The sequence below is a fragment of the Rhea pennata genome, chromosome 3 (genome assembly GCF_028389875.1).
Source record: "Rhea pennata isolate bPtePen1 chromosome 3, bPtePen1.pri, whole genome shotgun sequence".
Lineage (NCBI taxonomy): Eukaryota > Metazoa > Chordata > Aves > Rheiformes > Rheidae > Rhea > Rhea pennata.
The window spans coordinates 78,587,241-78,834,652 of record NC_084665.1 but is presented as its reverse complement, the minus strand read 5'-3'; the positions used below and the strand labels follow the sequence as shown (position 1 = coordinate 78,834,652).

General features: G+C 40.7%; 4 protein-coding genes across 4 annotated transcripts; 2 read left to right on the top strand and 2 right to left on the bottom strand.

Moving 5' to 3' along the window:
* The first annotated feature begins 17,208 nt into the window (after positions 1–17,208).
* Positions 17,209–18,195, top strand: GPR6 (G protein-coupled receptor 6). Its single transcript, XM_062570970.1, has one exon. The coding sequence runs from the start codon at positions 17,209–17,211 to the stop codon at positions 18,193–18,195; it is 987 nt and encodes a 328-aa protein (XP_062426954.1).
* Positions 18,196–35,368: 17,173 nt separating this feature from the next.
* On the bottom strand, positions 35,369–136,764 carry WASF1 (WASP family member 1). Its single transcript, XM_062570969.1, has 9 exons — positions 136,682–136,764; positions 71,229–71,389; positions 50,273–50,407; positions 43,381–43,534; positions 42,517–42,634; positions 41,498–41,670; positions 39,194–39,373; positions 37,196–37,830; positions 35,369–35,611 (listed from the first exon to the last, which is right to left on the bottom strand). Exons 2-9 carry the CDS (start codon positions 71,359–71,361, stop codon positions 35,454–35,456), a joined length of 1,686 nt encoding a protein of 561 aa, XP_062426953.1. The 5' UTR covers positions 71,362–71,389; positions 136,682–136,764; the 3' UTR covers positions 35,369–35,453.
* Positions 136,765–138,089: 1,325 nt separating this feature from the next.
* Positions 138,090–175,979, top strand: CDC40 (cell division cycle 40). Its single transcript, XM_062570968.1, has 15 exons — positions 138,090–138,295; positions 144,013–144,099; positions 145,717–145,846; positions 156,064–156,147; positions 157,813–157,952; positions 158,541–158,637; positions 160,327–160,466; positions 162,439–162,513; positions 163,267–163,312; positions 164,445–164,546; positions 167,301–167,416; positions 167,662–167,795; positions 172,945–173,021; positions 173,918–174,062; positions 174,933–175,979. Exons 1-15 carry the CDS (start codon positions 138,095–138,097, stop codon positions 175,108–175,110), a joined length of 1,752 nt encoding a protein of 583 aa, XP_062426952.1. The 5' UTR covers positions 138,090–138,094; the 3' UTR covers positions 175,111–175,979.
* Positions 175,980–184,779: 8,800 nt separating this feature from the next.
* On the bottom strand, positions 184,780–239,729 carry METTL24 (methyltransferase like 24). Its single transcript, XM_062573074.1, has 5 exons — positions 239,445–239,729; positions 220,397–220,495; positions 215,132–215,271; positions 208,848–209,076; positions 184,780–187,838 (listed from the first exon to the last, which is right to left on the bottom strand). The coding sequence occupies exons 1-5, from the start codon at positions 239,727–239,729 to the stop codon at positions 187,524–187,526; spliced, it is 1,068 nt and encodes a 355-aa protein (XP_062429058.1). The 3' UTR covers positions 184,780–187,523.
* Between the last annotated feature and the right edge of the window lie 7,683 nt (positions 239,730–247,412).

Genomic DNA, 247,412 nt, shown 5'->3' with positions numbered 1-247,412 from the left:
TTTTTCTCCTGCACTTCTGCGTGGGGATTTGCAGCTCTTCTTCGCAGGCGCAGCTCTTCGTGGGCCGTGCCACGCAGCCACCCTCAGCTCCCTCTTCCCCGGGCCTTTAGAAAGGTGCTTGGATAGTTGGCATCCACGGCACAGGCCTTCAAGACTGGTGATCCCTTGTTTGCTTCTTAAAAAAAAAAAAAAAAAAAAAAAAGTCAAGGCCTTTATTTCCACTCACCAAGAGCAAATGTTGTATTCATGCTCCTTGATCTGCCCGGGGGCTGAAGTGTTAAAACCCCCTCAGTGGGTTAGAATTGGGGTGAGAGACTCCATCGGCACAGTACGATTAAAGCAATGGTACCCGAGGAGGCGCCCACCGAGAGAGCAGAAAGCTATTTTGTGATGCCCCCTCAGCTGGTGTATTTACCCCAAGTCTCTTTCCTTCCCCATCCCTCCTCCCCAAGCGATGAGAAATAATCTGGATTTCTTGAACTGCCACTCTTCCAAACCTCACCTTCCTGCCAAGCTTTGCAAACAGCCGAAGGGCGACGCTTGGGAGCCGCATGAGACGCGGGAGCCGCGTGATGTCGGGGAGCTGCAGCAGGAGGGGCCGCACGCGCCTGCCGGCTGCTCCGGCGCTGGTGCCGCCGTTGGGCAGCCCCGGGCTGCCGGGGCGCCCCAGGCTTGAAGCGAGCCCTCTTTTCCAGCGCTCCCGCTGAAGGAAGTGCAGATAGACCACACTCGCGCGTTTTCCTCCTCGGCCTTTTGCTTTCTGTTGGAGGGAAGGGAGCTGCTCCGCGTTGCTGTAATTCGCCTCCCCGCCACGACAGATGCGGGCTGCTCCGCCACCCGGGGCGAACACTACTGCCGTAGGCGGGAGGCATGCAGCGAGTGGCACTGCACGGATGCAAACAAAAAAGCGCTGCTTCTGCTCAGCCCCGTGCCGAGGGAGCTTTAATTTTATGCATCATCAGCTCCAGCTCGATGTAGGGTCTTGGAGCTGGAGTGGCAGAAGGCCGGACCACGAACAGAAACAGGTGAATTTACCGTAGGCAGTAAATTGCCGTGAGTGCCATTTTTCCCTTTGCCAGGTTCTCCAGCCTACCCTCCCAGGCCGTGGCTTGTCTGCTGAAATGCTCAGCCCGCCTGTAAAATACCTGCAATTTAAGGCATCCCTGGGTATCAGTCGTTGCCGTAGCTAGGCAGCAAGGCTCGCTTGGAGCAACAGGAATGCTATGTCTTCTGTTAGGGCGCTGCCACCGGCCTGCTCTCCGGAGAAAGGATCTACCTAGTCATGCTTCAGGGCAAAATTAATTTCCACCTGGGGAAAATCTGTCCTTCCAGGGGCCATTTCCTTTCTATCTAGGAGATTAGATCCTGAAAATACAACCCCAGACTTAGCTGTGCCACCTTCCTTCCTCCCCCTCCTCCTCCTCCTCTGCCCAGATGAAGCATTTCAGGGTTGCATGCTGGCAGCCAGAACAGGGCAAGGGTGGAGGCTGCACATTGGTGGCACTATCCCAGACCTCGCACTTCAAGCCAAGCTGACGCTAGTGTTATTTAATCAAGCTGGTGGAGGGGGTTGGAAATCCCAAACCAGCAGCTCCATGGCTTTTCCACGCCCTGCAGTGGGCACAAAACCAATTAACTCCATAAGGGATGACTCTTCTGCATGGTGGATGGGGGCAACTGTGCTCTTGGTGCTGTTCATCCACCCAGGACCAGCTCCCAGAGAGAGCTAAAACAGGGTAAAGTCCACCCTGCAAGTGGAAAATTGAAGCGCTTACCATTGCTTATCACTTTTGTAGCACAGTCCTCACCTGGTTCGGTGACCACAATTTTCTCTCCAGTCACCCCGCTGTCCATTTCTAATTCTGCTCACTTTTTTTTTTCAAATGTCCCTGGTGCTAAAGGAGAGAGGAATAAAAATGAATTCTGGCAGGTGGAAATGGAGTCATCTCCAGCCACTTCAACCCATGAGAGTGTCACTGGACCAGCAGCTCTCATACTTTCCAGATACATGATAGAAGCGCAAAATCCGACTACTAGAGACTGCCTCAGTTATTGGGTATATGGGAAAAATATACATACATACATACATACACATATATGTATATATATATTTTTTAACTGTGATTTTTATGGGAGGGATTTGTAAGATAGCCAGGAAAGAAAACACTACTAAAAGTCTATCATCAGTGCCACGTGCACACAGAGAAAAGCTTCCTGCTTCATGTTAGCACTGTGTATTAACTCAACCCCAGTAACAACTAGTTCTTTACAAACTCATTAAGGTGTGCGCCTTTTTTTTTTTAAAAAAAAAAGAGCTTCCCGTCTTTCTTAAGCCAGGCCTAGACTCTTCCCCTGCACAAGCACTGAAAAAAAATATCAGGTAAGTTATGCCAAACCAGCCAGGATGGCTGCCACTGCATCTCAGCTCGCTGCAGCCCACGAAGGCCTGCAGCTGCGAGGTGCCTTGGGAGCACCAGCGGGAGGCTGGCTTCCCCCCACCCCGTTCTCTCTGTTTTTTTGCAGTTGTCATGCGAAAATACCCAAATCAGCATCAGTGCTGTCTCCCCTAGCAGTCCGATGGAGAAAATAACCACTCGGGCCCACGGCCGAGCTATCTTTGTACTGGGCGAGCTAAGATACGACTGCGGCAATGTCCAGTGCTCAGAAATTAGTGCCAGACTGTACCCATAAAATATACATCTTCTGCGCTTAGTCAAGCATAGAATGGCTCATCTCTGAAATTGTATTGGGTATTGTCAGATAAATTAGCTAGAATTAATTATTTCATTAGGAGAGTGCAAAATAATTTATAAAGTTGCCTGATTTTTGATGATCTTTTGGCTTTCTTTAACTAGAGATGAACTCTGGACATTTGGACATTTTAAAATAAACATTTGCAGTCCCTTAATTAAATACAGATTAATCCATATTAGCATTTAAAATGTCAAAAAGCTAGGTGAGTGTCATTTTTAGATGGCAACTGCAAAGGTACAGTAGCTGTTTTTCCATGGCTTTTGACTCCTGTTAGACTTCACATGCTATTCTGAACAGTTACATTTTAATACCTGTTACTGAATAGTTTGTTGGGAGAAAGTTTCCTGAGTAAATGTTATTGTCCTTTGTGTGAATGGATGGCTGTTTATGAAATGTTTTAGTGTACAGTATCGGTGTAACATGCAACAAAAATGCGCAAAAAGGGATTAGGCTTTACCCGAAATTTATTTGGCTAATATGTAACACAGACTACAAACACAGGAAGGGCAATAAAAAAGAAGTGGTCTTATGGAAGTCTCTGACTCATGCTTGATGATACAAAGGTTGTCCGAAAGACACTAACTTGCTTCTTTGTCATAGTCTTTTCTAAAATTTCGACATTAGCTTTAGATGAGGTAGACAAAATAATCTGAAGCGCAGCGCTCAGCTTCCTCCCTGAAATCAGGAGCTGAAATCAGGGCTGAGATGCCCTTGCTGCTCCGTTCCTCTGCGTGCCACCCGGCGCAGAGAGGCAGCACACAGACCTGCCTCTGGCCTGGTGCCACGCGTGCTGCGGGAGGCTGCGCTGCACCACGGACAGGAGGATGGTGGCTCCTAAAGCCTCCTGCTCTTGGGCTTCCCAGCGCGACGTACAGCTTTGCTGAAGCAGCGTATAGCGCTGCTATAGTGCCATAGCGCTGAATTTGTTTGGGTTCATTGGGTGGCTTTGGATTTTGTGTATGTAAGCAGAAGAATCAGGATCTTTTAATTGTCATGGACCGAAATACATCAATAAATTCTTATAGGGACTTTCTGGAAGAGTAAGACATGTTCATCTCCCTTCATACGTCTGTGGATGTATATATGTGCAATGTGCGGGTGTAGGGGTACATGCACATAAAAAGGCCTTAACAATCAATCTAATTAAATTAATTCCTCATGTTGCTATGGGAACACGCATTTACTATTACCTCAAGTGGCTGCAACAGAGGTGGATTATAATGCTTACACGCGAGGCAGATGATAACGCTTACGCTCTAGCAGATGCGCCTTCACCTTTGCTCTGTCAAAGCATATTGTGGGCAAATAGGCCCGGAGTGCCTAGAGCATATAGGTACAAATCAGGTATTGAGGATCTTTTCCCAACTTGCAAACTAACCAATATTCACATCTAATATTAGAAACTCCCACCTCGCAGGCAAACTTGCACCTCGGGCTGGTTTCCTTGGTGACCGGCGGCTGGTTAGCGAGGTGGCAGGAGCAGTTCAGTGCCAGGAACGTGCCCTTTGAACATACTGCAATGAGAACGATGTGCTGGGAGAAGGGGAAAAAAACCCCAAACCCCAGCCTCCTTTCCCCCTAGAACCAGCCAAGGAGCAGCAGCCCTGCAGAGGGGGTGCAAGCCTCCAAGCAGCAACCTGCACTTTCTCTTGCTCCACTTGCAACATGGCAAATGGCATTTTTCCCTCTTTGCCCTGGGCACCTGCCAGCCCCAGCTTTCATGGCCCTAAGCAAGGCTGCTTGGACCAAAACAGAGAGCAGTACGCTGGTGTCAGCGGTCTCCACCAGAGCCGGTAGGGCAGAGGAGAGCAGCTGCCATCTGCTCCAACTAATGCAAATCAGGAGCTGCCTTCAGGCTCCTGGGTAGGTGGGAAAAGGTTTCCTATGGAGAGTTTGACCTTCCTGGGGCTCTTGCCTCTGCAGTGGGAAGCCTGCAGAGCCATACAGCTGTCCCTCTGCAATGGGCAAGTCCGGTCTGGTAATGCACCTTGTCGCTGGGATTGGTGAGGCAATCTGGGCACGTTTTCCTCCTTCCCATGGTGGCAGGGGGCTGAGAATCATCTCAGAGGCATGCAGGTCAGGAAGGACCTCAGCCTTTTACCTTTCTTCTCATTTCCAAGGTTCAGTACAGGGCATCTCACATCCAGCAGCTCCATCTGTGCTCCCACAAGAAGCAAATACTTTGATTGGCACCAGAGGGTGGCCACAGTTGCAGAGATGGAGCATGGGACACCGTTGCTGTCCCTGCCACTGCCTTCAGCATGTTTGCGAGGGCAGCTTAGTTTTGCTGTGTTTTTCCTGCTTTGCCGGTTCCTGCTATGGCGTGTCGACACACTATTCATCAGTGTGCTTAGGAACGGCTCAGAGGCTCTAGGGAAGCAAATGAAAAATTAAGAATGTGTCAAGCACCTCTTTAGAAGTGTGATCTCGGTTTAAACGATCAGTTATTCTTAAACAGCTATTCATAGCACGACATCAAGCCAACTGCTAAAAGAGAAGCGTGACTGACCCATTGGAGCCATTGTAAAGTATATTATTAATCACTTGTGTTTCAGAGTCACCTCTTGCCACATTGGGTCTTCTGGACTCTTTACAAACCCATTGAATTGACTCCTTGCATTACAAACTGTTCAAGAGTCTGCCTCAGAGAGTGACCAAGAGCTTAAAGGCAGAAGTAATGTGAGGGAAACAGTACTGCACACCAAAGAACAGCTTGCCAGCTTTCTGGTCAGCTTGTGCTTGCGAGAACTTAAAAACAGAGGGCAACCTGACCAAGACCATATCACAGTGTGCCAAATGATGAGGGCATGCATGAAATCTAGCTAGAGGAACTTGTGCATAGTGTTTGTCAGCGGTAAACGGCAAATAAACAGTTATCTGTGCTTCATGAACCCCATAAAATGCACTTGTGCATAGTCCCTGGTGTTCGTCTCAGGCCAACAAGGAGAGGAGTGTTTCGTCTCTGGCTCCTTACTTAGTTTGGTTTTGCTTTGCTTTTTCTTCTTTTCATAGCATTGCAGATAAGAAGGGACCAGCAGGCTGAACTCCTTGGTGCTTTTCACCCTGTAGCAAGACCAAAGAGCTCAGTCCTCAGGAGAGCCAACAGCGAGCTCTAGGAGTCCCACACACCCCTCGGTGCCTCGGGACGGCGGAGGACCAAGAAGGAAAGATGAGCCCCTGTGAAACCTGCTTCCCCCCTTGCAGAAGGGCATAAAATGCGTTGGCAATCTATCATAAGGCAATGCCTCCCCAGGGCTGGTGGCCAGGACCGCCCTTTCAGGGCAAAAAGAAAGGAAAATCTTTGCTACATCTCCTCAGAAGACACAACTGGCCAATCTTAGATGTTTGAGAGGAAAGTGAATAAGTACCTTGATAATGATAATAATAGTAATTAAAAAAAAACAACTGACTGTGCAGTAGGGAAAAGTAATTCTTTAAGACTCAGTTTTGGAGGGAAAAAAAAAAAAAAAAAAAAAGCAGCTGTTGTATCTTTTGCAGGCAGCCAGCGGCTGAGAAGCATGAGACCTAAAAAGCCCTAAGGCAGAAATGCAGGTGTTGGAGCATGCTGAGGCATTGCTGGCATCCTGACAGATCCCTGTGGCAAAGGCATGAAGCAGCTCAAGAGCTGGGAAGACCCTTCACCTCAACGTGCACACATTCACACACTCATCCAATTTAATCCCACCCATTTCTCCATACTCCTCAGAGCCTGGCTTATGAAAGATCTTTACAGAATCACAGAATAGTTGAAGGTTGGAAGGGACCTCTGGAGATCATCTAGTCCAACCCTGCTCAAGCAGTATCACCTAGAGCACGTTGCACAGGATCATGTCCAGGCAGGTTTTGAGTATCTCCAGAGAAGGAGACTCCACAACCTCTCTGGGCAACCTGTGCCAGTGCTCTGTCACTCTCCCAGTGAAGAAGTTGTTTTTCTTTAAAGATACTACCACTTTCTATTTTAACAAAGCAATTTGTCATCTGTAACTTAGATACAAATTTGGTTATCTGTGGTGGCTCCTAGCCCCCACTTTGAGTTTTCTTGGACAAGAGTCAATCCTCTAGACAGAATTTTTGCAGGTTGTTTCCAAGTGGTTTCCTTGGCCTTTAATAGTAATTGAAATAAGTTTTACTGGATTGCAATCTTTTAACCAGAACATCCTGCTCCTCCTAGGGCGGTAGCCTGTCTTTCTTGCTCATTACAACACCACTAATCTTTGTGCTGTCTTTGAACTTTATCAGTCATGGGTTTTTATAGTTTTCTGGCTCACTGATAAAATATTAGATGATTTAGAAAAAATCAGTCACTAGGTAACACGAGTGAAGGCATGAGCCTTTGATTTCTGCCCGCTTTGTACTACTTACTGAGATCCGACAGCAAGTCAGGTTTTAACCACTATATGGTATGCCTTGTTAACACCATATGATGCAAATACTTAAAATCATAATGTCATGCAGTGCTAAGTCAAGTGCTTTGGATAAATCCAAGTGTATTTTCTACACATAGGTGTTTATCCATCTAATCCCATGAAAAAGAAAAAAAATAAGGTTTTGTGTAATGGAATCTGTCTTCTGAGAAACCATACTGACCTCATTAATTATGTTTTTAGCCTGTAATATTTTGTTGATAAGAGCTACCTGTTCATCTCACTTTAATCAGGATGGCTTCTGCCCAACAAAACATGTTGTGTTGTTTTTTTGATCTTCTTATAATGTTTCTAGAACTGTAGCTTCAAGGGCATCCACAGAATATATTTGAATGACATCCAGGTGGTATTAACATTTCCATCATTAAACTCATGCTCCCAATCATTGCTTTACTCTTTGGAAAACTGGCCATTTTCAGTCCCTAAATATACATCTGACTGATTGGCATTGCATTCTGTTTGCATAATGTAAATGTCAACAGAGCCTGACCAGGAGCACCTAGGCAACAGCTAATTTTCAGGTCAGTGATTAACTCTTCTTTGTCAGAACATAGTTCAACATCAAATTATCTCACACTGAGTATAGGACTTCTCTGCGTTAAAGAAGGGTTTGTTGTTATTTTTAGACACCCAAAGTCAGTTTTTATTATTTGGGAGCAAGTGATGTTCACAAACTGTTCTCCTGGTTGAAGTACTAGTCTTGGTGATGGGAGGCCTCCTCTTAGGGAGGCTCTTCCAGTTCTCAGGGGTTTCTGAGCTATTGATTCAGTTCTTGTATGCAGTACCACATTGCTTGCGGGAATAATAGGAAGCAATTGATTTTTGTATTTTATGGCCCACATTCATACTTCCTTGACTAGATAAAAAGTGGGTGCTACCAATTAGCACATATTTAAACATCTTAGTAAAGTGTTGACACTAAACTTGCATTCTGCTCCCTCCCTGCCTCTCCAGAACCTGTTGGTACTTTCAACTCTTCAAACTCATTCCTCTTTTCATGAACTTTTGACTAGTGACTCAACGCACAATTTTTAGTTCAAAGCTCTCTGTATTCTAGCAGGATGTTTCCAATTCATTCTGTTACCACATAGGACTTTTTGAAAATAACAGTGAAAACTGAGCCCTAATAGCATACGTTAAAAAAATTATTCTAGTGGTCATCTGAGGAAATAGGCCCTTCTGCAGTGTCACAGCAATTAGACAAACATCCTTCTTCACAGAAAACTACTAACTGGTGATCTGCATCAGAATTAACTGCTTTTCAGCCAAGAGCTATGGCTGTTAAACTGTTGGAGCTTTGCCACTGTATTTGCCGATGTTGAGTAGAGCGTGTGTTCCCTTGAGGGGAGAGAAGGAAGGGAGCTGGCTTGACGTCTGCAGGATGGTGATCTGCTTTGCTTGCTGTTGTCCTGGGAGTACTGCTCTGCCTATGCATTTTTCCCAGAGCACCTTGCACGCTGTGTTGGTAAATGTAATGATCTGGGCCCATACGTTCTGTCCTGCAAGCACCAAGTGATATTAATAACTTTAACCTTGCTAACTTTACATTTGGCTCATTTTATATTAAAGCGCTCACTCGCTCTCTCTCTCTCAAAAAAAAAAAAAAAAAAAAAAAGTGTTCTGAGAATTTACGGTTCTCCTTTACTGCCTCAGCTAAATAATCACCAGCTTGTTCTTTTCTGGCAGGGACTTAGGCTGGTAAGCAGTAACAGACTTGTTTTGAAGTTGCTTTAATTTGTTCTCTTGGAAGAAATGTCTTAGCTAAATGTTATCAAGTAGACATGTAGACATGTAGACTGGGATGTATGGATTTGTGTCCTTGATGCCTAATCACCAGGCCAGGCACCTCAGGAGAACATTTCCTGGGATACAACAAGGGCAGAGAGAAAGTCCCCTGTGGGTCACTGGGAAATGTTCACCATTCCTCTCTTCAGTAGCTCATCACCCATTTTTTGTCATAAATAGACAAACTCCTATGTTTCCTTTCATGTCTTTTTAGCCTACAACCATTTATGTTCTCTATGATTTTTTATTATTCAAAGAACCATGCACATGCAGTATTTCTTGACAACAACCTAATAACTTGGGAGGTTAGTCAAGCCCTAGAAGAAATTGTCTATGGAGATGAGACAGTATCTATTACTGAGGGATTTAAAGATCCTTGGACAGAGATACAACTCTTGCCCTTCTGTCTAGCTTCAGAAAGGTGTAGGCTGAATGTATTCCCATCTTAGTCTGAATCCTATTCTAGGCACCGTGTGCTCAAAGGATCTTCAGCATATGGATTCCTGGCTCAGTAACAGATTTTTGTTCCTATGTTGTGAAGGAGGGCACATACCTCATTTTATTTCCCTAAACCCTTTATTGGGTCTAGCCCACAGAGTTGTTTCTGTACTGCAGACAGCGAAATTGCCAGCTAGTGAGAATGGGGCTGCCTTGCAGTTTCTCAGAGAGCAATTTCACTGATGATCTATAGAATGGAAGATGGGCACATTGCTTTTCCCATAATCAAATTTATTTTTAGATTTCCATTCTAGCATCTGGAAAATTGCTCTCAAACTTGCTATTAACTTTAATGTAAAAATATATACACAATCCCCCATAGTAAATAATCAAAAATGCACAGGATCATGTGAAACAATGCAAATATTTTAATGAGATAAATCTGCAGTTCCTTTTTACAGAGTTGCAAAAAGACACTAGTTAATTGAACTCACGACTTCCTCACTTAGATGTGCAGAAAAACTCTTGAACAATTTAAAGGCTGGTTTGAAGCCATCTAAAAACTTGAGCAAAAGTCTTTGGATAAGTTTCAAAGAAACAAAATAATAAAATAACTTGTTCCACTGCACTTGATGATGCCTCCAACAATGAATATCCTTTACTGCTGCTGCTTTCTTACCACGGTCAGAACAAGCAGGGTAATGGAAGGAAAAGTTACAAAATACACGTGCTTAGCTTCAGTATATTCAGCATTAATCTGTAGAAATAAACAAAGTGGACCAGAGGTTATCTTTTCTAATAAAGATAAGCAACAACTGTGCCTTTTCTAACAACTCATGAGTAGCACTTTGAGCATGCATGTATCTCTCACAAACATTATTCTTTTGGAAGCTAAGCCAGTTCATTTGAAGCCCTTGGCCTTGCTGGCTGACAATAGTGGACTGACAGATGCATAGATTGCTAAGTGGATGTGTAGACTGTTTTCGTATTCACTACATCCCTTCCAAAAGATAATACAAAAGCTCAAGGGGCTGCAAAAAAATGAGTGTCTCTGTATGGTGAACAAGAAGAGGTGCCTATCAGAGGAGAGTTCCTGTCTGGCTAAGCTCAGGAGGTCAAAACTGCACCAAAACTCAGCACATTGGAAATAGGAATGGGTAGAAGGAGAAGGGCGCATAGGGAACAGAGCCACAGTCAGCCTAGCAACACAGGCAGCTGCTGAAAGCGATGAGGTTGGTTGTGGAGAGAGGAGTTGTGGGGAAAGGACCCTGCGCTGTGAAGTGAAAAGGGTGGAGGAGGGATCTCTCACTGCATTAGCAGAAGTAGAGATGGGGGGAGGTAGTTTGTATTTCAGCACTTTCCGTCTCTCCAAAATAAACAAGGAGTGAACATGTGAGCGTGTGAGTTCTCAACTGGCTCAGATGATAAAATAATACATTTGAAAGAGTCAGATTGTCTTGGGAATGTCAAGGGCTCCAAGAAAGAGTTCATCTGGAAGAACTCATAAGAAAGTCAATTCTTTTTTTCATTTTTCTTTTTTTCCTTTTTCCCTGAAGTGGCTTAGGTCTTAAACCACCGTTCCTAAGCCTCAGCTCACTCTGTGACAAAGTATCTTAAGCTGAGGAATACCTTATAGAAGCCTATATTTAAGATCTTAATATTTTGTTTCGCTAGAAATTTCAGTGGGGTTTTATAATGCTTCCAGGACACTATTCTTATCACTGGCTGACCTCACGCTTCATCTAGCTTTAAATTGGTTAAAAGCCCTTTGAAAGCCATAGTTTAAAGTTCAAAATAGTGATAGTTATACTTCTGTCTATTTTTCTGGTATATCTACATCTACATTATCTTCTCAACAAAAGAGAAATGCATGATAATTCATAAATTTTACAGGATTCAACTTAAGGTTCAGCCTGAATTCATCCCTGACATTAAGTATTTGTTACACTATTTAAAGCAGATTTTCACTGCTTACATGAGGTAGTTCATCCCCATACTTTCCGCTAGCAATTCAGAGATCAGATAAAATGTAGTGCCACTTTCTAAAGCACCCATGAAATCCATTTGAGAAATGCAGCTGTGTAAACGCAACACTGAAACAGGATTTTTATCCCAAACGTACTAGAAAAAGTGCAAAAGTTGTGTTTTTGCAATCACATATAGCACCACTGTGCCAGTAAAATACATTTTACAGACATGCTAGCTGACTAATTTTGGTGGATAGTATCTATGTAAGGGACAGAGCAGAGAAGCAGTTGAAAACTTCCAGTCTTGTTCAACTTATTCATCAGTGACCTGGATGAAGGGACAGAGTGCCTCCTCAGTGAGTTTGCTGAGGATACCAAGCTGGGAGGAGTGGCTGATACACCTGAGGGCTGTGCTGCCATTCAGAGAGACCTGGACAGACAGAGCTGGGTGGAGAGGAACCTCCTGAGGTTCAACAAGGGCAAGTGCAGGGTGCTGTACTTATGGAGAAATAACCCCATGCATCAGTACAGGCTGGGGGCTGACCTGCTGGAGAGCAGCTCTGCAGAGAAGGACCTGAGAATCCACCAGGAAGAAGTTGACCATGAGCCAGCAATGTACCCTTGTGACGAAGGTGGCTTGTGGTATCCTGCAGCACAATAGGAAGAGTGTCGCCAGCAGGTCGAGGGAGGTGATCCTCCCCCACTACTCAACTCTGATGAGGTCACATCACAAGGACTGTGTTCAGTTCTGGACTCCCCAGCACAAGAGAGACATGGAGCTTCTGGAGAGAGTCTAACATAAGCCTACGAAGATGATTAGAGGACTGGAGCATCTCCCCTGTGAGGAAAGCCTGCAAAAGCTGGGCCTATTTAGCCTGGAGAAGGGGAGTTTATCAATGTCTGTAATACCCTAAGCAAGCGTGTCAAGAGGATGGGGCCATACTCTTCAGTGGTGCCATGTGACAGGACATGAGGCAATAGGCACAAACTGAACCACAGGAAGTTCCACCTTTACTGTGAGTGACAGAGCATTGGCACAGGCTGCCCAGAGGGGTCGTGGAGTCTCCTTCTCTGGAGATACTCAAAAACCATCTGGACGTGATCCTGTGCAACGTGCTCTAGATGATGCTATTCGAGCAGGGGGGGTCGGACTAGAAGACCTCCAGAGGTCCCTTCCAACCTCAACTATTCTGTGATTCTGTGAAAATTGTCAGAAGAGACTGAAGGCATAGTGGATGCTCCGTCAAGAAACACAGTCAAAAACCATGTAAGAATCACCATAAGTGGAGGAAAAATGGGAGTGTGTAGGATGTAATTTGAATTCCAAATGACGCCTGAATACCTCTTTGATTTATTTCATTAGTAGCTTTTGTGATACAGCATGTTTGCAGGTGGACATTGGTGTAAAACTAAAAGATCAACTAGGGGGTAAGGTTAACAAGGAACCAGTAATCAATGGCAGTCAGTGCAGTTAAAAGTTCACCAAGTCAGGAAAATGGTAAACTCAAAGAGGTGTGTAAGTGGATTGCTAAGAGTTTAAAACATCTTTTTGCACCAGCTGCATAGAAATATCTGAAATGTCAGCACTAGTTAGTTCACCATCTGTGTATCACTACTTTTTTTCCCCCTCCTCCCTCCTTTATTTTAAGTATTCCTTATGTTGCCAGATGAAAAATGACAGAATTCTCAGTATGTTATTGGAAAGCTAGATTTTAAAGTGCTTTTTTTTGTTCCAAATCATGCTATGTAAAGCATCATTTAATAATGCTTAACATTTACTCAGCCTACTTATTAATCCTTAAAGACTGCCCAACTATCAAAATAATCTGTAGTTAACTGAAATTAAGTAACCACATATTAAAATTACATGGCAATATTGCTCAGCTTTCAGAACAGATGGAAGAATTCAAGCAGTGACTTTTTGTATAGTTCATTTCAGGAACTTTAAAATTTTATTGCAATTTAATTTTCAGAAATTCTCTAAGATAGTTCCTGAATCACACTACACACTGTGCTTAGGTATCCCCTGTTGAAATGTATCTTTTTATTTTTAAGCTCTCCTGTGACATCTATGGATCCGATCTCAGACAAAAAGCTAAGATGAATACATCTTGACTGTAGCGTGGAAGGTATGGCCAGGCTTCTCTCTGCATTGCACCTTACATTACCAAGTTAAATGAATGTGGCTATTAGAATAAAAAAGTGGAGAATTTCTCCTGGTCTCTTGTGCATCCAACACAGCTCATCTTTCACATGTATATATGACAGCCCAAGGGGTAAAGCTGTGTTTTGTCTGTACTTTTTCTATAGACTAAGCTTGACTCTGAATTATTGCCTGCTGTACCTTTATAGAATAAAGCTTTCAGTAAGGAAGCACACCAGCATCAAAAACTCTATGTTTTATGCCTGCTCTGTCCACTCTGTGAATCCTCCTTTTCCTAAAGCTACTTAAAATTAAGACCAGTTCAGGTGGCTTGCCTCTCATTAGAATGATTTGTGTAAGAAGCTGTGCTAAGAAGATAGAAAGTCTTTGAACAATGGTTCAGGATACACAAACAGTTCTCAGTGATTCTGGAAATATAAACAGTTCCAAAGTAAATGTAACTGTTTTAATAAATGTTGTGGAGCTGGTCACTAATCCTGCCAAGCGATACTTGACAATGTGAAGTATTTGGACTTGGAGATGCCAAGAGCTGCTCTGAGAGCACCGTGCGTAAGAACCTGGCATATACTACGAGAGCATCCTCCACTTGAAAGTTTACAACCCCATGAACATGTAAGACTGAACAGTCAGAAGTAGCTAGGGTACATGTGACAATAAGGAGCAAAGACAAGCCGGAGGACATGGGTGTCTCCCATTCAGAGCAGCACTACTGCTCTTGAGCAATTCTTTTAGCTGGTAATTCAAATTTATAAATCCTATCTCAAGAAATAACAATATTAGACGCTTTTTTGGCTTGTACTATAGAAAACAGCTTATCATAAAGACTGAAAGAAATATATAGCAACAGGCAATCAGTATGAGAAGGGATGAGACATAAGGAAAAAATCCTTCACAGTGAAGGTGGTGAAACACTGGAATAGGTTGCCCAGAGAGATTGTGGAGGCCATGGAGATACTCAAACATGACTAAACAAGATCCTCAGAAAAACAGTATAATTTTGAAGTCGACTCTGCTTTGAACAGGTGATGGGACCGAACTGATGCCACCAATCTGACCTCCACAGACCCCTTCCAAACTGCTTTTTTCTGAGATTCAGTGTTTCAGAAGTCCTTGCAAGCAATGACTTAGTTTGTTTACAGAGATACAAAATGTCCACAAGTTGTCTTGATAATAGTATTTAGCCTTCAGGATGTGGACGAGGGTGGAAATAATGAATACTGACATTCTAATTCTCTTTAAATGTGTCTACCTTTTAATGTGGCATGGCCTATGTACTTTGTTCATTTGGACTGTTGAAGGCAGTAAACACATTTTCTTCTAATGAATTTTTCAAAATTGTGTCTAAATGGTTTGCATTCTGTTCCCATAGATGAAAGATGTAATTTTATTTCCACATTCTTTTGATCAGCAGTTATAGAACAAACATGTTCTTCCAGACTTGGGTACCTTTTGGGTTGTTTTGTTAATACCAGAAAAACTACTTTGCTGCTGATGGGAACTACCTGCTGGGTGTATTTGTTTGGTATTGCTTTTGATAGGGATTGGCATGAAACAAACAGTTGTGCTTTGTTTCATCAATTGAAATATGTTTTAGAGAGGAAGCACGTTGACTGCTGTTTGACCTCAAAATACAAAGGGTAAGATAAGAAGCAACTAGTATTTTCTATGCCAAGGCAACTGATTCTTCGACGTTTTGATCTTACCATTTTGGGGCACCTTAGAAAATAGCACGGATACTTTCACTGGTAAACAGATTGTTAACTCTAGAGTACGTATTCTGCCGAGAGGATAAAAGTGAAGCAGGTATTTTCACAGCAGTTTCTAGTACTATTTTAAACATTTACATTCAGTGGTATATGAAGCTCACAGTTAGGTTCAGCAGCATTGTAGCAAGTGCTATATGAACATAAAACTTACTGCATTCTTTCTACAAACACATTACAGACAGTATTCAAAACAGAAGACCATGCCAACAAAGAGGGGGGAAAGAAGTAATGAAAAAGGGGAGGAGTGGTGTTCTTGCCAAATCAATAGTAAGAGTGAAGATTCATTCCCGTACTCCTCCAGCCATTTCCTTCTAAACAAATGTCATTTGGGCTTCATATTCACTTTAGTACCCGCCAGTAATCAGAGCTGAAGACAGAAAGGAAGAAGTCATCATTAATAAGCTTCCGTTTTCTGGGAAAAATGAAAATTAGCTAGGTGCAAACAAACCGCAAGTGCAAATTGAAGTGGGGATCTCTTCCGCCTAAGGATTATTCAGCAGAGTGTTTCACAGCTTCATAAGAGGGCACAGGTGTAATTAAGCACAGCATCTGATTTTCACTTAAAGTCTAACTGAAGGGGGCATCGCCAAACTTCTCTTTGCGGTTGGGTTTATTACTCCCCTTTTCCCTTTAAATACTGCTGGAGCATGCCGTGCAGAGATGCAATTGTCTGCAATTTCGCTGCTAACCCGCCCGGCGTTCCTGAACTCCGGGTTTAGGTTATGCATATTTACCCACTGATGTCAGACTCCTCTCACCCGGAAACGCACACTCTTCTCACCCGCCGGGCGCCCTCTCCGGCCCCCGGCACCCTCACTCACCCTGCTGCTCGCATGCACCGTGTGGCCGGGGCAGCGCTGCGGGCGGCCCCGCACAGCTCCCCCGCCACAGGCGCCGCGGGTCTGTGGGTGCGCGGCCGCGGCGCGGGCAGGCGGCAGCGCCCTTCCCCTGCCTGGCCCCGGCCCGGGGGTCCCGCCGCCGCCGCGGCGCTGCCTCCGCCTCCCCACAGCCCTCAGCCCTGCTGCCGCGCTGCCCCCTCCTCGCTAATGGACGGTCCCCTCTCCCCCTAACGGTCCTCTTCCCTCTAACAGACAGTCCCCCCCCCTCCCCCTAGCGGTCCCCTCACCGCTAACGGACGGTCCCTTCCCCCTAACGGACGGTCCCCTGTCCCCAACGGTCCCCTCACCGCTAACGGACGGTCCCTTCCCCCTAACGGACGGTCCCCCCTCCCCCTAACGGTCCCCTCACCGCTAACGGACGGCCTCTTCCCCCTAACGGACGGTCCCCTGGCCCCTAACGGTCCTCTCCCCGCTAATGACGGTCCCCTCCTCACACCGGGCAGCCCCCCCTCCCCGTAACGGCTGCCCCCTCCCTGACGGACTGCCTCTCCCCATACGAGGCTGCCCCCTCCCCTGCCCCCCAAGGGACTGCCTCCGCCCCACCCCTCTAGCCGGCCGCCCCCTCCCCGCAGCGAGCCGCCCCCCGCTGCACCCCGGCCGCGGCCCGCCGCGCGGCGCCCTGCCCCCCGGCCGCGGCCCGCCGTTTACGTCAGCCCCGCGCGGCCCGGCCCGCCCTCGGCAGCCGCCCGCCGGCTCCCGCCAAAGCCGCCCGCGCCGCCGCCCGCGCCGCCACCGCCGCCCCATGAGCAGCGCCTGCCCGCCCGAGGCAGCGAGCGGGGAGCCGCACGGGTAGGGCGGCGGGCGCGGCAGCGGCGGCGGCGGGCCGGGGGCCGGCGGGGCGGGCAGGCGGGCGGCGGTTGGGACGGCGGGAAACTCCGGGCGGTTCAGCACCATAGACAGGGCGGCCGCGGCATGAGCGCGCCCCGCCGCCGCCGCCGCCGCCGCGGCCGCCGGGCGTCCCCTCTCACTTCTTCTGCCTCCGCACAGGCGGCGCAGCCGGCCCCGGCAGAGATGGAGCGAGCGGCGGCCCTGAACGAGAGCGCGGCGGCGGCTCCCTGGCTCCCGGGCCGCGGGGGCAACGCGTCGCTGGAGCTCTCCTCGCGGCCCCCCGCGGCCCCCACCATCAACCCCTGGGACGTGATGCTGTGCGTCTCCGGCACCGCCATCGCCTGCGAGAACGCCATCGTGGTGGCCATCATCTGCTACTCGCCCAGCCTGCGGACCCCCATGTTCGTGCTCATCGGGAGCCTGGCCACGGCGGACCTGCTGGCGGGGCTCGGCCTCATCCTCAACTTTGTTTTCCAGTACGTGATCCGGTCCGAGACGGTCAGCCTCATCACTGTGGGGTTCCTCGTTGCCTCATTCACAGCGTCCGTGAGTAGCTTGCTGGCCATCACGGTTGATCGCTACCTTTCCCTCTACAATGCCCTCACCTACTACTCAGAGAGGACTGTGCTGTGCATTCACACCATGCTGGTGGGCACCTGGGGGGTCTCCCTGTGCCTGGGACTGCTGCCAGTCCTGGGCTGGAACTGCCTCCACGACTACGCCACTTGCAGCATTGTCAGACCCTTGACCAAAAGCAACGTGACTTTGCTGTCTGCCTCTTTCTTTCTGATTTTTATCATCATGCTCCATCTCTACATTGAAATCTGTAAAATAGTTTGCAGACATGCCCATCAGATAGCTCTACAGCAGCATTTTCTGACTGCATCACACTATGTTGCTACCAGAAAAGGAGTGTCTACTCTTGCTATAATCCTTGGGACTTTCGGAGCAAGCTGGCTACCTTTTGCGATCTATTGTGTAGTCGGAGATCCTGACTACCCTTCTGTTTACACTTATGCCACGCTTCTACCTGCTACTTACAACTCCATGATCAATCCTATCATTTATGCCTACAGAAATCAAGAAATTCAGAGGTCCATGTGGGTTCTCTTTTGTGGCTGCTTTCAGTCTAAAGTGTCCTTTCGTTCACGGTCCCCTAGCGATGTCTAAGTGACTTTTCTCTTGTAGTACTGCACAAAGTGACAATCGACTTAGTGAAATATTACAGTGCCTGTATAAACTTCAACCTATGATGTGAAGTCATTGAAAACATGCTTAAATATTAGCACTTTATACATGTTTGTGTCTTTGAGAGTGTTCAGGGTAGGGAGTTCTCAGTTCTGTGAAAAAAAAATGTGGTTGTATATAAATTTGCACATCACATTTGTAAAGTGAAGACATTCCAATACTGCTTAATTATAGCACCTTATTTCTAGCTGCTGATCTGCCAAAACAGTGTTGCCATTTTGAAGGGCAGAGAGAAAGAAAGTTGTATTTGTTTGTATTTGTGTGTGTGGAGGGGTGAGGGCGTGTATGTATGTACGTATGTGTGTAACTATAGTTTGCTGCACAATATTGATAAATTATAACATTTTGTACACAAATAAAAATATTTAAGATGTAATATAATTTTGTGTGTTTAAATGATTTTAGGCATATGAGAGCTTGAAAATTTTCCAGGTAAGTAAAGTCCTTTTATTTACTTTTGAAAACTTAACACATGATTCAACCTAAAGAGATCATTTACTCTGGAGATGAAATATTACATCAAGAAAGGGTTGCCTTTGTTTGTTTGTTTGTTTGTTCTGTTCTTTACTCTGGAGTATTTATTGACCAGCAAACAAAGAAACAAAAACCCCAGTCAAATAGGCTGCTAATAATTCTCCTGCTTTTCAGTAACTTTCATCTTTAAGTTATAAGTTACTCTTTCATGATAATGTCACATTAAAAGATTACTAAACTAGGAGAAAAAAAACAGGTGCCAACCTCTCTTTTTTTCCTCTTTTAGTCTAATATAGGAGGGGGAAAAAGAAAATAAGAAGACACAATGTTCTTTCCTAAAAGCTTGTGAAAGACTACAATAGACTGTCTTTCCTTATTATCCGCAGTTCCAAGGGTAACATGAGTTGTTTCCCCTCTGTGTTAATGGACCATATTCTATAGAAAAATCATTTAGGTACGTCTTTGCTGTTTCCCTGTCTTAGAGCAGCATGCAGTTTTCTGATAATCCCGTGGCTTACTGACTTCAAAGAGCCTATCAGAGGTCAATGTTGCTCAAGTTTGGAAACAGTTGTCTACTCAGATTCAATTTCACAGGCAACTGATTTATTTAGAACAATAACATATATGTAGTAGGCTTCAAAAACAGTGTTACTGCTTTTCTATATATAGTTACATTACATTTACATTTTGATTATATCATAGTTTGTGATTTTAATTTCAGTTTGTATTGAAGGGCTGTGTGCATAGTGCCACATAAAGAGTTTGGAATAACATGTCTCCAAACTTATGACTGGGCAATTTGCCTCCAGCATTTGCCTCCTGGCAGCTAGGGCCACAAGGATCAAACAAACCACAAGGAGGCTGAGAATCAGTAATATTGCATTTATGTGAGAGCATGTTTATGAAAAGCTGTCTACTAAGTTCACTGTTAATATGAAAATATTTCATTTTAAGTGCAATCTAATCCATACAGCTATATTCCAGACTCATTATTTTTATCATTACATGTTGTGTATCAGTTGCTGTCTTTCAACAAAAGGGCTGGAAGTCCAGCAAAGAAACTATAATAATCACAGATGTGACATTATAATTGATTAATAGATTCAGGTACTTGGTTCACTAGACTGTTGTTGCAGTGATGTTATAAATATGATATAAAACAGATCTTATGGCAGGCCAAAATGCTTATCAGATCAAGTATTCTATAGCTGCTAGTAAAAAAGATGATTTTTCCTCCTCTTGTAAGGCCTCTGAAACAGTACGCGTCCAGAATTTTTAATCTCATAAACTGTGTCTAAACTGCTAAATAAAACAGGGCACAGACTGCTCTTTAGCCCTGCACTCAAATGGCACGGAATGGCATCCAACCACATACCTGAGCTCTTTGCACCTCCAAAACAAGGAAACTGGAAAAAGGTGCTCGCGTGTGCCATGCTCCCAGCAGTGCCCAGATGCTCTCCGAGAGGAGAGGCACGAGCTAAAAACGTGCCAGGGAGCACGCAAGCAGCTCAAGAGAGCGCGTGGTCGTGGGCAAGGGCCTGAGTCGGCATCCCGGCCCTGGTTCGGCCAAAGGTGCCTTGTCACCAACGTCAGTCGCTGAGAGAGACGACCAGCAAGTGCCTCAGAGCAGTGACTTTTGGTAAAAATTTCTGGTAACTCTGGAATCTTCTAGGCTCTGGTTTCATAATTCTTTGTTATTCCTACTTGAACTTCAGTAAATCCACAGAACAGGATTACAATAGGTTTTACTATTGGGTATTTCTGGAAGCAGTACTCAGAGGCAGGATTCAGGTCTTCTGACCTGAGCACTGAATTTGCACCTAAGTTTTATCTGTTAAGTATGATCGAAGCTCCTAGAGTTCCTGTACAGCCTCCTAAGACCGGTATTTCCTCTGAAACCCTGTAGGGGAGACCTATTCTGCCAATATTTAGACATCAAAGAAAAGTAGACAGAATCTGCTAGAAACCACCGCTTTTAGGAACTTACTTCACCATGAATTCTTTGAGCAGCTACAATCTGTGTAAAAATCGGGTGCGGAAAACTTAGATGGATAGAATCCTGCTTCAGTAAAAAAAAACACTTAATACAAGAGTGGAAAGGACTCACAGTTATTTAAATCCTCACTTCCCATATAAAATGTATGATGTTTACATTTTTAGTCCAACACGTTTTTTTGCTTTTCTCATCATATGAACACATTTTTATTTTAACACTTCTCCCAGGAATTTGCTATATCTACAAAATTGAAATGAATCTCTTTTGTTTAAAATTGCAACACTTTTAAAGTGTCGTCCTAAGTGTTCCGCTCTTCTGAGAGGCAGTTTGTGCTGCAGTGGTGTTACAGTTGAGACAATACAAATGTTGTTTTTTTCCTCCATGCCATGTTCAGAAAGCATTTTCCTGACTCGTCTCATAATTGCTGGAAAAGACTAATGCAAAAAGAAGAGAAGGTATTTTGATCTTTTTTGGATAGCCCTGAGAGTAGAATTGATGTCAGTCTACTTGCAGTAAAATACAGCCTTTCGCTTTCAAAGAGAGTCCTGATCTGCAGGGATACCTGAACGGAATAACATAGAGCAGGCTATACAGTCTCTGTCTCCCCAAATAACATCTCACTTCAGAAAAAAAAAGAGGAGCTGCAGTCCCTGGACATAGTTACAATTCCTGATAGAGGAAATCCAGGAATTTTGCACTGTATGACACCTGTATTTTTCTTGCTGAGTTTTTTATTAAAAAAAATAAATAAACTAGGCATACATTTATCTGAGAAAATGGGATTGCCTTTGCAGTATCTGGCCATGCAAACATCTCATGCTGTCAGACTGATGAGTTTTCTTACCTTGATTATTTTTGGAAGTAAAATATTTCCAAATGTTTTTGGAAAGTGATTTCTGGAAGTCATAAAAAGAGGTCTTCGAAGCTCTAGTACCCATCCACTGAGAAGTACATCACCATGATCCCCCTGCAAGCCTCACTTGGAGTCCTCTAGCATTTCCACCAATTACTGTGTGTAATGCCACCGAGGACAAGCACGTACTGTGTCTGATCTTGTATTGTCAAAAGCCATTGGGCAATTTTGTCTGCATAAAGACTGCAGAACTGTCAAAATTGCCATTAATATTAGGAGGCACAGATCTTTCCTTCTAAGCATGGACCCACGTGATCACTATTTTTAAAGTTCTCGTGGCAGTTGTGCAGTCTTCTGGGGATGAAAACACCCACTGAGGTGGATGCAAGGATTCGTCTCGATGTCTGGTAGTGATATAATATATGCAGCCTTAACTGAAAATGGAAATGAGATTTCTAGCTTTGACACCTTTTAAAATCCTGCCTTTGTTTTATTCTGACGTAGATAACGTTATGTCAACATAAGCCTGAAGAGCCTGTTCCTGCTAAAATCAGCGCGGTTTGCTTTTGTGTATGAACTAAGATAATGCCAGTATCTCATTAAAAAAACTTACAATTTTGAGACAGGAAGCCCCCGGCATCAGCTCCAATGTTCATTAGCAACCAATGGTTTATTGCAAACAATGAAAAAAACCTTCTGAGACTTTCAGTGTCTCCCAAGGCCAGATCCTGGCCATTTTATTTGTGTGAAGTGCCTCTCTCTGTGACTATCATCTCCATCATTTCGGTGGGGGTAATTGCGGGAAGAAGAGCACCATGCTGGTGAGTAAGAACTGGTTAGGAACTGGTCCTAAAGCACCACACAGCTTGGTTTTCTGTAGCATTTCTGCTGAAGTCAATGGTGTAGCACCATTGTAAGCACAATGAGAATGACTCCTCAGGCTGCTCTGTATGAATCATTGTATATTAAAAAGCCAGCTGGACTCGAAATCAAGGTCAAACAAAAACTCTTTATTTAGCTAACCAAACAAAAAGACAAACACTTTTAAACCTGAAAAGTGAGTATGTACATATTTTTATCAAGCAGGAGCCACAGGTTCTAAATAGCACACAGCAAAGCAATAGGAGCTGTAGTCGCCCTTCTGCCATTATAATTGTAAAAGCACAATTTAAAAAAAAAATGAGGTAAAAATAATTTCTGGTAGCAAAGCTGTCCTTCAGCTCTTCGACTCTCTTTTATGGCATTCATTTCAAAAGAAAAAAAGGGAAAAATATAAATATTTAAAAAAATATATATATATTTTTAAAAGCATGTTTTCTCCTCTCGCTGCTTCACAAGTTGTGGGGGCACGAGGGGCCTGAGGTGCAGTTCCGCACGGGGCATCGAGCCCTCTCCGGGCCAGCCTGGTCCCTGTCGCTCTGGGGGTGTTCTGTGCCGCGAGAGGTCTCCCCATCGCCCGTTCCTCCTCACGGGGAGGACACCTTGCTGAGCTTCTCCCCCGGACCTGGCTGTTTGGGGATGCTAGCTCCAAAGGTTTTGACCCCCAGGGGACAACTAATTAAACGGGGGGGACTGTACATGGCCTTTTGCCTGCCCCAGACCTTGCTGCTGCTGTGGCAGGGACAGCTTGAAGCTCATGAATCAGCTCCCAAATTACTGCGTTTTATTTGCTAGCGCCGCAAGACGAAAAAGCATCCCTGGGTGAAAAAGCCACACTGCCCTCTTGGTGTTTACACTCTTTCCTCTGGCCACACAAAGCGCTTTCCAAAGCATCCCAGGGAAGATGTCCCCTCGCGGGCAGTTTCACTCGTTGAGGGCCTTAACTCAGCATCAAATCAATCCGGCTGCTCGCGAGGAGCGTGAAGAGCTGCAAGCCCTGATCCAGCAGTGACAGCAACTGACGGAGAGGAGGCAGGTCTGCCTGGTTAGCGTCAAGGGCTCGCTGCAAAAAAAAAGTGAAGAGAAAACAAGGCAACTGAAGCAACGGTGCGATCTCTGCACTGGGGCTACATGTTACGTGGAAGATGGTCAGTGAAGGCATTTTTTCCAGTGGATTCCCCTCATCCTCTTTTTTTTTTTCTTTCTACTTTTTGGTATTATAATACAAGCAGTAGGGAAGGTGAAAAGCATGCTAATATCCGCATTAGACGGAGAGAGCCGAGATTCAAAGTCTAATGTGTAAGATGAAAACAATTCCACAGTCATCTTGGAAAAATCAGCTGAATTTGGTGCACTTTCTTGGAAATGCAGCTGGTGCTGCACAGGAGAAAGAAAGAAAAAAAACAAAAGCATTTCTTCACTGCAACATCATTTGAGTTATCACTCACCCTAGACCCTACAAGGCGAGAACTGCAAGCGCAGGCAGACCCCTTGAGCTGCCTGGCTTATCTTACATCCTTAGACCATATAAGAGTAAAATATAACCAGGCTCCACCTCGTTTCTGAATACTGCTCCCCGCAAGCTGCACACGCACACGTAGCAATCGCCTGCAGCGAGTTCCCGCTCGGTGCAACATGCCTCCGTGGGAAGAAGGGAGAAGCAAGGGTACTTGGAAGTCGCACACGTGTTTAACCAGGATGCTTCTGTTGCCAGTTTTCTTTGTTAATCCATGTTCTTTTCAGTTTTCCTTTAAGAACAGGCTTTTCTCCTTCATTTTCAAGCCCGCTAACAAGAAGCCTGTGTTTCTATCACGCGTGTTTGGGCCCGGGACAGGAACATTCAGCATCCAGTTGTGGCACATCAAACTCAGGAAAAAGGTCAAACCCATCAAAATAAAGACGCAAAACTGATGAAGCTCCATGAGGGCACAAACCAAGAGGCGTCCGTAACTCTGCGTTTTGCCTCTGCTTACCCGGGAATCTGCATCGTCTCATGGATCTTTTCGCTGCTGGGATGTTTCTTGAAGGCCCTTTCTCCCACCAAGGCAGGCCACAGTACGAGCTGCCTCTTGGTCTCGCTCACAGCCATGCAAACCTCCACAACCTGGCTCGCGGGGAGCACAGGCAAATGCCTGGGAAAACATCTGAATGCATTTTTGAGGCACATGAATATGCAATATTTTAATACGCTTTGGTTCGCAGCTTTGCCCATGCATCGCATGCGGGCGATGAGTGGAAACAGCAAATCTCAGTAAATGTTAAGGGAAGTTAATTCTGAGTGCAGCTGCTTATCTTGACGTGCAAATTTCCTAGTAACTACGCAAACTGGAGCTAGAGTTATCTGATCAAGAAAAAGAAAAAAACACAACGTGAATTAAGCCCCTGATTCTGAACTTCTCTATGTGTTCAATTTTACTCAGAAAGGAAAGCGGTTCGTTTTCCTCGTTGGGCACGGAAAATCGGTAGGACTGCAGTGTGACGGGCCAGATTTTTGAAGACGCGCCGGTGCCCAGAAGTGAGACACTGATGCATGTAGGCTCTGAGTTAGAAAAAGGATTTACACCTTCAGTTTGCTATTAAGTTATTAAGACTGCTTTTATTTAAATGCAATTTTTGATGCTCACCAGAACTGCCTGAATCATCCGTTTTTCTGCCATGCTTTTGCAGCAGAAGGTCCCTTGGCTGAGGGGCTGCAGTGCAGGACCCCAGCCTGGTGCTGCCCCAGGAGCAGAGCGGACAGTTCTAGGGTTGGGTAGGAAATTCAGGCCCAGGAAGAAAAAATTATTTATTTATTTATTTTCCCCTGATATTCCCTGTACCTCCTGGCTTTTAAGACAGGCTGTTTCAGGGGAAGAGTTTCTCCGTGCGGCCTGTTTGTTATTGGATCGCTCAAGTCTGTAGCTGCATTAAAGGACTAAAATTCTTCTGGACAGGTATGGAATAAAGCTTTTAAAATGAGTTTGTTTCTGGGTTTTTTTGAGCTTTTTTTTTCTTTCCTTTTCTTTTCCTCCCTCCTCCCCAGTCTATCTTGGGAGAAGGCATACCTTGTACAGACCAGCACTCATTTTCTCCCTGGCAGGATGATGGCACGCAGATTAATAAATCTATTCGAGGTGAGGCAGAAGGAAGCATTCTCCAGTACGCTGATTATCTGAATAAAGGCTGAATCTTCTGTACTATGTAATTGGGTCTATGACACATTTGGAATGACTAGATTTTTGTAATCATCATCTTCAGTGACACGTTATCCTTCGCATCGCAGCGCGCTAATGTGATTGCATACCTTCAGGCAGATATAATTTGTCGCTTCTAGTTTTTTACTTTTTATAGAAAGAAGTGCATTCGGGTAATATTAGGGAGCTGTCAGAAGAAGTCTCTTCTGTACAAAATTTACTGGAAGCACGTTAGTAAACACGAGGACCTTACTCCTTCCAGCATTTTTCACAGTGTGTTTGGCGAAGACAGAAGGAAAGACAACTGCTGGGACAGAAACCAAGCAGAATGGGAATGACAGGATGAGAAAAGAGAGAAACAGAAACAAACACATGCAGCTGTCCCAAAAATGAAAGAAAAATGCATCTTGTCTGTATTTCTTGTGCAAGCATCTCGTTCCAAGAGCAAAACGACTTTTCTGAGGTTCTTTGGTAGTTCCCGAGCAAGTTTCACTGCTGCCTCATTTTTCAATATCTCATCCACAGCGGGACCAGACATCTTCCATGTCTTGCATTGTCCAGCGACGCGTGGTGCTCATCGGATTTTGGTCCCTCAACATTGTGCGTTGGGGAGTTGACATTTCTAAAGAAAATAGCACTAACAGAAAAGTGGCAGCTAGAGAGAAAACCCAAACTTTCTTTAAAATGAAATAACGACAAAGCTGATTATGGCAGAAATCGGCACAAAAGCAGCACACGCCAGCGACGCGGCCCAACGGTGACTGACGCTCCACAGCTTGGGTCCTGCTCAGCCCCAGCCAGGCACCAGAGAAGAGCTGAAGGGGTGCACGCATGGCCACCTACCTTGGTGGACACTTGAGATGAGTGACTGATTTGGCGGGGAAAAAAGAAAAAAAAAACTGCTGATAAGCTGTATCATCCCCAAGGCAAGTGTTGGGCAGATGTAGCACCTCTCTGGCTGTGTAGATAACATGACGATTGGCTCTCCTTCAGGAACAGCCAGTGGGTATGGTAGGTGGCACCATGCTTGCAGATCCTCTCTCCTCAACACCTGAGAGAAGACCTAATGCCAGTGCAGCTGTGAAGTCTCACTTGCAGAGTGAATGTGCAGGTATGTTTGGGTTGGTTGCAAAATGTGCCATGAGCTGCTTCTGCACGTGTTGGAGAAGTCCCTCAGGCTCTTCAGTGGAGGCTAACGCTCTCCCCAGGGGCAGCATCTCTTTTAGCAAGGGCCCATGCAAAGCTGCCCTCCCAGCTGCATGGACACCTGTTTGTGGAGAAGCAGGGCGGGAGGGAAAGAAGAGCAGAAGAACCCAGCAGGAGTGTGTCGGTAGTTCAGCATACCTCTGTCGAGGCTCTGCAACAAACCTGTCCATGGCTCTCGTGGTGGGGATGGTCTCTCGTCTTGCTCCCAGGGCTTTGCAAGCCCCAGAGCCTGGGCAGCTCCTGGGGCTGCTTGCTCCAAGCCCAGCACGTGCCACCTTTCCCTGCAGAAATGGGGGCTGCCCGGGAGGGCAGGGGGAGGCAGCCACAGTGGCATCGGTGGAGGGTGAATCACACTGTTGTGCTGCCTCTTAGAAGCTTTGCTTGTGGCTTGTAATTTGCCAGTTTTCTTAGTCGGAAAAGGAGACGGAGAAATTCATATTTATCTCCTTGAGCATATCTCCCACGGGCAATAAAAAATATCTTTTAAGCAACCTAAGCTGACTTTTAGGTAATCTTGCCTTAGTTCCATTCCCAGATACCTTAATGTGACGTTTACAACTTTTCCTGTCCTGGTATCACCCCTATTTGCTTCCAAACAGGGAAAAAGTTGCTGTTCCTGGTTCTTAAAATTATTCTCAGATGGCCTCACTTCAAAATTTATAACTCTATATAAATCCATAGCAACCATTTCTTGGCTGTTCCAGTACTCTGGGACATCGATAGGCTGCAATGTGCTTGCTGTGCTGTGGTTAGCCCCAGCTCACCTCCACGCAAGGAGACAGGAGCGCTATTACTCAGCGTGGTTCCCCGTCTGGCTGTGTTTCTCAAGAGTTACTTGCACATTTAATTTATCAAATAAATGTTGTCCTCCCTTCTGCTAAATCCTTTACGCTGCAACCCTATAGCAGTTGTCTCCTGCTTTTGAAAGTGTCTCTCTGTAGAGCAATGCGGTGGAAATGCTTGTGTGTTGTATTTCTCTTCTGGTTCTAGCTATTAAGGTCTGCAAATAATGTGCCTAGAGCAGATCCTTGGCTGATGTAGGCGGTGTCACCAGTGACTTTGCATTACTTGAGAGCCTTTTTATTGCTTGTATGCACCTCTTGTGCCCTTATGGAGTTGATTTTTGTTTCTATAGTCATTTGAAATCATGCTATGGTGAAGTTACATGCTCAGACCTCTGAGGCCAAGCAAGGCCTATCCCTTTTTTTCTTTTTTTTTTTAAACTCCCTTTTTTCCTATATTTGCACATACATTAGATGAATTGTGTACCCCAAACCTTAACTTGGGCTCCCATTACTGCACTAATAGCAGTAATCAAGGAAGCTTCTACAGACAGGACAACTGCTTCGTGCAAGGTCTTTTATAACCACAGTGAGGACAAAAGCATGGCATAAACCCTAATTCCTCTAAGCATCCTCTCAGAAGTACTGAGCTCACCTCATAAGCAAGTGAGCAAGGAAACCTTGCCACAGGTGAAATTTCTATGGCTGGATGGTTGCAAAAATGGCTGGAAACCCCCCTGGGAGAGCAACAGAGCATCCCCCAGGGACACGCTGCTGGAGCTGAAGGATGGGCTGAGTCTTTTCCCACAGGTGTCTGGCTGGGCTCCAGGGCAGTTTCGCTTTTCTCATAAATGAGTTGGGTGACGGAGTTGGGAGAAAGCCTGTTACTTTCCCAGCTGACAAGCAGCGCAGAGAGGCTTCAGATACCTTGCAGGAGAGACTTAGTGTTCAACATGTCTGGGGAAAAAAAGTAAGAGTTTCAGGCCAAGCCCTATTCCTAAGCAGGAAAGGCAGTGGCACACACACACAGACCGGACCATGACCAGCCAGGTAGCAAATCTGCGGAGGAATAAGCAGGGCTACAGAGGCTCAGGAGCTGAGTTTGGGTCGGAAGCAGTTACAGGTGTCCAGCAGGAAGGACGTGGAGTGGGGGCGAATCTGGCTCAGGACAGAGCAATAGGTGGAATTAAACTCCCGTGGTCTCTTCCAGTACTGTTGTTTTTCTATGTCACTATTATATAATTGTTTGCAAATACATGAGGAACAGGTATTCCAGGTACTACAGTTCTGTCTTCTGAGCAGATAGAAATACGGTGACTTTATGCCCGTCACAAAACACTGACTTCTTCAGGTCAACAATTCTTTTTCTCGTTGATGCAATGTCTAGGCACCAGGCTGGAGTTCAGACCAGCAAAGTTGTTCATAAATAAATTTGGGTTTTTCCCGGAAGCGTCCTGCAGAGCGTCAATAGCTTCTTACTCAAATGCTGAATTCTGAGGACATGTGTGTGTGTATATACATCTATGTGTGTGTGTGTGTATACGTGGGTATATATACAAATATATGTATATATGTGTGTGTGTGTACATGCATGGTTGCATTTATGGCAATGGCTGTGTCCAGCTGGACTCAGAATCACTACGGAGCAATTACAGAAGGGGTTTCGGGAGAGCTTTGCTACCAGAAAGCCGGAGGTAAAGCAAGGCGTCTTCGCAAAGGTCGATGGCAAAAATCGCCGGTGAACTTGGCTAACTTCTGCAGCTGGTAAACGCGGAGCAAGCGAGGGGATCGATACGCAATAACGTAGCAGGTACCAAGCTGGTGCGTGCGGAGCTGCGTGCGCTCGTGCAGGACGGCTCGCATCACACAAAATCCATAGCTGCCGCGGTCGAAGCCCGAGGCCTGGCGGAGGCAGGCGGCGTTTCACTGAATTACAGCGACTTCCAGCCCGGGGCCCGCCAGAAAACCTGGGGGGAGGCGATCCGCTCAGGCGGCCGCGCTGCCGGCTCAGGCCCCCGGGGGGCCAGGAAACGCCCGCGCCGGAGCCCGGCGGCTCCCGGCGACGCCGCGGGACCGGTGCTCAGCGCCTCACCGGCGGCCTCGGGTTGGAGATTGCTTTTTTTTTTTTTTTTTTTTTTTTTTTTTTCCTTGGGTGTTGTGAATGTTTTCAGTTAATCGATGCTTTCTTGTTTTGCAGTAAAGGCCTGCGGGCAGCCCCGCGCCGCTGCTGCCACCTCCCGACTCGTCCTCCGTCCTGCTCGGGCACCGCCGGCGCCCGAGCGGTGCAAACGAGCCTTCCGAGGGGGGCTGCGAAGGGAGGAGGGGAAGGTCGGGGAGCCAGGACGGCGGTTCCGATCCGCAGCGCCGAACGGCGGCCCCCCCCCCCCCGGCCGGTTCAGCAGCCCCCCTCCCTGCCCGGCCGCGCTTGCTGCGGTGCCGGCAGCACACCCCGCTCTGTCGTTTGCTCTGCCGGCAGGATGCCCGTACGCTCGGCCCGTTGTCTCGGGGGTTTAGCGAGCAAACAGCGGGAGGCCGCAGAATTGCAGCCACAGGGTAATCTGCGCGCAATCGGCAGTCACCGTGAATCAAAAACCTCCTTCAGTCCAGCCGGTTGTTGGCTCCCTGCTCACATAACTCGCCGGGCTGACAAAGCCAGGAAACGCTCCTACTCCCCCTCCCGAGAGTTTCCCTGCTTTCAGGGTGCTGCCGGCAATCTGGGACCTCAAGAAATTACTAACGCAGCAGAACCCGTTTTTCGGGCAAATCGGTTAGCAGGGGCAGCCAACACATCCGCTCGCAGCACGGTGATGATCGAAGAAAAAGCGCAGGCTCTGCAGCGCTGCGCTAAATTTACCGCTCGAGCGGGAAGGGGAGCAGGGCGCAGCCCCAGCCTGCCGTGCCCCGTCCCGGGGCTCGTCCCTGCGCCCTCCGCCAGCCGCGGCGGCGGTGGGGACGAGGCCCTCGGCCGCGCCTGCCCCGCTGCTGCCGCTGCTGCACGGCGCTGTGCGGCTCCGGCGGCTGAGCCGCCCGCGGGAGCGTTGCCCACGCTGGTCCTCTCGGGGTGAGCTGGGCTGGCAGGGACCGGCGCTTAAAGCAGTTAAACCTACCCCGGCGCATTAGGGCTAGCGAGGCTGAGGGATTCCCGTCACAAGCAGGGGGCACTGACATCCACCAAGGGATGAGGATGTATCTGAGAAGCCGTGTAAGGACCAGCAAGGTCCATCCTTGCTGCAGCTGCAAAGGGCGCAGGAAAAGTCTCCCAGGAGCAGGCTGCTGCCTGGGACCTCGAGAGCAGAGCAAGTGGGAGGAGAAGTTGGGAATGGAAAAGCAAGGGGAAAAAAATCAGCTGAGCGGCCCAGAGAGACAGACAGACAGACAGACAGCTATTGCTGTCCACAGCCTCGGTGTGAGCCCTCTCCCAGTATCAGATGTTGCCACCTGCAAAAGAGAGTGAAAGGGAGTAAGACTCTCGCTCTAGCCTGCAGGTGAGGAGTCGAGCAGACACTTGACGAGGGACCTTGGGTCGAATTTCTGCCAGGTCTTTTGCTGATGCGCAAGGCAGGGCTGCAGAGGCTGCGATGAGGATTTCTTGTCCGCGTCTCCTGCTGGAACTGTTCTGGTTTGTACAAACCTATGGTGTTACGGCTTGGACGCTGCCGGTGTGAGCACACTGCTCTCAGCTCGTTACTCGGCCCAGCACGGCACCAGCGGGCTCTCCTCGGGCGGAGGCTTCTGCACCAAGCCCCGGAGCTGGTGTTAACCCCTGCCCCTAGAGACTCACGGGCTGGTAAAGCTGAGATGCAACAGCCCAAAATCTCCAAAATCTGCAGTCTAAGGGCTCGCAGCCACCAGTTAAAACAGGCAGAAATGCCCCTCAGGGGCTGCAGGCCTCGCTGTGGCTGCGACTGAGCTGCTCCCAATAGCCTGGAGTCGCAGTGAAACTGGGGCTGCAGGTACCTGTCGGCACCCTCAGGTCCCGCAGCACCGTTTGAAGCCCGGGAGGTGTTGGGCAGGCGATGGTGTGTGGGCTCGCTGCCCAGTGCGGAGGAGAGCCCTCCCACGCTGCCCGCAGAGCGATGCTCTTACCCCCGACGGTTCTTTCAAAAACGCCTCCTGCTCACTGAAACCCAGTTTAATGGGATATTAAATAATCTCCTAACAGTAGCTAATATTTAAAGGTCGTTGTAGACAGTGCAAAACTAACAACAGAACCAGCATTACGTCTGTCATTTTTGTTTCTTTAGTAGTTTTTCTCTTTCATTTACATGTTATTTTTGTTCCATCCATGACGGCTGCTTCACTGTTACTACTTTAGTTTTTGAATAAAAACTGTAAATGATCAATTTTGCAGCTCTCTAGTCTTCTATTCTAGTTGTGCTATCTGTTATCTTCTGCTGCTTCTGTGTTTTTTTCTTTTGTTCTTTTTCCCATTTTGCAGAAGAGAAAGATCATTTTTACCAGCCACAGATTACAGTCGAGAAAAGTGCGAAGCTCCTCTTCGTTTGTATCGAACCACATTACAGACACGCTAGTGCCACAACAGACTTTGAGTCTTTGCTTTTAACCAACTGCTGTAAACGCACAGAAGTAAACACTGGAATCTATGAACGGTTCAATACAGAAAACTTGATTTAGTATCTTTTGAAACAAAGCAATCGATAACCTATTACACTTCTAATCACTGGCATAAATAGCCTAGCAGCCCTCCAAACACCCTTCTACCAAACGAGAAGGGCAGTTAGAAACCCCAGCCAGAGGGACACAAATCTCCGAGACTGCAAATGCTTCTATTTGAGTAGATCTAAAAATGCAAATATTCAAATTTGACAGTCACCTCTCACTATTAGTGAATCATGCTATCACTGTCTGGAGACTAGTTGCTATAGCAGAAAGCTGTAGCTATGGCAGAAGGCCAAAAATCCTGTTTTTGAAACCTTACCTGATTTTAACTCTTGCCTTTACTCAGACACAGTTCAGGGCTATGGCTGCCCTGCGTACTGGTTTGGAAATGATACTATTAATCCTCAGGACAGTCAATTAGGTCAGTAATAGCCATTTGTCAATACGGATTTTTTTTTTATTCATGTGATAACTGCAGTCACGTAATGTCTTGCCTCTCACTTCACTCCCACCTAACTCTTCTTTTATCCTTTTTTTTTTCTCCTAACTGTTCTTCCCAGCTTCAGGCTATGTGCGAGATACCCAGCTCACAGACTCTACGTAAACTGTTAGGTCTGAGCATATGCAAATTTATCACTTATCTGTCCAGGATACTGTCATCCTCTATGACTTGGGTTTATTTTTTTCCTATTGAGTGCGTCAGTCAAATTTCTGCTCCAAATCTAGTTCTGACATGTTTCAGTCCCTGGACCAAAACAATGTTCTGGTTGTTTTCTGGCTTGCTCCTTAAAGAACAGCATCTGGAGTGTCATGATTTTAATTGATGATATTTAATTTAATTAAGGATAACTGATTGGAAGCAGCGGCAGTCTTGGTATTTTGCCTCTAGCTACTTTGCAAATCATTGTACCTCTGTTAGTTAATGTTCTACAAAGAAATCTGATGGTGAGAAACGTGAGAGGGTGCCATTGCCAACAGTCCTATCACCACCCGAATGCTCTTTCCCCCGGGATCTTGACTAGCTGGACAGCACCGTGGGGAGATGGCTGCAGCGTGAAGAGCTGGGATGCAGGCAGAGCACACCTGCAACGCAGGCTGGATGGTGCAGTGAGGAGATCATCTACTTTTAACAGGCAGGGCCTGACCTGTTGATGTGACCTGCTGTCTATAATATCCACTAACAAAACTGGGGGTTTAGAGTAAATTCACAAAGTAACAGGTGTAAGCATCAAGTCAGAAGTAATTTTGTGAACGGCAGAAGCTACTTAAACATGGAATTTAGGCACAAGCTCTTCTCCCACCTGCCAAGAAAGTAGATCTGCCTCCTTGCTTAAAGGATAGATGTGGTGTGTATACTGCATTTGTGCCTGAAGATGTATCATCTTTTCAGCTGTGCCAATGTTGTCACACGTAGTTATTGGGTTAGATTTGGCAAACTGGGTTTACTGAGATGCAAAGGAACATCCAGATTAAATACTGTACCAAGTATTCATGGAGAGGTGCTCCAGCCATCTTTTCTTTAACAATTGGGATGATCTACTAAGAAGGACATGTACCCTGACAGCTAACTCCATGACAGGGTAAACCAGATGGCAATTTGTTACCGTGAACATAACTATTGAAGAGAACTACATCTATTGTTACACAGATAAAGATGCAGATCTGTGTACTGTGACAATGATTTTTCTCCTGCAAAAACCATAAGGATATTACTATCATAGTGGAACAAGTCTTGAATATAGCAGTCTACATACAAAATTATAATGGAGCTTGAGATGATGACAGTAAAGTTGGAAGGGCTGTTGTACTTCATTCCTACTGCTGCCTGTACTTCTAGAGTTTTGCCCAGCCCCAAGCATAGGTTTAATAGCCACATGCCTCTGGAAATTATCCCATGTCCTATGGAACATTTCACGCTCCACCTTCAGAAATCTTTTATTCTCTATTTCTCCTCTAGTGGATAATTGTGTCTTCCAGGAACAAGCTAGCTGGGTAGAGTACTCGTGTGTCCTCTCATGCTCTTGTTATCAAAAGGTTTTTGATTATGTACTCAGACTTGAAAAAGTTGTTCCAGAGAGGGTAAACACAAAAGCCCTGTAACTATTCAATACATAGTATACTGATAGACAGCACTTTAAAAATGTCTGCGCAATAACGCCCTTGCTCTTGTCCATCTTTCACTGGACTGCTGCATCTCTCCTTCTCAAGGTTTACCTACTCTAGAGGTAAAGCTTTAAAAAACACCTAAGTCATTTAGGTCACAAGTTTTCTGATTTTTTAAATGAATATACCCTGATCACCAAACAAAACACAATTTATTGTTCAATATGGCTCCCTCAAGTGTTGAATACTTACCATAACCTGCAGACCACAGATTCAGTATTTGAAAAGATCCCTTAGTTATAACAGTGAAAAGACAGGCTTCAGTTGAAAAAGCAACAAGGATGGACATTTAAAATGAACCATTTATTAAATCAAACTGTTATTTTAACAGTTACATAAGTTACACAGCATGTTTAAGTCAGAAGATTTCACAAGAAAAAAAAAAATTTAAACTTTTATTATGCAGGCAAAAATAGTACCACACAATATGTACCTGGGAGGGAGGAAGGGAAAGGGAACCTCTAAACATTCAAATAAGGCCATAATTATTTAAAAACAACAATAAAACAATAATAAAACCCCCAAAGATCCTTTTTCCTGCCGGTGTGTTCAGTGTTGCTAACTATACGTTCCTTTAGTGTAGGGATGTAATTGAGACAGTGGTATCTTGACAGCTAGGTTTAATGTTTTTAAAACATTATCAAAAGCAGAATAAGGCTCATTAGTACATAGAGCTGCCCTGGAATGTCAATCTCAGTTGCCTTCATTAACTTAAAATTCACAAAGTGCACAGTTAAGATATGCCAAAAAATTGAAACTGCTACTCTACCAACAGCTGCCCATGCTTAATACTTAGTGGTCTATTGGAACAAAGTATGTTCTTTCAAAAAGATGTGTAAGAAAAGCCACTGTAAAATGTTTAGTTTCAAAGATGCACTAGGAGTTTTCTGTAAACTGAAAAGTAGAAAAACATGGATTAATTATGTAAAGAAAAGAATACAAAAACCACTAGAAATGACCATCAAACTTTCAAAGAACAAGCACCACAATGGACGTTAGCATTCGATTTTGTAGTGTACAGCAATGTAATAATTTTACTCTAACCAATCCACTTCATCAAACTCTGAATCGTCTTCTGAATCACTGTATTCCACAGCAATACGACGAGAAAGTATAGTAGCAACATCATTCTCAATGCGCTCATGTTTAGCTTCTTGTTCACGTTGCTCTTCAACTTTGCGTAGCTGAATACCTGAAGAACATCGAATCACAAACGTGATGCTGTCATTCTTTATCATTTATACAGAGTATTCTAGCTTATGATTCACAAAATGCTTTGCAAGCAAAAACAAAGGCTGAGGACGCTGTCCTCCTCTGATAGAGAAGTTCTCTGTCAGATTTTGAAAAACAAGAATGTCAGAATTGTCATAGTAGATTAGATCACCAGTTCTTCCACTGGCTGCTTCTAACTTTTCGTTAAAAATCTTCCAATAGCATTGTAAGTTATTAAGCCAATTTACTATTTGCGTTTTCCAAAATGTTTTGTACTCTTTTCATGGTTTCAATGGAAAGTTACAGCTGTCTGAGTATCCTAACATCACTGCTTTCTGGTAACTCAGTTTTGATCATATAATGATCTGTGTGGGGATAAAATATTACTTAAGAGTCAAACACAAAGCACAAATAACGAATACTGATAATATGAGAAAGTTAAATGCCAATAAATGAGTCAAAAATATGACAGAGATTGTAATATTTTGGGTTTTATAATCATGATACCATAGATCGACACAGTCTAAATTTGACCTAAATCCTGTACTTAATAATCCCTGTTGTCAACTGACAGTAAACACAAGCACAGTACTTAGATGGAACTTAAGCTATGATACCTTGGGCCTTGGCTTCTTGGGCAAGGTTTGGTCAAAAACTTTTTAAAGGATCAACTAAATTATACCAGTAGGCTCTCCTTTATTAGTTCTTTGCTGATACTTTCTACTAATGCTAAGATATACTTTTCATCGTTTCAATGATGTTAGCACTTCAGGTACATATACATGCTTTAAAAACTATTTTGAATTAGCAGATATTAAAGTACAACATGATTCTGCATGATTCTGAAAAGAATGAAGTACTCAAAGCGTTTGAGAAAGATTTACTATTCAAAGTGACCACACAGTCAAAGAGCAGCACTCATAGTGCAACAGTGACTTTTTTGGCCTCAAGCACACAAGCTAAAATGTTTTGGCATGTACATATAGCTCCTTTGGAAAATAGAGCTTTCCATTGGAAAATGTTACCAAAGCAAGATAACCTCGCACTTCTGCCACTCACTTGCAGTGTGCTGGTGGGGTACCTCGCAATGTAAGACTATGCCATTACTTTGTTCAGACCAGTGAAGATCAGACTCTTAACAGCTTTAGATCTTCAGCAATGATTTCTGAATGTCATTTAGATGTTGTTGTAATATAACAATAATCAAAATTCAAATGTCAAATGATCTGTTCTGCTCTTACCTAACTCAGTCTGTGAAAACATTGCTTTTGACTTTCACATGATCTGTAAGTTATCAGAACTAGGTACTTCCCAGGTAAACAGATTAAAGAGATAACCTCCACAGATCATCTCTTAACACATGTACATTTCTAACTTCCACAGAGAATCAGTTTTACAATCCAAACTATATATCTGAAGTGCAATCAAAGGTTGAGAAAAATCTGCCTACTTGGCAATATATACACTGCAGAGAATAGAAAGCAGAAAGATGTAGATGCCGTACTCTAACTTTTCACATGTGAAATACTCCACTCTTTGATGTCTCTTAATAGTCAAAAATTACCTTTTCGTATTGCTTCCAGCAGAACGCTTCTAGCATCACTGATTACAGGAAGAGTTGAGGGGTGGCGTTTTGGTTCAGGAGCAGGAATCACTTGGGATGGTGGGGATGGAGGCATTAGTGGGGCATGGGGGCCAGGGACAATGGTTGTGGGAGGGGGGTGCAGGACAGCTGGAGGGTGAGAAAGGGCTGCAACCGTGACAGGAGAAGAGGGTCGAATGCCAGGAGGAGGCAAGGGAGGAGGTGGTGGGGGTGGAGGAAGTCCCTGTACTTCCCCTTGAGGAACTGGGTGAACTGGTACAGTTTCACACACTTGGGCAGCTCTAGTGACAGGAGGAGAGGGTTGTGCTAGGGGAGGAGCAATTGGAGGAGGAGCTGGGTGTAGGACTCCAGGAGCGATCTGGAGAGGAGCTGGTGGAGGTGGCACTGCCGGGGCCTGCAAAGCAGCTGTGGGAGGAGGTGGTGGAGGTGGGACTGGGGGAGGAGGAGTGGAAGTCATTGCAGCTCTTAGTGAAGAGGTTGACAAAGCAGAGGGAAGGGGTGGTGGCGGTGGAGGGGGAGGAGTGGGGCTCACAAACACTGGTGTTCTGCCTGTTGCTGGTGATTGAGGACGATTTTCTACCAAGCCTGTAGTAGAACTGAAATACCAAATAACAGAACAAAATCATTAGAGCTGGAAAAGCAGAAAAAACAGTTAAGAGTAATTTCTAAAAAGTTAAGAACATTGAACACTGGTCATTAAAAAGTATGATGTACTATGACAATTTCAATTATTCATACTTCACGTGCAATGAACACTAATTCACAGTATGGTGTAAGCATCAGTCTTTCTGTGGGCCTTTGTTCATGTCCAGCTATTAACTGAGTTTGTGTTTTTATAGAAACGTGCATCTTTTTCAGAGGTTTCCTATACTAAGATTCTCCCCTCCCATTCCCAAGTAAATCCAGGTTATTTATCTGAAGTAAGGGAACTCGCAGTTGTTTAATTTGGTCAACTCACAGAACTTTTTTAAAATAAAAATTAAAAAGTATGAGTAAAGGGATAAAATTGAAATATGTATTTAAAGTTCAAAGACAAGGTCAGCAAAGCTAGTATCAAAGGTCATCAACTGTAGCTGCAGAGAGGTATATTTTATAGCCTGAATACTCATTTTAGTGCAATGAATGGGTGAATCAAAGAAAACAAAAGGTATCAGTAAGATTATTTTCCTGGAAAAACACCAGAATAATTTTTCAGCTGTTATGGAAAAGTTAATCTAAACACAAGCATTTCTGCATATATTCTCCTGAGCAGTGACCAGATATTCCTTCCACAAGACTAACATTTTGGTGACTTAACAACCATGCCTGAATTAACTGTCTTGTATTCCAAACCATATGTACCTGAGCATGAAATAAGATTTTGGGTATAAAGCAACAGGGAAAGGACAACCAAAAGCTCACTCTAAAAAAAAACAAACAAACAAACAAAAAAAAACCTCTCAACATGTATCCAATTTTGGCAAGCCACAGAGAAACAGAAAATAAAAGCACTTTAAAAAGCAGCTGTAGTTTAGGAAATCTGATGAATATATATTTTTGACAGTAGACTGTCTTACTGTAGTATGTTCTTCCTCTCATGTGGGCTGAAACACAGTTCAATATTAATAATCTCAGATTCTCCAAAACTAAATCTTGAGATCTCAGCACTTTTCAGAGAAACATTTTTTTAAAGGTATCTGTCCTCTCACTTAACTCAGGAAGAGACATAGTTGCAATGCTAATGGCCAGGTGGGGCCTGTCCCCACAGCGGCACACTGTCGGGATTAGATTCCAACACTTCCCTCCAACTCCTGCATGGCCTTGCACTGCAGAGGGGTCAGGGCTGTGGACTGACAAAGCCCTGGGATGCTGGAACTTCTTGGGCTGCATGAAAATAATACTAATGACAGTTAGTGGGATTGGTGGAAAAAATAACGCTTCCTTCCTAATTGATCTGCACGTAGTTTGACCACTTCTTACCTAACGCAAGGAGGTACAGGTTTGACTTCTCCTGCTCCGTGCATTGGAGGTGGTGGCGGTGGTTCATGTGGTCTGACCAACACTCTCTCCTCAGCTCTGTTCAGAAGTTCAGACATCTGACTATAGGGTAACGCAGAAAGAGAATACGATCCATCCATATGATCCACGTATGCTTGAGATCTGAAGGAAAATAGATACATTCTTCTTAAGTATGAAAAATGCATTCTACTGATCTGACATAAGCATTAGTAAAATAATCATGAATGTTCCCAACTATTGTCCTGTATTTCAGTTTGACTTCTCAGTTCAAATCTCTCTTGTACTGTGCAGCTTTTTAATAATTTCCTCCTTTCCATCCCATTGCTTCTAGCAGCTCTTCTGACATATATATTAGACAATTTTTACAATACATGAGATCTTAGTCTTCATTAATCACATTATTTTGAGTTAAATAAATGTAGCAATACAATTAGAAGAATACACTAGAACGTATTATGCAACAAACATTACACTAGTAATGGTTTCTGCTACTCAAGTCCCTACATATAGGTAATCATATTCTTTCATAACATGCATGAACTACCTATCAAGTGGTAGCATTTACTACTGAATAATTTAGACAAACTTCTGTCAGAGGACTTGTATTCCCAATTCTGTATTTAGATGTACTAAACAGCTACATTAAGCAGCTATACAACAGATGTCAGGAAGACGATCTAAAAATTTACTACTGAGAAGCAGCAGTAAAATAAAGATAACTACAACTTCAAATGATTCAAAATACTTGTTAATATCAACTGTAGATATACCTTGAGGAGGTGACTAGTTACAAAATTTTCATTAACTACTTAAAGATATCGGTAAGTGTCAATCTTTCTCTACTGAATTTAGAAGAAAGGTCTCTGCAGAATACTTTTTAACACTTAAAGCTTTATTCTAGGTTTCCACATACTTCCATCACTGTAGTATCTAAGTCTATTAATTCTTAAGGGGCAAAGTTTTTCTTCTGTTTTTCAACTGCACTTGACACAGTGCTGTTCTTTATCCAAGCTACATGTTCTGCACATTTATTGCTTCCAAGCACTACAGCATTATTCTTAATTTCAGTGCTGTTACTGAAATAATTATGGCTCAGGCCAGGGTCCTGGATAATAAAGGAGTCCTGCATAGAGTACGTCTCACGTGGAAACATACAACACAGGAGAAAAACAGCAAGAAAGCAGGTATCTCTGGCAACTACTTGACATAGTAGTTTATAAAGATACTACAAAGCTGGTATCTTCCCAGCAAAAGACACATCACCCATAATTGAGTTGCATCTTACTGACTGAAACACATTGAAACCATTTTTACTTTCTAAATTAAGAGAACTAAGTTTCATTCAGTCAGGTTTTTCCATTTTTCAGACACAGACCACTACTTCCTAGAGTTATGGTAATTATCCACTGTTACTATTAATTTTATTTGAAAACCTGACAAAGCTAAACCAAATCCTCTCTTAAAATGCTTTTGGTCAATGAAGGATAGGGAAAAAATCTTAACTGTTCTTTAGAGGACAGCAAACACTTTTCAACATAACAAAGCAAACCCCCAAAGAAAATCATACCCCCCAAAACTGCTACCATTACTTGAATGTCAGCCCTCTTTCCTCTGATAAGTTTCTCAGTCAGTAAAACGGACTTTGTTTTGCAGAAGCAGCACAAGAGGAAATACAGCAGGTGTATCATTCGAAATGCGGCTTTTAGCCACCTGCAAATGCATGCTGTGAAATGAGAATCCAGCAGGTTGGAGTTTATAATAGGCTATAACCAGAAACATCAATCAAATTTGGGCTTTGTTCATGAGTAAAGAAAAGCTCAGTGATCTCATCCAAGCTCCAAGAGGACATTTGTTCACATCACACCCACCATATAGTCTTGGCAGTTTCTGCTCAAGAAAAATCAAGAGACTGGAATAACAGGGATTTTGTAGGTCAAGACTGGAATGTAGTAACACACCTGGGTGCAAGCCTGCAGCAGTGATATTAGACTTTCTTCAAGTCGGAGGCAGACACCTCCATATCCTCAAAGATATAATGAATTCCAGAGATGTACACTACTCTTAAAAATAAGAAGATAATAATAACTCCTTTAAGGACATATTGGCTAAGACTTTTAAAATTGATTTTTGGTTGATCTAGATCAATGATTTCCAGTGCATTTCAAGAGTGGCAGCACCACTTCATCATTTATCCTTTCTCAAACATATTTACTATGTAGAACGAATAGCTGCATTTAACAAAGGATAGAAAAAATAAAAAGAAACCTTGATTCAAAATGTGAAGCTGGGCCATTAGCAACTTCAATGTGCTTATGTAAGAGATTAGCATCATCCTCTGCGAGCTCCGGACCTTGGGCTAACTTCTGCCACTCTCTCCGTCTGTCATGAGGTGCCCTTGGCACTTTTTCTGGTTCATGAGGGCGATCTAGATTTTTCTGCTGTAGGAGAGTTGTGCAAATAAAACTGACAGCTGAGACAGTGTTTTTAAATTAGTTGCATACAAACATCAGCCACAGAACAATGAAAAATAATCCCAATTAAAGTGCAAGAAATATTTGAATTTCAGTCTAAACGTGATATGCAAACCAAAAAGTTTTGTAGGAGGTAGAAGCTTTACTCTATTGGATAATTAGCTGAAGAATATAGTGAAGAAAAACTGTATAATTAGCTTTTTATTCTAAGCGTGAAATGGAATTCTGAATCTGACACACACATTTACTGTTTCTATGTACGAAATATACAGAATAATGGTGAAACAAAAAAATAGCCTTACTTTTGCAAAATTGCTTATTTAATTTTAAGAAAATATAAACACAGGGTTCCATGCCTACCAATTTATTCCTCATTTTCAGAGAACCTATCTAAGAGATTTCATTCTGTTTTTTTCTTCTGTAAATTAGTCAGAATTTTATACTTTAAAAAATATTCCAGTGAAATCCTGGATTCTTACTGTATTCCTGTATAATTCTGCTCTTCTTCAAGTCATTGTTAGAAGTTTAATAAGTTTTGGCAAACCTGCTGTTAGTTACAGTAAGAGAGCATGAAAGTTCTAAGCCCTTTTAATAGCAGGTTATTATTATCATCATTATTTATTTGTTAAAATTGATGGAATTGAATGAATTAAAGTAGTTCTAGGTTGAATGGAGAAGATCATAATTATCTATATAAAATCTGCATTGTTTTATTGTATAACCAAAAAAGTAACGTATGTGCAAGCAAACCCTTTCCAGAAAACAAACAAAAAAAAAACCCAACTAGAAGCTATTTAAAGCTAACATATATACCTTCTGCTTCCTCTTTTCTTTTCTTTTATCTTCAGTGTCCTGCAACATCTTTTCCTTCCATAGATCAAAGAAGTATGAAGGATTGGTATAAAACTTTAGACCCTCTTTTCCATCATCTCTGAAATACAATGACCAACATAGGGCATGCTGTTTATTTGACAATACACGACTAAACATTAAGGAAAAACAAAGGCATATTAAGAACTACCTAGCACTGCAAGCCCTCAAATATTTTGCTGATCATGAACATTTAAAACATTAAAAGATTAAAAACATTAAAAGAACATTGACCTCCTAGGCCATCATTCTTCACTGTCCTCCCTCATAGTCAAGACCTTTATTTTAGAAAAGTAATGTAAGTTGTAGACAAAGAAACTGCTTTCATTCCAGTGACTCAAATCTTGCTCCTAAAATAATGAATAAATCTGTGTGGTTGGGGTTGAAACTACTGATTCAAATTAACTTTTGGCACAGCAAACAATATCCATTTTCATTAAAGACTTTCCTTTCTACAAACTTAATCCCTGTTTTTATCACTTTTCATCCAACAGCATGACACAGTTCAATATATACAGATATTGAGGATGGCTTTTTCTTGCAACTGTTATATTGGAATTAAAATTTTCAAAGAAATAAACTTTTAACATTTCTAATGTCTTCTGCTACCTGTATTTCTCAAGTAGCTTCACAGTCTCAAATGCAATTCCTTAAATATTCCAGTGCTATTCAACACGGGTAAGGTGCCTAAATATAACACTGTATTACACAATATTTACAGTGTAAATAACTGTAATAATAATAAATATTTTACTTACTTAATAAACTAGATATTGCTTTTGATAATATATTTTTTTTTTTACTTACCTGTAAGGAGTGAGAATGTTAAGCGGAGGAGGCTGTTCACAAATGTCATAAGTTTCTTGCAAAGGAATAGGCAGAGTTTTGCGGTCGAAAAGTTGCTGATCTTGAATTGTGGAACTTCGGAAAGCTTTCCTCATTGTAATGTCCTGCAGTGACACTGAAAGGGGATATCACCATTAAAAAAAATATGATCAAAGATAGTTTATTTGGCTTAATCCGCAATTGCTTTATGCATTAGCATTACTGCTAATACCTTATGATCAGCACAAGTACACTTTGCAGTGCACATAAATTCATGCAACACTACTGCCATGGCGAGATATTGTCAAATTATGTGAAAAACGTGCTTGTAATGTTCCAACATATTATCCTTTATTTAGTTTCACAGGAAATTTTTGCTCACCTAGACTGATACCAGCACTCTGTCTCCACCAAGTAGTTCCACAAATCACTTTGTAGGACTAGAATATAATTCTGTAGTTCAGAAGTACCTAATAAAATCTACCAAAACTATTTTACAGTCCTCTTGGTACTAAAAACCGACTCCTCATCTTGAGGCGAAGATTTTGGGTTTATCTGTCATCAATAAGCTCAATTTTGCATTCCTTGCACATACATAGCAGTTCAGCTGAAGACCCTTTGCCAAATCAGCAAATCACTTAAGTTTGTTCTACTGATGCTAGTGAGATTTCATGGGAGGTGACAGTGTTCCAACACATGACAAATGCTTTTCTTCAATCAGTCTGTTTAATCAAGATGACACTCCCAAGTATCATCAAGATGAGATTACTGCTATTAAAAACTGTATATCCTTTTGTATTTCACAATCATCAAAATTTAGAAAACATCTGGCAAGTTGAGCAGAAAGCATCTTGCTAGGATTTTAAAAAGATTAATGGAAAAGTGACTGCAAAAGATGAAGCTTGGACTTCTTGGAACGGTGTACCTGCTGTGTCTCATATTTTTCTCCCTCTCTGACGTTCCATCACTTCAGCAGTGAAATCTATGTGTGTCTTAAGCCTAGCTTTGCAGCCAATGTGAGACTTTCAGTAAATAAAGCAGCAGACTTCTCAGTGTTTTTTTTTAACTGCAAACAATTAAGTACTGAAACAAGACAATTTTTAGCCACGATAGCAAAGAGAGCATTTTTAGCACAAGTACCTTATCTATTAAAAATTCCTTATGTTTATTTTAAACAAACAGGTTGTAGGTAGTGCCCTCCTTTTCTCTAGATGAGAGAACTCTTCCCCCATCTCACTACTTTTGAGAAAATCACTAAGGCCTTTGGCAACAATTTTTTTTTCAGTAGTGCCAGCTACACATACAAGCATACACACACACACACACACACACACACTATAAAACAGCTGGATTTCTATTGTATAACCACAAAGGGGCAGAAGGCAGGACATTTTTCCCAGAGGGCCTGCAGTTCCTGGAATATTCTCTCTTTTTACCCAAGTGCACTCGCAGAATCCTTTGTGAGGCTAAAAACAGGATTTATTTGATTTTCAGTTTGGCTTTTGAAGTTTATTACAGCTGGCAAGGTTGTGTGTTACTAAGGAAGTCTTCTCCTCTTTACCCTTAGGTTCTGTTTCATTACAGTGTCTTATCCTTTTAAATGCCTTTAATTAACTGCTCAGAAGCCTTTTAAGTATGTGAAAGAAGTACTAGCAATGTACAAATGCCACCACAAATCTCAATTTCTATAGGTATTTTTGCACTCCTAAATAACTACATATATTTTGTACCCATCTTGGAGTATAGCTTATTATTTGCTAACAAAAGTTTACAATTAAAAGAAAAGAACTGGGGTTTATCTCATCTAAAAATCCAATCTTAGATTCTTTTATACCTTAGTTGTTTTTCCTTTGGTTGTTGATTTTACAAATCTCACCAAATGTACTTGTTCAGAGTTGCCTGGTATTCCTGTAAGTCTTTAAACTGTCTGTCATTTCTTGGAGACTATGCCAACAAAAATAAAAACTAGGATACCTCTCTTGGAACCTATGTACATTCTCATAGTAATGAAATAAATGAAGTATTTTTTTCCAATAAATATAAAAGTAGTTCCTTGTTTTAATATTAAAACACTCACATTTGATACTCACTATATATAATCTTTTGAATGACCAAATATAGCAGGTCTGATTCATGATCTCTTAGTTCTAGATTTAATCTTCACTTTTTGTAAACATATACAAGGCAGAGATCACAGCTGAGAATGACCAAATCTACTCTAAAACTACACTACATAGCAAAGGCCTTTAGAGAAAACGTACATTGCAGAATTTTCACCTTCTACCTACGCTTCCTGCTTTTACATTCAATGAAAGCTGTTCAGCGAAAAACATGCTATTACTCTAAAAACTGGCTATCTTACAACAAAATTATCAGGCAAATGAAAGGACATGGCACTGATATACCTAGCCTACAGAAAACAAATTATGCTGTTGCATGGTTTAGACACGAACTACTGAGCCACCAGCATGCTAACTTAAGATCGACCTTCTTACCAAACAGCCCATAAACTCAATAACACCTAAGAAAACTGGAAGAAAATCACAGAGAGCATTTGAAGCTCAACCCGTGTGCACAGATCTTTGCGAGGGACCCGCACTCAAATCCAGCGTTCAGGTAAGTGGAGATGTGCCAGGAAGTGACTTGTTATGCAATTTAATTTAACAGCCTTTTTCTTTGTTTGACTTTGGTGGTAAAAACTCTTACGAATTAATTGACCGTAGAGCTTTCTCCATGTTAACGTACTGCATGTGGAGGTTATGATCCGACTGGCACGTATTCTCCTTTCTGAACTTCTATTACACATTTACACTCAACTCACTAAACCGCTCTGCAGGGGGACAGTAAGCGAGCTGCCTCTTAGAACGGGACTTACTATCCATTCTTCTAAGCGTCCCGATGGGCTGACTGCAAAGTTAAAACGGAGCCTCCCACCTTCTGTTAGCATGCAGGACACAAGCACGTCGTCGCTGTCAAGCTTTCGAGTTCTCTCCCTGCCAGATGCCGCCTATCTCACCTAGAGCAAAACTCTCATCTCTCTGCAGGATTAATCCAACAACACTGTCCCATCATAGAAAGAAGAGTAGTTCAGCAATGTTTCTACAATGTCAGTTAAAAACAGGCTCATGTATTCAAAGCCAGCAGTTTACCGACATACAATTCATTGTTTTTGATTTATTTCCACAAATATGTCAAGCTGCTTCATCATGGCATTTCAGTTGCCGTTAAGTTTTCAAGTTTCTTGTCACCATTGAAATAGATACACTGTAGAAATCAAGAATCTGACGCAGTACATTTGGTTTCCAATTTGAGATTAAAACAGAAATCGGGAGTTTTTTCAGCTTAAAGAACCAGTAGATTAATACACAGATAAATTCTTAGTTTATGAATTCTCCTTCCATCAGGATGCTATTTATTTTTGAGTGATACACTACTGTTTCCTAATTCTTTGTTATACCGTACATCCGAGCTGCACTGTGTATCCGTATTTCAAAGAACATAAAAATGAAGATGAGTATTTTAAAACCTGTAAAAGTTTAACAGATATGAAATTACTTACCTGTGCTAACACTTCAAGCTTAATACCACAAAGAAATTCACAAAATGTGGTAAATAAGCAAAAATCTCTTATTATATAAAATTGCATCATCAATTTTATATTTTGAGAGAGAGAGAGAAGGAGAGAGAGTGTGAGAGAGAAAGGTTATTTATGAATTAAATATTAAAATTAAACACCATTACGAAGAAACGACATCTTTAGGGTTTATTCTCTGATCAAAGAGAATATCTTATGCTGCAGGGCTACTGAGACCGATGACCTTAGTTCTGCTCTATAGCAAGAATGTATTTTTCCCAGGCCTAAAAAGGTCCCAAATATAATAGTTCCTGCACATATGCAGGTTAGTTTCATGTATAACTGGAATAAAGTTGAGTTTACTTAAGAAAAGCAGAGGATTTTTTTCCCCTGTATGAAAGATTAATATCTCCACTGAGGAAGAGAGATGCATGTAAAAAGAAAAAAAGTAAAGGACAAAATGATACATTTCACAATCTTTACACAAACTCTACCCATAGATACCTTCTTACTTTATGGAATTTTTAAATACAACGGTTATTTCCATTCACATTTCCACTTTATGTTACATCACTGTATAAGGCCAAAATATTTCAGTTGAAAGCTGACCTTAAATTCTCTATCAATATGAAATTACTTTGTGAAATAAAGAATTTGAATAAACCTTTTGTAACTGTTCAAGCCAAATCCAGCTGAACAGCATTTACTGTGTAACAGAAGGATTCCATGCCACAAGTCAGTTTTGGCAGGATACAATACTAATCCAGGTTTAATTTGGTTTTATTCTTTGAGATATTTTAATAATTCTGAATGATGAGAAAACACACATACTACCCCAAAACGTCAGGATTTTTGTTCTACTGTCGGCTCCACCAGAAATATCTCGTCCAGTATCTGCATCTTGTTCAATTTATGTTCCTCAGGCTGCTTTTGTTCATGCTGCTTAGTTTTAAATGAATCTTATTCTTTTTCCTCTTTCCATAATAGCATAGGCCCAAAGGAACACATTAAAGCTTATATTACTGTCTGCTGGCAAAGAACTATCAACTCAGAGACATTTTGCAAGCTGTTTGCTGAACAGAACTACTGGAATTTGCTTAATTCTTTCATAGAAGGTTAAAAAAGGGCATTCTGTGAGTCCACTTCCATATTTTTGCAAATTAACTCATTTTCCAAGGTTTTGGGCTTTATCATGAAAATATGCTTTCTCCACATCTTCTCACATTAACATCCTCCAGCTGTTTTAGCCCCTATGTTTTAGAAAATAGGGCCATTTGTCATTAATTTCTAAAATTCAAACCCAAAGGAGGATACCGAAGGAGAAAAGGTTTCCTGATCCCTTATTTCTGAGGAAATACATTACTGGATTTCTTCTCCATTCTTCTTCCTCACCTGGTGACTCATTCTGGGCAGATATTTGTGAATAAGGAAGAATGAATATGGCTCAAAGATTGGATGGTCTTACGTTAATAAAAATAACCATTTAATAGTTCCTGACACCAAGAACTGCATGTTTCTCTGAAGTCCTAACAGTCACCGCTATCCTATGGCAGGAGACAAATCCAGGGTAACTTGAGTCACACTGAGCCATTCTGGACTTGATCAAGTAGACCGCATTTTCAGTCCTGTTTTATTTAATTGCAATGTCTGTTCATTCCTTAGCTATGTAGTTTAACAAATATATGCAGAACTGTGAAAAGCTACAAATATGGTGTATTTGAGACTATACTCTTTTAAAAATCTTTCTGGAAACTCTCTAACATCAAATAGTCATCAATATTTAGCACTGAAATCTACAACCAAACTTGTCAAAGGCCATTTACATGAGGAAGTACAAATTTCCATGTTACTACCCTTAGATGCTTTAACTTGATTTCACTTGAAATGGTCTCTTCATTTTTCTGAAATGTGAATGACTGCCATATCAGACATGCTGTATCAACATAAATCCCACTCTGATTTAAACCAATAACTAGGTTGTCAAGGGTAAACACAGAAATGACATTAATACTCTGGAGCATTATATCTGTTACAAGACTACAATTGCTGACAATTTCTTACTGTATATAGAAAGGATTTTTGTCATTATCCAATCATAGTAAACATAGTATTTTATTGAAAAAGGTGTATGTGTGTGATTTATGCTCAGTTGTAAAGAGACTTGGAAAATTCCATTAATGTAAGAATTCCCTTAGGCAAGTCATGATATTGTGGAAAATTTGCTACTAGCTGTGAACAGCTGTCTTTCAAAACCTATTCTAAAATAAATGTCACAAGAGTACAGAATCAACACTTCCTTAGCCTAATTTTATTAATACTGGAAACTAGAGTGGAATAAGTAACAAAACACAGCCTCAGACCATCCTCCTGGTTTGACACTTCATTCTCCCTGAATAACACACCACTATTATACCTAGACATTAAGAACTGAAACAGCTTTCTATGTTTTAGAAGGGGATCCCAAATGCAATCTGAAGTTACTTTTCATGATTGGGTGCAGTTCTACTTTAAGAATCTCAGCCATACCTTCTAGAATATCCTAAAACTGTTTAGGTTTACAGGAGTTTTAATAGTTTCATCTGTAACAAATAGATATCCAGGAAGCAAAAATTATTTCATTAGATTTGTATATTAGGTGGTCTATGTGCTTTTATTGCACATCATTCCTATAGTTACACAATGCCTATGCATTGGTTAAATCCAACTAAACTACTGTCTCAAAAGCATGAGCCATATCCTACTGACTGTTTGGAAATACTTGTTTTCTCAGAGCTAACCAATATTTTTATAATTTAAAACTATTTAGAAAGAAATAAGCATTGGGGGAGAATTCTAGTGTGGCGTATGTCATTCTAAACGGAGCTATACAAGTATAACTTTATGCAAATTTTGATATAACATGATATCAAGCTAAGTGTAAAAACCCTACTTGGACAAATGCTAGGAATCAACAGGAGTAAGTTTAAAATAGAGTAAAGAATTACTCCCAAGAATCGACATAATAAAAACTACAGATATTATTAACAGTAATACAATTCTACTAAAGTGACACAGTCCTGTAGCAGTTCTAATGTAAACTCATTTTTAACAGTACTGTTCAGTAACCATGAAAACTTTGAGCTCAGAAAGTTTCTAAAGGTTACAAAATAAATCTGTAGGAGAAACAGAAATCAATCGCTTTCTCATGATGTTTCACTCTATGTTCTATATTTATAATTTAAACCATTATTATTTCCATTTCATGCATCAGTGGTGTTTGGATGACAGAATAACAGCTCTTCAATACAAGAGTTAACTTACGTTCCTCTTCTTTTGGATCAAGCTGCGTAACACTGACAGATAAGCGATCTACGCGTTCTTGTAACGAGTTGACTCTGAATGAAAAACTGTGTGCTTCATTGAAAAGTTCACCAAATATATCTTCTGCATATTTACCTGAAATAAAAGGAAAAAAAAATCATGCCACCAAACAGCCAAATGAGTATGCCTTTAAAAATATTTCTGATGACTGTTTAAATAAGTAAATCTAAGATGTATGAGTATTAGCCCTTATAAGCTGTACTTAATAAGCTTACTAAGAATGCTTGAGAAAAATAAAAAAATGAAATGTTTAATTTGCAATTTATTTCTCATAAATGAAATTATTTAATACATTATAGGACAGATCTTCAGCTAGTATAAATGGGCTGAACTATGCTGACACACAAGGAACTAAACCAATTTAGTTCCTTAGGTATAAAAGGATGATTTACAGCATCTGAAGCTGTTCCCCTAAGAGGATTAACTAATCTTTCCAAGTGAAATTTAACTCAACATTTCTCATAATGAAGTACTGCTTCCACTACTACTGTTCAGAAGATCTTCCAAAAAGGGAAGATCAGATATTTACATCTAGTGTAATTGGAACCAGGCTGTTCACAACTACACATTAAAATAACAAATTTTAATGAAGAGTCAAAATTTTAATAATTTTTAAGAGTCAAAATCTTAATAATTGACCAATTTCTACAGAAGTAAAGAATAAGAATCTTCTTTATCACTTCAATGGGCACCCCACATTTAACCCAACAGAAAAGGAGATTCAGATACATGGAAAAAAGGAGCAGTACCAAAATTCTCCATTATAGGAGGCAGTACTCAGTGCTACTAGTATGTTTGAGATTCAACTTGGATAGCCTGCCAGCATCACTGAAAAATGCACTAGACTTTAGCAAAATTTGGACCCATATTTCTGAAAGGACACATGATAGATTTTACACTTACATTGTGTTTGTGTGCAATTTGTGTGCCATTTCTGCACTCACAGTGTTTTTGGAAGTATAATCACAAATTTCTAACTACCTAGTCTGCATGCCAGTTTTGACAGGTATAATAGAAAAGGTTATTTAAGAAAACTTTGCCTTTTTTGCACAATAGATCAAGAACTACCCCAAAAAATGAGGGCAGTTTTTTAAAAAAGATACTAAAGGGACACCTAACAGAATTAAATCCTTACAAGCAGTACGCAAACTACCTGAGGACATCATGTAGCAAGCACAGGGCTAATGTATACCATTTATTAAAAACCTTAAGTAACAGCAACAGAAAATCAGCACAACTATAAACAACGTTAAAAGAGATAGTAGAAGAAAGAGGCAACCACCAGAAAGTTGAGATCCTGTAAAAACAAAGAAAATAGAAAGGATCTTAAATTCTAGCATGTTAAATGTAAAAACAAAATAAAGATAGGCCAAAAAAATAGCATGAGGAACTACCAGCAAAAGAACCAGAGCTAATTAATACTGCTTGTAACACAAGTGGCAAGAAAGCCTGCCAGGGAGTCTACAGAGCTGATTATTAATGAAGGGATAAAGGAGCACTCAGCAAAGACAAGGTCATTGCACACAAGCTACACTAACCCTTTCCACTGGTGTTCATAGTGGAAGGAGGTGGAGAAATTCTCATGCCAGAACTCTTCGTTGTGAGATACTCAGCAGAGAAACTGAAGTGACTATAGAAAAGGTTAGGAAAATAAATTGACAAAATGAACAAGTAATAATGTAATGAGTAAGTAATAATCTGTAAACCTCCTTAATACCTGCAGACTGGAAAGCAGTAAGCAAAAAACCAAGTTCCAAAACATTTTGCATGAAGTATCTGGAGAGCTACAGGCCTATGAGTCTGACATCCGTATCAGACAAATTAGTATAAACATCATTATTAAGACATTTCTAATTATAAAGAACTGAATTAACAGATACCTGGATGACCTGCTTGAGAAGAGTCAACATAGGAATTCTTTCAAGGATTTATAAACACATGGATGGAGTGCTATGATCTAGTTAAATTTCCAAGAGAGATTTTGAAATCCCTAACCAAAGCTTCTTAGGAAAGCTAGACAGCCAGAAAATAGAAAAGGATACGATATAATATGGATAAAAATTCATCAAAAGATATGAAATGGAGGATAGGAGGAAACAACCAGTCTTCCCAGTAGAGAAATGTGAGTCTTCCTAAGCCTCCGTACTGGGGCCTATGCTATTCAAGATACTCACAAATGACCTGAAAACAAGTTTCCCGATGACACTAAATAATGCAAAAGAAATACACTAAGCCCCCATTTTCTGGGGCTTTCAGCCACCGTGAGGAACAGATTAAAGGTACAGCCCTTCTTAGAACTATGCACCTCCAAGTACAAGGTCAGAGTAAAGCACAGATGGAAAACAAGCAGAGTCTATTTAGTTGGAAACTCATCTAACATAAGACTTTCTAACAAATGTCTTGAAACTTTAACCTGTATCTGAAGCACAATAAATTACTTAAAAATATAATCCACTAAGAGCAAGAGTACTACATTTTAACTTACATTTACTGTACACAAACTTAATTTTTCATATCATGTATTCCAATATATTCTGCTTATTCAAATTAATTGGACAATTCATATAATATTCAGTTAAAATTAAGATCAAGTGTAAAATTTCATGTATAGAATAAAAAGTAAATTAGAAGGCTCTAAAATCTAACAACTTCCTCTACATAAGATTTACTTTAAGGCTATCATTTGTTTTATCTACATCATTTCATCAGGCTTACAACTCACCCACCTCACACTAATAAGCTCCGACTGCAAATAATCAGTCTAAAAATCTTTTTATTATGCTGCGTGCAGCCATATTGTACAGAATAATTTGCGGAGGCTTATAAACAATAATCCTCAAACGAGAAATACATTTAAAACAATCTGGCGTGTTTGAAGTGGTATGGCAGCCTTAATGTATGCACCTACAGGCCTGTTGGCAGCCTGCTTTTTAGCTTGAAGTTTATTTTACTAAACGTTTTTTTCAAGCAATATAAAATGTTTGTTTTTAGTGAAATATACAGCTTCTGTTCAAAACAGTACTATGTGTGCATATATAACATTTTTAATCCAGTATTTGCTGTCCTATCTGCGTGTATTCTACATAAATAACTTCAATTTTGAATGGAGTACAAAAGATAACACTGAGCACCACAAAGTGGCACAAAAATTCAGCTGAAGTCTTATAAAAAAAACCATGTCATCCTAGACTGAACTCCGTGCTGAGTCTCTGTGTTTAGTAAACAAAGCTGATCTCATCCCACTTAATTTATAGGTAATATGTTAGCATAGTAAAGGACCAAAATTAATTCTATTATATAAAATTCATATTGCCAGTATATTATTAACACTGGAGGAAAAATAAATCCTGTTTGTTTTTTCCAAAACCTGTACTGGCATTTCATGCAGTACTACAAAGCAAATGACAGATGACTATGGCAATTAAACTAACGCCTTAGGATCTTGGTCACAGCTGGATACATAACATCAGATTAGAAAGATCAGTGATCTTATTTGCCTATTCAATTAAATGACAATATAGACTTCGGCAAATAAATGATTTCAACATCTGTGAAGAGTTTATTTTAGTGTATTTGCAAAATGTGCTTAATTGACCACGACTATACAGCTAATTTGCCATTTTCCAAAAAAACTTCATATTCTCTCCAGTATTACCAGCTCTACTTCTCCAACCATCGTATTAGCATTTATTTTTATTAATGGAACAATGGGGTTTTTCACTGACACGTGAGGACGCATTATTTATTTTTAATGAAGAAATAATTATTCACATTATTACTCTTATCACAGCTTTTTTCCCATCTTAAAAGGACGTTTTCGCAACCCTTCAGTAAGAACGGAACATAGGAAAGGAGCTCCCTCTGGCGTCAGTCAGTGCCCTTCTCGTGACAGCCACATAAAATGTTTGAAAGTGCCGCGCAGCCTTTCCTTCCCCCAGGAACTTTTTTTTTTCGATAGCCTTTTTTCAACAATTCTTTTCCAGACATTAAAAGCAGACCCTGACAATGTACTGCTGCTAGCTAAAATTAGAATAAAAATAATACTGCTCACTGCCTTCATTTTTTTCAAATTAAAACCACCCAAAACAGGTATCATCTGCTCCTATTCATCACCATGGTAGTATGTACACACTGTTTTACAAAATCTGAAAGGCTACTGATCAGCTTTACACTTCTCATCTTTTACCAGCTTTTCCTCTCAGTTTCTATTCCTGGTTTTCCTCCATAATTTCTTAGATATATGAAAGTGTTGTCCAACATTAGCTTCTGTGTACAACTCAGTAACTCTGAGTTATCCAATACAGTATTACGAAGCGATATGAATCTTTTAAGGGAAAAGAAAGTTTGTCTTGTTCCTGAGACTGGGGAAGTCAACTACAATCATTAGGTAAGGTATTGAATCTTATTTCAAACTAGTTTAAAAAGCCATTTAATTTAATCCGTATTTTAGTAGGCATAGCAGATCTCTTGTAAATCATATACCGTGTTGTACAAATTCCTCGAACCACGTTCATACACTGCAGGATCAGAGTACAAATTAGCAGTGTCGTTCCCCCGCCAAAAAATCCCTCAGATCCCTAAATCGACCTGAATTACTGCATTCTCTATGCTGTGTCCATTAGCAAACCTTAAGGAAAGGTCATTTAAACAGATCATTTCACAGCACCAGACCAGTTAGCGCCAGGTTCAGTTAAAGCCTCTCAGGCAAGAAGCGGGACACAAACCCTGAAGCAGGACTTGTAGAAGCAGCCGTTTCTTTACTTTTTTTTGCATTTTTAAAGAGTTCCAAACCCTCTAACCGCAGCTGAAGATGAAACCGTGTCGCTCAGACTGTTACAGCATCAGCAGCCTCTAGGAACCGCGGTCTAAATTTTAAGTAACTAGATGAATAAATAAATTGAGCACCTGAAGTGCTAATACCATAAATCAGCATCCCTTGGGGAAATTCAAGAGGATCTCCAGTACATCTCAGACGTGAGATAGCTCAAGTGAGATGAACAAAATGGAGACAATTGTTTAGTGCTGTCAAAATTGTTACCCTTTAGAAATTTAGCTCAACTGTCCCATCAAATTGCTGGCGCTCAGCACAGAGACACAAGCAGAATCCAGTCCAATGCACATAATATTGGAATTTAAACATAAAAACATTTAATATATTAAATATGCCATTATATTATTACATGCAATATAGCAATATTATACTATTAAATTTAGTATAACATATTAAGAGTTAATATGTTAATATATTGAAATATAAAAAACCTCAGTATAATTTAAAAATATACTTGATTTTGTCACTTGATTTTTGAAAAAACATAGAAACTGATAAAAAATTAGTAAGAATTATTAGTAAGAATAAGAATAAACAATATTTTGCCCAATAAATTTTGCAAAACACTAAAAGCATAGGTCAGAAAAAACACCTCATGTCCTATTTCATAATCCCTTCTCAATATGCTGTACTATGCAAAATTACATTATTCACTACTGAATAGTTTTTTCTTATACAATATAGCATGCATACTTGAAAATAATATTTTGGGCTTACCAATTACTACAGAAACCAGTAACAATATATAACCAGGGTCCCTTAATAAAGGGAAACCAGACAGTTATTCTATTAATAAATATTTCCTTCCTCCATTAATTCTGACATAAAGCTTAATATATCCGTTCCCTGTTGATCCAGCTTCAGATCTCAACTTCATTTATTTTCTTTTATCGCATGTTTGAGCAAAAAGAAAGGCATATAAGAGCTTCACTTGAATCCCTGAAAATTGGTATATATGGCTCTTACTTATTTAGTAGGTAGCAGTTTGTCACCAGGTTACTAAGCACATTTTCTGGCGTAATACAGAGAATAAAAGGAAACTTGAAAACATACAAAATACAATACAATGCATTAAAATATAGATGTACCTACTAGTGCAAAAGAACATTCAAAACAAACGAATTACCTGGGCCAGATTTTTATTACGAAAAAATGAACATTTAACATGAAATTGGAAAAGAGGAAGAAGCGAAGCAGGAACAGTTAGTAGATCCCAAATCCTAATATGAGGCTGCAGGAGAAAGTGTGATGTGGCTGGAAGAGACCACCGTTTTTCAGCTTGTACCGTCTTGGAAAGGCAGCCAGCGAAACGGGGCTGCACGGATGTGTGTAGCCATCCCTCTCCTCCCGTAGTCGGGGCAGCTCTGAAACCCCTGTCCCGCTGCCTGGTCTCCTGGAGCCCCTTCCCAGCAGGAAACTGAGCTCCCTGCACAAACCTCCCTCTCCTCTTCCAGACCTTCTGCAGAAGCTCCTTCCACAACCTGCAGAAACCTTAGGTCACACTAGTGGGGCTCCAGAAGGACATAAGCACCAGGCAGGACCTGGCGGAGCGCCTCACGGCCCCCAGGGGAATAGGCAGCAAGGGGGACAGCCTGGGCATACAGGGGAAGCGAGGAGGAAACAGAGACACCGGCAGGTGCCGCGGCTGCAGGGAGGCAGCCCGAACCGCCCAGGCCGGTCCCAGCTGGCTCCAGCAGCCCTGCCCGCAGAGCACGGGGTGGGGGAGGATCCAGCAGCTGAGAGGAGGCACCTCCAGAGACGGGAGGGTGACACAGAGCTGCACCCCAACACAAGGGAACTCTGGTTTCCATTCGACCCTTTCCATGAGCTTGTTCACAGCCACACTGGGACCTGGGGTCACTGGAGACCAGTAACCAGAGGTGAAGGCAAATCCTAGGACAGAGAGGCCTCACTTAGGAGCAGAACAGGAAAGAGGATCTACTAGGAAATCTGGCAGGATCTGGTAAGTAGCATCATCATGAAGGGGTTACCACCACCAGCAGATTTATAGGGTGAAGGCCTTTGTTTTCATGCAGCACGTATAGCGCTGGCTGATCCTCCAGTCTGCTTAAGGTCAGGCGAGCTGTCCTCAAGCCCAAGGGGACCCTGGGCTTGCCCGGTTATAAACCATGAGTAGCACTGCCCACAGACAGGGGCACCCACCCGCCTTGGCACTGCCCAGCCAGCAGCCAGGATGAAGATCCTTGCTCCTGCACTCTCCCTGTGATGCCAAGGGGTCACTGCAACCCCTCGTTCTTGGGATCTGCACCCCTCTAGCCCCATGGGACCAAGCACCTCTTCCTAAGCAGGTCCACAAAGGATGACTTAGAGAAGCAAGCCTACTGTCAAAGGGTTGATATTCACACCTCTGCAAAGGGCTCCCCAATCCCCAAGGGTTGAAGTGTGCTGGGCCAACAGCATCCATTGGTGACCTTTGCAGCTCTGTGGCAGTATCTGCACGTTAAGGGCCATTTCCCGCATTTCCCACCAGTGCCCGTGCTCCTACTAGTCAGGAGCAACTCTTCATCTTCAAAATGAAGTCCTTGGACCTTATCAAAGCAGGTTTGCCTTGCTGAAATGTTTTAATTCATGTTATTCCACAGAGAGTTGCCTTTCCCTGTATCCTCCCCCTAGATTTTCATTTAGGGAAAAGCTGTCATTTTTCTCGCTGGAATAAAAAGATTATTTGTGCAGCACAGAAACAAAAACTCTCATACGTAGCTGGAGGGAAAAGCATGATGTGGTTGGAATACACTACTGTTTTTCAGCTTGTTTCCTCTCAGAAAGAAGACCTGAGAAATGGGCCTAGGACAGGCATGGATGTGCATCCCCCTCCCTCGCTTCCCCCTGCAGTCAGGGCAGCTACAAAACATCTCGCCTCTCCTGCCATGAAGGAGCTGACATCTTTCCCCATCACTCAAGTCTGGCCAAGGAGAACTGCCACCTCTGCCAGGCACAGGGGAGCACAGAGCCCAGAAGAGCAAAATTCATCCTTCCACCAAAACACCAGCTCCTGGGCAGGCTCATAAACGGGGCCAGCAGGGCTGGACGCAAGAACACTGGGATGGCGAGGTGGCATTTTCCCTGCAAGGACACAGGGACTGGGCATCCCCATGGTGACCGCTGGGGCACTGTGACAGGGGATGGCATCATACCCACCAGGCCACTGTGATGGAGGTGTCACCGTGGCAACCGTGTCCCTACTAGGGTCAGAGTTTCCCAGGCTCCCCACTCCAAGGAGAGCAGCTCCATCAGGAGGCAGCAGCTCCCCTTGGTGCCAGAGTGGCAGGTCTTCAATAGAGCAGCCAGGAGGTGCCCGTGAAGAAGGCGGAAAATGTCCACTCCCAAGCCCACTGACGGGCTCCCGGGTAAACAGGAGCACAGCGAGGTGAGCCATGGTGCTGCAGGGTGAGGCTTGCAAGTGACCCAGGACTCACATACACAGAGAGAGGCCCATGGGGAAGGGGAGCTGGGCCAACAGAGACAGCCCTGAGCTCTTCCAGTGATGGAGGGGATTTATTCCTGCCTCTGGGGACTTTCTCTCGGGCACAGCTGTATCATGTGGACATCTCAAAGCCCACACAGCCCTGGAGAGACCAGCTCTGGGCTGAGCTCAGCCTGGCCAAAGTCAGCCAGCAGGTTCCCTTGGAGATGGGGCTGGGATTTCCTGCACTTTGGGGCCGTGCCTGCCAATGCAACCACCTCCATTGCACATCTCCTTGTAGGTGGACCACGAGTCACTCGCAGCTACGCAGCCTGGCCAGACTCTGGCTTTATCCGACCCAGACAGGCTGCCTTTGCTCCCCTCTCTGAAGATTTCACAGGCTTCTGGACACAGCAGCCAAAAGGTACGCAGGTGAACAGAGATGGTGCTCAAGCCTCCTCATAGCTGCCAATAACCACGTGGGACGTTCTGCAAGAGAACAGGACAGCCCCAGACCCCCTTGCAGGCTGACCACCTGCTACACACAGCAGTCTGCAAAGCCATCTCTTGGAGCATCTCATGCCCCAAAGTATACAAGCCCTCTTCCAGGCCAAGTCCTTTGAGCAGGGTGGCAACTACCCTTGTAGGCTTGCAGGGGCCATTGCCACCAGGGCTTGTGTCAGGGGCTGCAGGAAGTTTGCCAGCTGGTAAGGACAGAGTGTGTAGGGGAAGGACAGCAGTAACTCAGCCTTTCTTGGTTGCTTCTATTGCAGAGGGACCGAGTATCCCCGCAGGGTCACACCACACAGCTGCCCAAGCTGAGCCACGGAGGTGTGAACACTCACCCTGAGTGCACCTCCGCACAAGTGCTGCACAGCGCAAGGGCCATGGAGGCAACTGCCCCCTACAACGGCCAAGTTGTACAGGTGGCAGACGATGTTGCCACAGATGCCCTCACTGCAGCTTGCGATGCCTCGGCCTCTATGTTAAAGGAGGCTCCTCTGGAGCACAGGCAGGGACCCAATCTGCTGTGCTCACTGCCTCTCCCCAACAAGGTGGCAGCCCACACAGGCATGTCCCTGCAAACATCATGGGTAGCTCAAAGGCCAGGATCGCCAGGTAGAGCCAAGCTGCCCACTCTGCAAATAGCCCAAGGGCTTCCTCCCAGGGCTAGCACAAATGCTATGTGGAGAAGAGACCTGGATAACGACAGCAACAGTGTGGCAAAAAGCATTTTGAAGAGGCTGAATTCCTGTGAGCTACCCGAGCAGGACACTCACAGCCTCACTAGCAAAAGCAAAGAGCCACCTTGCAGATTAGCACTGGGGAAGCAAAGGACACCATATGGCCGAGGCCGCAGCGTAACACTTCTCCCAATCAACGAGCAGATTTCAGCACGCTCTCCCTTGCCCCAGAGAGAAAATGGCCTTCCCAGAGGGGATGACGAAGGCAGGCTAGCACACAAAGAGTGCAATGAGCCTTTGATGACCTCTTTGACAATGCTGAGGCCATCACGGCCCCTGCCTCCAATTAATTCTGCTCAGCATGGCCAAGAGACATGCCAAGAGCTAAGCAGCAGACCCTCCTCAGCTCCCAAAGATGATTGTGGCCATGAGGACAAGCCACAGCCTTCAGGTGTGATGGCAAACCGCGATGACTCAGCCTTCATCGAGCACTCAGTTTCCCAAAGCGGACATCTGCAGCCTCATGACCTCCAAGTGCCCCCCGTTGAGACGACCCTGATGACAATCAAACTCAGCCCCTTAGCTCATGTTATGCAAGAACATGACTCTGACATTTCCTCTGCGGATACTTACGCCAGACAAGATGCGCTTGCGGCAGCAGAGAACTGGAGTACCCTTATCATGGGAGAAGTTATCAGTCCCCCAGACAAAGAGTCAAAGGCAGAAAAGGCACCTTCTGCCCCACATCCTCCCCTGCATTTGGAGACAACAGCTGAAGAGCTTTCAAAGTCATCTGAGCTCATCTGCACTGAGAGCCAGGCTCCCAGCCCTCCCTGCCCAGACCTACCACATGCCTGTGACCAAGACATTCCGGCTGGGCCCCATAGCCAAACGGCCCAGCGCGAACCCACTTTGCCTGCCCCCTGCAAGTCTGACATCCTTGCTCAGCACAGCCTCAACAACGATGACACAACACAGAGGGTAAAGAGCCAGCAGCTAGTGCAGAAAACTGAAGACCATCACATGGAGGAGCTCGGTGCAGTTGGCATGCAGGGCATGGTGGTACATGTGCCAGCCATGGGAGCCCAGGACCGGACCACACAGCACAATGACGTCCTAGCCCCTGTGGATCAGCAAGGGCCTCAGCCCCACATGTCTGGGGGCAAGGGGGCTGTCAGCAGAGCTACTATGCCAACCTCCTCATGCAGGGACCGTGAGCCAGGGCACCCAGGACAATCACACGAACAGCAGTGCCCACGAGAGCAGCCAGTCAACATCATCCCCCATATTAAAGGCAGGCCGCTGCGGCTCTACACAAACGTTCTCTCAGAGAGCCTTGCAGTGCTCTCTATAAAAACAGAGCCTCTGGAGGAGCTCAACAGCCGCTGCCTGGCCCAGACTGGGAAGACCGTGGCCCAGCTCCGACAAGCTGCTCTCGAGCAGTGGGACTGCAGCCCAAGGCAAGGCGAGGTCCGGCTGCACAGGAGCAAGGGGGAATGTTCGTCCTTGGGAGCGTCAGGAGAAATCGATGCCCGACCTTATGAGGTGAGTGCAAAGGATGTCCTGGGGCAGCACAGTCAGGGAAATGGCGGACATCTCCCAGCACTGCCATTAAGCAAGCCATTTTGCCTTCTAACCTTCCCCATGCTGGGGCCAGCTGCAGCATAGGGCTGCACCTGCATTAGTATCCCTTGCATCCCTAACCCAGCATCCACTGCTGCCTGGTCTTCAGGAGCCCCTTCCCAGCAGAAAACAGAGCTCCCTTCACAAACCTCCCTCTTCTCTTCCAGATCTACTGCAGAAACTCGTTCCGCAACCTGCAAAAACCTGAGATCACGGTAGTGGAGCTCCTGAAGGATGTGAACACAAAGCAGGACCTGGTGGAGCGGCTCATCGCCCATGCCCCCAGGAAGGAACGGAAGGGGGCAGCAAAAATGACAGCCCTGGGAGCATGTCAGTGGAAGCCAGTAGAAAACACAGACAAGAGACAACAGAAGGAAGATACAGCGAGTGCTAAGCAGGCCCTGCCAGAGCAGCTGGTTGCCCATGCCCTCAAGGAGGAGCAAGATGGAGCAGCAAGGCAGATAGCCCTGGGAGTGCCCGGAGGGAAGCAAGTGGAAACAGCAGAGAAAGATGGCAAGACAGACCCTAAGAATGAGGCTGCAAAAGTCGAACAGCTGGAGGAGCCTATGGCTCTCCTTCACCCTCCATGTATCTCTGCCCACCCTGACACTCCGCCTCCCAGGCGACGGCCCTCACTCTGCAGGAGGGTGCTGCGGGCTCTGCGCACAGCTTTCTGCTGTGTCACAAGGTAGCAGGAGGGATTCTGTGAGGCTGCAAGTGCCAGAGATCGTGGCTGGCCCTGGGCATGTGCAGCACAAAGACTTAACAGCGATGGAGATGCAAGCCATCACATGCTGGATGCATTCAGCCACTGCCAGAGCACCACGTCCTGACCCCTGCCCTTGCTCACAGCATCGAAGGAACATTGTGCTTATACATGCAGCCAGACCTCCACCCCCACAGGCTACAGAAACATTGCCTCTAGAGCACTCCTTTCCTTCGGGAGCACCAATGACATCTCCAGAGAGAGGCAACTGTCCGGACATGGGGGACACCACACACATCCTCTCATATACAACCACTCTTCAGGCTGTAGCCATTTTCTGCTTTGAATAAAAGTCTGTTCCTTTTTCTCTGAGATTGTGCCAAGTAAGTCTCAGTCTTAGACTCCTGCAGCCAATGCCCATTAAGCCAGATAGACCCGGATACTAACCAGCCCAAACTCACACAGACTCACAGAGCAACTGGTAAGCCAAGGTGCTGCTGCAGCTCTCCGGCCCCATCTCCTCCTCCTCCAAATGGAACTGACTACATCAGGCTGCTCAGGGATTTATCTTTGAGCTTTGACCATCTCCCAGGAGGTCCCCCACCACTCTGCACCCTTGCTCCAGTGCTGGATCGACACTAAGCCTACACAGATGTCTCCACTAGCTGATGCAAATTGCTTGTGCTCCAGCTGGGGCTGTGGCTATGGACACCTCTCCAAAGGGTCCATCCTCCATGTTCTTGCCACCCTCCCCTGTTAGGCACTTGCAGGCATCAGGAAGATACCCCACACTGTCTCTTCCCCCTGCTGAACAGAGCTGGTGTCCTCAGCCCTCCTCTTGCAGCTTGTGCTCCAGGCTCCAACCAGGTCCCCCCAGGCCCCATTCTGTCCACTGTGGCCCCCTAAAACAACTTCCAGGACAACATGCTTCACTGAGTACTTGGGAAGCTAACAGGGCTGATTCGCCTGCAAATCCCTTGTCCTCCTCCTTGCCCTCACGAAACACAGCTGTGGCATTTACCATTCATAAACCTTCAGCGACTTCCACACATTGCCAGCACCTTTCAGAGATCACACAGAGTAGGCTCTGCAGTGACATCTCTGGCCAACCAGTTTGCTTAAGGGCTCCTGAACTTCACCCTCCTCTACCATGTGTATGCTTCACTGCCCCCAGGCTGGAGCTACAAACAGCCCTTTGGAAGGAGGACTGCACTGCCCTTCAGGGGCAAGTCAACAAGAATCAAATCAGCTTTGAAACAAGCCGCCTTCCCACAGTGGAGGAATCTCGACTTCCACTCTTAGCTGAAATTACCTGCTCTATGAGCAGGTATTTCCCTGCAAGGGTTACAAACCAGCTCAGAGGTGGTGAGGGTGGCAGGGATGGCTGATGTTTAAGGAAGTGAACCCCACTGCAATGGTTGCAGGCAAATTACTAATTCTCCTTTGGTTTTTCTTAACCTTTCAGCAGGACATAAAAAAGAAACCCAAGTACTGCAGTGGGTTGCAGGAAAGTGCCTTCAATTAAAACCTAGAAAGATGCTGCAACACATTGTAGGATTCATAAAACCTGATACTACTACTACTTTCCCAAATCCTCACAGCCACACAAAGCTACACAAGCTGCTGCAGATTAGCAGCGAGATTTGTTGGAGGGCACAGCAGACAAAGGCATACAGAGCAAGTCTCAGCCAAACTACCAAAAGAGTCTCTTTTTAATCTTCTTTTGGGAGCCATCTCTTCCCATTTTTGTCTGCAGCAGCCAATCAAACCTAGAGAGCTGCATCCAACTGCAAAGAAAAAGATATCCAGGTCTATTAAATATGATTAAAGACACTTTGACAGTATCCTTTTAATGTAATTAAAAACTTATTTATGGGCATTTCAAATGTTTACTAATTAAACAAGTGCTTTATTCTGCAGCCATAACAAAAAAAAAAAAGTGTTTGTGGTACTTTCAACAGCTTCCAGGATTTTAAAGACATTGCTTAATAGAAAATCATTTACTAAATTAAACCATTTTTTAACCTGCTGTTATTTTTGCTCTATTGTTCACGTTGTGCAGCATACTGAATCCTGAAATTACCCGGGCCAGATTTTTATTCCAAAAAATGAATATTGAACATGGAATCAGAAAAGGGGAAGAAGTAGAAACAGTTTTGTGGGTCCCCAAACCCTAATATGGCACTGGAGGAAAAAGCATGATGCGGTTGGAATACACGGCTGTTTTTCAGCTTGTTTCCTCTCAGAAAGAAGACCTGAGAAATGGGCCTAGGACAGGCATGGATGTGCATCCTCCTCCCTCGCTTCCCCCTGCAGTCAGGGCAGCTACAAAACATCTCGCCTCTCCTGCCATGAAGGAGCTGACATCTTTCCCCATCACTCAAGTCTGGCCAAGGAGAACTGCCACCTCTGCCAGGCACAGGGGAGCACAGAGCCCAGAAGAGCAAAATTCATCCTTCCACCAAAACACCAGCTCCTGGGCAGGCTCATAAACGGGGCCAGCAGGGCTGGACGCAAGAACACTGGGATGGCGAGGTGGCATTTTCCCTGCAAGGACACAGGGACTGGGCATCCCCATGGTGACCGCTGGGGCACTGTGACAGGGGATGGCATCATACCCACCAGGCCACTATGATGGGGGCATCACTGCAGCAACTGTGTCCCTGCCAGGGTCAGAACCTCCCGGGCTCCCCACTTCAAGGAGAGCAGCTCCATCAGGAGGCAGCAGCTCCCCTTGGTGCCAGAGTGGCAGGTCTTCAACAGAGCAGCCAGGAGGTGCCCATGGAGAAGCAGTCAAATGTCCGCTCCCAAGCCCACTGACCGGCTCCCGGGCAAACACCTGTTTTAATCTGTACAAGACCATGCATATGTAACAAATGCTCAACAAGACACAAGAGTTTAAAAAAACTGAATTCTGATTTTGCATATATTAGTAAATAGCAGATTAAGTGATAAAACATGGAAACTTGACCATGCAATCAATGTAGACAGGTGACTAAAAGCAGTCATTAACTGTAGGGAGAAAACCAAAAGCTAACAATAATTACAGAATTTGGCAAATATTAGAAAATATTTTGCTTGAATTTTCCACAAAACATTATATACTCTTGGTCTATCAGTGATAACAGGAATTACAGTGTAAGACTATGTCACTGTTAACTAAAGGAATAAACACCTAAATATCTGTACTCATTTTTCTGGAAATATAACATATATAGTAACCTGAGTAAGACAAGAAGCATGTGCATCAGCAGTAATAGGTTATTAATAGCTTGTCTATACTTCTCTGAATATACAATAGGACCAAATTAGCCATGTGGAACATTTACAATTTGATAGATAATTTTCATTTAAACATAAAAAAACAATTTTAGGCCTTTGACTAACATGTGGAGTCAAAAAGAACTCAAAAAACACTTATAAAAATCAACAATTCTTCAAAAATGTGTTATCTCTATGTACATTCACACAAAGGGTATTTGTGGACTCAGATCAGGAGTATGTACAAATGCATGTGCATTTATTGGCCTTTATCAGTACATATAGGCTCCATTCCTCTTCCTATGGCTATGCGAAGGTGCTAGAAAACTGTACAACATTTGATTATCCTCAGCTGTAACTGGAAAAGATTCTGAAAATACAAGCAGAGTTGAGTAAGTAGTGCATGTAATTGCAAATAATACAACTGAAAAAAAAAATGCAGTTACGGTAATCTTCCTTTCAGTGCTTATCTGTAAGTACATTAACCTGGTGAGTTAGTCTAAGTGAACTCCCTGCTACACTGGCAAATATTTAGGTTATTACAGAGTGTTTTATTCTGTGAGCCTTCTCAAGAAGGAAAATTATTTTAAGTCTGCTCTAATAAATATTCTCTCTTAAAAAAAAAGAAAATACAGGTTAAAGTACTAGGGGAAGGGTCTGATCCTTGCACTGTAGAAGATCAGAGTCTACAGCAGCCAAAGGCTGTAGAGCCATCCTAACCATGAAGGGCGAGGGTTATAAAGGTACAACTTCAACACAGCCTTTAGAAAATTCTAGGCAAAACTGTAAAATAAATAAATAAATAATAAAAAAACCCCCACACAACATAAGATCCAGGCTGTCTCCAACACCTGCTGCAGAGATGAGAGTTAAGAGGAAGGATGCCTTCATAGAAAAGCGTAACTATAATCAATTGGTTCAGAAAGTTATTTCTCATCAGCATCACCGAATTTCACAAGTCAGTGGCCAGGAGATAGACTAAAAGCTAAGCGACTCAGCTACCTCCTAGACTTGGAAAAAGATTCTTGAGAAGCTGAGTGGCTGTGGGTGAGCAAGCTCTAGAAAACCATGTAATGTATACAGCTCAGCAAAGCTAACTAAGAACCTATTGTTATGAAAACGTAAGAGTAGTCCATGATGACTAAAACTGAGGATCCTAAGGGCACAGAGAGAGCACTGAATAGACATTCTAGTTCCTTTAGCCAGGAAAGTGGAGCTTGGTTGGATCCTTTGACTACTGATGAGAACATTAAGAAATGGGAATGAGTAAATTCTCTTTATTGGTGAGAGTGCCATTCAGCATTCATGCTGAATGATAAAAAGATACGACAGAATTTGCCTCAATGTGGTATGACTAGGACTAGGGAAAAGGTTCCAAGTCCCTTCCCGTATCCTAAGATCCCTGATGCCAAAATGGCTAGCCAGATTAGGGACTGCTGTAACAAAGTTCTTAGCTTACTATTGAAAGAACCCTTAAAAGAAAAATTGAAATAAAGGCATTTATCAGATAACCTGACCAGAGTATCAAAAGTATCAGATAAACACTGTTAAAGGCCAGGTCTGGAGCAGGTCTGATGTTTACTGCTGATATCCAACAAGATGAGATCAGTCCTTGAAAAACTCCAGTCAGGGAGCTCTGAGATACCATTTCACGCTTCCTACTCGGGACATCATCAAGTAAACTGGTTGAGATCAACCATCAAAGTGTTCAGAAATCTGTAAAGAAGACTGCTGATAGCTGAATCTAATGTTGAATGCACCTGTCCTAAAAATTATTTCGCAGGAAAATTTTGCTCCTCCTTTTTTGTTGTTATCACCTAAATTCGGTGTTCTGCGTAGGCAAAGAATTACTGGCAAATAGGACTTTTTACTGCTCTGATTTCTAACACACAGGCGGTTTTAATGAGAAATCACTGACTACGTTTGAGAGCATTTGCTCATCACTTAAAGCTTTGGCAAACTGAAGCTTTTTCTGAAGTGAGAAAATGTCTCACACAAGAACAGTGTTTAAAACACTTCTAGCTGATAGCATGGTAAGCAAAAAATAAGGAAGGGGGGAAAATAGAAAAGGCTAGGAGGAAAAAAAACCAAGGAAAATAATATGCTCAAAATTAAGTGTTTTCCTCCTGTAAACTTATGAACTAGAGGCAAAGAAAAGAATTCACTAGGAAAATAGAGTAAAATTGGAATATACTACAAAGAAAGGAAGAGGGGAAAGGTTACTGTTAGCTTGCTAACTAGGCGAGCTGAAGTTTGCTTTCACTAACATAAAAGGCACTCCAGCTTAGCCATCTCTGAGTTCTGCAGCATGCTCTTTCTTTACAGAGATGTAGAATAATAGAGGGAAATAACATCTTAGTGTTAAGAAAGAAGTTTTGGGCTGAATGCTTGCAATATAAGCATTCAGAATAAGAACATACATAGAGCAAAGTACTGAAAAGGAGAAATGTTCAGATGGAATATCAGAGACTGGGCATAAAAATGAGCCCAATTAGTTAGGTTTCTTATATGGTATCAAAACTGTGTAAGGCACAGCTACGTAAAAGGAAAAGCAAGACTGGTTGACAGTTGTGAACAAAACGGAGGCTGCATCCACACAAGAGAACTACTTATCCACCTTTTAACAACAGCACAGCTGCACAGTGCTATCAGTCGTGTTTCATGTATGCTGGAACACTGTAGCCTGATATACAACAACATATACTAGCTCAGGCAGCGCTCTCTTCCTTTTATGTTAAAGCACAAGAAAATGGGCTTCCTGTCATGCTATAGATAACATTTCTATAGGCATGTTCTATTTACATATAGTAGCTAAGATCATAGAAACATAGTTCTGTTCAGTTTGAAAGGACTTCCAGAAGTCCTCCAGTTCAACCCTCTTCCTCAAAACAGGTTGCTAAGGGACTGATCCAGTCAGGTTCTAGGTATCTACAGGAATGAAGAATCAACTACAAGCAAAATTTTAACTTAATCTTTTCTAAATAATGTACATACATACAAAACTCTAACTTAATAAATAACATATTTTAGCATTGTTTGAAGTACTGAAAGCTCTAATTCCATCACTGTGCTATTTGCTCAGATCATATAGAAGAAAGGTCAAGAATGCTTGGTCTCGAAACTCATAATGGCAGGAGATTAATCCTCCATTTGAGGGCAGGTAAGTGAAACAGAGGCAGAAGTGACTAAGTGCTAATCAAGTCAAAGACTATTCATTTCAATTTGCATAACTTTGCTGTCAAAAGCAAAAGCAGCTTTAGTTTAAAGGAAATGAAGCCCTACGAGAATGGTCAGTTACACCCCGCAGAATTAAATCTTGCTTTGCCTACCACTTAAAGGTTAATTCTCAAACATACACATTATCTACAGAAAACTAGAAGGAAAGGACTGCAGAGAAGCTGGTTGCCAGGGGACGGCTGTAAAGCTATGCCTGCTGGCTCTGACTCACAGCTGCTGTAGTCTTCTGTAGAAGACTACAGAAATTTATCTGCATGTCAGCAGGCCTCATTGTTCACTGGTAACAGTGAAACACGATGTGAAGACTGGCTATTTAGGTTTAAGCATGTAGGACAACACTCCCATGCTAGAACTACTAAACCTTTTTGCATTTGTACTGTACTAGCACAAATAAGCCAGGGGGGTGGGGGGGGGGAAGGAAGCAGGATCAAAGTATTTTCAAAGGTATTCATATACTTTTGTAATGGGATCTCTGTTTTTATATGGTAATCCATAAGGTTGCTGAGAAATATGGATTAGTTTGCAAAACATTTAATTGTAAAGAAAAATCGCAGGTTTTATTAAAAAATACACAGTAGAAAACAAAATCTTACAAAATGAAAAATTAAATTAGTTGATTGCCTGAAACTCAGAAAAGCAACAGTTGTCATCAATAATTCACTTGGCATAAACACTGTCCATAGAAAAAACAAAACACCATGATGACATTTGCAGAGAACAATAGATTGAAGTAATAAGCTCCTGCTCATCAGCACTTAACTTTTAAAAATTCAGAATGATCTATTCAGGGCCTGCTGGTGCAGAGCACCTTTTAACTATCCTGTTCCCTCCTCTTTCGCCTTCCTTGTAATTTCTAACTTTGTATACCTTTTTGACCACTGTTGAGCCGCACGTTCATGCCAGGAACTCCTTGTAAGTAAAACCAGCTAATATAGGGCTCATCACGATGTACGCACACTTAATGTAGAAAGGTGGTATAATTACAGTTACATTCCCTTAAAAAATGTCTCTCAAATAATCCTATGCATTAGGCAAACCACATAACAAATCTGGCACCATTTAGCTGATGTTCTTCAAGATTAACCTTTTGTCTCTTAATCAAGTTCTTTCTGCTCTAGTATTGCTTCATCTTGATCCTCCTGAACAGGAGGAAAGGAATGTCAGCCATAAAGTCTGTATTTCAAGAAAACATAGCAAGTGCAGCCAAATCTCAAAATATACGCACTGAGTGATGCTGAATTGGGGATTGTTTTTTAAAAATGAAAAAACAAGTGGTTGGTTGTGTTTTTTAAAGTCAAATGAAACTTCCCAGTGAAAATATCCACTGCTTATATATGATACCATCATCTCTGACTGACACAGGTGGTAACAGGATTAATGTAAATCTGATTTGCCACCTATGAAAGGAAATACCCTCAAAATGGAATATACAATCAAGTAAGCATTTTTAAAATGATGCAAAATAGAAGAAATGAAAATAATGTTAATACGAGTGATTTAGAAAGGGAGGCCAGTGTGCGAAGGCTAGTCCAAAAAAAGGGGTTTGGCAGAACAGAGCAAGACCACAAATGGGGATCTCTATTGCACCCTTCACTGAAAAGTGTGTTAAATGGTTAAATTATTTTCCTTGCTGTTACCAACATTATACTACTAACGTTCATTTGTACTGTAAGCATTCCCATCTCAATTGCATAATTCCATGTCTTCGGTTACAGTCTTCAACCTAATAGCACGCTAACTGCTTTGAAAACCTGCCAAAACTCAGCACTGTGGTATACTGATGGTATACTATACAGTATTCCATCAAACCAACAAACAAATCAATCTAATTAACAAATTAGGCTACATCTCTAATGCCCTGAGACACTGAAGAAGCTGAAAGCCTTTTCACACTGTGTATGTATATGCATGTACTTTTTAATATTTAATGTGCTGGCAGTCTGGAAAATACTAGTGTCCTAGTGGTTAAAAAGCACTTATAGTACTGGAAATTCAAACTACTACCACGCTGGTTCATCAGACAACTCTTTAAAGTTGCTGCAACTTGTGGAAAAAAACAAAACCCAACCTTTTCAGAAAATCTCCTCCAGGGTTCCAGAGCTTGAAAAGAATTCACTCCTTTGAGAATGCACCGAGCGGAAAAACAGCTGAAGGAGGAAGTAAAACCTTCAGCTGTTTGAAATCCTATGTAACAACTACCTTTCTGGTTTTACTGTTTTAAGACAACTACTTTTTTTCCTTAATGACCACAATATCACCAACTGTGCAACTGTGCAAATTAAGATAATTAAGCAACCAGTGGTATATTCCTCATTAAGTCATATTCGTTACTGAGGAAAAGCTCCAGTTTAGCAATTACTGACTTCATTAAGTCAGTATCTTTTTCTGTTATGCTTCACTGGTAGCAGAATTATATGGCTGAACAGCTTTGAGATGTGCTGCTGCAAAAATCCCCTTTGAAAACTAAGCTTACTTTCACAGAAAGCTTACTTTCACTAGCTACAAAAGGAGCAGATTCAAAGCTTAAGCACAATTCTCTGTTGGTAATTTGTTGGTTTCTGTTTCAGCTACAAAAACTGTGAATGCGAAATACATTAGTCCTAAACACAGCTATTAAGAAAAATACTTACTTAGGCTACTCAGTTGTCTAATAATATTTGCCAAGGAAATATTGGTAACACATTCCAGTTCATTCTTGATACCTCGGGGCAGAGCTGTGTGGCACAGATGCCTGGGGTCGATGTTTCTTTTTACCAGCGGCATTCTAAAATGTACCAGAGGACCAGCACACCTGTACAGAAAGGAGACAAAACACTGTAGTAAGTTTAATTATACTTTAAATTCAGATCATCTAAGTTAAATTGACTCATCTTAAGATATATATACGTCTCTGTACTACTGAAGGGATTCATTTACCCTAAATGTGAGTACATAAGTCTTTTCTTATCTGCCCAATGAAAGACTATTTCATTCTCCGTCTAGTAAATCTTTGCCTGACTCGAACATCAGTGAAATGACAAACAATCTTTTTACAATTCATGATTCTTTCTCCCCCCCCCGAAAAAAAAGACAGAAAAATCTCCTTTGCAATATAAAAAAAATCAGAGGATAATTTCCTGCTTGATGTAGTACTTCCTTATTCAGATCAAGCAAAATCCAGCAACAATTTCTATTTATTTTGAGGTCAAAGTCAAACTAGTTTCCTATTCAATCTCAAAGGCAGATATGATCCATTCATTAAATAATTTCATGTTACTAGCAGAAGTCATCCTTCTGATCTAAATGTCACTTCCAAATCACACATAACCAAAGTAGGAAGAAAGATCTCTTCCTTCCACCTACACTGCTATTGGCAAGAAATTTAGCTAAATTAAAGATGCGTCTTCCAAATACAAGATTCTCCTTAATAAACTTATAGTGCAAATTGCTCCATGATTCAGAAGCTCCGCTGCCCCTACACCCCCTTCTGATCAGCCTATCAGGCTGTGAATGAAAGGCTTACAATTTTTTGCACCCATGGCACCAACTGAAAGGAGTTTCCCAATGAGCTAGTTTATCTGCAGTATCCTTTTTGTCTTATTAATGCTGCTTATTAAGATTTACTAAAACTTTTTTTAAAATGAAGAATGCGTTTCCTACAATTTTATAATTTTTCTGCCACCTGCCATGTAAAACACTGAATGGCCAATAGAAAACACCCTGTTTATATCCAGAGAATGGATATATTTAGCATTAGTATAACAGTCTCACTGCCTGTTGCAGAACTGATCACACTGGCTGTGCCAAGACAGCAAGGCAGGTAATTTTTTACACAACATGCCCTGCAGTTGTAGTTGCCCACCTGGAGAGTCTAGCACAGCACTGTCTGTCCTCTGCTCACAGGCTTTAACCTGAGCTGCTACCAAGGTGCAGCTGAGACTTCATGCTGCACCACAGAACTCATCATCTCCACAGGGCACATTCAGCCACCAGTATCTCTGCCTGGTCAAAATGGAGAGATTTCTTGGATAAGAGTAACGTAAGGCAGATGGTAAGAGATGACCTGGAATGGAATAAGGAATTAAAGAGTCCGAGAAGACTGTAAAAGAACTTTTTTTTTCTCTTGCAGATGGCTTGATCTTTTCCTTGCCATTTTTCCTGAGGGAGTATATTCTTTCACTAAAGCCAGGGTGACCCTGGCAGGATCTGGTCTGCCTGAAAAATTCATCTGTGCTTCCAGGTTCTGATCAGACTTCATTCAGCGAATTTTAAGCCCAGTTTTACTCGTATTTTCCTCAGAAAGCAACAAAATTGTAATTAGTAGTTTAGCTTCTCACTATTAATAGTAAGAAGTTTAAAAAGCATACATTGGCAGGAGAAAATTAAACAGAATTTTTTTTTATTCTCTAGGAACCCAAAGTATCTAAATCTTTCTTGTACCTAAACACTACAAAGCTAACAGCTACATGCAAGCCAAATGGAACACAAAGTGCAAATACAGACACAGTCTCAGATGCAGGTGATGAGACAGCATTCATAGTTAAAATGAGAGTTTAGACCTTCTGATACAATACACAGGGGCGGCACAAAGCCAGGGAGGCCAAACAGGCCCTACCAGTGCAATTTCTGCTGTATGAGGAGCATGCAAGCACCCCTCAACTTGAAGAGCCCTTCAGTAGAGGTTCATTATCATGGTTGCACAACAGAAAATAAAGGAACGATTCTGTTTCTGTAAAAGTAACACAACGAATGATATCTGAGCAATGTACTACAGCAGCAATTAAATATTAATTCCAGCATTAAGCACCTTCTTGATTATTACATTAATGACATTGTTGTATAAACAGTGAAGAAAATCTGCTAAAAAGTCAAAGCAAGTATGAAAAGAAAGTTTTCCAAAGAAAAAGTAAAAATCTACATATAAAAGAAACAGAAACACTCATCATTTTCACCTACCTCTATATAAATACAGGTTCTTCCTACAAAAATGAAAAAAAAAATGTAAACAATACGCATGAAAATAATTGGTAGCAGATGCACTTTTTCTTTTGTTTTTGTTATTCAGTCAAGATGTTACTTAGTGATAGTACTGCTCCTCTCCCTGATTTTATACCATTTGTGAAAAAACTTGACCAATTTAGAGATTGCACAGACTGTAAAGCTTCAGATGCTGATGTGACAGATTCTTTACAAAAGTACATCTAAAAGCAATAAAAAAGAATCTTAAGTAATTTCAGCCAATTGCTAGATAGATTTTAAGTAACAGCACTGAAGTGTGCAATGCTCTTTACCTGTCTGGTGTGTCTCTAGGATGGAACATTTAACAAAATACTTTAAAAAATGCAATATTGGCCAAAACATTCTTTCCAACAGAGGCAAACCGGCATAAAAAGATGCTGTGCAAGTAGAAACTAAACCAGAACTCCCTGGACCCCAAAATGCAAAATTCTGAACCTGAACAGAAGTCCATTTAAACAATGATTTTTTTTTGTAATGACTTCTCTAGATTTTGCAGAAAAGATATTCTGACATTTTTGTCCCCAAAACATGAATACTAGGTAAACAAATACTGCATCACAAAAAATATGGAAAGATGGAACAGAATATATTCATTGTTTTTCACAGATTGAAGAATAAGGAGGGAACTAAGGAACTTATCATTCAACATGCTTAAAACAAACAAAGGGAAACAGATTTCACATAATTTTTAATTAAATTGTGGAACTCATTGCCACAGGGTACTATATACAACAAAAAAAATTAATTAAAAAACCAGAGACATTCAAAAAGGTCAGATACATCAATTAAACATGATACTCCAGGTTTGACTTTCAACTGAGGAAGCTCCAGAGCTGCTGTGTGCTATTTTCTGAGAAAATATACTGGGGAACAATTAGTCTATACATGCCTTTTAAAATTCCTTCCTTAAGAATCACTGTCAGAAACAACATCTGATTCTAGACTGACTTTCATCTGACTCTGCAGGACAGTTACGCCTTCTGGTACTCAAGAGAAGCCAAACAGAAGCAAATCTCAAGATCTTGTCCTGCCACCCCTCTGAAGTCACTGGTCTCTGTGAAGTGCAACTAAGCTGTAACTTTATAAGCTATCTAATTTGAGAACTGCCTGTCAATAATTTGTTTGATGCAGATCACACAGTCTTTGCAATTTTTTGCAACCATGGGAAGGTCTTGCCAATTCCTCCCTAAACCTACTAAATGATGCAGCACTAGGATCCCTTGAACACAATCTGCCCCGTAGAAAATATCTTTGCTAATCCAGTTCTTACTCATCGAGAAAGCTGGCAAATTACGCAATCACTTTATTTATTAAGCATCTTTAAAATTGTTAAAGAAGGAATGTTAAATCTAGTCTATTACCTTAACAAGCAAACAAATAAAAATCCCCTAAACCATACACTGATTGTTCAAGCCAATCTGGCAGCAAGGGAAAAATTCATTCCCAGATGATAAAATCCGAGCACGTATGCTCCAATTAAGTCCTGAAAACTCTTTGTAATCCAAATGAAGCAGGAAGGAAGAAGCAGTTTGCCAGAGCAGAAGAGTATCGCTGGGCTGGGCGAAAGGTTACCTACATCTCCACTCATGCTTCTCTTCCCATCTTGTAAGTCTCTGGGCTCTTGCTCCCTCAAGCCCCACTGCTCCCCCAGCTCAAAACTCAGGGGAAGGGAAGGCAATCCCCATAACACAAGTATTTTCTCCTCCCTACAGTCCCGTGCAAATCTCTAAGGGTTGAAGAAGTGGCAGCAATCCACACAAGTTAAATGGAAGTGCTCTGTAGGGATCACAGAGTGAAACACATCTTTACAAAGAGATGCAGGCCTCTTTTGCAGAGCTACTACTAAAAACCTTTTTCCCTCAATGCCTATGCTTCTTTTGAAACACTCTGAATCCACTTGAGAAGCCAACTCTAATCTCCTTTACAATCCCCTCTGCTACTTCAGCACTTGTACAATAGCTAGTACAATATGACCCCACTGCACATGCTGTGAGTATAAAATATGTATACATATGGAGAATTTCATGTTCTCCTTAATCTATCATATTCTGACACACAATAAAAAAACCCCACAGATAAAATGTTCCAGTCACCCTTTCTAATTAACTATTACTTTTTAAAAACTGCAAAATAACAGCACTAATGAAAGGTAATGAATACATTTTTAGAAGAACAGCCTTAATGACATTTTATTGTACGTCTTTTCAAAAGGGGGAAAGGGCGTTTATTTAGCGTGCAGCGCTACCAGCAGCAGCACAGCCCTCTTCAGCCACGAACGGGCCTTATGGGCAACACTCATCTATCTTTCGCTCATGTTTTCCAAACACTCCTGGCAGCAGCAGAGAAACCTGTTTATTGTGCATCTGCTCCCATACATGCACCGCAGCCCCGGAGCAGCGCTGCTGGAACGACACGGATTACGACAGTTTCCCTGGGCTGCGGCTCCTAGGGGGACACCATGGGGAGCACCAGCACAGGAAACAGCTATCATTTTCCCTTCAACACTGTCCTGAAGAAATATCTCAGAGGTGCAAGATACGTGGAGAAATGTTAAATTACTACAAGTTTGTGAAAAATTTAAAGTGTCAATTGTCACAGCAATGACTCGGGTTTTCTAGCAAGCACAGTAATACTAGTAGGAACAACAGCACAACATCCAAGTGGGGAAAGAAGAAGAAATTATTCAGCTGCTCTGCCCAAAATCGTAACTGGTAAGGAACTATATTTCGGTTTTGCTTTCGGAAGACTAATGCAGTTTCAAGATCACAAGATCAACTCTGACTGAGCTACATTTGGTCATTATTAAACTTGTATTATTTTCTTGATGAAAGACATGAATCTGTAATTTCATACAGTATACCAATAAAGCAGCATTAAATGTCCTTGCTTTAATGGAGCTAAGTTAAATCCTAACCATTTCTATAATGTATCTTTATGCCTTAAGATTACCGTATTTCTTGAAATTTCTCTTTAATAATGCATAACAGTAAAGCCTTTCACATCCCTCATTTAATTGATCATGTTCTAGCTGCTAGCCAAACAGATCACTTTGAAATGTAGCTGTCAATTTAACACCTTTTTTCCCCCTCTTAGAAACACACACAGAATATACAACAGCTTTTATGTTTGCCTACATAATCATGTACTAGTTGCATCTAAACTATGCAGAATTTGGGAGAGAATGGAAGTGGCTAATAAAAATCCTGTCTCTTGCTTGAAAATCTTTGATTTAATATGATACAAAATTCAGACAATTTCATCACTACAACTTCCAAAATTAAGTAACTGGGAAAATATTCTCTCTATATAAACATTGATTCATTTGGTACTAATATATCCTGATACAATCCCCAACTACCACTACTTAATTTTCACATTCAGTAAGTGAAAATATATTCTATAAATGCCAATTTATACAGCTTCTAATTTTGATCAAATTCCTGTCTCCTTGGTTATGTCATACACTTCGTTCTACAGTTATTATTCTTTAAATCTGAAAGTGAGAAATAATTTTGATCAAATAATCAGAATTTGGTCTCTTAACAGAACATCAGGCACCACACTAGTAAACAATGACAATAAACACTTCATATTTGTACAACTCAATTGTAGTACTTCATTAAAAATTTGGTTCAAATGTATTTCTCTGCTCATTCCCTACGCATTTTTTTAAATGTATTAGTATTGAGTAGTCCAACAATGACTACCAAAAAGATTCAAATACTAAAATGAACTGCAAATGCATTAATGGGTCTGCTGAAGCATCAGAAGTTTAGCAATTGAAAATCAAGCTTGTTCTCTTGTCTGTCAAAGTTTCTTTTAATAATACTACCACACATCTCGTTACACTAGTCTTAGTAAAAGCAAAGACAGATGAGGATCTTACAATATACCCCTCTATTCTGAAAAGACAAATATGCAAAGGACTTCACGCAGCTTGTTCCCCTGTAGTTCTCATTGTAAGATTAAGGCCCAAATAAAAGCATGAGAGGAACCTACAGTGACAGTATGGTGCTCTTCAATAAAGTAGGCCACTTCCACCTACTGCTGAGTCAACACAATGGTTTTAAATTTTTAAAGGTAATTGATATCTCCTACAGCATACATCGTGGAATAGAAATTGGTTAAAATTAGGGTTTTGCAATGCTTCCTATTGTGACCCACGTCACAGAATGGAAGATCTTCTCTATGGAACACTTCCCATAACCTCAAAACTCAGTTTCCTACACCTTGCTCTCAAATACTTTTTATTGCAGATGACCAGGGAAAAAATGACATTTATTGTAATCAACAGCAGAGCCAAAGAAAAGAAAAGCAAATATATTATTAGAAAGTGACATAGCATCACTACAATTTACAGTGGCATCACTACAGTTTAAGAATGAGTAAATGTGAAACCAATCGTATACATCTTAATTCTTCCTATGTTAGATTGGCTATTCAGAAAGTTTTATATATTTTGGTCAGCATAAGGAGCAAAGAATATATAGAATCATGGAATCAGTAAGGTTGGAAGGGACCTCTGGAGATCATCCAGTCCAACCTCCCTGCTCAGCAAGGTCACCTACAGCAGGTTAGACAGGGTTGCATCCAGGTGGGCCTTGAAGATCTCCAGAGAAGGAGACTCCACAACCTCTCGGGGCAACCTGTGCCAGTGCTCCGTCACTCTCACAGGGAAGAAATTCCCCCTCACGCTCAGGCAGAACTTCCTGTGCTTCAATTTCTGCCCATTGCCTCTTGTCCTGTCACATGGGACAACTGAAAAGAGTTTGTCCCCGTCTCCTTGACACCCTCCCTTCAGGTACTTATAGCCATTGATAAGGTCCCCCCCGAGTCTTCTCTTCCCCAGGCTGAAGAGGCCCAGCTCTCGCAGCCGTTCCTCATAGGGCAGATGCTCCAGCCCTCTGATCATCTTTATAGCCCTATGCTGGACTCTCTCCAGTAGCTCCATGTCTCTCTCGTAGTGGGGAGCCCAGAACTGGACACAGTATTCACAATGAGGAAGCTGACCTTTTCTATTAAGCCACGGAGTCATTAGTAAAATATTACTTATTTTATTTGTCAACCTGCACATGAATGCTACTGCAACTGAAGTAACACCTTTAAAATTGTCTCTTGAGTAGCTCTTTTAAGGTTCTATCGCTGAACTGAAGGTGAGATTATGCAGGGATGGATTAATATGGCAATGGGCTGCTGAGGTGCCTGCATCTTGGTAATGCTGTGTAAGAAAGTATTTGATTTGCAAGATAGTAACGGTCACAAAAAAAAAAAAAAAAAAAAAAAAAAAAAAAAAAAGAGCTAACTCATAAAATTATAAAATGTATTTTAAAATGCACTTGTAAGTTTTATGCTGTATTTAATACTAAGACTGATTCTGTATTGTCTTTTAATTAGTACGTCTGTGACATTTATTTTTTTCCTTCATATAAAGCAATCTGCAGCCATCTCAGCACATCTGTCACGTCAGATAAGCAGAAAACGGACAATGCTAAGGCACAAAAATGAGTAGGACTTGAGCTCTGAATCTCTAAGGAACAATCTTAGAGAGTGCTTAGAAATGCCTTCAGCTACTACTATGTAGCCAAACACTCCCTGACATGTATAGTAAGCTTGCCATCTCTGTTTTGTGCATACACGTACACCTGCATACACACAGAGGCATACTCATCGTCAAAGAAACATGAAAAAACCCTTTGAGCTTTATGGCTTTGATTATAGACACAAACCGAAGCTAAGTCTACTTCCTTGCCAAAATTTCTAAGTTTTCGCTTTACTCAGCTGTGCAAAACAAAGTTGAAAACAGAAGATTTTCAGCTCTGTATTGCTTGTGACCATCATGAAATAGTTTTATAAAAGAAGGTGGTTTTAGAAAGTTATAGGAGAGAAAAAAATGGAGCTATGACAAATGAATTTTTCCATTTTTCTTCCAAAATCTTAAATAATTACAATCACTGAGATAACTCCATCAACAGCAGCAAGAGCAGAAATTCCAGTATAGGTAACACAACATACCTGTCCTCCTCATTTCATCTCAATAATTTTTAAACTGTTGACTAATTTGAGCAAAGTTTAACAGAGGGATAGATATTTGAAAGACTGTTAATCAGTAGTATAGCTAAATATGGCAAGTACAACTTAATTAAGAGAAACATCTGCAAGATTTCAAGGGAGAAAGCAGATATACTAATTCATAACGACAGGGGCTACTTCAAGTTTTAGATGAAGCAACAGCATATTTACAACTGGAATATGGCAATCTAGGTCAAGCCAATGAGCTAAAAATAACAAAATACACAACGGCACACAACAAACAATTTATAACTCAATTTGTTCAGCATGTAAGGTCTTTACAGCTCGAGTCCCACTGCAGTCAGTCAGATGGGTTTGGGCTTCCTCAGGGCTGGACTGGGCCAAAGCCCAGAAACCTACCAGCCCTTGCACATAGTCCTCCCCTCCCTTGAGGCCTCATGAAAGATTTCAATCTGGTCACATCTAAAGAGCAAAATCCTAATATATCCTAAATACAAGGAGAGAGCATTCAGCTCAATTTCCTCCCCCCCCCTCCCCAGTATAACTGAAAAATACAGTAAGGTGCAATGAATAGCATGCTGATTTTGCCGATTTCCCTTTTGTTAAGATGAATTCATGTAAGTTTAATTCAAACACAAACAATTCCGCACCACAACTGCTTCCACACTGAGGCTTTCTTAATGTCTTTCTACAAGGCTAAACTTGGCAAGGTTTCACGTTAACTCGTAACTGAAGTTTTCCTTTGTTTTCACTTCTGATTTTCTGTAATGTAAACAAGTACTCACTGACTTGTCGATTTGTTAAGGATCAGTTGTTTTCACCATGTTGCTTCACGCATTCTTTCAATACCAAATGCTTCTCTCGTTTATTGTAAATCTGCGTTTCTAATGTAAATTGTTTATATTGAATTTAACAAATCTAGAGTAAACCCAAAAAGTAGCAGTCATTAAAGTGCACATTTATTTGGTGTCTATCTTTCTAATATCTGCAAAAATATTTCCATTCATCTTGATAAGGAAACCATTCTAAGGAACTGCTCTTGCAAAACACAAGTGCAGTAGCATGTACCCTCAACAGTAGTAATACTGGGGACTATAAGGCACTAAGCCAGTTGCATATGTGGCTCATTGACAGAATTCAATGAGCGACATTAGACATGACAGTGCTTTAGGACAGCTACAGCAAGAAACATTTATACTCACCAATTTAGTTCACATTCAATATTTAAATGGAGATACATAGTAAAATTTTTAGTAAAACCACTTATTTCCAAAATGCTTTTAAAAAACTCTGAACACATGATGAATAATTTTAAAAAACCTTAAACACATTAAATACAAAAAATAAAATTAAAGAATTCCAGATGTTACAGTAGAATGATTAAGTATTTTACTTTTTCTTATAATGCTACTTCTGGATAGCTTTAAAACTTTTGGTAGATCCATGACAACAGAATTCCTTCATAATCTGTGATATTTTAAGTTTTACAAGACAGTAAGTAATCAGAAACCACACAGAATAATATAATTAGAATCTTCATTCCAAACAGAGATCTTAAGAGGCAGAATATACTGATCACCAATTCTTTTTCATCCGATATGGAAACTACAGTATTAAGCTACAGTAAAGACTTATAAAACCAATCTTGTGGGACAAGAGCTAATGACATCTAACTACAAAAAGAAAGAGTGATGAAATTAATCATATGTGTCCATACATACATTAATATAGAAATATATAAGTCATGGAACCATACAGTGTTTTATTGTTAAGGTATTAAGGAAAAAAAGTGTGACTCCTTGCACTTTTATTTCTATTTAGCCTTCTGTATAAGTTGGTTAATTTAAAATACATGCACAATTAAGATGTATTTGCACTATACATACATATACACATGCTGCTACCTTTGAACAGGTATCTTGCAAAATCTTACATGTAAGATTTGGAAAAGAGCTGCAAAATTTCCTGTCAGCATTACTAAACATCCTTCAGAATATCCTGTACTCATTATTTTTCTCCTAGTGAGCTCCTGTCAGGTCATTTGATTAAAAACAATTTTGGAAGTATCCTGGGTTCCAATGGAGGTAGAGCCAAGAATGCTTAAATTAATTTTTGAATACAAGTTTTCCTCCATTCTGCAAAGACTAAAAATGTACTATATTATAACACGCTATGTGATCTGAAATTGCTTTTTGAAACCTACATTTTATCTGATGACTTTTTTTCTCTCAGCATTAATCTATTCTTCCTGTTAACAGCTTCTACACACGGTATATAACACAAAGGCCCTATGATGGATGACAACAAAAGCTCTTTATAGTCTTGACAGAGACAGATAACTAAATCCAGTGTTAATTTAAAACCAAAACCCTAAAACGAGAGTTAAAAGTGTAGCTTCTGTGGTTTTAGCCTGTAAGACTTTATATTCAAAAAAATTCTACAGTTTTTCTGAAAACGTCTATGCCTACATATTTAACAGCTCTTTCATACACAGTCCTACACCAGTTCAAGATAACCTATTAAATGCACATGTTAAACTTGTAAGTTATAATTTTATAAAATTTACCAAATGAATTTAAAATGAATGCCAACATACTTACGCTGCACAGATGTAACAACCTGCTTTTGCACAGATACTATTTGGTGGCAGTAAATAATAAATATTTAAAGAAAAAGTACCTGAACTTCACAGCCACTAAGAGACGTAATAAAACCTGGCTGGCGCTGGGAAGACGAGCAGTTTCCAGCCTGGCTACGGCATTAAACTTCCGCGCTCCTCGCCGGCGGGGCACCCACTCCCCGAGAGCGGGGCCGAGCCAAGCCGGGCAGCTGCGGGGCAGCGGGCGGCGCTGGCGCCCGCCGCGAACGCCTCCCGCCGCGGGGCCGCTTTGGCTCGCGCTGGCCCTCGCGCAAAGCGGCTGGAACTCGCCGCCCGGTGTCCCGCCTTAACAGCAGAGCTATCCTTGCAAAGGACGCGCAGACACGCTCACCCCCAGCGGCCCAAGCCTCCCCCTTCTCCTTAGAAACACAAGAGGGACTCCCTGAAGGCAGACTGATTAAGAAATAATTATTCCTTTGGTACCAAGCTACTACTGGTAAATATTAAATTAGGACATGCCAAAAATAAGAGAAATGAGTGGCTGTGCAGAGGTGAGGAAAGGAAAGGAAGGGGAAATATGACAGTCTGTGCTTTTCATTATGCTGGCCTTACGGTTGAATCCAAGAAGGAAATTGGATGCTAATGCAATAATAAATAACGTCAGGAATCTACAAGACTACTAAGATCAATGTACAGAGGGCTCTAAGAAACCTGATACAACACAGGAGGTAGTTATGTAGTTCCTGTATATTAATTCATAAGTGATTCACAGTATACTAACTAACATTCGCTTATTAGTAACAGATGTCAACAATGTCCATCAGAAGCTTTCTGCACCTCAAAATATTTCTAGACATTTCAAGAAGTGATGTTAGTACTGCAAGAGCAAGTTGTAAGTTGCATATTTAAAGAACAGAATTGTTTGCAATGTTCAAAACAGATTTTACGCTATGATATCAAAACAATGTCTGAAGACTACTAGTTCAGATGGGATTTTTTGTTTTAAAGAGGAAGTTAAGATTTGCCAAGCATCAAGTAAAATGTACACACAGGTAATAATAAAATCTCCCAGAAATGAGTTTGTTGCAAAAACTGGACATGTGCATGAACAACATTCTGCCCCGTCTACTGCCCTTCCTGCTACTTACCCCGTTTGAACAGACATGCTGCTGCAAAAAAAGGTACTAACATTCACCAGGAAGTTGTTTACTTTTGAAAAAAATAATATTAAATATTCGGTAGCTCAGAAATGCTGATGATTTATATTGCTCATTTGCTCTTTCACTCATTATTATGTCAAGACTCGCTGCTGCAGTCGGTAACAGCACACCAGAGGAGCCGGAGACCGTGGGGAGAGCAGGCACCATTAAACTGCCCGTCTCGCCTCCTGGCGAGCGCACGGCTGTTTGGGATGAAACCTTTGCTAGGATTTTACCCCTGCAACTTTCATCATCCTAGGTAGGGGGAGGGTTTCCAGCAGTTTCCTGGGAGAACGCTCCTACAATCTAGTACATCTCACCCAAAGAAAAATATGCCAGTTCTCTTGCTCACTCGCTCGCTTCTGTTCTTCTGTATTTTCAGATTACAGATATCGACTCTTCTTTGGCTGTCTGTAAACTTAGGTATTTACAGATAACACACACTTTATTTACTAGTAATTCTACCAAGTTACAGATCATCATTCCTATTGAGGAGTAAAGTTTCACCAATAATCCTTATTGCCTTTAAATGCTATTTATCAGCATTATTCTAATACTAATATTTGTGGTATCCAAAAGTGAAGTAAGTATTTTGGATGTATTTCTGTTACATGAGTTCATCTACAGATGTCTAAGCATTGTGCTGAACTCTTTCAGATATATTCTCTCTCTGTTATTTATATTTTATCACCGTCTCTGTCTTGCACACACATACATTGCAATTTTACAATTTTTTTTCCCCCAACAAAGTTTATAGTTTGCATGTCCTTTGGCAGTTGAGGACTAGGGGCAAAGCACACAAATCCTTGGTCCTCTGAATAGTTATTCTGAAGTTAAGTGAGGTTCTTTTCAGGAACACATTTAGAACCTGAAACAGGTAGTTTTGTCTATTAGCTTTAGTCTATATGAATTAACAAGAATTAATATTCTTTTACATGCAGTCAAAGCAACTACACACATCGATATTTATTAACATGAAATGTCCCATTATTTGCCTTTCTGTAATCACAGTCTGACAAAAGATAAGTAAGACTGCATCCTTTGAGATATATATATTTTATATATATATATATATATATATATAATATTCTATAAAAGAGACACCATTCTTTTAATAAATTCATGCAGCAAGCAGGGATTACCTGCAAGAAAGTTTAATGTTCTTAAATTTTAGTTTCTAATATTCCATACACTCTTTAAGTGAAAATTTAAACACACTGATAAAACATACTATACAGAAAAACTTATTTTCCAGATAAAATTAATTTCATAATAATTTCAGAAGAATTTAAATTCTGTATACTTACATATATATTTGTTTCCTAAACTTAAATACTAAAATTCATTTTAGTCAGCATTTACTTTTACTGACAATGACTGAATTGAAGAACTCTTCTTGCCACGATGGGGATAATACCGCAGAAAAAACCTACTATTTTTGTGAACACTGGAACTAGTAAAAGCTAGTCCACTCAAGGTTTGTGTCTTATGGTTGACTCTGAGCTTCAGCATAAGCTGTTACCCTAAGTGGGATATCTGTAAGATGCCTTTACTCTCTAGTTTCCTGTATCTATTTACATGTAAACTAACACTGTCACCTCTCCATTCCCCTAACATTTACAAAGACATACATTTTCATAAAATGTGCAGGACTTCTATAGTATTTCAAGTATCTGTCTCTTGGTTAAATTTGACTCAAAATAGATAGCAGTTTAAAAATTATTGGAATGAAATGAGGAAGATGGGCAAACAGAAAAATGATGACATTTGCCTCCTTTTCTTGAGCCAGAGACTTCAGCAGCACTAAAAATTTAATTTAAGTAACTTGGTTTTGTGTTATGCTTCAAATAGCACTTTTAAAATTATCAGCTTAAGTAACAGGAGGCATAAACAGGAAGGTAAGAATATTTCTGTATTTGTACACTCTTGTACTTCATTTTTTCAGGCTTGGAAATACAAAAATCTATGGAAATAAAAACTACCAAAACCAGATGGGAGCTGCCACCTCAGTTTCAAGCACAGACAAAGCTATCAAGCATTTGGAAGCCTTGCAAGGGACTTACCTCTCCTAGGTCAGGAGATGATTTTCAATTTAGCGCTCCTCATAAATTAGGCTTTTTAATAAAGAGACAATGGAGGCTTATCTAAGGCTTATTGCATCAACATTATTAAACCACGATGACTAAAAAACTGCATGTACATATTTATCAGGGAAAACAAGGTGTTTTCAGTCTGTAGGTAACACATCTAAGGCCCTGAGGATCATTATATGCGACAATGATATATTCTGTGACAAGGGAAACACAGAGTAAACATAGACCTCTGCTGTTTCCTTTAAGGGAGTCTAGGGACTATGGATGTGAAAGAGAAAAGAAAACAAGGTGAATATGCTCACTTTCTACAATATGGGAAAAGATCAGTACAGCTAGCCAAGAGGAATGGCAGACCTGGTAAGGGCATTAAAGTTGGCTCCTTCTCTCTCATAAATATTTAGCAAAGGATAGATAGTGACTGAATAGGGATGGCGAAATGAGATAATCTTTAGTTGTCTCTGCAGGGAGCTCTGAAAAGATACACTAGCATTGCTGGATTTTGAACCAATACATATAATTACCGAGTAATAGATACTGCTTGTCTCAGAGGTAAATAGCGTAAGAAGCAACAAACTCGATAATCTTAGTAATTCCTTCTGCATTTAACATACAGTAACTGCAGATATTCACAGAACACAGGACCTAGTATTGCAGTAAAACTGTGTAAAATCTCAATTATCAAATATTGGTGGTCTCATCAAAACTTTGGATTCAAGCATGGAAAAAGGGACGAAACAGGCTAGGAAGACAGCAACATAGTCACTTTAGTGGTCTCTGAGGACCTACATGGGAAATCACTATACCTACCTAAAGGTCTTTGTTTTCCATAGAATACACAGAAAACATAGGTGCCTCTAAGAGAGCAATCCATCCCATTTCTTTGGTTGTTTCTTCTACTGAGGATGTAGGTAGGGAACCAGTAGGAAATCGAAACGGCCTCCATCTACTTCAGATTAACTCTGTCTACCCTCTTTGACGGATGGATACCAAAGCAAGGCTGGCTTTCACCTACTGAACAAAAACCTGGTATTCAGAGCACTTACTCTAGAAATGGGTATCTGTCTCCCATCTTTTAATCAGTCTTAATATTAAGATGGTTAACATGACAATTAACTCATGTTTCCTTTATCCCGTAATCATAAGCATTAAGCCCTAGAGTATTTTGGGTGAAAGCACTTGGAAACTGAGCAAGCAAATGAGGAGGCCCAAGTCTTTTCCAGAAGCTAGGGTATTAGTTGGAGGGGAGGAGAATCCAGACCTCAGTCACAGAAAAAGAAAATATATATTTTAAAAATTTATATACTATCATTATCTAAAATCAGTCCCAGGACCACTGATTAGAAGATCACCTTTTTGTTCTCTCAGTGTAGCATCCTTGTTACTGAAAGACACTTTGCTCTAGGGCCTAGCCCCTTCTCTCTCTCAAAGTGGGAGACAAAGGTTTAAACCACTTAGTTCGAGCAGAGTGTTGCACCCAGATTTCTCTATGCTCTGACTAATGTGCCATAACTGAGTGAATGCTCTATCACTCAGGCATCACTGTCTCAGGAGATGAAATTAGTCATAGATCTAAATCCTTGCTAATGTTTCCAGGTTTCTCCAGAGACTATGGCAGAACTTGGGTGGCTGTTCAGACATCAAGGCAGAGGTTAAGATCTGCCTCCTCAAATCAGGCACCTCTGAGCACGTGCATGAGATTCAAGTTAAATAGTTCAGCTAGGCAGGGAGGTGCCTAGTATATCTATACACACAGTGTTAAGCAGTCTTGAAAATAAGTAAATCCGACTGTCTGGGAATGGAGTGGCTAAATTGCAATTTGGTTAGGATATGCCATCCTTAAACCACAAATCCAATCCTATGCAATGCAGAGGCCAACATTAGTTCATGAACAGGATTATACAAACTCCACCTTAAATCTAGTTAAAACTTTTGTCCTCATTATAAAATTTAAACACAATTCTCTCCTCAGATGGTACGACAATATTCTAATTCCATGCTAGATTTATCATTAATATTAATTTGTTCCTAAGTGTTCTTCATTGCTCATTTTCTCCTGAGAAAAATCTGTCTCTCCAGCTCCACCTTTGTCCTTTACTATCCTCCTAGTTTAATATAATTAAAACGTATTATAACTGAATTTAACATAATTAAAAACAGTCAAGAATATACCTTTCTGATGGAAGCACAGCTGTTCAGCCAAGGAAGTGCAGAATCCTTCATTATCACATGGACATTGGTTCAAGTCAAAAGCGCTCTTCTGATAGTGTTTCAGGTCCTTTCACTAACTTACAGATGAGAAGACTGTCCAGAGGATTGTAACTAGTATGCTTATGGAACACTACTCAGGGTCCTATACAGTCCAGAGCCATGCCTGAAAGGAGCGGATGTGGAATTTAGCATAGGATTCAGCATAGGTGCAGGCTGCCACGTCGCCCAGAATATCTAAGGAGCTCACTAATGTACAGGAAAAGGGATTTAAGGAAACAATGGGAAAAATCCATGATACAAAACACAGCATGGAGAAGGTAGGGCTAGGTGGAACTGAAGTCCAGAATGATTCTGATATTCTCCGTGGATTTGCATTAAGTTAGTAGAAACTTTTTGCATTCACTAATATCCCAGAATGATCTGCAGGGAGACTTTAACTAATTAAAAGAATGGAGCCATGTTTTTAATATCACTAGAGATGGTATGCACAAGAACATAACAGCAAATAGTATGCATTGATAAGGGCAATATCACTACAAACTGAAGATATTTTTTGCAAGACAGAAGAAATAGAAGTGCCCTGAAAATCAGGAGGTGGGGGTCAGTCTCTCTGTCGAGGAGATAATTTGCAAGACATGATGTTACTATCTTGAACTAGCAAATACAGGCATTCAGACTTCTCTGATAAAAGGTCAGAGTCTTCTTTTTAGTATGAGGAAATAGTTGCAGTAAAATCTTTTCCTGAGATGGAAAGATTCATTTCATCTCAGATTGGAAGAGCAGCTTCTAGTTATTTCAGTCTTTTGTTAAAAAGTATCTGAAAAGAGATAGAGATGGTAAGGCTGAAGGCTAGACACAAAAGTTACTTTCAACTGGTGAAACTGCTTTAGGCCTGATGCACACTGACTTCAAAGAAGTGGCCTGAAGTCAAGAGATAGGGAGAAGCATCTCTTAAGCAAAGACCCAAGGTGCTTTCTGAGCTGCAATGAACACTAAGCACAAACAATGCCCGCTGCAGTGGAATTGCTATCTCCTCCACTGATGTTATGAGGTCTTAAAATTCCTTTGAAAGTAACTGTAGTCAGAATCTTCAACCCAGGAAGCTGAAGAAGGCATTTAGAAAAATAAATCTTAGGATCAGAGACAACACCAGAAAAAGATCTCAAGGAAGCCTCTAAATCCTTAAAGTTAAAGCAACACCCATTCTGGGACAAACTCCAAAACCAAAAGGTATCTTTCAGTCACAGATCTCTAGGTGATCAGCCATGCCAGCAAAGCCAATCATCATTTATCCTTGGAGGAACTGCAGATTCGTCTCTAAAAAGCAGACCTCGTGTTAGAGGAAAATCAATTATGCCCGTGCTGGGGGACATAATCCCTCAAAGTTTCTCTTCTTTGACTTGTATATGACAGAGTGCCAATTCAAACTTTTTAAACTGAGGAAATTCTCTGCTATGCCTCTTCAGTTCTCTGCAAACTAAGATGTTTTAGAGGAATTTGCATGGGATGAAGAAAGCAAAGAGATCATAATTAGAAATAAGTAGAAGTATTAACAGAAACAGCTTGGTTGAGAACCTGTTTCTAAAATGCACAGTGGTCTCACAGTAAGAAGCAGTTTTATTTCTCTTTAGTGAGAAATCTGGCTGAAAAGAGAAAACTGAACAGTTAAATTTCTAGAATCTAAATCCAAAACAATGAATTTTCCTAGAAGATTACCTCAAGAGCTTCTCCTTGAACTCTTCTCTTGCCTCTGGCTCAAAGCATCTGCAAATTTATCTGCCAAAGATGTGGCATCCCCTGATGCACCACAAATGTCTGTTCTAATAATGAAATGAAACAATCACTCAATGTCCGGGCTTAACTGAAGATGACTTCAGAGCAGTAAAAATGCAATTTCTTAAAGAAAAAGGGTGAACCCTGAAGAAAACTGCACCACGAGGTAGAAGGGACAGACTAAAATAGAGTAAGAAAACAACTAAAAACAATAAAAATTACATCAAGAAAAGAGAGCATAATAAAGCAAAAAGAGGCTAGAAAAGGGGAGAAGCCCCCGCCCAAAAGCTAGAATTTACAGCCTATGAGTTACTATGGCGCTATATATAAGCATTTAAAGCTCCAACTTGGCTAAGCAGCTGGGAGGAATGAAGAAACATGCACAGTGCTCTGACTCTTCACATGAGGTGTGCAAGGGCTGACACCACCCTCAAGAGTACCACTAATGCTAAACCCATCTCCAGTTGTGAGAGCTTAGGCATAAGCATAGTGTACTTCTGAAAGAGAAATTTAAAAGTCTACATATTACTTCACCCATTGTATCAGTGATGGTAAAATTCCTCTGATTAATGCCAAGAGGCTAATAAAAACAACATGAGACGGTTTTTTCTTCTTTAAAACACAACTTCTATCTAAACCGTCTCATAGAGATATTAAGGGTGGCAAGTATGAAGGGCATCACTGTGATCAGTATCCCCAAGAAAGTCTCACAACAATTCACACAAACTGGAAACAGGCATACAAAACTTAGTGGGAAACTGATACAACAAATTCTTTTTGTCAGTGAAAAAACAAAATGAAAATGAATTAAAATAATATTCATGTGTAGCAGATGATTGATTTTGAGGGGTATCAGGGAATAATTTTGTACCACCAAAATTCTGAGCAACTAATTAAAAATAATCTAAAAAGAAACTAAAGACAGTTTAATGTTCTCTGTAAATATAATAAATATAAGCTGTAAATAATATCTCTGCCTTACTCAATATACCTAAATGAAGGATGCAATGAAACAACAACTGTTGGGCTTTTCTGCAAGATCATTAATCAAAACTTCAATCAAAAGATTAGGGGAAAAAACAGGAAAGAAAGTAAAAAGTTTGCTTCAAAAATATTAGCTTTAGCACAAGCTGCAAAGAAAAAAATGCTGTTGACTGCAATGATTAAAAGCTCAAGCAGTGACCAAATGCCATTCATACTGTTTCCAGATTAAGACTACAAAAGAAAATAGAAATAGCTATGTACACAACACAGTAGGTAAGAAGTTCCTAGTAATGGTTTGGAGACACATTGCAGTAACGCGCAGAAGAGAATACCATGCTGGTGATCACACTGATACTGCTGTTTCTTCACTAAACAAATATGTATTTTTCTATTTGTGTACAGTTACAGTGAAATGACTCAAAGAAGAGATCAAAAAGCATATATTCAAAAACAAAACTTAGCATGGCTTGGCATAATATTAGTATTATTTCTCCATACTTCTTAAAAACCATACCAATTTTATTACCCTTCTTTTTCACTAAAACTTTTACTTTGAAGTAAATGCATGTAAAAAGCAAAATAAAAGACCACCTCAAACTATGGAAGAGGTGCACATGCTAATTTTCCAGGAAAAAAAAAGCCATGTACAAAGAGGTGAAGTTACGAATAAATATCTTGTGGTTATGTTATTCTTGAACAATCTGTTTCAATTACCTGCATTTTCTTTTTCAATTGAAATCTAAGATTTAACTTACATGGCAATTCCTATATGCTTGGAGTCATTCTGTAAGTATCGAGATGATCCATGCCACATACATGACTAATGGGGAGGGGAGAGCAAAGTAATCTGACTACGAAAGCAACAAGATAGATGTTTCAAAATCTGTACCCCAATCATACACTGAATTGTTTTTCCTCTGCAGAACTGATTAGAAGGAAAAGGGAGGAAAACAAAACCCTTCTATTTTTGCAATTAAACCACATGGCATGTCCAAAGTATCTTCTGATATGCTAATAAGAGGAAAGAATGAAGAAGGAATTAAAAAAAAAAAAAGGACCTCATACAAGACTTCACAATTAACACAATTAAATTCTCCCCTTACAAATATTTAGATACTTTATCTGTAAATGAAAAGAGGCTGAAGGTGATTGTCCAGAACTTAGTCATACAGTCATTTGTAAACCAGAAATCTGAATACAGAGTGTTAGTTTATTGAGTCATACTTATTCCCTATAAAAGAATTATTCCCTACCATTGCTGTGGCTCAAAAATAACACCACTTGATGAAATAGAGGCATCTTGTCATGCAATTAGAGAACATACTAGTATATTTGTAAATAAATAACCAAATGATCACCCAACACTGACAGCAAAACTGTTAATTTTGAGAGCAAGGGTAAGAGGAAGAGTTCTTATTTTTAGTAGACCCAGTCAACATGTTAGCACACTTGGCAATTAAAGTAAAACAAAAGAAGCATTATGAGAAGACTTTTCTTACTAGGAAAGTAGATGATTTCACTTAAAAGGTACTTTGCTGAAAATATTTCATTTAAATTATGCTTTCAATCACTGTCGCAATTTTTTAGTGATTTCTAATAGTCAACATTTTACAGTTGCTCCACATTCTGCTCATTCAATAAATTCTACAGTTTTCAAAAATTTGCATATGAGTTATGTATTTTCTGTCTTCAACAGGCCCCAGTTTCTTATGTGCCACTTCCAGCTTGCTTCATGGTCACCTGTTCCTTCTAAATGTAACTGTAGATGGGAAGAACAACCTTAAAAATCTCTTTTCACCTTCTGGTCAGGGGTCAGGCTCACTAAGATAGTACTAAAAACACTCTATTAAAAATACACTGCAGGAATCCACTATGAGCAAATCCCAAGAACACTCTCACAGGAGTTTAGAAAGATGCTTAGAATCATAAATCTCAGAAAAAGAGCAGGAAAGGTTTCAGGTCATCTACAGTCTATCCATCCATTCTAAGGAAGGATCAATTATATATATGTCATTACTAACATACAACTGTTCAACTTGTCCTTAAAAACATCCAATGATCGTTCAGAAGTTTCGCAACCTCCCAAGGAAGGTTGTTGCCATGTTTCACTGACAGAAAGCAGACAGAAAAACCACAGGTTTGAGAAACAGTATCCTACATTATACCTATAAATAAAAATTTATTTTTATAAAAAAGAAAAATACTAGAAAAACTGAGGAGGAAAGATGCAGACATTCTCACAGCAACCGTAGCTCATCTAGGGGAGATCTAACCCTCAGAAAACTGTATGTTGTTTTTCTGCCCATATTGGGTTGATGTTGCCCATCAGCACAAGCACTGGTAAATTTAACAGATTAAGCCACCAATGACACGCTAATATAGAGAATGCGAATAGGTGAAAAGCAGACAAACCTTGTTATTCCGCCCATGCTAAGGGGCGATAGCTATACCAGGTGAGTGTGACAGACAGCAGGGAGCAGCATTTTAAACTTCCATAATGAACTCGGACAGAACTCATTTGTCAGCGTCTTTAAGGCTCACTCATTTATGTTGAGCACACAAATGCATTCTAGGATTTGCACCGACTCCAAGTAACTGCCAAAAGAGTAACAGATGTCCAGTTCTTTTCCCTTTGTTACATAGGGAAGATGGTTTAAGTTAAAATATTAGATTTTCATTTAACGTTTTTAAAATTCTCAGAAACATCTAACTCCAAGTAATTCAACTAAGTATCACCACATTTGTACAGTTGTGCTATTAAGCCAAATCTAACTCAGCTCAGTCAGGCTGCTGGCTGGCTCGTGGAATGGACAAGGAGGCCAACAGTCTTCCACCTCTCAAATCCAGGTGAGAACAGGAGTGACTGGCAAAAAACTACTATGCAATTATTATTTTCAGTGACATACCCAGAAACAGTAGGTTAACCAAGTGCATAGATGGCAAAAATCCAACACAGGGACTTTATTCACAGCCGTGTCACTCACACGGGGGTACAAGACCCCAGTGAAAACAATGGAGCTACGGCTTTGGTCACAGGCTAAGGACAGAGTTCAGAAACTCAGTCATGCTGCCTCTTCCTGTGCTGGTGCAACACCACTACAGCAGGGGACAACGACTAAAAAAGAACACGTTTGTCTTCATCATCTACTCTACCTCCTAAACGCATACGCATAGAAGTGCAAGCTTAGTCTGAAAAACAAAACCTTCCTGATAAGAAAGGCAATGAAATGAGTAAACTGAGTCTTTCTTCTTATGGCCACAATTTCCAAATTTTAATGTAAGCTTTGTTTTTGCAACTGCTTCCTACATTCAAGATTCTAATATTAGTATCAGCTTCTAATTGTGCACTACTCTCAATTATTATCATTTAGAGCATGTAGTGAGCATGTAGAGATGCTGTCTGATTTATCTCTTTAAAGATGAATGCTTTTAAAAAAGCAGTATAAAAGAACATTTTATCATTGTAGTATCCCATACCGAGATGCATTTTGTTCACCTCCGTAAACTAAAACGGGGAGAGAAAGAGATGATTGTCAAACATAATTATGCATTGTACAGTATCCTGTTAAGTTGAAATCCTCTTGTTTCTGAGTGAACAAACTAACACTGTCTGGCACTGTTGTCACGGCAATTGGTTTCACAGTTCTCATTCTGACATTATAATGAACAACTCTATCACTCAGTTGCTATTCTGTGACTGCTACAACAGCATCTGAAACTATAAAAAAGTTAGTACTAGTCATAATCTGAAACTCTTTATAATCCTTGAAATGCATATAGAAAAGAAAGATTCCTAATAACTTTTAATAAGGAATCCCATAGGGAATGGCAGAGAGCAATCAAGAACTTAGACTGCTAACCCACTTCTATCTTATCTTTCCTGGAGAAGGAATTATTTGTTTATAGGCTAAAAATGGGCCAATTCAAAGTAATAAGCAGTGTGGGTAAAAGTTATTTTCAGGGATTAATTAAAATAACTCAAAGCAGAGAAATCAATACACCAACATAAAATTTAAATTTTGCATCTACTAAACTATTAGAGGCAACAGACCAGAAACAAACATATACATTATCTACATGGCAAAGTTCAAAAAGTACAAACACTGTACACACACAAAAACTGTAATTCTTAATTTGAATTGGTAACACTACCAGATTCTTCATCAGCTACATTTGCATGTGGAAAACAGGAAAGAATGGGCAAATCTCACAGCAAAATTAAGAAGAGATACACGTTAATGCTATATAAATGTCCCAGATATTCACACTAAAGTGTTATCAGAAACACTACATTCAGTATTTAGAATGCTTTAAGTTATCATCTTTGTCTAGGCTACCACATACTGCTTTTGACTCATTTCTGTGTTAAAGCATTCGTGGCTTTTAACATCAAAGTAGAGTCTTGTGCAATGCTGTAATAATTAAGCATGAACTAACTGCTTGTTCCTAGGTGCTAGAGAAGATTTCCTGATGCATGAATGGAACATAAGCATATATCAGAGAAGACAATTAGAAAGTCATGAGAAGGTTCACTATACATTTTAGCAGTTTATTTGCCACATTCATAATTTTATTTTTAATCCCTTCTGACAATAAAGAAATATCAAAAAAATAGGATTTCACTGCACAACTCTGTCCAGTTGCTGCATTTCTAAACAAAGAATCTGTGGGGACAAGCAACAGTACTTGGCTATGTTACTCACACTACTGAAATTGCAAGCTTCCTGGAGCTCTGTCACTGAAATGATGGACGGTTGCTCTAAGTATTCAGTAAGTTCCACAGATCATCTAGCATCCCTAGTTCACGAATGGGTGAACCTGGTTCAAAATGCTGTGCAGTAAAGTTGGCTGTAAAGAACATTCATTACAAATTCTGGTAGTGTTTTATAATTCATAGTTGTTCAGGCCATTAAATTTAGGTAAAATTAAATAGAGAAAACTCAAATAATTTGTGTGACTTCTCATAGTAGAATACACAGAATAAAGGACAGATAAGTGTTTGTGAAAACTGCAAAAGTTTTCTTTTCTGTCCTTATTATTATTTTACCATAGTATTATACTGAGATTCCATTTAATGCTAGATGCTGAATAAAGACATTATTCCTGCTCTGAAGGTCTTATTTAGTAACACTTGAAAAATTAACCTAAATCACTTAACCTATGGCCTATTGCTATTCATTTATACAAATGCACATGATTCAAGATAAAAATATGCATGAATGAAACCAAGACAGAAAAGAAAAGGGAAAAAAATGATTAATTTATTTTACATGTCTAGTATACCTGTAGTCACTTCTTTATTTCCTTGGTTTTACTACCTGATGTGCACTTTTGCAAAGTAAGCACACATCATCAACAGTTGTTTTGATTCTATATTCTGTAAATTAATGTTAAGTATGATGTGCACAACTGTTCAGTAAAACTGTAATTTTGCATATCACATTTTTGTGCTCTCCCAATTGAATGGAATAACCATAGGCAGTACATTATCAGCCACTACAATACAAATCAGAATATCACACTCAAAAGTTTTAAAAGCATAATTAATGTTGTAAAATGTTAACAACACTGATGAGGAAAAGCCACTGATTTGGTATTTTAATGCAACCTTTACTTACACATTCATGTATTGCTCTTTTTCCCATGAGACCTACCTCATGTGATAAATGTGTCTGCCCTCAGAATAATTGGAGTTGCCTATTACAGCAAATTTTTTCCAGGTCCCTCTTCTGTTTGTTAAAAAAATTGGAAACTTGCAAAGAAAATGATGAAAGGATGATCTAAAGTGAATGCTGCCCTCTCTTCCTCACCCCCAAACCCTTAAATGATTCTCTCCAGGTCACAGAACTCTTTTGTGAAGACTTATGAAGTTCTAATTAAAACACTTCAGGTTTCCCACCTTCTGGTACTTGACTTGAGAGTTTGGGATTAATATGGTTTATCCACTAAGCACTCACAGGTAAAACTAGAGCAAACAGAAAGCAGGTTCTGAATGTAAAGTGCAAAAATTACAGCCTCAAAAAATTGTAAGCAAGTGAAACCACAGGATTTTAACAAGAAGTGTTAGCAACCTTATAGGCCTCCTCTATAACACCCCATCTTCTTCAGGACAAACGTCTGGGTACTTTTTAATCTGAGACAGATTAAGTAAATCTAAGAGAAAAAAATGGTCACAAAGCAGCAGCAAATTAGTCAGGAATGAGAGGCTCCTGATAAACTCAAACATAAAAAGGAAGCTTACAAGAAGTGGAAGCAGGGACAGGTGAACTGGTAGGAAGATACAGACACTGTCACATTATGCAGTGATGGAATTAGGAGAGGTGAAGTCCACTCAGATTTGGCAAGGTATGTGAAGGGCAGTAAGAAAGGTTTCCCTAAGTACATAAGCAGCAAAAGGAAAGCTAGGGAAAATGTGCACCCACTCCTAAAGGAAGGGGTCCTGATGATGAAGGACACAAAAAAGGGCTGAGGTACTGAATATCTTCTTTGCCTTCGTCTTTACTGGTAACACCAGCTTTCAGGAATCCCAGGCCCCTGAGACCAGAGGGGGAGTCTGGAGCAATTAAGATTTACCTTCGATGGAAGAAGATCAAGTTAGGAACAGTTCAACGAAGCGGACATACACGAGTCCATGGGGCCGGACAGGATTCACCTGGCAGTGCTGCAGGAGTTGGCCCATGTCATTGTGAGGCCACTCGTGCTTATGTTTCAAAGGTCATGGTGACTGGAGGAGGCTCCTGAGGAACAGAAGAAAGCAAACGCAACCCCTGTCTTTCAGAAGGGCAAGGTGGAGAATCAAGGGAAGAACAGGCCACTTGGCCCTTACCTCAATTGCTAGCAACAATTGCCAGTGATGGAACAACTATTCCTGGCTATGATTTCCAGGTATGTGTAGGACAGGAAGATGGTTGAGTAATCAGCAAAGATTTATAAAGGGGAAAATTTACTTATACAACCTGAGAGCCTTCTAGGATGAGATGACTCACTTGGTGGATGAGAGGAGAGCAATGGATACTATCTGCCTTGACTTTAGTCAGGCTTTTGACACTGACTCCTGTAACATCCTCAGAAACAAGCTGATAGAGAGAGGGCTAGATAGGCAGTCAGTAAGGTGCACTGAAAACTGGCTGAACTGCCAGCACAAAGTCCAGCTGGAGGCCAGGCACTAGTGGTGTCCCCCAGGGGTCAATACTGCAGTCAGCATTATCCAGCTTCTTCATTAATGACCTGCATGATGGGACCAAATGCAACCTCAGCAAGCTCAAAGGTGACACAAAACTAGGAGGATGGGCTGATACACCATGTGATTGCACTGCTATTCAGAGGGAACTTCAACAGGCTGGTTAATCCCAAACTCTCAAGTCAAGTACCAGAAGGTGGGAAACCTGAAGTGTTTTAATTAGAACTTCATAAGTCTTCACAAAATAACCTCAACCTCAATGGGCAGAGAGGAAAGCCATGAAGTTAAACAAGGGAAAGTGCAGGGTCCTGCACCTGAGGAGGGATAAGCCCATGCACCAATACACCCTGAAGAATAACCAGGTAAGAGAAGCTTTGCAGACCTGCGGGTCCTGATGGACAAGGTGAACATGAATTAGTAATGCAGCTTCACGGCAAGCAAGCCTAACAGTGTCCTGGGCTGCACGTGGCACAGCGGTGCCAATAGGTCGAATGAAGTGATAGTCCCCTCTATTCAGCACTGGGAAGGCCATAGCTGAAGTGCTGGCTCCAGTGCTGGGCCCCCCAGCACAGACATGAGCCTGCTGGGTGGAGTCCAGCAAAAGGCCACAAAGATGATTAAGGGACTGCAGCATCTCTCATACGAGGAAAGGCCAAAAACAGCTGGGATAGTTCAGGCTGGAGAAGACAAGGTTAAAGGGGATCTTATCAATGAGCATGAATGGATGGGAGGCTGTCAAGAGGATGGGGCCAGGCTGGGCTCAGTGGTGCCCAGTGACAAGACAAGAGGCAATAGGCACAAACAGAAATACAGGAAATTTCACTTGAACACAAGAAAACACTTCTCCACTGTGGTGGTGGTTGAACACTGGAACAGGTTGCCCAGAAAAGTTGTGCAGTCTCCATCCTTGGAGATACTCAAATCTGATGAGACAGAGTCCTGGACAATCTGCTCTAGGTGACCCTGCTTGAGCAGGAGGATTAGACCAGATGATCTCCAGAGGTCTCTTCCAACTCCAACTATCCTGGAATTCTATGAATTTGCTCGACTTGAGTGCATCTTTAATTTTGAGGGTTATTACTTTAGGGTGCTCGTGTCTCCTATAGCATACCAAAACAGTTTCAGATCTGTTAAGCTGGTTACCTAGCAATAGGAATTTACCTGCTGAATTTTTTCCATACTAAAAATACATACACTGATTAGATTTACTAAGAGAAAACATCATTCAGAGCATTTCTGAAATACTCCACACTTTAGAGCAGAGCTTTTCTCTTTTATTATATGTCCAAGGAGTCTAAATTACTGAAATCTATTTCTTTCATGTAAACACAGTACGAACATTTTACATTTTATGCTCAGTAAGCATAATCACAATCAGTGAGATACCCCAAATTATTCTTAACAAAAATTCCTACAAAAATGAACTGCAACAAACCATATTAGGTATTAACACTGCTCATTGTCAGAATAGCATTCATGCAGCATCCTAAAAAAAATGCAGAAGGAATAGAGAAGTCTTGGCATACAGCCCTTGAACAAAAGTCCTTTGACCACCAATAAGAAACCGCATAAGCTCTAAAAAGAGCAGTGACAGTAAAAGCATAAGCAGAGTTTCAGGTTCAACTGCCAGTGTTTTAGAGGTCAAAACCTAAATAAATGGGGAGTCCTGACCTACTTCTGCCATACCCATCTCATACTAGAGATATGAAGGGGGGAATGCTGATTACCTGGCTTTTGTTTTTTTTCATAGACAAAATGCTATTTTCTTTATTTCATCAAAATAACCATTTTACTCTCAAAATGAGTTGTGGTATACATTTAACACAAAATGTTCTGTAAAGTATGTAATTCTTAATGTTGCTATTCACACTGGTCTGTTCAGTATTTTCTTCAATTTTATTATCTTGTGCTCTGCAGTGGAAGAGCTTGAAAAAGTACACATTTGCATTTTTCTACATTACTACTAAGAGCATGTTCTACACAGCTCATGCTTCTATAAGACAGTACTTGCAACATTTAGTTTTGTTCTCTTCCATGCCATTTTTCTTTTCTAACTTCTTTTTAGACCCTATTACGTTTTAAGCATATTTTAAGTGCTTAATTTTTATCAAACTATTAACATGTCTGTCTCAATACATATAGAATGCATTAATAAATTAAAATATGTTATTTATATTTTAAGCTCTAGAAGAAAAATTGAAAAGTCAAAGGACACTTTTAGATTAATTTCCTTCCTAAATTAAAACATTAATACAATCAGGCATATTGGAAACAGAAGGAAGGTATCTAATGGAACACACTGGGATATAAAAATACAGAAGAGAGTAAACTGTGCTAGGTATTTAACAGAAACGTGTACTAAGAAGAGAGTTTTAAAGTAAATCTAAGTAACAAACCAACCATTTCAGTGACTAGCAGAGTAGCTGCACAGATTGAAATTCTGGATAGAAATAAGTTTTGAGGTACATCACTACCTGACCGACCAGGATAGCGACATTAATTGCAACAGAAACATCATCTATCAGGAGACATCAGAAAGGTAGCAAGGCCAGAACATGCAATTAGATGTTCTGATGGAACATCCTGCTGATAGAACAAATATGAGAAATACTGTATTTTTAGATCCCATGTATGATTGCCTCACAGTCTGCAGCACATAACAGGAAAGACAACCCATGACTTGATTGCACTGAGTAATGTATATAGTCCAGATCAAAAATTCACAGTAGAAGTGCCACTTAGAGCACCAACTGTAATGTACCTAAAAATAAATATGCTTACATGAGCAACAAAGGCCAATGAAATTACCACAGTTGTGCTAATCTTCAGAAAGGGAAATTAAGAAAAATAATGACGACTTTAAAAAGCTAAACATGGTAGCTAAACCAACTGAATCCTTACAGGCAACAGTAGAGACTACTGAAGGATACCATACTGGGAGCACAGTGCCAAGTGGATATAACTTACTAAAAATAAAATCTTGATACACAATAAAACAAAATCAGTTGACTAAACAAACAGCAAAAGTAAGGGGACTATTACAACTAAGTCACCATTCAAAAAGCTGATATTGCATTCAAATTAAGAAAAACAGAAAGAATCACAAATTCTGGAAAATTAATTGTAAAAACAACACAGGTCAAAAAAGGATTTAAGGAGTAAATGTGAGATTCCAACAGTCCTAAATCCTCCTAAGATATCAGGAGCAAAAAGACTGCCAGAGTCTGCATAAGTGATCTGGCAACGGAGGGGAGAAAGAGATGGCAGGCAATCAGAAAATATCCTGAAGATACAAATTTATTCACGGCAGTAAGAATGAGCACCTTTAAAGAGCACCAGAAACACCCTGCCAGTCTGAGTTGTCAGGTAATAAAACAGCAGATAAAAACCAACGTAGATGCACATTCAGTGACACATGCAGAAATCCCCCCTTCATACACAAAACAAGAGGTTCTGAGCCAGCCAGTAACACTAAGGAGCAAAACAGCAGGATTATGCTAGATAGTTCCATGAAAGCATGGGGAACATGAAAGAAGGGAGTATTTTAACCTGAACTTTATACTTTCTTCAAGTCATACATGCAAACTCAGCTTACTTCAGAATAGACCTCTCAGATGGAAGGATTTACAGAGTAAGAAAGATGTTCATCATTCTTTCTGTTACTGTAGTGCAAGCTGCAGCTGTAGACCAAGGCTCTACTATGGTCTTGGTTGCTCAAGCAGCAATATACGGCAGGACTTACAGGTGAGAAAGTCCAACAGGGCCATTTATGTCATGAGCTTTCTTTAACTAAGCTCCATTTGAGAACTCCCTGTAGCACTATACAGACTGAACTTTAACTGAAAGCTATTCCAGAACCACTGGTGAAACACACCTTCCAATCTGTATCACAAATGTGCTCATGCCCATTTTATATACATTTGTTCTTTTGCCAACACTGTCATTCATCTTAAGCAACTCTTCTTCCTTCAGTGTTTGCCCTTTGATGTACTTAGTAGGAGGGGTGGTGGGGGAAAACAAAACTCCTTTAAACTTTAATTTTATAATTGATATAAATGACTCTCCTAGTCCTTAACTGCACCTGTTCCAACCACGATTTATCATTCCTGAATACAAAATTTTGCATTAGATCTTCCTAGTGCTTTGTAAAATGACACTATTTTATTCTTAGTTATTTCAAAAATACCTCATCTGCTACAGCCTAGTATCAAATGTGCCCTTTAAAGAACTTAAATCCATTTTTGGTTCTCAATTTTTCATCTCTGGTCAACTAGCAAGCACTCCTCAGTCTCTCTTCCTGCATTCTTCTACTGAAAAATGCACATATATGATAAATGTATATATACAAACATGTGCAATTGTGCAAACAGCTAACTTTAGTAAAGATATCTTGAATTCCTTTGGAGTTCCCAGAGTACCCTTTGATGCTAGACGTTCACCAAAAAGCAGCTGAAGGATACATTTTGCGTCACAACATGCTAACATGCTTGTTAGCTGAAGCCTTTAAGATACAAAACTGTTTTGTGAGACTTGATGATCGTCAATTTTTCTCCACCTATACACACTTCCGATATCCCAGAGCTTCCTTTCTGCATTTGAATTAAAAAAGCAAATTATTCATCAGCACATTCCCAAAGTGTAGCTCTATTAGTGGTCACTCCATACACGAGTGTCAAAGCACTTTATTTACTAATTGGAAGTAAAAATACCTTCTATCACTCAGTTTTATCACTCCTTCCATTAAAATCACTTCTTGGTAGTAACAGATTTGGGGAAAAAAAACAACAAAAAATCCCATCATGCAAGTGTAGAGCAAGGCTTAGAGAAAATATTTTTAATTTGTGACTTGCACAGAAGAAGCAGCATACCCCGTGAAAATAAATCTGGCTTAATCCTCTTGGCATAAAAAGCTGAAAGTTCTTTTCAAGCACTTTAAAAAATGCAGTTTCTCCTTAATAAGCATTAGCAGTGCAAGCAGCACTACAGAATAAACACTTCAACCAATCTGCCTTAAATATTCATTGTAATCTATTAAATTAATGAAAAGGGAATAGATATTTGCATCTGATAACAAGTAGTTTCTACTGATAAAGTTAACACTTGTCTGGAAAGTAGTGCTACTCTTTCCACAATGATCCTGAGGGAATGCTGTAGAAACAACTTCACCAGTAGTTCTGACAATGAAGCACCAGCTGACTCTAAAGAGGTAAGAGAAAATTATCAAGCTATTTTTCCATAGCTGAGAGATCCTGGGACATGAGTTGCAGAAGAACTGTCACTTTAAGACTATGAAAGCACCATTTGGTCAGATGTGTGAACAACTGACATCACAGGATTGTATTTACAGCCAGCACAAAAAGTGAATTTATCTTTACTTTAGCTAAATCTAGATTTCTAAATCAAACCACTCCAATAACCCCAGACAAGGCACATATCTGGATCTGGTATTACATACATTCCAGAGCAAAGCATATACCTCTGATTAACAAATGATATCAAAAATAAAACAGAAAACATCGTGAATTAGTGATGATAATGGTTATTCAACAAAAACAATTTATATCCCTTTAGGTTCTGCATGGTGCTCTTCAACCTGCCTCCAGCTGAGAGAGTCTGTTCTAGAACAGGGAATCCCAAATGATAGTACAAATACCTCTAATGGAATATTCAATCCTTGAGAGCTGAACACAGTCCAACACAGCTGTAATTTTAGACAGCACTTCCATTGCCAGTGATGTATTCAACAGAAAAAATGGCTCAGGAAAAACTACTTTAAAATAGGATTCTGCAAATATATATAAAAGGATCACAATCATCCTGTCTTCACTGATTTTAGACAGATGAACTAACAAAGAGCATCCTCAATTATTTTTTCCTTCTACCATACAGTATCATACTATATTTATTTATAAAAGGACATTTCATCCTCTACTTAAGTGATATTACCAAGATAAAATATCATTACAAATTAACCCTGAAGAACAGAGTTATATTCATCTAATCTTAAATGCAAACAAAAAACTTGAGAAGGAAACACTACTGTTTCTAATCCTTCCCGAAATGAAAAGGTTTAGAAAAAGTAAATTATCTTTTCTTCAGAAATTCTTCTCTTAAGTAGAAGGCACCAGCAATAATGTCACATCCCAGTTAATCGCCTTTGTCACTAATGTGCAAGCTCAGCTAAAATCTTTCTAAAACACTAGTATTTAGTGGCATACTTTAGAGGGTAGGCTCACAGAATGTTTCATAGCCAAGATGCCAAGTCTGCTAAATAAAATAAAAAAGGGACATACACACCAGAACTATAGTCATAAATACATACATAGATTCTTCAGTGTTATGAGATGACTGTAATGATGTCAGGCAGACAGACTAAGAGCAAGTAAAATGACTTCTTCATAATTTTTAAAAGGCAAGGAAACAATTTTAAGTGTTAAAAATGTTAGGGATAAATTTGCAGACATAAAGCTGCCTTCAAATTACTCCTTTAAAAATTTTCAAATTCGAATAATAAGCTTGCTGCAGGGTATACAGTATAAAGAACAAAAGATGTGAAGGCGGTGAAGGTATGCTTTTTGATGTCTTTATGTACCACAGTTATTCAGTGTTGCAACACAGACCTCAAATTGATCTAGGGCAAGGTAATCAGCTCAGTTCTATTAAAATCAAATCATGATGAACTGAAACAAAAAATATTTAAAAACCCACTGTATGAAACAAGATACAGTTACTATGTCACGGAAAAATAGGAGGTACGTACTCCAGAGAAGTGCTTTTGGCATCCTAATAGGTAGTTACCTTTTTCTTACTGAATTCTTCCGAGCAAAGAGATGTTAAAGACTTCAGATAGGTAACTCGGCTGTTATTCAAATATGAAAGGAAAAAAATGCATGAGCTCCCAACCATCACATTAAAATAAAATCTCATATTCTACTAAATCGCCTGAAAGGAAGCCTCTATGTTAGTCAGAGCCTCTGTCCCAAAAGCCTGTGAAAGTCACAATCTTACAAACTAATCTTTATGGAATGACTTCGTAGTTCCAACTAGCTAAAATGGTTTCCAGAAACAAAGGGAAAAAGTCAAATTGACCAAAAGTCAAATTGATATAAAGCTATTAAAAAACAGAAGGAATTTTTGAAAAAAAAGTTAATATTGTAGTCCAAGGGGAGGCAGTTTTTATGTTCTGAATACAAGGCATTAACAACAATGGGCTTTTTTTGGTAAAAAAGAATATATACATACAGACACACACATGCACTTATACATATATATGTATGTGTGTGTGCCTGCATATTTTTCTATATACATGTATATATTCAGGGGTCCAAAGACCCTCCAACAGATGTAGATAGTACAAATTCACTTTTTTTCTCTGTAGCTGTTTTTTATCTCCTACCTGAAGAAAGAGCAGTTTATATTTTGTGTATGCTACCACCAAGATAACACGTCTCCACAGACAGGTACTTTTTTGCACAATATATTATTCCCCTTTCACAATCTTTTTAATATCAATCCTATTTACTGTACAGAACTTTTCTTTCTTACTCCATTTTGTTTTTATTTTTTACAGAAGAGCAGCCATAACAGAAAAAAATACCCATCTCAGGATCCTGTTTCTGACAGTGGCTCCTTAAGAGCACCTACAGAAGGCATCTAAGAACTGTGTAAGTATAAATATGCTTTCTTTGTATAACTCGGCAACTTTTCACCACCAGCAATTTAGGTACTTTGTGAATCGTAAGTTGTAGCCACATTTGTGTTTTCTAATAGAGTATCTAACAGTTTTTCTAACCAATTCGTACTTTCAGTATACATATCCAGTAGTAATTAATGTCATAAACTAATCAAGCATTATGTGGAAATGCATTCCACTTTAAAACTTCCTGCTTCATAATTTCATTCACTTTCCCCTAGTCTGCTTATGAAAACCAGGGCCTGATGCCCCTTCTTCATGCATTCACGGTATATTTCTCCCATATGCTCCTTCAAATGTCTTTTTTTCTAAGCTGAAAAATCCCAGTCCACTCAATCTTTTCTGTAGAAACTTAGGGAAAGGTTTTTCAGTTCTAGAGAAGATATGTCACACTTTCGGTCTGAAATCCATTGTTTCCACCAAAATATTGTAGGTTTGTGGGCAAGGGGAAGGAGGTTTGCTTAGTGGACTACGCTCACTTCTATTACTGTTACAACTCAGCAAGCCTAAACAACCTTTCTGGATATAGTACATAATTTTATTAAAGCACCAGAAGCAAGACCAAATGGAAGCCTCATTCTTGTCCACAAGTAGTTCAAACTGAAACACGAGTATTTCTTATGGTGAATCTTAAAGTGCCATCTTCTTCCTATTATGCATAGTTCCTAGCTTCTCATCTCTCCCTTTTTTTCCATCTTTCAGAAGAGTAACTTGAAAATTAAAAAACTCAAACAAAAAAGGCTGTAAAAGAAGACAGAACCTATTTCAAATCATTATGCCCTTGGAAGGATTTTCAGTCACCTAAAATTCCAGCCCTTCACTTAGTATTAAATAGATAATTCAAGCTGAACAGCATGGTACTTTGTAAATTATTTCAACTGTTTTGTGAGTATAAAAATCAGACTCAGAACTATTCCCTTCAGCCTATGCAAGAGCTCAGCTTTTTTACATACGGTTACTCCATGCAAAAATTTTCACTCTTGCCAATATAAAGGCTATAAAAATTCTTAGTTTCCATATTTGTGTCCATTTAAAAATTTGATTAAAATGCATCTGCATCTAAATTACACACAACTATTCACATTTTGTTGTGCTGAAGTATGTAAATCATATTCTTCCTCTGCCTTCCAATTCTGTTATTGCATGTAAATGCAACTGAAGAGCTTTGTGCAATGCAAAACAATAGTTTCCTTGTACATGCAATTTTGCCCACTTCAGGTCTTCAAGTATGCAACTAATTTGCTGATTTTCAAAATAACAACTCAGATAGCATTCACTTAAAAGTTAATTTAATTTCCTAACTCCTCACTTACTATATTTAATGAAGATGAAAGTGAAAGCACTTTTCCTAGAGCATAAGCTAATGTTTTAAAATACAGTTGGTAACTCTCCTTTATTTATGGCCTTAGAAGATGCAAAATCAGTACCCAAGTATTTTATTTTATCATCATCAAAAGGAGGGAGAATGTATTTATTACTATTTTAAACAATAATTTTGGGTTCGGGGGTGCATTTTTAGAAGAGTTATATAACCTTAAAGAGTTATATAACCTGTGCACATGATGAGAAGTATCAGTGCCAGGTGGGGACAGACAATGAGGAAGGAGAAGAGGGGGGAAAAAAAGTCATTTCTGAAAATGACAAGTCTTCTCAGAGATAATTTTTTTTTTGTACAGAGCCTTATGTCTGTTTATTTTTGTCTTTATCTTATTTCCTTACATATTTTTTCCTTTTTCTTCCTTCTGTTGGCTGAATATTATTTAGCTGAATAATTCTCCTCTGTGTTTCAATTCTGTTTTGGCAGCTTGAACCTCTGACCATTCCTTCTTTCAGTCATCAAAAAGCTACACGTTGCTGGGTGAAGAGAATGCATTACCTCACTCAGTGTGCCGAGGAACAGAGCAGAGGCTTAGGTCTGTGATCTCTTGTTAGTGCTTCTGCAGCCAACATAAGGACTAATACAAAAAGTCTAAAGGAAAATTGGATGATTATTGTCCAGGCACCTGTTGCTTTTACTACTGGCAGCAGAGCACTTTTCTGTGTATATATATACACATAGTTCTCAACTTCCTAAAGCACTCAAATTTATTTTCTTTCATGTCCAGTAGCTGTTTAAACTAGTCTGACAACTTGTAGATTGAGAAACACTGTGCACAATGTAAACCATTTCAAGTTCCATTTACTAGACTAAGTACTTTTCTTATTTAAATGTTCTTCTTTTATTGTCCTGAATACTCTTTAGGAAGGATTTATGGGTGGTTTTTTGTTAGTAGAAATAAAAGGATGAAAAACTAAAAACTACTAACCTCCTTGCAAAGAAACAAAGGGGAAGAAAAGGAAACTGTTGTACTTACATAATCTGACAGAATTCTAGAAAACTTCTGATATTTCAGATGTGTTTTAAAAACTGTTATTATTCCCTTGCCAATACATAAAATTCAGGTAATGCCCAGATAGAACTACTTACTATTTTTAGAGGTTCCTCCTTTAGAGGAACACCTGCTAACACACACAAACCCTGTTTTTCAAGTTTCCAATCAAGCCATTGAGAACAAATAGTTGTCTGAGCGAGATATAGTTAGCTATAATTAGCTTTAAACATGAAAACATCTTTAACTTTTCTACTTCAAAACTATACATATCCATATCATATCCTCATTGTGAAAGAACAAATTATAGTTATATTCAAGTATATGCAGAGCCATACAACTAGATCAGTCAGTGAAGTAATCTTAATTTCATCAGTTTCATGGTTTTATGCCAACCTCAGACAACATCTACATAAGATATATGCAAGCTGAAACTGCCTACCATTCCAGAAGACAAGCTGTAACACGATTTTCAATGTTACCTCATTCCTCCTTTTTTCACCCATCTCCCACCCGTTTCCTAAGGGAGGAGGAGGAGGAGAAAGTCCAGAAGAGAATGGTACGGATAGTTTTCTATTTGATAATCAGTATTAAGAAACAGGAGGGGGGCAAAACAAGCACACACCTATTTTTAGAAAACACTTGCCACTACAGAAGCAAATGCAGTCATTTCAGACTTGTTGATCATGCAAGTGTCACTGTCCATTTGTGAGCACCCGACACAGGTAAACTTGGATTCTTCTTAACCAGAAATATTTCCTTTCGCTGCATCATCTCCATGCTAGCATAGCTGAAGGTGTAACAAATGAAGTCACTGTCTGTGCATCATGTGTGTGGTGGCAGGAAACCTCAGTTGCAGAAATTCCAATAGCAGTGACAGAGGTAGGTCCCAGACAAGGACACAAGGACAGCCTCTCAGTGAATTACAGCTACCTCAGGTTAAATCCCTTGGACTGACTGATCACACTGATCCCATTCATGGTGATTATCAACCTACTTTCTAAATAAAGTCTATGATGAACACGTGGACCTGGAATTTACAGGGACACAAAGAATCACAGAGCTGTTTGGCTAGAAGCACCTCTGCAAATCACCTAGGCCAAATTCCTGCTTTAAAGCAGGATCATTACCAGCACTAAACCAGGGCAGCCTCAGCTTTGACTAGTCAAAATCTAGAAGCTTGAAAAGATGGAGATTCCACAGTCTCTTTGTGCAACCTGTTCCAGTGTTCCAACACCCTCACAGTAAAAAAGCTTTTTCTTATGTTGAAACAGAATTTTCTGTATTTCAACATGAGGCTGTGGCCTCCTGTCCTTTCACTGGGCACCACTGAGGAGAGTCTGGCTCCATCTTCTTTATGCTCTTCCATCAGGTATTTATGAACATGGATAACATCCCCCCTCAGCCTTCCCAAGCCTAAACAGTCCCAGCTTTCTCAGCCTTTACTTGTTTAAGAGATGCTCCAATCCTTTAATCATCTTTCTGGCCTTTTGCTGGATTCGCTCCAGTATGCCCATGTGCCCCTTGTACTGAAGGGCCTAGACCTGGATGCAGCACTCCAGATGCAACCGCACCAGTAGACAGAAATAATCACCTCCTTCGATCTGCTGTCAACACTCTTCCTAGAGCAGCCCAGGATGCTGTCAGCCTTCTTTACCACAAGGGCACTTTGCTGGCTCATGTTCAACCAGGACCCTCACAATCTTTTCCACCAAGCTGCTCTCCAGCTAGTTCACTCCCAGCCTATACTGGTGCCTGGAGTTATTCCTCTTCAGGCACAGGATTTTGCATTTCCCTTTGCATTTCATGAGGTTCCTCTCTGCTTATTTCAGCCTGCTGAGGTCCCTGTGAGTGATAACACATCCATCTGGTTTATCAATCACATCTCCCAATTTTGTAAATTTTGTAAAGACCATCAAACTTTGAGATAACCTTCTGGAGCAAAACTTACCAAGAAAACCTATCCAACTAGGAACTGCAGTGAAGAAACAAGAAAAAAAATAATAAGGAAGAATTCTATTAATTCATGACTGTAAATACTACATGTGCCAAGCCACTGCAGAACATGGCTCTCCTGAACATTCTTTATAATCTCACAGAAAGTCTTCAGTAAATTTTTTACATTCCTGAAAAGCAGTTACAATGAACCGACTCAGAGAAGGGCGTGATAATTACAGGTAAATTTAGCTATGCCTTGAGGAAGGGAAGGGGCGAGGGGACACCAAAAACCCGCGCTAACAAAACAGAACTGAAAGTACATATATTTTGTATAAAAACGCACACACTGTCTGTACATCCTACACAATTCCAGACATTTGCTACAAACCACAGCTTTGCAGTTCTGCTCATCAAACATCAAGCTATCCTGAGCTTGCTTAGACTCTCCTACTTTTAAGAACATCAATGCAGGCAGGCAGGCAGATTCTCTATAACCATATTAGGGACATAGGTGTTATTCAAGCTTACAAACGGAAAAACTTAGCAATAAAGATTAATGGTCCAATTCTGCAAGGCAATGCAGCCCTCAAGTTCATTTCAATGCAAATCAAGATAGAGTAATTCCTCATAAGGTTATATTCCAAACAATCAGCACGTGCACAGAATAAACCCAGAAATCCCAGGCCTTTAATCAGCTAGAAAATAAGAGCCAACACTGTCCTTGCCAAATCACTTTCAACGCAGCAAACGTTGTGTTTGGCTGGTTAGATCAAAACACAGAGAGAAAAACATGACCATCGGATTATTTTATTTTTGCTCCAAAGAGGCCTATTTTCTGAATGACATAATTGAAGATACACAGGCAAACTACCATTCCAATTCATCTGACATGAAATTCACTCCATTTAGGAGCATAGTGGCAGAGAAAGAGCAGAGGAAGAGAAAGTGGCAGATCAAACGTGTTGTTGTGTAGTTGCACTCTGCTCCTTAATGCTACCTGCCTGAAGGGCCTTCACTCCCTCCATGAGCAACACACATTCAGTCCCATGACAGAGCAGAGGCTATAGAGCTCCAGAAGAGACAGAAAAAGGAAACAGACTGCTGCTGCCTAATTCTTCATCAACATATTCTGAAGGGTCTCCAGGAAACAACAGAGTTGAGATCAAACTGTATAAATCACTGTGGTGCCGCTCCCAGATGCTGTCTTTTCCAATAGACATAAGCAGGGATCTAAGTTGGTGGCTTTGCTGTACTGTACCCTGTGCAGTAAGCACTAGTCTTGTTAGACATATGCAGATTAAGTACACTCTAGAAGTGATCATATGACAAGAAGTCTGTGAGAAATATCCCCATAAGGCCTCTAGATGAAGCCATATGGCTCATATGGAAGACAACACAGAGGAAAGCCCATCTTACGATTTTGGGGAAAGCCAGAGGTCTTGTATAGCTAACAGAGTTTGTCTTACAACTGGACACTAAAAACTGTACTACTTTACAAAAAGAGATCACTTTTGATGATTCCATTGCTAATTTGAAGACTATCTCTCATAAGGCTTCTGTCAGTTAAACAAACTTTTCTCCTTCTGTAAGAGTTACATTCATGAGATGTTCACCTTTACTGGTAGCATTATTTCTGCATTTTCATCCAGTGAAATGTCAAACTAATGTTCCCTATTGCATTTCAGTCTTTTTTGTCATAAAAAGTGTATACTATAATAATGGAATCTGTTTCTGTCTGTCACACACACACACACACACAAAATAAGAGCCCCTTCCCTCAATTACAACTAACTAGGTTGTCACATTTTAGCTTTGGTATCCAAGCATCCTCTTAGATGAATAGTGCTTAGGTCAGCACTTTTTTGTAACCTGGAACTTTGCAATTGTCTAAAATTAATTCTGAAATTAAATTCTGGATGCCAGAAAAAAGGGACAGAGTATTTTTGAGAGGCATAAGGAATATTAGGGCATAAGGACTCCAGGTACTTGGCCCTTCTTCCAAGCTTCAGCAATTGTACTACTTTTAGGCAACCTGCAAAAATTCTCTACGCTTTTAGCTTTTCAAAGTATAAAAACAGGTACTTCCCCTGCTTCTCACATATTTCACTAAAATTAATTAAAGCTTGAAGTACTTTAAAACCTTTAATCAAAAGATGCTGCATAAACAGAGAAGTCTTGAGGACAGTACAAGCTGCAGAAATATTTCAAAATGGCATAGTAAAAGAGAAGAAAATAGCCATTCAATTTGTACTGTGTTTAGATGTTTTATAAAATTAGTATTTGTGACACAATAGATGTTAACATCATCTATGTCTTATTTCTAAAAGTATATACTTGCTTCTCTATGTTAGAGATGAAAAGTATTCTGTTCATTTAAGAAAACTTACATAAATATCCAGCATCTCTCTGCAGCAGTTGTATATGCATTAAAAACCATCCTTAAACTGATGCTGCCCACACAGTACGATTACTCATTTAATCCAGAAAAGGTACTTTAAAAGAGAGGTCAAAAGCATTTTTATACCAATAAAAATTTAAAGAAACAAACTCTAGAAGTTAGAGCAGGTCAAAGTCAAAAAACACACCGGTGGTCATAGTCTAACAGCTTTAACTCCTGTTTCCTTATAGACAGTCAAAGAAAACTGACTGTGGCCATGTGTGCTGGGTAGCTAAGGGAGTGAGATTTTAAACTCAGGATTTTTCTTTCCAAAACGTTTTAAGCTTCTATGAAGGACCATTCACAACAGCAATAGTTCTGGGATCTCAAAATGCTAACTCAAAATTTGCCCATTTTCACGCTTTAAGCTTATGAATTCCCAGTGCCCAGGTCTCACGCACTCCAGCAGCAGATTCCTTCATGCTTCAAGATCTCAAGTTCAGACAATGTTCTCTGGCCCGATTAGCCCTATAGCTTTGCCTGGTGTTGGGATCCAAAAACACAGGGGAGGCTATCAGACTGCTCTGAGGCCATGCAAATGCATATCACATCTACACCCCTCTCCACAAGCTTTGGAATTTATGTAGAGATACATCAGCCCCCTTGGACAATCTGGCATTTGAATCACACAGGATGTCGTCTGCTCCTCAGACAACCCAGTCATTTGATTCTGCTTACATTCCAGTGTTTATCTGTACACTGAAACTTCCACATACCTTTTTCTTCTTGTTTTACTTCTGTATGTATTAATGTGCATGTCTTACTGTTCAATCAGTCTGGAGATACCTTTATCTTTAAACAAACTTTATGGAATATTTCTTCTCCAACTCCCAGCCATCAATCTATAGTAATTTCTTCCTGCACAAAACACTGGAGACAGAAAAACCATATGAAGAACTGCATGTGCTTAAAGCTTTTGTTTGTTTTTGCTATGGTAATTACTTTGTTTCCAACTATATAGAGTAAAACTAAATTAAGACCAAATGATAAAAAATTCATATGCAAAGCAGCTTCTCCTCTGCACAGTATGAAATTTGATCAGATGTATTTTCAAAATAATAGGCTGTTTTTCCACAATTTCCATACATTTAAACTTACATAGTAGAAAAACTTGTAAATTAAAGTGTCATCAAAGAAATTCCCTAAATATTCAGACAAGGGATTTGCTACAATTTCTCATCGATGTACCTAATTAAAGTGCTGATATGGTGAGATTTAAAAGGGTAGAGTTGTTTATTTTTCTTCCCCTTCCCCAATGCCCTGCTTCCCCTAAACTTAAAAAAGAAGAAACAAACAAATGAAAAAGGGAAGAAAAAAAAAATTTAACACCTTTTTTTCTTGATGCTATTTCAGGTTTGACCTGAGTGCTTTTGGCTAATGAGAAAGTGAGTAGTTGAGAGAATCCCTTCACATACTCAAATCTGAACATTAGTATAATATTAAACAACGAAAATGTACAAACTGATATGAAATCCCTTTAGTTCAGCAACATTCGATCTGTCTCAGAGATTTCCATAATTTGCTGCAGCTGCTAAGCAACAAATTAAATATGATTTGGCATATTTGAATGCATTATTCCTCCTACTGCTCTTCTGACTGAAAAAATACACTCATAAAAAGGCTGTTGAAACAGAGCAGTAATGCTGAGGAGAGGTCTCATACTCCAGCAGGTATCCTAATTGTAAGCAAACAAATACATTTTTGTTTGCCCTACAGTAAAAATGAAGAAGTATAGAGATCCTAATGTCCTACAATCTATTTGCAGAGTCACTATTGTTTGAATTGTGATGATTCCTACAGAGATTACAATTTTGTCTGGACTGTCTCGCTCACGGCAAAATAATAGGTAAACAAACAGAGATAAATAATCCTACCTCGGGTTCTCTGAAATCTACTAACATACTGGGAATTCATCACTCCATTCGAAGACTACGCAAGTGGACACTATTTCTAGCTGAGAAAAACAACTCAACAAACCTTCAATAGCAATCAAAAAACGCTCCCTGCCCACACATCAGAAGCGCCTCACTTCCTAGCTTTTGGTTCCCATATCCTACCAGGGTATCAGAGCAAACAGAGACTAAAAACTGCATGTAGATTTCATGCACAAGTGCAGAGAAATCCCAGGCTTCTGTCTTAAACTTGTCTGTACTACAGATTCAGAAAGGCCGTCTTCCAGATTCTAAAAGAGATCATCCTTACCTGCGCTACTCCAATTTAAAACACAAAATGAAGTGCTCTCAAAGGTGGAAAATAACTTTCCAGCTTTGGGAAGGAAAGGAACACTCAGCTTTGCTTCACATCCTTAGAGCAATTGCATATGAATTTAAGAACAGTACCAGCCTTTGGAGAAGGGACAGGAGGCTTGCTTTGCTACTACCATACTTATCTTAGGACTTAATCTTGCAATCTTAATTGTCAAAACAGTAACAAAAACATTAGAATTAGATAAGACAAGAAAGTTGTATTTCTGCACATTTTAATACTTATTTTCCACATAGAAATATTGTTGCACTCTTGATCTGTCTCAACTGTGCACTTTCTGTGCACTTGCTGTTTTAATTATTTGCTTTTAACCATCCAATTAACAGACAATCATAACAACTGTATAACAACTCTATGAAAAATATTTCCTTTATTTGTCCACATCACTATGACAGATACTTTTAATTTCAGTTGCAGTATATGAAAAAAATTAAATTGGGCTGTTCAGAAAAAAAAACCTTGAACAGTGTTTTTCTTTAAAATTTTAATGAACAGAGTAACAAATAAAAGTTAATTTCTTCACACACAGATATACCAGACCTCATTCCTTTACCACTCAAGAGCCTTCCTGCTCAAGTTATTAAGTTCACTCAGAGATCCTTCCTATTCAAGTTATGTTTTCAAAAGGAAGATTTAAATGTAGAAGTGGTAAGGTTGAATCTGACCTCACTGTTTATGTTAAAAACAAAATTTAACAACTATATTAATCAAAACAAAGTATGTCAACAATCTAATTTGAAAAACAGGGTAATAATATAGGTTTTACTGTAGACATTCACATTCCAACTGTACCATTATTTTTTAAACATCTATCTGTTTTTCTTCCTTTGAGTACATGTAGCACTTTTCAAAACTGCTAAATTTTACATTCCCCCAAAAGGAAGTATTTACTCATCCGTAAAAGAGATTCAGCACATGTAGTATAGATAGCCAATCTATTTGGACGATATCATTGAAGAGGAACACAGACTAATAACGTATTAAAGTGCTTGTATAACTACTGTTAAGGCTAGTACCAAGTAATTCCAGGCAGGTCACCACACAACTACTCACTGGCAGTAACTTCTGGTCACTACCAAGATGGAAACAAAAATAGAATTGTTACTTACTTAAGAACTCCCAACTGAATGGTTACTCTCTAGTATGTATTTAAAGCCTTTTAATGAAAATCTTGTATTTTTATTGTCTTCGTAATATTCCTTAGCATGTAAAACAGCACATGAAACTTATAAAACACAGTTCAGTATGAGTATAGGGTTCGGGATTTGTTTATTTGTTCCCCCACCCCCTTTTTTTTTTTAAGAGAAAAACGAAGTTTGTAAAGTACCTGCAAAGACAGAAAATTACTGGATATTGTACCATTGTACTGGATATTAAATTGTAACTTAAATTCTAATTTAACTTCCTTTTTGTAGTATCTTATTACAAAAGGAAAAGTTCTCAAAGAAGGTTATTGTAGATTTGATTGATTTTTATTCACAGAAGCAATGTTCTATAGCCTCTTTACTGCAAATCTCATAAAGAGCACTCAGAAAAGCTGCTAAGAATTATTTTGGAATAGCAGAAGAGTTTCACATGGACAATGCTACAGGAGATGGTAATTTAACTTGATATGTTCACTGACTAGAGAACTGCTCTAATTCAAATGAAATTTAAAGTTTCTCTGTTATTTACTGACAGATTACATTTATGACTTTCCAGTTATTACCTTTAAAGAAAACAGAATAATCAGATATCTATTAAAGAGCAATATTTTTTAACTGAAATCTCAAAGTATGGAAGTAGAATTACAGATATACTTAACTACAAATTAACACAATCCACAGATGAACTAAATATCTATCTTCAAAACCCACCTGGACTAAAGTTCAGACATGAAGTTTCAGGACCAGATCTTCTCATGGAATAACTCAATTAATTGAATTTATACCAGTAGAAAAACAGGCCGTCTTCCTACTATGCTGGTGATGACGCAAATTCTAAAATAGAAAATACTTCTGACACAGAATACGAAATACAGTTACCAACAATGCTTCCAAAAACTCAGAGAACTATAAACTCTTTTTATGGCAGACAAGAGAGGAAATATAGAATTATTCTATTTAAAAAATATTTCTGGGTAAAGTTTTAAACTATACACGTTCCAAACAGCTGTTTTCTTACTTCTTCAAAGAAACAATTAACTCTTGAATTCCAATCTCTGTCTTAGCACAATATATCAGAATGGCCTGTAGGTATACACGAGGTTTTGAACTGCTAAACATGAAGAAATTACGTTTAACAGAACCGGAAAAACTAGACCTTCCTATAGCTACAATAAGGCTATCACATACAAAAAGTTGAAAACATCTGACATGCACTGAATCCAACACACATTACAGAAGATAAGGAAATTTTAATCATGCTTATGACACATTTTGAAAAGTAAATCAGTTAAAAAAGAAAGATCTCTCGAAAATGTTCAAGGCCCTTCTGATGGGCAGGATTAAATATTATATTCATTTTAGCGGAAAACTATACCACAAAGAATTATGCTGAGTTATTTTTCATTTAAGAAGTCTACCAAAAAGTGGCGTTTTTTTACTGCATACAAAAGGCATCATTCAAACTCACCTCCCTGTACTTCTCCCCTCTTAACCCAATTCTTATGTTTCTCTGCAATGGGGGCAGGGGGAATCAGCATCTTCATAAGTAGAGTTCTGAAGACATTAACTTTAATTTGCCCTTTGTGTTTTCCAATCTGATATATCAAAAGTACAGTTTCTCTTTTAGAATGCTGCAAAGGAAAATCTCTATTCCAGTGCCATCTCACCTCCTTTAGATCACTCTGGGTAAGATGATGATGAAAAAATAAAGACTGTTTTTATGAAGTGCTTAGGAAGCAACACTGCCCTACAATCAATTTATGGTAAAGAATATTCATGAATTTTTCTTGTAGGTATGTAGAAACTATTTCCTCCCTATAGTTCTTTCTGAAGAACAGACATGTTTTAAAGAAAACAAGGAAAAAAAGATTCTACTGAATATTTTTCTGAATGATTTCCATCCACTGATCCAAATTCATTATGGATAATTATTAAGACTAAAGTAGTGAAACAAATAAATAAACTGAAAGACAACACTAAGTCGTCAAACTTACTGAAAAATCATCACAATCTCCTTCCTTTGACCTATTTTCTGTTCGATTCAAAAGTTTGAAAATTTTGCCTATTTTTCTAAACTAGAAATCTAAAAACACCCTTCTCTGAAGACTGGCCCTTCAAGATGTTCAGGGTTATTTTTCGCTTCAATGCATTTTTCTTTCCTGGGGCTTCTTCAGACTACTGTAGATGGTTGTACATACTGTGCACGGTTGTACAGAACTTCCAGCTCTGTTACTTCGAATTTATAAGGTAAAGATGGGTGTGCGTGTGTGTGTGTGTGTGTGTGTATAAACAGAATATATATTACAGATAATATCTTGTATTAAGTATAGTATTAATTATAGTATAAGTATGTAAAATATATAAAAAACGTACAATACTGTAATATATGTTTATGTGTGTGTGTTGTATGTGTACACATGCTTACATAACAATAAAAAGACGGCAGACATTTAGAAACTTGAGGAGCAAGTCATCTGAAACTTTGTGAAGTTCAATAAGAAGCACAAGGAAGCAGACTAGCCCGACACGTCAGCACAGGCTGGCAGACAAGTGGCCGAGTGGCAGTCCTGCTGAGACAGACAAGAGGCTTATGGTGGGCACCAAGTTGAATATGAGGCAACTTCCATTGCAAATAAAGGAAACAGCACGCAGGGCTACATTAGGACAAACAGAACAAGAAAAGTTACTATCTCCTAAGTAGGCAATATCCTGAATATTGTTTTCAGTTTGGGATTCTCATTTCAAGAAAGATGTTAAGAAACTGGAGAGGGTCTCCAAGGATGGCCAGGTACCTAGAACACAGTTTGTAAAGAGGCTGAGTTGAGCAGGAGGCTGGACGACATACCCTGCAGAGGTCCCTTCTAGACAACAGTTCTATGATTATGTAGAAAGACTTTAAAAGCACTAAGGGATTAGGAGAGAAAGATGGAGGAAGATGCAGAAAAATGAACCTGATTTTCCTAATATTCTGATGATTATTTAAGAACTCTATGACTATTTCCCCTTAAAAAAAAGTAGTATTTACAATCAAATGAAATGGGAAGAAGTTTGGATTACCATCCAAATAAAATGCATTCTTTCACCTGAAGTATACTAGTACATGAAAAAAATGGTCTAAATTAAACAGTGATGATGAGATGATGTTAAAATCTGAAATGCTCAAACCATCCAGCTTCCCCAGTCCACTTATTTTTATGAAAAACCCAATCCTTTTGAAATCAGCTATCAACACTTTCACAGTATCAGAAGTGCAGCAAGATTTAAAAAGAACTCTTGGCAAAGTTTTGCATGAGACAATAATGAATACTTAGGCAATAATTTAACAACCACTTTCTAAGCAGCACAGAGAGAATTCTGCAGCTTTTTCCCCCATCCTCCTACTCCAGACATGCAGGTAGAACTGTTTGAGAAACACAGCAGAGGTTAGAAGTAATCCAGCAAACAAAAACAACAAAACCTTGGATGAGTACCCTAATCCAGTTTATTATAAAACCATAAAACTGCAGGGTGACAGGAAGGCAAAAACTATCAGCAGTGGCTGCTTAATGAAATTGCTACCACAAAAAATTCTTAGCAATCTACGTTTTTACATTCACATTTCTGAAATTGGCTGAGCCTACAGAAAATATTACATCCATTTAAAATCCCTTCCTTTTAAAATACAGAAATACAAGAAACAACAAGGACAGGATTCCTGCCTCAAGTTCAGAGTGTCAGCAATCTAAGAATTTTATACAAGATGATACTAGCCTAAGAGCTCCAGTTAGTCACGAAGCTTGCCATCGTGTAATGTTCTCAAAACCAGACATTACTGAGGCTTTGTGCAGATTGTTAGCGTGTTCACTCAAGCATATCATATGGCACTGAAGCCACATACCCACGCTGAAATAAGTGGCCCTACAAAATCTTGTGTTGCTCTCTTTGGGAGCAAAAGCACCTGCTAGAAGACAAGATGAGAACTTGGCTGATAATCTAAGATTAGAAGATGAATGACAATGGCTAACAAGATATTAATCTGACCATCTAGATGCTCCTGTGAATAAAACAAATACAGCTCATAAAGAAGCTCTAGTAATACCTACATGCTTTTCAGACCAGCACTGAATTTCTGAACTACTCTTAAGCTGTAGTTTAATTCTCTATCCCACATCCTTCTCCTCCCCTTCATAATTTTGATAGGCTTTGTAGGTAGGGTGAGTGTGCATGAGTGTGCGTGTGTGTGTGTGTGTGTGTGTGCATTTTTTTATATATATATAAATGAGCCCCTAATTTAGGATGGATATGCACTTTGATCCTCTGCATCCTTAGTATTTTTGTTATCTTTCTGTTTGCTTAGTTTTCCACATTCTATTTTCAGTTACATTTCCTCCCAAATATATTTATAAACAGGATTTTGCTTCCTGTAAGGTTTTTTCATTACTGCTTTTCTCAGTATCTTCTCAAATGTACTTACCAGAGATTTCTTCCAAACGCCTTCATTTTTTCCTTCTAAAAAGCTTCTCTTCACACAAGATTCATCCTCCTCTCTCCCTTCTGAGCTCCCAGATTCCCTTCCTCCTCCCAGTACACATTCTAGCCTTTAACTCCCCTCCATCATCCCACTCGCTTCATCTTTTCCCAGTGAATAGCAGTCTATCAATATACAATACATCATTAAAAAAGTCCTTGAGAATATTACAACCAACATGGGGTCAAGTCCTTAAATGAGTAATTTAAAGAGAAAAATGGGCAGTTAAAAAAAATAATTTTCCTTAAGAAAAAGGAGAAAATGTTTAACACAAGAATCACATAGACGCCTCCAGCAGCCTTCAAATCCACTGGCTATATGAAAAAGTCACAAACGCTTCTCTTTCCCTACCCCACCTAGCTCCTCCTTCCACAGTTCGCACCTGCACTGCTTCACCCATCTTACCTCAGTGATTAATATTTGGGCCTAGAGAGATAATGTGCTCTATTGATCCTACTCATCCATCCATCTTGCACACCAAGTTTCACACAGCTATGAATAACCACTGTTGCTCCAGGCTGAGAAGAATAGAAGAGCTTCTTAATTTGCATGGGAGACTGACCATAACAGGAGTTTCCTCTTATTTTCAAACTTGTTTTCTTCTTGACCTAACTAGGACAAGTTGGCAAGTACAGTGGTTTCTTCTATTGTCATCATTTGCCAGGTTTTGCTCTTCCCCAAGGACAGATAAAATTAGGTATATAAAATACTAGGTGAAATTAAAATCAAATGTCAAATCAATGCATTCAAAGAATCATTGACCACCCTCTGCCTCTATTTTAGCTTTGCTGGTAGAGGACAGCACTGCTCTCTCTCTTTTTTTTCTTTTCTTCTTTCTTTTTTTAATAGCTTTAATAGCTTTTTAATAGCAAGTTTTCACTGGCCTCTTCCACTATATGTCTCTTCTTTAATAATCATATTTATTTTCTTCCCAAAGCCTATCACCAAACCAGGGAAAAGAGCAACTCTGAAATCTCCATACTCCATCTACACGTGCAGTTCATCTATACCAGCCAAAAAGCTAAGTGGTCATGAGAGCACAGGAGGCACATCCTACTTTTTTTAAAAAAATCTTGCAACAAATCTGCTAAATCTGTAGTCTGTAACTGGAGAAAAAGAAGTATGAGAGAGTTTGGAGTCTGATTTTCCACTTCAGTATTTTCTAATAACTATTGCAAGGGAAAGACAACAACACTGGCAAACAAACAGACATTATGCTGCACTTTACTGGAAGAACTACACGTTCTTTGTAGAAAAGCAGAAGTATGTTGAAAGTAAGACAACATGTCATTCAAAACATATCAACTGACAACAAATGTAGAAGATGATGAGAGTAAAGACCTATTTTATCTTGGCAGATTTCAAGAACATATTTTATTTTGATAATTCTGGTTCATTGCAAAAGCAATACTACTTTAAAAATTGTTTACTGAGATGTCCACATTAATTATATATTGTAGGGTTAATTTAGCAATATGCAGAAAAAGACTATTACTGCAGACAGAAACAACACTCAAGGTTTCCTTTAATTCAGTAGTAGAATTTTTAAGATTCACTTGGGAACCTGAAAAAATTCCAGAACATCACTGCCTCACATAGTTCTGGAACTGTTCACAGTTCTCATTAGTAATTTCCTCCATGTCTCCATATCATCCTTTTCACCCGATAAATCTTATTCTTTGCTATCTATCTCCTCTAGTTTTAAGATAATAGAATGAAATGAAATTAAAAAAAAAAATCAATAATACTGCTGCTTGCACTCCTAACAGAGCAGGGAAGCTTCAAAAATTCTGGTTAGCTTTCATTATTGTAATTATAGAAGCTATGAGCAATTAAATGTTATCTAAATTTTTCATAATTGTGAACAGTTACACAGAAATCCTTTAGAATTTATCACACACTTCATCAGTCATCAAAGATGACTAGATTTCTCCATGTTTCTTCATTTTAATAAACAGATAAAATAAAAAATTTTTACTCGAGATTATGGCTTTATCTTCAGTAAATGCAGCTGTAATTCTGCCTAGAATCCTAACAGAAGCACAACCAGAATTTAATAGTAACTGTGAAATGTTGTTTAGAAAGGTATTTTCTCAAATCTTAGGTATGCACAAATGCATTGAATTGAAAATCTCTTCTCAGAAAGCTTTGCATAGTGTAACGTAATATGTATAGGAGGGCTAACAAGTTAAATACAAGAAATTTATTTCAGTACCTGTTTAAATATCTAACAAAAGGAATTTGAAATTTCTAAACCAAATTTCACCTCTTCTTATTCTAGTTTAGTATCTAGTTAGTAAAAAAGTCTATTGCCTTTGCATTCTACAATAGTCAAAATATCTTTTTTCATCCTCTTGATCTTGCTACTACTTCTAACCTTCAGTTTAAAATTCAGCTTCTATTAAAAGTACATTTTTGCTTATATACATTACAATGAACTGTAATTTACAAAAACAAGTACAGTAGACCATAGCTTATTAGCATTCCTAACTTAAACTTATTTGAAGAAGTGATAAGCCTCACATTGCTTTGATATATTTAACTAAAATAGAGGTGGAAAGAAAATTATGTATTACAATTTACAGCAATTAGTATTTTTCTTTCCAAACTAAATGTTTAATTTATTTTCCAACTCATTATTTTGGCTGTTAAAATGCTTACATCTTCTTCCATATATTCACATTAAAGTGCCCTGCCAATGTAAATAAGCATAACCTGACACCTGCTACAAGTTTGTAATTAGAATAAATTTCACTTGCTTAGCCTTGTGTAGGGTATCTATCCTCTAAAATGAGTCCTATGTATCATCATTCTGTTTTTCCACACAATCAGACAACAAAATTTTAGTTGAAGTGAACTTAGGAACTTACCAAGCACCAAAAAGTTGTTTTTTGTTTTTTTTTTTAATGTGAACATCAATTAACTCCACAACTTCAGATATTGTCTCTTGCTCAGATTAGACACTCCCTCAGTGAGTAAGGTAGAACAATTTAACAGAAAAGGGTATCTTTGAGACAACTATGAGATAAGGAAAAATCGGAAGACAAATAAAATACTTATTTGTAATTTCCATCTGACATATCTCTCCATTTTTTCTACCAAAGAGGCAAGGACAGTGTAATATAGCAGCAGCAACTGCAAAAAAGAGTTTAACCTTATTGCAATGCTTACACTTTCTAAATCAAAAAGCAGAAATCAATGCTTTGTAAATATCTGTTTAAATATGCTTTACAACTTACTTCATCTTTTACTGTTTGGAAGAGAATTATTTTTAGAAGAATCACCCTTATCTTCAGGTTTGAGTGAATTAAATTGGCCTGTTCACTTTGTGCACTATTTCATCATACTTTTGACACTAAATGTTGTCTTTCTTTTACAGCAGGCTTCAAAAAAATCCCATTAAGAAAATTAGACCCTCAAGAATATGAAGTACAACTTTAGAAACTGTTTAATGGCCCAATGAACACAACTAGAAGCCCAAGCCATAATGTGGATTGAGAGGTCAACAAGGGATGAACTGAAATGTTGGTTTCCATTAGTTTCTAAACTCTGAAGTTCAGAATGTTCTTACAGAGAGTAACCTACAAATTCCACATTATATCCGTTACCAAGATGTCACAATCGCACATCCTGGGCCACACTGGATAGGTTTGACTGACCATGGATTGCAAAGCTCCCCAATGAGGTGACATTCTGTAAGGGAAGCTCAACCCTGTGCTTTAGAAAAGCAGCAACTCCAAGTACTGTTCCTTCTCCACTGTGGGCAAGTGTGAACCTACTGCATCTCTGCCTTCCCTGCTTTCACGTGCATTCTGCATGTACACACCAAGAGGTACAAAGGGGTAAGGATGGACAAACCAAGCCAGTGTGCCTCAAACTGCAGTAAACTGACTGTGCAGGAGCTTCAAGGAAAAAAATCTGAAAATAGCTGCGTTAAACAATAGTTCTATTTACATTATTATTAGTTCCTTTAAGACAACAAGCATTTGTAGCAGAATATCAGATTCAGGGAGAAGCAATTAAGGATACAGGGCACTGAAAACGAAAGGCAACACCAAGAATGTTGATTGTTCTGCTCAGAGTTTCTCTGCTGCCTGCAGAAGTAAATCACCTTCATAAATTCATCCTCCACTGTAGTAAGAAAGCAGCTAGCAAACCAGCACTTATGGAGATGCCACATTTAACAGAATGAAAGAAAAATGGTCCGTCTTTAAACACATGTCCAGAAAAAAACATGGTCTTTCTGAGACTATAGCGTGGGTGAGAAAGACAAGTTCGTAGCCACATAGGAAACATGATTCCACAGTCCAACAATCCTTAGTTCTCTACCAAGCAAATATATGACTGTTACTGTTCGGTTTCATTTTCAGTGTCTGTCACCAAACAGCATTCAAGATTACTAATATGCCATAAAGCAAACCTCAATTATCCAAAATGCATCTAACTGCTTTGCTTTGTTCAACATTGAAATACTAGGAGCAAGGGAAAGTCAGTGTTTATTTCAAGCTGTAAGAGACGGAGTCTGAAACACACCGTGTACTGAACAGGACAACAACAAAAGCATGATTATTTTCTACTCACCTTTGATAAATTATAGCTATTTAACTAAAATGATAAATTCTAAACAAAGTGACCTTTCAGTTTTCACATTCAAGGAGGGAAACTTCCTAATTATTTACCATTAACTACTTAACTGAATTTTCCAAGTATTGCTGGCTGTACTAAAGATTCAGTGCATTAATTCCTCCAATGCTAATCAACTTACCAAGAATAATTATGGGAAAGTTTAGCCCCTATTCTATACATTCAGAGGACGCTGCAGAAACAGCACACCTAGAAAGTACAAGTTCCAGAGAAGGTTGCATAGGATATGCTTCTCCACCACGTCAATACATACCAGACATAACGATTACCTAGGCATTGTCACACCAGAGCGATGTAGGACCGGATTATTTCTCTTCTCACCACAACATCACTAAATCATGTAACTCAGCCATTCAGGCTGAGTAGCAAGAACAAGATCTATGTTCCAAAGAATATGCATCTATATCACAGAAATGTTATTACTAATACATATTCATAGACCAATATATTGCCAAATGGTGGGTGTAGGCCAAAGCAGTTTCACCTCTTCAGATGAAACTTAAGACTGATATTAACATAATAGTCACCTGAAATATTGGAATATTAGAATTTGCATTTTCAGGAAAGCCTGAAAGTAGCATTCTTTTGCCTAGCAGAAGCACACTGAGGTTATTAAGCAGGAGTCCCACATCATGATCTAATTCTGATTTCATCAACAAAAGACAACTTGTCATACAACTGGCACACAAAAATTGAAAGGGGAATAATAGTGGTGAGGGGAAACTGTTAAAGCCCATACTTTTCAGGAAAGATCTTAATGCTGATATTCTTCAAAATACATTGACATAATAAACTTAATGTTAAGAATAAGTGCAGAATAATTGAGGAAGGTAACATAAGAAGCTAATACACCTTTAGAGTCATTTACTCTTTGCTTTTCTTTGGTAGTCATAAATGCTAGTTACGATGATGATCTTTAAAATATGTAAATACAGTCACTAAGACTATTAAGTTTCAGCTAGTATATGCTTGCAGCGAGTCAAATTGGATGCAATTTGTTCAACTGCCCAATCCATGTAGTAACTAACTACATTTTAATAGACAAATTTCTCTGTTAAAAGTATCCATTACACATAAAATATATATAAAAAAATCCTAACAGGTGCAAAATAGAAAGCAGTATCAGCAATGTTTACTTCCTAAATATGCACTAATTACATAGTTAGTTGTTAATAATATAATCAACTTCCAGTAACTTTGGATACAACTGACTAAAAAGCACTAGGTTCTAAATACATTTATGTAACAAAAACAAAGCATTTGTAACAGAAGGAACATGAATTCTAATCAGTGATTAGCATCATTTTCCCCAATTAAATCTAGAAATCAAATTAAGTTATAATTTTCGATTTTTAAATAGATTGGTATGTCCCTAAATATATTAAATCTCATCTCCAAAGTTCGTATAATTCTACCAAAAATTAACACACTGCAGTGAGACCACTATATACCAGTTAGTATTTCTTAAAGAAAAATTTAAAAACACTCTGAAAAACAATTTTACTATTCTCATTATATTCAAATGCTCTGTTCTGTCTTCTGCATCCTAGAATTTGTCCGATCTTTTTAAAGATATGCAATGCTTTCAATGCTGAACAGAACATGCATTTTCCTTCTATAAGACCATGAATATTTTAACATTACTACAGTAGTACAGAATTAAGGTTGTGGCACTAGGTATTTTGGTCTAAAGCATATTTTGATTTACAGTTCCCAAGCATAAGTGAATCAGGCTTTTCAAGAATGCTTTTAAGAGCAATGTCCAAAGGGTTCCTCACGTTCCAATATGAAATCGAAATCATCTATCATTTTTTTCTGCTACTCAAGCTTAGTGCTAGCTGAATACACTAAAAATAAGGCTAACATATGTGCCTCAGAATCTAAATGGACATTAAGGCCGTAAAAATTAACACAGATTGCTAATCTGGAAAAAACGGTATAAAGGTAAATTACAAATCGTAAAAAACATATGGAAGTTTAGTGTTGCAAGTCAAACTCTAGGGGAAGGAGAAAAATCAAGATTAAAAACTACCAACGGTGCATGTTTGTAAAGTGTCGCAATGCAAGCTAATAAATTCCTGAAAAAAGAGGGATAAATGGATAGAAAAGAACCAGCCCTTCAAGGTCTTTCCCAGCATTGCAGAAGGTACTGCCAAGAAGAGCCCTGAGTTCTAATACACTTCAGCATAAAAACTGACCAACACCAGAACAGTAAATTCACATCCAGTATATTTTAAGACTCCATTACACAGTTCTTACGGGTTTTTTTTTTAATTTTTCTTTTTTTTAACATCATATTTATAACTCTTAATAAAATTACTCTCACGAAAAGAAAAAAAAATCTTTAATGATACACAAAGATTCAAAGGAAAAAAAACATGATTGATATTAGGTACTCAGTTCCTATACATAAAGGAGCTAATCACAATCAAGGATGGACCAGAACACTCAGCTCAAAAATCACCTTTAGCAGCCAATGCCCTATGTGGAAGAGGTAGGAGAAAAGATCTTACATTTCTGAAAACACTCAGAGGCAGAACATGACTCACTTAGATTGCTTCTGTACATGAATGGCTTGAATAGCATATTCAAGGTATTTCTTAGAACAATGAAATATAGGATTAAGGGAGTATTTGTGTGATAGGGCAAGAGACTGAAAGTATTTGAAGTATAGATTTTTTTTTCCGTCTACCAGCAGATTATTCTACCTGACAACTCCTACAAGTCATGATTTTAGGCTGACACTAGTTACTAAGCTGCCTGTTTACTGAGGGAATACTCCAAGGTATAGGCAAAGAATGATTTCAGTTGTTACCAGAAATCCAGAGCTAAGAAATACTGTAGACCTGGAGAAGTAAATACCTTCCTCAAGATGTCCCATCATTGGAGCACACTGATCCCCCACAAGGTGGCTGTATAACATGACATCCTCATCCCATATTAAACAAATCAATAGAAACTCCGATGGTCCACAAGGTTCAAAAGGAGTATTTTGGTAACAGTGATCAGATCTCTAATGAATAAGCAGATAGTAAACTTGTGAGCAATCCAAAGTTTATGAGAAGGCAGCCTATATATATGCTAGTGCTTCAATATATTGCTCTAATATATTAGAGCAACAGATGCTATTCGCCTTGACTTTAGTCAGGCTTTTGACACCATCTCCCATAACATCCTCAGAGACAAGCTGATACAGAGAGGGCTAGACAAGCAGTCAGTAAGGTGCACTGAAAACTGGCTGAACGGTCCAGCAAAAGGCCACAAAGATGATTAAGGGACTGCAGCATCTCTCACATGAGGAAAGGCTGAGAAGAGCTAGGATTGTTCAGGCTAGAGAAGGCATGGGGGTGGGAGGGAAATCTTGTCACTATTATAAACATCTGAACAGAGGGTGTAAAGAAGATTCGGTCAGATTCTTCTTAGTGGTGCCCAGTGACAGGACAAGAGGCAACAAGCACAAACAGAAATACAGGAAATTTCACTTGAACACAAGAAAACACTTCTCCACTATGGTGGTGGTTGAACACTGAACAGGTTGCCGAGAAAGTTATGCAGTCTCCATCTTTGGAGATATTCCAATATGACTAGACACAGCACTGGACAACCTACTCCAGGTTACCCTGCTTGAGCATGGGGGTTGGACCAGATCATCTCCAGAGGCCCCTTTCCACTCCAACCGTTCTGTGATTCAAAAACATCCAAGCAGCTTATAACATCAAAAGCGATAGATCTTAAGAATTAGTCCAACCTACTTCAGTTGCAATAGAGAGTTTGGCATATAGGTCATCAGGTAAGGTCTGAGGAGCCATAAAACTTCCTCTTCTCCTTCAAGGTAGTATCACCACCACCAAGTACTTTATGATCACTACTAGTGCTGTAAAGATTTAATTATTTAAGTCCCGCTCTGAACTTTCCTGTAGATCAGACAGATCACTACACAGAACAATCACAAACTAGTTCCAAGTTTGAAGAAACTGAAAATCCATCATCCTGAAAAAATGTGTTTACTTGAAGAGTAGCCTCAGGTATGGAATATAATGAATGCTACAATTCTTTTCCAAATAGAAAAATCTTTTCCCTTCATTGTTAATAAAACTTCCTCCCCTTTTCAAGGCAATGACATAAAACTATTTCTCTGCAAAAGAATCTTTTTTCTTAGTTAGAAGTAGAACAGAAAAGTAGTGCTAGATAGACTAGCCAGAGATAATAAACTCCAATATCTGACTTCCATTTTTGGAAAAGTCATAATCAGTGGAAAGGATGCTTTAGAATTGAATTGCACAGAATCTCTTGCTGTATCATGAAACTCACCTTCAGTAAGTTCCCTGAAAGTTCATCCCCAGATTATTCTGATAGACTACGCAGGCTAGCTAGAACCATAGAATGTATTCAATTGTCTTGACTGAGGATGTGGACAGTACTGTTTGACAGCCACATTTAAAATTCTAGAGAACAACAGATGGTCTTGGATCTTCAAGACTATGGAATAATGTCAGTTCATTCAGTAGGTAATACCATTCTCCAGTGGCAGTCCAAATCCATACAAGACTGAATACTTCTACATGTATTTTCACAAGAGTAAATTCAGACCAAGCTGCAGTGGCAAAGACATCCATTGCCACCTGGAGAGTAGCCCAGCCTACCTATTACTTCTCCTAAATTCTCTGAGATTTTTTTCTCCTACTATGAAGATCACAGAACATCTGAGGTTACCTCTGGAGATCATCTGGTCAAGTCCCCTTACTCAAAGTAGGATCAGCTACAGCAGGCTGCTCAAGGTATTAAGATATAAGATATCACTATCTTATATCACTGACATTTGCTGCACAGGGTAGCTGGGTAATACAGAAGATTTCCCTCCATAAGTACTACAGAATTTCTGAAAAGCCCTCGTTACTGAGGAGAGATTTCCAAAGCATCCATGACAAACTCCATTGCTGATGTGAGTATTTGTTGTCAGATTCTCAATCCTAATAAGATTGACTGAACATGGGATCACAATTGTAAGGGTGTGGTAATCACTGCCTTCTCACAAATTATTTTTCATCCTTTACTATCAGAAAAAAGAAAAAAAAAAAGATCAGAGTCAGCTGAGCATAAAAGACCTCAAACTTATTTGAGGGACTTGGTACTATCTCTCTAAGCCTTTATGCACACACATTCAGTGGCTAGCGGCTGCACAAAATTTAACGAGCTAAGCATTCTTTTTTTTTTTTTTAAACTGAAAAGCTGACTCTGCATGCTATTTTTACAAGAGCTGGTTCAAGTATTTCAGTTGAAATTCACACACATGATCTAGCTAAAGTGCTTGCTATTTTTCTATGGAGTTTTTGGAATTACTTGAAGGTCTTTACCAAAATCATTGCAGGGGGTGCTGATGAGAACCTTTTGTGGAAAGTTTCTCAGCTACCACAATGGTTCTTCAGTAGTGACGCTACTTACATGTTACATCTGATTTGACAGAAAAACTATTTTGAGCCAGGACATCACCCTGAATGTGCCTGAAGGCAAAAGATTCTTGCGCCTCAAAACACGAACTGCATCATGTTCTAGAAATATAGCTGACAAACCTGATTTGGTAAGTCCTTAGTCATTGTCTTGGAGGTGGCACTTAGGTGCTGCTGGGCAAGCTGTTGTAATACAGTACTGGCATGAGCATTTCCAGTAAAGGCACCTACCTCAGTGTCTATTATTCTTTCAGTTTTCCATAACCTGCCCATATATTATGCTGTGCTGACAATAAATGACAGGCTTAATAAAATTAGACTCTCCCCTGCAAAGAAACCCTATGCTCCTTAGCTGTACATTTTCATTAGTCTACAAAGCTTGCTGGATTGGCTAACAAAGTTTCCTCATAAAACACTGATTTTCATCATTTCTGTATTCAAATTAGCCACTCACAGGCTTACAAGTTATTACCACAGTCAACACACAATGAATTTTGAGTTTCTCTTATCCTTCCACTAACTTTGGCTGCCTTACTTTGTGTAAAACAACAGTTAATTGGGATAAATATGCAGACAATGACTCCAAAGGCCAGAAATTACAAAATTTGCTACAGAAATAGAAGACTTGAGAACATCTCAATTCAATGAATATTTATTTCTTTGAACAGTCATCTCTGATGAGAAAGAGCAAAGTTCAAATCATTGGTGTGAAAAAAACAGAGCGAGGACTTAAAGTCCTTCTTAGGTCCTGTGTATTCAAGGAAAATAGTCTTAACACTGGATGATAGCTAGATAAGATAAATAGATAAAACATATTTTGGAGTGCAAGTAGGGAAACACATTTTTTCCCTCATTTTCTCCTTTTCTTGCAAAAAGGTATGGCTTCAATAAACTGACATTTTCTGAATGCAAACTTCCTTTTGTATTTCCTATTGTAGTGCATAAATTCACATCTATTCTATAGTTTCCAACCTCTCATTTCTTAAATCTGCTCTTCTTCATTTCCTCAGGTAAATAATTCCAATCTTGTCAATCTCTTGAAAACCTTATCATATCCTTTGTCTCAAATTCTCTAGATACTGTGATTTTTTTGACCAATAGCAAACTTCAAATACTAGACAAGAATTAAGAAATTTGTATAGAACAACACTGTATTCTCTATACTAAGCTGTAATTAGAGGTGATTCAAAAAAAAAAAGAATAAATCAAGTAACGAGACACCTCAGTTATCTGGAATGATGCCCATGTAGTGATTGTATTATTACTGTTTATTTAGAATCTTAAGACATACTGTGTCATATTTTTTGCCTTCATAACATTTTTGCATGTATCAACTTTCAGTTTTACTTGTTATCCTTCTGTCCTTTCACATGGCTTATTTAGATTTCCCTTCCCAGTACTTCTGAACTTGATTAAACAATTTTGAATCCTCAGTAAATGTTGCTACTTTAAAAATCACCTTCTATAGGTGATTAATATAAAGTATTATACAGCTCTGGATTTAAAATAAAACCTTAAGGCTACTAGAACTTAACATTTATTTCTGTTATTTCCTCCCAAGGATTTTGTGACCTATGGCAATATTTTACCTCTTACCTCATGGTTTCTTTATTTAATTGCTAGCTGTGTGCAACCTTCCCATACATCTTCAAAAATTTAAATATGTAAATGATTAGAACTGCATCTGCTATGCTAATATTGTAATCAAAAACCCTAGTAGATTAATGAGCGCGATTTTCCTTGCTGAAGCAGTAAATTACACTAGTACTAATAGTTAATACTACTAAGTCCACCATTAGTCTTTGTTGTCACTGTGTATTTCTGCCTACAAGCAGTTGCAACTGTAGTGGGCGAGTATCAAGTATGTAAGTTTATTGTTGAAGGGAGCACTCAGGCTCACTTCAACAATTTTTAGACCTGTGTCCTAGGCAAACAGAATGTATGAATCACTTGCAAAATATTTGTCAAAAGTTCCTCTTTAAAAACTTTAAATTCTATTAACTGATTTCTACCAAATTTGTCTCAAGTACATCAAAGTTCTCCAAATTCGTGAAAGCAAGAGGACAGATAGAGAACAGAGACTCTATCAACATTCCCAATAAATAAATGCAGCTTATTAGACAGCAGGAAAAAAAGGGAAAGAAACAATACAAACATCACATAATGTAATACCTTTTATTAGTTGTCAAAAAAAAAAAAATCTTGGATTGAGAATTGATTCTTCTTTTCTAATTAAGTATCAGTTAGGATAATCTTAATAAGCTACTTCTATATGGATTCTATGAGGTCTGAAGAGTAAATTCAAGTTACAACCATAGTATCTAGTTAACACTCAGTCAACAGCAAAGCATAAACTCAAACTATGCATTATTTCTGCTGGGTTTTTTTTTTTTTTTTTTTTTTAAGTACTTTGTTAAAATGTAACATTTCCAATTCTCTACTTCTTTGTTGTAATAAGTGAGCTTACACACACATCGAAGTAGCAAAAGTAAGCTAGCATTTCACTCAGCTTTCCCTCCAAAATATAAGCTCCCATATCAATAAATCTATTTTAAAAATGTATATACTTTTGATTATATTTTGTGTTTAAACTGACTTAGAAATCACTCAGAGGGTTAAGAAACCTAGTATTAAAGAATTTCTAATTACACTAATTTATTTTCCTGGAAGTCTAGAATGAATGTTGTGCTGCCTCTCTGATACATTCTTCATTCAACTTGTGTTGGGCACAATTAGATAATTCAGAATTTAAAAAATTAACTCTTGATCTTATGAGATGCAGCTTACAGAAACTGTATAAGCACCTGAGTAGTGCAAGGAGGTTGCACAGAATGCTTCTGACCTCTAGGGAGGAGGATCTGCATAATTTTTTTTTTTTTTTTTTTTTTTTTTTTTTGCAAAGTCATTTGAAATAAGTATGATGGTCTAAATAGTTGTTTTTCAGCCCTATCCCATGTCTGTTTTCTTTGGAAACCAAGTCTTGTAAACACGAAATTTATAGGCTGTGATCTCTGTTAGACGATATCGAGATCCCTCCCAAACACTTAGAGCCAGATACACTGAAACACAGAACTCCTATTGCAATCTGGCGCTTCAATGACTTTGAGAATCTGGGCCACAGTCCCCCCAAAAACCCCAAAACTTGGAAAAGAAGCATTATCCTTGCAGCAGTCACAGGCTGTAAGGTGGTGAAAAAGGTAGAGCATAAATTATAAAAAGTGTTTCACTCTCCTAACTGAGAGAACATTAAGATGCATCAGACATACAAGTATAAAGGTACAAAATCCAATCCGAATGCAGTAACAGTAACCCATTAATACTTCCACCACAATACCTTCTCTCAGTAGCCAAAAAGCATAGGAATAAAGAAAAAAAAATCTTCCTGAGTGTTTCCCATAGACAACAGAGCCTCATATTTTCATTCAATCCTCTGCTTGATAAGTAGCTGTTTTTTTTTTTTTTCCCAAACTGTAGATTTACAGATCTGGGTAGATGAGAAGCTACTGCATATTCAAGTGGGCCGATAGCAGTTTAAGGATGATGTAAAAATTATAGAAAAGAAGAACCAACAGGATTATAAGCAGCATCTTCCACAGGGAAGAAAAAACAGAAAAGAACACCGGGAATGAGATAAAGTACATCTATCAAGGAAAGAGAGAAAAAGAGCCATAGAAGAGCTAATACAGGAAAAGGACAGAACATATTAAGAACACAAGGAAACAGACTTCATTATCTATCACACAAAAGAAAATACTGAAATAGAGGAAATGTATTAAATCTGCATATTTCATGTTTATTTTTACTTCAGCTTTTTAAGGAAATTAGACTTACGCAGGATGCATTGTATGTGTGCAGGGGGGTCCCCCATGCATTCCCACATAGCTTTGAACCTGTTGGCTGATTTCAATCAAATCTGACAGAAGGATAGAGGTGTCAAAGATAATTGCCAAAGAAAACATTAAGGTCAAAAAATCAAGATGGTATGAGTGTCCTGGCTGAGGGAAAGGCTGTATCATAAATTAAGATGTTAGATGATCCACAAAAGGAGACTATAAATGTTCCAAGTAGGAAAAAAATATTCCATTAGCACTTGCAAACATTCACGAGATTAAAAATAATAATAAAAAAAAAAAAGTAAGAAGCAGCCAAGGCTTCAGGCATCCACTGCTCAAGGAACTACTCTTTTAAAATAGTTCTTATTTTTTCACCTGGGGGAAAAGGAAGAAATAGTGGTACTTAATATAGTATTCACTACCAGGAAGAGTAACAAACAAATGCGAAACAGCCCTTTTTATATGCAAAAAGGTTGTATAAAGGAAGACAATTTTATCTCCCTTTGGAGAAATAAGAGAGTCAAAGTGATTGCAAAAAGAAACAGCGGTGGAAGAGCTAGATGGAAAGAAAAGCCAGGAATTCCAAATCATCTTCCACCCACTACTTCAGGCTGCTTCATTCAGAACAGGTTTCATCCTCACCCAAAACATAACATATGTTTTCTAGGCCCTGATTAAAATAGAACAAGAGACTTGCAGTGTATACGAATCAATGAGAAGACTTTTTAAAAAGCTGAATCGATCTTTTAATTTGCTTTATATCAAGCAACTCCTTCCTAAATTCACAAATATTCAATTAATAGTTACTGTGTTAAAATATTATCTAGACTCAAACAGCAAGCAATAGTTCATCTTTTTTTCAATAAAAACTAGATTTTAGACAATCCATGTATAGTACCCATCTATATTTCTCTTCTTCCTAATTAGAGCACAGTCAAGTCAGTATTTCATACTAAGAGATTACATCTGAAAGCTTAGTAAAAATTAATCTTGTCTAGTTTAAGCAAATAGAAATTTTATTCAGTGAAACACTGCCTGACTTCTTCCATGCTTACTTATACACTACCCTGATGCTAAAAGAAAGGCAACTAATTCAAACCAGCAAGTGATTCCTATAGGCTGTACAATGATCTCATCTAGAGACTCAATAATTAAATTTTACTCACAAGCAATCTAGGATAGATGGACATAACACAGTTTAAGAAAACTATCAAACTCTTGTCAATTAAACACCGAGATTCAAGGATTACAAAGCAGAATCAAGACATCGATCATTCTCAACACAATTCTCAAAATATTGTAGACTGGTTACACAAACAGATCTTGAAGTATTTCACTTTTCAAGAAGCGCACCTCGCAACTTAAAACAACACCCAGAAGCTGCATGCCAAGAAAACAAGGAATGTAGTTGTATGGAATCAATTAGCAATTACAGGCAACAAACAAATCGACCGCAGTGAAAGATCTGCTTTTGATATTAATAAGCTGTGATTTTTGAGAGGTGTCATACAGCTTACCTTATTTACACATTCATCACTCATGTATTTTAGATAAAAAGGCAATTCATAATACCACCTGAAATACTAGTCAAACATAGTATACTTCAGCTGGTAGAGAGGCAAACAAAAGAAAAGGTCTCAATGCTGAAAAACACGGGACTCTTACCTAAAATCCTTGCAAAGTCATTTTCATAATCCTGATTCTAGCATACAAAGAGGTACACTTGTCTTTAATAAAAAGATATCTAAACACAACACTTTGCTCCATCCCTATAATGCGATGAAGATTATTTTTATTTCATCCTACATTTCATTCTTTCAACATTTTTAAAAGAATCAAGTTATTTCTTCTCAAGCTAAGGGATTTAGGTGCGTGATTACTGGAAAGGATAGTAAATGAAATTAAAGCATTTAACTTGTAGATACCCCTATATGTTCACTCCAACTCTCAAAAAATACACAACGTGAAAGAAAATTACAGGTACCTGCAATATACTGCTTCAGGTGCTAGCACATGCAATGTGTACGCCTAACGTGAAACCCCCTCAGCGCTTCGTGCTTTCCATTTATTCCGTCCCCAAGCGAAAAGGGCAGAGAGGCGTTTTGCTGTCTAGAGAAGTTGGACGCCACACGCTTCTTAGGGTGGTGTTGGAAGCTCTCCTGCTACCAGCCAGCCGAGATCTCCAAGACAGCTGAACAATGGTAGCAGTGTTTCAGCGGGCAGATTTGCAGCGAATGTGATCGAACCTGCTCGTCTCCAAAAGGCAGCTCGCACGCAGCCCCCTCGCATCCATCCGCACCTCGGCCCTCCGGAGCCCCAGTTACATACATTACGCGGAGGCAGCCGGCTCCGAACGCACCTCGGGCTCGGACCCGCTCGCACCTGGCGGCGGGTGACGTCATCCCCCGCCCCGTCGCCCCCCCCCAACCGCCCCAACTGCCGACCCCAGCCCCAGCCCCAGCCTCAGGGAAGGGGGGGAGGGGGGCGCCTTCCCCTGCCCTCCCGCCGCCTCCCGGGGTCCGGCCGCAGGCGAAGGGTCCGCGCGGCCGGGAGGGCGCCGCGCTCCGCCACAACCGCGGCCCCCTCCTCTCCCAGGCGTTTCGGAGACGGGGGGAGGCACCTGGTGCGGGTCCCTCTGTGGGGGCGGCACCGCCTCGCAGCGCGCAGGGAAGGGGAGCGGAGGTGCGGAGTCCCGCCCGGCCCGGCCCCGGGGCCGAGGAGAAGGGGCGCGGGGCACTTACTCGCAAGCCCGCGCGTCCCGGCTGCCGTGCGCGGCCGCCCCTCACACCTTCATGCCGCTCTCGCCTCAGCCCCTCCCTCCGCCTTCTCCTCGCGCTGCCCCCGCGGCCGTTGGGGCTTCAAACGGCTCCTGCCATTCCGCGCGCGCCGAGGCCGCTGGCTCCGCGCCGGCCGGGGCGGCGGGGGCGCGTGCGGCTCCGGCGCCGCGGAGCTTCCCCCGAAGGCTTCACAATAGACACAGACCAGCGTGTGTGTGTGTGCGCGCGCGGGAGGAGGGGCTTCTCCCCGGCGCGCCGAGGCGGGGACCGAGGGAGGGAGGGACGGACGGGCGGACAGGCGGGCGGGAGGGCTGTTTACCCGGCCGCCGGCCCCTCCACCCGGCCTTCGGGCCGCCCCACGCCCCGCGGCGGCGGCGACGGGCAGGGACGGAGGGAGGGGGGCAGGGAGGGGCGCCCCCAGCCCGTCCCACCCCGCGGTCGGCAGGTGGTACGATCCAGCCCCCCCCCCCCCCCCCCCCACACACACACACCCCCCCCCAGTCTCTCCAACAAGGGAAGGGCGGGGCCCGGCCTCGTGACGTAACCAAAGCCGGCTCGTCGCGGCCAATCGGCGCCGAAAGGGCGGGGCCGAGCGGTCCGCCGCCGCGGTGAGGGCAGCGGGGCTCGGCGGCCCCGTCCCGCCGCGCAGTCCTGGTGCTGCTCCGGGTGTTGCCCCAAAACGGGGGACTCCTTCCTCCCCCCACCCCCCCCTCCGCCCCGGGGAGACAGACCGCCCCGCGGTTACGTCTCCTGAAAAGAAGTGAACACCCTTCGTATGGGAGGGGATGTGGTCGCCCGCGAACTGTTGCGCCCGCTCTGTTGAATGTTTTCTCCGGAGGTTACCCAAAACGCAAACCAGTGCAAGGAAACAAACATCGCAAGGGGCCGTAGCCTCCTTCTGGGGTGTTTCTGTGCGCACTAGAGCCAGCCGTGAGTGCGCCGCGCCGCGCTGCCCACGAGCAGCTGCGCTCTCCCACGCCGCGGCTCCCGCCGCTGCTGCCGTTGCCAGCGGACACCCGGGGAACCGCTGCGCCAAGCCCCGCTCCCTCGTTTCCCCGGCTAGCGGGACGCTTTGACCCCCCGCGCCGGCGAGGCGGGCGGCGGCGCGGCTCCGTGGGCCGTGCGGCAGGTTGTCGCCCCGCCTGGGAGTCCTGAAAGGTGAAATGGCATCGGCGAGAGATGAAACCGCGTGACTCATACAAAACCACGGTTTATATTTTTTAAAAATATATACTTTAAAGTGTTTGAGGTTTTAATGATCCCCTCAGGACAGGCCGCCCCACGCCCGCCTTCCCCGCGGGGGTGGGGGTGGGGGGCGCGGACCGCTCGCCGCGGAGCTGCCAGGACCCGCGCGCTCCCATCATCCCCCGCGCCAAGATGTCGGCGGCGATCGCCGCGCTCGCCTCCTACGGCGGCTCCGACTCGGAGCCGGACTCGGAGCCGGAGGCTGAGGGGGGCCCGGGCCGCGCCGCCCCCGCCGCCGTCCTGGCCAGCCGCGACGCGGTGCTGCACCTCCGCGCGCCCCCCGCCGCCCCGCCCGCCCTGCCCGTCGACTCGGCCCCGGAAGTGGCCGTGAAGGTAGGCGCTGCCTCCCCGCCGGGGAGCGGCCGGGCCGTGCCGGGCCGTGCCGGGGGGCAGCGCGCCCCCGTCTCGGGGCTGCCCCCGGCCTGCTCCCGGCCAGGCGGACGCCGCCGTCCGCCTCGCTTCGGCCTGAGGGCCTGCAGCCCGCCTGCCGCAGCCGGGCGGCCCCGTCGGGAGGCCGCGGGAGTGTTGGAGAGCCTGCCTGGCTTTTTGATTATTATTATTACTTTAACTGTAGCGATAAGCTCGTTGAAATGTATTACCTCCATCTGAAAGCCGCGCCTTGCTTGGAGTTCAACAGATACCCCTGTCTTTTCTTGCCCTGAGTTGAAGATGCACCGTTTTTCTGTGTAGTTTGCCCAGGTGGCGGGGTGAAATCGATACCAACTTGATAGGCTTAGTGCAACTGAATCCTGTCCGAAGAGCAGCAGTGAAAGACGATCGGTGTTTCTGTTTTCACTCTGGTGTTGCCTGGGAAAACTTCATCTTTCAAGCTCAGGGCAGGATTGTATTGGCTTATTCTCACCCTAAGGAGTGGGGGGAGGTGTTGGATTAATTTGTTGTGTTATTTTTTTCCTTTTTATTATAGACAACTTGTTTCCAATCAAAAATATGTTATCTTATTGTAGAAAATATTGGTATGATACCATGCTGCTTCCTACTGTCCTGAAATGTTTCTTTTTTTGTTAAATAGCTGGATAGAATTGTTCGTTTTGCTGTCCTCAGTTAATATATGTGCTATCGCAAATGATCATATTTGCTTATGCATATTGTTGAACTAATTATACGTGCATTTTATTATTCCTTGACATCTAGAAGGGATAACTTGTAGCTTCTTGATTTGTGGCTTTGGCAGACTGTCTTGTACAAACTTTGAAAGGAACGCTAATTAATATCTGTAATGTTTTTTGACTGTGAATGATGGTAAGTGTTGTGAATGATGATAAGCTCTTTGCTCTTCTAAGGCTGTAGCAACAGGTTTCCCCTTTGCTGTGCCAGCACAAATGTTTATGCAGTTACTGTGTGAATGAGATCAGGCAAGTGATAATGGATGAAAAAGAAACCTCTTCGGTTATTTTTCCTTTGGATCAAATCCTCAATCTGGTTCACAATGTATCTGCACAAATGCTGTGCCAGCACAGCTAAGTGCCCACTGCAGCAGTGGGAACATGAAGCTGGGGGAGTTAGTTGTGTCAACGGTACATCCCATTCGAAGATGTTCACCCAACTGTGCTGTGAAAGGGAGTGTCCACCAGTCTCTGTGGCAGGCATTCTGCTGAAATGTTTTATTACAATCTTGTCTTTCATTTTTGTTTGAAGTCATAGATGAGATGCACGTAACTAAAAAGATCTATGACTTCAAGCTAAGAATTACTAAATATGCAGTATACTGGAGCTTCTTTTAGCAGCACAATCTCCTTTGAGGAGAAACAGATCATTTCTCAGAAGAGCCTTTTTTCCAGACTTGTACCCTTCAAGAAAGGATTACTGGTCTGAAGTTGATGAACAACGTGATCTCAACGCCTCCCATGTCTAAAAATGTGAGTGGCCCGTCAAAGAAACATGGAAACTTGTTGGTCATCCCCTTTGGAGTTTTCCTGATTCTTCAGGATTGGAAATTAGCCCTAACTAAATAAACATAAAAGCAATGATGCTTAAGCGTAGGTCACAAGAATTCTCTCAGTGCTGCATTGGGAAAATGGCAAGTTGAGTGAGGAGGAAGGTGGAGTTACGGTTCATAAGTATTGCTTTTCACTTGTGCAAATGTTGTTTTGATGTAAATAAGGATACATATATTACACAAGGGACTAAGAATGTATATAAGGGAAGAGAAGAAATCATTCTGTAAAAGAAAGGATAATAATAAGAAGGGAAGCTAGGGGGGCTAGTCACGCTGTATGGCTTTTTGGCAGTTAAGAATGTAGCTCTTGAGTAGTTGATGCTCTGCTTTCTAATTTTATCATTATACCTCCTGCAGGTTAGTTAACAGTTTCAGCTTGTTTACTTGCACAGACTTTAGACTTGGGTGTACTTTAAGAGGAGTAGGTTCCTAACTCTGTTAGAAAGGCTTTATTATTATCACATTCAACCACAGCATTTGGGTTTTTTTGATTTTAATTAAATGTAGTTATCATATATAGCCCTCAGATGCTACTCCAAGACGTAGGTCTTTATTCTACAAAAATCAGCTGAATTCTTACCTCTAAATACATCGTAAATATAACTGCAAACTATACTGAGTTGTGATTCTGTTTTAAAAGTTTGCAAGCATGGCTTTAGTTACACCCTTTTTGTTACACAGGTCTGCTTGTTGTAATTTGCCTACTGCTGATCTTGATGTTAAGTTTACTCATAGAAAATAAAATCTGAGTTATATTTTTTCGTTGTTTCCATCCAGTAATACTTTTCTTTTAACTAACTTTAAATAGGAAAGCTGAATTAAATGAAAGTTTAGATTTCTACTGCTACCCCTCAGCTCCTGTAAAGTGCTGAAAAAACAGCAGTGACTTAGGGAAAAGAGCAGACGAAGAAATTGTGCCATTCTGGTTCCCTCATCTTGAAAGGGATATGTTAGGACTGCCGAAAGTTCAGAGGAAGACAGCAGGGTTGATCAGAGGTACCACTTCTGTTTGAGGGATTATTGAGCAGGCCATAATTGGAATAGAGATGACTGAGGTGGAAAGTATGATAGAGATCTACAAAATCATTAAGTGGCATAGAGGAGTTTGAATACTCACTGCCTCTTCCAGGCTACGTACTGGGCTAAGTAGCGGGAGCTGGATTCAAAACAAGCAAAAAGATGAAGTTTTTTCATGAAAATAAGCAGTAAGGCTATTCCAATGCCAAGGAATGTTGTATATGCAAGAAGTTTACATTGCTATAGGAGTCTGGACAAATATTTGGAAAAGATCAATTGTAGGAAAGGGATGCCAGCAGATACACAAACCACCTCTGCCAGTTCTACAGCTGGAACTTTTACCTGGTGATCTTGGCTGTGTGCAGAGGATGGGGCTTGTGATTACTGGTGACAAGTTTGTTCTCCTCACAAGAAAGAAAGCCCCAATGCAGATAGCTCGCTGTTTTCTAAAATGGGTGGTGGGCTGGGTTAACGATGGCTGGTCTTGGTGGTATGCGTTTTTAATTTTTCTGTTAGTGACAGCCTTGTAATGACATTAAAACCAACATTTATCGTAAGTTGACCAAGAGTAGGGAATTGGGACTTGCTCAAATTGTTAGTAGATAGCTAAAAGTGGCATAGTGGAAAAGATAATCTTGACGTGTTTCAGGAGCATATTTAACATCATCATTTGATGAACAAATACGTGGGCTCATGAATAACGCTGGAGGTCCTGGGCAGTGTAACTCTGATAAACATAACATGTGCTTCAATTTTAGGGCTCAGTGGTTTTCTCATAGAAAGAATGTGCCTGTGGTGGTCGAGGAGTGAACATATTGTGCCACTTCCAAATGACTCAGCACTGTTCCACTGATGTTGAAGTAAAACCAGAATTGCTGTAATCATCCTGCAGAGGATCTGCTTTCACGGCACAATCTGTTTCTCTTCTCAGTTACCGAATGGCATATAATAGGACTTAATGGGAAGAAAAGAGGAGGAAGAATAGAACTGCAAAATTCTTGGCATTTTTGCAAAATTAGATATCTATTTTTTTCAATTTAAAGAACAGCGAAAAGACCCTATGTCTTAATTTCAAGGAATTTGATAACTGTTTAAATTACACTGACAGTTGATCAGATAAATGTTGCCATATTGTCATTGACACTAATTTTGACAAGTAAAAATTATAAGGCTGGTTGCTTAAAATGTGAAGTCTAGCCTGAAGAGCAGGCAGTATGATACAACTTGAAAAAGTTGTCTGTGGAAAATGTCCTTAGGTCACGGAGCTGTGACAGAAAATATAAGCATATAGGTAGTAGAGGTTGGGAAGCGTTTTTGGTATGCTCCTCTTCTAGCGGGAGGTGGGAGGAGGGGAGAGGGTCTATTTTTGTTGCTGAATGACTGGATTAGGCTTGCTGTGCTGTTCCCAGGCAGGTTCACGGTGTATGAAAGTCAGGGCTGTGAGTGTATCGGTAGCCGTTGTCATCCTGGCCTAGTGAATTGGAAAGGTCGTGTGATGAGAGAAACGAGGTCAGTCAGAGAGTTGGCAGCACTAAGGGCTCAAGCAAGAGCAGTGCAGTGTCTGGACCTGCCTGTTAAAATAATTGATATACAGTGAGAATAAAGCTTTCTAGTTGAGCTCACTATTCTACTAAGACAGTACGTTAAAAACAATTGGTAGGATTGCTATCAAAATATCCATTGTCATTGTCTTTTGCGAAAAAAAAATGTTTTGAGGCAATTTTAACCGAATATAATCGAGTACTAAGCCAAAGATCTGTATTCTATAAATAGATAGTTTTTTTTTCTTCCTGTATTCTAGAAAATCAGGTTTTAAAGCCGTTGAAGTCTTGCATACCTACACAAATTTATTTATAATTGACCTGCTGTCAAATTAGTAAAAATAAGCTTCTGGGCATGGCATGCCAGAGAATAGCCAGCAATGTTAAATACATATAGAACATGCCATTTTGCTCTTTCAAGATACAACAATACAAAAGATGAATGAGTTTGAGGTAATTTTTTATTAAAGATGTGACTACCAAAATTTGATCCTCTTTTGTAACACTTCCTTCTGTGGGTTGTATTTGCATTTGGAAGTTTCCCACTGTCTGTAAGCATTAAACACTTATGCTGGATAACTTTTTCAGTATAATTATTCAGAATTATGTCAATATGTAAGCACATTACAAATGCCTTTTGAAAAAGCATTTCTTCTGGAAGAAGAGCACAGGAAGCAACACCAGTAAAATGCAGCAAAATAACATTCCCCTTAGTGTAACTGAGCCCTTAATTTAAAAATGTAGTGTCAATTTAGGATCAATGTACCCGAGCCTTTGTAGAGCTCTTTGAAACCAGGTTGTTCTGAGCGCCACCACTAAATCAGCCATTTCTTTCTCATCTTGTTGTCTTCTGCTTCAGCTGTGTGTGACCTTCTGAGTTTTTATCATTGAGTCATTTTAGAAGTTGCTCTTTTGGTTAGCTACTCTTTCTTGTTCCTTCAACTATCATGTTAAATTTTTATCATGATAGGCTTGGAAACACATTTTAGAACTAAAACTGAATTATATTTATACCTTTTGGTAAAGACTTAGCGATAAGAGTTTTTGGACTTTCTGAACCTCAATGTGTTATACATATATTTGTTCTTTTAAAGTTCTCATTTTTTTTTCCAAATATGCTTCAAAGAAGTTACCTTAGATTTCTGCTGCCTTCTTGTAGAAATTCAGCTTTCATGGTTGGATATTAAATTAGTGACCATTTTAATGGATTCTTCTTTACAAGATAGGTTTTCAAACATCCTCAAAAAAAAAAAAAAGGCTTTCGTCTAGTCTTGCTATGATTTTTAAAGTGTGTGCATGAAATCTTTAAAAAACTACAAAATTCGACATGCATATTAGATTCAGTTTTTCAGTGAATGCTCAACATTGTTTTGTAATTGTTTTAAAAAATAGAAATTTGGCTAAGTTACTATTCTCCTTTCCAGTCCTAAAAATGTCAATTTAAAGAAAAAAAAATAATTTCATCTGAAATGGAGTAATGTAATTTTTAAAGGTATATGTAAAAATGTTTTGTTAACATGCCTGTTTTATTTTAGGAAGATGTGGAAACAGGAGTCCACCTTGATCCTGCTATCAAGGAAGTTCAGTACAATCCCACTTATGATACCATGTTTGCACCTGAGGTAAGATATTAGACCAGAAATGTATTTGGCTTTAAAGGGAAGAGGTTCCATTAATCTAATGTGAAATTCAAATAATATGTATCTTCTTTTGGATGCTTGCTTTATTTAAGATTATAGTTTGGGCAAACTAAGGAAAGAATATAGAGGTGTGCTGGTGGTGTTTTTATATGCTTAAATTTTAATATTTTTCTGCATAAAACTGTACTGAAAGAAGTATCAAAAGTTAAAAATCAAGCTTGAAAGATAGCATAAAAATTTTCAGTAAAGCAGATCGACTGCATGAAAATGGTCTTGTTACTGTTTTCACATTTTCACTGTGTACTCAGCATGCTATTTAGATCAAAATGAATGGTTGTAAGATGGCTTGTGGATACATGGCTTATGAGAAGAGAATTTAAAATTAAAATTTAAGTACTATCAATAGAACTCTATTCACGTCAATGACATTTAAGTATTTTAGTAACTGATGTTTTTCTAAATGTACGTAGTGCAAAACCATTTGCACAGAAATTGGTCAGCCTGCAGTGTGAACTGCTTTCTATTTTAATTTAACTGACAGGCTAGCTGAAAGAACAAAATAGCTATTCAAGCATTTAACTTTTCTCAGTATTTGACTTCTTGTACAGTTTGTCTAGTATTAGTTCGGGGGCTAGCATTCCAGATAGACAGAGGCTAGTTAGTGCCATAAATTGTTCATGCTGTCTAAGGTGACCCTGTGTCAGTATGAAGTTCTTACATTCCTTGTGCTTTATGTTAAAAAAAAAAAAAAAAAACAAAAAAACAAAAAAAACCCCACACATTTGGAACCACATAAGCAGGTCTTTTCAAAGCAAGCTTACATATATGCAACTTTAGGCAGGCCGTATCAAACCCGTACGATATGTGAGCAAAATACTGGTTTCAGACTTTACCATAGTGGTGAGTGAACTTACCATGATGTTATAAACATTTCAGTTAGGGAAACCTAATGTGGGACAGTCAGTTGATTGCTGATTGACAAGCACACTTGTTATGATTAAATTCGGTTTGCTATTACTGTCAGAATATTCTATTTGCATTTACGGTTCAGATACCTTCTTTCTCTTATCCATGGTAAAGTCAGGAAGACATTTGTCATCTTGCAAGAAGAAAGGCAAGGCAGGGTTTCATAACTGCTTTTTCTGCAGTAATGCAGCAAGTCCCCTAACAGCTTTTTACACACACAAAATTGTTGTTAGCCATGTTATTTCTGTGTTAGCTACAAGACTTCTGTAGAACTTGATTTCTCCTTCTCCCGCTTACAAGACGTAATACACTACTGTCTTTTGAATATGCTTGTATTGATCACATGCTGAATGTCAGTCTTTTGTGTCAAGTAATTGCTATTGATTTGTCCTCTTTACCAGTAATATAAGCTAGAAAGTTCAACCATAAAACTAGCTGTTCAAAGCAATAGCAGACTAAGAAGTTTATTCAGTAGTCATAAAGAAAAGGAAAGCTGAAGTCACTTTACTGTTTTTGAAACACAAACCGTTCTTGGTCTCTCACTCAGTCTTTCTCTTTAATAAAATAACGCACACACATACAGATATAATATTAGTAATTCTGATACACTTTCTTTTAACATTATTTATGTAGTTTGGACCAGAGAACCCATTTAGGACTCAGCAAATGGCTGCACCTAGAAATATGCTTTCTGGATATGCAGAACCAGCTCACATCAATGATTTCATGTTTGAACAACAAAGAAGAACATTTGCAACCTACGGTAAGTTCTTAACAGTGAAATTCACCTCCACTTTCATTATGCCCAGATTTGAGAAAATAAGGTGTTCTTTATAGAACAGTTAATAGGACTTCAAGTTCTATAAATGGCTGTTTAACAGTGTTATTAAAATGAGGGAAAGCCTTTGAGAATCTGCACAGCTGTAGGTCATAGTATTTATTTGGGAAATCTCATTTGGTAATTCTCTCTGAAACTTTAATCAAATATATGAGCTCCTGCCAAACCACTTTTAATTAAGGCTTCTATTAGTTGTGTCAGTGTAGAAGACAAAAAAAAATAAAAATCTCACATTCTAATATAACAAGTAACTGTAGGTTTATTATGCAAATTGATTCCTGAGGTAGCTCTCGGAAAGCTAAAAGCAAGTGCCTTTCTGAAATATCAGGTTCTTCATAGAAGTTGCCTCTGTAGATACATGTTAAATGAATGGCAATCACAGAAAGGAGTACCTCTGCTGAAAATACTCTGTGCAAGGTCACTGAAGCTTGCAGCCTCAGAAGAAGCCTTATGAGAAGTTCTAAACATTTGCTAGAGCTTTTTTTTTCCCCCAGAGGTGTGTCTCCATAGGGGTAATTATTATAGTTGCTTCTTTTTTATCTCAAAAAAACTTCTCTTATAAATAGTTGCATTTGAAAAATGAAACATTTGCGTTTTGGGGAGACTTGCATTTCAAACAAACTTACTATGGGTTCTAAGAAAAACGGATTTTCCTATAAGGAAAATGTGGAAAGATTATGATTTCTAAGAACTCTTTGGGCTATATTTGAAAGAATGAAACCACCATGTATTGACATATAACAAAGGTTAATTTTTCTCGTGTGTTTCACTGTAAGCCTTGTGCTCATGCTCTCAACCACATTCACTCTCTCTCTCACTAGTGCTCTCTCTCATTGCTTTATAACCTTCAAATTCAGTCTGCTGGGCAAATTCTGATACTGCTTGTACAAATTGTAAAGTATCTCAGTGCTCAACTTTTTGCACAGCAGACTTGCAACTTTCTTTTTTATCTATATTTGCATTCAGAAGACCACTCCCTCACGTTGTCATACCTCAAAATCACGTCCCCACACATGATTCCCCTTAACTGCGTTAGGGCTGTATGCATGTGTGAATTCACTTGGTGTGTTCTGTAATGGAAACAGGTTGAGACTTTATTACTAACAACTTTAATACTAATGTGGGAGGCAGATATTACAATGAAACGTGGATGAAAAAATTACCTAAAATCTGAGACTTCAGCATCCTCAGGTTTTTTTTCAGATTTGATTACAGGTTTTCTTGTAAATGTTACACTTTGAAATGGGTTTAAGATGGGTTTTGCTTTTGCACAGTTTTAGCCAACAAATACTTCTCACTGAGCTGACATGGAATATCATCAGCAAAATATAGATATTAAGAAGTGGATCTTTTAGAGCATAGCTGTAGCTTATTTTTCTGCAATTTTAATATTATAACTTGACAGACAATGCCAGTCTAAAGCTGATTCAGAATCTGAATAGACAGATTAGTTTTGTTTACAGAAACTATATGTTGCACCGTGTGTGTTGTGCATTGTTTTTTTCTTTTTTGTGAGGGCGTTAGATATATATTGGAAAGAAGGGTCTGCAGCCAAATAGTGTTTGACTTCTTGTTTGCAATGTTGAGTTGAAGGGAAGATAGAACTGCTATTCAAAGCCTACTCAAAGCTTCTGCTGCTAGTTTATATCATCAATGTGCAGCAACTGCCTTAAATACTGTATTACAAGAAAGTATGAAAATGTTTGAGGGAGGTGATCCTGCCCTTCCGCTCAGTCCTCGTGAGGCCTCATCTGGAGTCCTGCATCCAGTTCTGGGCTCCCCAGTACAAGAGAGACATGGAGCTACTGGAGAGAGTCCAGCGCAGGGCTACAAAGATGATCAGAGGGCTGGAGCACCTGCCCTATGAGGAACGGCTGCGAGAGCTGGGCCTCTTCAGCCTGCGGAAGAGAAGACTGAGGGGGGATCTGATCAATGTGTACAAGTCCCTGAAGGGAGGGCGTCAAGGGGACGAGGACAAACTCTTTTCAGTTGTCCCGTGTGACAGGACAAGAGGCAATGGGCAGAAATTGAAGCACAGGAAGTTCTGCTTGACCGTGAGGGGGAATTTCTTCCCTGTGAGAGTGACGGAGCACTGGCACAGGTTGCCCAGAGAGGCTGTGGAGTCTCCTTCTCTGGAGATCTTCAAGGCCCGCCTGGATGCAACCTTGTCTAACCTGCTCTAGGTGACCCTGCTGAGCAGGGAGGTTGGACTAGATGATCTCCAGAGATCCCTTCCAACCTTATCAATTCTATGTTTCTGTTTTCAAGACTGAGAATATTGGCGACTGCAATTACCACATTCAGCTCTTTAGAAGTATTCAGTAGGTAATGATTTGGATGCAGTGAGAATAGAGCTATGAAAAGGCTGTGCTAAGCGGTTTAAACAACAAGAACTAGCTTTGAGAAGCGGAAGTTCAAGCTGGAAGATACAGTAGATGAGCCTGATATCTTGGCTTGCTGGGAAGTCTGTTGTGAGCTGTTAAAAACAGCATTCCTTTAAGCTGTCAGAAAACTTTCTGTTAAAAAATTCAGTATTTTCCTTTTCATTTTGGAAGGAGGTGATAAATATCTTCTTGGAAAAGACCAGCAAGTATAAAAGTACAAATGTAATTGCTAGGCATAAATCAAATTCATACATGTTAATTTCTTTAATTGAAAGCTGTAGATCTTGAGACCTTTGGCCACAGTTAGGCTGTTTAGATGCATTATGCTATGGTAGGAGATCTCAAACAAATCTACAGTGGCTGGCATTTTGATAACCAGTAACTATAAATGAAGATCAAGTGTGATAAGAGAGAAAGGTTGATAACAGAGATCATGTATCCAAAATAACTTAACCGTTGCAGAGCCTCTGCCCCTTCAAAATGGAAATTTGTTTTATTTCAAAGGAAAATAAGAAAAGAGGTTTTATGTATCATATTAAAAAGTAATGCATTGCACCTTGCGAAACACCCTTTTTTTTAAGTATACCTTTTAAGTACCTTGCAGCTGTCTAATTTCCCTTGATGTCCCTGTATCTATTATGTTGGGAGAAACAACAAGCAATCATTTCCTGATCACCATTTCTATGTTGTTTGTTATTTTATAGATCTCAGCCATAATTTCATTTCTGTCATTTTCTTCCACCTGAAAAGCTCTTGGTCAATTTTGTTACTCCTCTGTTGAAGCCTTTCCATGCCTCTGGGCATGCTTGTCTGTGCTGGTTCTGCTATCACATTCTCAAGATGAAGAGCACAGGTGTACATAGTATTTAGCATGAAATCTCCCTGTGAATCTCTTCTGTGTCTTGATGAAGAGAGACACTAGGAGTTAAGTTCCTAGAAATTCTTAAGTGTAGATACATTTTTATTTACCACCTTGAATAACTTATCAGTTAGTTATTCCCTTTTTAAACATTATTTATCGTATGTTGCACAGCAGGAGCCTAAACGTGGATCCACCAGCAACTTTCCTGCACTATTAAAAAAACCATTGTTTTACTGTCTTTTATTAAATTAACCATGTGAAGAACTCTGTGTTATACTGGGCAACTTAGGGTTTGTTTTTCTTTCTTTCTTTTTTTTTTTTTTTTTTTTTATTTTTCTTTGAGGCATTCAGCATCAACCAGGTTTCCATCATCCATGTGATTCTTGCCTCACAAGATTCTGGAGTTTTTGTCATTTTAAGTTCCCTCTAGAGAAAGCTGTATTGGCTGTTCTGCTGCAATATATAACACTTATTCAAGAGCCTACTAATTGTTTTCTTTATTATAGTTTCTGCTGCATTATCCCTGCAAATATTGAGCTGATTGACCTGTATCTCCCCACGTCTCCTCTGAAGCATCTCTTAAAAGTTGGCATCACATTTGATATGTTCCATTTCTGTCATACTGAGGTGATATTAGGCAAGAGTTTATGCACTGTGGTTCAGCTTTACTTCTCTTGGGTGAATACCATCTGGTCCTGGTGATTAGTTACCATTCATCTATCTGTCTGTTTAGTCTCCTGACATTTCATTTAGAGACAGATATTTTGTCGTGTTGCCCATAAAGAAAGGTTCTAACACAGGAGCCTCTCCAAGCTCCTCCATAATGAACATGTGTTTAAAAAAACCTCCCTTTTTTATTTGCTACGTTTCAGTCTTTTTCTGAGCACTCTTTTCATTCCTTGATATCTATTGGCCTTACATCCTGTCTGGCATGCTTTCTGCTCCTGAGGCTTTTGACAAAAGGTTAGCGTGTTACTTCTTATACCTGATGTGATTTGATCCTGGATCTTTGTTTTTTGTTTTTAAACTGCTTTATTGTAAAGTCTGCTTTCAGTTTGCCAGAGTTTGATTCTTTGTATATTCTATACTTGGATACAACTTCAGCTCTGAAGAACACTTCCTTATTTTTAATGGCTTCTCTTTACATGCTGTTCAGCTGTGCTCACTTCCTTCTGGTCTCTTTAAAGTCGTCTTTTGATAGCTGGCAAGCAGTAATTGTTTTTCTCCAACATAGTATCTTTATTTAAAATGTGTCTGCTTCCAGAAAAGGCTTTCCTCTTACTTTCCACTCTTTTTTTAAATCTTCCTCATTTTATATAGCCCTCTTGCTTTGATACTGCAATGATTGTAGTAAATGTTTTTGTCTTTATTTGCTTCCTCAAAAATGTTCATTCATACTATTTTATGTTCATTGTTAAACACGTGACCTTAAAAATATCTTAAATCAGGTTTTCCTCAATGCTCAGTTGTTTCTTTTCTTGTGAATCTCTAACATGACTGCTTCATGGGGCATGTATTTTGTCTAAGAATGTTTTTTCATCACATCTTGGTGCAAGACTTGCACAGTCTGCTACAAGGAGGTGACTAAAATATCTCATTATTACTGTGCTTCTTTCCTTAGCACCTGTCTAATCTCCGTTATCGTTTCATGGGTTTTGCTTCCTTTTTGACTGAACAGTAGTAACAGAGTACTGGCAATTGTACTTTCCCCAACTTAAATCTGGAATTTCAATCCAAAGGATTCTCTAATGCTTGTTAACACTATTAACTTTTTCTGATTTGTCTATAAGCTTTCCTTAGTATGAAATAGTAGCATGTTTTTCCCCTTAGGTTTTGCCATTTATTTCCATATGCTCTCTGCTTAGTGACAGTCTGACTTTCTTCCAATTATGTCAATATTATCTTACAAATTATATTAGTGTCTTGAAGAGTGAGACTCAAATTTCACTATATTGTATTTTTAAATTTTATCATTTTTATATGCATGTTTGGGTTTTCTGTATCTGTGCCCTCAATTTAAATGGCACTCTGTGCTTATTGCTCTTGCTGTTGCCTGAGTTTTCAAATTTCTGTGCTATTTTTTGCTTGAGGATATGGCATTCTTAGGATGGAGTATCATTCCAAATTGCTTATTTTTCTTTAACTGTTGTCTTTTCCCCAACTGTTTAATTGAGAAGCGCTCTTTGAACCTTCTGTGTTCTAGCAGCCTTTTTAATCTAGACAAAACCTACCCATCTTGCAAAGGCACCCTTTTATTCCACAAGCGTTACAGAGGTTTTCAAAGAGTATGTTTAAAGATCTTCAGCTGCTCTTTGCAGCAGACAGTCTCTTGAGAACAAACTGCCCTTCCAGAATGTATTTTCCACAAATTCAAAAATACCTTAGGCTTAATTGAGTCACTGTTGTACTATATGATCTGGTCATGGATACTAAAGAAGTGTTGAATGTAGACGTCAGCTCTCTGAGATTGACCAGATTTCAGCTTCCTTATCAAGAATGTCTTTGATACCAGCACTAGAAGTAGTCAGATGTCTACTACTGTCTCTTTATTCTTTGTCTAGGATACAAAACATTGTAGTTCAGGCCTATAACATGTAAAAGGAGAAACCAAATCTTAGACTAGTCTGCTGATTCTCCTTTTTTTTCCCCTTAATGATGGACCCTTAAACTGCTGGGTTCTCTAGAAGATATAAACCCTTGTATTCTGAATACAAACTTGATTTTCTTGTTGTCTTCAACCCCCTAGGAGCAGTCAAGAAACACAGATCCTGTATCTGTAGACAACGCCTTGAAAACCAGTCATCTAGTCAAATCTCTGAGTTGTCAGTATTATTTCAAGATCATTCCTGATGTACTCATCTGCCCTATTTTTACACCATCTGCCTAAATAGTCTATTTGTGTTTTTTTTTTCATTAGTATGATAGTTAATAGTTTGTTGATGCCACTCTGAAACTTCTTTGCGGCATACTCAAACTACTTCTTGGATTCCCTTCATCAGCCCAATCAAACCATGACTGTTGTCTTTAGTATTATACATATTGAAAACTACCTGTGGTTCCATTAATTCCCCCCCCGCCCCCGCTGTCCTTCCTCAGCTCTTTAAACTGAAAAACATGTTTTTTTCAGTCTTCACGGCTATGTGCCCTTCCCCAGACATTCTATCGTTCTTGTCACTCTCCATTTTACCTCTAGATTTTCTTTTTAACACATTGCCTGAAATTGGACAGTATTCTGGAGTGGGCCTTTCTAGAACTGTTTGATGTTTCACATACAGTTTTTCCCCTTTTAAAAAAACTCTCAGATTCCTCTTTCCCTTTTCTCCTCAACAGTGTCAAATCGACTTGCTAAGTTTATGATCCACTACTACCCTTGTTGCCTTTCCATCTCCTGTACCTAATCAGTTATTTCCTTTTTTTGGTATTTGTCACTCAGCTTCTCTTTACTTCAGTGAAATATTTCACACTTGTCTGTCAGCTGCAGGTTTTGCAGCTATGTGATTCTTTGTTGATAGCATAATCCGTGAAAATATTAAATAAAACAGTCCAGGCAGACTGCTGTATAATCCTGTGTAAGATGCTCTCCCAGTTTGTTGGAAAGCCATTGATAATTCCTCTGCGAGTCTTTGTTTCTAACCAGCATTACATCTGCAATCATAGGTAATCTACCCAGCTTTGAATCCACTGATGTAAAGCAATCTCACAAGGCCAGTCTCCTTATGCTGTTACAGCTATTAAAGAGAAGGTTTTCTCTCTACAGAAAGAAGCCACTTTTCTCCACAAGCCACTATACTATAAATGGCCAACAGCCAAACTGGCATTATTTTTGTTATAATATAGCCTTGGAACATGACCTAAAAGACCAGGACATCCTAAAATGCAAATATTTATTTTTCTGTATCTGTACCCTTAGCAGAAGCAACCTCTTTCTTCTGAGCTCTGTTATGAACAAAAGCAGTATGCTCTTCTTAATTATGTGTGCATTTTTAGACTTCCAGTGTAAAGGGGAGTTATGGATTATTTTTTACATGCTGCACACAAACTGTTAGTGAATATGGTAGAAAAATCATTTTATGTCTGTTTCAGCGTCAATACTCATGTTAGAAGTGAACTACTTTTCTGCAAATGCTTCATTCATGCACCATTTAGTATTTTAAAACCTCTCCTTCACAAGATATTAATGTCTTATTAAATAATAAAGTCTTCTGTCCATGAATCTCAAAGCTCTTTATGAATATTCAGAAACCTGAATATAACAGGATTAATTCATTTCTAAAACTGGTATTTTAGAGCCTAAAATGACGTTGTTATGTTGGAAATGATGCTTCTGCTTTTTTGGGGAGGTTAGGTTTTTTTCCCCCACCTACTTATGATTTATGCAACAGCTACAGTCACAATTGCTTCTCACAGCTGTAGATTTTATTTTCAGATTACTTTGATTCTCCTGAGAGGCCAGTTCTCTCAGGATCAGTTAGTCCAGCTAAATTGTTTCCTATACCTGAGCTACCTTGAGTCTCTTTACACTGCAATACACAGTTTGGTGTAAACCTGTTTTAATTAGCTGTTGTTCTGGAATGTGCATCAAAGTTCTGATTATTTAACCAACCATTTTCAGATATATTGAAGTTGTGGGTGTAGGTGGAATTGTACCTTTCCTTTCTAGAATATAGCATTAAGCCTCAACCTCCTAGATAAAATTGAAGAAGATGTAGGAGTCAGGGCACATTACATGGCATACCAGCTGAGTAGGATAAAAGCAAGCTGTCTTTTGCAGCTGCATTTAGGAGTCTCAGCCAGAGAAGAAAAGATGCTCTTTCACATACACTAGAAAGTAGAAATTGTTCAGAGCCTTTCTATGAGAATGGTGCTGGACCAAATTCAATTCAGCTATAAGAAGTCTCAGCTTCCACGGGAAACTGTGCTTGGCCCAGGGGCCCTATTCATTAGAATACTGCCCCTCTTTTACAAGTACCGAGCAAATAGAGTCCTAGAGACTCTGTCAATACATTTGGAGGACAAATAAACCACTGTATTGATTTTGACATAAATCCAAAGTAATATCTCTCTGCTGTTAACAGAAACCTTGTCATTTGGAAAAAGAACTCACTGCACTACTGGCTTAATAGAAGCAGGCAGTTAAATCAGTGAAAGTCTAATTGCAGTGTCTGTAAGTTCAGTTATCCATGAAAGTGAATCTTAATCTGGAATAAGTGTTTTGTTTTTTGGTTTAAGTATACCAGGGATTTATATTTCATAAAAAGGTATTGTTATATATTCTGTCCCTGTATCATATTCATGGAGTATCTGGATGTATGTTTTTCTGCAAATGGGTCTTAGTGGGATTAATGCTTCAAGCAAAGATTTTTGGCTGTCAACCAGAGCTGATCTGCAGGAGGAGTGAGTTTTCCTGTAGGAATGTAAGGTTTTGCCTTACTCTTGCCATGGCTTTTTTAGTAGTTTCAGTATTTTTGTTCCAACATCTAAGTATAGATGAGCTGGACCATCTACCAGGACGGTGATCTTTTCTGAGAAATGGTTGTGGAAGTGATGATCTGTGGCTGTTGGAGCAATGTTGTTAGGTTCCCAACTTGTCTGCATCTAAGTGCTTTTATGGGGGCAGTAGTGTCCCCATGTGAGATGGGGAATCTCCCAAGATATATGATTGTGAATCAACAAAAGTACAGAAGTTGGATTGTAGGCTGTAGAATTTCTTTGATTGTGTGTGTGGTTACTTTGACTAGTGGCTGGATATCTTTTCCTCTTTTTTTGTTTTGGTACAGAGAAATGCTAATTGGGTCCTCAAAGGTTTTTTTGTCATTTGAATAATATTTAATAAAAATTGTTGATGTGTCCACCAGGGTGCACTCTTTCCCCAAAAAAGTCCTAGTGGTCAGTAGTTGTTCCATGCACCTGTTCGGCAGACACTAAATGAAGTTATTTGTTTTTCTTATTCCTTTAAGATCATGTTATCCACTTCAAAAGGAATGGAGAGAGACTGTAAGACATGCATATTAAAATGAGAACCTCAGTATCAAATATTGTGAATATCTTGAATATCTATGAAATGCTGGAACGTAAGATTATGCAGCAGGGTTTTTTTTCTTTTTTTTTAAACAAGATTCAATAGCAGTAATCAGGAAATGACAGCACAACTACTTAATTCTTTTAAAAATTAAAGGCCATTGCAGCTTCTTCCAATACCTTCCCAGTTAAAGCAGCTGTTTTCAGATGGAGGAAACAGACTTTCGCAGCCCTATCGGAAGTAGAATAATTTCTGTAAAAGAGGCAGAATATATGAAAAGCTCTAGGAAATTCTGTTTACTTTTATTTTTTTTCCATCTCTGCCTTCTTCTTTAGCTGCCACAATACGCAGGACCACTGGAGATGAGTAACACACACTTTGGCCCAGTGGAGGTGCTGGGAGAGGGCAGGGGGCTGTGGGGCTAGAGGCTTCTGCTGAAGCCAGAGCAGTGGCAGTGGGCTGGTGTATGCCTGAGTTATTGGCTTACCAAAACCTGACCCGAAGCAGGGTCTGTTCCACACTAATCTACCATTTTTGAGTGGGGCTTTTCTTTATCCGTATTAGAACTGGAGTGGGTTGCTCTAACATTTCAGAACATAATGTTTGCGTTGCAGCCAACTAGTTTGAAGTCCATGTTGATCCCACTTTGAGCAGATCATTGGGCAAGGGGCCTCCTAAGGTCCCTGCCTTCCTGAAAGACTCTGTGATTGTGACAAGTAGATGGATTTCAGACTGTCTACCCTTCCTCATCCCTAGATCCTTGGGAGCCAACAGGAGAAAGTGAAGTGTAGGGAAGAAAGTAATATGACATACAAAAGTAAAAAATAATAATAATACATTTTGAAATAACAGTTTTTTTTTTCTCCTTTTGTTCTAGGTTATGCATTAGATCCCTCTATAGATAACCCTGAAGTTGCTACCAAGTATATTGGTTCTGTAGAAGAAGCAGAAAAAAATCAAGGTAAATAATTCAGAATCTCATATAAGTGATTTGCAACTGACTACTATTTCTATTAATTCTTCACTTAAAAACTGAATAGGTATTGGCAGAAGAAGAAAATAGTGAAATGTCTGGCAATCATGCACTTAAGAAGAGACAATAAATGAAAATGTGTTGCAATTGTAATGTTAAGAGGGAAGACAGATACTGAAAGGCTTTGTTACTCTGAAATAGTGAATGTTTCAGGCTATCTTTGTGTCAAATTGCAAATGAGGATTTGCAATTGGAACCTAGCATGTGTCCGTTACATGAATAGAATTGATCTGTATGTTTGGGACAGAGCTTTTTGGTCCTTCTAAGTTCTGTCTTAGCTAACAGTATCCTGTGTCTATGTTACAGTGCGTATATGTTAGTCTAATTGCCTGAATGATACTCCTCAGTAGTGTGAAGCAAACTGATCACTCTATATACCACCTCTGGCACTCCTTTGGGGATTTGCATGTTATCACTACTTAGTGGGGTTGAGCTGTTTGGGTTATTTGGAAAGGAAAAACCACTGGAAGGTGGCCAAATGGTAAAGACATAGCATACCACTGAGAGGGCTGGCTGCCAGAGGCAGTGGGGTTTGTAATTAATACTTTGATACATGATACTTAACACTCACAGTGGCTTGTTTACTCTGGAATATTGTACCTGTGTAAACTTTACAGCCAGTTATGCTTTCCCTTGCAAGTATTTGTTCTAACATTTTATTAGCATGTGTATATAAAGATTCTTTGTCTGTGTTTTCAGACAATGAACCTGTACAAGATTATTTCAATCTTTCTTTCCTAAGTAAAATAGACTTAGGTGTAGCAACTACATTAGAAAGAAATAGCTACAGTTAAGATATTTTAAAAATAAAAAGTAAACTTGTTGATGTTTGAATTTTATTCATGTATTTTAAGAAAATTCTTGACTTTTTAATTTACCATCCCTCAATATGACTATTGGAACTCTTTTTGGCTCCTTTGTAGTAAATGAGTATTTGTTTTGCTGTTGGAAAGCATTGCTTGAAAACTGCACTTAATTTTATGTGCAGTTCATTGCTTTATCATCTAACTTTTTGATTTTTCTCATATTTTTCTTGTTTAATGTTTTTGACAAATGAAATTCTGAGAGCACAGCCTTTGTGATAAGCTAGCATTATATGAAAGAACAAGATGATAGGATGCAGATGACTGATCTCTCACTAAACTAAAATCCACAGAAGCTGTCACTGAGTGTTTGGTGGGGGGAAGGTGTTTTGGATTTTCTAGGAAATTCAGGGCAGGGAAGGGATTAGAAGTCAGTTGAATGGACTTTCAAACTTAGAAATGTTTAGTGTGTGCAAACTGATTCATACAGTCTGCAGTCTTACTGTTAAAAATTTGTGGGTATGTGCGTGGTTAAATATTCGGACAAGTCATGATAGAGAGTTTAAGTCATTCCTCTTGTTACTGTAGATAACTAGCAGTGTTATAATTAGACAAGCTAACAATGTTTTGGCCCCTAGATGCTTTTTTCATTTTTTGGGGGGGTGGGGGGGTGTGTGTGTGTGTGTTGGAGGGATGGTGGTGGTGATTTTCATTTTAAATGGAACATGATGTGACCTGTTAAGCTGTAGTCTGTGTTGGCAGCTAGGCAGTGTGTTGTTTCTTTCTTCAGGCTTAACAGTGTTTGAAACGGGACAGAGGAAAGTAGAAAAAAGGAAAAAATTCAAAGAGAATGATGCATCTAACATTGATGGCTTCTTGGGACCATGGGCAAAATACGTTGATGAAAAAGAAGTAGCTAAACCCTCAGAAGTAAGTGCTACTTTAATACAATAGATGGGAATTATTAGTATGTTGCAGTACAATTATTATGGGGTAGTAGCAGAGCTCCAGCTGTGTAAGTAACTTTCTTGGTCAGGTCCATGCTGTGCTTTAGGGTAGTAGAAACATTTCAGGTGATATGTTTGAATAAAATGTTCTGAATATTCTGTATTTAAGTATTTGCAAGACTATTTCAAAACTGAATGGTCTGTGTATATGTTTAGCATGTAGAGTCTAAGTTATTAATGAACAGACGTGTCTTGAAAAGAAGTGTAAATAAAACCTTTTTTCAAAAAAACCCACCTCCCCCCAACACATATCCTTATTTTTCAGTCAACAGTGCTTAGCTGTAGTCAATGAATAAGAAGATAATGTCTAATTTTTTTGGTGTACATATCAAAATCAGTTTGAAAAGCTAAAGATACCTCTCCTTTTTTTTGTAAACAGAAATATTTCTAATCTTATTTAGCAAATAAATATATTTTTAATAATAAGTAAATGTTGGTTCAGTTCTGGATTTGGTTACGTGATTCTAAATGTTGAATTTTTTTAAAGTCAATATCATATTTATTTTTCCAGGAAGAACAGAAAGAGTTGGATGAAATAACAGCCAAGAGGCAGAAGAGAGGAAAACTAGAAGATGATAAACCTGGAGAGGAAAAGACTATATTACATGGTAATGCCATCTTCCTGTCTGTTCTCATTTTCTTGCTCGCTCTGTTTTCTTACCTGCTGCGTTAATTAGTAAGGATGGCAGCCAGCCTCAGCAGTTTTGCTGAGGCACCTTGATGTTTCTGTATTGGAGATAATATAGTACTCACTGGCAAAAGCATAAAGGATATGGAAAGAGATAATTGGACTAATTCCTCTTGGTACTGTGAAGAGCAGTATGGAAATGTCATCGTTAAGGGTGTTGGTTTTATTTATTTTTAATGTTACTAGACAAGCTCACATAACCCTCTGCCATTTTACAGAACACAAAGTTTTAGGTTATGACTTTGGCTTAGTCTCAGCTCCAGAATTATTAGTTTTATGTGTTTTTTTTGTGTTAATAACTTCATCAGCAAGTAGTATATGCTTATATATGTACAATTCAGAAAATTGCTTACTTATGCTTTCTCAATGGTTAATGTAAATTCTTGCTGTCATACTGTGAAAAATAGTGTAGTCAAATAATGACCTGATGGAAGCCTATACCATATGGTTTCTTTTAAGGGAAAAAAAATGCTTAGGTCTAATTAAAGTAAGTAAAATGAAGTCATTTTTTTGGTAACTTTCAATCTCTGTATGCAAAACAGTTCTGCCTTATATTGCTTGGGACAAACAGGTAAACTGAGTGTCTCTTGGTTAACTGGTTCTTATAGCCAGGTTCACACACACAAGCTGGAGTATCCTTTCTTGTGTGCATTAAATGGGAAGTGGATGTGAGATATGCGTTAGTGACATTAGTACTTCATTCTGTTTATGTATAGCAGATTGTGACAGTATTTACTTAACAATGATGAACACAACATATTTAAAATTTTACCCATTGAGCTTGCTATAGAAAATAACTTCAAATTGTTTATTTTGTATCCAACTTTTCATGGTCTCTACCTGAAATTTCACAGTGAAAGCCCTTATAGGATAAACTTTAATTTTCTCAAACACAGACTTTCTGGAAATCCATTAATACGCCATTTTGTGAACGAATCTAAATAACCAGTACGATATAAAAGATCACTGGTACAGCCATAACTGCTGCAGCAATATGCCCAGAAACACAGAAATTGTTTTATCAGGGAACAGCTTAATGTCATCAGTGTACAACACAAGTCTACTCTGAAATATCCCTTCCTAAGCACACTTGTCTGACTATCCAGTCAATTTTTAAATCTGTGTAAAGATCATGTGTTGGCTACTGCTGGCCAATGCTTTTTCACATAGCAGGACTGGGTCTTTTTCTCCTGTTTGTAGCTCAGTTGATGGGACTGATACAGCATTGAGCTGGCTGGAATGTGAAGTGCAAGCAAATAGCAGGCTTAGAGTTGCACATTATTGTAAAGTTAGTAGTGTTAGTGTAAGCAAACCCTCATTGGCCTGAGGAACTCTTCTAGATGTTGAATGATGAGCAAGACCGGGATGGGAGAGTTGTCTTACTGTTCAGATTCCAAGCTGAAATGACTCTTTGATATCAGCTGATACCAAATTTAATTCCACATCTATGACCTATTAAGTGAGTTTCTTTTCTTTTTCTTTCACTTTAGAGCAGAACATGTATGTTGAGAAAAATCTTGATTATTTGCAGCAGTTCAGGCTTTCTAAGATTATGACCTCTTGAAATGCAGTATCTTGGATTCTCAGAATTCTGTGTTTCCCTTTTTAGTCAAGGAAATGTATGACTATCAGGGAAGATCTTATCTTCATGTCCCTCAAGACGTTGGAGTTAATCTCCGTTCCACTGTGCCACCTGAGAAATGCTATCTTCCAAAGAAGCAAATCCATGTATGGTCTGGACATACAAAGGTAGGAAGTCTTATGTCTGTGAGTATACATCATAAAAACACATTTCATTTTGTCTCCAAGGCTAGTAACTTTTGTAAGACTGAAGTATCAATAGAGGGAAGAGATACCTTCTTGCCTCCAAAATTACACGTATGGTTTTGTATATGCCTATACAAGGCATTTGCATACTCAAATGTGATCTTGTTTATTTATCTGCATATACTTTTACATGAACATAGTGACTTCTTGATGTCCTTCGTACAAGTAAGGAGCAAATACTCTTCACTGACTTCTATGGGATTTGGAGTTATTTTCTAAACTATCATGCAGATAAGCATAAGGCTAATTCTAGAGATCTCTGAAAATCACATCTGTATTGTAGAAGTGCTTAAGGGCTCTTCATATCAAACTTGTGAAAAGTTCTATAGACTTTTTGATTATAATGCAGTAGCATTATACAGTTCCTCAAATACAGCTGCCAGCTTAAAAGGTCTGCCTGGTTAGTTATATGTTCTCCATAATAATATTAAGTAATGTTTACAATATCTTCTTGTGCCAGAGCGTGCAACTATATATGTACTTTCAGTATTAGAACAGTGTTTCTCTAATCAAGGTTGTAGAATCCTATACTTGACTTGATGTTTCTTTTGCCTCTGAATTTCAATATTGGAAGAAAGGATAATATAGGGGAGCACTTAATTATTTTCAGCTGAGTTTCAGCTCTAAACCCTTCTTTAAAGATTGCTGTATCAAAGAACTCATATTTTTCCAGAATAACAGCTCATTTCACAATCCTCTAGTCACTTCTGTGCTTATGAAGATAAGCACAGATTAGGACAGATTGATACGTAAAATATCTTTTTCCTTCAAACAAGCAAGATAAAAATACAGATGAGAAGAGCAAAATGAAGACAAGCTGATAAGCCTAGAAAAGCTGGAGGAATATAAGGAGGCAGCAGCAGGGAGGATAAAGCACTTGACTCTCAACCAGAGTGGGAGGAACTTGAAGGAGTATGAATAGAATAATTGATGTGATATGGAAAGAAGCAACATCAAGCCATGAGTACTTGGCAGTTCTCTGAACTTCCTCTGCCAAGAGTACCTGAAATATAGATGGGAAAATGCTGTGCTCAGGGATTGAGTTCGGTGTCTATAAGTTACTAATAGTGTATGTAGGAAGTAGAGCAGGCTAGAAATTCTTTTCTGTAGGAAAGTTCCTCACCTAGCCTACCTGAAAAAGTCTGGTATACAGAAACTTCTGACAGAAATGAAGGAGTTTCTTGGGTCAGGTAGGAATAGTTTAGAAGGGAAAGGAGGACAGGGCATTAGCCCTAAAACAAGCAAACAGGAACAGTGTCCTCTGCCTTTTAAAGCATTTGTTTTGGGTTTTTCATTTTTGTTTCTCTTTTAACTGGAAAAATAGCACTGTCACTACTTCCAGGAGTACTGCAGCTCATCCCTCTAAAAATAGAGGTATACTGTAGTATTTGCAGTTGAATGTCTGCAAAACTACTGCTACTGGGGAAGCCTGAATTAGAAGTGACCACAGGGACTACTTTGATGCACCTGTAGCACTGCTACAGTGTTGGAATTCATATTTAAAAAACAAAATACAAGTTAGTTGGATAACAGTGTACCGCAAAGAGCTAAAGTTCTCAGGAGAGGTTTCTGTAATGTTGGCATTTGGTCAAAATGTCGCCCTAACCTACAATTTGTATTTCTTTGTTGTGGTTGCCACAGTAATGGTGTGGGTGTTGAAGGAAGGTATATTACAGCTGTTGAAGTTAATCAGTTTCTTCCCAGTAACAATCGTTCAAAATACATCACTATTTTTAAAATGAATTTGGAGTGTGTTGTTTCTTTTTCAGATATGCTAGCTATATATTTTATGAAGATAAGCTATAAGATTTGTTTATTAAAAAAAAAAAGGAGATAAACTGAGGAAAATCAAAGCTCTAGCTGTTCCTCTCAATGTTTATGTTCTTATTTACAGGGTGTCAGTGCAGTTAGATTGTTTCCTCTCTCTGGACACATACTATTGTCTTGCTCTATGGATTGCAAAATTAAGGTGAGTTACTTTTATAATTTTATGTACATTTTTTATTGTATTTAGAGCACTTAAATATTTGGTATTTCTACCATGTACCTTTCCGTTTATGTTAGGTTTTTATTTTTTCACTTGATTTTTTTTAATCTTTAGATTGCAAGCTCTTTGGAACATAGACAGAAGTAATGCCAAAAACTGTGGGTGTTAGAACACCATTAATCATTTCGTAATAGCATTTAGAAGGTCACAAGTCCCTGAGGTTGTTGCCTTTGCTAGTGTAATAATACATTTGGTATGAAACCTAGTTTTATAGTTCACAAATGCTTGAGTAGATGCTACTGCTTTTATGAAGTAATCTTATTTTAGTACAGCATACATTATATTGTTAGAGATATGTGTATATATATAGAGAGAGAAACGTGCTCTATATATATATATATATATATATATATATATATATTTGAAAAGCAGAGGATTAATTAGCAAAATAATACCTTATGGGCCTCAGGGTTGAAATTTGATCTGATCTTTTTACTTTTATAGGGCTTTTTGTTCCTGTGGTGACCGAGCACTCTTGTGAATACGTATCTTAGATGCAATTAATCATTTTTAAGTGATGTTGTCATGTATGTTTACACTTGATTTCTTAAAAGATACTGTTATATATGTTTGCACTTAATTTCAGCACCATTATTATTTAACAAGTGTTGCCTTTTCTTCCCCATCCTTTTTCTTTTTGTTTTTTTTTTTTTTGTTTTTTTTTTTCCTTCAAAGCTATGGGAGGTGTATGGTGATCGAAGATGTCTACGAACATTTATTGGTAATAGTCTTTATTTAACTGAGCTTTTAATTTGTATTTAAAAAAACGTCATGGAGGGATTTTACTTAGATTAGCTTGTGATTTTTATCATACATAGAACATGTAGGCATTTGAGACAAATGATGTCCAGTATGATCTGGACAGTAAGAATTGAAGAAGCTGGAAGGTTTTAGTGAACCTTTATCATTATTCCAAGTAACTTAGTGGTGGTATAATAACACTTTAAGATCCTTAAAATGTTAGTTTACTGTATTAGTCCATACTTTATACAAGACTCCTTTTTCTTCCACATGTCCATAAGAAGTCACATGTGAAATTAATGATTCCAACCTCCTGTTCAGAATAACAGTCCTCTGTATTTATGCAGTGAGGGCATCTCATGGTCTATTGATCTCACTATTTAATGAGGTGGTCTTTTCTGGGCCAGCTGAATTTCTAGTGCAAAGGCATCCGTATTGTGGGGGTGTGGATGAGGATGGGGGTTGTTTTATTTTGTGTTTTTAAGTTCAGGTACAGTCTTTGTTCATATAACAGACTGCTTTTGCAGATGGTTAAAGGAGACAAATATGAACTTAGCAGCCTTCACTGCAGAGCAAAAGCATCTGATTCTTCTTTTGAAATGTGAACATTTCTAGAACAGTGTTTTGAGTGAATATATGTTGAGTAGCAACAAAGTCTTTTTTTTACCAAATATTTCTGATGACAGCAGTATGATAAAGATGATGGATTAAAAAAATGGTCCTGTCTCAGTGGATTATTCTTTCTAAACAGTTTGATAGTGTTTTAAACTTCTATTGCTGCTTCTAACGGTAGTTAGAAAAATCTTTGAATCCAAAAATACTTTACATTTTGCTTGCATATCAATTTATGAATGATACACAGCATTTGCTTTTGTGCAATGCTATTTCTCTCTCCATGCTTTAGAGGTTTGGGTTGGTAGTTTATCTGTTGAGTGGAGCTGCTGGAACTAGGTTTACTAGGGCTCATGAAGAATTTCTGTTAGCAGTTTTTTAGTTTTGCTTGTGTTGCTAAAGACTAGTCTGTCTCTTAACTTAAATAATGTTTTTTGAAAACCTTAATTCTTAGCATGAATAGGTAAAAGTTTATCATCATGGTTTTTTCTGTCTTTCAGGACACAGTAAAGCTGTTCGAGACATCTCTTTTAATAATGCTGGCACTCAGTTTCTCAGTGCAGCGTATGACCGCTACATTAAACTCTGGGACACTGAAACAGGTGGGCTTGTATTTATGTATACTGTTATTTGGCACTGTGTTTAAAAGTAACTACTGAGACCTAGGATCAGTCTATCGAGTTGTTTCCAATTATCTCTTATATCCTCTTGTCATTCAGTGTTCAGGCATTCATTACAGGAATACTGTTCTTTTTTTCCAAATGTTTTATTGTCTTCTGTAATGATGCAATTGACACTGCTTTTGTATTTCTATTTATTTGAAAAGTCTCTGTCAATTATTTGTAGTCCTAGAACAGTTTTGAGTAAAAAGACAAATTGTACATACATTAGTCAGTTGCATGTTTTCATTTATAAGCATAGAATTAAGCATAGTCACGTCAGAAGTGTGATTTCAATACTTAATCTGGAAGAATTGTTATTATTTTTAATAAATTTCTTATTAAATTGAACAAAACCCTCAAAATGTTATATTGTTATGGAAAAATAGCAGATTTGGGGGAGTGCCAGAGCACAACTGTCACTCCTACAAAGGATTTATATAAATTCACTAATGGCTGAACAATTCTTGCAAGTGCAGAATAAGAATTGAAAGTATTTTAAAATAACCTGTTCGACATTGAGATGCATTTTTTTTAATCCTGCTGTTGCACCATCTGTAATGATTCAACAGTACAGATCACTTCAGCCTTTTTCTTGTGTGTATTCGCTGTTTTTGTAAAGTTATACTCCGTGTTTAAAATATTTTTGCTTTTAGACTTATCAGTAAGCAGCCACTTATCTCATAATTTTGAACTGCACATTCTATGTTTACAGATCTGTCCAAAAATTTTTCTTAGCTTACATTATTTTTCTATGTAGGAAATGTTCTCCACAGGTTCAAGAAGAGACTTTTCAAAGTAGTAGTGTTATAATAACTGTTTCACTTAGTGCAGCCTTACAAGCCATGATGTTGTTTTGTACTGACTCAGGACTTAGCAGCAGCAGTATGCTTACTCTGTGTGAAATTACTTTTTACATGTTTTTTATCTAAAAGGAGTTTTTCTAGCTCTGCAGCTTCAAAGTTCATATAGAAAGTTTTTTCTGTCCATCAGGCTATATCTTTTATAGTAAGATAAGGTATTACAGTGCTAAGGTATTACTCTGAGGCTGGGACCAGCTAATGTGGTCTGGCCACACCAATGCCAATTTAAATTAGCTTGATCTCCAAATGGTGATTGTATCTAAAGTGCAAATTGGGAATGGTCCCTGCCCTTTGCTAACTCTTGAGCCATGCCTGGGAATTGGTTGGGAAGAGTGTGGTTTGTCTATGCCAAAACCACATCAGGACTGTTCTGGCAATGTAACAATAGAGGAGATTGAGTTCTGGTGCCTGGGGCTGTTTCTAGGTATTGCTTGATTTACTAATATAGATGTAGCCTCAAAAAGACACAGACAGCATAGTGATTTCTGATCAGTAGCAATGGCAGATGTACTGCTCAATATAGGTAAGATGCAGTATATCTTGACCATTTTGCAAGTTAACTCTTTTCAAAATGCTTCTAGATGATGTTGGATGAAAGGTTGGCAATCACTGGTATTTTGTTTCACTAGTACTTCTGCTGTTGCTATCAACAGTAGACTATATTTGACCAACTTATTCCATACAGACATTTAGATCTTGCTATTCTCTACAGTATTTCCATGACTTCCAGGAATGCATTAAGCAAAGTTTAGTAATAGTTGTTATGCATCTGTTTTGGCCTCTAAGAGGAGAACAGCAGACAGAGGAGTGTAAAGAATTTTTAATTAAATAGATTAAATCCTTATCTTAGTAAAGAAGATAGACACGTATGGAAGTTTCCATATGGAAGTTTCACAGCCTAGGAAGCAGTCTCCTGCTCAGAGAAGACTTCACATTATTTTAAAAAGCTCAGTTTCTCTAGGGGAAATAAGGTATTGACCAGAGCCTTCTGCCCATTATTTCAATGGTATTTCAGTTAACCTGAAGTTGAAGAGCACTCCGAATAAGAAGAGATATAGAAATTGAGCTGCTGGGAGAGGGAGTAGAGGAGAGATCTGGTGTTTTCAAGAGCTGCCTAAGAGCAGCACAGGGGAGTAAATTTTGTCAATATTGTTTAAAATAGGTGCATTTGAAAAAAGAAAGGAAGTTTCCATATTTGGAAAAGATGTTAGCGATGGTACCATTCATTTACAAGTGACAGACAGATGAAGATAAAAGCTGGATTCCCCAGCCTTGAGTCAGAATTTGGTTACCTAGACACCTGAAAAATGCATTGTGCTTTTTGGACTAAAACAGGCTTCTGGAAGCTCATACAAGTTATGGAAGATATGTAATCAGGGTATTTATGGCTGAGGCTACAAGAGAAGGTCAGTGTTTTGTTTTGCAGTTGGACTACGCTTACCCTTTTCTAGGCTTAGGAATGAGGAATTTTTGCCTGAGTTCAAGTCTCTCGTCAGGAAGAACTCTGCTCCTAGTGAGATGATGCTTTATAAAGACGTTGGTCAACTTGCGACATCCTGTATGCTGACATGTAGGCTATGGAGCAGTTACTGTTTGGCAAGCTAAAGTTTGTGTGTGTATATGTTTATACAGATGCATGCATGCAAACACGTGAAAGATGGTCCAATTAAAGTGCATCGAAAGTTCTACCCTCTAATCCTCTCGGGGTATAAAACAAGTACTTCCTGCTTTCATGATGTAAAACTGAAATTTATGCTTTATCAATATCCACAATAAATTCATCAGTGCACAGAGATTCTGACCTGACCCAGTATGAATGACTTCTCTGTTTCAGGGCAATGTATTTCAAGATTCACAAACAGGAAGGTTCCTTACTGTGTCAAATTCAATCCTGATGAAGATAAGCAAAACCTCTTTGTTGCAGGAATGTCAGATAAGAAAATTGTGCAGGTATGTCTCTGTTTAATATCCTCCACCGCTGATTTGTGTTTTCATAAGCAAGAAGTTGTTCCCACGAGTGACAATCTTCTCCCTCTCTCCTCCCTCCTCCTCCCCCTCTTTTTTTTTTTTTTACTAGACTCGCAAAGACTATTGCTATAGTATTTGCTTTCTTACTTGAAATTTCTTCCAAACCTGAGATAATAGGATTCTGAGATTTAGTAAATGTCTTGCTCTGAACTGTTTTTTATTTGTAGTGGGATATACGGAGTGGTGAAATTGTGCAGGAATACGATAGGCATTTGGGAGCTGTCAACACCATTGTGTTTGTAGATGAAAATAGACGATTTGTGAGTACATCTGATGACAAGAGTTTAAGAGTCTGGGAATGGTAAGTTTAAAATTTTGAATTTTAAGTTAATGTATTATGAGCAAACTGAGAGGAAGATAGCAGTTTATATTTAAAGTGTGTGTAGCACACAGGAAACTGAGGAGCGCTGAATTCTAGCTAGCTGAGAAAGAGCTGAATTTAAATTTCCCAAATTTTTATGTAATTACGTATGCTGTAGAATTATTCTTTCACAAGTAAAGAACCAAAAAATAATAAAGAACAAAATATGTTCTTGTTACTAATTTCTAATAGCTGTTAAAGTTGACCATATGTTCCACAAACCCTTGAGTTCTGCCACTTGGTCTAGTATGGTTCCTGCTTCTTAAAAGCTTTTGTCCAGTAAAATGAATTATCCCTTACCAAGTCTAATTATAATACTTTTTAATCACTTTGAAATGATTCTTACTGTCTAATAATGAATTATTTTCACTGGCTTATTGCCCCACTGTGTTGCATTATTTGAAAATTGCTTTTAAAGTCTGTAAAACTTAATTCCACTGAATACGAAGTAAAATGCCTTAAGTAGCCCCAGTTTTGTTGGTGCAAGTTTTTATGGGCATCAGGCTGCATTTAATATTAGCATTAATTATTAATCATTTATCATTATCTTACTGCTATATCTTTTAGAATCATTCCTCTAGAGATTTTAATTTTTAAAACTAGTTGCTTCCTATCTTGTTGTTGGATACTAACCAACCTATTTTGGCTTTGCTAAAGAGACTTTATGGATTTCCTTTTTCCCTAAAGAAAGCATAAGACACAGCCCTGTCAGCCTGAAGCACGCTGCACTCTATTAGTGAGCTCTGTTATCTCTCCTTTCCCCAAAGGTGTACTAGCCCTTAAATTAACCTTTTAAAGAACCATCTGTGCTATGTTACATTAGTGTGTGTAGTTTTTGAATGCTTTGAATATGCATAGTGTTATATAATATTAGACCAGTATCTCAGTGTAGCTTCACTTCTATTTTCTGGTAGTCTGTGTTTGTTTTTTTTTTTTTTTTTTTTTTTTTTTGTTGTTGTTGGTGGTGGTGGTGGTTTTGGTTTTTTTGGACAAATCGTTGATACCCACAGTATGAATACAATAGATAACAAAAATGTGAAAGTCTATCCAAGAAGAACTCATAAGAAACACCATTTTAAACAGCTTTCAATTTTTATTGTTTTCTGTCAAAATATATTATCTTCTATTTCTGAAACTTTTTTTCCATGAGAATCTGGGGCTTAAGATTTTTCTGTACTTTTTTGAAAGAATAATCTCATATCTTTTTAAGTTTCCATTCTATTTTGCCCTTCACATATGAAAAGCTTTTGCACATTACAACTGTTAGTTTGGCAGCTCTATGACTAATGAGTTCCTTCCTAGGCTTTTTTTTTTCTTAATCTAGACAAGAGACTACAATCTGTAGTATTTGGATGTTACCCAAGCACCAAAGAAACCCTCAGTATGTCTGATCTGCTGCTATCAGTGCCGGTAGCAGCCATGGTAATGACCAAAGTCTGGGAACCCAGGCTTAGACTAGACATATAATGCTGTCACCATATGTCGCTCCAAGAGAACCTCTGTTCAGTGCTTCATAATTAGCCCCATGTATGTGCTGAGCTCCTTAAAGAAAAATCATTACAGTGTCATGTCTGCTAAGCAATGTCTCCTGTTTGGTGAGTAGGAGTATCTCACTTGCACAAATCTGTTGTTTCCTTGAGATTGGATTGCCCTTGTTTCGTGAGCTTTGTGTTGATGGCTGAAATAAATAGCAAAGTGGGTGGATTTAGCCACTTTGTGGGAAAGAGCAGGAAAGGCAAAAAGGTTCTGGCATGGGAACATCGCAACCTGCTTGTTCCAGTAGCAGAAGCTATCTTTCTGAAGGAAAAAAAAACATGTACTGAGCTTGCTGTGCACTGAAGAAAGAGCTCCCTTGTTCAGATAACGAGGAACTCAACTGTATACGGTGTTCTGCAACACTGTTCTTGGGGGTTTGGGAGGTTTAATAAGAAGCAAATGTAGTGCTGTCTTCCTAGCCATGACTTGAAAGTCATTCTCTACAGCCTGCCATGACGTATGCTGACCTGTCTATAGGCATATTTCTATACTTTCAGGATCCAAATTTTTTACAGTGAATTAAAACTAAATTAATGCATTCCGTAGAGAAGATTCTGGACCTTGAAGAATTCCATGTTAAATTATTTTTTGCTGCACCTTGAATCTTCATTTACTAATTTTACAAGGAGAATTATTTGCATCTTTGTTGTTTTGGTTATTGCACCTGTTGACATGTTTAAGTGTGCAGTATTTTTCACTATCCTAGAGAAACAAAGCAGCCTTCAAAATAATTATGACCCGAGTATGGCCTTAAAAGCCAGTAATTAAAACCAGTCTAATTGCTTGGTTCCAATTGTCCAGAGGAATTTTGTAGTATGTTTTGTAAACACTTTGACTTGGCTGGAGCTGGTAATGGGATGGCGTGTCAGGCTTGATCACAGCGAGCAACTTCTCCCTTGGGAATTTCAGTCTTTTCCCCAGGAGTTCATACGTGCAGAGATTTCACTGTGGTGTGCCCTGAGTTGCGGTTGATTGCTGAAAGTTCAGGCTGCGAGTATAGGGCACTTACAGATCGGATGGTTTATTTAGTGATTTTTACACCCATTTGGTTTTTATCTCTACAACAGTGATATTAGTTGACGTAGATGTTGTATTCTCTCCTCTTTCTTTTAGAAAGGCTGAATGTTTTGTCTTGTCTCCTGTATATGTTTCTGATGCTACCTGGATAAACAGTGAAATGATTTGGGGAACTGACCTTGGCGACTTTTCTTTCCTTTAACCTTCAAGTCAGCCAGTAAAAGACCTATACAGCAGGAGCTTAGTTCTTACTCTGCCAGGCTCAGCAGGCTTGTCAGCTCTGGCTGGCTATGCCCCCAGCCAGCCTTTTCTCTCCACAGTTCCTAGTAAAGATGCTGTAGTCTCATGAGAGTGCTTTATAATGTGCAGATCCCACAAATATGTGTGTTTCTATATATTTATTTGTTTGCCTAGATATATTTTTTTCTCTCCTCCCTTTGGGAAGAAGTTGTATGGAACCCCATTGTGTCACTTTTCTTAATCTTGTTATTACTCTCAATATTGAAAACTTTTTGGCTTATGAAGTACTTAGGGGAGGAAAAATAGGCAAGCTTTGAAGATCTTTAAAATTTGAACAAATATGCATGTCATATGAGATTTTTAGTTCAGCCAATCATGATAGCATCTTAATTTTCTTTCTTTTTTTTCTTTTTTTTTTTTTTTTTTTTTTTTTAGGTTGGGGGGATGGTTATTTCTTATTTAACAATTTGACTGGAAACAAATGTGAAACAGAAGTGTGTGTCTTTATTCTGCCTAATAGTTCAAGGCAGCATATCCTGCCAGTGTCCTAACTGTCTGGTGCATTTCAACATAAAGCAGAGCTATCTCAAATAAATTCCAGTCAATGAGCTTGCATTCATTTGTAAAGAGAGATAGGAGGCAGGAGAACTTATACTGCATTTTAATTTCTTATTGCAGTAGAAATCGACATTAGAGATGTATTTTCTATGATGATGGAGGAGGATTTCAGATGACTAGTGGGCTGGGGAAGCGTTGTGAGTTAGGAATTGAATAGGATCTGACCTTGTTGAAGTGATGACTGTGTCCTGTCCCAGGTGGGATTTGAAGCTGTTTGAATATTAATGGAGAAAGGTTGGATTAGGAGAGAGGAGCCTGCACTTGCTGTGCTGTCGCCTTGGTCAGCCTCAGAGATGATGTGGACTCTTCAATCCTCTACAGATTTATTACCCAGTTGTAGTCTTGGATCTCCCTGTTTGGGATTGTTATCCCTACATGTGCTCTTACCCACAGAGCATACAAATCTGGTTGCTCTTTATATGCTGAGGAGTAAATGATCATAATAGTTTACTATAAAAAAAAGCACTCGTGTTAGAGTTGTCCTGAGCAGCTTCTCACCCTGCTGCCCACGTGCATGTTGATTAACACAAGCTGCCTGGAAGTAACGTGCCTCACCATGAAACGGTGTTGTAGTTACGTCACTGATGTTTTCGGTGCCTCCCTTGACCGTGTTGCCATCCAGCAAGGCTCAGCTGGTGAGCGCCAGGCAGCCGTCCGTGCCCTCTGCTCCTGGCATGTCCCCAGCGGCCCTTCGGTGTGCGTGAGACGCTGAAGTCACGACCATCCCTTCTGGGTTAACGAATATGGCGACAGAACGTTCTGCCTGTGTCTTCTGCTGAATATATTAATCACATCTGTTTTCTGCTGGAGAGTCTTGTGTTTAATGAGGAAGACGTGCATTTCTTCCCTTTTTAATAGCTTTCTAATGTAAGGTATGAGGAATGCTGTGGATACGCACAGCCTATTAACAATTCAGGTTACATATTTAAAACCAAAAGACTATTCTGAGGACTGAGGATTAGGCTGTACTTTTTTTTTTCTTTTTGCCCTGAGTTCACATGCTTTTGTACAGAACAATGTACGATCTTAACGAAACAATAGTAAATAACTTGAATTAGGCCAGCAAAAAGTTGGTGCAGTCCAGTGTTGAACTGAGATTAGGGATTTCAGAGTTTAGCTCAGCTATGAACGTTCAAAATTGGCAGCGCCCCATTTGGGAGAGATCAGGAGGAAAAGGTCATTATCAGAGAAAAGTGTGCGAGAGTTCTAGGAGGTTTTTGGTTGGCTGGTTTGGGGTTTTTTTGTTTTTAAAGAGAGAAAATGAATGGGTAGACAAATTGTCTAATTAAAACAAAAGTTATTAAGATATTCAGATGTACATGTGTATATCAGTTTAGTTGTTCCTGCTACCTACATAAGAATTTTGTAAGAGTTGCAGTTAAGCAAGAAGGCAGTGGCAGTGTTTTCATGTTACAGTCCTAATCTAACAGTTACAACTAAAATACTGCTTTAGACTTTGAGTCATTTGGTTTAGGGTGAATTCACACTGTGAGAAGTTATACAGCTGGAGTTCTCTGGATGGGTGTTTGTAATATTTTTGAGCTCCTACACATTCTTCATTTGGACATTTGGACACACTGCGCACTCTGATGCAGTGGCTGAGTAAATCAGCTGACTTCAGCCAGCCCTTTGGACCATCTCCATGTCTTCATAAAACACATACTTCTTCCTTTTGCAGGGATATTCCTGTAGACTTCAAGTACATAGCGGAGCCAAGTATGCACTCGATGCCAGCTGTGACTTTGTCTCCAAATGGTAGGTTAACACTTTTCTGCCTTCTTAGGGCTAGTTTCCATAGGCATATCTTGCTGATTATATCCTGCCATGTTCCCATGCTGCATCTCCTTGCCACCATCCCTCCATCTCCCAAAATGAGTGTGTGCGTTTATTCCAAGATTGGAGAGGATCTGATTTAAGTTTTAAGAAGAACAAGTATGTCAAAATGAGGGGTTATATCAGGATAACTGTATCCATTTAAATTTAGACCTTGATCCAGACTGGGTAAAATGACACTTTCCTTCCATAGAGCTACCATCCACTCTTTGCTACATTTAAAACATTGAGAGGAACTATGGTGGGAATTGCTGATAAATCCAAACTACTAAGCAAGTTCAGCAGTCTTTACAGTGCCACTGATAAAGCAGAGACTGTTTACATGATCCTGTCAATGCTGTTGCTATCTGTTCTGAATATAGCCCAAATAACACTTGCATAAGATAAATCCCATGTTATTTCAGTGCTCTTGCATGTTAATGTTTAACTGGTGCTTATTACTTTTATCAGAATTAAACTAAAGGAGAATAAAAGTTTACTGCCTCCAATAGTCAGTACAAGGCCTTCTAATAGGACCAAGTCTGGTTTATCTCTTTTGGCCAAAACTAAATGGCTTGAGTGTCAACATTATTAAACTGTCACTAGACTTGCAGTTAACAATTCCATTGAGCTAAGCAGTGATTGATCATCTGTTGCACAGCTAGCATTTTCGTAGCATCAAATTGTATGGGCTTTCCAGTGTAAATATATTATTTTCAATTATAGAAGTAGTTTTAATATAAAAAAGATGATTCTGGAGCCTCTTTAAAACTCTCCAGTCAAGTTTGTTTCTTCAGATGTAGCATTCTGATACTCATCTTTGTTTATTGCATTTTTAGGGAAATGGTTGGCTTGTCAGTCGATGGATAACCAAATTCTGATTTTTGGAGCTCAGAATAGATTCAGATTAAACAAAAAGAAAATCTTCAAAGGTCACATGGTAGCTGGCTATGCTTGTCAAGTGGATTTTTCACCTGATATGAGGTGAGTTCTATGGGATTAAGCTTCATCTTAAACACTAATTTTCCTTTTGAAACCTCTGCAGCATTCATTGATGCGCTGCCTTCCCATTAGGTCTGTATCAGACAGATCTCTAGCCAAGCAGCAGAAAGCAGATTGCTCATGACATTTGATAGGACTGAGAAATTCAACTGTTGCTCAGAGTGATATTTCAAAAAGCAGTCAACATAACCCAAATTCCATTTATATTGTTGTGTTAAACCTTCCAGAGACTCCCCCTGTTTTACACAGCAGAAGAGGTTTTCTCCTCTTATTTGCATCTGGCTCTTTTTGCACATGGTCTGCTGTAGCAGCCTCAAGGCTGTATTCCAGCAGCATTCACTTGTATAGAATACCTGTGTGTCAGACTTGCTCAGTTTTTCCAATTTGCAAGTCTCTCGTGGTATCCTCATTTATTCTAAGAGAACTGTCTTGTTCATGCTGTTTGCTCAGTAACATGCCTCTGCATTTACCACTGTGGGTACGTAAGATTTTTATTATTTTAAAAACGGGAGAATAACCTCAACAAAGCAGGAGAAAAATCAGAGAGGAGTGTCTGTAAATTTAAGAGCTTTTGGCACTTCATCTTTTCCCGATTTATTCTCTCTAATTCTAGTAACACTCCACACAGTGTAGTCACAATGCTTAGCACGTTTACCTTGCAGTCAGTGAATCATCTTCTGCAGGGCTTGTGCTGCTTGAAGTACAGCATGCGTGCTAATTCCCTGGCCGGTAGGCTTTCAGTCAGATAGGAAGCTCTTTGGGTGAAACACTTTTCCATTGCTCAGTGTACAATTATAAAAAAGCAGTTCTTGAGCACTTGATAAAGCTTTTATTCTAATCCCTTTAATACAGCTATGTGATATCTGGAGATGCAGATGGAAAACTTAACATCTGGGACTGGAAGACAACAAAACTCTACAGCAGGTTAAAAGCACACGATAAAGTCTGTATTGGTGCAGTCTGGCATCCACATGAAACATCTAAAGTCATTACGTGCGGCTGGGATGGTCTTATTAAACTATGGGACTAAAGAGGATGCTACAAAGATCAGAAGTTGTAACTCTTGCAGACAACTGAGATTTGAATGAATTCTGCTCTAAGGATGAGTAGACATTTTTAATACAGCTGTTCTCAGCTAGCTGTGTATATACTCCCCAAAATGGGAGATACTCGTGACAAAAAAAATGGACTGGAAGGATGTAGTTCTAAATATTACCCCTGAGTATGAGATGCTGAGATCAGTGAAGCATGCAATCAAGTGTTAGTTTGTCATGTCACTTTTTTGTGCAAAATACTTTTGTAAAGTAAAATAATTCTCAGAAAAAATATTTTTGTGTTTTTGGGTGTCAGATGCGTAGAGTTAAAGGAGAGAACCAGCAGTTGTATAATTACATTCTGTAATTCGAAGAACAAATCTTTATCTACTGCAATAGAGCTGGAAAAATGCATTTGTTTGCACGCTTTTTGGCAGTATTTTGTGGTCCCCAGAATTCTTCTAACTTTATAGAACATAAGACCACTTGCTAAGATCTGTTAATACATGATAGAAATGTAAAATGAATCAGAAACTTGTATAGCCTTCAGTTAAACGGTATGCACTGAAGACTGCATTCATAAAATTGTTTTCTGTCTGTATTTAGATTTAACAATTGCATTGTGCTCATCACTGAGGTTCATCTTTGCAACTACTCCTCAATTTGAAGGTTTTCCTTATAGTGGGTACTCTTTGATTGTATGTTGTTGTTCTCTTTCCATATGCAGTTAAGTTCTAATAAGCATGATAAATATTTTGAAAGAAAAACAACGAAGTAAATGTCTCTTGTTCTGTTTGGAATACATTGTATTATAAGCCCCACAGAGTTTGACAAATTAATGTATATACATGTCACTTTTTCTCTTTAAAGAACTTATTTTTAATAAATCTTTTTTATATATAAAAAAAAAGCTTATCTTCATTGAATTCTCCCCTCCAGCAATGTCTACATAAAATACTTCATATCAGTTGGCATTCTAATTCCCAGTTGTACCAGAGTTCAGATAAACTCATTTTCTTGCACTGTTCATGCAGAACTAATGCAGGTTAGAAGCAGGAGAAAAGTCCTTTAAAACCTCATATCTGTTCCGATTTTAATCCCATAATGGAAATAAAAAAGAGGTGTACCAAATTTGTCCAATGGATCAGTCTTCAATCAGAGTTTTGAATTACACTATATTGTTTTCTAAAAATCTAGTCACTGTTCCTTAGTTATAATCAGTGGCAAAAGAGTAATAGCCATAATCAACAGTAGGATGGAAGATAAAGCAATTTGATAGTTGAGTTGCAAAGAATCTCAAATTGTGGTAACAGAAGGAAACCCTTTTTTTTTTTTTTTTTAATTTACAACTTTTGGAGGCTTGATTAACAAGTCTATTTCATTCTTTCAAAGAGTAATTGCTAAATTTAGGCATGTGTGAGTGAACATGAAGCTTACGGAATTTAAACCGATAGTCTAAAGCTGACCTTCATGTTCTTTCCACTGGCCACTTATGCCATCACATATCTACGCCAAATTTACATCTATTTTCCATTTACTTTCCCATCTAGGTAATCTGGTGTCTGTTTCCACAAAAAAGCATATAGGGTTTTTTTTACGTGCAGCATACTTGTCATGGTAATTGTGTATTATCCAGCCTCACACCTGTGTATAAATACTGAAATAAAGCTTCAAAAAAACATTGAGAGTGCGAGGGTGAGTGGGGAAGTGTCCCGAGGATCCTGCTCTGTGGAGGGAAATAGCAGCCGTTCTAATTTCTTGACTCGAAGGATGTAGGTAGGAATGAGTTGCTGCCATGCCACAGACCATGAGCTTCTGACATGGTTCTTTCACAGGGAAGACTTAATTCTTGAGTTGGGTCTTGAGCGCTGCTGTGCAGTGTGCCGTATACGCCTGCTGCATAAGGAGGTAGTGGGCTGAAATAATCAAAGTATTTTTTTTCTTCAAATTCCTTTTCTTAATTAGATATGTGTTAACATCTTGTAAATGTAGGGAAGCGAGGAGAAGAGGAGGAATTAGAGCAGATACAAAAATAAGAAATTCTCATAGGATTGGTCTATATTGGTTTCCATATCAGAAACATCTCTCTCAAAATGCTCAAAAGCATTTAAATTGTAATAGCATGAAATGTTTGGCTCTGTAATTGGTGCTATGTTGTTCCATACATCAAGCAGAACTTAATTCCTCTGTATATTAATGCAATAATAGACTAACTCTCTTTGTTTTGAGGGAGAAAAATAAGAAATATTGACTCAATAAATTCTGCTGGAGTTGATGAATTAGGATTAAATGTTTACAATGAGCCCTGAATCAAAATTCCACTGGAAACTTTTAGATAAAATCCTTTGTCTCTCACTGTTGGTCGCTGTGTTAATCTTTTGTGGAATTTCTCACATCTGCATTGAAGCCTGCAGGGGGGATTTTTATGAGCATAATTCCCTCTTGTCAGCTTTGAAGTTAGAAACTCTAAAGCTCACGTTGTCAAGTAGTTTGCTGTGCAGGAGGACAGACAGCCTGTGTCTTGTGTGGCGTGTGTCTAGACTTGCCTTTCCAGCCGCCACCTGGGAAAAGATTTCTTGTTGGGCTTAATTAACTCAAATTGTGTCTTTCCCTTATCTTCCCAGTTTCATGTTTCACCAGAAATCGGTCCCTTACAAACGCTGGTCAGAGCAAGTCTAGACTGAGACCTCTAGGCTGAACTTAGCATGTGAGCAGACAGAGCCAGGGGAAAGCAGCTCCTGGAGAACAGGGAGCAGCATTCCCCAATTTGTTGTCTTCTAGCATAATGCGGAGAATGCAAGGAAGCAATTGAAGCTGAGAGGAGCTTCTTGGGAGGGCTGGAGGCAAGCATGCCGCGCTGTCTGGGAGAAACACTTGAAAGCGGGAGTGCAGGGTAGCTATGACAGCACTGTAATTTTGTTCCCCTTGATCACACATCTGTAACTTTAAGGGATGGTGTGGCAGTATGCTGACACTTTTATTTATACCAATTACTTTTGCAGTGGGGATTTTATAGATAAGTGAACCATCTCCACCATTCTTGGAGTTCTGCCTTGGAAACTTGATAGTTCTTTGGGCCTCGTGCCATTTTTTTCTTGGATTTTTTTCATATGGGAGAGGGGGGAAGTATCTCATGCAGCTTACTGGTAAGAAGGCTGTCTTTCTTGAAGCAGATGGTCTTGGCATCTGCCTTGCACAGAGTTTATAGTGGTCCCTAGTAAGATGGCATTGCTCAGTCTTTGCCCTCATTAGGAGGAACAAGGATCTAAATTATTACACATCCAAAAATTCCTGAGATTGTCTTGTAAAAAGTCAATTTTTAACGACAGGCAGATGTTCAATACGCCAGTTAACACTGCTGTCCTCCAGTGCTGATTTAAGCAGTAGGCTTTGCAAATCTGACAGCCCAGTAACACAATGTACTTTCCTTCTTTCTACCAGCTGGTCATTACAAAATCTTGTTTCTGTTTGCTAGAAAGTGTCTGTATGACAAGCAGTCTGTATAATGGGGAACATGTGGGAGAGGGAGGAGAAATTTGCCTGAAAGGCTTAACAGATAAATCTATATGCGAGCAAAATTTGTTAGAGGTTGTTCCTCTAGAGAGTACTTACGGACTGTAGGTTGACTTTGCTAGCTTATCCTCAAAGTCCAAGTCTCCTATTTTGCAGTAAAACATGTATTTTTCTGTCAGGATTGCTGATAAGATCAGATGCACCAAGGCTGTCTTGCAGCACTCGCACATAACCCTTCCACAAGCAGGCTTTTCTTACAGAAGCTCCTTGTGGAATTTAAAGCTTTTAGAAGCAAGTTCCAAGCACTTTCAACCAAGCATGGACTTCTAAATTAGTGAGGTACACTGCAAGTTTGACCTCGGGCCTGTTTGCTACCTTGTTAGATAGCAGGACTTTTAAAATATTAAAGCGTTGAGCCTTCCTGAGTCTCCTTTTAACTTGCTGCTCTTTAGGTTATTGAGAGACTGCTAAAATCAAATGTTATTGCAGATATATTGGGCTGGTCATCCAGAGTAAGAGGTTATGATTTGTCCTTGATTTTGTTCACTTAGTCTAAAGCATGTCAAGACTAACTGAGCCTGCGTCACCTCTGATTTGGAGAGGAAGAGAACAACACAAGTCCTCTAGGGAGTAATTTCAGTAATACGAACTTTATGAAGCTTCAAGACTGTTGGTAGTTAACAGGCATGTTTCTGGGAGCTGCAAAGCTTCCCAGTTCTCCCAGCGTAATTACCCCGCAGTTGGTGTGCTGCCATAACTCACCAGCTAAACACTTTTATTGTGGGGTAAGTGTTTCTTGGCAGAGCTTAAACTCTTGTAAAGCAACATAAACCAAAAATGAACTGTGCTAGAATGGCTGTAACAACTTCACACCTTAGTTTACACCAGCGTAATTTTCTTATGCAGATGTTCACACAGGCTAGTTAGCTTTAGAGAAGTTTTTATTTTGGTTCTGCATCCTTATACAGTATTTTTCCTTCAGCTCCTCCATATGTACTCTGTAAAACATAATCCTTTCCAAATATTATTTGCTCAGGAGATGAAGAAGGAAGTTGCACTCTGAATGAAGTCAGTTGTCAGGCAAACCATCTGCAGTAGAAATAAGCAAGTCCGATTCCCCCAAGTTTTCAAAGTCATGCAGTTTTGCTGGAACAATTTCTCTGTAGCAAAAACTCCTCTGTTTCTCTCCCTTGGTACTTGTAGGGTCCTGGTGGGCTTGGGATGCAGGCATTGGTTTTGCTTGCTTTTTGTCATACTCCTTCCAATATTAAAAAAAAAAAAAAAAAAAAAAAAAAAAATCTGAGGTTCAAAACTCTTCTATTCAAGCCTTTCCTGGAGATCTTGCTCAAAGGAGTAGAACAAGGCATTCTGATGTCCCTCCTGCCTGGGAGGTCAGTTTGGGAGAGAAGAGTGGCACCTGCATCTCAGCTGCTCCTCACTAGTTTTAGCAGAGGAACATGGGTACTCCTTGGGCCAGATCACTGTTGTATGAAAGGAGACGTGTGAATGGTCCGATGACGGTCCTCCCATCAGGTGCTCACTTTCCCATAGTGACTATTCAGGGCACACAGGGTGGTGGCTCTGTTGTGGATACTGAAGCTAGGTTCAAGGGTGGGATGCACATTGGTTGACTTTGATTCGGAAATGGACTTCAAAGACGGGGGAGTAAATATCAGCAGAGGCATGGGATCACTTTTTAACTATTTCTAAAAGCTTTGTACTGTATATACCACATAGATTTATTTCAGGAGACTGCTGAAAAGTAAGTGTGTATGGTGCTAATCCACTGAAAAGAGTAGAGAAGTCTGATTCTTACTCACATTGGGATTGTTGTTGCCGAGCAGCAAAGCGGATCCAGCTTCCTCATTCTGCGATGTGCTGTCTACCAGAATAAGGGACCAGGACAGAGTCTCTGCAAAGATTTCTTCCTGAACCAGCTGAAACACTTTACAAGAGACATGTCAAATCGCTTTTGTCAACAGGGACTTCTGTTTAAGGAAAGAGATCCGTTCATTATCCCAGGTAGTTCTCAGGCTTATTCTTCAGACACTGCCCATGCAAGCCGGCGGAGAGAGAGAAGCCTGAAAATCTCTCTGAATGTAGGTCAGCCTCTGAATTTTCACCATCACTAAAACAGGTTTACACTGACTGCAATTAAATGTCACATTGTGTTAACAAGCAGGAAGAACTCAAGAGCAATTTCCTACTAAATAACCCTGAGGATCCTTTCAAGGGCAAGGGAGTATCTAATGAAGCTCACAAAATCAAAGTTTTTGAATAAAACAGATGGTCTCAGCTGTTGAATAATTCACCAGAGAATGAGTGCTTTTTCTTCAGGTGTCCTGCTAGGTGATATGTCTTGTTGGCATCTGCCAAGAAAAGCCAGGCATATGTTTCTTTTAGGCTTTCTTTGCTCTAGCACAGATTGAGAGGTGTCCCTCCTGCTAGTGAGGAACGACCCATCACGATTCACAGGTGTGATCAAAGACTGAGTCTGTAATTGCATGCAATAAACTTGAGGTTTTGGAGTGGGACAAGAAGTCAGAAAAGCTCTTACCTTTTTTGGTCAAGTTCTGAGACCTCCAAAGAAACCAATCTGGCATTCAGGAAAGGGACTGCTTTCTTTGGAGAACCGTGTTAGCAGCCTAACACGTCCCCCTCAGGGCTGCAAGGCATTCTTTGGGAAAGGCTAATGTTGCAGTATCAGGTCTTAACAGTGTTAGTTTGGGGGACTAAAATGTATCTCTTCTCATTTTGACCATGTCACTGGTTAATAACAGCCATAAATTCTAAATCAGTTATTTATGTGTTTGTTTATAAATTACAGCGGGCCTCTCTGAGAGGTAAATAGTCCAGCTCCCAAAGAAGCTTCAGGAAGGAGCTGTGCAAATAGAACTGCCACCACACACAGCTCATCTCCGCAAGGATTCATTTTAGCATGAGCCGAAACACCTCGCAGTGGAGGCGTCAAACAAACCCAGTAACACCTCCCACTTAAGGGAAGAGACCTGTTCGTTATGTCCTTGCTAGCTGGGATTGGAACCAGCAATGGCCACCATGCATGGCCAACACACTTTATAAATAAGATCCCATTTTTTTCTCATATACCTTGAAACCAGACAGGTAACTCAGACTCACTTCTGTCGCTTTGTAGGAGCCAAGCAAAGCACAGGTTCTTCAGTTGTTCTACAGTAGGGCAGAGACCAGCTTGGCCCAAAAGGGACAGTGAGGTAGGATGTTGCTCTCCCCTCTCTGTGACAGGCCAGGGTGCCATAAGGAGCCAGTTCAAACCACCACACAGCCTTGTTCTGCCCTGTCTTACCAGGAAGGGCTCAGGACAAAACGGTTAGCAGAAATACCAAAATGAAGGCAAGAAGGAGGCTCCTGTGCTGAGCGGGATGCAGCCAACCTGGCGCAGGAGGGACAGGCATGCTGGGTTTGCTCCAAGTAAACTTCAGCAAGCACTGACCAAGGAGGGAACAAGAAAGCTCAGTTGATTAGAGCGTGATGCTGCTAATGCCGAGGTCACGGGTTCAATCCCCGTATGGGCTACACTGAGGGTTGGACTAGATGATCTCCAGAGGTCCCTTCCAACCTTACCAGTCTATGATTCTATGAAAGAACCGCAGGGGGAAGATATGCAAGGGGAAGACACAGCCTAGTGAGAGAAGAGCCTGAGCCAGAGCCAGCCGCCTCCCGCAACATGTCAAACCTGAGTAGTTTGGGGGTTGCAAGGATGCTAGTAACCAACTTCAGCTCATGGGGCAGGAACTAGGAATGCCACAACTCTCTTTTGGGCCAGATGCAGAGGATATTGGGAGTCTGCTATCTTATAAAAAACCTCATCAGCTGGTGCAATAAGCAGCAAAACAAGCAGCTGGCCATTGCAGCCAGCCCAGAGACATAGGAGAGGAATTGAGTGTCCTCAAAACATTTGATTTCAAGGCTCAGCAGTTACCTCAAGATGGACAAGCTTTCACCCAGAGCCAGGAGGGAGGCAATGGGCTCACAGCTCTGGAGAGCTGATGCAAATACTTGCAGGCAGAGGACTCCAGGAGATGCCTAATACTTGGAAACTGAGGGCCAGAAGCCTCTGAAGACTGCAGGACCAGGCAAGACATGTAACTGCGACACTGAGCACACCCAGACAGGCTGAAGGTGCTAAAAGGACCACTTGATACACTACAGAAAGACAGCTTAGGGTCCTGTGCAAGCATATTGCTGAGCAAGTTGCTGGAAGATAAGGTCAGAGATGCAAGTTGGCCAGTTCACACCTGATGACTTAGGCTGATTTGGCCTTGGGACTCCAGCCCCACTTTGGTGCAGGCCCCTTCCTGGGCCACTTGTGGCAGGAGGAGCTTGAGGTACAAGGCTGACTTTCCTCCTTAGATGCTCAAGGCCAAGCCACCCACAGCAGGACTGTTGGGGTTCATCTCTCAACCCAAGAAAGAGGAAAAGGCTTTAGTGCACTGGCTAGCGAAGATGCTCAATGCTGCCCACACTGGGCGCTCGGAGATACTTTAGCAATGCCGGCACTGACCAGTGGCCTCTTCTTCCCACTTAGGAATGGCGACACCATCACTGGGCTCCAGGCTGTGGCTATAATGGGGGAACTGACACAGGGCAGGGAAGACAACTGGATTTGGACAGGTTCCTCCTTGTGACTATTCCACAAGCAACCTGCTGGCAAACGGATTTCTTTTAAACATGCCTCAGGCATTAAGGGCTGGGAAAGATAGGAACTGGATTCATTTAAGATTTGCTTCTTCAGGTAAAGGAGGTCGATTAAACAAGCGGTAGGGATGCAAAAGCAAGACCTCAGAGAAGGCTATAACTCCGCTTTAAGAGACTTTAGGTAGAAAGGTACAGCTAGTGCATAAAATAAGAGCTGTTCATTTTCTCCTGTAATATCATGTAACTGCCTCCAAAATGATAAATGGCTTTTACCTGGATCTTAGATAAGGTTTCTTTAAAAATTACCATAGTTATTGGAATCTTTCCTTGCAGCAGATGTATTTACCACGATCTAAATTGTGGCTTACACTACTTAGCAATTCTGAGCAAGAGATTAGCTCAGCACATGCTAAACTCTAAGTCTCAGGCAAGGAAGACTCAGGACAGAACTTCAGTCCGTTTCTCTAATTTACATATAGATCACCACATTTTTCTTCAGAGCCATAAACGATGAAACGTCTACATCCCTTTGGAATTCGAACATTTGAAAGCGAGCACGTCATTCATTTTTTTAACCTCTAACTACTTCTTAAAATACCAGCATGAAACAAATGGTAGGTAAGCTACGGTGTGGTTACTCTAAGGCTAATCAAGAGGAAAAACCTGTGCAGCGCTAAAGACTATATTTTTATGCTCTATTAATAAATCAGGACTTGCACCCAGGCTTTTGCTGTTCTGAGTTTTTTTTTTTAATGGCTATTCAGCCATTCTCTGATTAAGTATGTTTGTTCCAACAAGCTATATATTGGTTTGGGAAATGTGACATCCTCTCTTGCATTTTGATGAAACTCCTCATAGCCCAGCGCTCTTAAACCGCCTTAGTATCTAACGTACAAGGCTTCGTGGCAAGCATGGCTGTCGCAAAGGAGGTATTTCCTACTCGTTTTCAAAGGCCGCAGTACCCTCGGGTTGTGTACTGCTCGGCCCAGTGACGGCAACGTGCAGACTGACGCCAGGGAAAGCGCTTTTCCCATCGTCTCCGGACACAGGGAGCCCAACAACGCAGCAATGTGCCACCGAACCGAGGAGCTGGTGCCCCCCACTCCCCGTGCGCTCCTCCCACAGCTTCCCTCTGGGCAACTGCAAAGCTTATGTGAACTCCCAGACTACGCCTGGGAATTGTCTGCAAGAGTCCTAGATGCCCTGAGCCAAAACTGTGCCAGGGAGCTTGCTAATTTAATCAAGTAGCCATTCCCCGAGCCTGTGAGCGCAGCCTGCCACTGCTTCATTTACTAGCACAGACACAGCTGCAAGTGTCACCTCTTAATAGTCCCACTCTGGCTGCACTACCCTCTTTTTCCCCTATGCAGAAACCCATGTTAAGTTCCCTTAGAATTAATCTCCCCGTCAGAATAACCCAGCGTAACTGGAGTAGACGCATTTGTTTTTAAAGGAAATAATAAAAATGGGATCAGAGAGGCAGTAAATCAGAGACTTTATACTACACAACAAGGCACTGTCAGTGTGACTGAAAGGCAGCAGATTGAAAACCAGAGTGCATTTTTTAAACAAGAAAGCGTTAAACATCTAACCACAAATTAAAATTTCAAACGTGATTCGGAAGGCTGATACAATCTGAATGCATGAGGGCACAGAACTGGCTTTCATTAAAGAGATTAAACTCCATTTCCACTCCCCTCCCTCAGCACCCCAGCCCATCACCTTCAAAGTAGAGCATGTTTTTACCTCTCTTCCCTACCAGCCTGAGGCCTCTGGCCTCCACAGACAACAGAGGTGTTCAAAGTCGGCTTCACTCAAGCAGTCTCAAGCTCCACAGAGACCTTTGCTGGGCCAGGTGGGGAGCAGGGAGTTAGGGCCAAGGCAGGCTCCCTGTGCTCATGGAGCAAGGGAAGTAGGAGGAAGACTATTGACTCTCTGGCTCGAACTGGCTGTGACACCTCCCTGTGGTCCCACTGGATACCTCTACCAGGGAAACTAAGGGCACAGCTGTCCCAGATGTGCTGGTGGTGACTAGTTGTCTCTGCCCTGTCGAAGTATCCTTTTGATCTTTGGCAGTAAAGGGTGGACCCAACTGGCTTGCAAAAAGTCTCCCTTCAAGCCATTCGCCCAATGGTGATTTTCAATGCATGTGCATGGTGGCTGTCTGGACGACCATCACCGACATGGTTCTGACCTGCCTGGGGAAACAGGCACATACTAACACATCCACCTACTAACCAGATGTGACACGGCAGGTCTACTACGAGAGCAGGAATGGCTTTGTCTGCTTGCCCCGTCGGCCGTTCGAGCACTTGATGGCCGGGGGAGACCTATGTGGTGGTCACTCCTGAGCCAACATCTGCACTCTCCTGGGTGCTGTGGCAGGGCACAGGCCCTGTGAGGTCCTCAGCCTTGCGTGAGACAGCAGGGACCTAGTGGTATGGCAACCTACCACCCAACCTAGCTAAGCAGATCAGGCATGTCACAAACCCTTGGTTTAAAGCTGAGTAAAATTCTTCACACAGATGGTGAGTCTGCTCAGTCTTCTGGAATCGCTGGTACTCTGTCCGTGCTTTACCCTGGCTGTGAATTCCAGTGATGTTGGGGCAGCTGGCGCATCTGTGTGGTGCAAGATCGGGCAGCCCAAATACCATTGGCTGTGCCATGCCCCTCCTTCCAGCACTTCAGTCTAGACACACATATTGCCTCTGTTCAGCAAATGACACATATGGAACAGGACGTATGTGGACAGGCCACCTCCCAAACCTAACTCGGAAAAAATGCTCTGTATTGTACAGGGTTCAGAAATAGCAGGGTCATCTGCCTGCTGGTCTCCACCAAGGGGTGGAACACTGAGCCCTGCAGAAGATGGAAATCCAAGTTACAAAGTGCATATATCAAAGATTTGGAAATGGTGTGCTCTGGTATTTTAACATAAAGCTTAATGTCAAAATTAAATTTTTTAAAAAAAGAATCTGCTATATACTTTTCAGTTCCTCCATTCCCTAGCTTCTCAGGGAGTGGCCAAGCCTGGTTACTGCACTGCACAGCACATATAACCCACATACCATAGCATCCCAGCAAGTCAGCCCGAGGCATCCTTCTGGGCCTCTGAAGGCAGGTGCCCTTCACCTCTGCAGCCATTCGCACAGACGCCAGGGCGCAGCTTCCTTGTGTTAGGGAGAGGCAACCTGGGCCAGGGAAGTTACTTGGCGAGGAGCTAGCAGGCATCACTGGGAAAGGCACGCTGTAAAACACTTAACTAAACCTCAAACCAACCAACCAAAAAAGACCAAGTTTCACAGCTCTTTTAAATAATTACTTCACTAGAAGAAAAACCACTTGCTGCAGCCATTGCAAGAGTAATCTAAAACAAGCAGTTCCATAAGCAGATAAACTAGCAAAGCCTTGTTTCCTGTGGCTCAGTTCTCTGGTGGCTAACGAGGGGGAGCTCCGATGGCAGCTTTTCCTGCAGTTGAGTATCAGCATCCCGCTGCCTTGTGTGTGAGAAGCACTGAACTCACTTCCTGCAGTTAAGAGTGCCTTTAAGGTATGAAGTCAGAGCACTTAGAAGCTGTTCAACGGAATAACTTAATGAAATATGTAGGGTGGTTTTAGATTGGTGGTGATTTCTACCTCTGCCAAATTCAGCTACAATTTGCCAGCAAGTTCAAGAGTCGGTAGGAACATACCGTTCTTGCATAAAATTTGTTACATGGGAAACAAGGTCAAAATAAAGAAGGTGCAAGTCAAAGCACCACCATTTTACAGAAATGTAATGCTTGACCATTCCTGAGAAAGAAGCTTACTCATGAGTATTTTTAAAATCAGATGCCAGCACATGCTGCACTAAGCCAGGTTTGGCTCACAGAGCAGAGCTTTCGGGGGCAGAGTGAAGGGGATCTCCTCTCTGCTCGGGGGTGACAGGAGTCAATGCACAGGCACAAGGCAGGCTTGGAAAGCTGTTGTTGGCTCCTCAGACAAACCTTTACAGAATGTCCCTGTCCTCTAAGAAAGTGTTCCCACTGACCAATGTATTGCTATACAAAAAAGATTTGCAACATGTATCTTCTCCTAATACCAGTTCTTTTGACAAAATCAGTCCATTTTGACTGAATCTCTGTATACATATTTAGCAACTTTAGCCAGTGACTCCAAAGTCCTCTTCAGTAACACTACTGGGCCAGATGGCTCACAGTCACACATCATAAATTCTGTTCTGCTATTTCCATCTTGTATTTACCCAGCTCAGCGTGTAACAGCTACTGGCGTTGAAGGCTTCCTTTTTCAGAAACATCTGTGGTTTTGATAAATCTTTGTAGGTATGGAAAAGCTTGAAGTCCTTCAGCTCCAGTTCTCGGAGTAGACTGTACCAGTACCGCACCACAGTGCTGTCGTTGCCACTGACCTCAAATCCAGGCCAGTGGATGTGCACCTCAAAGACCAGCTGTCCTATCTGCTCAACAACATCTTCTAGAATTAGGTTTTCCAAAATTTTCCACTCAGCACTCTCCACATCTGCCTTGAGGACATCAATCTGTAACAAAAACGTAATCACTGTGTGAAAATGACAGGCTTTGCAATTACTATCAGTAACATCTGAGGCCAGGCTTTTCCGTATTATAATATAATCATTGCTCTTATGTGCAGTTGCTCTTGTGCTTATTTCTTTTTTTTAAAAAAAGACTCTCTGAACATGCTAGGGCTAACACAGAAAGTACGTGAAGTTTCACTCCTGCCTGTTCACAGCCCTTCTCCTTTGGCCTCCAACTTGCAGGCTCAAATGCTTTGAACTCTGAGGTGTCTGATGCAGCTGATCTTGCAAACAAAGTGTGTTGTTTTCTGTTCACAAATCTTGCGGCATCAAAGTTATGGAGAAAATAGAAAAAACACCTCACTAAACAAAGACACTAATGTATTACTGTTTCTTATTTTTCCATCACAAAACCATTTGACAGAACAAAACACTGATTAGAAGTGATTACTTGCACCACAGTAGAGCAGACCTTCATGTGGCAGATGCTACATGCACAGAAGGATGGTTCCCAGCTGGGGGACCCGCTGGAGCAGCCCATCGGGAGGCAGCAGCTGTGCCCAGCTCACGAGTGCAGGGGAAGGCCAAGGTGAAATGGATACTGCAAGCAGCACAGGTCATAAGCTGCCACTGCCAAGCTACTGCTTTAGGCTTTTTACAGGCATCACTGCTCATGTTGGGTTAGGAGGAGGAATTCAAAGCAGGAAAAATGCAATGACTGGGCAGAGTTTTACAGGCACCTCCTCCAAAGAATAAGGGATAGCAAGAAAGAAGGTGTGAAGCTGTTTGAGGGGAAACTACAACTAATAAGCAATCACATTATTTTAATTTTAGCTTATTATTTATTTTTGTAGATAGATATTCAAAAAACTAACTCAAAACCAAATGCAACTGAAGGTTGACTTCACTTTGGGATTAGCTGGGGGAGGGAAGTTGTATGTTCTAATTAAAAAAAAAAAAAGTATTTCATTAAAATTTCACACCTGGTAAAATATGATGCCCTGTATTTGAGCACACAAGCTGCTGAGTTCAAGGGCACTTGTTTCCTAGAGCACTTCTGGGGAAATTCCCATGAGATCATGGTTTTCCTGAGCTGGTTCCACGTGAGCTGCTGCTCTTGCCCATCTGTTCATGCTCAAGATGTGTTTGAAGTGAAAACTGAAGACTTTTCACTTAGAACCAGGAACAGTAAAAAAGAAAAAACCCTAAAAATCTGCAGAAATATTGCAGGCATATGAGGAGGCAGAAATATCAGCAGGCAGGCCCTGTTATATTTGCCATTAGTGACTTGACTACTATACCTATAAGAGCTTGAATTCGAAGGCCCAGTAATACGGCTGTAAACTGATACACCAAATTATAACATTAAAGGTTTCAAAGAGCCACAGTTTGTTGTACCTCTTTGGAGGATTACCAAGGGACAAGGGGTGAGAACTTGGTCTCATTATGGGGTGGCCTTGCCAATTCTGAAAATAGTCATAGCTAGCTGCTTTTGCCGGGTAAGTCTTGTCTATCCCACACTACGGACCCTCAGCAGCAGTTTGCCCTAATCCACACAGCTACGTCGGAAAAAGCACCTGTGCAGCTAGAGAAGAGAAGTCTGGGCTGGTGGTGTAGAAGCATTGCCAAGGCAATCATCTCCCTAAGCCGTGTGATCACGGGGTACCTCCCTGGCAGGCGGCCAGCCAGCACCGCCTCTGCTATGCAGGCCAGCCTGTGACTCGTATGCTCCCTCTCCCCAGGGCTTCAGGGCATGTTTTGCTCTCAAGGAGTACCAAACAGCACTAGGACTGCCAGCAGTTCCTCTTCGGTGTAAGGAGAGCTCTGCTTAGCAGCGGCTGCAGCCAGGAGCAGGGCCGCGGCAGATTTAGGCTTAGGTGAGCTGCCAGAACTGTACAAAGGGGCTCTCGCGGCTCCCTCTTTCCCTGGGTCTTGGCTAAAGGAAGTGCTGTTTCTTCCTCAACTTCACCCAAGAATGCATGTAAACACCCTTCATTAGTTTAAAGTCTAGGGAGCAGATCCAAGGCTGTAAATAACTTGACTTTCCACTTGTGTAGGTATGTGCAGCTGAGAGAGAAGGAAGGCTGCCTTGCACAACAGTCCTGCCACACTGTTCCTCATCTCTTACCTTGGGTGACCAAAACTGCACTGCCAAAAGGCACCAAACAAGAATTTTTAAGAGACAATTAATTTCAAAACTCATCTCATAGTGCTAAGACCTTGAAGCACTAGATTGTTTTAGTCAGCAGAGGGGACAAAGAAGCAAAGTGACCCCCTACATTAGGAGTCTCAATCTGCATCAGAGCCACCCATACGAGTGACAGGCAGGCGGTGGGGCTAGACACAAACCCTAATCCTAAACCTACATGGCAGAAGTTAATGACAGTAACTGCCTGGGCTTCCCACATTCCCACAGGGGCTATTGCTTCATGGCAAAGGTACTTCTAGTCTGCCTGCACCTGTAGTGCATGTGTCAAACACATCTGGCTCCCAGAGCTCTGCAGGCTGCACTGCTCTATTAACCTGTGGCATGGACCAAGCCAGTAGCATTGGAGCAGAAGGAAGAGAAGAGAAACTGAGACAAAAAGTACTGAGGGTGAAAAGGCTGGGACCAGATGCTGATGGAAAAGTTATTCTTAGACTGTGAGTTGAGCGAAACTCAGACAGATTGGGCAAAGGGAGCATGACTGAGAGCTTGTGCAGAGAACTAACAGGCAGGGCTGGAGGAAACTCTGGTAGGCAGCTATGTGCAAAGCACAGTAGCAGCAAAACATGTTGGCACCTATAGTGCTCTCCTCCCTTAGTTTTAAGTGGGTCTTTGAAAGAGGACAGAAACTAATGGAAGAAGAGCTTGGTGCTCCCAAGTTACAAACTCATGGGATACTCATAACTTGAAGAAGAGAAACATGAGGAGCAATGGGGTACATTACTCAAACTTTCTGCTGCTGCCTCACCCTCCCTGGCAGCTGAAGAGGGGGGCAGCAAACACCTTCCCTGGCACAGTATCTCCTCTTACCTTGGCACTGAGGCTAAGTTCAATGGCAGTAAAGAACTGGCAGTGAGAAATCTTTGCTCAGTTTTTAAGAGGCTGTTCTTGTTCCCAGTAGAGTAAGGCTGGGACACTGTATGGCTACTCCTGCCTCTTACTGTAACTGTAATGTGAAACGTTAGACAGGGATTGCTTAGAAGGGTAGGACCAAGATCTGCACAAGGCAGCTGCCCTGGAGGCCTTAGTGCCATCCTAATTTCTGACAGGATTCCTAAACCGCACTGGGAACTAACCTAAAAGCCAGACTGTTCACAGGTGGCCACTAACTTTTACCTGCCCTTGTTGTCTGGGTGGTTGACTTGACGCATAAGGGGTCTGAGCTAGTGACATGCAGAAGGCTCACAGCTGTACCAGATCTCCCCAGGGAGCTGTGCTTTAGAGCTAGGAAAGGATATTGTGCCAACAGGAATGGGATGGCAAGAGTCAGTGGATGTTAAGCGCTTGCTGTTTCCAGTCTCTATCTGTAAAATGGGGATATAACATTAGGCACCCTCTGCAGGGTGTCTGGGTTGTGACTGTGAAGTGCTGTGACATTTTAGTGGAACAAGCTGTAATACAGCTGAGGAGGAAAGGAAACACTGTGTTTTCAGAGCAGGACTTGGAGAGTGGGACTTGAACAAAGTCTGCGGTCACACACTGAATAATAACAAGCCAAATCGTTCTGTATCTGCTCATTAAGGCAGCACTGTGCGTCCTCCGCACTGAAGGAGGCAGGGGGCCAGTGGAAAATGACTGTGGGATTATGGAATTAAAGCACGTATTGTAACACATCTACATGGGGAGGGGGTATGAAGGTTGCACAGACAACCTTAGCTCTGGTATTTCCTAACTTGACTCTGTAACAAAGAGCCTGTCAGTCTCTCTGTAGGTGGGTCAGTGCAATAGTTTAGCATAGCAGTCCCTTGGGTTCAAGAATAGGCTGAATTATAACGTAAATTATGCTGCTCATGAAACCTTAGCTGAAAACTGCTTCATGGTTGAGCTCATTTTTACACGCTTTATACATTTAAATAGGTTATTTTTCAGATAGCACCTCACAGCTTCACCTGTAATATAATTGTGCAGGTACTTTTGATTCCATCAAAAGTACAATTGCTACAGGACTGTGCTGCAGGGCTTCAGAAACCACAGATTTGTATCTTTGTGAGATTTTTTTTAACTTCGAAAGGAGAGACAAATTATTTGAAACATTTTGGGGGGAGGGGGAAGAGAAAGAAATGCTTCTAGGCTTTTGTGCTTGTTTTCGCATCAAACTTGCTTTACGGTTATAGTCTGAGGTCTCTTTCTCATGGTGATGTTTCCAAGTATCACCCTCCAGGTTTGTTTGCTTTTTCCCTCTTGACATTAACAGCCTTGGAGCTGCACTGGCTGAACAGCAGCCTGTACACTCCAGGCTGTATTTACAAAACTGATCTGAAAAGTGTCTGTTAATCAATGTTTCCATAGGATAGTACAGGTTGCCACAATTACTGCTTAAACACGTACTGAAAAGAGATACAATGCTAGCAGGGGTGTGCTGAATACACAAATCAGAGGCTCTTCAGGGCTTTTAGAGTTCTGAATTGTTCAGAGACCAACAGGAAGGTATCAGTCTTGAAGAACGAACATCTGTGACTGCCTTCAAGATAAAGCGGCCATCTCACCCCAGACTCTCCATTTTATGCTACGGATGAGGTAAAATAAATGATGGAGCAGTTTCATGTCAGAGTATCTGAGTGAATAACAAGCATCCTGCTGACACTGAATGTGAGCTTTGTGAAGATTAGACTTACAGGGGTATTTACCCTGACTGATAAGAAATGCACTACCACCTTTCAGATGCTTTTATTCAAAGTGCCAGTGAAAGGATTAGTAGAAAAATCCATAAATTCAGAGTTCTAATTCATCTGAGAACACAGCTGGACTCTTCTGCTGAGAGTAAATCCTGGCGGGCACTCCCAAAAGAGTGCAAACATCTACAGTGCCTTAGGGTAAAAGATGGCACCTGACAGTCCACTGATTTTGAGCACTGACAGACTAAGACTGATTCCTGGTATCTTCCACAAATGTTATTTCTGAGATAGAGAGATTTTCTTGGCATTTTCTAACAGAAACTCCTTTGGCATACTGGACAGAACCCATCTAGTAGCAAATTACAAGACACTGAAGAAAGAAAAAGACCTCACAGAGAACAATCATCTAATACAGAGGAGAAAATACTGAGAACCTTTCGTCACAACATGCCAGTCTCACCATGGGGCAGCATTGCCATGCATTTTTGAATTTTGGATTCAAGACTTTTGACTCGCAGAACAAATTTTGATCCCGTCCATTTGTTAGTTTGGAGAAGGAAGAGGATCCTGGGCAGTCATTTCCAAAGGGTAACATCAACTCTGCCTGGACAAAGCTTGTAGAGTCAGCATGGAAGTCACTGCTTGCATTCGCTGTCAGATTATGTTAGGCTAACAGCCTTCAGGGGCATATTCCCTTTGCCTTCTCTCCCTTCTTTCCCACTTTTATCAGCCAAAGGTAGATATCAGACCCCATAGGAATGAGCTCTATCCTCCCTGAGGTATGAGATCTAGTCTCCCAGTCTACGGTGGGAAATGCTGATCTCTGTAGCTGATGGCTGCTCTGGCTCTGAAGCTGGAAGCTTGTAGAGGCACGTTCCTTGAAGTCCTTATCCCTTGTTTCAAGCTATTTCCACTCAAGACTGAATTACAGAGCTAGTGCCAAAGCTGCTATACCGACTTGCTAAAGAAAATGAAAAAAAAAATTTACTGACAATAAAGCAAACTGAAGAAAGACTACAGAAATTTTAAGCCAATCATAATTAAGAAAAGCCCTTCAGCAGTAAAGGATATGACACTGCATAAAGAAGACCTCCAACTCCATCTCAAACACCTCAGAAAACAGACATTGCTCTTCTCTAAGCTCGCTTTTCCTTACACAGAAGTCCCAGGGAGAAACATAACCCTATCAGGATCACGCGACTTCTGGACAAAGCTGTCCTGTCCCCAGGATCACCCATGCGAGAAGATGCCTCATTTGCCTGGGACAAGGGGCAGTTCTCACGGACCACGACAGTCCCTAGAGATGCTGAGAGCCTGCCCTGTTGAAACATCTGCCATAGCTGACTTAAGTGCTAGAAACAAGTGAAGAGCTAGGAAAACAGAAACAATAGTCTTTTACTAGTAAAACAGTCTCACAGACAGATGACAAATTTCAGGTTCAGAAAATATGCTTTATCTATGCTCTCACAAGCTGTGAGAGTTTATAATGCAATATAAATAATCATCAAAGATCTTAAAGGGATAGATCAACTTACGAATCATAGGAGTGATGACAGAATACATTCTGTTTCTGTTCTAAATAAAATCTGTCTGCAAAAACTGAGCAATTAGAATTAACTCGGTTATCACAGAAGAGTAAAAAAGGTGGATTTTTTTTGTTTGCTTAGTGTTTAGCTCCCTTGAAAAAACACTGCAGCATTGGACCAACTGCACTCTAAAAACAAAAAGCCCTTTCCTCATGCACAACACAGCACACAGAACAGCTGAAAAATAATGTGTTTTAGTTAGTGAAGGTTGACATGTATGGACCCTCATTTCTTCTTTTTAGGGTAACAACTTGTTACAACTCTGCATTGTTTCCTACAGCAGAGACTAGAGTTTGTCTTGATCGTTCTTGAGATACCAGGGTTAGTGGGGATTTCAGGCTATGCAATGCCCTGTGGGCACCACTTAAAGCTGCCTGTGGAGACAAGTCAATTGAGAGTGAGTAGCTGGAGGAAGCAATTTAGCTGTATTACTTCCAGCACTAACTCAGCATGTGGAAGCAGCAGCCAGGAAAAGCAAAAATGGAAAACGTGTTGCAGGTCAGTCAACCAGCATCCCTTCCCTTCTGCGCAAGTAGCTCTTCAGTGTAAGCCACGAACAGTGACAGGAGATTTGTTTATGACTTAAGAGAAGTAGAGCTCAGAATCACAGAGTCCTTATGAAGCAGAGTACTGGACTACAGATTTTAACAGAAAAGAGGCTTCAAAACATCAAGCCTGTGCTCCGCTTCCCTGATACCAAGTTACCATTTTTGTATCAGCTGCAGAACAAAATGAACTCTGCCCTTTGATGCATCTATTTTTCCTCTCCCCACTCCACTAAGTACAATTCTAGAACTTTAGAAAAACCTGTTTAATTTCTATTTTGGTGGCAAACAAGTAAGTAATGAGCTGGTTCCTCAGTTTTTTTCTTTGCGTTTTCTTTTTGAACTTCTTTTCTCTTCCGCAGTCTTTCAGCATGATACTCCTCTCACTTTCTTCCTTTGCCCTTTCTTTCAAAATGCAGTCTGTCCCTCTTTGCCAATAGGCAACTGCTTGGACTTTAAGCCCCTTTTCATTCTGAACAATCCCCTGGGGAAACAGGGACTGCTGTGGTCATGATCAGAACAATCTGGATACCGAAACAGGAGAAGAGTCAAACACTACAACCAGTGGTATCCAGCCTGTGGCTCTCACCCAGCTCCAGATAGAGTTTAAATTACCTCCCTTCCTTCCCGCATACATTTACACCTCCCTCCATGCTGGTCTTCAAAATAACTGGGACAAAGATGTCATTTGAGATTATCAGCTCCTGAAGTGTCAGAAAAGGCATGTTTTCAAGCATCTGCTTAAGGTAAAGCTAGTTTCTGTAATTTGGTGCTTACATGGTCTTTGGTCTTTTTCACAGTAAAGGGCAACTATCCTACCAGTCACTCATATGATATACATATCACTGAATCACAAATCTGTAGTGAGTGAGAATAAGCCTTGCCACTCTGTTCTTATTATGGATCCTCCACAGTCTTGGTAGTGATAGAGAAGTCTTTTTTCTTCCGGTTTCAGTGATGTGGTGCCATGAAGTGTTACAAAACAGAGACAGCCTTTTTACACTTACTGCATAAGTTAAAATCCACCTGGTGAAAGTGCCTCAAAATTACATGAGGAAAACTTAGCCTGCTCTGAGGGCCAGTTGTCAATACAGCAATACAGAGCTTGCCAAAAGCAATAATGGTTGCACAGACGAATGTAACTCAGTGAAAGCAGAAGCATTTGATCACGTCAGCGAAGGCTAAGTGTTCAGGATCACTGTGAACACTTCACCCGTTCAGCCTCGCCCTGTGACCACTCACAGAGCAAACCCATGCTGGTATCGCCAGTGTCTCACTCCCACGGTCACAGAGCCCAGGCTTACGGGAGACCTGGCATTTTTCATTCTCCACTTCTTCTGTCAGTCTCTGATGCTGAGACACTTTCCACATCCCCTTTATCTGGAAGCAATTTCTATTTGAAGACTTCCTAGGAAAAAAAGAAACTCCCACCGACCAATCCTGCTAATTCACGGCAGTTACTCTAGTGGACAGGCAGACAAGAGGAGGCCTTTCAGCCATCAGGAATTCTTTTTCAGCTGTCACTTTACCAGAAGACAAAGTAATCTTTGGACAAACAACTGCCACCTGCTCAGGGAGATCAGTATAGCAGCATGGCCTTAAATTTTTTTCTCCTTGTCTGCACTTGGTTAGGAAGCTGCCAGGTTTCACTTGTGGCCTTCCTGTCATCACGCACATTTTTCTTATTTTCATGAGATTATCTCTTGGCATGCTCCCACCTGCATACTCACACTGGATACTGAACCAGAATGCAGCTCTCTTGTTAATTGTCTTCTGGACATAAATTACACATCTCCCAAAGCCTGAACTGATTTCTGGATAGGTTTGATGAGTTTAGCCAGCATTAAACTGTAATGATCTTAAAGCTAGAGCTACTGTGCTTAACATCTTGCTTTGCCTTGCTACCTAGGAAGACCAAGGTTCCCATACAGTGACTCAGAGCATAAGATCTACAAACCTTTAACATGGAGCAGGCAGTCACTATAAGCAGACAGTGCTGAGGGTAAGGAGTTGGGTTAGCCCTGCCCATCCCTCAAATCCTGAGCATCTAAGGCCCCTGGTCCCTTTAAACTGAGAGCAGCCTCCAGAGTAGCCAACATGAAATGCAACTCGCCTCTATTGGCAGCAGCGCTCAAACTGTCCCTTTCTCAGAAAAAAAAAATGGGGTGAAGAGCCACTGTGATGATATGGGGGCTCTTCAACACACTGGTCAAACAGTGACCTTCTCACCAGTGTCAATAGTCCACAAGTGTGGATGCCTGTTCAGAAACACCTTATCCCAGCTCTCACTTGCACAGCACTCTGGTAAGAGTACAGTTTTTCAGTTTGCACAGCTTTCTGTTGTACAGAAGACCAAAATAACATCACCTCCTCAGGTTCCTCAATGTGATGGTTAGATTGCTGAAGTGGGAGAACTCTCACAGGGGAGCTCCAGAAACTCAGATCTTAAATATATCAATCTGATTATCAACAAGAGTTTTTCCCACCAAATCTAATGCTGCATATGCAGACTGTTTAAAAATTGTAATTATTCCACTAGTGGCAAAAAACCCAGATTGGAAGAGCAGTAATTCTGTGCGCAGCCCTGGCTGAGTACACAAGTCCTTTTGCAAAGAGCGCATTCAGCCATCTAATCTCATGGGAGAATGTTCCACTGTCTCATCTCTGCAAAGGGGAAAAATCCTTTCATTTCTGTTCTTTTGATGTTTTATGCCAGACTCTGCTGGATGCCTGTGGGAACGGATGTTTACTCCAAAGAATAAATGCTGTACACTGGACCCTCAATTCCCTTCATTAAAGTGGAACAAACACTTGTAGTTTGTTTATGCTGCTCTAGCATTAAGCAAGAGCAGAGAAACCCAGCTCCGTGTTAACAAAGTGTAATGTTATCTGTTTCTTACTAGAGGTGAAAGCCAACAGCAGACAAATGCACTAGAAATGCAAAGAAGAGGCCGAGACGGGAGCAGTCAGCATGGGAGGTTTTCAATAGAAAGCAAATAGTTAAGCAGTAATTCAGCCTAAAAAACATTTGAAGTCTTCTAAACTCCCACTAACAAGCATTAGGAACCTGAGGCCGAACACAGGGTAAGTTGCACCGAGGAACAGCATGCTTGTGCTTCTCAAACCATCTGCCACTATGTTACTTCCCACCCTCAGCAGCTTGACTGGCTGACTCGGAAAAGCCACCTGCAGCTACCTCCACAGCCTGCACCCTTGCAGGGTTGTGTCCTCCCTACACACAATTCACTGAAAGGTAAAAACTGCCAAAAGAAAGCAAGACCTGTGAGTGTGTTGGTGTCTGGAAAGGAGGGGAAAGGACTCAGGCTGTTGTAAAACCATTGTGCATAATACACAGTGTTTAAATTATTACGTCATTTATTAATACATGTGTCATTTATTACTATAGTGCCCACAGGTGGCTGCAAAATATAAGTAACTGAAGGGAGGGCTCAAAGTCTCACCTGCAAAAAATGTTTAGCACACCTAAAAGAATTTCTGTTATAGGACAGTAACATGTATCCCTGAGTAGTTCTAATTAACTCTGATGGAGGGCCTGGTTCTGTTCTGCACTATCCAGAACACTAAAGTCCTTTAAGACTGAACCCTTCATGGAATTACTTTCACTCCGTTTCTGGTCTCAGATGCCAAGCTGCTTCTCTTCTGCTCCTGTAGTCACTGTTTGTCTGCCCACTCTTGCTGCTTGCTTGCAATGAGGGCAGGAAGAAGGCAGCACATTCCTGAAAATGTGGGGAACAGAGCAAGGAGTATCCTGAAGAGCCTAACACTGCTTGCAAGAATCTCAGATTTCATCTTGGGTTGGCAAAAGGGAGGGGAAAAGGACAGTTACTGTGGCTTTGAGCTCTGCATTACAGATTTTTGAGATCAGGAGGGATACCTTAAATTGCCATCTGAAGCAAAAGTGACAGCAGAAAGAATCCAGATGCTAAGATGAAAGTACTCAGACAAGAGATGTCCAATCCTAATGGAAAGAAGTTGTAAACTAGAGAAGGGGAAACAGGCTTATCGTTGACTACTAGGAGAAACTGGAGACGTGTGAAAAAAGTAAGATATGTCTACATTTTTTTAAAGAGCTTCTAAGTACTCTGGAAAGGAAATTTCTCTAAAGAACTTGTTAATGTCAATTAGTCCCTAAAAATTGTGAGAAAGATGGCTGGTGGAGAAAGAAGTGGTACTCTGTGGAAAGGAGGTTGCTCTTGATTCTTACAAAGTTAATGTAATGTTATGAATTACCATATTGAGTAGATATTCAACATCTTGGCTGAATTAAAACTTCACATGCTCAGGTTACTGGGCTTAGGTCAGTGTTAACAGAACAAAGCAAGCTAGTTGGGGAGCATGAATACAGGTCTGAACTCAGCAGGTGCCCTGCATCTTGTATCTAGTGTCATCTTGTCTGCATGAGGCAGGGGAGAGGATCCTGAGACTCCTGCTGAATTCAAATTTCAGTGAGAGACAGGAACCAGGAGCAACTGGCTTTTTACAGAAGCAGTCACCAATGATGACTCCACGGTGCTGCAGTGAATGCAGTGACTCCTCTAAATATAACATTTCACTCCGCAATTGTGGTATGCTGGTGTTGAAAAGATGGTATAATAGCTTATTAGTGCATTGAATTGTGCTAGGAATCAAATACAGCTTGTCTTCTGGTAAAGCTAGAGGGAAAACAAGATCTTGAATACCTAATTTTTCTAAAGGTTTTTCCTTAGTAACAACAAAAGGCAATAAAAAAGAAAACCTAAAAAACCCTCTTTATCATTTTTAGCAAACAAAAATATGTTTTGATAGGGTTTTTTCCTGTTTAAATAGTGAAATATTTTCATTAAAATCCAGGCATTGAACTAGCCCTTTCCCTAGAGGAAGAAAAGGCTATGGATTACACTACATCCAGCCAACATTATCATTAAAAGGTCTTCACTGCGTGCCTGTTAATTGCATACCAAACAGCATTTTCAGGTTGCTCCCTAGTAACACTACTATTCTTAACAGCATCTTGAAGACTGCTCCTGATGAAGAAGGAAGAGGGAATTTAAAGGATGCAAAAGGAAATAGAAGGGACCAAAAAAAAAAAAACTTTGCAAAGAAATGTGCATGATGCAATTCCTGCCTATGATATGGACAGCAGGAGAGGTGGTGAGCAGTAAATCAACATCAAAAGATTTTTGTTTCCAGAAACACAAGACTGTCAAGCCCACTTCCGCATGCAGCCACACTCTTCAGTCTAGTTATGATTAAAATAACCTTGACTGACTAAGCACATACTGAGTAATTACACCCTTCATTTCATTATCACTAAAATTAAAAAATAAATATACCCAGGAAAGAAAGTATGCATCAGGAGCCTGTAGTTTACAAGTTTATAGAAGTCCAATTGCCAACTGCAACCAGAAACATCTGCACTTCCACCTAATTTTCAGCAACTGGAATAAAACCCACAGCTCATTGACAGAGCTGCAAGTGGAAGGCTCACACACGATAACAATTAGTGCTCAGATTTCATCTCTGGTTTAACTCCAAAGAAATCGGTTGCATTATGCAGAGAATGAATTCGGTCCAGCATGTACAAACATAACCTCAAAGGGACTGAATGTGTGTAACGGGCAATAAGTCTTGCATGAACTCATAAATCAAATTACCAAGCTGGAGGCAGATGTGTTTTGTTGAATAACATGCTCTCCTGCGCTTCTGAGTTTTTGCTTTAATGGGAAGACTTAAAAAAATATTTGCTTTATGTTTTCTAACTAGCTCGCCTGATGTTCTCTCTCACACTCCCCCTTTCAGCACAACCAGCATAGAAATCAGGCACATGAGACAAGCTTGCAGAACAGAATGGAAGAACGCTGGAGCACACATAGCTCCTCGTGAGTACACTGATTTATAAAATTGAGAACAAGACCCTTATAGGCTGAGAGGACCCAAACGCCGCTGGCTGTGGCATCTACAAAGGAAAAGCTGTCACCAGAGCAAACATTTCAGAGAGATGTTGAGCGCAGAGCTGAGTCTGCACGCTCCCTGCATCCGACGCTGTTGCTCTGTGTGCGCCTTGGGGTTGCCCTGCCCCTGCACAGGAGTGCTCCTCCTATATACGTTCTTATCGTTCTGGTCCCACACAGGCATAGGGGGCTGTAGCTGGAGGATGCTGAAACAAATTAAAATACATAATTTTTAAGGATGCACTCCCTCCTCGTTCCTCAAGGCAGCCACGTGGCCCCTTTCCTGCCCCCACTGCGTGTGCTTGCCTTGCAGACCACGTCTGCCCAGACGGTCCCCTAAATACCACCAACACCGCTCCTGCCCATGCTGGAACAGCAGCGCGTGTTAGCAGGTCTCCATGTCTTACCCCTTCTCCAGTCTTTCTGGATCTGTCGTGCACATATCATCAGCGTGGCTCAGGTCACATCTGCTAGTGTTTCCCCACCATTAACAAAAGGCCAAATACACACACGCTGTATAGCCCTACAGCCAACACACGCAGTTCACAGCAGTGAGAGACTGCAACTCTCAGCAACTACCAGCCTGCAGTAAACACGAAACTCTAAGGCACTTTCTTAATTAAAGATGATTCCAAATATCCAGTCTGAGAGCTGTCGAAACAATTCTCTGCCAGGAAACTGAGCTAGAAAAATGAGAATCAAGCATTAGTTCTCTGGGTGTTCCAATAATTTCATATGGTTCCTCTGAGAGGGGAAATGCTTCTTGTAGGTCTGGGGAATTGGTTTCTCATTGCGTTCTCCAATAATGGAATTTTATTAGATCTTAGCACTACTACTTTTGATGGCATTCTGAAATGTCATTACTTAAGAAAAAATCTCACTTTGCCAAATAAAAAGCACACAAACCTTCACTTTTTAAAATCACGTATTTCCTCCTCTCCCCCTCCCCAGAAATAGTATTTAGCAATCAGAGAGCCAAAATATAAAATTATTGAAGTGTTACTGACAATCTTTTGTCACTCTTCTCCTGCTTTGAAAACACGCTCTAAAAAATAAACAAACACCCACCCACCCCACAACGGTAATCACCTACGCCTGTAAAGATACTCATCAGATGAGGCAGCGCCGCGTTACACTAACACTGCCGAAGAGCAGCCTGTGCAGCAGGATGGAAACTTTGCCTCGCTGGTGACAGCTCTCAGTCAGAGCAAGCCTGGCCCCACTTGCTACAGGGAGGCCAGGCAAAGACTGCGAATATTGTACCCATCCCCAAACTGCAGAAAGCCCTGGGGGGCACTCTGCCCAAGCAGGGGCAAAGTTTAGAAAAGGATCGACATCACTGAAGGTGTTCAGAGAGAAGATTAGGAAGACTGGACCGATGGGCGGCCGCCAGACTCGGCTGAACTCTGCCTCTGTGATACTGAGGCGAGTCACTCAAGGCGGGATGTATCTCACCCAGTCTCCAACACTGAGATCCAAACCAGTTGCCTAAACTTCCTTGATAGACCAGCGGGAAGACCAGGAACTTCTAACAGAAAATTTGAGATGTGCAATTCACATCATCTGGCCTGTTTTAAATAGCTACCCTTAAATAAAATGAACTGCACCCAGAAGGTTTCCCGTATTTCAGTTCAGTTTACAAGGACAGCTATCTCAAATGTAGATATCTAAGTTAATTGAGATTAGTCTCACACTTCTCCATCTCCTGGCAGGTCACTTATTTAGACTAAAAGCTCTTACAGTTATGGAATTATGTCTACCTGATGCAAAAGGACCAGTGTTAATGTGGGACTTTACTGCGCAGACTTACTCCTACTATAAATAGGCCACAGCTAACCATTTATGCTTTAAAGAATCAGTGCTTTGGGAAGATAACCCTTTCTAGTGTGCCACGCAAAAACTAGTGTAACAGAGACAGTTTGGTGTGTCCACATAAAAGCAAGTGGAAGGATAAGTAGTAGCAGTGCAGAGGTTTCCAGGAGAGAAAGGGGAGTATGGCTGTAACTGCCTGAGCCCTAGCTTAGACCCCATCAGAAATTCTCAATATTGCTCTGATCATCCATGTAGCAGTTGCAAGAGGGGGCAATAAAACACTATTAAGATGTTATACGTTGAAAATACAAGATCTCTCTTATCAGAGGAGACTTAGAGAGGTTAGTCTAATAACCTTACCAAACTAAGTTCATTTTGCCAAGTTCTTTATAAATATATCTGGATGGTAAAAACCAGTTGCAGAAAAAGAGCCATTTAAGCACAAAGACCAGTGATAACACAAGAAAACCTGCACCTGAAAATAATGAGGGTAAAAATCAGATGAAGGTGTTTTTTTTTTTTTTTTTTTTTGTTTTTTTTTTTTTTTTTTCCCCTTCTAGAATAGAATAGATATTCTGGAAAAGCCCCAAATAAACAAAGTAAAGCAAAGAAAAAAACTAAGCACTTTCAAGACAGAACCCAAACACCTGCTTAAGGATTTATACAACACAGTGATCCAAGAGATCCAGTCTCATATGGTGCTGCTGGTGCTAAGCCAAATGTACAGAGTTCAGATCAGATTTTGTCTTCCACGCCAGTAGACTGAACCAGGCTGTTCTTGGGCTGCTGCAGCGAAGGCCAAGGACACACTTGGGCTTCTGAGTCCTGAGCTTGGACTCCAACATCAGGACAGAGACTGATCTGTGAGCACTCATCAGCTGAGGCATAGGTACTCACGACTTCTGTAAGTTAAGACAGCAGCTAAGCATGGTTTACAAACACCACTGGCATCTGATGTTGGACTTGAAAACAAAAGTCTTAGTGATTTACACGAACTAACCTCCAGCATCCCTGTACAACTGGTGAGTTTACCTTTGTGGAAGAAAGTCATCAAATGATATTGTCTCAGTCAGAAGTAGTAGGTCAAGAATTCGCAGGACCATTTTGGCCTCAGCAGTATTGAGTTGCGCACAGCAATGAGGAATTGTATGGATTCAATTGCTCTGAAGTGTGAAGGTGAGCCTCTTTTCAGTCTTGAGAATTAATTTTTAGTTTTGTTAATCAAATCTTCATACACAACTAATGTCTTCTGTGATTTCTGTCAGGATTTTAATTCATAACTATTTGTTTACTGCCAACACAGCTGATTTTAAACCAGAATAGTAAGTAAATTTTCTTTAATCTTTGCTCTTTCACACTGATCTTTACAAAACTGTAAGTACAGCATGAAATAGACTTTATAGCATCTGCTTTAGGAGATGAAGGCAAGTGATAAATTACTTGCCTAGGAGCAGATATGGTTATTAATCAACGTGGCTGCAGGGTCTAATGCTTTGAAGTTGCACTGAGTGTTAAATAACAGGTAAAAGGGAGGAGGTTTTTTGCTTTTTAAAGCTTAAATTTAAGCTTTTTCTATAAAATAAAGTTGACATCTGTTAGTTGTCATGCAAACAATTCTTCATGAAGAAACTAGTGTAAATTACAGCTTTCAAATCAAAATCAGCACATAAAGACTGCTTTGCATTTCTTTTAATAATAACACACAGGCCTGATACAATTTAGTCTTTTATGCAGTTTGTCAAAGTTTATTTGAATGGGAAGAGTTGAATGCAATTCTTTGCCATTCTCTGAAAGTTATGCCCACTGGCACTTCCTGGTTAAATGCAGATTTTACATTACATTCTTAGATTCTCCTTTCTAGTTTAATTTGTTTTCCAACAAAGCATCTCAGCCACTTAAACAGTTCCATCCTGCATGCAAATTCCTCACTCATAGCACTTACTGATGGCATCACAAGAGGTTTGACCTACAGAGCTCCCAAAGGAGAAAAAACTACTACAGAATTAAGAGTTTGCATGTGTGAACATGCATGATTTATTTGTGAATATACTTTCAAGACAGAATGAACTCTCTGCCTCTCAGGGCTTCTCTGTCAAAAGTTTTTAATTTTGCTTTGCAGCATAATCTTTAGAATATATGCAGTAGCCAGGTCTGAATTTCAGATTAAGTGTTATGGCTTTTTGGAGAGAGGTGTTATGCTGGAGCTCAGGGAGGGAGTTTACATTTCAGTACAGATTTTCCCTTGTATTTTACTGCATACTAAAATCTAAGCTGGACAGAACATAGCAACCTTCCGAGGAAAACATCAATACTACATACAAAGCAAATCTATACTGGGACTTGATAAATGGTTTAATTTAGAGAGCTGAATCAGCCCTACTGTAACAACTGCAATTCAGACTGATGTCCACCTGCAAGAAGATGGAACCAGCTGCTTCCTGTGACTAGGCTAGAAGAGCACTATATATCTGACACTGTCTCCCACAAGTACTCTTGTATCTGAGTTAGGACAATACAATCTGGATGAGTAGACAACCATTTGGGTAAAAAAAAAATGGTTGGATGGTCAGACACAGAGGGTAGTGGCAGATGTGTCATATTCTATCCACAGAGGCCAGTTTCAAGAGGAGTGTCACAGGGGTCTATACTAAAATTTGTCCTGTTTAAACATCTTCATTAGTGGCCTGAAGGAGGTGATGGACTGCATTTTTGTCAAGTTTGCAGATAACACCGAACTGATGAGACCAGTCATTACACTCAAGGGCAGAGCTGCCATCCAGGGGGGACCCAGACAGATTGGAGGAATGGGCTGATAGGAATCTGATGAAATTCAACAACACCAAATGCCAAGTCCTGCACTAAAGCAGGAAGAACTCCCTGCAACGATATGGGCTGGGGATTTCCTGGCTGGGGAACAGCTCTGCAGAAAAGGCCCCTGGGGATCATGCTGCCAAGAAGGCCAACAGGACTTGAGGATGTATTAGCAGAAGATCAAGAGAAGTGATTATTTCCCTGTATTGAGCACTTGTGTGAGTATATCTATATACTGCGTCCAATTTTGTCTGTCTTGTATTAGGACGCCCAATGTTAGTTGGAAGTTAGTTCAGCAGAGAGCCATCAAGATGGTCAGGAGCTGGAACACTTGTCATCTGTGGAAAGGCTGGGGAAAACACAGCTTGTTCAGCCTAGAGAAGAGACGACTTCGGGGGGACCTAACAGCAGCCCCCAGCACCTACAAAGAGGTCATCAAGATGACACAGCCAGGCTTCTCAACAGAGTATGGCAGGAGGACAAGAGAGAGCAAGCATAAACTAAAATGAGAGAGGTAAAAACTGGGTATTAGGAAAAAGCTTGAACTTGAATGTCCTTATGTAACAAATTGCCTAGAGAGGTTTATTCCATTTTGGAGAAAATTCAGGAGTTTCCAAGACCCAACTGGATAAAGCCCCAAGCAACTTCATCTGACCTCACAGCTGACCTTGCTTTGCTTGGGGGCCTGGATTACAGACCTTTCAAGGTCCCTCGCTAAGCTGAATTATCCTGTGATCCTACATGAAGGAAGTTCCCAGCTATCACTAATCCATGGGGAATAGCAGTACCGTAGCACCCTCACCCCAGTAGTCAGTAGGAGAAACATAAAGGAATTAGCTTTCAAAAAGTTGAACTGTACGACAATGAGAAGGAAAATCTTAAGCATTCAGTGGTTTTCTCCTTTTTTTTTTCCTCACTATCCATCAGCAGTGGATTACAGACTGTACATTCAGCAACTGCCTATGCCAAAATTAGAAGAAAAACAAATATGAGAAAGATAAAATTTGATATCCTTATCCTTTCCTGTGGCTGATAAACTATTTTCTTCTCCGGATATACACCCATAAATTTTAAATCTAGATTTTTGTACCAGAAAACAGGACTCTGACTATATGCTTTGAAGATTATTTCAATGTTTATAAAACTTCACTCTCCAGAATTTTCCCAAAATACTGCTTCCATTCTCAGTCTCATGCAAGTCAATCCCTCTGTCTCCATGCTATTTACACTCCTCAGAGAAACAGAGGACTGTTATCCAGATAACTGTTAGATATCTGTTAGACAGATCATGTTCTTTTAATGTTTCCTCAAATCCACCCTAACACCAAAAAAAAAGTTCATGCTTCTTGTCGTAATATCAAAATGGCTTTCCATTTCTGGGGAAGTGGTCTCATGACTGACTGCAGAATAATAGGTGAAGTCTCATCAGAGAGGGAAATGAGCCCACTCAAGCTCTTTGATGTCACTGAACACTAAAACCCCCATGTTGCCTGTTTTCCTCTCAAGGTTACAGTGAGAAGAACTACAGGATGCCTTGTCCGTTCACTCTGCATCAGCCTGATCCAAAGTCCCCGACATGAGTGGAAATATTCCATTCAAGTCCCAAGTCTTAAAGAATAAAAGCAAGGAACAGACGAGACATTAGCTTCAAATAGAGTTGCTTGGAATTCCTGCCTTGAAGTAGGAACAGAACAAATTTGAGATTAGGCAAGAAGGATTTTTAAAATTAAAAAGAATGTCAGGAAGAGAATGTTTTAAATTTCCAATTGAAAAAAAAAGAAGTGCTTTGCAAAATATTCTGTGAAAATGTTTTGCATTAACTTATTTATGCAGTCAAGGGAACACTCCTCTCACATTCAGTGTAAAAATGAAAACCTGAATGTCACAGTATTTACTTGGATGTTCTCTTCATAAACTGGAGCTTATCAGAGTCTTTGTGCAACACAGAACTTCTCAGACCACCTTCCAATTAAAGAAAAACTAAATAGAACCATGTAAGTAGAATTGGTTAATTCAGATATTTCACAAATAGGAACTGACAGAACATTGCAAAGTGTATAATGGCTTTATTCTCACTGCGTGAAATTCAGCTCCTGGCTTAATTAACACAATAATTCTGCATAAGGGAGCTACCTGAATGCTATCAGAATAAGAGGCTCTATGGTGCTCACAATGCACGAACACACTCAATCAAACCCTATGCAGTATGAATACAACTACAGAAAAGCCTGACTCCATGCGTTACGTGTGCGTTGTGTTCCTTGGCTGCCCTCCAGCTGGGTGCTTTCTTGTAACGTAACTCTAACCCAAAAAGTTATATGCTTAGGATTCACAGGTACAATCTTCCAGTCCACAGAAGGTCTTATAATCACTCCATAGTATCCTGACAACCAAGTGACTGTTCTCAAGAGGTCTGTTGTATCATGAGATTCCTATCCTTTTTGTGGATCAAGCTGCTGTTCATTTGCTCTGTGACTAATTTTTCTAAAATCAAAACAAACATTCTAAGGCATATATCTCTCTCTCCCTCCAGACATTTCACTAATGTACAGTCTAGAATTGTTACAGTACAACTCAGTAGTAAAAAAAAAAAACTTATTTTCTGCTTTTATCTTCAAAATGGTTCCATCAGGAGTGCTGAACCAAAAGAAAACACTGAAGAAAAGCAAGAAATAAAGTGAAAAGCACATCCTGCACTTTATAACAAAAAACTTGAATTGCACTGCTTGCTCTGTAAATACTACAGAAGAGCTCCTCCTTAGCTCAGGCTGCCTATTTCTTAAAAAACAAAGACATGCAGAATATGCTGCAGGCAATGAAGCATATTAGCATTTTAATTCATGCTAGTGTATTCTCTGAGGGGAAAGCTGTCTTGAAAGCTACCTAAGCCTGTGTGTCAGGAACTTCCTCAAATGTGTTTTGGCAACAGTTATTTGAGAGATGAAGATTTCTGATGTTTTTACAATTCCCTAAAAAGAAATTGGGTAACTTCAAAAAACCAAATTGCTGCCAATTTCAAAACAGGATGTTTCTGTTATTGATGACTGTAATTGGGACTAGTGACCTTGCAAATGTAAACAACCCATCCATTACCTCTTCTTGTCTAATTACTGTTGCAATTTCCCTCTCTTTTTAAACCATGCTGCATGAATAGCTTAGCAGTAATCATCAGGCAATGAGTAGACCAATCACAGAAATGAAAATAGCAGTAGTCAATGACACCAGCTAGCTGAAAGTAAAATGAGGAGAAGTATTTAGTGTATGGCTAGTGATTTAAAATCAAGGTGGCTGTTATCAGCACATAGAAAAAAAGAAGACAGAAAAGACACCCCCAACAAGAAGATACTTTACAAGTACATCTGAAGAATGAACCACTGTCAGGAGGTAACTTGGAAAGTACCTAAGCCCCTGAGGTGGCAAGAAGGAAAATTCTACTGTTTCCCAGCACTTCATCTTGCAGTTAAAATGTGATACCTGAGACCTCACCTTCTGATGTCCAAATTCATTCAATATTGTGCCCAGCTTCTTTGTGTTGCTATGAAGCTTACGAGCAGCAATAGCTGGGTTGGGATCCCTCCAGTCAATGGACAGGCGATGATACCAGAGATGCCGTCCCTCCTGAATGTGCGCCGATTTGATGCTGGGATCAAAACGATGCACTTCACATCCACTGTTAGCCATGTTCACCTCAAACTGGTTGTCATCATTGCCCAGCCTACGAAAAAGATGACATAACTAGTGGAGCTGCAAAAAAATATATTAGTAAAAGCAGAATATCATAAGGACTCATGGGCATGTAAGGAGGCAACAATTCTATCAGTCAGTTTCTGAAGAAAAGTGAAGAAACTGTTGGGCTACTTTTTAGGGTCCATCCATAGCACTGAGCACAAGCTAACCCTAATTCTGATGAGACGACCAGAAATAAAGCTAATGGACCATAATCATGCTGAAGATTTGGAACAAGTAGTAAAATAAAGGAAGTTTAAAGGAATATGTGTTTTTCCCCGAAGTCACATGCTTAAGTGACCTCAAGAAACTTTTCATGAAACTTTTGATTCACCTAATTAAACTATTTCAATCATATTGGATGAACTAAACTCATCAGAAAACTCAAGCACAGTGCAATATACTGCATATGGTTTATAAAGAAGGGCTCCTGTCAAGACAAGGAGTAAATCATTTTTAGCCAGGCAAATAACTATCCCAAAGAACTGATTTCTTAATTCAGAAGGAGACATCATTTATAAGAGAGTAAATTAAACATTCACATCTTAGTGCTGTCATTAATACAAGTACTTAGTACCATATCAGCATATCCATATTCCTCTATTTTCAATCTGCTTTTTCCTAAAAGATTAAAATATATTCTTTAGTCCACAGTGCACAGACTTCCAGTCACCAAGGTATATGCAGAAGAGCAAATATATTTAAAATGTACACAAAATTTGTTTTGTAAAATCAGGCATATTTCCCACTATATCTATAATCTGGTGTTACAAAGACAAGCTGCAACTGTCACCAATAAAGACAGGACCCAGGAACAAAGTGCCACTCTTTCTCCAGGTACATGAAGATAAAAATGCAAATCTAAAACTAAATTCTTCCCAAGAGCAGCAGAACTGGTACACAAACTTAGAGAAAGATGCCTGCTAATTTGACAAAGACCCAAAAGAAGAGGAAAGATGAGCAGTCCCATAACACGGAGAATAGTATTGTCTCAGTCTCTGCAAGGAAAGGTGTACTGACATTAAATTGCCTTACGAAGCTGTGCCATATTCCCACCCCATACAGCCAGGTGAATCACACAGAGTTCACTAAAACTAAAACATTCCAGTATTTGCCACCACAGTCACACGTCTGCACCTCAGGCCTTCCCTACAGCGTAGGCTATGATGTCCACTTCACCCCTATCCTTCCAAGCTTGTTCCAAGTGTGTTTCAGTTCACGCACTAAACCTTAAACATAATCAAAATTATGCTGTAGGATTACACTCACGTCACATCAGGAAGAGACCCCAGCTTTTTAAACTGGAGTTTCAACTGGTTGTACTAACCGAGAAAACCCACTAGGTCCTAACAGCACAGCATTTATCTACCACAGACATACTGTTATCAGGCAGTACTCTCAGACGCACAGTCAGTGCACCTGCTATACGGCAACACAACTACCCTTAGGCACGTATTTTAAGAAGGGTGCGACTCTGAAATAATCCTAGTCATTTGAGTCTACATGTAAAATATAATACATTGGAAATTATGCTACACTATGATACAGCATTAAACCAGTACTAAATGACTGACATGAAGACATACTGGTAAACGAAAACAAATCCAAGTTCTGAAACAGCGTTCGGAAGAGCATACATTTTGGAAGTTATGAATACAGTACCACTTCTGCTGCACAGTATATACACTGTCCCACGAGAACAGCTTCCACTGAACACCTTTCTTCTTCACAAATCTTGAGAAAGAAAAAGGATACAGGGCTTGCAAAAACAGCACGCTTTTAAGAATTATTTTATTTCACATGACTTAAGCTTATAAAAACGTACAGGATGAAAAGAGATTAGTTTTCCTTTAATTCGTTCAATATCATTAAACCAGTACTAAATGACTGACATGAAGACATACTGGTAAACGAAAACAAATCCAAGTTCTGAAACAGCGTTCGGAAGAGCATACATTTTGGAAGTTATGAATACAGTACCACTTCTGCTGCACAGTATATACACTGTCCCACGAGAACAGCTTCCACTGAACACCTTTCTTCTTCACAAATCTTGAGAAAGAAAAAGGATACAGGGCTTGCAAAAACAGCACGCTTTTAAGAATTATTTTATTTCACATGACTTAAGCTTATAAAAACGTACAGGATGAAAAGAGATTAGTTTTCCTTTAATTCGTTCAATATATACTAGCAAAAAAGTTCAGAAGTTAATCAAGTGAATGGAAATACTTGTTTGCATGTGACATTCTACAGATGAACGAAGACCAACGTAATCCCTTCTGAATGAGAAGTTGGCTAAAAATGAACAAATGTGAATTGTTTGGACAATTAAGGCATCAGAGTGATGAGCATATCAGGGACTGGTGGACACATGCATGTGTGATATGCTCCTAACAGTTCCAGCTCATTTGTTTGGGAGGGCCAGATGCTTTTGGTATAAACAATATTCCCACTGCCTTGAAGCAAATTATTACTCAAATGTGGCTGAAAAGTTATGTTTACGGTGGTGCAAAATATTAAAAAATAGTTGAGGGCGAGGAAGGTGTTTGTATAGCTTCTGACTTCTTGGCCTGCAGCTCACATTTATGCTGGAAGAGAGAGCTAATCAACAGCAAACGCTAACAAGAGAAAATAATATTTAAAAGAACTGCAAAATGATTTGCAAAATTCCAGGCCCACACATGACCGTGCTAATGCAGCATGAAAAAAGTAAGCAAGTGAGGCTTCCTGAGAAAAATTTTGCATTACTTTAAAAGGATTATGATCTGAACAGAGGTGCGTTGGGGTCACAAAAGATTAGAGAGGCCTTTCCACACCAGTGGGAGAGGACAGCTGCCGTCTTCAGGAACGGCGAAACATAAAATGAGTAAGATGACCTATTTTTACAGTAAAGAGAAGACCGAACCTGGTCACACAGTCAAGAGTTACATGCGATCCCCTGTAGCAGGGGTAAAGGTGACCCTCAAAAGGAGAAGAACAACATCCAGCAAAGGGGCCCTTATTCCACTCGCCCACAGTGCAAGAAAAGGGCTCCGCAGGCGCTGCTGCCAGGCAGCAGGGCAGGCAAGCCCATAGAGGAGACCGAGCGGCACACAGGACAGTGGTGTCCCTTGGCTATCCTCTGCTTGCAAGGTTCGCCGAGGGTCACGGTAAACAGAGCCTCACACTTTGAATAAACACTGGGCTGGAGCTTGCACCGAACCGAGCATCGCGTCCACCCGGAGCTCAGCGAACGTGCAGGCGGCGCAAGGGCGGCTGCGTCACCTGCTGCTTGCAGGTACGCCGGCTTCCAGAGGGACCACCAAACGGAGGGGTAAAAACATGCCTGCTAAGGCACTGCTTTCTCTTTTGGTAGTCGTCCCCCCCGCCTTCCCAAAGGAAAATAAGTGAGCTCTGTAGCCAGGCAGAAAAAGAAGCCTTCCTTGCCTGGACCCTGGATCCCCTTCATTTTAAGATCCTCCGGGAAGGTCTTTTATACAGTCTTGCAGTGAACTCTTAAAACCTCAAATGCTAAGTTTCTGAAATCCTATTCATTCATATTATCCCAGGCGCCTGTTGTGTTTGTTACAGACTTAGTTTAATCTAAGCAGATTTAGCGATAATAGCTAGAGCTCACTAATGCATACTGCAAGTACATGTCATACTGGGAAATCCAGTCCCCCAAGCAAAAACATTGCTGCCTCACAGTAGTGGAAGCAACTAATACTAATCTAAAAAGACCTCCAGAGGTGTCAGACACTGCTCACTCCCATTCGCATGTAACCTCTTCCACAACCCTCAGGAAGGCAGAGTACAAGCAGTATGTTTTGTTCAATTTTTAATGATGCATGGATTTAATTCAGGATTCCCAGTAACACTCAGGCTGAACTTTCGCATTTGTGCTCCCTCCATCCTCTCCACAGAGAATGTTCTTCATTGAAAGCAGCTGCTCTCCATTCGCTCTTTATGAAGTGCATGAGATAACAGAAACACTTAAAGGGGATTTTTGTCTTAGTCAGAAGAAAATTACTTTTCTGTCTGTCATAAACTAAAGGAAGTCAGTCTGAGAGAAGAATTAAGCAGTAATGAGCTCCAAAGGCTGCAAAAGAAATCTGAAGGATTAAAGATTACTCCTCCTTAACCCCAAATATCTCTTTTTATTTTTTTAGCTGTTTCATGAAATACGTCATTGCTGGGTATTTATTGCACATGTGTGCATGATGATCGACTTTCCTATCAACATCAACTTCAATCTCTGCTAAGCTTATTGTTCCACCAGAATAGAAAATCTGGCATTGGGGCTCCCTGTACCATATCAAAAACAGCACCACATTCAAAGTACTGACTAGTTGCGATCTGTTCCAAAAACACCAGCAGTTATCTTTGTGTTCATCAGCTTTGTGCCAGATCTGTCCTAGCACAGCTGGCATAAACTCTGCATTGTGTCTACTGGCTACTTCAATAGAAAAACATTTCTCAACCCACGCCTGGCCCATATCAGAGACAGAGGGACGTTAACACAGGGACACAGATCTAGCATTAATTGTGGTATTACTCGCACGGTAGATTCATTCCATTAACTTCAGGTATCTTGGTGCAGTACCCAAAAATCAGCAGCTATGTCATCTTGGGCTCCCTCTCAAATCAAAGAAAAGCCATAGGTACCTCCAGAAGGTTATTCAGCTTAGCTGATTTTCTACCTAAATGTGCCTTCCTCTCTCCACTGACTATTAGAAGGAGCCTCAGAGCAGGAAAAGTCAGGACCTAAATGTAGATTAATACAGCACCTCTCAACTTCCACAGGAAAGTAAAAAACTTAATGAAGAAAAAAATCATTTAAAACGTAAATTTTACATTAAAAACAAGTAAGTATCATTTAAAATAGATTACGAAGAATGTTCTGAAAATAAGAAGCAAGAGTAGTTGAGAGAAGCTTGCTTTCCATAGACATGATTCGCCTCTAAAAGAGAATTGTTTTTCTGCCACTGAGCAATACAGCTGAATGATATCTGAGAGCCCCTTCCTCTCTCAGGAGTTTGGTCTTTACAGCTCAGTGGTCTTTATACCACTTGATTCAAAGCCCACTCAATTTAATAGAAAATACTCTCTTTGACTGTAGGAGACTCTGAATACACTTTATGTTAATGGCTGTTGCTAACTGCTGTGTGCTAATCACTAAGAAACACCGAGACACAGCTCATTGTGGCGGAAGGCTTCTAGACAGCAGCAGCAAAATCACAGGAATAAACTGTGCTGATTCAGGGAACACAGAGCCTCTCGACATATCTCTAACCTGAAGCTAGCTCCCAGGAAAACAAACACCAAGTTTTACTAGCTGGCAGTCGTTTGGTGATCTATGTGAAATGAAGTCCAGATTCCAATGATCATAATCAAACTATGTACTGCTGTAAAATGTAAAAGCCCAGTGGTTTGATGAAGACTGAACTCCCTTGTCCTCCCAAGAGGTAGAGTTTATTATTAGCAGAGAAACAAGCTCCATTTGTAGTTTTACTACCTCGTTCTGTGAAGAATGAAGATCTCAATCTCAAGTGCTGAAAACATCATGAACACTATAAACATCTTAAAATAAAACTACAGTTGCCTTTATTATTATCACTTTGGCACATGTTACCCCTGAAGTGCTTAGCAAATACACTCTCATATGGAGATGTACGACTTTGCTAATGAAGTTTTATAAATAATGCTGCTGAAGTACCCCAAAATTACTCAAGGCATTTATGCTCAGGGAAGACAAGGTACACTGCTCATTTTAGCTCATTAATTCCCATCTTCCCCCATCAAAACCACACTCAATACTCACTATTAGACAATTTGCTTTCATGCTGATATTAGAAAAGTGAGGTAATATGAAGACCCTTATGAAGAAAGATTTTCCCCTAAAAACACAGTCTACAGCAACACATCTATATATATTAAAAACACCTGAACAAAGTCCACATTTTTAAAAGACAACATTGTTGTGCATGTTTTGCACTTATAAGTGCACTTTTTGAGGCTAAAATGTATCATGAAATGATTTGCTGCATTTTAAAGAGAGCACTTACCCAAGTGAATAGAGACGGCATTGCTTGTTTCTGATTCGATGAATAAGGCTAAACCTCTCATCAAGACAGACTGACCAGGGTTTCTTGGTGGCTTCAGGGTGCCCTGTCAGGCTGTTCAGGTTCATGTGCTCGCATGAAATCTGTCGAAATCAAAGGATGTTCCATTTTAATATGTAACTACTTTAATTTGTTTTTAATTTTGTCTTCTGGGGAATGAGTTGAAAGAAGAAAAATGTTAATTGGTTTAATTAAAATCTGACTGACAGTCAGATCTACAGCTATGGAGATTTGATTTTTTTTCCCTTGTTTGTGTGTTCTGTTTGGTGAAATTTAAGGCTTACATAATCCCCCAGAGAGCAACACAGTTTGAAAAGCAAGTAATTAAACATTAGTATACTACCCTGAAGTCAATTTTCCTGAGAACAAGTTATTTCAGTACATATTATTTTTTCCTTTCAAACCTTGGACTGGATTCTGCATCCTACATCATGTCAAAATAAAATCTCATGATTCACTATTTATTTAAAAGACAGTGTCACTGCAATGTACACCGTATATTACACCTTGAGTATCTCAGATTTCAGTTCCTGAAGAGATTTAATGATGACCTAAACACATCCCCTATCCAATAACAAAGGGATTTAAGCAAGTGCTTAACTAAACAGAGGAATCACTGCAAGTGTTTCAATGCTGTGCTAGCTTAGATACTGTCTAAGAGATAATTGTGATAAGAGATACAGAACCTGCAGGAGGAACAATGTAAGTCAAAGTCCTTGTAAAGAACAAGAAAACAACTAGTAAAAAGTGGTGAATTCATCAGAAACCTGGATGTGTTTTACATAATAAAGTGTCCGCATCATTTGACTGAAAGGTCAAGTCAGCTTTGCCAGCACCTAAGCAACAGCCTTGAACAGCCAAAACACAACAGGGACCGTGAGCCAACACAGTTACGGGATGTCTGAGTGACATTACACGCTCTTGTTTGCAATCCCAGCTTTGCCTGGCCACCCAGCAGCTATGTGAGAGCTTCAATGTCCCTGCTGCTCTCACCACTATAGACACAGAGCTGTCCTCTACCAGTCAGCACCGAGGCATCTGCAGAGGGCTGCCATTGCACCCACCAACTGATGGTTTCAAGGGCTGGAAAAGTGGCTGGCATCAGGGGCTACACCTTGCCTAACATCTCTGCAATGCTCTCCTAGAACACCATCCTCCTCCCAGACGGACTCAGGGAAAAGACATTTGTGGAGCTGGAAGACGAAGCCCCATGGCACGTAGAAGCCAAGGGAAAGCCAGCACAACTGGTAAGGCCATTGCTGTAGCAGTGTTAAGGAGGTAATGGAAAGCAAAGGTAAGCACAGCAGCTGCGGCTACTCCTGCTTAAGAGAGATTGCACTGCTCAGCACTGACAACAGCTTAGGAGTGCTTGCTGAAAATCTTTTCCAACCAAGAGTGGCCTGGCCATCAAATTCAGCAGTTGCAGGACACAGGCTGCTAAGATGCAAACATGAAAGCAAAGACCGCAAAGAACTATAGGTACCCAGCTGAGCCTTCGTGAGGAAGAGGTGCTCTCTGAACCCAGCTGGTGCTGGGTTCAACCTTCCAGAAACTCTCAGGGATGGGAGCTGTCAATGCCAGAAAGCCAAAACAGGAAGGAAAAACAACCGTAGAGCTAAAACCAGGTTAAATATCAGTCCTCAGCTGACTATTCTCACACCTTCCTTCTCAGGCTCAGTTTTCTGTTTTAGCCAAACTAAAGAGCACAGATTTTTTCATCTTTCCGAGTAATTACTCAGAAACTTTTGTTTCTGAACAATTATATACCAGGGGTGAGAATGAAAAGTGGAATCTAGCCTTTGCTGTGATAGGCACTGTCCACATGCCTTATAGTAAGTAAATAAAACATTCATTTTTAAAGAGGCTTAAGCTCTGAAAGATCATTATCTGGAGCATTACATTCACAGAGCTGCATGCTGCACAACCTCCCTACCCCTGCTTAGCTCATAATTTCCAGGGAAAATTTCATAAAAGCTTATATAGCATCTCTTCATGCTGCTCTAAGAATTCACTAAGCTTTAAGCAATGACTTGCACTGCACCCCACCACCTATTTCCCTTCTGTCATATAACAATCACAGAATAAGTGGCTTTGTGATAACAAGCACTAATTTTAAGACATAAAAAAACACATTCTCCACAGAAAAATAAAAGATTCTGCTATTCTATTACTTAATTGACGCATGGTATTATGAGCAATTACAACACTCAGAATTCATAGCAATTTTACCAGCTCTTGCTACTGAAATATAACCATAAATCAGAAGATCTGAACTCTACCTTTAGCACCATCACTGGTCTGTTGTGTAACATGCAGAGCATTAAAGCCCTGGGCTGGGCTTCTATACATTGCTCTTGTACAGGTAACAGTAAGCATAAGGTGCTTCTTCTGATTATTAGGTATTACTATTAAAAAAGCTTTTTTTTGCACCCCAGTGAACCCTGATGACATGGTATCTTCCCTCTCCACTGGTGTGATCTGTTTTGCTAATCACAATCAGCTGAGCACAATCCGAGTAATTAGCTGACACTTGCTCAGCACACAAATAAAAGGAGATCCCATGCTTATCTGTGTAAGTAGGATCCCATTCCCTGTAATGCTTATAACACTCATAGTGTTTTCCTGTCAGCTGTTAATCATGTAACATCTGCCAGGTCAGGAACAAGGGTTTCTCTCCTCTCTTGTTTTCACTTATGCTTGTCCCCAGGGTCAGTTACTCTGGGAACAAAACTTCTTGATTAGTGTGTCAGAAGCAATAAACTCTCTGCTAATTGATGTCCTTGTAAGTTTTGACCCAACTAGTGGAGTTTAGCAGAATCTGCCACTGTTTATTAAGTTGCTGAGATGAAGGATGTTCTCAGCCTTAATACGCCTGCCTCAGCCTTAGCTACTCTACTAGACAACAAGCAGCTCTACAGATATCTCTGCTGTCTCCATATGAGTCGTCTTGCCCAGTGCCAGGGCACATGGAGACCAAGATTTCCACTTCCACAATTCTGAACGCTTAACCAGGCTTGAGGATAAGTGAACCCTCTGCTGCCTTCCCAGTTACAATACCTTAGGCACAGCAGCATATTTTTCAATACATTTCAACTGACTCTTCCATGTCAGCTTTAAAAGTGTTGCAGTAACAAAGCATTACATTAATCTTACAGTTAATTACTTATGTTAATGACCTTTCAGTGACAGAAACACCTGAGGCATCTTATTCTTCTGTGTGGGAGACAGTGTAGTTAAATCTGTACTGAAGGGCCACTTGCTGATAGACCTGAATACTTAAAAGTACCTGCCCTGTCAGAATTGTGGATATCCAGTACTTTTTCCATTCTTCATTACAGGAAATATATATACAATGTTTTGTAGAAGTGATGTCTATATTAAGATATGATAATCCAATTTCCACATATTTGAGCCCTGGAAGCATCTGTCAGTGCAAGGTGGATTTGAAAAAGCACATAAATATACTAGTTTTTCAGATCATCACCACCTTTTTTGTTCTCAGGTAATCAGAATTATATTAGTACTATTGGGAAAACGCACCCAGACTAGGAACCAATGCCTTGTTCTCATTTTACTGTAAGCCTCAAATGCATCCTTTTTAACCTAAAATGAATCTTGTTATCACACTATTACTGACAGGTTGAGTGGTAGAATACAGTCCTTTTGCTACACATTGCTCAGTACTTTCCTGTATTTGAGAAAGTGAGAGAGAGAATGAGAAAGGAACAATGTCTAGAATTTCAGCTGTACTGTACTTAGAACATGAACAACTCTAAATAAAAAGCAAGGAAACACTGCACTCTTTCAACCCTGTGTTTTCATCTTTACATTCATGTTTGTTAGGTTATTTGATAAAAAGCTAGACTGCCCACATACAGAGGAGCACAGAGGAACATTGGGAAGGTGGGGGAACTCAAATAATACCTTGCCTTGGCTACTCCCAGGCCTCTCCCAGGAAGGCAATCAACCCCTAAAAACCTCAACACCACACACACAGGAAGGAGGTACACCACACACAAAGGCACAAAGCCAGACAGGGGGATCCTAAAAGCCCTGTCAGAGAACCAGTCTCCCTGCCCTCCAGCCCACGAGAGCTGAGAGTCTCTTGGTCCTGGTGTGAAAACCATCAACATGAGTCAATGGGAGACACTCTCCAGAGCATCCTTTGGACTTCTGGAGGCAGGGTTACTACTTAGGGGCGAGGGACTCATTGTGGTGTGGGATGCAGGGGAACAGTATTCAGGATTACACAAGACTTTTTATGGGATGTTCATGGGAGGAACTGAAGGCATAGAAAGGGAGGGATCAAGGAGGTTTGGAGAGGAACAAACATGGGAAAATAGAGGGATAATGAAATAAAAAGAGCCAGTCATATGTAAACAGTGCTGGTCAGTATGTTTATTTGGCCATGCCCTGTTCCTGATCAACACAGATTGTCCTGCCTTTTTACTAAATTCCATTTCTAATGTTTTCCTGGAAGCTCTCTATTCTGAGTGCACATGTGTGTCTAAGTGCCATAAGAATGGAACCATAAGTCAGAAGGCCTGTGAGACTCTGGTACCAGCAACTGCAGAGGGTGAATGTATGTAAGTCGGCATGTGATTGCTAGTAAATATCAAGCCAAACTAGCTGACAAGTAGGTTATGTTGCAGGTGGACTAGGTACATATGTACCAGGTATTGGAGGGGGGCTGTGGGCCTCAGGGGCTCGTATGTACAGCTGCCAGCAACTGGGGAGAGAGGGAATCCAGGGGCAGCTGCTGATCAAATTGAGTGTCTCAGCCCACTCGGTACACACATGTATAAATATTTCCCATTAACAGACCTTCATCCTGATCAGCCAGAGAGGGGAACAGGATGAGGCTCTTGGTACTGTTTGTGTCTGTGTTGATCTGTGTGGCTGGCTGTGTATATATGTGGTATGTATCTGTGTTCATGCATGTTTCTACTGGGAACACATGCTCAGCCTTGCTACTAGCTGGACGTGGCAGCACTGAAACTGCACAGCAGCCTCGCCTCATCAGGCTACCAGATTTGGCATCCCCCTAACAATGCTGACCATCACTACTAAGTTGAGCAACTTTAGAAATAAAACACATTCCAAGCAATTGCAACAGCAGCTTGGCATGAGGTTAATTCTTTATCTGAGAGGAAACAGGCTGTGTCAGGCAAATTATTTTCTATATAGAGACAGAAACAAAGAACCTACCTGAGAAGTGCTTATGTACTTCAGGAACCTCAAGGCCTCATAGTTCAGGGAAGGAGTTGGACTTGCCCATGGTTGTAGATCAATGTGCCATCTTATAGCCTGTAGAGGAAGAAAGAAGTCAGTTAAAAGAATACCATTCATTTCTCAGTACAAGCTTAAAATGCAAGGGCTAAAACAACCAAGGAGAATTCATTTTAAACAAAAAGGGTTTTCTAAAGCCTTGTCTACACAAGAAAGTCATTGCAGAATACAGTTTGAACTACAGTGAAAGAATATCTTATTCTGATTTATCTTAATCAACTTTGAAAGCAGATGTAGCTAATTCAGAAAAAAAACAGAAATGCTGACACTCAGCATTATTCTAGGACACCTCAGGAAGTGCTGGTTCATGTAAATACCACGAGAAAACTAAATCTGAATATCCAATTCTCTAGCAGGAATCTGAAAACACAAAATATTTTTTTATCTATTGCACAACTTTGCTTGAATATCGAGTGAAACAAGAACTCGTACTGTAAACAATAATCAATCACCAAAGAAAACCTCTGCAACAGTTAAAATACAGTGAGGATCAAGCTCCCCCTTAATCACTCGTGATTAACTAAGCTTCCATAAAGAGTATTTTTGTTTCCTTTTATTTTTTTCACGAGACCCTTCTGACATCCAATAAACTACCAAGCAAATAAACAAAAATCCCCATTTGAGAGTCCCAGAGGACTTCGTTTTACTAAGAAGCTCTGGAAAACATATAGAAAATGGCAATTAATTGGACTAGATGGAGTCAAGTCCCAGAGAGGAGGTGCTCAGCCTGCACCCAGGATGCCCCCAACCCTGGGCAGGTCTCGAGCCCTGCATGGGAAGAAGCAGCTAGCGCGGCTTAGGAAGAAGATGCAGTGCCAGCAGGGATCCTCGAATGACAGACGAGAACATAGGAAAGACAGAAAGAAAAAGCAAAGCTGAAAAACAAAGATTATTAAAGAGGACCAAGGCCAGATGCAGTTTGCCTTGAACTGATATCATGAGCTCCTATTTTTGCTGCCTAAGTAAACAAAGTCTGGAGTGACTGTGAGCCAGGAGGTCTGTATGAGGCTTATTGTTCCTTTAGGGTTTGTTCTTTTTTGTCGTTGTTGGGGGGGGGGGATTGGCTTTTTTCCTAACTGTAAAGAGATGTTGAAAAGAACATTGGAGAAACTCTTCCAGAACCTGACCGAAGTACCGCTTCCTACTTCGAAGTTTGCTTTTTTGGCTCCTGACTGCTTCTGCCCAGCGCAGCACTGAAACCAAGCTAGCCAGAAAGCTCTGCAGGATCAAGTACCCCGACAGGCTGATTTCAGCCTGCAAAGAGCTAACAGGGGGAAGATAGGTGCACACCTGGGAGGGGAAAGCGTGCAACCTTTCACAATGAGTCGCATAGCGCACGTGGCTGAGGAACAGCCGCAATGACAGGAACACTGTTGTTGCAACAGGCTGGAGAGCAGAAACAAAAATGAAGACTGACTATCATTTTCAGGCAAAACACCCAGGCACCTAAACATCTGTGCCCAGCTATTTTCAAATCTATTTGTCTGCAAAGCACCTCAGGGAGCAATGGAATTGGAGGGCAGCCGTGGTGGCACTGCTCAGCAGGAGCTCCCTCTGCACAGAGCTGACGGAGGAGAACAAGAGCCCACCTGTGATTAACCACACGAACGAGGCTCTTTTTCCTAAGAGCGGAATATCGAAGAGCCACTGAGGCTTATTTTCAGGTTCTCAAAATTTGGAAAATGATGGACTGCCTTCCCACTAGTAACCTGCAAAACGTATCAGTACTCACACAAGAAAAGACAACAAAAATCTCAGTGACTTAGTAATTCAGTTTCACTACAAAAAATAGTAAGATACACCTTTCACATAATGCTTTAAATTTAGGAGTACTACACAAATGTTACTAACGTAACAGAGATCAGAACTGAGCTCCTTATTCATGTCAACACTTTTGAAAAGCTTCTCAAAGTTCACATTTTGCCCTTAGCTCCCTGTGAAGCAGCAGCCCTTTCCTAGTCACTAATGAATAAAATAGAGAGTTCTGTTCCTAACGCCTCTTGAACCACACTGGGTGGTTTAGTGGTTACGTTACAGTGAGCTTCACGGGCTACGAATGGTATTAAAACTTCATTGTGCTAAGTCCTGTGCAGATGGCCATGAAAATGCAGTTCACCTCTTGATGATGTTCACCCACTGATGTCAGTGATGCAAAGCGGATATATGTTCAGGATTGACAAAATACCTTTCTAAACTTTATATACTCTATTTATATCAGTAGCCTTTGTTTACAGCTTTTCCACCTGTTTGATAGCATTCCCATGTCAGCCTTTTCAAATGAACTCTGCAAATAAAATGTATGCCTTCCTTGCAAACCACCTGCTTTGCAAAAATCAGGATGTTCCTTATTGCTCAAGAGGCTCATTCCCTCTACATTTCGTGATATTTTCCTCAAAACAGGCCTGATGGTGGCACCGCAGTTTGGAATTTCCCAGGCGTTTCACACACATATGGACTGATTTTTCCTTCAGACCAATCTGACAGTAATCTGTAGTGACCTTCCCCTGGACATCACTGATTTCTAGATTTTCTCCCTCAGCAGTCATCTGTGATAATCAGCTGATAATCCCTTAATAATCTATATCATAGATATGGTATAATTTGTCCTTCTAAAAATCTGAAATTATAAAGTTGAAATCAACATGTGCGAATGGCTCATTAAAGAGCAGGTCTAAAACTGCAGATTTGCAAAGTTTCTGGCTTTCCTAGCATAAACTTGAACACAGAAGTGTAAATTACGAAATTCTTCCCAAATCAGCCGTACAGTTTGGACTGTACAAACAGTCCAAATCATTAAGGAATCTGCTTTTTTTTTACACTGGAAAGAGGACAAGACTTAAATCATGAAATCAGTGGTCCAGCATAAATACAAATGTACATCATTTTAGACTTTTTTTAAACAAACTTCCTCAATTAAACCTAACAGAATGAAGTATTCAAAAGGTCCAGGACTTTCCAGGAAATTCTAGTCTCAAGTAGGTGGCATATTTGTGGTCCATTTCCTAGCTGTTTCTGAGAACAAGAAAAGTTTTCTTTAACCTCTTTTTTTTTGTTGTTGTTTGGCTGTTTCAGTTTTGAAGGAGAATGAAAGTTTTCCATGGAAGTTTTCCATGGTTCCATCTTTCCTAACCTAGTAAATGTTTTTTTCCCTCCATCACTTCTCCTGCCTTTTTGGCAACCTTTTAAAATACACGACAATATTATTCACATTTATAAATGGAAATTTTGGAATCCCATTGCCCTGTTTAAAATGTCTGCTGCTTCCAAAGAAGAAATGGAAGACCTGTCAATTCACAGTCTTAATCTAATCTTAATCAAGGGGAAAACATGCAACCCTCTAGTTAAACTGTACAATAATAACTTTTTACATTTGAAGTGGGAGGACCCAATATGAATGCAGAGCATCTGTGGTAATAAACTCCATCGATAGCTATAAATATTTGCTGGCCATAGAAACAAGTGACATCCATAGCCGCGTTTCCAACCGCTCTGGCTTTGCTCTGTATATTATTAAGTTCATCTGTTTTGGAAGGGTACAGTTTTACAGCTTTTGCTTTTGGGTGAAATTCTGCAGAGCTTTTATCCATTTTAAATGCATGGGTTGGACTAAACTTGCAAAACTTTAGTGCAAGGCAGATATATATATATAGACTACAATGCTGAAGACTAGCCCCCTATAGAGCAGATTGGCCCTGGCTGTGGTTCACAGCCATCATCTTCTTACGCTGTGGCCCTAAGCATAATATTTTGTGGAGGTGCTTGCAGTTCAGAACTACCTTAAATAACAAGAGGGTTGTCTTGCAGCTCACCAGAGTACTGGCTCTATAGCACATCTCAACTTGCCTTGCGAGTAGTATGTAACAAGTGCAAAGCCTGTTGAGATGCGGGAGGTCTGTGGAAGACGGAGGTAGCCAAAGCTGGTATATTCTTATTCACACCAACTACGTGGAGCAGTTCTTTCAGTGGATTATCCCTTGTGAACTACCAAGTTTGCTTTCAGAAATAATTAACTGGCTGACGCCAAAGGAGAGCCCAGGGCAAACATGCAGTGTGGACAACGAGAGGACGAAGCTCCCAGAAGCTGCAGGGAAGCTAAGTTATTTGACAGGACAGATGAGCGAAACAGCCTCTTAAAGGGCATGATTCATCTCACTATAGTGCAGTTGTCTAAAATAAGTAAGATGAATCATACCCTGGAAATGTCCATTTCTCTCCATTATGTGCAAAGGAAGTCTAGAGAACTAGCTCAGCTGTATCTACACTGTAGGCATTTAACGTTAAACAGGAGGAATCCCAGACCCAATTCTCCTGTGTGCCACACTAAAACATATCCACTGCTTTTTTTTTTCAAGGACAGAGTCTACTCTTTAGTTGCAAGCCTCAATTAACACTTAACTGCACTTTATTCTTCAGCAGGGCTGAATCATTCTTAGCCCTTTATATTCAGAGCAGCAATGCAAGGCACAAGCAAAAACTCCACAAGCATTTCCCAGCCTTGGCAAAGGCTTCCTCAAGAAAAACAGAGGTCAATTTATAAGTTCCCCTTTACCTAAATCTAATCAACTTTATACAGAAGGTTTGCAAGAGGTACATCCATAAAATCATACTACACTAAATAGGTAACTGAGAAGTAACTGGAACATTCACAGGTTCAGGAAGCTGTAATTTTAAATTACAGGCTTCCAAAGTGACTGTAACTCATCATTAAAGCTCCAATTAACTAATTTCTAAAGTAGCCAGTATTATAGGTATCCCATTTCTGTATGTCTGAATGGTTTCTTTTCCTTTTTTATTACTATTCTTTTTTATTTGCAATTTGGCTTTCTTAAACAAACAAATTTTTAACTTAAGAAACAATACTGCAGAAATTGTTACACGTTCTCTTGCTCTGTGTATGTGCATGCGTGTTAGTACCTGCTGAGAGTAAAGTGGTGTCTTCCCTCCGCAGCATCAGGTATTGCAAGTATCACAGGACAAACACAGCTGAACTCTAATCTTGCAACCACTTAAACTGAGAATTTCTGTTCCAACAGTGAAACTTTCACCTGCTGCCAGCAGGCCATAACGAACTGGAAATATTTAATAGAGCAATTTTTCTTTCCATTTCCTTCTTTTACTTTTCAGAGTTTATCTAGACCAGCGACATTTCAAGAGCCCTCTTTGACAACCGACAACACTGTATGCAAGGACACAGCCTTCTTTGTGTCAAGTCACCAAGTAACAGCTTCATTTGCTGTATGTATCGGGTTCAGGCAGCGGCACAAACAGACCCCATATGGAATCCTTCCCCAACAGAAATACAAGGATATAAAAACATACTGTTATCATACAATTTCCTCATGGAACATTAGGCTGAGGAACAGAAGTCCTGTGCCAAGACGAGCTACTGGTGTAGTACATGCAGTCAAGCTCTCTTGTGCAGCACATCGACTGACCACATTAAATCTTGCCTGTGGAAGACAGCGCTGTGATAAAAGTGCTTTCTGCATTAAGAGTAGGTTTTCAATTTAAATGAGAGGTTTTCATGAGATTACGTATGAAAAAAAATAATAATTAGAGTTGTTTATTTGTCTAAGTGGACATGTGTGTTTTATTTTACTGGAGAGAGAACCCCTAGGATGCACTCAACTCCGCTCTAGCCCCTTCTCTGTGTATCACCTCCTCCAAGTCTCTGCAGTGCAGCAAACATTTGTTTGCCTGGAGGCCAGATATTGGCTGCTACAGCCAATTTTCACAGCTCAGATCATCACTCAAAGAGCTTTACTTGAGAGTAGTTTATCAGCATTTGCTTCCCAAGACAGCAGCTTGCACTATAAGCAAAACTCTTAGCTTAGTGGAGGGGAAAGAGAAAAGGCAACATTTCTCGAATGTAAAGTTTTACATTGAAATGAAAAAAAACCCAATTTTCTGATCTCAGTTCTTATCGGAGAAGCTCCAGGCCACTCCATGGTAATTGCAACCAGAAGAGCCTTTACCTTTGTAAAGCAAAACAGTTTGCACATGCATGCATAGTAACCGGAGGAAAGAAAGCAAGCATCAAGAGTTTCCAGCTCTGCACTCCTTTTGTTAATATTCATGTTTATTTTCTGCTTCTTTTGCCTCTGATATCCCACCTGACTGTATGAAACGGAGCCAGGTCTATTCACTCCACTGGAGCTTTGCAGGTGCCATGCTCGGGACAGTCAGCACTGTAAACCACCACATCACCCCCCCATGGGAAGGACATGGGGTGGCAGACAGCGCACAGCTCCTTGCCCCCACGTCACCTAGAGACATGGACACAGTGATTTGCCCTAAGCTGATGCATTAAACATAGGTTAAAGCCTGCGTTCAAGCGCTCTCAAACTCTAATTTTGTGTGTTTTCCCCAAACAAGCGTCTCATACAAAACACATACACGGAAAAGAAGGGATGCTTGGCACCCATTTTAAGTGACAGAATTTGTACCATTTTAAGAATTAAGACGTAGCTTCGGAAAAGTATAGAGCCCCTTCCAAAACTAACAACACAGGGTCAGATTTATTGAGGATTTTAGGTGACTAATGTTCCATTGAATACAAAATTGAAACCCTGACTTCAATAGGAAATTAATACTGGCGAACCAGCTTACTAGGCTTAATTGGTTGTTGTGGATACCCCCTCTGTAAATACACTGGTGGATCCAGGCTTCAGTTATTGATGCACAGCATCCTGGATGTAGGTTACGTCTTAGAAAAATACATGTGTTCCAGAGCACTTGCCAAAATATTATTTTGCAGGTACTGATGAATTTGGAAAACATTCCATCTGATTTATTATTTACAGAGCATAAGTGGAAAAAAAGGTATATTTATTAAAAGAGAGATTGATTTTCCTCTAAGAGCCACACAGCTTTAAAAAACATGAATTGGGTTATCTTTGTTATGGTTAAAAAAAAAAGGGGGGGGCCACAGAATTTCAGCACTATCCAGAGCGCTAGAAGTGTGGTAATGATAATTCCTATTGGAAGGAACTAAATCCAGGAGCTTGAACAGAGTGAAAGTCATGAAAACAAATTTTCAAAACTGTTTAAGCAATGTAAGACCGTCAACCAAATTAGTTCAGCGCCTGCATGTCTTTGCCAACACTTAAGGATAACAGCAAGAAGCAGATACAGCAACTGCTGGTCACTGCACGTCAAAATAAGGCTTTCCCTAAGCAGAGGCAAGACCGCAGTTCCAATCAATACTCCTAACTGTGCTAAATGAAGTTCCTCGGTTGAGAAAATATGGGAGATATTATAACCCATATAACAGGGGAAAAAGCTATTTTTCAGTAGGTTGACTTCACTGCAATATTCAAAGCACAGTGTCCAACAAATAGAATTCATTAGTAAATATTCCACTGGTCAGATAAGACGAGTTTATTTTGTGCAAATTCCAGCACTCTAATCATGATTTACAGATATGGATGTCTCTGGCAGCCATTCATTTAGCAGGCTTTGCCTAAGGCTAAGAGTTGGCAAAAAAAAAAAAAAAAAAAAAGCTTTAAAATAAACCTTAACGCTTTCATACAAAAAAAAAAGAGCATTCCACCCTTGCACAGCTTTCTCTAACTGGAGCACGAATGTCAAAAAGGAAATGATCTACCAGATCCTCTAGCCTGAATGGAAATTCGAAGCATCAGGAAAACCCTCCCTTCTGCCCACCACGACGACACGCCTGCCCCTCCAGATCTGTGCAAGATTGATAGACCTGCGTAGCTCTGAACCCACCAGCTCATCCTTGAATTTCCTTCTAGAAATGGGGAAGGTGTCACAGCCATAAGCAAAACGTCAGGTATAGCAAGACTCACCGTAAGTCACAAGAACTGGCCATACTGGTACTGCTCTAACATGGGTGCTGGGAGAAGGACAGGGCAGTATTTTTCAGTAGGTCTCCACAAAGCAAAAATTAATTCTTACCAGTGGGTAAACTGAAAGGCTGTGTGACTTACTCGGCTATCTAGATTTCACAATGTAAAACCGAAGGGAAGATAGACAGAGATTCACGGTAGGTACCTAGGGGCTTTGGTCCCTCCTGCTCACAGTCAGTTCACTTAATCATATGGGTGTCTTACTAGATAGACATGAGAGATTTAAATAAATAGCCAAATCTCACTTTTCTTTTACTGCTTCTTGTTTCATGCAAGTGTTAGCTATTAAAATAAGGCAATGCAACTCCACAGAATGAAATGCGTAACATCTTTAAATGTCTACAAAGATATTCCCTTTCTTCTTTTTAATATGACTGTGGACTACTGCCCACAAGCTAATGTGAAAGTCTTTCAAAAAAATAAGAACATCGCAACCGAATGGCAATCAATTCCTTGTCTAGTAAAGGACTGACAGCTGGTTTGCAAGTGGTTAGAATTTTAAATACAAGACTGTACATTTATTTTCTAGTTTATAAAGAAGGAAATACGCTTGTTTGAAAGCACACAATTTTAAAATAATTTTTGTTCAAGACAAGCAAGTATAGACGTATCATATGCCCATGGAGGATGTACTTGGGCATATTTGTACCATTTTCTTTGGTTAGGGACATTTTCCAACAATTTATCACTAATTATAAATATTATGTAGAATATAGGATACATACTGGGATATAGGACTAGTTTGATCCTGAACTCCTGATATACCTAGAATTCCCATGGACTTCATAATGAATAATAGCTTCGAGATCAAACCATTAATCAAAGCATGTAATTAAGAAGGAACATATCAGCTCAGCAGCAGCCAATTGAAACATTGCTTCTCGTTTAACTTTCTCAGAAGAGTTAGGGAAAAGGCACAAGATCCCATTGCCTAGCCCTATTCAAGATGAAACAAAGTTCACTGTCTTTGAAAGTGTAAGTGCTGTGGGAACAACCATGAGGCAAGTCCTAAATGAGACATGACATAGGTATTAACAAATTTTACATTCAGTCGGTTTATTCAGGCAGTCCCTATGACTTCCTATGCTATAGTGTTCATCCCCGAGATGCATCTCATACCTCTACCACCGCTGTCAACTTTTCATGGAGCAGGAACAATTTCAAACTGATTCTTTAGGCTTCTAAGTGGCAGATAATATTTAAAATTACATGGCATATCAATAGACATCACCATCTCTTCCTGCTAGCATGTCAGATGCTGTCTCTGTGAAATAGGAAAGAAGATGCTAAATAAAGGGCAGCAACTTTGAAGCTCCCAATTAATTATTTGACTTTGCTAGCTAGCATGAGAGGAATAAGGAAGAAGGCTGGGGGGAGGGGCAGAAATTAAAGCACTGATGGTGACTCAGTGATGATGAAGTTACTGTTCATCAGTTTTAAACTGCATGCATTTCCCAAGCAGTTCTAGCCTCTAACATGTCACCAGTGCTTCTCTGCTTACTCTTGTCTACGTTAGTTTTCCCCAGTAGACCACTCTGGTCACAAAAAAGAAAAGCGACTATCTCGTCAAAACCGATGGCACAAACACAAAGCATCAATATCCCTAAGAGGGATTACTGGCCTAACCAGCTCTTTGCAGGCTGTCTCTTGATATGCTTTAAAGGTAGGGGAAATTTCCTTTCACATCCCCAAGAAGGGCATTGAGTTCATCCCCTTCAGTCTGCAGGAGCCACAAGATCAAGCCATTCCCGGAAACTATCTGGGGTTTTCTCACTTCTGGAAAAACTACAGCAGTGGTCCTGAAGCAATGCCTTAAATCTATAAGTAAGTGGAACCCAAAGCAAAATTCAGTAGCTCTCTTGTTAGTAAGCTGTTGGTCAAATCTTTCTGCAACAAGTATATAGAACTAGAGCTTTTGCATAAATACAGAGGTTTGACCTGAAAATCCTAAATGACTTAAGAAACCAATGGCTCACTTAAAATACCTCCCACTCTCATATTCCCAGAGTCAAGAGAAGTCCTCAATACATGGGAGAGAGGTGGCAGCTGAAAGGGAACTCTTCACGAGCGTTTCCCAGATTTGGGGACTGTAACGCTCTGGCCCAAAACAGTTCCACGCTACTGAGGTCCAGAGAACATGCAAACGTGCCCTCCTGCCTGCAAAGCACATGGGAAATCTTTGGTGAGAAACAAGATTTCTGCATACGTGGCAACAGCTGCTGGAATTTTGCATGTTTATCATTATGCAAAACAAAAGGAAAGAATTATTTATTGTATTTACAAATATGTCAGGGAGGATGTAAATTACAGGGTTGGTTTTATGCTGCAAAAAAACTGAAAAGAAAATAACAAGAACAGAAATCAAACAGTTCTCTTGGAGCCAGCAAGCCCTCCAGGCCAAGACTTGTGCTCTTAGAGAAGGCAGAAGTCACCGGAAGACACCCTGTTTACCCATTCCCTGGCAGTGCAATTCCTCAGCAAGTAACAACCAGGGCCCTTCTTAACCACACTTGTACCTGAAGGCACATCTAAAATGAAGATTGTCCAAGATGAGACAGAAAAAGAGCAGGCAGGGGAACACACAGCTCATTTAAGTTCCAAACTCTTCCATCCAGTACTGCGTACGCAGCTGGAAATGTTTCGGCCATCTCCTGCTTAAATTTACCAAGGTATTACCATAAGAGTAATTTCAAAATTATGGCCTTTATTAATCTGTTACCCATTATTATTCATCTGTTACCCATGGCTTCAGTTCATTTGTACACATGGTTTCTATTACCCTTAGAAATTTGCTTACTGCAAAAAGAACAGCAGGTCACCCTGTCATTTCTGTATACAGAAATTAACATAAATGTTAACACAAATAACATCAGCACAAGTAACAACGTAACAATTCCAGGATATACATGCTATACCACAATCTTAAAAAAAAAAAAAAAAAAAAAAAAAAGACATCATACTTTTTAATAATTCTGTTTTATTTTAAAATTCAATGTACTGAAAGAATTCTGGACGACGTTTCATCATACAAGAAAGTATCATGGTGTATATACTAGCTATAAAAACATTTTCATAGATTAAATGACTCATATTCACTTCACCCAGCTATGGAAAACTAAATGTCTGTCCAAGATGAACAGAATTCCAAGTTAATATTAGAACTAACAATAAGAGAGGGGCTACAGCAGATGTCATGGAAGATTAGTGGAGGCTTATACAGATGTTCTCACCCACGTGTTAAGACTTTGTATCCAAACTGTGCCATGAGTGACAGACATCCCTGTCATGTGCTGGTGTCTCTGGCACACAATACTGAGCCCAAGTCCCCTTTTCTGTCACTTAGCTTCGTGGAGACTCAGTGGAGAAATCAAGAACACAGACAACATTTCTGTGTGGTTGCAGTTCCAGAGAGAATTGAGTAGCTGAACTCTCCTCTTCACTCCCAGATGTGGGGGGGTTCTAAATAAGACCAGGTTAAGACTGCAGGCGGTGGACTGCTTGGCCTGTCAGAGCAAAACCAAACTGTTTTTGTGAGCACTGGAGATCCCACACTCATTTTAGTTATCTAAAGAGAGAGATTGTTAGCTTGTTCTTACCGGCCTGAAAGGCAGCTATGAGAGAGTTTCTTACAGTTTCAGTCTTCATCATCCCTGCATTTCAACACAGCATTCCTCTTCATAGGCCATTTGAGTTCTGCTCTGGTTTCACACCAAAGACCCACCATCTGGACCTCAGTCTGAACCACGGACACAGTTGAGTAACACTGGCATGAAAAACGTCTGGCTTGCTAGAACTGACCATGCAGCTTTAAAACGGATATATAGTGCTGACTAAATGTTGATGTGAATTGCTGGTATAAAAAAAAAATACTAGTTAGGTAATAGACTCATCAGAAAGCAGCTAAAGGTCAGAGACCCAGTAATTCTAAGACTCTTAAGGCTTTCTGTAAGAATTTTACTTGTTACAGATATCTCTTTCCTGTCTTTCTGTTTTCTTTCTTTTTCTCCTCTCTAAAGAAGTTTAAAGAAATAATGAAGTCAGACTGGTCACCTTAAGGACAGTTTCAGCAAGGCAACCCACGTGTTCAAGACTGTCCACGTTTTTATTACTTCTAGTATAAAATATGTGTAACAAAATATTGTTTTTGGTACTAGTTATGCTCACTGTCTTTAATGCTGTCAAAATTCCTGATTTTCAGAAAACTTTGCTCTTTTATTATGAGAATACTTTGATTTGCTGTACAATTGACTTTTATACTAGTGGCCTCCTGTTCCCACCTCCAGCCGGAGTTGCTTTTGTGTACAAGAGAGCCTTTTTGCTTTGACCAGGTTCACAGCACTTGAATGAGGGGTCCTGTCCGCTAGCTGCTAATAAGGTCTGGTAACTAGAAGCACACGTCAGAAAACAAAATGTAGTATTATTGTAGAAAAAGAAACTCACGTATGTAGGGACAGAGAGTCCCCAGGTACATAGCAAATACAGGCCTATGCAAGGAAGGTACACACGGTGCCCTGTCCCCTGCCTCAGTGGCATACTGACTCAGGCTGCAAAACTTCCTAAACACAAGCATCTGGGAAAGGGCACCGAGAACCATGCGACGGAGAAAAAGAAGTGACAGCAGTCATAAAGGATTCATGTTTTCTATACGGCCAATAGTCAAGCTAGCCCAGTCCAAGAAAGTGGAGCAACTGCCATAGTAGCCAATTATAGAACCATGTATCTGCAGAAAAAAAAAATACTAGCTTGATGGTTGGGTTATGCCCTAAATAAGAAGGTATATATACACCTTAAAAATACTTTTTCTCTGTCACAGCTATCTAGAAAAAGTTATTCCCCAGGCTTTACATGTTGAAAGCAAGCCTTGAGTATGTTTTTCAAAGAAATCTACATTGCTGGATATAATTAAGCCTCATAAAGCCGTAATGCCAATTTGAAAGATAATGTTCCCCAGCTGCTTCTTAAAAATTTATGAAGAAAGAACCTATTTTAGATAATAAAAAAGTGTGCAAGAATCAAGGTTATTCTGAGTGATCATTTACCTCATAAACTTGCAAGTGACATCACTGTCAGAAACTATATTACCATCTCTTCTTTATGGCCTATTAAAGACATTTCATTTGCAGTTAAAATACAGCAAAAAGCCACTATCCTCCTTGCTTAGCTACTTGGAAAAAGAACTGCTGTGCTCAGATATCTTTTGGTTCCTCCATTTAGAGCTAGAGTGGGATGGTGTTGCAGATATTTGCTTGTCTGCTGTTGAAAACGGCTATCAATAAAAGTTTTTTTTCCTCTCAAACACAATAACCTGTCTGTGTTATTAGCCTGACAATATCTGAACAGAAAACAAGGCTCTTGCAGCCATTCCCCAGATACTAATGGCCCGAAGCCATAAGCTGCTACCTAGCACTAATCTTACAAGCTAAGCAACTTTGGGTCAGTTCATACTTGGTAAGAGACCTCCGAGGGCCGATGAAAAAAGAGTTGCCAAGTAATGTTCCTTCCTCTGGGGGCTACTAAATCAGCACACAACAATTAAGGTGGAGTTTGGTCTCTCCCTCTAGTGAGGTATTGAACTAGGGTAATGACCACTTATAGCCCTTAAAGACTCTTACTACCTCTTTTTATTATACTGACACTAGATCATTGCTGAAGCTAAATTCCAGTTTGGATAATCATATTCTAGCTGCTAGACTGCTCCTCTAATTGTGGAGAAGGTAAACATAGAAGAGGAAAGGATCTCAGGAGGTTGACTATACGCTTACCTCTCTGCCCTGAGGCACAACTAAGAACATCTAGACTTTCCCTGTGTGTCTAGCCAAATTTCATATTTTTTCTTGCTGCTGCTTACCTAATGTTATAGTTAAAAGATCTTCTCTAACATCTTCCCCAAAAATTAATTCAATTATTCCTTGTCCTACTTACAGGAGTGCCTAGAGTGATCACTATACCCTTCAAAATTTTTTTCCAAGTTTGAGAATTATTAGCATACTCCTCTCATAACCTATGTTTTCTATTCAAAACAAATCCTATCTTTCAGTCCTTCCTGGTAAGTCTAGTTTCCTGCACCTTTTAATATTACTGTTCCTCTCATTGAGGCCTTCTCCAGTTTGTATATATGCTCTTAAAGGTGGTGCCCAGAACAAGGCACACAAAGAATAACAACTAATATCCAGATCTTCAGCATTACACTCCCTTTTTGCAACAGAGTCACAGTCGCAATTGATGTTCATAATAGCTAAAATACTACTTACCACCTGCCTTAACAGGACAGGATAATTGTGATACACATATTGCATGACTAACTCTTCATGTCTGACGTGCAGCAAGGTGATGGGAATGAACTCCTGATCTGAATTCACTACAAGGTCCAAAATGCTTCCTAGATCCATGCTGTAGCTCCAGTAACTCCCTTCTCTCTTCTCAGTTCAGGCAGATCTGCTCCTTTAAACATATACTGTTGTGATTAGCCTCACAACTTCCAAAGCTCAATAGTTTTAAACTCTGCTGTAATGTTCTAAGATTGCCCAAGGAACGGATAATTCATAAACTGTTATAAAAGTTAAGTCCCAACATGAAACTATTACACCAGCTTTTACACCACTGGATGTAAAAAGACAAAAATATCAGACAGACTGACTTCAGAATGATCAGGATTTCTCAAAGAATTTTGGCTCATGTTTGGCAAGGTGCAGAGCAACCCCAGACTCAACCAGCATCCAAAGTTTAGCAGATATTTGAAGATGTAAAGTCAGCTTAAAAACAATATACATACAAATAAACAGTGAAAACACCTAATCCATTTGTTTACTAGATTCATGGAAGTATTAAAAAGGGTTCTTTGCATAAGCTCTATACATGATTGAAATAAATAGCATTGTTATTTTTAAAATAAAAAAAGCAAGTTTTAAGTAGAATCTTACAATGTAATGCGACTAAAACGAACTAAGTCATTTTGCACCTGCCATGTTATTAACTGCCAAACAATCTGTAAATCAGTTATTCTACATTAGTCTGAAGATACCACTCCACTATGTTTTTTCAGATTTTGAAAACATTAAGGATGGGATTATATCAGTCATTATTTCAGGGAAGCAGTAACCTCCTGAAATAGTCCTTGTAAAAAGAAAAAAAGCAATCCAACAGACAACAGCAAAAAACAGTTAGTTTGGGGGGGGGTATGACAAACAAAAACGTAAGTAATTCCTATAAAAACATAACCTCACAAAAATGGTTCAGTTTTAGGCAATGATACCATACATTTCAAAGTATGATATAATCCCAAACAAAATACAAATGGACCCACGCAAAGTCTAACTCTTAGCTACTAATCACCAAAGGCAAACATTTTTATATCCATAGGTACGAGGTAAATAGCATCCAAAATAACATCAGGTTAACTTTAGCAGTGTCCCACACTCTCTACTTTAGGATAGCCACAAGAACAAACTAAGTGATTTACAGCTGATTTTACAACTTTAAAGTTTCTAATCTTATGGCAGGCATACTTTCAGAAAATACACCTGTGGCTACACACTACTGACTTTAAGCACTATATCAAACAAGCCTTTCAAGAGTCTTTTATTGCAAAACCCAAACTAACCCTCACAGAAACTTACACTTTCCAGTGTCCGCAAGCTCTATGACTATGCCTCTCCTAAAAATTCAGATATGTCAAATTTTGGTTATTACTCATCAGAAAGAGCAACAGTATCTGCTCTTTGGTAGACTCCACTAGGAGCTGATTTGGTAGCTCTGCCATTTCCCAGACTTGTCACATACTTCCGTTACTGAAGTAAGTTTATTCCCCCCCTGCTTTCAGGTTAGTATTTGCCACATATGCATCTTAAGTGCTAAGGGATGAACCGCCTTACAATCTTGGTGGCAAATTCCTTCCATCTGCCTTACAGCCATTCTCTCCACTGGCAGAGATTTAGCACTGCGCCAGTGATCCAGGAAAACATATGATTACCCAATCAGTTTCCAGCAGATGCAAGCGCTATTTATGGATGAATCTCCATCTTTCCCATCCTATCTGAGTGCTTTTTTTTCTTTTGGTGCTCTTGTTTGTTTGACTGCAGTCCTACCTGAGAAATAAACAAATAACAGAACTGTGATTCAGAAAACTTTAAAATGTTTAAAAGTAGTCATCAATTCCCCTGTATGTTTTTACTTTATATACATATACATATACATGGCCACAAAGTAGGATATCTAACTAGACCAATGGAAATACACTGTTCATCAGTCTTTAGCTTTAGTTCAGTGATGTAAGCACAAGCAGAGTTACAATGCAGTGGCACTAAGAAAACAGTTTAGCCTGGCTGGTTGTTTCTTACTGCCACCCCAGTGGCTCACATATTGCGGTACGGTCCAGCAACAGCAACAAAACCAGCAGTGGTGGGTGGGGAGGGGACTTGAAAAAACAATTTATGGACATAGAGAAGAGACAGAGCATACAAAATTCGCAAGGAAAAATAATCCCAACCTGGTATAGCACGGCAGAGCTGCATAGAGAGCCAGCCCCTGTGCACTGGTCTCCATCGCTTTCCTCTGGATAGATTTTTGCACGCCAACAAACCTGGCAGCTAGCCAGGGGCTGGCAGCAGTTGCACATTACAGTTTCTCTCCAATGCTAGTGGTAAAAACCACAGGCCATTAATTTAAGCAGCTTTTTTGATAAGAGGCCCCACATTGTCCCAAGACAGTTTGAAGCAACTTAGTGAAACAAAATAATGCTTCCTGATGAAAAAAGTGAAAATAAATATAATACTAACAAATATAAAAGCAAAATAAATCACCTGGTTTTTTTAGCTATCATACATCATCCTATATTTAACAAGAAAACAATGGCTTCTAGCTTATTTTCTCTTTAACATTGACTAGAAAAATCCTAAGAATTGACACTGCAAGATTATAGATGCCTCAACATGGTACAAACACCACAGTACATCAAGATGCCATACTGTCATGCGGAAGAAAAATGTAACCCCGTGACAACCTCACTGTCATCATTGCTACAGCGGTGAAGGCAGTAAGGAATTATCTCACTTCTTCCAAACTTTTCAGAAAATAAGGCGAAGACAGACATGGTTTCACTTTTCCATCACAATTACCCATAGAAGATGAAATGAAGCAAGAAAAACTCCAGTGCAACTATAAATCACAGACAAAGGAAGACAAAGTATCTCCAAAACACAATTATTTTTACCTTAAAAATACACCATAAGGAAGACAGTAACAAATTTTCTAGAAATTTTCTTTAAAAATATTTCCATGGAGGGCAGTCTTATACAAGAACGTTACCCCTTTCCTTAAAATTCAAGCTATACCAGAGTTCATTGTCCACCTCATTTTCAATTAAGCAATAAATTACTGGGGACACATATGCAAAGATAAAAAAGTGGATTTGCAAGTGAGACCCAATGATGGCAGCACATCAGCTCAGATAGTGGTCTGGATGTTTCTAAAAGGTCTCCTGATCATAGGCCTCTTCCAATAAATCTTGATCTATTGTATATGTAGAAAGCAGAGTGCAAAAAAAAAGTAGAGTGCAAAACAATTTTACAGGAAGAAGATGGGTATCAGTCATCTGCAATGGATTTCAATGCAATGAAGCCTGTGTTACAGTCTCAAAAGTCTTTAACATAGGCAGGTAATTGACACAACCTTTTCCATTCAATATACACCTTTTCTCTCCATCAAACATCATTGCTGACATTCCACAAGTAACTTTGTTTTTTATCCTTGTCAAGGCAAACATCTGAACTAATTTATTTTGCCCAGAAAGCTGGTCCCATCTCTAGCAAAATCACATTTGCTTGTCTTCAGGGTCATCCCAGGTTAAGTATCTGCGCTTTTCTACACTGAACATTACTGCTCAGTTCTGACAACAGGCTCTCAAAATAAAAGGTCACAAAATACACATTCCCAGCCTTTGAAAGCTGCCTCATCTCCCCCGAAAGGCTATAAAGAACATTTCAAACAATAAACATTCAAATTTGCTTCTCCTGAATAACAAATGATTCCAGAGAGCCCGGCATCTGGTACCTACCAAAACCCAAGCCGGCATGGAGGCTGTCGAAGAAGTCAGCACCCTGCTGCTGGCCACGCTGTGAGCGCGGGTTAGTACTCACGTTCTTCACCTACTGAACTCCAGGTGCTAATGGTGGTCTTCATGTCCCCCCAAAGGCCTGACGATCATTAACACAGTTGAACCTAATTAAAAGTCTACTTACTAACTCATTAACCAACTCATTAATTCTTGTGTGGACCACGTCTTAGAAATATTTCTTTATGGCCTTGAGTAAATGAAATGGCATTCAAATACCAGGAATTTTTCTTAAGCTTACTCATGGTGGGTGTGTTTCACTTTGCCCCGCTGGTGAAGCAAGCTGGGCAGTTCTGGACCCAGGCTGCCTCTCCAGCTCGCCCTTTACCTTATTCAGGTTACGCACTAGATTTCTCCACTTTTCTTGCAACCGAGCAGCACCGCGGGCTGCAAGGTCTCTCTCCAGAAGGCTGCCGCGATCTGCTAAGGCTGCTCACCGCACCAAGTGCCCGCAGAGACCTCTGTTTGGGTACGATCAACATCTCAGCAACAGGGAAGGGTCCAAACGCGCTACAGGCCACGAGCGCAGCTCCTCGGGGACAACAGCGCTGCCGCCTCAAGGCACGCCGCGGCGCGAGACGCCCTGGATCCCAGCCCTCGGGGGCAGCTCCAGCTGCCCGCGCCGCCTGCGAGCCTCACGTCCCCTCACGGCGGGAGCCTGCGGCCCGCCCGCGACGCCGGCCCCGGGCCCGGCCCGCTGCCGGCTGGCCCCAGGCGTCCCGCCCGCGGCCCCGGCGCAGCAACGCGGCGGGCGCTGCCCGGGGGGTCGGCGAGGCCCCGCGGCGCCCCCCCGCCCGCGGCTTTCTAGGGAGGTCCCGAGCGGCCTCACCAGGGCCGCCGGCACTGCGGGATCCCCGAAGAGGGCGTCACGGCGGCGGCGCTGTCGCGACATGACGCCTCATGTCGCGACATAACGGTCCGCTGTCGCGACATAACGGTCCCCTGTCGCGACATGACGGCGCTCTTCCTCCCCCCGCCCCCACCCTACCTTCCCGCGGCGGCCGCCCGGGGGCTGCGGGGGGCAGCAGCCGCGCTCGGCGCTCCCCCGCCGGCTGCTCCGCACGTAGGTCACCCGCCGCCGGCCCGCCGCCGCCGCGGGCCGAGGCGCCGAGGGGGCAGCGCGCTCCGGTGCCGGTGCCGGTGCCGGTGCCGCCGCCTTCCCCTCGGGGCACCACGAGCGCCTCATGCCCAGCTGGAGGCAGAGGAAGAGCGCGGCCGAGAGCAGGCAGAGGCGCAAAGCGGCGCCCCGCCGCAGCGGCCGCTCCTTGGGCATGGCGGCCGGCGGCCGGCGCGGCTCGCCCGGCGCTGCCGCCCGCCAGCCCCGCCGCAGGGCTCATGCTGGCGGCCGCACGGGCCCCCGGGGCCGCCGCCGCCGCCGCCTTCAGCAGCTGGGAAAGCCCGCCCCGAGCGGGGCCGGGCCGCGCCGGGCCGGGCCGGGCCGGGCGGAGCCGCGGCGGCAGCGAAGGTGTTACAAAAGTAAAGGTTTGCGTGTTACAAAAGTAAAGGTTTGCGAACGTAATTCTCGTTTTTTAACCCCCCCCCCCCCCCCCGGGGCCGCCCGTTCTTCTCCCGTCCCTGTGTAAGTTCGGCAGAAAGGTCCCGCGCTCGGGCGCAGCCGTTGCGGCCGCCCGTCCTCGCTGAGCCGCGGCCGGGAGCGCGGCCCCTGCGCGGGCCGCCTGCTCTGCGGGCGAGCTGAGGGCGCTCCCGGTGCGGGACGGCTCGGGGCTTTCGCCTCGCGTTTCCGTTTTCCTCTCGTATTTCAGCAAACAGCGGAATTTTTTCCACCTCTTCTTCCTCATCTCTTCTCGGTGTAAGGCTTTCTGCCTGTTTAAAACAGCACGCGAGGATTCTCAGCTTTCACGAAACGTGCTCGTGCCTTGCGCCGGGCAGCAAGGAGCCTCCTCTCCCTGTTGCCCCACAAGGTGCGCAGAGCAAAAAGTACTGCCGCATGACACAGACTGGCAGCGAAACACTGATTTTGAAGATGAGCACAGAATTGCTACTGGCGGCAGAGAGCATCATACTCCCTTAACTAAAAACAGACATCGGTCCTACTGGATCTAACTGCTATGTGTGTTCCACAGATTTCCGCAACTCTCTTTGCACAGAAAACTTTAAAAATGTAAAAATCCTCAAATATTTGAAAACTTATCTGCGGTGATAGCAGAGTTCTAAATCGCTAGAAAGAAAAAGTTTGATGTTTGCTTTTAAGAAAACCTTGAGAGCAGAGAGAACGTGGGGCTGTGGATCTTTGAACATCACAGAAAAGGCGAGACAGGCAAATTCCTTTAGTTTCCCATTGGCAACCCCTTTGCAACAGTTATTTAATGATTTCTCTTATGGCATTTTCAGTTCAGACATCTTGTCTACTGCCATCCATCTTCTGCCTCCTCCCACTGTCAAGACTTGTGTTTATCTTCTGGCTAGTCAAAAGAGATCTGCCTGCCCAGATCTCTACGCAAAATTAAACCCTCAGCAGAAAAAAAACACTGCTGGGAATACATTGGATTCTCCAGGGGCTGATAATGGAAGCAAAATGTTCCTCTTATAAAATGAGCAAATTAATAAAAATGCACTTTTCTACTCTGCTTAACAGCATCGCTGGGTTTGATGAGCCTTTTTGCCAAAAACTACAGGATAGAGTGAAGGAAGATTTTCTTTTTTTCTCTCCTCCTTCCTACGTTCCTGGCTGATACTTTGAAAACGGAACACTGTTGCTACATACACATGAAAACAAGAGAGTTTTTGTGTAGAAGCTTCCACAAGGTTTAGAGTGAAAAAGCCAGTTGCTGCCACCGTGTCATTGGAAAAGTGTCCATAAAACGAAGCCCAGCGCCCGCCCTGCGGAAGATGCGTGGCTGCACCAGGCATCTCAGCCTGAGTCCCGAGGAGACAGCAATCTGGGTCCGGGTCCATCCCCATGCCTTGGGGTGCAGCTCTGCCATAGCCCCAGGAAACGTCAGGCAAAGTGGTTAAGGCTCTCTGGGTGACTTGTTGGTGCTCACTTAGCTGCAAGCCTGGTCGCCCCTGTGCTCCTTAAAATTGCCGCTGGAAATGCTGAAAGTGCTGAGCCGTGCACCGAGCAACAGACCTCCCTGGGCCCCAACGCAGCCAGTGGCTCTGCGAATGACGTACAGCCCTTTCTCCTTCGTGTGCTTTAAATCCCACTTAAAACACCAGGAAAGAATCTCTTTCCGCTATCTTTCAGATGTTAGCAACCAAGAAGTAAATTGGCCGCGTCAGTCTACTGTCCGCTTACTGCTGTGAAGAAATGTGCGTCTGAAAAGCTGTCGCGGCTAATGCTCGGCTGCGTGGATCGTTAATACCACTTCTTAGCTCACCACTGGTAGGTTTGAAGATAACGACTGAAAAAAACGTTCATGTGGTCTCCCGTCAGCTCTCCTCAAGCTCATGGGCTATTTAGGCAGCTTAACAAAAGATTGATCACACTGGTAGCACTGTACGGGGGACGCAGGCAGAAGCTCTTTTCCCTCTGACTACAGAGAAATTCAAACAGCACAAACTAGCCACATGCTCTGAATTTGATGAAAAGTATTTGATAGTAACTGATCTGAAGAAGGGATTAGAAACCAAGACTTACCTCTGAGTCATGCATTCACACACAGACACCCCTATATCTATGCCCATAAAAAGCATTCACTGCTGCAATAACAAGGGGGACAAGAAGGCTCTTTGGTAAAAGATGCTCTGCAGCCCTTCGCTATCCTTAGACACTAGCTTTATTTATTTAACTCGAAACTTTGTGGCACCTACAAATGCAACTATGCCTCCAACAGCTATGTTTCACTTAGAGAGAGGAGCAGTAGCACATGTTAGATTCGGCCTTTCTCTAAAATACCTGATTATTCTGAGCCTGCAAAAATATACCTGCAGTTTAAAGTAGAGGTTGGTGATTTTATTGAAAAGATTCTAGTATAAAATTAGAAAACAAACTGCTAGTTTTTTTAAAAGAGATTCCAGTTTATGGGAATTAAGTGGTGATGTCTCATGCAATTCGTACGCTATTGCACAAAGACTTTTGCAATATTAGTTTGTTGTCTACATTTCCCCTCTATCTGTACTGTAATCTCAGACAGATGATCGACTTTGCTTAAAAATTACCCCGAGTTTCTATTAGAAATGTCTATTTTCAGTATGTTTGAAGGGATACCTTGTATTACTCAGGACTCAAGTTTCTCATTTTATTTTGATGCAATCGATTTTAATGGCATTCTTGCTCTTCTAATTTTAAGGACAAATAGCTTTCATTAAGAAGTGTAATTTGGCAAAGGGATTAATCTTTAATTCTCAGAATTCTACAAAATACCGTGGCTGGGGTAGTAATTACGGTTTTAAGAAGTTATATGAGCCTTTTTATTGCATGTATTTAACGGGCTTACATAGTACAGTACAAATGCTGGTAATAGCACTGGAGTTATTTAACAGATGTCATAATCTGTTCAATGCAAGTGACCTTCTTCCACGTGTGCTTGGGGAAAAAATCCTTCCGAGGGGAGATGGAGAGTCAAAGCACAGGGGCTGCTAAAGAGCAGAATAGCAACATGGTCCAGGTAGCAGTTTCAAAATATTGATCATAATTGATGCTCCATGCATGTATCATCGATGATACCAAGCTGGGAGGAGTGGCTGACACACCTGAGGGCTGTGTTGCCATTCAGAGAGACCTGGACAGGCTGGAGAGCTGGGCGGAGAGGAACCCCCTGAGGTTCAACAAGGGCAAGTGCAGGGTCCTGCACCTAGGGAAAAATAACCCCAGGCACCAGGACAAGCTGGGGACCGACCTTCTGGAGAGCAGCTCTGCAGAGAGGGACCTGGGAGTGCTGGTGGACAACAGGCTGACCATGAGCCAGCAATGTGCCCTTGTGGCCAAGAAGGCCAATGGTATCCTGGAGTGCATTGGGAAGACTGTTGCCAACAGGTCGAGGGAGGTGATCCTGCTCCTCTACTCAGCACTGGTGATGCCTCATCTTGAGTACTGTGTCCAGTTCTGGACTCCCCAGGACAAGAGAGTCATGGAGCTACTGGAGAGAGTCCAGCGTAGGGCTACAAAGATGATCAGAGGGCTGGAGCATCTGCCCTCTGAAGAACGGCTGTGAGAGCTGGGCCTGTTTAGCCTGGGGAAGAGAAGACTGAGGGGGGATCTGATCAATGTGTACAAGTACCTGAAGGGAGGGTGTCAAGGGGACAGGGACAAACTCTTCAGTTGTCCCATGTGACAGGACAAGAGACAATGGGCAGAAATTGGAGCACAGGAAGTTCCGCCTGACCGTGAGGGGGAATTTCTTCCCTGTGAGAGTGACAGAGCACTGGCCCAGGTTGCCCAGAGAGGTTGTGGAGTCTCCTTCTCTGGAGATCTTCAAGGCCTACCTGGATGCAACCCCGTCTACCATGCTCTAGGTGACCCTGCTGAGCAGGGAGGTTGGACTAGATGATCTCCAGAGGTCCCTTCCAACCTTACTGATTCTATGATTCTATGGTCTTCTGAAATCTGTGGTGCAATGCTTTGTGCTGTTCCAGCAGGCTCCTTCTCACGGCAGTTTGGCCGCAGTGCAGTGTGGAATAGCTTCAGTGATACGGACTTACTGGTATTGCTATGAAGTGGATTAACCTCCTTAGCCCAGTGTTGGTATATAGGTGTATATATATATGCATGTATATATAGGTGACATTCTTTTGGCGTGTGCTTTCCCACAGGGTGCCTGCATCCACCCTTGGTCGTGGGAAGTGCAGGCCAGCCAGACTGCTTGGAGATGCATTGAGGATGAAGTAGGTCTGTGAAGATCCAGGTTCCTTTGCAGGGCAGGGATGCTTCAGGCAGTAAACACTCTGCCAGGCTAATGTTTGATTTTGCATCCAAACTGTCATCTCACTGGCAGTCCGCTTGTTAGGAGGAGCTTGTTTGGACATAATTGTTTGATTTTCTTCAGGAAAAAAGGTAATTTCTCTGAGCTATGTTAAAAAGTGAAGTACGTACTCCCAAAAGGGTAAAGGCTCTTTTCTCGTGGCCTGGCTGCCCTCCCCTGCAGAGCCTTCGTGGAGGGTGGTGGAGGGGGGATGTGGCTGCAGCCCACTGCTATCCTTGTGATAAGGCTGGACAGAAAGCAGGCAGCTGTCGAGGAAACCTGCTGTGCCAGCCCTGAGCCGTCCAGGGGCTACCTCAGAAGCTACTTACCTCTCCTTCAAGGCAAAGGAGAAGTAACTAGTCTCAGTCATAGCTGGGCGAAAGCCCGAAGCCAGGCTAAAATGCAGCTTACCCTGGCTGGAGTGCAGGGCACCCAAGCAAGCACAGGGCACCCAGCACTGAGATCAGTACGGCAGAGGCTGAAAGAAGCAAATTTCCCCACTAGCATCTCACTCCTCCCTCAGACTTAATGAGAGGGGAGGAAAGTGATGACTGATATACAGCAATGGGAACCTTTAAAAATCAAGGGCTTTTTGCTCAGTCGTTGTGCTAATGTGCTCAGTCTTGTCCCTCTAATACAAACAGCAGCAAGATTGCTCTCAGAAACCCAGACAAGAACATTTTAGTGCATAATTATGTATGAGCTGCAAGAGAGTGAAAAAAAGAGTGAAAACATCTGTTCACATACAGTTTATTGCCATTCACTTAAGAGGCCCATTAAATGCCAGAAAAAGGCAATTTATCCTTCTGTTTGAGGCAGTTATCATACTGCAAATCTCTATGGCAATCAACTCCATGATTATCCCTGGGATCCTGACAACGTGCAGATATACTCAGAACATGGAAAAAAGATGCCTTACCCTCCATGACTTATGGAGGATTTTTCAAAAGCAGGTTAGCCAGTGCTTCTCAAAGTTTTACCCTATACTTCACTTCTGTGAAAAAGTGGGTTGTGTCTTGCAGTCTGAGGCTTCCAGAGTTTTCCTGATGCTTAATTTATTTACTTCATGGACTAGAAAGTGGGCAGTTATTAGAAAGTGAAAGCAAAGTTACCAAGCTCCATGGGCAAAAGGCTCCAGGACTTGGCTACCATGGTGAAAACTGCACAGTGTACTTTGGCCTTGTGCATTCCCCTTACAAGGCATGGAAAGACCTGCTCACCGAAGGAAAGGATGCCACAAAGCTGGGAAACTGTGCAGAGTTGCCAAGCCTAGAGAAGAGAAAACGTGGAGGGAACGGTGTATCCTAATCATGTCTTCTCCCAGCAGGATGTCGTGTTGCTCGGCCCTGCAAGGACTCATAACTCCTGATCTTCTCCTGGACTTCGGATATTTAAGCTCCTTTCTTTCAAAAATCAAGAGGATTGTTTTCTGTGAAAGTACCGCTAAAAGAGAAATTGCTCTTCTTTAATCCAGTATCCCAGTGACTGGGCTCTTCCCTGAGATGTGAGAAGCCTGAACACAGCTCTTTGCATGCTCAGAGGAGACAAGCTCTCCCACCTGCTCGGAGACTGCTTTACTTGCTAGGCAGCAAGACGTGCAGGAGGAGAGGCTGTACCTCTTGAAGCCTGGTTCTGCACTCCTTTGGTGAGAAGGAAAGCCAACAGAAGGGTGAGGTAATCTTCCCTCCTTGGCTCCAGTGCATTCCCTGAGTGAAGGTTTGTTTTCCAGACCTTTGCTTTAGCCAAAATATTAATTGAAGCAAGGGTGGAGCCGAAGCTGTGAGTCCTGCCACGGCGCAGGTGTAAGCAGATCGCCAAGACAAATATGTCGCTGGCCGTGATCACAGGCAGAACTGGCAACAGGGAGATCTCTGGAGAGCTGGCAGTGACTTGGGGATTAGTCAGGAGTTTTGAAAATACTCCATTCTGATAGAAGTGCATAAAGCAGAAATGAGGACATAAATCCCTATGTCCTTTCAATAATATAAGTAAAGTTAGAAACATGAGCTTGTTGGCACGGGGAATGTTCTGGATAGGTGACAGTGGCTGCTAGGAACACTGTGTCACCCACAGCTTCGTTGCTGTCCTGCTGAAAAGCTGCCTAGCAAGCCCTGCCACACACGGGCAGCCCAGCGAGGAGCCTGGACTTCCCTCTGCCGATGGGTTGCAGAGGAGCACAACATATGCAAGGTCTTCAGAAACACTGACAGCTTGTTCGGTTGCTTAATTCTCCGGTGACATAAAAAACAAACAAGAAAAGCCTTCACTCCTTTTTGCCTCATTAAATTTAAGGAAAGGCTAATGCAAGGCGGTCAACTGAGACATTACAAAAGTGAAATAAAAGGACAGCAAAAAGCAACTGTGACAGAAGCACAGTGCATGCGGCAAGCCCGTTAAAAATATGAGAACTATATTCTCCCCATTGTAGGCAATGGAAATAGCATGAGCACAAATGGAGGAGAGCAATGAATTCAGAGAGTGCGGTCCTGTGCTCACTGAAAGAAATGGCAAAGTTCTGCTTGCTCTCAGTGGTGTCAGGTGACGTCTCAAAGGAGTGCAAACAAAACACAAGAAAAAATGTCTCTTGAAATTTCTTTCACATTTAGAAATATCATTTCTATGAAACAATCTTTTTCAGTACAGTGAAGCAGTTCACTCGTAAAAGAATATTTCTTTCCTTTTCTCCCCAGCCATTGCATTTCTTCACATGGCTAAATTTTGACTCATGGCACTTTTCCTTCTCCAAAAAATGTTAATTTTGCCTTCTTTTTTGAGGAACACAAACATTTGGGGGAGGAAATTCCCTGGAAAGAGAAAAGACCATTTCTGATCAGCTTCAAACAGTGCTTCTAGCTACTAAAGAATCTGCGTGCACAGCGTGAGATGAGACATGCACCTGGAAGGGCAGCCGAGGCATCGGGGCGGGCAGCTGGCTGTGCTGCAAGAAAACTGCCCTTGGCTCCCGTGCGCTCAGCACCGGTAGCGGTGCCAGGGGAGCCAGGACCTTGGCCGGACGGCTGCTCCTGATAGCGGCTTTAGGGCCCCAGCACAAGGAAATGAGGACTCTTGGCTACCCATGAGAGTGTTTTTCC

What these genes read in the sequence shown, in the direction of transcription:
- GPR6 (XM_062570970.1), top strand. Translation starts at nt 17,209, where the DNA reads ATGGAGCGAGCGGCGGCCCTGAACGAGAGCGCGGCGGCGGCTCCCTGG.
- METTL24 (XM_062573074.1), bottom strand. Translation starts at nt 239,729, where the DNA reads ATGCCCAAGGAGCGGCCGCTGCGGCGGGGCGCCGCTTTGCGCCTCTGC. An exon ending in AGTACATAAGCACTTCTCAG is followed by an intron (nt 215,272 to 220,396) that starts GTAGGTTCTTTG and finishes TGATTTCGACAG; the next exon opens with ATTTCATGCGAGCACATGAA. An exon ending in ATGAATTTGGACATCAGAAG is followed by an intron (nt 187,839 to 208,847) that starts GTGAGGTCTCAG and finishes TTTTTGTTACAG; the next exon opens with ATTGATGTCCTCAAGGCAGA.
- CDC40 (XM_062570968.1), top strand. Translation starts at nt 138,095, where the DNA reads ATGTCGGCGGCGATCGCCGCGCTCGCCTCCTACGGCGGCTCCGACTCG. An exon ending in TATGGTCTGGACATACAAAG is followed by an intron (nt 160,467 to 162,438) that starts GTAGGAAGTCTT and finishes TCTTATTTACAG; the next exon opens with GGTGTCAGTGCAGTTAGATT. An exon ending in CTATGGATTGCAAAATTAAG is followed by an intron (nt 162,514 to 163,266) that starts GTGAGTTACTTT and finishes TTTCCTTCAAAG; the next exon opens with CTATGGGAGGTGTATGGTGA.
- WASF1 (XM_062570969.1), bottom strand. Translation starts at nt 71,361, where the DNA reads ATGCCGCTGGTAAAAAGAAACATCGACCCCAGGCATCTGTGCCACACA. An exon ending in TGATCCAAAAGAAGAGGAAC is followed by an intron (nt 43,535 to 50,272) that starts GTAAGTTAACTC and finishes ATCCCCTTTCAG; the next exon opens with TGTCACTGCAGGACATTACA. An exon ending in AACATTCTCACTCCTTACAG is followed by an intron (nt 42,635 to 43,380) that starts GTAAGTAAAAAA and finishes ATTGTATTTCAG; the next exon opens with AGATGATGGAAAAGAGGGTC.